A 288,358-nucleotide genomic window follows, 5' to 3' on the forward strand; every position below is an offset into this window, starting at 1 on the left:
GCTGACAGCTACGGTGCCAAGTTGAAGACTCCGCCGGCCTCGCCGCTCGACAATGAACGCATATTACACAATTCATTTTCATTCTACATGATTTTCATTAACCGCGAACAGCGAGGGGAGAGTATTACATAAACCTCTGATGTAATTTTCTGAGCATGACTCAAAGCACCGGGGAACCCCACGCAGCAGAAGACACATCTCAGAGCTGGGTTCTTTAAGAAAAAGACAACATTGCATACATTTATTAAGGATGGACGCCAATTCCAATACATGCAAATCACCACTGTCCTTTAAATGTAGTGTCGACATTATTGCAAACACTTGTCTCCCTGCTGTTTTGTGTATTATATTTTTATTATCTTAGGATAAAAAAAACATTAACAATTACATGGGATGCCTTGTTCTGCATAATTTAACGTATACACAGTGGGAACAGGAATGGCAATGCTTTAGACATCATCACAGCCTCTTCATAACCCCACCCACCCCCAACCCACTGCCCGCATGCAGTTTGCACTGCACAAAGGCCAAAAGTCACGTGAGACAGCCTGCAAAGAGCACAAGAAGCATTCACAGTAAAGGAGGAGAGGAAGGAGGAGAGGATGGAGGGGAGGGAGAGTAAAAGATGAGAGGAGAAGGAGGGAGGAGGAGGAGAAGAGAGGGAGTGAAACAAAGTGACTGCAGCACTGGCCTTGGTTTAGACAGGAGAAGGAGCAGCATAGTCCTACTATATCATTCTAACTTCTCCCACACTTCAACTCCCGTCTCCTGATTGTGGTACTCTTTCCATTGTCTTTGACACAAAAAAAAGTTTGTTTATATATGCATGTATATATGTATATACATATACGTATGTATATATATATAAACACTTTTTTTTTTATAGCTACAGCACCTTTTCCCACGGGGCAACAGTGTCAATACCTCGCACATGGTACATGGCCGTGCCAAAGAAAAAAAGAAAAATAAAAAAACAATATATTGGTCAGGATATTTATCTTTTTTTCCCTAAAATTGGCATTTGACATGATGATATTCTATTGCCGTCTGGGGGAGGGAAGGGACAAAGGTTCTTCTTTTGAGTTTATATTCAAGTTTTCTCCTTTTTTTCTGGTGTATAATTTCTTCTTTTCCTGTTTAAAAAGAGTTCACACTTTTGTGATTTGCGTGTGCTGCTCTTCATCAAAAGGTTCATTTTCCGGATCAGAGTCAGTGGTGTCAGAGTATCGATAATGGTCTGGCTCATTGTCGCTAACGTCCGGGGTGACGGATGTTGAAGTGCTTGTCTCAGGATTCGAAGGCTCCTCCACGGCTTTCGTAAAATACAACTTCACCTGAAAATGGGAATTAAAAAGACATCCGACTTCAGTCTGTGCAATCAGAATAATCAGAAACAAGTCTCATCATTGGCTCTTCCCATTATTATCTAAAAACCCTGCTGCTGTCACTACTCACCTTGAAGTTTGGCGAGAAGTAGCGGTTAGCTTTATCTTTGTTGGCCTTGTCCAAGTCGTTCTTAGTGAGCGTCAGGATGAGGTAGTCCCTGTCGCTGTCCCTGCAGCTGTCCCTGCTCTCAGCACGCTGCGTCTGCATCTGTAGCTGTGGTTGCGGCGGCCCCTGTCCCGGTCCCCCCTGCTGGATCTCGGCATTATTCACTGCCCCGTTTTCCATCTTGTCCACGCTCTCCTCTGGTCCAGGGATGAAGAACGTGTTCACCCAGAAGTGGAACATTTTGTCCTGGAGGACAGAGATGATGAGAGATAAGAAATATTTGTTTTTGATTCAATTTGAGACTGGGCTCTGATTTTTCTTGTTTTAGCCACTGTCATCTTCTGCAAACATCTGTCAAAATAGTGCATTGGGACTATTTTTAGCTGCCGATTAATACACATTTGTTTTTGTTAGTGAACATTGACGCCAGCAGGATGGCGACTGTGGGATCAATTAGTTGGAGACTGCGGCTCATTTATGTGTTTTTAATATTTCTCAACAAAACCGAAAGCTACAGTAAAAATACTTAAAAAAATTGGGAGAAAATGTTTTATCACGTGTCAGCTTGCTGGTCATGAAGACCAGCAGCAGAAATACATTTGTATCGATTAACAGAAACTCGTCAGCGAAAAGGACAAAGCCACAGATATACAACGTACCTTCTTCATCATCTTGTTTTGTTTATGGAAGAACTCCACTTTGATGTCTCCACAAACCGGCAGCGGCTGGGGGAACTCGAAGAACATGTGCTTGTCCTCACGCCGTGTGTGAGCGGGATGCGACGTGTGAATCTTCACTTTCAGCTGGTACACCACAAACTGGGGATCTGCGTTGAAAAAAACGAGTTGATGTTGCACAGGTAGAGGAAGGAAGGGGGGGGGGTGTCAAGGTTATGAGATTTGTGAGAAGAGACAGAAAACACAAGATGTGGAGAGAATGATGAGAGAAGGGAGTGGATCAAGAGAGCAAGACAGGATAAAAGTGTTATTACATGAGTTTGCAAAGCACACCCCACCACAGACAACCCACCGCCCCCCAGTTGAATACATGCAAAAAAAAAAAAATTATATTAATATCAAAGAAAGGGAATGTTACAAAATTCAGCACCCAGAGAGACCCAGAACCAGAGACAGGACCCTATTCTGAGACAGTTCGGGCTTGGACCAGCGCGACACACTGCGTAGAGATTTAAATCCTTCCTTCTTCCTGTCAGGGGTGGGGGTGATGCTGGAGATGACTTCATATGCCTGTGGGCTAGTCCCATCCTGCTCGGCAACATGTCTACCTCAGACTGCTCCTGCCTGCTGGATCTCTGGGGCCATATAAAAGCAAATGAGTGAAATGATAATAATGGATAAAAGGCTCATTTACCCCAGTGCCAATTCCCTTTCCTGAAGCCCTGAGGGGTCGGCTCGCTCCTGTTTTTAACGGTACTGTCCCCTTAGAGAGAGAGAAGGAGATTATCACAAAAGAGAGCCTGGCTGGCCTGTCAGGGGCTTGACAGCACAACAGGCACAAACACAAAGAGAGCTACACAAATATTTGCATCTACACAGCTTCTCTTAAAAAGAACATCATACAGTACATGGCTTTGAACGTGGAGGTGTGCACGTTTTGTGTTTGACAGCGGACATGAGGTGTCGTGAGATTCACAAAAGGGGAAGGAAGAAAGGGGGAACTTGAAATCGCAGAAAATCTCAAACAAAAAAAATTGGATTTCGACAAAAAGAAAAGTTGTAATGCTGGATTATTTTGTAACACAATTATCAAACTTGATGCTCCTCTTATATTGTTGCAGTGCCCTAAAACCTGAGGCTAGAAAAAAGGCTGGTGTGTGTGTGTGTGTGTGCATGTGTGAAGACGTCAAACTCAGAATAGGGCCTTTTTTTAAAAGGGGAGTAAGGAGGAAAGAGAAGGATCGATGCGGTGAGAGCTGCTCAGCACAGTCAGGTGTTAGGGTGAGAGAGAGCCAAGGAAATGAAGGAAGAGGAGGTGTTTTTTTCTTCTCTTTCTGACCGTCAGTTGAAAATGTACAAGTTCAGATACCAAAAAAAGCACAACACTGTGTGACTCAGACACATTTGAGCTGTTTGAATTCTTTGCCTCTGAAGACCAAAACAGAAGCCATTACACCACTAGACCTGTTTTCTGTGCAGAGTAAAGTACACAGCACTGACATGTTGAGAGAATTTGGACATGGTCGCTGAATAAGGAGTCATTAGACGTTTATACCCAATGTGTCACAGACGTGTCAGTGGTATTTCAGCGCTTGTGGAAAAACTTTAGTCAGTTCTGATGTTGATTGTTTTGGTTTCAGCACACTTTTCAAATAAAGCACAGCCTGACTGCTTCGTGTCTGTGTCACTCAGCCACTGTTTGCTTATGCACCATTTTACAATAATGTCATAACACTCCAGCTCCGCGCAAACATGCAGTGATATGTAAATACTCATGAGCGAAAGCAACTCGTTGACGCTGCGCTATTATATGTAAAATATAAATGTATTAATAAATCACTGACTTAAACTCTTTATTCCTGTCATGACTCTATAATTACTTCCTGGTTGTGCAAGTGTGAAGAGCTTTCAGTGAAAGACTCTGTTAAACTGTGATTAAACTGTCAAAACTGTGCACAGAAACAAAACTGAACAAATTCCTCTAAAACAATTTAAAGAATGCTGACTGAAATGCAGACTTGCTCAACTTTGCAGGAGTGCGGAGGTTGATTTGAGAGTAAAAATAAAAAATGTGACGGAGGTCAAAGGAAAACACCATCCTACGACCTGAAATATTATTATAACACAAAGATGAGGGATTTCATTTAGTAGAATTATTTGTAAGTAGCGACAACTTAATCTGCAAGAAGCTGCTTTTTTAGTCAACAGGTCCAAAATTAGTGTAGCAGATTCGGACGTATTTTTAAATCCTGTGAGAGGTCGACTCAGCTCTACCACAGGTGACCTGCTCTCTGCTAAATCTGCAGCGTGGGTGAGCCCTACAACGCACAACACACAGCTGAGGCTCTTGTTCCATATGAACAGCGGCGTGCGGGCCTACACACTAGTTTGGAGTGAAAGTTGAACATGACTGTGACTCACTGCAGGTGCCCCCGCTGAACATGGGGAGAGTCTCAAACACCATTTTGTGGAAGAGGAGCGCCACCGGCTTGTACTCTAGCTGGTTCTTCAGTAGGAAGCTGTAGTAGTAGACGTAGCGGCGCTGGCTCGGGATCGTGACTCCCTGCAACAACAAAGACAACACTTTAGAGAGCCGGAAATTACATCTCCTTTACTCTGAGTGTTCAAGTGGCTGCATCTTAACCTGAAAGAGACATTTCTATTTTTTTGATTCTTTAAAGCCAGCAACTTCCTGCTTTTCTGCTTCACAACACAAAAAACTGAATCTATTACGGGTCATTCAGGGATTTCGGCTCAAAGATATATTCACAGCTTTCTGGCACTAAACTGTCAGATGAACGGATAAAGATCTGCGGAGATGTTTGGTTCTCATCCTACCTTCTTGTCCCTTGTCCTGACTTCACCGTAAAAGTCGAGCGCTTCTTGGGCCTCCAGGAATTTGCCACGATGGAGGAGATAGGCGCAGATCATGACTCCTGTTCGGCCCTTCCCGGCCTTACAGTGGATGGCCGCCACGTGATTGTCATCCTCACTGAGCCACTGGTCCAGGTCTTCACAAAACGGCTTAATTAGCTCCAGCTGAGGAGGGTTGTGGTCTTCGAAGGGGTACTGTGCAACTGATGCGTGACGGGATGCAGGCCCACGCAAAGTTGTAACGGGAGAGGGAAGGAAAGATGTGGACAAGAACACAGCGGCAGAGAAGAGACGGGGAGAAGACACACAGAGTTGGGAAAATCTCACTAAATATTCACTGACTTTTATTTATCATTACAATTTTAAAAACATCTACAGAACATGTAAAGCAGCCTACCTCTGCAGTTAAATTTGGCAGCATCGTAGTGTCTTTCTGCACAACTGAAATGGGAAGAACAAAATCCAGTTAGCGGTCGAACAGAGGAAGTTAGCTCGTAAACAATGAACCGTTCAGTTACGATCAACATGTGCAACACTTACAGGTTGTAGATTTTGTAATGGTTTTTATGCTTTGAATCCAAAAACCTGAAGAATCATAAACAGAGAGAACAGTTTTAGTTAATACATAAATAATGTTGCAAATGAGGAGCAAGATAGAATGAGCACAACAAAACATCTCCTCTCTTTTCTCTTCTTTCTATAATCACACATTAGAAGCAGAAGCGGCTCAACTCACCGTACTACATCGTCTATATTGTTTCTGTACACGCCTTCGAGTCTCTCCGCTGGAAAGCCCATAGCAATGATGTTTGGGTAGATATCTGTTCAGGCAGGGGGGTTAAGGAAATGTACATAGTGCATGCTTTCACACAAAGGAAGGTGCCAGTACTGGTGGGCCCAGCAGCACATGTTGTGTTTAACGGTAAATTCCTAGAGCTAACACTTTAAAATGAAACGTACTTATTCTCAGCGAGTTGGAGCACAATTACAAGAATGCAGAAAAGAGCAGCAGAGCGGGAAAAAGTTTCAGCGAATGACAATAAGAGGGTGTTGTAGTCGTGGACAGGCAGGAGGTGTGCTGGTCTGTGTTGTGACAGATGGCCTTGACAGTGAGAAGCAGGCTGAGAGGATGGGAGTAACAGTGCTCCTGCTCGAGCCAGGCCCACATGTGTGTGCACGAGGAGACTCTCCGCTCCCTGACCTGCATGTATTTTTAGAGACCAAAGTTATATTGGGATGATCGCAAATGTTCGGCTTATCTCGCTTTCGAGCTCGGCCGGACCAATTTGAATATCTGGGAGATCGAATGCATGCGACATGAAGACGCGTGGGCAGGGCAACAAAAAAACAGTTGCATCAAACAAGAATCCTTTGTGTCATGTGTCGCAGGCTGCAGGTGCAACAGAAGGTAGTGGCTGTGCATCTGTAACAGTCATCGGCGGACGACACACACGTGAAACCAAACGCACAAAATTCCAGCACGAGTTTAACTCCTGGCTGCACCGACCAGCTCGCACTTCACCTCTTGTGCGTTTACAGCTGCCTTACATCATTGAGACCTGGCTCCACAATTCAGAGCAGAAAAGTGATGGAAAATGTCGCAGCCAATTACATGGTGACACACATTCAATCTTAAAAAGGCACACATCAGTGTCGCGTGGCAGAAAAAAGCAGAAAAGGAAGAAAAAAACGAATAATCGAGTTGGCATGCATGTCTTTGAGGCTCGGCTGCAACGCCTACCTGTAACTGACGTCTGCTTGTCGCCATAAGCTGCAGGATTTCACACTTTAACCGCCGACTAAAGGGCGACCTTTTCTTAACACTAGATGTGCGGCAGTCTAAAAAAATAGAAAAGCTGTCTCAAATTGGATGTGTCTGGTTCGTTGTGAGAAGACCTCATTTCTCCCCCAGAGTCAAATCTCTTTTTAACTGCTCAGAAAAATTTGCCCCACGGATCTGACGACTCTGGTGGGAAAGTGGGGCTAGCTGGGCGCAGGGTTGCACGTGCAAAAGCGCACAAGAACGAGCCTTTGTCATAGTGCACACACAAAGTCTGTCAGTGGACCTGCTGGGAGCGGGTGGCCGAGGTCAACTGTACGGACACATGTACACAGCCTACTGCGATTTCTAAACATTTTCGATCCACGTCGTGCAGCTGAGGCATGAATTCAACAAGCTCACCGGCAAGTCTATGATATTATTTGCATACAACCAAGCTAGCATCCCTGTACTCCACAGCACTGTAGCCTATCTGTTCTAACTGTGCAATAATCCCTTCCATTAATGCCTCAAAGACCCAATTAAGAGCCAAATAAAGGTTTTCTGTGCCATTTAATGGGTTACTCCAGCCCCTCGGACCTACTGGCAATGCGATCCCAGTCAGACTATTCTAAGTGTTTTTAAAAAGCTCCAGAGCTCCCAGGAGAACCTCAGCCCAGAGCATGGGGGGGCTTGGTCTCTGCAGCTGGGAGGAAACACACATGCGGGACCCCCGACGGAAGCTCCAAGTAGGAGGGAGGGGGTGGGGGGAAGAAAAAAAAAAAGAAAAGAAGAAATCTGCCGTTTCAGGCACGCCTTTTTCTTTAAAGCCAGCCCTGCCTCAGCTCTATGCACACGCCAAATCCACGACTGAGAACGAGAGAGACAGAGAGAGAGGAGGGGGAAAGGGAGAGTGGGAACCGACGAGCGCCGACTGAGGAGGGGGTGGGGAGGACAGGAAAGGAGGAGAGCAGAGGAAAGGGGGCAAGCAGGGAGGGAGGGAGAATTAGAGTGGGAGTAGTGAAGAAAAAGAGAAAAGGAGAGGTGGTGGGCTGAGAGGGAGAGAGAGAGAGCACTCAGACCGGCAACGCTGATACAAGATCACTGGCAACTCTATTTTAAGGGCAATTCCCAGAACTGTGATACTGTATTACATAAGAGCAGAGAGCCCATATTGTTTTTAGACTCCATGCCAAAAAAAAAAATGTTTAAATGATAAAAGCCATCGTTGGAAAGGTCCCACATCTGAACGAGACGCTTCAAGCTGAGAAGACGGGCGGCCCTTGTGAGTGGCGTGCCCCCCCCCCCCCCCCCCTTCACACCTGCACACCACAGAGTCCCGCCACTTAAAGATGTGACACGTGAAGCGTCGCCACATTACAACATGGGGCGAAAAAGCGTTTGATCAAATGTTGTGATGCTCGCGCTCCAGCATCTGCAGTCACACTCACATCACAGTTCTTCCTGAATCCCCTTCAAAAACGTCTCCATCTCTTGCAGTGGTATCGAATCAAAGTAATTCACTCAGCCGTACATTTTCTATTCTTTGAGAAAAGGGGGGGGGGTGATGCTGCCCAGCTGTGTTATCATCAATGCCACAACGCTGACAATAACCAGAGCTAATTCTGTCCATAAATACACAGACCTTTTTCATTTCTCTATGTGCCTTGTGGAACCAGATAGAGCTGCAACTTACAATCACTTTCTTTTTGCATGAATATCACATTTACTCCCTTGATTAGTTCTACGATCGTTTGGTGTAAAGTGTTAAACGTGCTGGAAAAATATCCATCACCATTTTCAGAGCCCGATTTCAAATGTCAGACAAACATGCCGAGACACCAAAGATGTTAATTTACTCTCAAAGTCCTAAACGACTATCATTCAGATATTTAAGAGCCACAACCAGTGAATGTTGGCTTTTAAAAAAACACACGATCAGCTGCTAGGTGTTGCAAATGTACTCAAATCGACTTCTTTGTTCAACTCCAACAACAGAAATGTTCCACTCGGGTCTTGAAAAGCCAGTTTTGACGTTCTCCTGCAAAGTCAAGTGCACCTCCACCTCAACCATGACCCACTCTCTGCACTGTCACTCATCAGGGTTTGTACTCACGTTGGTCATGGTCTACCTCAACCTCAGCTGCTAATCTAGTTCATCTGGAGCAGAACAAGTTCAAGTACCAACTTTTAGTAGCAGAGATACAGCCCCAGGTAACCAGGTCAACAACCACTGGTGGTTACAGATGAGAAATGAGTCCTTGAATAAATCCTCGAATATGGAAATGATTATAGCTTAAAAATGGGAGAGGGAAATATATTAAAATGAGATTTTTCCTATCCATCAATGAATATTCATCCATAGAAGACCCAGTGAGGGGGGGGGGGGGGGGGGGGGGGGTACAGAAACCAGGTCACACCATCAACACACCAGAGACCTGCCATACGAAACAGTGATATCATGCAGACTAACAGTGCGTAATAGGTAGAGAAGATCTACCTGCCTTCAAGCACCAACTGGTTCTGAATGGAACCAACTCACTTCACATGACCCAACCTGGTCCATCCCTGGACTAAGTGCTGTCCCTTCAACACACCTCTGCACAGTCGGACGTGCTTCTCCAGCTGGAACCAGCCGGTGACATTTATGCGCGCTGCTTTGACAGATCCACCATCGTTCAAACATGCTGGGTGACAGCAAAGCTGCGCTGTCTGACCAACTAGCCACCGAGCTAAGTAGCAGCTAACTCCCCTCACATCTCCGCCTCAGCCCCGACTCATCGGTGCCGCCGGTTCGGGGACCGGTCGGTGTCCGGGCCGCTAATAAAATGAGCAGCACAGGGAAGGATACATGTTAAGTCCAGGTCGAACCCATCCTCTTGATATCTCCTTTTGTTCCGGCTGACCATTTCTTTTATAATCGCAGCCATTGTAGCGGGTGACAGGAGTCTTTAAGGGGTGAATGATGAAAACTGCTTTTTTCTGGTGTCGGCCGTGGGCTCGTGTTTGTCGCAGTCTTGTCTGTGGATCTGTGCAGGTCCTCGCAGAAGAAGATGCTAGCCCGCAGAGCTAGCGGGGGCTGTGGGTCGGATTAGACAGGCTTCCTCTGGATCATAAAGACGGGCCTCGCTCTGCTCCTCCGTGCAGGCCCGACTTTCCCGATCCTGCGATTCGTCTTGCAAACGCCCCCGAATCAAATACATGCAGATGTCCACGGATCCAGCTCCGGATGTCGGACACGATCCAGCCCGATGACTCAGTCGCAGCAGCTGCCGCGTTCGACAGCGAGATCGAGGACTCACCGGGTCCCGAAACACGTATCCAGACGGTGCTAGCTCGCTAGCCAGGCAGCTAGCTAGCACAGCTAGCTAGCAACAATAGCTAATGCTGCCTCCTTCGATCCAAAAAGCCCCCTAACGATTCAACATTGTCATCGACTGATTGCCAAGAACACATCTGAACATAAAGTGACAGGCTCCACCTTGACTGTATGCGGGGTAAACAAAGCTCAGGAGTCGGCGGGGGTTGGTTTGACAGCTCGGTCCCGGGGAATCATCTTCTTTTCTCGCTCCTCTCGCTCCAGCTGAACTCTCAGGCTCCCATCATGGCCTCCACCGAGGGAAAAAAAGAAGGTAGAGCGGGCTGGGATTTTGGAAAAAAATATCCCTCCGCCCTCTGCGTGTAGTCCCGCGTCTGAATTGAAACCAGCAAACCCAGTATCAACTAGCAACGCGTCAACAATTCCCACCAGATACCGAACAAGCGCCGCTAACGCGTGTGGTCGGTTCGACCCGGAAGAGAGCGACAGTGGAGTTACTTCGTGCTGCTCGCGGAAGGATAAAAAGAGTCCGCCCGCGACGCACCCTTCAGTCAAAGTGATCACGTGTGGCTGTAATAAGGGAAGTTTCCAACATAATGTCACTTTTCGCGGTTTAAACTGTCAGATCAGCCCGTGACTAATACAAGTTATACTAATAATGATACAATGTCCCTGTTACATGTCAGCACACGATACTTCATACTGTGTGTAGAGGAAAATGTATATGGAATGTACAAACCATAACCAGAGTCAACCCTGAATTACACTGATTATTGTATAGCCATGTTTATTACGTCATTGATCCAGACTTATACTCAAATTAAATAGATGTCTATAGATTTGTAACATCTTATCAATAATAAGCGGAATTAATTTTTAATTTCTTTAAATGAAAATGATGAGGATGGAACCAAAAACCTTCAGGTTTTTACAGTTTTATTTTTAAAACTGCAAAAATTCCGTCACTTAATCAGTTAGTTGACCAACAGCAAATCAATTAGCGTGCACATATATAATTGTTCAAGGTTTTTTTTGTATGTGGCAAATATGTACTAATTCCATCTGCTTACTGGTTTTCTTATTCTTTGACACTTGGAGCAGTGGTTCACTTTGGATTCTGGGAAATTGTGTCGTGAGTGTTCTCCTATTGTCTGACAACCAGACTCAGTGAAGTTACAAAACACAAAATAAACTAAACACATGTCCGAACACATGACCGTGTTCAGTGTTCTTGTGACCTAGTATTGCTACAGCCGACCACAGAGTGAGAAGGATTCACATCCACGAGCTTCACTTCTGCAATGCCGAATTATTCAGAACAAAATTTCACGAGATGTGTATGAGCTGAAACTGAGGAGGCCTGAATCAACCGTGTCCATGCAACATGACAGCTGTGCAAACTATTTTATATATAAATTGCGATAGCTCATGAACATTATATTAAATAGGCCTTGCTCACCAGCCCTCGTACCAGTACGGCTGTGACTTGTGTGCCTATATAGGTTGTGGCCTGCATCATATTTTGAGGCGTCACAATAGGTTTCTATTAGAATATTTGGCCTGTAGGTCACAAAATATTTACACCTGTAGCCATCTTGGTCATTTCCCAGCGACATGATGTGCTGGATGTACAGTAGTTTCAGATTTTACTGAGTTTGCAGTTCAGCAGATTTAAATGGGGTTAGCTGGAACATCTCAGATTAAATGATCTCATCCTACGTAAGGCTAATTAGGAATCTGCTTCTTACAAGGGAGACTGGTTCTCCCCATTGGAAGCGCACTCACCTCATGGCAACGTAAGCCCTTAAAGCTTAATGACTGGCAAAATTAATCAGTCCGTCAAGTTCACTCAACCACCTCTTAAGTGTAATTTGAAAGCGCCTCGGGATTGGCTTAATCTCTTACAAAAGATCGAGCTGGTAAAGCCAGTACAGAGCCGCAGCCTGTGTTTCCCAATGTAAAACAAAGTCAAAGTTGATTTTACACAAATTCAGAGAACATCACTGTTGATTGCAGCTGGTGGAAGAACATTTGCCATTTAGCTTTAGCATCATGACTGTTTCCAGACAACTGGTAGAAAAATAGGACAACCTTGGAGTCTGAACTCATCATGTCAGGTGCAGTAATTGATCCTACCCATATTCAAGAAACACAAAGTGACTGTGCCCTTTTTACATTCGTGTACTTTGTCTGCAGAGTTTATTTTCCCAGTACCAGTTCTAGCCACCAGATGGCAGCATTGTACTTTTTCTTTGCAGACGCGCAGTGACATATTGCCCTGTCGACTTCAGCCTATAAATGATAACACCCACTCTTTACAGGCAGAAGTTAACGATGTGAGGTATGTTGCACAACCAGTAGCACACAAACAAATATCTGTACAGATCTCACAGACAACAAAAAACAGACCTGCTTCAGCATACAGTACAAAGTCGTTTTCTTTATTCCTGCATTTTTATAAACTTATTTAAATTTCCTTAATCAGATCTTAATTACATGAATGCACAAGCCCACTTCGTAACATCACACAAATCTCAAGAGGCGTTTCAAACAAGTCCTCACTTATAATGTTGACATTCGAGAGAAAGGCACTTTCACATTATAAAAACATCAATGTTGTGTTTCACGACAATAGGAAACCTTAACCTGATGAATTGATTAACATCCATACACGTGAAATATACAGGCACCGTAGGTAATGTTGAAATCGCATGTGACTTCCATTGAGCTAATAGCTTGAAAGACTGTGACATAACATGATGTAAACAAGTGAAATCTACATCAAGTTTATTCAGATTTAAATATTTAAAAAAATTGATTTCCATGTATTGGGATGTGCTTCTAAACTCCCCCCCCCCTCCCTCCTTCAAAAAAAAGTAGACTTTTAATTTGTCAAAATACATAGTTTTAAATTAAATGCTTATTTTAAACATACAATGGGATTATCAATCACATAGTTTTATAGACATTTTTAAATGTAGTGCTTTAACTGAACACCCCGCTCCCGTCAGAATTACTCATTATTCATAGAAATCTACATTTACCACTCTAAATATCAGGATACAAGAATAATCTAAAACACCCCTAAGACGAAGGATAAAATGCGTAACTATCTCCTTTAAAAAACTCACTGTATGGTTTTATTGTATTCTTCTACTGACTGGGGATCTGAATCTTGTGGGGATCACTTGTCCTTTTGAAGAGAGGTGTAGTAATCCACCAACACCTTCCAGGCCCGTGGGGCCATGAAACCTTCAGGAGGATTCACTCCGCTGCGAGCCAAGTTCCTCATCTTGGTTCCAGAGATGAACTCAAAGTCAGCGTGTCTAAGAGTCGAGGATGAAGAGAGGGAGTCAGAGAGTGACGGTATGAGAAGCAAGGTGGTAACTTCAGATATTACTATGTTTACACCTTTCACAGTATTGATGCGGCTGAAGAGGTAATATGAAATGAGGGATTTATACTACAGTCTGCTAGGACAGGATGTGGAGTTATAGATGGTTCGCAGTTTCATGGAATTCATGTGTTGGTTGAAAAGATTTGTGCCTACAAACGTGTGTAGGAGGATGTTATGCAATGCTGTATCAAGTGCTGACCCGTTCTAATTTACGAAAATGACTCAGTGGAGTAAAGTAGCAGCGCTTATGATCTACTGCACTTTGTCCTTTTTAATGATGTGCAGACAACTAAAACACATTCAAGCTTCCACATTGACATGTCACTCACCGCTCTTTGTCGTAAAAGTCCATAGCTTTCTTAGTCTTGTTGTAGGCGGCTACCCTGAAGGGGATGATCTCCACAGAGGTGAGGCCCGGGGCCATGGTAAGGACCTTGCTTCCATGGGTAGGTTCATATAGGTCCTGTTTAGTCTCTGGGTGAGGCATGCCTGCAGGGTCTCGGCCGACAATGTAAAAGTTTGCCCCTGCGATCATTCGGGATCGACAGTGCCACTGCACCTGTTGAGAAATTGGACGACATTCAGTTTAACATTCAGTCGCATACCTCTGAAACAGTGTGCGACTGCACCACAGCCTCTCACCTCTGTGGGTCCAGCATACATCATGGGTGAGGGGAAGATGGCTACAATGGTGTTCGCTGGGTCCAGAACTCCCTCCTCCAACACGGCAGCATGCTGCCTCATGCGCCACTCCAGAGGCACGTCATCATCTTTGGTCCAGCCGCCCAGCGGGTGCAGTAAGAGGACTGGGTTCTTGTATCCTCGCTCAAGCAGACGGCGCTTGGTGTCCTGCATCAGAAGGGCGTGGCCGTTGTGGACGGGGTTACGCAGCTGGAATGCAAATATGGCATCTGCGGGGAACAACATGCAGGTGCAGCAGTGTTACAGAATTAGAACATGACATGATTGTTGCATTTTAATACCTGTCACAGCATACCTGCTCATCATGCCATAAATAACTCCAATGTACTTTGTTTCAGAAATGTGGCGTCATTTTGTTTCAGAAATGATGCGTCATGTGGCGTCAAAACCTTTTGTCTCAACTCTGTTGAGACAAAAGGTTTTCAAGCCTAGAGTCTTTTAGGGTTCTGAGAGAAACAGGTTTCAGACTCAAGATGCCATTGCATTGTGAAACTTTCAAAGGAGTCCTCATTCAGATCGAAGGTGACCAAATGTAAGCCTGATTACAATAAAGCAGAGAGCTGATTGGATGAACATCCTGCATCTCTGTGAGGTGGGGTCTGACTTGTATAAAAGCAATGTGATTTCATTGTTAAAATGTGCTTGCTCGAATCTTTCAGTGGTACAAGCAAGTTGCCCTCAGCCGCAGCTGAGTAAGAACAGATAAACAACCAGAATTGATAATTATCATGCTGTGAAATGTATTAAATATTCCATTACAGAGCCTAGACCACTTAATCTTTTGTAATAAATATATTACACGATTGAACATGAGTTGTCTGACTGAAATATACTTGTGTCTGAGACACAGGTTCGGGAAGATGGAAAGTGTAGAGCGATAGATATTGGTGGTTCTGGACTTTTCCCATGGAGGTGAGTCTGTTCAGTGCTCATTCCAACAACATGCAATAGTGCAAAACAAAATCAACCAAAATACACACTGCACTGTGCGGATCCATAAATGACACCATCGTGATCAAAGCATTGACGTCAAAGGGTGAGCGAGACTTTATGGTTCAGTGCTCTTCAATCAGATACTGTTCTGTGTCTCCACTGACCATGAACCACAAACAGCGGCATGCAGCTTTAAATTTACCATTTTATATTTTCATCTGGTCCTTTTGTCAAGTTCTTCTGAAAGAGAAATGGTTAACTGCTCAAAATGTTGCTTTCATGTTGTGGTTTATTTACGTTTCCCCCTCGCTGTGATGTTTAAAGTATATGTGTCTCATCTTTAGCGACTTACGACAGATTCTATGCCTTTTAGTGTCTTTAATCATTATCGTTACGTAGTTTTGTGAGTAATACAGTTCCTAACCTGCTTTCATGTCTTTGAACCTCTGCTTGAGCTCCTGTGGAGTAAGTCGGTACTGGTCGAGTCCATCGTTCCACTTGATTCGCTCCATCACCTCCAGGTTGCCGCCCACCAGCCAATCACCTCCCTCCATAACCATCTGCACAAGATGATCAATAGGGACATTTTTACCGGTAATTACAATTAGTTTTGTTAGAGTTCATTATTGACAAAAGTAACCAATGATAGAGGTGATCGGATCCTGCCACGAGCTGCGTAATCACGTGGCAGACACTGATATTAAAACTGTGTGCATCATAGATCTGTGATGATTGTCTCATTACCTTAATGTACGGGTGCTGTGGACAAGTGGTGCCCCACTGTCTGGCACAGCGTTCCTCCTTGCGATGTATGTAGAACTCTGGGTTCCTGAGAATAGCCACTCGCTGTCCCTGGTACTCCAGAGCGACTGCCGCAAAGCCGTCCAGCTCCTGCTTGACCTCAGTGCTGACGGGCAGCACGATGGGAACGGACAAGTTGATGATCCCATCTGAGACAGAAGAGGATGCAGAGATCGCTACCAGTGACCTTATGCAAACATTATTTCTGATATGTTATTCACAAGAAGAAATTAATTACTATTAATGTCCCAAAAATATCTAGGATATATATAATTCGTGTGTGAGGATGAGGAGTCAGATTCCCCAAAGAAGGGTGCTTTTACTTCAGGGGTTACTTCTACAGATGCCAGGGGTTACCGGGTAAGATTGTCACAATTAATTTAAATAAAATAGAAAAGGCAAATACATTAGTTTGAAGAATATCTATAAAAAGAGTCAACTGTGAACCCTGAATATCGCATTAAATAAAATAACAGAAAGATTCAAGTAATGGATGAACTGTTCACAGATGTAATGGTAACGGAAATATATGTATACAACTGAAATATGAAATTGATTAAAAAGAGATTGACAGTTAACTGCTAAAATAATATATATATATATTTTTTAAATACTCACCGCAAATTGCCAGAAGACAATGTACTGTAATGGAAGCTTTTTAACTGTATTTATTGACAAAACACATTTCACATATTCACACAAGCCTAATATTTGCTTATGGGACATTAAGACAAAACCTTTTTTAATTGTTTTGAGAAATCTTTGTTTGAATGTATGCTTGTTCGTCTATATATAATCGTGTGGGATGAGACATCCAATAAACACACCAATCACTCATCCTTTCATCTATTCTGATGTCACTTCGGTTCTAGAAAACGAAAGGGACCAAAGGTCGACAACCCCTTGTAAACCAGGCTGGTATCAAGGTAACGTGCCGGCCGTTTATAGGAAGAGTGAATGTTTATTCGTCTCTTACCATCCAATAGGCTTCCAAAGTGTAAGACCTGGAGGAACTCTCTCTCTGTCATGAAGCCTTTCAGAGGACTGGCCCAGCCCTCGGCCAAAACCTGCACCCACTGCAGATCCAGCTGTGGACAAAAGATTAAAAACAGAAAGAGGGTGGTGAAATTACTTGAAAAACATTAAAAAGTATTGAGATGTTAAATGGGAATATCTAAACTTTGGGAGACAACAAAACTTATTTTGACGAAAATCTTCATTCACCTCCAGGGAAGAGTGAATTGTGTAGACACTCTGCTCTATGGATGGCAGGCTTTTATTAGTGCCCAGGGAAGTCAGAGCATTTCATTAGAGCACATGGTCCAAACGGGGGGGGGGGGGGGGGTTATGGTCTCATCATGAGCCATGTTCAGTATTGACCCACTTCTCCATTTGCAGTGTGATAAAAAAAGAAGCCTACATGCTGGAGTGGCGTGTTACCTTGGTGATGCTGATGGTGGGGAGCGTGTTTGCATCAGACACAGCAAGACTCAGCTTGTTCTCCGTAACAAAGAGTTCATTCACCTCCTCCATGAACTCGCTCGGTACAATGTTCTATGTTCAGGGAGAAAAGGGAATATATTAATCTGATCACACATTTCTTTATTCATCTTTTGGTCTCTGAAAGGTTCTCAGAGCCCCACATCACACGTTCAAATTGCTTATGTAGTGTATGTCATCAGGAAATTATTGGATTTCTGCATAAAAAAAACGGACTGAAATGATTGATTATGAAAATGGTAGCAGAAACTACTTTGGATATATTCAAATATAAGAATAAGTGAATCCCTAAATAGCCACACGCTAGCATAAGGAATTGTGATAATAAATACATTTTCATCCATGAGGTTATTCATCATATGATATAAATTATCTGGTCAATACAATTATCAGCAAATATCTATCATATGTTTAACTGTAGTTTATTTTGATAAAATTCCCTCAGACAGGCAGGGACAGATACTAAGATAATAAGCAATTAAGTTGCACGTTTGAGTTGTTCTGTAGCATATTTATCCTCAGGCCGTCAGTTCGAGGTGCTTGATGAGTGGGACTAAAAGTCAGAATGAATGTATTGCACAGTCCCCTTTTCTCTATTGCAAGCAAGAACTTCATGTGGATTTACACAATAAACAACATTCCCATCTATGAAGCTGTAGGGTACAAAAGGCTGAATTCATAGAATATCCCTTGAGTTGACACAGCAATGGTAATTTCCAATATAACCTTAAGCTTATGTGCTAAGTAAACACATGAGTCGTGGCAGCCCAAGGCTTCTTTGTGCAGTTCAAACGTGTTTGTACAGCCGGATTATAGCTGTACTGTTGTCAAGAAGAGTAATTCAAATAGATTGACATTTTGCCGTTTGGTTGTAACACAATTATAGAAAGTGATCCCAGTGATATATAATTAATAATTTCAATAAAACACTGTGTCTGTATCTGTGCAGCAGAATACATAAACATTTTTGTGTAAACAGCAACTTTATTTGAATAACATAGGTTTAGATGTGGAGTGTATGCTCTTCCTATTCTTTATTAGGAACACCTTGACACCTGCTCACTCACTCAATTTTCAAACAGCAAACCATGTGGCAGCAGCGTGATGCGTGACATGATGAAGAAACAGGTCAGCAGATCAGTTAATGTTCACATCAAATATCTTAATATGTCGAGAAAAAAAACGGGATCTCAGTGACACTTTATGATTGACAGCTGAGCCATACTCATTAATGGTCTATCTATATCATGTATGATGTCATCAGCGCAAGATGGCAGCTTTCCCATCAGGCATATTAAAGCTTTTATAAAGTGGGAGGAAGCAGAGACGCGTCATCCATCTTCGTCTACAGTCGTTGGGTAGGAGAGCAGACTGGCAGCTTGAATGTTGTTCTCAGAGGAACGTTTCCAACATTTTGTGGAATCTGAGCCACAAAGAGATGAGGACGTCTGCTCCTAGTAAAGTGCTCAGTGAGCAGCTGTGGTGGTTCCGTTCCCCGGCTGATTCATTCTTTCTTTCTGCTGCAATGATACACCATCACCACTGTGAGTCAGTGGAAGTGAGTAACTAAACATCACCTCACTGTTCCCATGAAGTTCTGAAGTTGAGTCTGGTTATTTCATAGAAACTTCTCACATTTGTTGTGCAAGTCGTATGATTATGGTCTTATGATCAAGACCTATGAATGACAACAGACAAAAAGGTCTTGTGCCCATTCAGAGTATATACGATCACTGTTTGCTTTTGGAAAGCCAGCCACCTCAGCTCACCCTTGACCACACGGAACTTGCCAGAGCCAGTGCCAAGCAGCATAAAGCCGCCTTAGATGGGGATGTATTACTCATAGTGCCAACGCCTAGAAACTATTTGCATTTTGATATTGACAGATTAATTAATGGGTCCTTTGCACTCATATGAAACCTTTGCCTTTTACAGAAGACAGAATAATTAATGATCTTGAGAGGTTACTTGTGTTGTGACCGTAAGTGCAGCGCAGCAAACCGTGTTATTTACAAATGTGGACACATTTTGCTGGTGCTTTTGACCGTCTTGTCTTGAGACACCCACCTCGTCCTTGAGCAGATCCAACACATGGCGGAGGCACTCGTTCACCGAGAGCTCACCGGTTTTCAATACGAGCTCTGGTGCCTCAGGCCGCTCATAATCTGAATCGATCCCTGTGAAACCTAACAACACATGTGAAACCATGGAGAGAACTATCAATGAAAAATCCATGCTCATATGATTCAAACACAGCATAAGCCAAATCATGAAGAGAACTACTGTAAATATTTGTTGAAAGGGCTTTGCATCTCATTATTTGCTCATGAAGTGCCAGCATGTTAAGAACTGGGAGAACAATCACACACACACCTTTAATTTCTCCAGCACGAGCCTTCTTGTAGAGTCCCTTCACATCCCTGCCCTCACACACCTCAAGGGAAGCGTGGATGAACACCTCGAAAAAGGGAAGCCCGGCGGCCACATGGATCTTCCGCGCCTCAGCACGATCCTGTGGATGAGAAAATAGATCACATATTTCAATTAAATACACTGTCAAGGGTTTCATTTGAGACTGCTGATTCTTTGGACATTTTGTATGCACCAGCCCATGACGGTAACTCTTGAGATTTTCTGACCTCGGCAAAAGGAGAGATGAAACTGGTGATGCACACAAGCCCGGCGTCAGCAAATAGTTTGGCCACCTCGGCCACGCGCCGGATGTTTTCCTCGCGGTCTTCAGCGGAGAAGCCCAGATTTTTGTTCAGGCCATGGCGAATGTTGTCTCCGTCCAGCGAGTAGCAGGGGATAGCGTGAGACAAGAGATACTCCTCCAGGGCAAAGCTGATGGTGGTCTTCCCGGCACCAGACAAACCTAATGGGGAAATGCAATAAAGACATATAAGTGAGACGGTTTAGCAGTGTGTTTTAAATATCACACATCAGATCAAATATTATTCAGTGTATGGTTCCTGAGTGGCAGAGAAATGTCCTCAGGACCAGTGGGTGGATCTCATTTAAGACTAAGAGATTTACCTGTGAGCCAGATGGTGCAGCCTCTGAAGCCTCCCCTGGTGCCTACAACCTGCCCCCTCTTGCTCCGACTGACATGGTGGGCCTGGTACGACACGTTGGTTGACCTGTTGAGGTCCTGAAACAGAAGAACAAGGCTCAGACACAGGCAAACCCGAAAGTCTCTAGGTAATTACAAATAATATGGATAACTTGACGGACAAAAACAGGCAAACAGTAACTGAGGTGCTGCAATAAATAATGTCACTGTGCTTATTTTGTCAAGCCTAGTATGTAGAGTGAAGCCAGAGGAGGATTATCTAAACCCACCACAGATTTGTGTTATGATACAGAGTCCCCTTTTCTCTATATAGCTGTATTTAAAGGGCCCAAGCTTGAGTTAGGAAATCAGATCAAAAACATATATCTGCAAGAGGGCACACTTATGACACCGAGATATGGTAAGACACAACAATGTTTTTTTCGAGATGAGCCAATGTTACATTAGATATGTTTGCCCAATAGCTGAGCTCCAACTAAAGACTGATGACAAGTGGCCACTGTGGTTGAGACACATCCGGTGTTGAGCATACAAACTTCTGCTTATAAAGACCTCCTGCAAGATTTCGCTCTCAGACAAGACTTTAAAGCTGCTTCATGTAAACTACCACATCTGACTTGGAGCTGAGTTAAGCACGGCAGGACTATGGTGACTGTGTGGAGTCGGGCTGTGGATGAATGGGGCTGTATTGACTTCCACAGGGGAGGGGTAGAGAAGGGCGGCATGGCAGGGATGGAGGGAGGGAGACGGCTGACGGCACAATGTGTCCAGTGTGCTGCCTGCAGCCCAGCGATGATGTGGCAGTGCTCCTCGTGCCCACAGGTTCGACCTCCGCACCCACTCTTCCTTTTTCCCCTCCATCAATCTAGTGGCTTCATTAAAAAAAATATTTTGCACATTCAATGTCATTTCTGTAAAACTCCATGACCGAGACACATCGCACATAAAAGGTGTGTTTCAGTAAGATTGCAGGGATTATAGATGAGTAATAATCCTTTGATTAGTTGGAACTGTCCTGCCTCTGATATTAATGAACCTTATAGACACAGCCAGTAAATATTAAACACATGGTAATCTGAAGGATGGACTTAAAACCTAATGACGCACAGGTCATTGTTTGTGCAAATACCATTCTACACAACGTCAGTTTGCAGTAGACAAACAGCTATTTTCTGACAAACACAGAAGACACATTCAACAAACCTACTATGGGAAAATTAAACTATCCCATATTTTAATTTCTACTGTCTTTTCCAGTCGTCTGACCAGTTTAAAAACACTGTTAGCTGAATTCCTGCATAAGAAATGTGCTATAAACCCATGTTACTAATGTGAAGGACCTTGTGAAACTTCCCTCTGGCTCCCAGCTCAGCCTACATCACCTCTTTTTCTCTTCGAACAGATGAAACCATGAGAATGAAGCGTCCTGAAACTTCTCAAGTGTTTTGGGTCCAAAGCAGCATCGAGACTTTGGGGAACCAAACCCTCCACACTGTAAATAGTGAGGATTCAATTACAGTAGATTGAATGGCTGGGACTAAAGATTATTCCCACTATCAATTAGTCTAGTATTGTCTGAAATAATCCTGTGACAAGTTTACTCACGCAATTGATTTCACCGTGGAGCATTGGACAGTGCACAAACGTATAAAGGGTGTTTTATAAGACTCAATTATAAGAAAGGGAGGGTTAAAAGTGTTGCACAGCTTGAATGGAGCTTCTGTTTTTAGAACACATGCAAATGACTATTAAAATACTTCTTAATATTCTGGTTTGTCTTCTACCATTTGAGCTGCAACATTCCTGTGCAGCATCATCTCATCTCACAGCCCCCCCCCCCCCTCACTAACACCATATGCTGTGAATGACAGACATAGCCAGGGAGGTAACAACCGGCCCATTCAGAGCGAGGACATGAGTGGAACCGTCCCACCTGGTGCTGTGGGACAGAGGCGAGGACAGAGTGGACATGGCGTGGCAGAAAACGGAGCTTTTCAAAATAAAATGTAAAAAAAAACCGGGTCAAACGCGTGTTGACGTGTTTACCGGCTTCGGGAGTAAGAACCCGGTCGAGCACAGATACTTATTCCCCGGACACTGATGTGACAGCCCGACGTTCAAACGCCATCCGTGCTGCTGCACTTGTGACACTTCGCCCTCCTCGTCTCGTCTCCAGATTCACTCACCGTGCGAGGCTTCTTCACTCCGGACATTTCGCGTTGTTGACTCCGCCGACGGATTCCTGAACACCGGGGGGCTTCACGCACTCACACGGGGCCTTGACGCGGAGGCTGGAGGGCGGAGCTGCTGGTGGTGGTGTCTGCCCGAACCGGGTCGAACCTCTAAAAAGTTTTTGTGAGCTAGTCGGAGTAGGACGGAGAGGCTTTAATAGCGACTTGCAAGACACGTAGCATTCCGCTGGCCCGGCCTCCCTCCTCCTCCTCCTCCTCCTCTCCTCCTCCGAAATCCAGGAATCTGCATATCGTGCCGGATACGAACCAATACTCTAACGACTCCTGGGGGGCCGACCACTCCATCGGGACTGGGTCGGGGGTTGAGCGGAACGTCCCCCTTTTCTAGCGCACGGTGAAAAATGAACACACGGGAACCCGGGAGCACTTCCTCCGGTCCGCGGGAGTTGTAGCTAACAACTCCCTCTAACTGTAACAAATTTAAAATACCTCCGGAGTTTAGGTTACCATCTATTAATGATGTCCAAACCATGTTCCAAACCGACCCCAGCTGATAAAACACTATCTCCACACAGATCATCTCCACAAAGGGTTACACTTACTGATATTTGACTAGTTTTGAATGGTTATCATGGCAGCTGTATGGTTGGTTGGTAAATCATTCACTTTATGTGGTAGATCTATAAACGTAGATAAATAATATCTAGATGTCAGATTTACCTTTAGCCTCAGCTCACCCTCAAGTTTGTGACACTAAGGCGCAACATATGTCCCTAACACCGCCTGACATCTGCTGTTAGTTGGTAACTTACAATGTGCAGAACACCATCAAACGTACAAGGGATATATAGCATACTGTTCTATCTTCTAAAATGTAGATATATTATCTATCTACATGTGGGTAAATAATATCTACATGTCGTTAAATAAAATCTACATATGAGTAAATAATAACTACATGTTGATTCTACATGTGGGTAAACAACATCTGCATCTAATTTCAGGCGTCAGACCCTGCAGCATAACGGTAGCTTCTTTCCTTCCAGCCTGCTACTCTCTTGCACACCTAAGGCCAAAGAAACAAGTATGAAATATTCAAAGTTCTGTCACCGGAGTTAGGTCTATGTGACAGCCTGTAGACCAAAAGGACACTAGGTAAGTACAAGGACCCAACCAGCCAAAAATGGTTTACCAAAAAAGTGTAATGAGTTGTAATCTTCTGTTGAGGTAATGCTTCGGGGGCTTCCTTAGGAACGAGAAAAATAGCACAGCGATGAATAAAGGTTCAGATAATTTATACCTAGAACATATAAAATAGGTTCACTGCAAAAATACAACTTTAATTTCTGCTATAAGTTGTGCAACTATGGAAGAAATACTTGCAAAACACGACCCGTACTGCAATTGTAATACTGCATCAGAAATTATAGTCCGGGGCTGGCATCATGGTCACCAATCTGCTTTTTCTAATGCATCAGACACGAGAGTGAAAAATGCTTCTTTGGCCAAAAGTGATATGTTCATTATTTGCATCCAGCCTAAGAGAGACACAATTTCCATTCCACTTGCAGATAAAACAAAATCAAGCCTATACAATTCTTTCTTTTACAGGTTCCCTTCTGTCAGCCTAAAGCTCAGCAGGATGTTTGAACAGCTGACATTCGGCCTCAAAGTCACAGCCTTGGAGAAGTTCTCTGTAGTGCCCTTTGACGTCTTGATAGAGCGGCATGGAGGCCTGCTGCTCCGCCAAACCAGGGAAGGTCACAGGCTTCTCGTTGAGCAGCGGCTGCAGTCTCAAGTCGCCTCCACCACAGTCGTACAGCACCAGCAGTAAGTTGGCTGCGTACGGCAACATGTGGCTGGTGCGGAAGGAGCGTTGGGTCTGAGTGGCGTAGTTGGTAGATGTCAGGGCTGCACTGTCCTTGAAGAAGCCCAGCAGGGTGATCAGTGGCAGGAGGGTCTCGGCGTGTCCGATCTGCACCGTCACTGCTTCAGTCACCTGCTGGCCAGACCTGACATAAAACACAGACAACTTGTTACTTGTTTTCCGAGATATGTTATTTCTACCTGAGTCTTAGGTCCAACGCAGAATGGTCTTTGCTTTGGAAATGTCAATAACTGTTTAGGAAAAATATCCTGTCGTTGAGTCAGGTCAACAATTACACAAGACTTGGATCCACCTGAAACATAACCCTAGGCTTTGTAGATATTGGGTCTATTTGCACCAGCATTAATCACGATCTTTGAAGATGTTTAAGTAAAAACACAAAACAATCTCTGGCTCCAGCGGCTTCTTGAAGAGAGGAGTCTTTCAATTTGGGGTTTTCTAATCGTCAAAAAGTAAACTTCTTTTGACAAAACAAGACATCCGACTGCTGATGAACGCATGAGCCTGAGCCCATCGAACCTGATGTGCATTATTCACATTCCTCTTAAGTCAAAGCTTAGGTACTGAAGGTGCCAGGCAAGATTTAAATTTGTTTTAATTACAACCGCAAAAACATTATTTACATCACAGATTAATCTTTATTTTCTCTGCTGTCTAAGAAGTGTCAGACGATATTGAAAACATTTTAAAGACATGCTTCCCAGAGTTGAAGGTGAGATCTCCAAAGCCAAATTTAGACTCCAGTAGCTCCAGTAATACCAGAAGAACAAGAGTTTGATTATTCATGTCAGATGCATTCGCAACGACCGGGACATTTCCAGAACACTGACGTGAGGAGTGGCGCCTGCTTAACAAATACCATCAATTCTGCTGTGGAAACGATGTGTTTTAATTAACAACACATCGACCCCCTGTTGTCTGATCAGTTTGTCATCTTGAATGTCCCCTACGTGTATGGCTCTTCTTTTTCATCCTGAGATATCTATATTCTTTCAGTTTCGTGTCCAACACAAGCCAGAAACGTCCCGCACACACCCTCTCACTCCCTGTTACCTTTCTGGAATTTTTTTATGCTGTATACTCACATGGGCTCCCTTGGGCATGCTCTGCACATTTTACTAGGGGGACCAGGAAAAGTGGAATTGTTTCACCACTTGAAGTGAAAAACACACCGTCGACTGGAAGCTGCACAATTCCTGCTCTTTCCAGAGGATCACACAGGGGAAAACATTGCGAGTGGTTTAAGGGAGTTCCCTAACTTGTGGCAGAGGACAAACAGTGTCTGACAACAGACAGCCATGCAAATGTTTTTAAAGCCAACACTCACAATAACTGGAACAGAGTGTTGTGTTTGACCATCATCTGTGCATTGCTATTGGTAAGAAATATAAACGTAATTTATTTTTAGGAGCAAAGTCTGTCACTTTCCTCGAAAAATCAAGTCAGAACAAATCCCAAACTCAGAATCCTCTCTACTATAACCAGCAGCCGGCACTGTGGGAGCTATCTTTGATAAGAATATCTTATCTTCAGCGAGGCAGGAAGGACACCAGGATGTATAAGACAGTGCAGTGTTGTAGCAGCAGCGAGCACTGCGGGATGCTCAAGTGGAAAATTCAGCATAGACAAGAAGGAAGAAGGATGGAAAATGCCCTTAATTTAGTTTGCACTTATAAATGCTTCTGCTTGCAAGCTGTAGTCACAGATAAAACCTTCAGTATTCTTTTTTCTATATGTCATAAATATCGTTATATCAGATTTCCTTGAAATACCGTGATATTATTTTCTAGGCTATATCGCCGGCCCCTACTCCCTCTGGACAAAAGTTCAGAAAATGTACTAACTTAAGTACAGATCTGAAAGCAGCATGAGTGTCTTGTCCGAGTGACAGTTATAAACAAAAATGTATCCTATTAACAACAACAGCACATCCTCATGGTGGAGAGAATGGAACCAGAGTAGGTTTGGTGTTTTTACAGAGCTGTTGGCGATTACTTCAATGGTGGTCAATTCATAATTTCAGCTGATGGATTGTAGGTTTGGATCAAACAAACACAACCATTTATTTTCATGAAGGAGAGAAGTGAAGTTTTACTCACAGGTTCTCGTTGGCAGCTTTGTCCAGTCGACTGAATACATCATGGAAGAGAATGCAGCTCGACTTACTGTTAATATCATAGCCGTAGCTTCTTTTCCAGAATTGCTTCAGATCATTTGTATACTCCATAACCTGTTGAAGCAGAGAGGATAATTTGGTGCTAGTCTGGGTGTGAAGGGGTTTTTATATAAGGAGTAAAATGTCAGTCTGTCCCTGTGTAAGGATTTCATGTCACCCGAGTGCTCGGTCAGGCAGTAACACGAGACACAAAACTCTCTTTGTGATGTATATCATGTCCAATTGTGTCCCCGGTGAATGGATACCGGAGCAAACCAGATAATGCGTTATCTAACACAAGTGTCTAAATCAGTTAGCAGGTAATACAGGATTCTTAAGTTAACTTAGTAGAACAGTTGATATAAATCTGTATTGGGAAAAAAGGGAAGTCAATTTATAGCCCCATTTTAAGCTCAGCTACTATAAATTCAGGTTTACTAAAATACAAAAAGTTAAATATATTCAATGTTTTGACTCTACTACGGTGTCCCTGATGGTATTGCTCCTCACATGCAATGTCAAATATACAAGGATTAAATCAGTGAGAGGGCCCGTACCTGTGCATCCACCTCGTCAAAGAGCCGACACCAGGGGGAGTTCACGGTCTTGATGGCAAACTCGTAAGCACACATATAAAAGGCAGCTTCAGCCATGTCTGCAGGAGAAAGGTTGCAATAAATGTTAATAATTAGTGAGAGAGGAAAGGCCAGGCACCATAAAAAACAGGCCCCAAAAAAACATAAGAGAAGGCACTGGGAGATGACCTTTTCCCTCCTGAAACCTAAAAATACAATAACTACTTTGTATTGAACTGAACACACAGTTAATTACTAACTTGGTAAGGGAGCTTTGAAAGTTTTATATTAGAAAACAGCTCCATCTGCTGTGCAGATACCCACGGTGAAATATGACCAATGAGATGCTCTGCATAGGAATGAATACATTTATTGCTAATGCGCTATCAGACAGGTCACTTGATTGAGGAACTGAAGTGTAAAGTCTTTGGGAGGTTCCTTAATTTCTTCCTATTAGCATTATCTTTTTTTAATTTAGTTTCTCATGACATTTTATGGTTAATCTGTTAAATATCAAGCCTCAATTATCTGACTTTGTCATTAGGGCTCAATAACAACCTTTTAAGGAGTCATCGCTACTTTATGAAAATATTTATCACCGGAAATATTTTTTGTCCTTTGTAACAGCATCTAAAATCCCTCTTGGTCTCACTCTCGGAAGGATACAACACCAGGGATGGGTTTCCATGAATCAGGATTTATCTTTTATTTTTGATATTTGTCAAACTACAAAAGTAATCTACAGAATCAGCTCGGCCCTACATTATTATGTCATTGTGTGCCCCTGTCTAATTCAATCACTTTTTTAATTATACTTCATTAATTTAATTGTTATTCTGATCACATAAACCTCTGTTTCTTCAAAATACCACAACATGCAGACAACCATATACCAGTATATGGCACTGGTGAGGAAACTCATCTTTCATATCACTGAGTTTGATTATAACCTGACCCAGTACAATACTTTACTGATGTGGTGTTTTGTTTAAATGAAGGATAAGGGTAACATCCTCGATTACTGACCGGCTGTGACGGTATCGTAAGGGACACCGAGTCGGTCTGCGATCTTCTGCCCGACCCTCTTCATCTCGGGTCCCTCCTTGAACTTGTCCATCTCTGCCAGAGCTGTGGGGTTGTTATCGACCTCGTCCAAAAACCTGGTGCACTTGTCAAAGAACCTCATCAGCGCATCGTTCACTGCATGGTCGAACTCCTGATCTGGGTGGAGACAAAAGAGGAGGCAGGTGATTCCAAACACATCTCAGTAGTAAACAGTCAGAGTCCTCCCCCCACTGATCTTACCTCTGATGTCCCACAACCCTTTCAGTCCTGCCTTGAAGGACAAGGTGCTGTTGACACATCTGTGCTTTGAGCTGGTGATGAACTGGATGGATCCACCTCGAAGCTTCTCCTCTGAAACCAGTGAGGGGAAGAGCTTTGACAGCCTCACGGCCAGGTGCTTGTGATCGCTCATCCCTTTCTGGACGAGCCTGCCGTCCATGTCCTCGGTGTACCACATCGTCCACTGGCTCTTGATCTCACGCAGCCAGCTCTCGTGGCCGGAGGCTCTGCTCTTCACGAGCTCGTACAGCTTCTGCATCTTCTTGACGTTTTTGGCCGTCGGGTACCTGGTGCCGTGTCGGATTATGGCCGTCAGATGAATCTCGCGACATTGTGGAAATGGAGGCTGGAGCACAGATCTGTTGACGGCGAGTATGTCCTCGATGAGGTGCGGGTTCACTTCCTCATACCTTCCCTTGGTGCTGAAATATTTAGCGATGGCGGGGATTCTTGGATCGTCCTCTGGAGTCACATCGTTACGGAAACAGCAGGAGAGGCTAGTTAAGGTGATGAGGTAAACAACAATGAGTTTCCATGGAGAGATCGGCATGATGCAGCCGGACTACCGGGGACGTCTGTGTGCGGAACCGTAACCGATCACGTGGATCTGTCCAACCAATCAGTGCAGAGGATTGTAGAAGCTGCAAATAACTTTCGCTGCGGTGACATAACAATCGGATGGACTCTGAACATTGACCAGGGCTGGATCATCAAAGTGGGGAACTGGCCAAAAGACTCGGGTTTGCCATGATCATCAAGATCGATACATTGAAGGCCTGACAAGAACTGTCAGAAACCTCCGGGAAGGGTTTTATTATTCCACCATAGGGACACAATGTGATATTATGAAACTGCCATTCATTGTGTTAATGGGCTAATTGATTAAAGGCTTATTGTATAATTTAGAACCTTTAAACTGGTTTGCTGTATAGAAATAACATATCTCGGAAAACAAGTAACAACCGGACTTTTAATCTTTAGAAAATGTTGATTACATAAGTGTCAAAGACTCTAACATTTAAAAGAGTAATAAATCCATCCGGTCAGCCTAAGGTTCAGGAAGCGGCTTGAACAGCTGACATTCGGCCTCAAAGTCACAGCCTTGGAGAAGTTCTCTGTAGTGCCCTTTGACGTCTTGATAGAGCGGCATGGAGGCCTGCTGCTCCGCCAAACCAGGGAAGGTCACGGGCTTCTCGTTGAGCAGCGGCTGCAGTCTCAAGTCGCCTCCACCACAGTCGTACAGCACCAGCAGTAAGTTGGCTGCGTACGGCAACATGTGGCTGGTGCGGAAGGAGCGTTGGGTCTGAGTGGCGTAGTTTGTTGATGTCAGGGCTTCACTGTCCTTGAAGAAGCCCAGCAGGGTGAGCAGAGGCAGGAGAGTGTCCGCATGACCGACCTGCACTGTCACTGTTTCAGTCACCTGCTGACCAGACCTGACACATACAGGGGGCCACAATTGATTGCTACTGCTTTAATGAGGAGGGAGTATTTGGGTATTTTTTATTTATAGTTATTCATCATCAAAGTTTACTGTTCTATTTCGTCTTTATGAGGGTTCGATAACATGACATTTTAGAAAATCACTGCCAATTGCCATTTATTGGTATCAGTATCGCTCCCAAAAATCCATTTTTGTTGGGCTTTCCATGTTATTCAGTCTGTATGTGTGTAAGGCCCTATTTTATAGTGTATAAAAGATGGAAGACATGTTTCCAATTCCTCCCACAATCCAGAAATGAAGCCAAAATATCCCTTATACAAGTACTGCCATCTTGTGGCCAACTTGCCAACTTGAACATGCATGTGATCAGAATTACATAAAATACCACATACAAGCTTTGAGAACATTTGATCTGACATGAACTTAAACATTTTAGTTTGGTCCATTCCACATCCACTAATGTGGAGGATGTAGGCTTTATAACCTATATAGCGCTCAGTCACCAAAGGGGCAATGGACACGCTCTGATTTCACTTTTGGGGATGTGTAATGTCGTCACATATTTTATACGTCTGTGGGACACAAACTAAGATGGTCGGGCCAAACAGATAAAACCAGTGATTCCACTGAAGGGTTTTCGTCAAGATTTTCAGTTTGTAAAACCTACATTCCATCTTTTAAATATCACTTACTCATTAGCGTTGGCTGCATGGTTCAGTCGGCGGAACACATCGTGGAAGAGAATGCAGCTCGACTTTCTGTTAATATCATAACCATGGCCTCTTTTCCAGAATTCCCTCAGGTCACTTGCATACTCCATAACCTATTAGTGCACAGTTCAAAGTTAGCCTGTATGTTGATGGGCTTTATACTTTTGATTTACGACAGGGGGCATTTCAGGCTGCCTGAGCTTTAGGTCAGCCAGTAACAGGTGATACAAAACATGAGAATAAGGCCTCCTTCCTTCCTTAGAAACAAACAGTGGGATATGGAGATGCTTTTAGGCTATTCGTAGCTTTGTTTTGTTTCTGTACTTTCATGTGCCCCGGGTTGACCTAAATCAGATCAGCTGAAGTCCTGAAGTCCCCATCTAAAGTGCTGCTTTGTCGTGACTCGATGACAAAACAACCTTATTCTAAATATAACCCTCACACTAACCCTGCGGATGATAGGGATGCTGGTTCTTTTCACCCCGTCTCTGTTTCTTCTTTTCCCGTAAAGTCCTCAGGACTTTTTTGTGGAAAATCTAAACGATATCTTTTAAATAGAAAAACATCCTGTTGTGACAAATATTCTCTAAATGTATGTTCCACTGAAGCTCATTTACCTTTGCGTCTTCCTCATCGAAGAGCTGACACCATGGGGAGTTCACCTCCTTGATGGCAAATTCATAAGCACACAAGTAAAATGCTGCTTCAGCCATATCTGCAGGAGAGAGGTTGTTACAACATGTTAAGTGGTGAAGTTACAGAGGAACTACTGCCATTTTAATAATCTGAGATACCAGAAAAGTAACAGTGCAGTTCCAACATTAAGCACCAAAACTATTTTACTTTATTGCTCAAAAAGTATTTGATCTCAGTCCTATAACTGGAGCAGTGAGGTAGACATTGGCTGCTTAATAATTGTGACTTTTAATTTAAATAACTAACGTAACAAGATTAAAGATAAACTGGTAAACGACAGAGACTTTACTACATCCAAATGTGAAGACAGTTCCACCTATTGTCAGAAATGATCACTGGGCTGTTCTTCACACATGTTTTTCACACCACAACTACCATTACTTAAAATTTTCTTAAATTGGTCTGAAATCCTATAGTCTTGAGCAGACATTTAAGAATATGGGTACAACTGAGCGTACGGATCCTTAAGAGCTTAACATGCACTTAACACTGTGCATGTTAAGCTCTTAAGAGGTATTTCTAACAGTGAGATAAGACCGTGTGTGATGAGGCTGTACGTGACGCCGAGTCGGCCTGCAATCTTCTCCTGGACCCGCCTCATCTCTGGTCCCCGCTTGAACTTGTTCACATCTGCCACTGCTGACGAGTTGTGATCAACTTCCTGCACGAATCGGGTGCACTTGTCAAAATACCTCATCAGAGAATCGTTCACTTCATGGTCAAACTCCTGATCTGGAAAAAAAAAAAAAAGATTGTGCTGACAAGGCGGTTAAGTCATAAATCCATACAGCGACATCACCATCAGGATTTTTGTCATGGTCATACCTTTGATATCCCACAGCTCTGTGAGTCCTGCCTTGAAGGACAAGGTGCTGTTGACACATCTGTGCTTTGAGCTGGTGATGAACTGGATGGATCCACCTCGAAGCTTCTCCTCTGAAACCACTGAGGGGAAGAGCTTTGACAGCCTCACAGCCAGATTCTTGAGGTCGCTTACTCCTTTCTGGACGAGCCTGCCGTCCATGTCCTCGGTGTACCACATCGTCCACTGGCTCTTGATCTCACGCAGCCAGCTCTCTTCGCCAGAGGCATTGTGCAGGACGATGTTGTAGAGCTGCTGAATCTCCTTGATGCTCTTGGTCGTCGGGTATCTTGTGCCGTGTCTTATTATGGCCAACAGGTAGATTTCACGACATTGTGCGGACGGAGGTTGTAACATGGATCTGTTGATTGCGAGTTTGTCCTCTCTGAGATACTTGTTCACTTCCTCATACCTCCCTTTTGTGTTGAAGTATTTGGCGATGGGCGGTATTTTTGGAACATCTGCAAGAGACACGTAGGTGAGCAAACAGCACAAGATGGTGAAGAAATAAAAGCCAGCGGATTTCCAAAGAAAAGCCAGCATGATGCACCAAAGACGAGGCTTCAAAAGCAGCTGCTTTCAAAGCTAAAACATCTGTGCGTCAGAGCGAGCAGAGTCCAGTTTGTTTAACCCAGTTTCCTCAGCTCACCCTAGAATGTAAACATGTTGACTGACAACCTCAAAAGACCCCCTAAAAAAGGTGATAAAGAGAATGGACAATGAAAGTGTTCTCGGAAGTCAGATATTTAATCTCATACCATCAACCAGCTGCTCCTTGTGTTCTGAATGTTGCAATTGTTTGCAAAGTTCCAGTTAAACAAAACACCCTTCGTAATATGTTTAAATATGTTACTGTGGCACCGTGAAGCTGTTTAATATGAAGACATGCAGTGTTGTTCAGAAGCCACATATTTAATCTACTCTTCATTACAACTTTCAGGTTTGACGACACTGACCTAGAGACACAAACACTCATCAACAAAGCCACAGAAGTTTCCACTAACTGCTTTCACATCCAAGTAGCGATGATAAAACATTCACTACAGAGGTGTTCATGCCAGTGAGAGAAGCAGAGAAGATGCTCAAGGATTTGGATGTTGTCGTGAAACACATATGTCCTTATTTATGTCTGTGCTTCTACCTTGTATGTTTCAGCGTCTACAAAATGCAGTGCTGTGTTGTTTGTGGTTAATATTTCTATTATTCATATTACTATTATCTATATAACACTCCACACTGAACTACTAACTCTAGGATACAGGATGGTCATTATATAACAATGCATTGTATCAACTTGCATTTAGTTGTTTTATTTTACTTCTGTTGATGTCAAGATGATGAGAAACATATGCAAACCCCCATGGCAGACGTTGATGTCATGTAAAACTAAATTCCGATTGCAGGCTGAGTTCTCTCAGTCTCTGAAAACCACTTATTCTCAAATAAATCCAATTACATACATTAATCTATGCATCAATCCAGCGCACTGATCTGTCTTTGTGTCTGCAAAGTTTCATCATCTTACTCTAGTGCTAGTGCTTCTCAGTTGCATTGACACATATTTTCTGTGCTGATTGCAAAGCGGGTTCAAAGCTGGATAACGTTCACATCTAACAGTTACGCTAAATGGTACATTTATGGTTGTGGATTTTATTTAAAAAATCGTGACCAGTATTTTTCTATGAATAATCACTGCTGTGAGGGTCTTAATGGTGTTACGTGCTTTACGCAGATAAGAGGCTTTTTCAGATTACAGCCTAAGAGAAGAATGAAATGGATCCATTGTTGATCCTTGACGGGGTCACGTATAAGCTCAGTGTGGAAAGTTACCTACAGAGACAGGGAATGCTCTGTCAGACCAAACGGAAGAAAATGTACTCAGGAGTTATTCAAGATAGGCCAAGACTAATGATCATATCTCATCAATGAGTATGAGCTGGTCAGGTGAAGAGGCAGCATGAATGAAGAGTAGAATTACTACAAGAATGTATTCAAATGTCAAGTGAGCCATACACACGGGACTTTAATTTAGGACAATTACCATAAATATCTGTATCCTTCACTGCTTTTCTCAAGACAACATAGTCATTTATCAGCAGAGGAATTGCAACCGCATGAGTTGATCATGTGTTATTACGTAGAAGCTGAAGTTGTTAAAATTGAATGTCTTTAAGCAAATTGTGAAACTTTATATTTAATCCATTTAGTGAAGGTTGTCCTCTACATTTATTGAGACTTATCTGATGCAATTCACATTGGTGCATGTGGTGGAAAATCTGCTACAATGCTAACGAGTGCTGACTTTCTAAATGAGGAGTTTATTGGTTCTTACTGCTTCACCCAGATGTGCAGCTGCGGAAGAATCCAGGGACGTAAGAGCCCTGAGTGATCAGACAAGAACCTCTGCATACACACAAGAGAGCCTGTGAAGGGATGGACACACAACTGAGGTGGATCGAGCAACACATCTTCCAGATAGTTGCAAATGTGAAATATATAATTAAAAAACATTCACTTTCTGAAATTAATGTAATTTTGGTCTATTATGATATGCAAAACACAACTGTATGAATAATGCAAAACTCAATACTGCTGTCGGAACATTTTCTTCTTTATAAATACTTTAAATACATAAACCTCCCCATGTTTTCTCATGAATTTGATAACTATTGTTATTTTGTGGATGTACTCTGCTACACACATCCAATGTTTTCCCCCCTCTTTTAAAATGGTTTATCTTTGGTATTTTTTTCCTCACTCCAGGGTTTAGGGCAGAGGATGTCGCAACTTGTAAAACCCTTTGAGGCAAATTTTGAGTATTGAATATGGGCTATCCAAATCCAATTTGATCGATCAATTTAGACCCATTTCATTACCCATAATTTATCTTGTTTCTCCAGCTGGAAAGACACTGTCTGTGAAGATTCTGATGTCGTACAGTTGGACATAGACAACTGGACTAGCTGCGGTTTTTTTTTCCTTTTAAGAGCCTTCCTGCAGAAAACCTTTCTTCCCTGTGTTAAATGAAGGTCTTATATAGGAAAGCCAGTACTCCTTTAAATTCTGGCTTTCTAAAATAAAAGAACAAATCAATCAATCAATGAATCCGTGATGTGTTCACAGCTCCACCGACAGATGGCTTCAGGTGGAGTGGAGCTGGACATTTGCCCTCTGCTGCTCCAACGCTGCATTTTTTGCGTGGCTGTCCCTGTTGCTGCTGCTTTCACGTGCGTCTCCGATTTCTGAGTTGGAGCTGTGACAACTCGTCTCGTCGCGTAATATTTCACTAGGGTGTTGCTTTATTAGTAAATGTAAAAGTCCGGGTTAGGATCGTGGTAGTGCAACACGTCCCGCAGCCACTCTGTTGAAAGGTCGCACGAGAACTGTGCGTGTAAGCGCTTCTTCGGGAGGATATGTTTGACGGCGCGTGAACGCAGCACGAGTGACGGAATGAGGAAAGCTCGCCGCCTCCCCGTCAAACCACTCACTCATGAAAGCACCGGACGGACCCACGCACCGCGACGGGCCACCGCGCCGAGACGACCGACACGACTAGAGGAGGGGTCCCTCGACACTTCCGCAACCAGGTAATGACACTGAACCCGCGTGTTTCTCTGCTCTTCGTGTCGAGCGAACCCCGGAGCCTCGGCCACGGAGCCTCCTCGGTCCCGTCTGTGTGTGTTCACGGAGCCGAGTGAAGGTAAACGGATCGTTCATGTGTTGCACAAACTCTCAGGTAAATGAGCTGCGCGGTGAACACAAGCAAAACCCGCGTTTCTCAGCCGCGTTGTTGTGTTTAAATGGCCGGTGTTGTCGTGTTGTGTTTACGCTCGGCTAAGAGACGCTGCTCGCCGGCCTTGTTTTCAAACACAACACCGGCTGACGAGCGGACATCTCCCGTCCCCGTTGAACCCGGTGCAGCCTGACGGGCGGAGCAGCTACACCCGAGTTGTTGGCGTCGAGGGGAACGTGTAGTTCACGTGAACGTGCTCGCACCATGTTCGATCCCACAGTCGGGGAGCTAACTGTCAGTTACCCCCCCCCTCTAAAACCCCGCGCTACACCAGTACCCCAGTGTTGTGGCTAGCGAGCTTAGCACCGAAGACGCCAGCTTGTCTTATCTATTTTTAGGTTATAAGCTCTTAAGCCTGCACTGTACAGCGGCTGTCAGGGCCTCAATGTGGAAGTAAGCGGTGTGTGTAGCCACCTTTAGCCAGCCGTGGTAGTCTTTATGTATCGCTGTGTCACAGGTGTGCCGCCGACTAATGTTGCACTGGAGGCGGGTCGCATCCCAAATATTTCCAGGCGGATTCCCCACTGTCAATATGAACCATGGAGTTTTGAACATTCGCCTGCTCTGTTTTTCCTTAGACGTTCTGTTTGTCTTTACCAGATTGAGCATTGATTTCCACTAAATCTTATAGACAAGTATTTTCTTTCTGGGGAGGAAATAGTTTATCGCTGATGTGTTTCAACAGTTTGGGGGGCGGCAAAACCCACCTGCCCTGTTAACAAGAAATGCTAACCCAGCATTCACTGATACCATTGTAAGAGACAGAGAGATGAGCCAACAAGCCAGGGGAATAAACAGGGAGATGTCTGTGTGCAGGGGATGGTGGGAAAGCAGCTTTACACACAGATATAAACAGTGTGAATGCTCTCTGTGTAAAAGGCTGCAAAATGTGAGGAAGTCAATGGGATACATTGTTGTCACTGCATCCACAGCCTCCCTCACAGAGAGACCAAACCTCATTGCCAAAGCAAAAGCATGTCAGACTATCATCAAGCGGGTGCATTTGACAAGCACAGGCACAGCAGTGGTTCTTGTCCTCTAATGGAAACAATTACTTTTCTGTAGACATAGCTATGATTCAGCCCTGGAAAACCGCCTCAGCTGACGACCCAACCTATTGACTAATCCGGGATCATCAACTTTCCAGACACTGGCAAAAAAAAAAACTTGTTTCTCGCCCCTGTTGTGTTTAGGCGAGATGCAAATATTTTTTTATATATCAAGTTTCACATTTCCCTCCGAAAGCAACGGTTTTTCTAACTATGGGCGGAGCCGCACACGCTGCTGCTTCCCTATCGAGGCTGGTTGTTGAACTCATCGGCTGTTCTTCACGTCACGACATTAGAGTACGCTGTAATTTTTATGAATGAAAGCAGCGTAGCTTTACTCGATATGACTCAGTCAGTAAGAGCTTCGGATCTAACACTCCATAGCTAACTGATAGCATCCGTTTAAGTGATGTCTGCACTTTTTCTGGATTCCAAGGTAGTGTCAGCTTCCTCAGATATGTCATCTTCATTACAAAGAAAAGACAGAAACAAGGAATGGGAAAGTTTTACAAGACGCCTCAGAGAAAGGATGTGTGAAAATACTAGTGATCTTATGGTAAATGTTGCTTTTCCAAACACATACCGACATATTTGTGGTTATCGTGTTTATAAAGGCGAGTAAAAGTCTCTGGGTGTTTTGATTAGGTAATAATGCAACTTAACCCCCTAAAATACCTGGGTAACAACTTCACTGCCTGAGCAGATCGGACTTGCGCAAAAGAAGCTAACACTTAACAAATGTTTCCCCACCATCAACTTAGAGAAGAGCAAACACAGTATTAAAGACTGTATTTGCTCCTTTCTTCTTACCCCTGTTTGTGTATAAAACAATGTTAAACTGTGCCAGACTATACAGACGGTACTTTATTAGGTCCATCTTTAGGATCGCATACAATCCAATAAAACAGAAGTGCCACTACTTTTGTCTTTACGACGTTAATTATGATGAAATTGGAGAAAAGGTCTAAAAACAATTATATGTTTATTATTGCATTTTAAAGATTAAGGTGATGATGTACATTGTACTGATCGGTGACTAATCTGTGTCCTTCACAGTTTTTTTGTGTGTATCTAATTAAGACTAAGTACATGTTTTTGTCTCCATCACCCATTCAGTACGTTATTCTCTATTCTATATTAAACCTCTCCTCCATAGATGTAATATAATATAATCGCCTTTACTTATCTCAAGGGATGTACCCCCTTGAGTTTGGTGTAACACATCACTGCTAATGCATACTTTCGTTTTCACTATCTGTCAGTGTTTGTGTCCGGACGAAGGTGAGAGACGATCAAACCATTGCTTCATTAAATTTGTTCATTATATTGATTCAGTTTTGCTAAAATACTCAGTTAATTTTTTCTTGTACAATACTCCATCAGATACCTAATGTAAAATACTGTGTGGGTCTTAATACATCCTAAAAGTGATATACATTTGGCTTTAAAAGGCTATTTTGACATTTCTAAAATGATTATACGTTAATAAATACTCACATCTGCTCCTCTCAAACGTATTTGAGGCTTAATCCTCAAACCACAGTTTGGGTATAATGCTATTACCTGATGGCTTTGGGCTGTTCGTTGTTCAGTAATATGGCAACATGTTAATGCCAGTAGACAGCCATTGATCATTTGATTTCCATCATATGTTTCCTCTAGAGAAACAATATGTAATGGCTTTAATCTTATTTTGGCCATAATAAGAAACACATGAAGTTTTACGGCCACGCATGTGATGCCCCAGATTCCTGTGGCCTACAACTGCTTTTTTTCCTAAATCTAGGCTAGTAGCACTTTGATTAAGCCTGTTTTGTGTATTTTAGAAAAGGAAATTGTAATAATAAATGAGGGACAGAAGTAGTCTTGTGTCATCTTGCTTGTTTGAATGCGTATAGGAGCCAGACTCAAAAAGTTTTTTCCCCCCTCAATATGACTTCAAATAATCTGTACGGAGATTTTGTATTGAAAAATTTGTTGCAGGTACATGACAAATGCGGTGGTGAATGCATGTGGACAAGGGCGTGGGGTGGGAGTGCTGGTAAGGAATTTTAAGTAGTTCAAGCTGCCCCTGTGAACACTAGCTTATTCTCCGTTTTGGGCTATTGTCTGACCTGCTTACACCTGAGCTGGGTTACCCCTTGTCCTGACTTGTTTAGAGTAACTCTGTCTTTCTCACGCATTCCACATATGTGTTAGTCAGGTTTCTCAGGGAGTTTGCTTCACATGCATTTATAATTTTAGTATTTTTAATTTAAAGTACACCTTCCGTGATATTTTGAAGCAGTAAACCAGACACCAAAGTAGCATAACCGCTCCCGCCCTAAATTCTTTTGCAGATTTTGGCCTACTTTAATTGTCAAGAGATTGGATCTTTGTCATCTATTTCTAAGGAAATAATATGTGGACATTTATGCTGTTGATCCATGAAATTCGTGCTTTGGTGCAGCTTATCAACCAACTTCCCTTCTATTTTTTTCTATGACAAGAGTTAGACGGATGTAGGATTGGTGGGCCTTGCTCTACTGGATTCCATTCAATTTGAAATTGTAATAAGAAACCGAGTTTAAGCTTTAGGTGCAATGGGTGAGATCTTCATATTAAAGTTGTGTAATACAACACAGTCTGAAGTGTATACCCACAGAGCTATATTCATGTCCAGGGCTGGAGTCATCAGGTGATATTACAGAATTTAAAACTGTAGATTGGTTTACATATCCTTTTGACTTTAAGGTTAAGAAAGATGAGTATTTTGTGTGTTGTGTGGAAAGTAATCAACAACACTATGCCATCACAAGTCTATTTCACTTGACTCTTGTTGCAGTATATCAATGATCATGCAAGAGAACTGTTGGTATGAAACATGATTTTCTAGTTTTATCCACGTTGTCAGCCCTAGTAAAAAACTGCGGCATGTTTTGTCACAATATGCAAAGTCATTGCAGGATTACGTTTTTTTCACTTGTCGGTTGTCACAGACCTTCTGCAGCTTATATATTATACATGTTGTATAGGTCTGATGAGTGTTGTTCCTATGAGGCTTGCACACTCATCAGTGACTCATAAAGCCACAGGTGGCTTTTCTCATTAGCAGACAGCACCTACCAGTTCAGTGGTTGTTGTGCCATTCAGCCCAGATCCACTGAGACTTCTTTGTTTTTTACGGTCTGTCTCACCTGTATACTTGGCCACACACTGTGGGAGATACGGTTGCTAAGGGTCTGTATGACGGAGCACACTCTGAACTCGGCTTGCTGTAAGATTTGATCGTATCTCTGTTTACACAAGAAGATAATGTATAGACGGATCAACTAGTGGTGACGTAGTGAGCACTCTTAGAAAACAAGCTGGTGTCTTTTATGATTAGGTTTCTTCTAAACCTTAAGCGCGAGTTTAAAATGGAATGCTGTCGTGTCAACATCACAGTTGGCATGTGCAATGACCAATCCACCAGGAATAACCACAGCTCACTGGTGGGGAGTCCAGGGTATTTGACATCTGGGGTCGTTATCAAGGCCATTGCTTTCACTGGGTTCATTAGTGCTCCTGGTCGTCTTAACAACAGTTGTTGGAGTCCTTGAAAGCCCCTGAGGCAAAGTGCAAGTAGTTGTTAAATCTCTTGTGAAGGGATAAAAGGACAGAACAAAAGCTTGGGGGTAAGTGGTGTCATAGGCCTGTAGTAGGTCCCCCACCAACTAAGTTAAATACCTGGGACTCCCCCACCAGTCAGTCAAAACTAATGAAGCCTCTTGGATGAGAGTTGAATGTTTTAGTACAGCCAAGTCCAGTTGCCCTCATTTCAAACCCTAATCTATAACCATGACGTCGACAGTCAATCATAAATTAAATAGTTCAATTAATTAACACTTAAGGCAAACACAGTGGAAGCATTTTTCGTTGTATCTCCTATTAATAATGGTAAGGTTCTTCACTCTCCCCTCAAGCATTAATTTAGAAAAAAATAGAGGTGCAGTTCTTCCAGGTAGTTGTACCTTTCTTGTTAACGGAATGATTAAAAAAATTGTTTTATATGGATATACATCTATGGTATCAAGAGAAGCTTGTAGTCTTTTTCCATGAAGTGTTTTATGGGTGTTTACCAACATGTTATATTGATCGATTGCTGTGAGCCATTGTTCCCCGTGGTGGTGAGTAAGCTGTTTCTCAAGGAAGCCCTAGCTCTGAATGGCATCCAAAGATTATTTCTTGACAAAGGAAATAAAAGCCCTGAAGCAAAAAAGAGTGGATGTGGTACAAAATGTAAAACGGAAGCTTGTGCACTCAAATGCACTGTAACACCATCTGCATCAGCTTAAGTATTGATTTGGTCTTGTGGAAGGCTGTGTTGATTCATGTGATCTACAGGTGCATTGACCTTGAATGTTTGGGAAAAGTATAATCATAGTCATCACAACCAAGTGAATAGTTTGAGTATTTATTGTGTACTCAACAATGGACAGAATTAGAAGTAAGCAGGAGGTAATGTGTCATATCAGTTTAAGTATGTGTAGTACATTTAAAAGGTAAACACCATAATATGATGACACCAAAGCGGTTTTCAGACATGAACTGCGGTTAAAGTTCAGAAATTTAGGTCCTGACACGCAGCAGGAGTTTGTCCATATCAGACGCGTACACAACAGGAAAATATTTGTTAGGGGTGTTCTCCATTTAATCTCTAAAAAGATGAACATTCCAAGCATTTTTTCATCCTGTGTGATCCACTGCTGAATCAATTAGCCTGTCCCTCCAGAATATATGAGCAAAGATAAGGTATTACTGTAGCTGCTAAGACCTTTACAATGTATTATCAAAGTTATGTATGAGTGATTGTCCATTTGATTTCGCGTTATGAATGATTTCTTGTTAGTAACTTAGTTTGTTAGAGCATCATGCTTGGTATAAGCATATTTCTTCATTCCACCTATAGGGTTAAACTCATATATAATCAGCAGCAAGAACATAAAGTTAATTTTTAACCACAAGATATTTATCTCAACCAGGTTGGCCACTGTAAATATTGGCCCTAGTATTTTCCACCTATAGGGTGTTTGTATATAGGGTGTAAATAGATACAGGTGAGAAAAAGTTGTAGCCCCCACGAAGGAAAAAAAAAAAACTGTAAATGGATGTGACTCCTTTCAAAAACTGAAGAAAGAAAAGGACAACACCCTAAAGTTTAAGTTGAGGACATGGAAAAAAGATCCATTGAAGGGGAATACCATCTTTGTTTGGCCTTTTTTGTGACCGACATTGTTTGCAGGTTATGCACTGATCTTTGTATTACACAAAGATAGTATCTGTTAAATCAAAAACCGGACTGCTCTTTTGACAGCAGCAGGTCAAGCAAAGTAGTTCAGATGTCCCTTTCCCTTGCAACATTTCTCAGGTCCTCCTGGGAAATCATAAAGCTATCCCAGGCCAGATGAGATATATAAATAACGTCTACAAATCTGCACTGAGGAGAGTTTGCTAGTTATACTGATTGTGGTTGTGTAAGGGTCTTACCGACCACACACTCCTGATCTACACTGACCACCTGTGGCTGGTTAAGGCCTGCATTTCAGCTGCAAGGTCCTCCTAAACTATAATGTTCCTGTCAGGGTGGTGTAACTGTCTCACCTAGACGTGACTGAATGTAAGCCTGTGATACAGGAACTTCATGTTGAAATCCAATGCCATAACAAGGCCACTGGGTGACGCAGCATGTGGGTCAAAATATACCCTGTTTGACTCGGCTCTCTGGGACATGTCCATGCAGTTTTTTCTTGCTTGGCCTGCAACATCGTTGAGCAGAGATTCAATCAGGTCTTCTACATCACATATCGGTTGGACTTCATGCATATAGCTTTTACGTCCATAACCTTTACTCTGGTGATACGATGTCTTACTTACCACCAGGCATGAAATGAATAGTGGGAAATGTTTGCGCAGATGTTGAGATAGAGTTGGGATAAAGGAAGAGGTGGAAACTGAGAGAAAGTGCTAACAGGTCAAAAATCTAAATGTTTCTCCCCTCTGAAATCATTTCTGTTGGAGAGGAGGGAATGTATGAACATGAGTGATAAGTTGTGTATCGCAAGATCCCCTTTTAAGAGTTGCTAAACCATCTCCCGAATGTACATCTGGCCTATTTGCACAAGAAAATGTGTAGTAACGCCATGTTTAGATGTAACTGTGGAAGTTGGGTTAAAATCAGTGGTCTATCTTCTTTTTGGAAGTTGTTATGCCCAAGATGAACTGCCATTCCCCTTTTTGGAAAGGCTGTTCAAAAACAATGTTACTGAGTCGTTTGGTTCTACTTCTGGCTGCTTGAAGATGGGCTACGGATGGTTTGTTTATGTTTGTGTCGGCTTGACATATTGTGGGCCCTGGGTGGGATCTCTTTCTCTGGTGAAGTCACATGTACAGCCCTGTGCTGAACTACCCATCCCCCCTCCCCTTCCTCTCTTCTGCCTTTAGCCTCACCAAACTTTCACGGCCCTGATTTAGGGGAGCGGAACAGTTGCAGTAATGTTTTAGTAGAGTGTGATATAGTCCCATGTTTAGTTTTAAGGCTTGTCAGGTTTTCCAGTGAGCACAATTAATTTAGCTGCTCCTTGTACACTCTTGTCATTTTAGTTTGTTGTAACAATACTTTGTAGTATTTAAATCTTTTTGGCTTGATTTTGGTGTATACAGCAGAGACAGATCGGAAAACTAGTGTGAGCAGTGACATCAAACACATAAAGATCAACTATGATCTATCCAATATTCAGCTCGTTCAGCACATTCCTGCTTCCATTATTCTTATTCCGATCCCACATACTTCATACCTCAACCTTTTCAGTTGCAGTTCTTGTTTACAAACAACTCCTGCATACCTCAAGTGATTTCAACCATCAAAAGATTCAACTTGACCAGAACATTCTACATAGTCTGTTTTTTCCTACACTTTTCCATTGATGTCTTTGGGAAGTTTACAGTATTATGTTAAATCAATTTTTTTCTTTGTGACATTATATTCTATGGATGGGCTCTGCTTTTAACTATTATACATTTTCAGCTTGAATCAGAAAAGTATTCACGACATTATAAGGCTGAAGCATTTCCCGACTTTATTTACTTTCTGTAGCTCTCTGCCCTTAAAGCTGATCGTCCTGAAGTCATGTTCATTCACACTTCCATCTGTTTTTCCTCTTGTAGAAATTTTTTATCAAGCCTTCTACTTGGTGATCAGGGGTTGTTTTTCAGCAGACATTTTTTACAACCTCTATCAGTTTGTTCCTGCAAGCTCAAGTTACAGCTGTTGAAATGTAACACTGTATACTCCAGGAATGTGTCTTCATGCTTGAAGGATGTCACCACCCTCTTTTCATTCCTCAATTAAATGGAAAGCTAATTCTCAAGGATTGTTAGCATGAAAATCGCACAGCTATGTTTGAAACCGATTGCCCCTTCATAGTCAAAATACGTGTTCCCTGATATCTGGGTAAATAAATGTAAGTTTCTGGATTAGTTTGTTTTCCCACTCCCAGCACAGTCGAGTGAGATTATTTCTTCACCGAGCACATTGTAAGCTGATTCAGACTGAAGGTCCTCAGTACACAGCTGACTCAACGACAGCTGATCTTTGATCTGTCTGAATTGCACACGGTTAACAGATTGATGCAAGTGCTCCTTGTCTCCGTTTCTCCTTATCTCTACTTAATCCTTCCCTCGCATTCGTCGCCATATGTAAAGGTACACATCTTGGTTGTCACGTAGCAATGTGGAGACTCATGCTGTGTCATTTGCATGCTAACCTTGTGCTTATTTGAACTCTTCCCTCCTCAGTGTTTGTACGTTACATCAGAATTAGCTCAGTTTGTTCTCCAGGCTTCAGCAGGAATCGGTCTGATTCCAGGTGTTGTAGATGACCCAGCTTGTAGACGGTTTTATTTGGCGCTGATTTGCTGGCTCTAATGTGTATAGCCTTCTGAGCGGAGCAGAGGTGAGATGAGGCATTGATGTACAGGTTGTTGTCCTGCCAACCAGTCAGCCTGCCAATGTATTTAGCTGCTATTGGCCTGAGCTGATCTGGCTCGGCTAGGGCCTGCCTGCTGGCTGTCTGCCCTCTTTACAGGGGTGGGGCTGAGTTGTTGCTCAGTGCTGACCTTCAGTCTGATTTATGAGTTCCTCGTAGGAGTCTGTTTCCCCACCATCCTCCTCCTTTCCTCTTGTGCTTGCAGTACATTAGATCTGGCTCGCAGCTGTACCTCACAACCCCCCAAACATAAGCAGGCCACCCTGTGTCCAGAACAGACATCGCGCTCTATAAACAAATGCATAATATGCAGCAGATGTGTGAGAGCTCCATGTTTTTTCTAAGCTATGGGCTGTGCCAGAAGCCTGGATGAGAAACAAACACCAGTGCCAAGTTAAAATACAAGACAGAGCACAAAAAAATCTGTCTTTTATCAATAAGTTAATGAACTGATAACCAAGCTATTTGAAAATTTAATGAATATATCTGACATTATAAAGCAACATGTTAACTTCTATTTCAGCTTGTTAAATGCAATCTCTTATCAGGTTTTCTCTGTCTTCTACGACTAACGAATATCTGTTGGTTGCACGAAACATATCTATAAATAAACCCACTCAGGATGTTACACTATATAGTTTTTCTGTTTGATAGAATTCTGGTCACCAATACCTCCTGCAAACTTAATCCGATTCCAACAACAAACTTTTAGCTCATAAATGCGTTTTCTAGTTCATTTAATGTTTTATGTCTGAAATGGAGCCTGAGTGGTTTGTTCTATGATATTCAGTAGTACAGAGGTGACTAAGCAGCCTGTGCCTCATGCTGCTCTCTTATTCAGTTCGAGTACACATACAGATTTCCTGGACTGGCCAGGCATCCGCTCTAGGACTACACCCACAAGAGTTTAGTCATTCTAGCAGTATGAATCATATTTTTATAACGGGTGGCGAATGTGGAAATGGTTAGTCAGCACTATATTTATTCACAGTCTTTTGTTTTCACTTTTAACAGGGGCTCAGTGTTTGGGGGTAAACCAAACAAAGTGAAGTGAAGGAGGCAAAACGAGGCCACTGTGGTTCATCAGCTGTCTATTGGATTCAACCCTGAGTGACCCTGCTGCTACTTATCCACATCATTTCACGAGGAGGTGGGCGTCCCTCTGGGTGTAAGAAACACCATGTGCCAAACCTGGAGAGGACTTCCCTCAGCATCGTGAGACTGCCAAACCTCTTGAGAACCTTCCTCTTTAGTCTGAGGACCTTCCTTATCCTCCACGTTGCCCACCGGCAAAGATGAAGAAGGTGGCGACGTGGTCAGAAGAGGATGTTTCTGACTGGCTGAGCAAAGAGGGGATGCCAGAGTACATAGACGCCCTCCGTCAGACGGATGGCCCTTCTCTGCTCAAGCTCACCGAGGCAGATTTCCAGAACCCACCCCTCTTGCTGGTTTCGTCCGACGGAGGGCAGCAAATGATGGAGCGACTGGAGACGCTGCGGATAGAGAACCATATGGAGGCTCACAAAAACGGTCATGCGAACGGGCATGTCATCGGACTTCCTAATGGGACCAGCAAACCCCAGAGGAATGGCACACTGGGGAGGAAGGACTTCATGGAGATGGTTAAAATCTCTATCCCCACAAAAGACGCTTCACGCACATCGTTCCCTGTCGAGTGGAGAAAGACGGGCTTTGCTTTTTCCTATGCGGTGCTGTGCTTTGTTACCACCACCATCGTCATTTCAGTGGTCCATGAGAGGGTACCGTCAAAAGAGCACACCCCACCGCTACCTGATAAGTTCTTTGACCTGTTTGACAGAGTGGAGTGGGCCTTCTCCATCTGTGAGATTAACGGCATGTTGCTGGTGGGAGTGTGGCTGATCCAGTGGATTCTACTAAAGCACAGGTACAGTCCTAGTTTGGTCAGTAAAAAAAAAAGAAGATACTATTTGAATCCATCTCAATTAAAACATCATGTTAATACTTTTCTTCTGTTTTTTCCACAGGTCAATTGTAGGCAGGCGGTTCTTTTTCATTGTGGGCACACTTTACATGTACCGGTGTATTACAATGTACATCACCACTCTGCCTGTTCCAGGGATGCACTTCAAATGCTCTCCAAAGGTAGAATAGATACTCACTATTATGTTCCTCTCCACTACAAAACAACTATTTTTTTATACTTGGCTGCTTTTGGAAAAAATGTGCTGAACTGGCAACTGCAGCAAATAAAGAGATCTCTTTTGTAAGCAAAAAGCATCTGAGGGCTCTCTACTGAATGCTTATTGTAAGATTAGTGCCTGCTCCTCCTAATGACTAAGAGGAACTTTAAACATTTGATTCACTGTAGTTCCTGTTAGATGTTGTATCAAATTCTTTACTAGCAAAGTAGTTTTGTGCATATCTACTTAACTTCCTTTGCTCAAAGCCACTGTGCAGATGTTCTCGTTCACTTTTCTCAAGTTTATTCAAGATTTATGTAACATGTTTAAAACCGGCGTTGTAAAATGATATGTTATGTCTATATAGATATTGATTTTGTATCTTACTATTGTTAATAAAGCGGGAACATTTCATAAAAAGTTGAAAACTATTTCAAAGCTTTAGAGCTGCCACAACAAAGGCAGGATCCAGATTTTTCAGTAGCCTCCACCAGGGAACAATTGCTCTTAGAGGCAGAGAGAAAAGCATTAAAGAACCAGGGCAGACTTTCATTACAAATACCACCTTGACATATTTTTTTGTTTTCTCTGCAGGAGTATTTGCACTTTGTACTATTTATTTCGTCAATACCCCCACTAATAATTTAGAGGATATGTTACTGGAATATAATACTATCCATTGTTGTGGACGGATTGCCCAACAGCATTACTTTGCTTGTTAGTGCCGAATGCTTCACTCTGAAAAGAGCCATTCTTCATTCAGTTAGTATTTTTACTTGTGATTCTTCAACATCTTTATTTTTAACTTAAAACTTGGAACTAGGAGTTTAACATGTAACTAAGTTTTGTTATGCTACAACTTATATCACTCTTCAAAAGTCTTCTGACCTCTGTCACCTGGGGTCTAACTGTCACCAGGCAACATTTGTAGACAAAGGAAATGTATGAATATGTTTTTCTTTCCTTTTATATTTATATATACGGTGCCGTTAACAGTATCACTTATCTATACATGATGTTATGTGTGGGTCTGTTTCTTTCAGCTTCTTGGGAACTGGGAGTTACAGATGAGGAGAGTAATGAAGCTGATCGCTGGTGGGGGCCTTTCCATCACTGGTTCTCACACCATGTGTGGAGATTATCTGTACAGTGGTCACACCGTCATGCTAACGCTAACATACCTCTTCATCAAGGAGTGTAAGTTGTACTTCATCTTTGCTGTGTTTGCAGTAAGAACACATAGCAAGGTTTTTATCCCCTTTTTGCCACACATGAAGCAGATTTTCTCAAGCTCTGTCTCTATTTTCTGTGATATGCATCAGATCATATGGTCAAACTTCTCTGCCACGAGTTAGTAAACAGAGTGGAAAGGGTAAATGTGTTTTTTAAGCCAGAGGTTCTTACTCGCGGCTAAATCTTTACATTGCAAAATTGCCATATCTATTAGTTAATTGGAATTGTCAATCAAATTGTATTTGTCTAGCCCATATTAAAAAATCACAAGTTGTCACATAAGGCTTTAAACAGTTACGACATCCTCTGCCTTTAACCATGAGCAAGAGTAAGGAAAAACTACTAAAAAACCTTTTAACAGGTTAAAAAGAAAGGTATAAACCTCAGAGAGAGTCACATGTGAGGGATCCCTCTCCCAGGACGGACGAAGTGCAGTAGTTGCCACGTGTAAAGGAGAACATCAGAAAGATAAGGGTGTTTGCAGCTTTGAAGCATATCCTCAATCTCAGTCATTTGTGGTTTAGTTTCACATAAAACCAAGTTTCTCAATCCCATATGACTCAGTGACAAAAAAAAGACACACTTTTTTTATTTTGTAGCACTTCTCTAAATTCGGTTGGAACATGTAGCCACACAGGAAATGAGTTTAGCACTATACACTGGCATGTCTACTAACATGTTTGACTCTGCGTGTTTAGTTATCAGCCTGTTGCGTAAATTTTTTCTGTCCCTCAGCCAGCATTTTCATTATCTCACGCCCTGGTTGTGCACACTCAGTTCAAGTACGAGGGTCAGGAGTTGTGGCATTTTAACTGCTTGGAGAAGTTGTACAGATTTCTCCAGAGAGTTTTAAGTAAACAATCTTCATCCATGGCATCACATGCTCCTGTCAAGTCTGTCATTGAGCCTGATTGATACAGCAGTGACATCTAGTGGTGAAAAGAAGAACGCATTGCTTAATACTTCAACTTTAAAAGCCCAAACTTCTGAGGCCAAATAGATAATTTTTTGCACCTGCTCGTAGACATTCACTGACCCTCACGAGCCACTTAGCTGCTAAAGAGAATCCTGTCTTCTATGGGGTTGATACTGTTGGTTTAACATTTTGTGTATTAACCCTTATGGTTTTTTATGCATTTAATTTGCAGATTCTCCCAAGCGGTTTTGGATTTACCACTGGATTTGCTGGACCTTTAGCGCCGTGGGGATTTTCTGCATCCTCCTGGCCCATGACCACTACACTGTGGATGTGGTGGTGGCATATTTTATCACAACACGCCTCTTCTGGTGGTACCACACTATGGCCAACCAGCAGGTAAGAGATGTTGTGTAGATTTAGAACTATTTCAAATGTTTTGCCCTCTAGTCCTGATTCTTTTCTCCTTTTAAAAACAAACTGTATTGTATTTTAGTTATTAATAGTGGGAGAACTGTGTAGGCGTCGTCACACGTAACCTGCGTTGTTGTGAGCATTTACACTCGTGCTACTGACCTGATTGATAACAGCATTTGGTCTTGACGATTTTGTTTCAGTCGCTGAAGGAGACGTCGCAGAGCAACCCCTTCTCGCGGGTGTGGTGGTACAGACTGTTCCAGTACTTTGAGGAAAACGTCAATGGGACAGTTCCTCGTAACTATCAGCTGCCATTTTCATGGCGAGGGTTTCAGTGGAGCCGCAGCGTCAAGTACAGCAGACTGGACAACCAGTGACAGCTGCACGTCACAGCAGGCGAGCGCTGTGACTTCCATAAGTGCTGTTTTCACCCAACGAAGACTGCACCGGTTAATGTAGCGCTGTCCTTTCACCTCTAGCAACAGACACATCCATGTTCAAATGGGTAAATGGGTAGCACTGTGACCCACCTAGTATTTTTTTTTTTTTCTGGTTGTCATCTCTTCTTTTCTGGTCGTATTTGTTAAGACAGCACTAATTTATATTTGTTTTATGTCTTTCCCACTCTGTGGGTAACAGTTTCTGCCTCTGGAGCAGATCTATGAAGCATTTCGATAAACTTGTAAATCTGTTTTTTTTCGGCCATAAGGACTCAAACCCCTTTTCTTCCTCTCAGCACAAAACCATAAATGTGTTCATGTTCTTACGAGACTCTTTGTGCAGATGGTGTCAGTTCAATTGCTTATTTGATAACCAAAATGGCATAATGCTGTTTCTTTTCTTTTTTTTTTTAAATAGCAAATTACTTTTTGTAAACTGTCCTTGCTAAACTGAATCAAAGGTGCAAAAAAAAGTTTTTTTCTACCTATGTCAAACTTTATTTTTCAAAAGCAAATGATGTCCGATAAAAGATTTTTAGATTTTTACCTTTTTCAAGATGGATAGCAGAGAGCATAAGAATCCGATGTGGTAAAACATTATTCCAGTGCCTTTATTAGCTTGATTGTAAAACAGTTCAAGTTCTATGTGTCTTGTATCTCTCTGCCGTTTGTGTGATCACGCTACAGAGCGAGTTGGTACTTAGTTAACGGTCTAATTCCCATGAATGTAAAAAAAAAACAAAAAAAACTACGCCAGCCTTACCAGAAGATTGGTCTTCCCAAAAAGAAGTGCAGTGAGTGAAATCTCCCAATATTTATTGATGCTTTATGATGTCAGTTTGTGCTTATTGGATAATGCTGTTCTAACAGGAAAAAATGACTGTTAACGATTTACCTTTAAATGTCCGTTACATTTCATTTGAACCAACACCAGCCATGTATGAAGCCTGATTGTTGAGTCTGCTAGTTTTGTTTTTCCTCCACAATATTATCTGCTAAGCATCACTGCCTAATTTAGAAAAATAATGTGAGAAATGTCTCAAAGGTGCAAGTTATTCTGGACCTGGACATGTCTTGCGCATCATCGCTGCTCTGGAGATAATGAGCCCCCATCTTGTTCTCCACATCAAACCCCAATTTAAATCGGAATTATCCTCATTACTGTCTTCTCTGGGAACCTTTTCACCGCTGAGACGTGGAGGAAAATGTTCAACGTGACTCCGGCGCTGAGCTTAGGGAATATCACAGTCGTGAAAACAGAAGCTTCAGACAAAAATTCCGAGCATGACTGCAATGAATCTGTCAGAGCTTTGTTTAGTTTGTGTTGCACTAAAAAGAGTTCCTACCTTTCAGATTGTAGACAGTGTGCACGAAGAGCAGATGTTCAATGTGTGCATTATTGTATGTGGGGAACAAAGTAAAGCACGGAGAAGGGGGTTTTCATTAGCCACGTGTGCAACATTGATTTCCATGAATGTGAAAAAGTGTATTTTTTCCCCCTAATCATTTACTGTACATGTTTCTTTGGCTTTTCTTTGTGTAACTATGAATGGACTGTAAAGAATAAGTATTATACAAGTTCATCTCTAGGGAAAACATTTAACTCATGTTAAAGAAGAATCGTGTTCATTCAGATTTAGATGAGACAAACTCCAAATCCATCACAACGATGATTTATTTCTTTAAACGCTATCAAAGGGAGGAGGTGAGAGTATCGTTGGTTTTTAATGTGAATCAAATTTGAGGCGCTCCCTCCTGTAGCATTGGTCAGATATTTCACTTGTACAGAGAAAGGTTTTTAAGAGCACAGCTCGCGTAGGGCCATATTATGGTTTCGGATAATATTTTAAGTCATGTTGAAAAATCATGTTCTTTGAGGACAAATTTTGGAGTTGTTTGTCTTCTAGATTGCCAATCATGTTGATATGGTTTTTTTTGTTTAGTTTTTTCATGTCCATGAAATGAAAGTTGTTTATTATGTATATTTCTTTGTAAACGTCTCACCCCTTTTTTGTGCATATAACAGATGTTTGTAAGATATGATGGAAGAATCCATGGGAGGCTTTTGAATAAACCATTTTACTATAATGTATTTGATTTACCCTCCGTCTCTTGGCTTATTGGTGTAGATCAGCCCACTGTGCCAGAGGATGACGTCATGACAGACCCACAAGCAGCCAGTAGATGGACACGTTGAGCTGAGTAAATAAAAGCATTGAGGGATGGTCTCTCCCTGGAAAGGCGTGTTTTTGCTTCCAGCATGTGTTGGTACACTCCACCTACTGCAAGTATGTCTGAATCAGTCATTTCCTGTCTCTCTTCAGCTCGTTCTCTGCCTCACATGTAAACATTTGCTCATGTTTCAAACTTAAAGTAAAGTCTCATCTCACCCACTTGAGTCAATGACAATCAGGTGAGGAACTGCTCACTATGAGATTTTTCAATAAATAAACCATATTACAAAGAAAAAAATTTTTTTTTGGGGTCAAATCATCATTGCCCCCTTGTAGGATCAACCAAATTAAAAGGGACATGAAAAAGAAATTGGTTTCTGTCATTTCACGTTTTGTTTTAATCATTTATTTGATGCTGCAAACGAGGCAAAAACATTATGATTGACAGCTGAGACTGACTCTCGAATGGTTCAGTGTCAAATTGATGCCACAACTTCAAGAAGATGGCCGTACCTTAATCCTTGATATTCAGCTTTATTTTTGTACACCGAGAGAAGTGGAAACCTGTTGTCCGTTGAATAAACATGCACAACTGCGACACATTTAAACTCCTTTTAGCCACTCATACAACACATCTAAAACATGTTTTATAGTGACAACTGGAATTGGCAATAATCTATATTTTTATTACGATATGTTAAACGACAATGTGAAAGAATCTGCAGCTCTGTACTTTTCTGAGAAGCAGACAGTCGTGGTTAGTGACGAGCAGGTGAACATGGGGGAGCAGACGGCAGCTAAAGAGAGACATTTCCCTCATGAGACCCAAGAAGCGGTGAATACTGGAGCTACAATCACCAGGTGGTCAGATTCATGACTCCATATGACTGTTAGTGTGTAACTGCTGGAGGTGTAAGTAAGCAACAGTTTGAAAATCAAACTCAGATTATCAGCTCCAATGTTGTGTTTACAACTTGTTTCCACTGCTTCTGAGTATATATATATATATTTCCCTGCTCTTAATTTTGAATAATATATTTTTTTAAACAAAAAAAGTTAAAGTGGAATAAAAAACATTAATTAAACTCAGCAAATCTGCATCTTCAGGACTTTGTGGGCTTATATTGATCAGAACTGATCGACAGAGGCAACATGAGCAAACAACCCTGTATCACATTTATATTCAAATCCTCATTGATGCACATAATCTTTTCTAATCAACTGAAACCCAGTGACCAGTGAGAAGAATACAGACAAGACTGAAATACAATAAATCTTGTGTCTAAGCTGGAACTGTCACTCCCAGGAAGAAGCTTGAAAAGTTAGCCTCTGAGTTTCATCCAATTTCAGGCAACGAATGGAATTATGAACATGTTCATCACTCATTTCATTAAAAGACTCTTTTGCTCCGGATTGTCTGCGATTCTTGCCAGGACAGACCTCCGCGGCTGATAAACTGTTGCTTAGTTGTCGGAGAGTTTTGTCTGAAGTCGCCTCCTAAAAGAGCAAGAGGTCCTCATGATTCCTTGGCCGAAAACATGTATTTATTTCGAGCTGGCTGCTTGACTTGCCGGGGAATTTGCTGGCACCATGGAGCTGACTGGTCGGCCCAGCCAAACTCCCACGCTACTACTGTACATAGTCAAATGAGGGAGGGAGGGAGTCTGTGCCCTGAATACGGACAGTTTCAGCTGAACTTTATTTAACAGGCCACAGTGATGCTCTGAAGATATTTCACAGTGAAATGTGTCTGAAAAACACCTAATTTATGCAGCTGTGAAGGAAAAAAACCTGTCTTGTCCTTATTACTGTCACCTTGGATGTGATTTTAGAGTGTGTGTTGTTGGGATGCTTTGTGTCTTCCCAAATATAGTTTCATATTATTCAAATTATATTCTGAAAATAATTTATAACACAAACAGTGTGACAGCATGTGAAAACACAGCCTCTTCCCGGCTCCTGTCCCCTCCGTTTTCCAATCTGGCCCCTCGCTGCCGTCCACCAACAATGTCTCTATCAAATATAACTGTCTGTGTCAATATGTGAAAGTACAAACCTTATCTTTAGTGTTGCACAACTACATCACAACACACTGTCTGCGGCGGTAAAGGAACCTATCCTCCCTCAAGGCGACCAGGCCAAGAGAAACAACACTTTGATTCATGGTTTCACAAGCAAATTCTAGTCTATTCTCAGAAGTGCGGTGGTCTTTTCACCGTAATACCATACTTAGTCTGAGCAGATAATGTTGTTGAAGAGAAAGTGGAGTTTTGCCTATTAATGGATGGCTTGGAAAGTGGGTGGTATGAGAAAGAAGGATTTGGGTAATAAAAGTGCCAAGGTGTACATAATTGTGCTGTCCTCATCTCCCTCTGTGTTAACACACATGCACTTAATGGACAGAAAGATACACGGCACACTCACATGAATGTGATAAGACGTATTGGGCTGATATTCAGGTTCATAATTGTATTAATTAAAATGGTTTATAAGAGCTAATGCTCCGTAGAAGCATAACTTCCCTCAGATTGTCCAGTGCTGCAGCTCCTCTTGTCTGCCCTCGGTCTTAAACTGTACTTTGCTCTCCCTTTATTCAGCTTTGTTTGTGGGCAAGCTACACTACGGCTGCTAGGTGCATTATACAAATGTGAGGCTTTATTACGTCACTGTGAAGAGGAATCATCCGCGGGGCTACAGACGCAGCGTTTCAGGATCTTCAGGAACCATTTCTTCCCTTAAATGTAGACTTTGCCGAACTTTTATAAACCTAATGTACCAAGGGAAAGAAAAACTGAAAAGCATAGCATGTCCCCTTTAAGTGCTATTGTTAGAAGTCATGTGGATTTAAATAAGGCTGGTTTGAAGATGAGTTCCTCTACACATCTGTGTTTTGAATATTTGTTATTGTTGCCTTGAGTGTTTTTGCATGTAAAATAATTATAAGTTATGGTCACTAGTGGGCAGCAGAGACAAGTTGTCAACTTAACACAGACATATGATATATTGTATATATGATGTATAAATATATATAAAATCACCTTTAATTTGATATGGCTTAAACAAACAGCTGCTTATTTGCGCAATCACAAAGTCCAGAGCAACATTATCATTGACTCCGAGTTGGATTCTTGTAAATACAATAATTCCTGTGTTCTAGCTTTTGGGTTGTGATCTCTACAAACTTCTGATGGAACTTTCTGGCTCCTCTGTGTTCACCAGCTCCATTGGTGGTTGTCTGGCGTGTTTGGTGCTCAGCAGGTAGTGCAGATTTTGTGTAATTTTCACAGTTAACAGCTGCCTGTGACACAATGAGAGAGGTGAGAGTGAATCAAAGCTGTAAAGTTGCGGCTGAACAGCTGAACGATGATATGTAACTGCCTCTAAAGCTGCAGATTCAGGTGGCAAATCTCATCACTGCCAGATACACCTTCCATATTGTCGCACTGCTTTCACATTTAAATTTGATATATGATCCCTGTCTGTTTTTTGGTTTTATTTGTTTTTCAGCAGGATTATGTAAAATGGATGAGACCTGGGCCAAGATCACCTGTTATATTCAGGGTTAGACCAAAGAGGAAAATCCATGAATTTGTTTTTAGTTTCTTTAACAAGATTGGGTATTTCACCACTTTCCCATAAAATTATTCATAGATCTTGATCAAAACACTATTAGTAGACTGATATTTCTGAGTGTGTGAGATTTAGTGCAGCTTGAATGAACTTAAGAGGCTGTTGGCCTCGGACAAGGTATGTGCTCTACTGAGTGCCCTTCTAGTCATTATTAATAATATTGATCATAGCCTATTTAAGTATAAATTATCTGTGGTTTGCTCTAATTTCCTGCAACACGGATTCGAAGGACCGCAAAAAAGGCTAAAACAGTAACATTCAAAAGCATCTTGATAAGCTTTTTGGATATAATGTACTGAAACTGCATTTGAGGTGCGACATAGTCAAAACAGAAACAGCACTACACATTCATTCAAGTTCCCCCTCAAGAGCCCAGATATCAACGCAGCACTTCAGGCCCAGAGGGAATGCTGCTGCTGCTGTTGCTGCCGACATTTGTAATGGTGATCGTTATTCTCATCACAGACACCATTATCAAGGCTGATGAGATGTGGTGGCTCCCTCTCCTCCCCTCCATCAAGGCTCCACACACTTCTGAAGAAGCCATGAAATGACCAGGGCCTTAAACAAGCAGCCGTGTCATCTCCTCCCTCCTCACCGCAGAGCTTATCCTCGCTTCAGAACTCGCTAGAGTCACCACGCTCTGTCGGTTGGGCCAACATCCCCTACAGCCTCTGACCATTTGAAGTTTCAGTCTATCTACCCCGGCCCTGGAGCACTGAAACAGTAACTGGCAATGATAACAGCCGATGTGACAAGGTGGTGATATTCAGTGGTGATGGTGGTGGTGGTCTGACCTCAGGCCGTGTCACGCTCCTAAGGTCTGAGGCTCCAGATCAGACTATGTTGTTAAGTTGGGAATCGCTCTGTGACTCGACCTACTTTCTGTAATCTTGGACTGGCTCCCTGGCTGAGCTGGAATCAGCTCAGGGAGCGACATACTGCATGATGTAACAAGTCAAAAGTCAAATCCCGCCAACAGAGGGGACACTGTCATGACTGATGTCTGTTTCTGTGCCATCTGTCGTCAGCGTTTAGAACTGGAGCCGGCGCAGCGGACCGAGCAGACACATACGTCCTCGGTCACCTTGCCGCTCCGCCTGGAAGGTCGAGCTCGATGCATCATCATTGAACAGACACTTTGATCTGTGGCTAGTGAGTGGTTTATTTTTGTTGAGGGATTTTTGGAAACCGGCCATGTTGCCGACATGTTTGGGTGAGCAGATGGAAGAATGAGTCAGATCCTGTTGTCAAAGGGCCATTTGTATAATCAATCAATCAATCAATCAAATTTTATTTGTATAGCCCATATTCACAAATTACAATTCATCTCATAGGGCTTTAACAGGGTGTGACATCCTCTGTCCTTAACCTTCAGCAAGAGTAAGGAAAAACTACAAAAAACCCTTTTAACAGGGTAAAAATATGTAGAAACCTCAGAGAGAGCCACATGTGAGGGATCCCTCTCCCAGGACGGACAGAAGTGCAATAGATGCCACGTGCAGGAGAACATCATCAATAATCAAAGTCTCTAGCAGCATTGATGAAGCACAGTCCATGCTCAGCAACCATCTAGACCACGATCCACCATCCAGACCAGACGCCACTTCAGTCCTCAGTCACCGTCCACCGCCGCCCACCAGGAGGACCCATCACAAGCCACCACTGCGGTCCTGGTCCACCGCCCGTGCCCAATGCCAACGCGACACAGGGTCCGCCACCAGCACCACGATCAGCCCACATGACTCAGAATCCGCCACACTGGATAAAGACCACACCTCTGCTGAACTATGTCATCAACAGCAATGTGAAAATACATTGTCCTCATATTTCAGTGACTCTACTCATCGGTTCAAATGCCAATCAACAAAAGTGATTTTTTTTTTTTTATTTGAACGCACTGCAATATTTTGTTTCCTGGAGGGTGGGGAGGGAATGGGTGGATCTTTGTATGTGATATTATTCGGTATGTTATTTGTAAACATGCAAAAACTACAAAAATATATATCATATCTTTGACGGGAAAAAAACAGACATAATTTGCTGCCTGACCTTGTCCCTATAGAACATTGCTCTCAATGCATTAAGGGAAACTGAATATGACCTGTTTTCCTGCATTGACTTACATTACTTGAAAAGTTTAGGTGTCTCAATTCAGCAACTTCATTTTTTCTTTTCTCCATCGGTTTATGCTGAGTCAGGATCCCGGCCTGATCGTGCTTTGAAAGGCCCATCAGCACAGAGTCGATCAATACAGAATGGTTTTGAAGCATCGCAGCCAACTGCAGCGTCGACTGAAAGCGAGCCTCCCTCGTCCTTCCCTCCTACTTCCTGCTCCTCTGATCATTCTCAGTGGGACGGTGAGTAGCGCTGAGGATGATTCTTGGCAATCATGGTTTTCTGATGCTTTGCAACAACTTTGACTAACTCTACTCCATGTGGATTTTTTTTTTACAGACGCCAAAAGACACAGACACAGGGCTTTGAAATGAGAGGACATCGTGTATAGCGTACAGCGCTTGGATGGCATTTGGACACGGAGAGCAGAACAAAGCATTCGGTCAGCAGCAGAGGGGAAACAGGGAAATGTCAGCGGGAAGAAAAGAAAGTCTTATGTAACACTGTATGTGACTAAATTAAAAATGACCACAGACAAAATAATGACCATACATAGACAGTGTTAAAGCAAGAAAGCTTCCACCCAGCATGACGTCCTTGAGCAATTCACTGGAGTACTTCCAGCTTCACAGGATGCTCCACTGCAGCTCAATGCATGTGGTTATTTTGAATGTCTTATAGACTAAATGTGTTATCTTGCCTTTTCAGGAGGAGGCGCTGTGTTGGGATCTATAGCTTCTCCATTCAGAGATTTTCAAAACTTAGAGCAGAGCTTGTAAAAGCTTCTTCACCCACTTCATCTTTATCGTGTTTTTTTGTTGAAAGGCTGATTTATGTGCCTGAACCTCTTGAGGCCACCAAGTTCGGTAATCAGGCTTTTTTTGGGACTGTGGGAACGTTACCTTTTGCTCTGCTATAAATCAGAAGAAAAGGAGTTTCATGAGCAGAAGAGACGTGTTTGACTTGGTTTCTGAGGCCACGATGGTAGAAACGCTGAAATTGTGTAGGGGATGATGAGCATGTCCGCTGAGGGATGCAGTTTGTCTTGATGAGCTAGTGCAAGGTCAAGGGGGATGCTATGATGGAGACCTGATTCACTGCAGCACACACAAATGATGAGTGATCATGCCTGGAACATGAGGACTCTGGAGTGTTTCCCAGGAGCCATGCATGACTTAAAGCCGAGTCGTCCACCAGTTCTTCTTTTCTTTTTCTTGCAGCGTTAAACAGTGACATGCACTGATCCAGAAAACACGGTCAGATCTTTTAGTGTGTATGCAAACTCAGAAGAGTCTAAATGCAGGGTCAAGCTACTGCACGCTGTTATGCAACATAGGCAAAGATTCATCCGGGCATCTTTTTGGAACGTCTCTCTGTTTCTGTAAAAATCTCACACATGCACTAACGCTCGGCCTTGATATCCGTGAAAGAGACGGCCACTCGCCTCATACATATTACATTAGTGAGCAGTTGTCTCTTGAGGCCTGTCCAGTTATTCTGGGTGAGCTCTTCTGGCGCCAAGTGATGTCGATTGGAAATGAAGAGGGCGTCGCTGGCTACTAGGCAACTGCAACACCGTGCAGATCAGCCACAACTGAAGAGGAGCCACGGACCAGATCTCCGGCTCACCTAATTTCAGTCCCATCTTTGTTGTGCAAATGTAGAAACTACATTTGCACGTAATCACCAGTGAGCCGGCTCCTTCTTGCTGAGGGATGGTTTCTTCCAGCTGACATCAAAGCTGATCGTTGCGTTTAGCTGCCAAAGACAATTAATGATGCTTGTTTTTTAAAAAATTTAATAGATGACTACAAAAAAAGACTCCAATTGTTAATGGCCACACGCTGACTCACACCAATCTGAGTGAGACGACAATGAGAACAAGACAAAGTGATGCGGGAGGAACAAACGATGTTCCAGTGTGGTTTCATCCAGTTGGTTGGAGGGGATGTCAGCATGTGGATGTGACTGACAGGCAGAGTGGGCTTTTTTTTTTCTCACGTTTTTCCCACCACAGGCTCAGATGTGACAGCTGAGACAAGACACGGTATCTCTCCTTCCCCCACTGTGAGCACGCACAGCCATGGGCGAGTGTCAGTCAAAAACATCAGCCTTTTGTTTTAAGCTTTTACTTCATCATCTATATCTTCAGCATCTCTCGATCTTTTGTTAATCAGCTTTTATCTCTTATCTGTTCTCTGTTTTGTCTGTTGCTTTTTATAACATGATTTTATTCCAAGTACTCCTCTTGTATTTTTTTCAGTTATTACTTGACAGTGTTCACTAACAAGTACTTTCAGACTCTATTTTTACAGCACCCCACAGTTAGGGTGACGGTAAATGGTTTAACAGTGAGAGGGGGATTGTTAACCCTGCGTGGTTTGTTGACATGCTGCAGGTGGTGGCCTGTTGAACGTCCAGCTGAGCCAGGAATGTGGAGGCCCTCTGGGCGCGATGCAGCCAGGATCTACTGTGCAGGCAGCAGAGGGTTCTCCTAAAGTGCTAACGCTTTAAGTATCAGTATATTAGAGGACTGATGAATCTGCAAGTCAGTGTTGGGAACATTAAAGCAGCAGGATAGACTTCAGAGCAGAAAAACTGTGCAGCTGGGTTATAAGGTCACAGTAAACATCATGCGAGGGCTTTAGTTCAGCGATTTGGAAGTCAGCTAAGCTTCACCATCTGAGGACCCTTTCTCGACCCTGGGGGTCTCTGACTGATTTATTGTCGTCCCTCCGACCGCCTGTGTCTATCTTTAGCTGCGCTGACTTTTATGAGCACGTTGAAATAAAGGCGTGCTGTGGCACTGCTGTCCGAGCTGGCTCCAGACGCCTGGGCCGGCCTCAGTCCTGACTTAACATGATGCCCCTCCATATGTTGTGCAAAGCTTGTGTAGTGTGCAGGGAACCCTGCAGAGATAGGCATGTGCCAGAGGAATTCAGGGGGGCAATGGTTGTTGTTTTAACACTTCTGCAGCTCAACTGCAAATGTGTTACCGTCTGCTACAGCTACTGAGAGTGTAGGTACATTTACGCAGTTGTTGTACGAAATATGAATTTGAGGTATTTGACACTGAGTTACAAGCTTTTCCTCTACTCCAATACAAATCGGGGGGACATAGCTTATTTTAAATACCAAACATGTGATGAGTTTATAAAATTTGATGGGTTATTAAATATAAAACTACATCGGTGTATAGCCCAATTAGAACAGAAACCATTAGATGACAGACAGAAAATGGCCTTTCTTTTAATAACTGATTCATTAAAAAAAGTTCATGTAAAAATTCCAGATTGATGGTTCCAACTTCACAACTTGAAGATTTGATTGACTTTAATTACAAAATTAAAATAAATGAATAATCTGGGGGTTTTACAAATCCTCAGGTGCTATACCAAAACAATAATCAAGAGAACAGGAAAATGTATCAATAATCGAAATTTTTATGCGTATTAATCGTTGTCTCAACACTTTACAAAAGACTGCACCTAAACCAAACAAAACAGTAAATAATAATATAATAATCTAAGGATATAATACACAGTATAATGAACCTCAGTTTTATGCACTGATTTATTTAAATTTTCATGTTTTAGCATATTTTTCTGTTATTATTTATGCACTGCTGTTGGTTTTTCCTAACCAACCAAAATCATCTTTGTATTCTCTTGTTCAGAGCCATTTTCTTCTTTGATGTTGTTTTACAGTTCTGCTGAGACATGATGCCTTTGTCTACATGGCTGTGGTGATATTTTGTATAATTTAATTTGCAAATATTTGATCATTTATTATAGTTATTGACTTGTTTTGGCAGACCAATATTAAAGGGGCTGTTGTTGGGATGAATGTATCTTAAAGATTCACTAAAACCTCCCAGAGGAAATTCACACAGCAAATCCGAAGATATTAAAAACTAATTTAACAAATAAAAAAAACTAACATTTCCCCTGTTGTCTGTTGTTATAGATATCTGTTTTTATATTTGTTATATGAGCTTTTTTTTTTATTGCAACCTCATTTTGTTTTTATGCGCTTTAAGAGTCTACTTCAAGCTTCTGAGATCTTTTGGGGATTGAACATTTTCAATTTAAGAAAAGTTTAAAATGTCAATTATTATTTGGGTGAGTGTGAAATTGAATGAGCTCAATCATCACCCTGACATTCAGCTCTTAGAGAACATGTGTCCTGCCTCAGCTTCGTGCTGCTATTTTCTCCTCTGTTTAAAAAAACCCTTAGTTACATAAAACTTTATCTAAAGCCACATAAAGCATCTCTCCCGTCTCATGATGACAGTTATTCACCAGGAGCTAAAAGGATGTCAAGCAAAAACAGTTTTTAGAAGAACATCAAACCCAAAATAAACAATGGGAAATGATTGTGAGGGGTTTCTCAGTTCTCCTGGGTACTGACAAATATATAAGTAAAAATAAAGTTTTACTTGCCACGATTAGAGATTTCCATTTACACTAAGAGCAAATGTAAAATATCTGCGTTAATTTTTTTATTTCACATCTCTTCAGGATAAGAGAAATATCTTAAGTCAAAGAAATACAAAATGCATACATAAACAATGGTTCAAATGAAGCATTATAGCTCTATTAACATCTTTTGTAACCAAACTCATTTTTTTATGATGCATTTCTGCTACAACACTAGTTGACATGTAATTTTAAGAAGTACACATTACTAGCAGCTAAGTATTTATAGAAGAATAAGAAACTTGAGCAGATAAAAAAAAAAAAAATCTAATAACACTCATAATATATATTCAATCATCACTAACAAGTCACTAACTAAGATTTTTCTTATCTTTCCGGAGCAAAGCTTCAAGAAAAAGTATTGTTTAGGAAACTTTTTTTGTTTTTGTTTCACAGCGAAGGGCAATAAATCTTTCACCAAGGCTCCTACCAGAGGAATAATCTCACTGGACTGTAAGTAAGAGCTCTCTCTCCTGACCTTGCAGAAGAAGACTATACTGCTGTGGCCTAAAGCTGAACATATAGGCACCATATGGTATGGTTTACGCTGGGGGGAGTAACGTGCTCGCTCAAACTAGCTTCCATTAAACGCATTCCTCGCAAACAGCCAGATAACGACACGCTAGTAGGTCCCAGCTTTATGTGACTCATCAGTCAGGTGTGTTTACGGCGTATCACGCAAGGAATAGAGGGAGACGCCTCTCTGGAGACAGACTCTGTATCACGTTCCGAGCTCCAGGAAAAAGTCAGAGTCACTCATCCTCACAGGCAGCCATTCCCCTCAAATGTGTCGCAGTTGACGACCTTTTCAAACACGTGCTCACGCTTAGCAAAGACGCACACAGGAAGAGCGGCAGAGGGAGTGTGATCCTGAGGCTGAGGGGGTGTGAGGCTGAGGGGCCTGAGGTGAGTTAAAGACGCCAACAGGGTCATTTCATTTCACACCAAACCATCAATTACATGCCACCTCTATATTAGTTTGTTGCTTAAGTGTGGCGGCTGCACGGCCAGCTGGGGATTATAAAGCATGTTTGTTGTCTCACAGCCTGAGAGATGAGAGGGATTCTCCACAGTTTACACAACATGTTTCGTTTCTTTCAATCCAGGCAGGGCTTTGTCCAGCACTCTTGATAGTAGTCTATAATATGAAAAGTGCAGGGAGGGTTTGTTTGGCACCAAATCTGAACCAGAATGAGATACAAGGCAAACAACTATATACAACATAGGTATAATGTCTATAAATGGGTAAATAAAGCCAGATCACCGAACCTCCTTTATTGAGGTTAACTCTCCACATCAACACATACTTCTAAACTATCGCAGTCCACATTGCAGTTGAGGTAAACACGTGTAGGAAACCAAAAAGTAAACACCTTTTTTCTGAATTAACATCACAGCTGTTTTCGTCGCTGCTCCTCAATGGTTCTAGTGTCACAGACCCCAGGACGTGCTTGACAAGAGACACCTCTTACACCAGAGAATAACTCAGGGAGCAGAAACTAATCCTGATCCGAGCAAGCCCAGACCAATGCAGCCTCCATTTCTCCAGAAAAAAGAAGGCGATACAGAAGTGATGTGGAGTGGTTTGGCGGAGTGACAGTGGGATAAGAGCTCATGTAGATATCTGTGGCTCTGTTTCGATCTCTTTTCCTGTTACCGTGTTTCCACTCAGTTTATCCTTGAAGCAAAGTCTTCATAAACCCTGTTCACTTATCTTGACCACAAAAGAACAACTACACAGCTACTTTTTTTCCCCCTTTTCAGCTTAACTTTTGATAACACCGCCTCATATATGTCAACAAAACAAAGGCGGCTCATTGCTGAAACAGATGACAGAGTTTGTGTGTGAGGTGAATATTTCATTTTCAGTATATTGTTATTTTCAGTTGACATTTTGTTGATATGAGATGCAACTCCGAGACAAAGCTCCGCTGTCACAAGGTTGAGAACCCGGTCGTCGATTCACATCCATTCATACTATCTAGACAGCTTAATCCTTGAGGGTCACAGAGAGCCAATCCAATTCTGATGCACGTCATACATAGAGGTGGTTGCACCCTGCTGACATACAGCGACTAACAACCACACCTACCGGCAATTTAGAGTGACCATGAACCTGCCCTTTGTCGGAGAAGACCCAAGGGGTGAACATGCAAACTCCACAGATGTAAAATGACCTCCTAACCACCTACTAGCGTTAACGCGTTAACACACACACACACACACACACACACACAGTATGAAAGAGAAAACTAAATCAAATAAAGAAGAATGCAACAAGCACAAAAACAAAAAAAGCAGCAGATAGAGAATAAAAGATACAGACTAACTCAAACTCAAAGATGGATTGCTCAACTCCCTGAGCCCGCCAGCTACAGAGCAAGAACAGAGACAGGACAAAACTGAGACAAAGAGAGAAAGCGGTTGTGAAGAGACAGAGAACAAATATAAAGACACATAACATGACAACAAAGAGAAAGCGCTGCACAACACAGACGCACAGGAGCGTCAAGGAGAACAAACAAAATGAAGTTTTGTTTTTTTTCAGAAGTTGTCAGCGGTAGATCTTGTGAAAGTCTGAGCCCAGGAGACGCGTTTCATAATCTATCCATGCTACCCCCTAAGCAGGTCATTGTGGGGATTTCATCGTTTTATTTGAGTTTGGCAGTAAATACCTGCGATTATAAATGAATCTTTCTCTGATAACACTTAAACTAAAAAGAGCTCCAAACCAAATCAACTTCAGCAGCTGCACAAGGTGTTTTGTTCCTTTGCAACACTTGTTTCTGAATGCTGCTTATGGTCCTGTCAAAGTGGGGATGACGCGTTCTTCTTCATGTTCTTGTTTCTGGCTGAACATGTGCCTGATCATTAGCAACGTTATGAACGTAGAACACCTGGACGATGACGTGAAAGCAGACTTCCAACCAGTGACCCCGACCTTCTGTTCACCTCACAGACTCCTCTCTGTATAACACCAGGGCCAACACCTCATCTCACTCTCCACTGTCATGATATCTTTGAATCAGATTACTGTGTTCTCTTTCAATCATACTTTATTATTAAAGCAGCGCTCGGAGCTGAAACTATTAGTCTATTAATACGTTAGACGATCTACAGAATATGTACTGATGATGATTTTGTCAATATATTGGTTGTTAGAGTGATAAATGAACAAAAAACACCAAATACACACTGGTTTTAAGCTTTTCAAATGTGAGAATATGGATTCTTTGGAGGATAAGGATTAAAAAAAATCTATTATAGACTTACATGGCCGAGAATAAACATTAAATCAACAGGAACATCTGACACATGAGATTAATGACCTGTAAACACAACACTGGCATGAAGTGTTATCGCCATTGCATTGATATGGTGAACCTTTCAGAGCCTGGTTGCCTGGTTAACCATTCAACAGATGCGGAGCAACATTATTGTATATTATATGTCAAGCTTTAAGTCCAATACTGCCTCTCTTTTTAGCTCTGTTTTTGGTCTCCACCTTCTCCTGAGGGAAATATTTTGCTCTGTAGCTAATAAATGTGCCTTGATGTTCACCAGGTTGTAGCTTACTTTGTCTGCAGGTAGTGTACAGTGAGTTTAGCAGAGCCATTTAGCTGGAAACTACCAGCTAAATGGTGTGGTTGGTAACAATGCTGATGAGAGTCTGTGATAATTCTCATGAAGGTTTGACACATGCAATCAACAGGGCCGTATTTATTTATCTATTTTATCACCATATTGCATGCATTGAGATCAGGTCCTACATTAGACATATTTTGATTACTTAAACTTACTGGATCTGCCAGTTTATCCGGAATCAAATCTTAGTGGGTCTTTCTTGGGTAATGTTCCAACCTTCCACAATATTTCATGGAAATCGGATCAGTAGCTTTTTAGTAATCCTTCAGACAGACAGACAGAAGGCAATGAAAACATAATCTCCTCGTGGAGGTAAGCAGTCATGTGATCTATTGAATCTTCGGCGACTTTGAAAACACATGTACAGCTTATTATAGAACGTTCACAAGTTCAGCTGCCTCTGACTCACAATCGTCACAGACTCATTTGTTAATGTATTTATTAATAATTAAAATCATTATTTGCAGCTCTAGCATTGTGACAGTGAAATACACCTTATTCTTACCTATCTGATTTTGACAGTACTAAAGCAGGAAGGCAGGAAGGAAGTATCATTATTGCGTTCGCTAAGTCAATTTCCTGAGCTCTGGTTATATCCATCTCCAGTGTGAGCCGCGTGATCAATCTGCAGCTCTGGATGTGAGATCATGTTACATTTTGAGACCACGCCGTTGAGATGTGAAGTCAGCGTATGATATTGCTGCTTAAGTGCTGGACTTGCTGCAGTTTCTTTACGGGACCGGAGGGGCACAGAAAGAGATTGCTCCAGGCTGAAGCATCTCTCCTGTCCTCGTCACATGATGTCTCCCTCTCAGTCTTTCGCCTCCTCCTAGCACTTGTCTCACTTCTCCTGGGACTGCAGGCCCTGGCAGGTGGCCAGCTGGTGGATCCTCGATGGGACAGCAGCAGAGACGACGAGCCCACAGTCGGATGTTGTATCAAAGACATTTTGGGCTCGGGGGGGGGGGGGGGGGGGGATTCTCTAGAGACGTAGCGACATACTGTTCTTACCATTGCACTTATTAATCTCCACCAAGGTTTCCTTTTGAGCTGCTGGCATGACCAAGTTTGTGTCTGCAGGGATCTCAGCTTTGTGAATGGTTACATAAATCCTTGTACGCGAGCTTGTGCGTGGGTGATTATGATGTGCAAGCATATGTCTGGGTATACCCAAGACACCTCTCTCTGGTTCTTGTATGAGTGTGTGTGAGTGTATTACAGGAAAACAGTGACTAATGTCTGCCCTCCCCTCTTCCGTAAGATGATCTGTCCCAGAGGCCAACGAGAGGGCATCACCTTTTCTCTGCACAGAGACGCTTTAAAACCGCTGCACAGACGGCACATGAACCTTTTATTACAGCGGTCAGACACAGCAATAATGAACTCAGTGACGCCCGTGATCGGACACTCTTGTGTGCCGACAGACCATCTATCGCTGGGCGCTGCGTCGTCAACTTGACGTCCATTACCTAACCCACAACATCTAAGGGAGATGAGCCATGTAGCGCTCAGACAACACAAGCACAAACTGGTAGTGCAGCATACCTCGCTCTGTGTAAACATGGACGTAGCCAAGTGTGGGGGGCAATGCAGAAACCAGTTTTGAGCCGGTGATGCTGATATAGTCATCGTGATAGTGTAACGAGTGTGTATGTAGGTGCAGGCACTGATAGCAAGTATTTATTCTGGTAATAACATGAGATCAAACACCCCTGATGGATCATATTCTGCTTATTTTGGTCTGAATGCATGAATGTTCTTTTCTTGAATAAGAATTCTGTAGTGCTTTTCCACTGCGACCACATTTTCTGTTGGCTATGGATAAGGTCATAGAAGGTGACACTTAATCTACTGCTGTGATAATGGGCACAGTGTCTGCTGCATACATAATTAATCAATCACTGTTTTCCACATTGATAACAGCACAACCGGGGTCCTCAACTTGTCTTTGAAAGCTGGTTGCATTCACTTTGCTGCTCACAATGACTGCACAACAAGCAACACTCTCACAGAGAGAGAGAGAGAGAGAGAGAGAGAGAGAGAGAGAGAGAGAGAGAGAGAGAGAGTAGCAGTACAAGAGGGCAGATCACATGTGCTTCATGATGAGAGCAGAACAGCAGAAGATAACTCTCTCAGAGAAATGATCAAGCCTGGCTAGTTAAGTGGGTTATAACAAGCCACACATGGGAGATGAAGGTTTATGAGCAGTTATTATTATGGAATAATACTCTACCCTGTAGATGGATTTGGAGAGCTGCAGATTAAAGACAGAGTTGAAGCGTCAAATAATGTGCAATAAAACTCTGCAAATAAAGAAGTACACACTTCACAGCGTTAATCTCTGGCCCAGTAAGAGGTGAATGGAACAAGGAGAAGGCGAGCAGCAGACATAAGGGTGGCATATGTTGAACTACACCAGCAAAGAGAAGATGTGTTCTCTCTATTTTTAACCCAGAATCTTAATGAAACACCCCCTTCTTGCCCATGAGCTCTCTTTTTTCTCAATGAATCCATTGAGCTGAAACAGATTTAGGCAGGAGGATAAAAAATGATGCATGGAAATGACTTGACTGGCTCTGGATATTAATATTACAGCGAGAAAAGTGATGGTCTTTTACTGAGCTCTGAGCGCAACGAGGATGAAAGTGATGGGCACTGTAATTACGGATTAGTCTAATCTGTGAGATAACACACTCTGAACCTGTTGTCTCATTATCTTGAATTCCTTTTTGATGCATACAACAGCCTTTTTTGTATCTCCTGCTCTAGGTATCCCTCCTCACTTCAAACTAGTTTCTGGGCAAAGTCTAGACTATTTTTGTTCGGATAGAATTATCAACTCCACTCTTGTGTTTTAAAAAGTGCAATCTTCCCACAATCATGGACATATACCAAATTAATCTCCATAGCAATACTGATAAGCACACATAAGTGCCATTTGCCTTATAGGGATATTACTTTCACTTCACTAATGTGTTCTTACTCCATATACAATATAACATGACCCTGCACAGACCTGTCCTATGAGGCAAAGGGTGTGGAATAATAGATTTTCCACCTCAATCTGCTCTGGGAGGTGATCTGGGGGTTTAACATTGCGCTTCTGTCATTCCAAGAGGGCGCAGGGTTGTACCGATTGACCGTAAACAAATATTTGACAGCAGCAGCCGCAGCAGGAGCAGGAGGAGCAGCAGGAGCAGCAGCAGTCCTCTCTGTGGTTTTTGCAGCCTGAGAGGCGGTGAACTACAGGAGTTACTCCCGGCTCTCCAGTGTCCAGTTGGACGGCCCTGCACGCGTCGCTCTGAGAGGAAGAGCCGCTGTAATTGGTTTTCTCAATGAAGGATCATCAGCGGCTCCCCGGAGGCTCAGTGAACTGTGGGGCGGCGCGTCTCCATCAATCGTCCGCCTCCCGTCTGTAAACACCCGCGTTGCTCTTCTCTTCAGAAATAAACAAGTGGCCGGTGAAGCAGGGGGATATACACGGAGCACCATCACCATCATTCCACGCGTTCCAGGCGAGAGAGAGAAGGGGGTGGGGGGTGGGGGGAGGATCCGTGTGCGTCCTCACAACCTGTGCGAGTACAACACGGGGAGTTGACCGTCTTCTCGCGGAGAATCGCGGCAAAGTTTAACGCGCATTTTCGAAATGAGTGACCTGGAGGACGACTTTGCCAAGATCCTGCTGCTGAAGGAGGAGCGGATACGGGACCTGGAGCGGAGGCTGGCGGACAGGGAGGACGAGATCCAGGAGCTGAAGAGGAAATTGCACAAATGTCAGTCTGTCCTGCCCAGCGCTCAACTTCTTGGGCCGAGGACCCGCAGGGCGCCGGGCATCTCCGCGGAGCCGCAGACGCACCAGGACCTGACGAGGCAGTCCTTTCGGAAATATGCCAAGACCGACTGGTAAGAGCGCGCTGCCGCTTTATGTTGTACTCAAATACAGGCTTGTATCACAATCCAAATGTGTGTCATACAAGGTGTGAATATTGAGAAGGACGCACAACTCTCGGTTTCACAGAGAATAAACGTGCTGGTGCGGACAGTACTTCCAAACACACTTCTTGAGGCACCTTTTGTGCCCTGTCTCTATCCCCTTCCATTTTCGTTTCCTGTCCTCTGCTTTTCCTTTAAATGAAAGATGGGGATGTTTGCCATGAATGGACGAGCACTTTCATTCTTGGGGGCCGATGACGCAGCTCAAAGGCGAGCTTCAGAAAAGAGCTCCTAATTGATCAGATCCATCATGGCAGTCCCCGGGGACACAGACAGGAGGAAGTGCGATGCATTATTGGCTTTTAGTAGCTGGACGCTGAGGACCCGAAGTGCATGTCTGAGGATATTTAATACTCCATTAGAAAACGCTTTGTTTGACCATATGCTTCCTTTATCACCTTTAAGTTGCTCGTTTTAGCTGCACAGTTTGGGTGCTTGAAGGATGAGCATCTCATCCTCTCACTTTTAGTCTCACTTTGTTTGATTTAGCTGTGAGCAAAGAAAAAGTTAGACTCTTTCTCTTCATCATTTCATTTCTCATCATCTGCGTTTTTTACAGTCACAATCCCGTCGGAACAAATCACTGTGTTTGCTCAATTAATATAACGGACAGCGAAGTTAATTATATTAAGGTGACTAGACGATTTCCAACCTTCTTTTCTATTAGCGCAGAGCGTACAGACAGACTGTTCCTTACTTATTTATTTAAGGATGCTCAGTGTACTTTCAAACAAACACTGATGCCCACAGAGGAAAAGAGGAAAGCAGAATATAACATAAATACTAAACAATGAGTTGTGGAGTCGTGCGACCCTTGGAACAGCTACAGCCTATAGAAGGCAGAAATAATCCGGTGACCTACTAATCATCATATATCAGCTACAGGACCTCTATATCCACAGAGTTCAGGCTGCATGTGCTCATGCACTCAGGGAAACTGAAGTAAAGATGTCTGTGTTTCTGTAAAGCATAGTTGCGATGACTTAACTGCTATGAGCTCTTCCGATGACTGGAGGAGGGCGTCCACCTGCGCCCGCCGTACAGGCTCTGGCCGCCACGGGGTCGGGGACGCTGTGACCCCTCATCATTAGAGTCAGGACGTGGCACCAGCCGGGTGGCCCGCCCCGCTCATCGGATTACCGCAGCATGGAGCAGCGGATCCAGTTTCTATTGATCTGCATAGGAAAAGGGCTGAGCTGGATGGTTAGAGAGGTGAAATTTAAAGCGCAGAGGAGCTTTGAAGGACAATGGGAGGGAGCCTTTTTAGATGATGGGAGGATGAGGGGATGGATGCAAAGCTGGACCGGGGAGAGACTGAGATCTCAATACGTAAATTCATGATGCCCTGCACCCTGACCTTGACCGAAATGGGCCTAAAAGAAAATAGGATGCATGCTTTTAAATGACCTCACATGATAAAGGCTACTCTTTTGTCGGTATATTGGTTGTTTGAGTAATAAATTAAACAAAAACACCAAATACACAGTGGGGTCTGCTTTTCAAATGTGAAAATATGAGAATACTCTGGAGGATAAAGATTTTCTTTTCTTATCTTTTAAAGTAGAACATCTATTATACACTTGATCTTGACTGAGATTTAACCCTTAACTCAACTGGAACATCTCAGAAGAAATTACATGTTCTCTTTTAGACTTGTTTGTTGTTTGAATTTAAAGACAACAAAACAATACAACACATGCTTTTTGGGGGGGAACCTTACAGCTTTCAGTTTAATAACTGAACCAGACAAATGTATCTTTGTTGACAGGTGTTCCCCACAGCTGCTTAATCTCATTTATAGTCTAGATGGAAAAGTTTGGCACTGTTTGCTCTGTTGCAATTGGCTGATTCCAAAGGTTGACCCCTTGGAGCACTATCACCTGAGTTGATCCTACAAACCACCACAAGGGGGCAGCTGTGATCTGTTATTAGGCACACCAGTGTCAGTCTGGCATTGTTCACATGGTGTTTGTTGCCAGGAATCACAGGATGTGCACCAGCACACTAAATAACAGAAGACACATATATGCTCGCAGCCAGACAGACCTTGTTCACGCTGCTTTTCGTTTTCACTGTCACCCTGTGACACCCCCCCCCCCCAAAAAAAAAGAACAGTAATTGCAGTTTCAGCCTCAGAAACATCTCATCCTATATCAGATTGTCCTTGGCAGTTTATCCTCCGCTGAATTTGTCCCGAGCACATGAGGCCAAATGCTGTTTCGCTGAGCTCCAGATGACTCATTGGGATAATGTGGACAGACACCAGCGGCACCCGGGAGCCCGCGCTCGTCACTAGATTAGATGAGGAATGTGGAGCTGCAAGTGGTGGCTCGTGAGCCTCAGTAGCTTTTAGCATTTCCACCTCTGCTGCTTCTGTTTGACAATATTCGAGATTATCATCTGTTCGCCTTTAGTTATTCCACTTTCAAATCAGTCAGTAAATGAGCTGTTGCAAGGCGGGGATTTGGATTTAGCGTTTTTCCATCTCAGCATGCTCCAATCAAAGCAGTGGAATCTACATTCAGATGATAAATCACGTTGTGTTATTCGCCCCATTGTTGATCGGCATTGAGGTTCATTAAGTTTCCATCGCCTCCAACTTCCATTAGGCTCCGATGGTCACCTATTTGTAACTCCGCAGCCTCGGGGCGAGCAGCTGAGGTATGATGACATGTTTCTGAGAGCCGCCGCTTTCTCACGCAGTCCATTATTCATGTGAGACGAGCTCTACGTGGAGTGGCAGGCTGCACTGTGCCACAGATTCCTGTAGGCGCCCTTCTCGCCATGCACTCTCTCCGGGTCGCAGCCTGACGCACTCGGAGCGGACGCTCCTCCACTGTCTCACCGCCGAGGGAGGGAGGGAGACACACACACAGAGAGAGAGAGAGAGAGAGAGAGAGAGACAGAGACAGAGACAGAGAGAGGAAACTTTGCATGATTGTGCACGAGGAGCTTTACAACCTCACCTTGGTAATCGAGGCAACCACCGAGCACACCTTCTCACAAATTCAACAACACCCGCGACGCACAGCGGCGAGGAATCCCCCTCAGGAGAGCCAGGGGCTGCATCCTCTCGAGCTGTTCATGCCGGATAAAGTTTACGAGCAGCGTGGCAGAGGAGAGGATAAAGACTCGACTGCTCACCTTTCCGGAAAAACTTGTTGGGAAAGTCGCTCGTCGCCGCCAGCGGAGATGGGCACCTTGCGCGACCTCCAGTACGCGCTACAGGAGAAGATCGAGGAGCTGCGCCAGAGGGACGCGCTCATCGACGAGCTGGAGCTGGAGCTCGACCAGAAGGATGAGCTGATCCAGAAGCTGCAGACCGAGCTGGACAAATACCGCTCCGTTATCAAACCGGCAACCCAGCAGGTCCACAAGCACAACGAGCTCAACGACCAGCAGCGGACGAAGAGGCAGGCGATTTCGGCCGAACCGACTGCCTTCGACATCCAGGATCTTAGCCATGTCACCCTACCCTTCTACCCCAAAAGCCCACAGTAGGTGTCCAGATATTGACCGTTTGATAATTCACACCTTATGTATTATTTTTGCATCAACTATTGGTTCTCCAGTTCATTCTGGAGTCCGTTCCGTTTGGCCACCTTTCTAGGTTCCTGTACGTAATGTTTTCGTGGCGCAGCAGGTGCGGCACCTGTAGCACATATGGATTGGGTGATGCTCTCTACTCCATACACACACACATACACACGCGCACACACACTGCATATAAGGAGATGCTTTCACGCGTGACAGTTATCAATAACACGATCAGCAGCTCAGTGATTAAAGGCAGATTATCAATAAACCACAGGCTGACAGAGAACTCATCTAATGAAGGGGGATTACATCTCTGTGTAATGTACCAGTGTGTATTTTATACAAGCTGTGATTATGTGACAGGCTCTCTGTTTGCCTTGTGACTTAACTACTCTCTCTCTCTCTAACTCTTCCTCCCTTTTCTTTTTCTATTCATACTCTCAAACAAACACTTCCTCCTGCTTCTCAAGATGAAGCAGTCACTGAAATAGCTTTAATAATCCAGCAGTCTGTTGGGTTTGAACTTAAAGGTTGTGTTTTTATGAATCAATGCATATACCCAGTGGTGGACAGCTCTTCATTGTGCCACGGCACTGTAGAGTGGACATATTCAATATAATCAGTTTCAAAAAGTAAATCCAGCTGGGAAATGAGAAAAGGCTCAGACAAGTCAGTTAATATACGCAATTACTGCAGCTTAATCCATGACCTTATCAAATCAAACAGTTTTCTCATGTTGGTGCTTAATGCACAGATGTTGAGCGGGGGGGAAGAGAAACACCCATCACACTTTGCAGATAGATCAGATGTGTCAGATACGAGTGTCATCATTGGGCTGAAACACAAACAAACAAGAGCTCCAAGGATTTCTTTAAAGAAGATTCATAAATAAAGGATGTTATTCTTCTGAGCAGGAACAGGACATTAGTCTTTGTTTTACCTGTCAGCTCTTCGCGTTGGGAGAAAAATAGTGAAAGTGGATTCTTGTTTGTATTTTGCTTTTCTTTGTGTCACTGTCATGAATGAATGAGAGATACCAGACGCTGGCTCTAGAAAGGCAGACGAGGAAAACACTGTTTCAGTATGATAACTACCCTAAATGTTAACGTTTTTACTTTAAATGTTTATTGCCACTACAAGGTTTTCCCGAAGAGGCTTTTTGTGAGACCAACTCATTCAGAAAAAGTGAAGGAATATCCTGCATTTGAAAAAAACAATTTCCTGACCTTTCAAACAAAGAATAGTTTCAATCATTTGTAAGCGATGGGAGAAAGATGGAGATTTGACAGTGGTTTTGAATGATTGGACGATTTCTGATCATAATGCTCTCAGGGAAAGTGAAAGGAAAATTTGTGAGGGAACTGAAAAACTACTTCTACTTATCCAGAGGTTGCTTGAACTTCTCTTCAAGCCTGTCAACTGCACCTGTTTGTGCTCTCCGTCTGACAGAGAATGACATTTGTTTTTTTAGGATTTCTATTTTAATGGGGTCATGTATGAGATTAAATTATGACTGACAAGCTGACAGAGTCAAAGGCAAATGACTTGAGTGTGTTTGGGCACCGACTTTGTACTTCAGCATTATTATCATCATTCGATTTGTTTGGACGCCTTTGCCTGAGAAAAGTTTGTGTTTTTCTCTCGACCTGCAGCAATTAACTTCAGAGTCAAAGTTATTTTGTTTCTCTGTGACTCTTCGAACTTTGTTATTGCTCAATTGAGAATAAAGAGGTTTTCTTTTTTATTAAACATGTTAGCTCCCTCATGGGGTGAAAAAAGCTCCACTGCACTTTTTATGTTCATTGGTTATTAAAGAGTAGCAATAATGTTTGATTCGGCTAAATGTTTATATTTTTCTTTCATTCTCACCCTTGTTATGTTCTTTACAAGGCCCATAGAGCCTTCCTAGCCCAAACTTCATCCATTCCTCCCCCCCCCCCCCCCGTCTGCCACCCCTTTCTTTTTTCCTTCTAAAAGAGCATATTTTCTCCTTTTAAGGAAGGCTGAACTTGCTCAGCCCCAACTTCACCAGTGGACGAAGGCAAATATATCATCCTCACAAAGGAGAGCAGATGTTTTTACAAGGGACAGCAGCATGGAAGACATTGCTCAACGCTGCTATCAGAGGCTGGAGTCAGGGGGGTCCCAGTGAGGGTTTAGAAGGACAGAAATCTCCTGGGTGTAAATAAAACAGCAATGGGGTCATTAAAGCGCATTTCACGAGAACTGGGGGTCAACTTTGGGAAAAGAATGGATTTCCAGTTTGTTACTATTTGTTGACTTATTTACAAGCAGAGCCTGCAGACTCAGAATAGAAATAAACCTGTTTTGATATAATTTCCAGAGCATAAGGATCGTCACAGTCTGAAAACAGCACCTCAAACCTTTATTAACGTTTTCAAAATGAATTCCAAAAGATGCTCTCCTGCTGCTGAAAAGCAGAGCAGGGTCTGAGAAGCACATAGCACATATGAAAATTAATCAAACGGTGGGATTTAAAAAAAAGGCCCAACGCCAGAATTTCCCCTTCTCAATACACAAGCCCCTATGCAAAGCCTGTTCAAAGCGGGAATGTTTTTCCTTTATTCCATCTCGCCGTTCTATATCAAAGCTGCGAACGAAGGATGCGCAAGGGACATTGCCAGCAGCGGAGGTAGTCAGATGTTCAAGCTCTCCTTTTAACACAGTTGGATCAGCGTCTGTGTAGAAGTCAGGGTTGGAACATTGAGACAGACGTCGATGCGGTTGTGTTACGCACCTCACCTCTGAATTCAGAACGCCGGTATGCTGTCGAAAATCATACACAGGGGAGGCATTACTCTAGCTTGTTTGTGTCAGTGCAGAAAACTAAAGCATAACAAGGGGTTTTCTTAACAGCAGAAGGATCTCTGTATAAAATGGGGGGGGGGGGGGGGGGGGGGCAGAAACTGTACTGCAATATCCTACGTTCAAATCAATTCAAATCCTGAGAGTCTGGATGCTTGTTAACTGAACGTCTCTTCTCATGTTTGCTCAGTAAAGTGTAAAACATTTTATTCCCTAAGTAAATTCTAGCACAAAGACAGGAAGGTCTGCTCCACACATGTCCTTTTAAAGCAGGTTTTCTGACCTCAGAGTCATATATCAACGTAAGAATCATCACTGAGAAACAAAGGATGGCAATTGTTTTCTTAAAGATTAAGATGCATTTATTTGTCCCAAACACGTGCACAGGCACACTCATGCAGGTAGGAAAATTTAACCTCTGCTTTTAAACCATCTGGTGAAGGACACACAGAGCAGTGAGCAGCCGTGTACAGCGCACAGGGAGCAGATGTTGGGGGAGTAAGGTGCCTTGCTCAGGGGCACTAGACAGGGTAGGAAGAATCCTCTTGGATTTTTGGACAGATCAATCCAGGTTCGTCTTTGTGTTGTTTCTCCGTGGAGTCGAACCAGACACTAAGGATGAGACCTTTTCTGCCCATAGTCCAAGTTTTTGCTACTAGTCAATCGCCTCTACTTGTTTGAACTTGTAAGTACCTGGGCCCTTGAGAACGCATCCTCCACCAAAGCTGATTGACCATAGATACATACAAAGGCAAGATATCAATTTTATCTCCCTTAATTGAATCTGCTCTAAATTCTGCCTTGTCTTATACTTCAACCCTTCCAACAAGTTTCAAGAAAATCAGTTTCATAGTTTGTGTAATCCTGCTTACTGACAAACTGCAATGAACACATGACACTTTGTTTGCGATAAAAAATCAGTGTATTCAAACAGACAGCTAAGAAAAGCTGGTTGTGAGTTATTCTTCACTTGTATTGACCTTTTTAATGCAAAATACACATTATGAAAATAAAGTTATTGATATCTTTTCACACCGTTTATGATCAAACCAAATGTGATCGTTCAGCAGAGGGTGGGAAAATGACACACTTGAAAAGCGAGATGCTGTCCAGCTAGACTTGAGATCTGTATTTATGTGCCAGGCGTCAATTGCTGCTTTTCAGCCGGGACTGGCAACTCTCTCCGTTTCAGCAGATTTGATATGAGGGAGCTACAAAGTTTTCTTGGACAGATTAAAGCGATAGTGTGTCAAGGTTTAATGGAGAGGCGTTAATGGGACCTTAAAGATCAACGTTAGCCCTCGACAAGAATTAAGACCATAAAACTTAACCTCACATACACATGAACGTAGAGAGGTGGTTTATTATTATTAATGTTCCAGAAACATGGCTATGTGCTAAGTGCTCAGCACATAAAAAACTGGGCCCTGCTGATATTGTGGTGGCCAGTGAAGTTTTGTAAGTGTATTTCTGTGGTTTGTCTAAGACTTTGCTGCAGGCTAGCAGCAGGACAGAGATGCCTTTGTGAAGTGAGAGCACCGCTTCATAAAATGCCTTCAAGGATGTTTGCCCTTTCAGCTAAAGCTCCTCAGGTGATCTGTGTCAACAGTGCACATAAAAATTAGAAAAGGACAACAAGCATAAAAATGCAACAGGCAGTTCACCAGTGGCTTTCAATCACACTGAAAGGGAGTAGTAGCGCTCTGTCTTATTAATGAATTAGGGAGAAAAAGATTCTTTGCTCAGTAGGATGGGACTTCTTGTTGGATTCAACCAGCTGACACTTAGCAGCCACGCAGCACTCAGCTGAGCAGCTCAGATTGTGGTGATGACAAGCTTCAATGAATGAGTGATCTTGATCTTGACCTTCACTGCAGACTTTTGTCCAATCACACCGTCGCCTCACAGAGGATCCGACTGACGCTCGGCTTTGACAGTTTCAAACTGCACGCCGTTAATCTGTCGTCAACACGTGCATGGACAGCTTTTATGAACAAATGTCTCTCCTCCATTGGTCGTGCATCATGTCGAATTTCCTCTCCCTGTTTTTAGATGATATTTCTACATAATGTCCACTGTCATTGTGTGGTCCAATTTTATCTATTCAGATTTTCCTTTTTCGCCCACCGGCACACAGAGCTGCACCTTCATTAGCTTTACAGTTAATTACATTCACTCCCCTCCTTACATAGTCATTGCAGGGGATACTTACCTATGAAATACTCAAATGACTCTGCAGTCTGAAGGCCAATGTGGCTTTCAGAGGTGCAACCCTGAACAGAAACAATCTGTTTTCATTAGGCCCGGATTTTACCTTTTATTGGCTTGTTCCAGCATTTGAAGGAAATACAAAAGTTTCACCTCGATGTATTTAGAACGACGATCATTCTTTTGAAAAGCTCAACTGTGCAGAATGAATGGAACTTTAATTGCCTTAGAAATAAGCAAAATCCCTCCTTGCTGAACTCTTCAACATCATTCAGAAGATTTGACTTAAGATTCTTGTCCTTGTGTCTCCCTTATTCTCCCTGGTTATATATACCACCAACATTGTGCACGACTTTGGGTTTCTACAGTTAGAATAATGGTCTCATTTTTTCACCTTGTCTCCAGGTCGAAGGATCTGATCAAGGAAGCTATCTTGGACAATGACTTCATGAAGAACCTGGAGCTGTCGCAGATCCAGGAGATCGTGGACTGCATGTACCCTGTGGAGTATGGAAAAGACAGCTGCATCATTAAGGAGGGCGATGTGGGATCCCTGGTCTACGTCATGGAAGGTAAAAGCCCAAATGCATTGTTGTAAAGTGTTTGTCCCCTGGAAGCCCAATCAATCCAAATAGAGACTGTGGTGAAAAAAAAAAAAAAGATTATCAAGCCTTTAAAAAAAATGTTACTGGATCAGCAGCCCTGTGTCTAGAGACCTTTAAAACCTTGTCATGACCATGATGAAAGAGAAATGAAAGGACATTATTGATGGAGGCCTGCAGGGCGATGAACTAAAGCTCAAAACTACAACACTTGCTTTATGATTCACTCATGTCCTGTTGCATCCCTTATGTTTCAGAGTGTGAAGTAATAACAGCAAAACATTCACTCTGCTCCTAAAGGGATTTGTGAAAGGGCCTTTTTGCCACATGATTTGTGAGATGTGATTCTGGAATAAATTGGGCCATTGTCCCTGGCAATAGATTTGACATGAGGGAAAATGGCCTCCGTAATATAAATGATCACAATATAGAGGGGAAGTTAGTAATTCAGAATCATTCAACACATCAGAAAGTAGAAATGTAGAAAATATAACATCACAATTGCACAATAATTTGTAATTGATATTCTAAAACTGAATCAACACAGGAGACATATCTAAATTCAGATACTGCTGTTTCATAGCATCTTTAAATATTAAGGTTTTTCTCCTGTGAATTACAGATAGATTTCTTACACTATATGCAGTTGAAGGCAATGAAAAAATAACAAAACCCAGGCCAAATCAAAACGCCATCAAAATTAGGTAGGTATCAATTAAGAAGATTATTTCTAAAATAATCCATACAAGTGATAAAACAAGGATAGATTCTGCTGCTGAGTTAAAAGTGTTGAACATTTTTCACACCACAGCTTGGCCCTCTGTCACATTCTGCCAGGTACTGAGACAGACAAGTGTGTTTACATTATCAGCAGACAAAGCAGCTCTCCTCCTCTGGATGATCTGTCCTGAGAAGGAGAACAGCCTCTCTCAAGACACTGCTGTTGACAGACACTTCGGTTCAATGGCCTGGCATGTGTGCCTTCTCTCTTTGACCGCTCCAGGTCTATTATGGGCTCTGTTTTGTGGCTGTCCAGACATTGTTCCTATGGACTCTTCCTCTTCATCTGTATGAGGGGACAAAACAACATCCTCCTCTGTGTGTCTGAGGATGGTTCTTGTGCAGGTGTCTCACATCACCAGGTTGGGTGCTGACAATCAGGTCCTTAACACCTGGGGTAAGAATTCTGTAGAGACCCTTCACCATGTGATGTTGGAGCTGTCCTACCGTTAAGCCGGTCTGTGGTAAAACAGTTTTCATCTTAATAATACAAATTGGATCATCATCTGAAGGCTCCGTAACTCAAGTGGCACAAGTCTGGCAGCACCACTGAAGAGGAGACATGCAGCTCTCCCTCAAACAGTTAAGTCACATATCAGCAATGGAAGCCGACGAGATGTTTTAAACATGGCAGTAAATTGTTAATTACACAGATAAACACAGTCACTACCTTCCTGTTTGAATGCTACTCAGGCATCACACACAAACACAAACACAGAGAAAGAGAGAGAAAGCAGCAAACCAGAGACATACAGGTTTTAACCTACATGCTAGGTTCAAATTCATACAGCCTTTAGCAAGTTTACCAATTTAACAAGCACCAGTGCGGTCAGCAATTCAATATTCCTGTTTTGCTAAATCGATGACGTGGTTAGTGGAAACTTTTTTTTCTGCCGGGTTCACTTCAACATCTCAAGGGTAGAATTCCACATTGCTTCAATTCCTTGGATGAGTGATTCTTGCTTATGTCCAAGGGCAGCTTGCTGTTCTCTTAATTCCTGGGCGTTTGATGGAGTGTCCTGACAACCTTGCGACATTTGGTCAGAACACTTACTAATCCATGGTCGTGAAGGCATAGTTGTTGTCAATCGACTACAACTATGTTACGCTGTGAGTGACAAGCCTTGATAACTTTTCGTCCATTTTCCATTCTTCTAAGACGGCAGAGAAGTGTTTTTTCAAGTAGTTGCCAATGCTCACAGAAGTTGATGTCTTCGTTTGCTCAGGTATGTTCCTCCACGGTGCCCTTCATACAAAGTGTGTCATCTTTACACGACAGTTCCCCTTGAGGATAGATTTTATGAGCTCTCCTAATGCTATCCAAATTGTTTCTCTCTGTGCATTGTCCTCTTTCTGCTAATTCGGTGGCTGTTTTTAGCTTTCCAATTTACGAAAGCATTAGTTACATTCTCTCTTTCAGGTTTTGTTATTCACTGATGAGTACCACAGCTGTGTAATGTAGCGTGCCGTAGACAGTTAATTTAGGGTGTTAAGCTTTGGACTGAACTTTAATTATGTATATTTTAATCACATTTTATTAATATTTGAATAATAAATTAAATGATTTGGACAGCTCTACAAATAAGGATTAAAAATGCTTAAAAATGACAAATGTTAACACAATAAAGAAAATTTAAATTTAAATTTTTCAGAAGTAATAAATATGTGATGGCTGTATATAGACTGTGGCATTTAAAGGTTAATAAGTTTACTTGGAAGAATGTTGATCCTATTGTTTTATGCTGGCCGCCGACTTCTATTATGAGATTGGAAGGACATTTCCTGAAAGCAACATTCAACCAATTATTGTAAAGAAAGCATAAACAGTATGTGTATATCGAGACAGCATTTTTACTAAACTATAAAAACATAATGCACTTGGCTTTCTTCAGAGGAAGGAAGGACTCCAGAGACAGACTGTTTGGATGCCAGCATAAATGTTATGGCTGCTTTCTGTCTTCATCTGCTCTTTAGTGAGTCACTGGATATGAATTCAAAACCTTTCGTTGCCAATCTAGAACTGCGACTTTAAAGGTTATTCCATGAGGGAGATGACTCCGTTGTATTGATCTGTACACCGGCATGGTTTTGTCAACTATGACTGAAACCAATATTGTTGTCTTAGAGAAATAGACAAGTGTACTTACATAAGGGATGATATAAACAGAAGTGAAGAGGCATTTCTAGATCAATAAGTGTGGTTGCACTGAACCTTTTCAAACAATGCTAGTTATGTCAATCCAGTAGTGGCAAAAATCGATCATCCTGGCATAAAATATTGCAACAAAATATGAAATTGATTTCCATAAAATATTGTGCAGAAAGACAGTCATGGTGCCCAGAGGATGAATAATATGGACTTTATAACAAAATACCTGCTTATTCCTGGTTGTCTCAGAATCAATAAATGTGAGCATACTTACATGGTAACCATTACCTGCTAAACATCAGTAGGAGTGAGTATGCCGATATTAAAACCTAACCGAGCATGGCTGTAGACTCGTACAGTCCCAATACATTGTTGTGTTGCTGTTATGCTACATAGTAAATATAATAGCAGTCAGATGGGCCATTACCCTGCAGATGTAAATAGACTTTATTGTAAATAACTCTGAACTTTCGCCTGTAAAATTGAATACCACAATCTGGAATTGGTACATTTAGGGAAGTTAATGATCTGGGTATTTTCTTAAATTTTCACCCAGGCTGCAGCCATAAAAGACGACATTTCATACAGAAAAACTATAGATACATTTAATGAATTACAAACAAGGTTCTTAAGGCACTTTATCCACATTACATACACATAAAATATACAAAGAAATAAACTTTCCATTTATCCCATAAATAAAAGAAAGAAAGAAAGTAACTTTCCATTTATCCCACAAATAAAAGACTATGGGTATACACAACATTTGAAAGTAAAAACAAAACTATTTAATCTGCTGAGAGGGACTCTGACCGATCTAACAAAGGGCAGTAGCTCAGCATGTAGAACACAGGATGCTCAGATTCTATCCGATTGTTTTGACTTTGTGAAGCCTGTTCATAAATAGACCGCAGAAACGTGTCCTTGCTTGGCCCTATAATCTTCCCTGCAGTGTGCATCAGTCGGACTGGTGCGGATTGAGAGATTACAGAACTCAGGGAGTAATGCCACACATGATAAGGCTCTCTAAAACTGCCCGATAAAAGAGTATAAATTGCCAATATATTTGTGTGAAAGGACCTGTGAGATGCTTTTGCTGTGGATGACGACAAGCCTGGGACAAAAAAGTCTCTCCTGGGTTTTGTCCTCATACCATTTCACAAACATTTGTATCTCTCAATAGAAGTCAGTAGGTCACGATCGTCACTAAAGCCTATTAAAGTGGTAGTAGCGTCTGAGGATTTGATGACGTGATTATCAGGGTTATATCTTTTCATTAATGTACAACGTAGAACGACCAGAGAACTGACACAACCCTGGGCGGCTCTTGTGCTTAAGGCTCCAGGTGTCGGAGCAGGTATCATTAAAATAGAGAGTCGGAACACTAAAGTCCCTTTTCCTCTGATCTAAAAACCCACCAACACCCACTTACGTCTGGCTTTTGTCTGCAGTAGACACAGTTTTGTGTCCTCTCAGATCATAAGTAATGGAAAAGTGACACCCAGGTAAACAACACGCTAAATTGGCAAGAGAGTGAGGTGAGCGAGCATCTCAGTTTGGTGCGTTTGTGACAACATTAAGCAGCGGGAGGGAAAATTAAAAGACAGGTCCTCTACTGGCAATGGGAAAGGAGTCAATCACGTTTATATTTTTGCAGGATTACTTGTTAATAAACAATAAATAACAAATGTTGGTGTAATGTGACTGGACAGTTCCCCATTTGGCTTGCTATTTTGGGAGCAGGGATATTAAAAGAGCTTTTCCTTATAGGAAAATTAAATTGTCGTCACCCATCGCCCTTATCTGTGGCCTGCAGCGAGAAGACAGATATGTAAATAGGCTCACATGTAACTGGCATAATGAAAATGAAATGCAAAACACAGCAACAGACAGTAACACAGTGACCTGAGGTGACAATTTGGAATTTGGTGGTGTACTGGGCGATGTAACAAATTGAGGGATTGTACCTTTTAATTCCTTGACAAGTTACAGAATGTCTAAGCTGCATTCTTGATTATGCACCACTAGGTCCCATCCAGGAGCTGGAGATGAAAAAAAAAAAAAAGGAAAAAGAAACCGGTGCCAGAACATGAACTCCTAGAGTTGACAGACTAAAAATCCTTGGTCTGTATTGAACACTGGTCACCCGTACTTTAGTTATACGATTTTAATCTCTCCTAGTGACAAAAGGCTGTGAGGAGATGATTGTACCAGAGGCGACTCGTCATGCTTAGGTCAAAACTGAGCGAGCGTCACACTGACATGATGAATAGGTTCCTCTCGATTGCAACAGAAAAAGATAAACGAAAAGATACAAATCTCTGAGAGAAATAATTGTTGAGGGGCTTTGTGAATTCCTCTCTGACAGTGATAGAGGGAAGAACAGCGGTGTAATTAGAAATGGGGCTTTGATTCAACCGTGGTCATATGGCAACTACCATGAAATGTTTAGTTAATTATTTCCAATTTTCAATCCTTGGGGTAGAATTAACATATCGATTTTCAATTGAAAGTCATCCAACCCTTCCATGCAGTTCTCACCCTCGTTTTGCATTAAATAAGGGATTTTACAACGCATTTGTCCTAGGGGTGATGGCTTTGAGCCAAGAGACGTGGAGGCTCATCGCAATCTGTCAATCTACGCTGACAGGTTGTCTGACTATCAGGTCGTTTGTATATAATTTTCCTAGCAAATGACACGTTCGCAGCACAGACAGTGGTGTAATTTCTCATTGAGACTCCGCAGGCTAATGATTAACATCATGCCGTGGGGCTGAGGCTGTTTGCCATGTATCATTTAGCCACACGTACAATACTAACAACAATAGGAATATTAATAATAATGATGGCAAATTGCATCATTGCTCTCACTTCAAAAGTTTTTTTGTTTAAAGATGAGAGCATTATACATAATTTATTCTTTCCCCCCATTGAGAGACATAACTGATATAACAAAGAATCAGAGCCAGTCTTCTTAAACAGCCTTGGAGTAGTTTTGCTTTTGTTGTCAATGCACCTGATAATTAGAGATCAGACGAAACACAAGCTGTAGACAGAATGGATCCTGGCACTGGCTGGCTCCTATGATGAGCCCACCTGCTTGGACATCCCTGCTGTTTGTTGCGTTTTGGTCACTGGGCTGTCACCGGGTCTCTTTAAAATACTAATTGCCACTGGGACAAAAGCTTTTGCATTTCCATGGAGATGAGATGAGGTTTTTTGATTGGCTGTTTCATTCATGAAAAAACCCGTACAGGTGGTTAATGATGATAATAGCAATCACATCTAATTACTATCAAGTATTTCACTGACAGGAAAACCACCTACAATTTCGTTCATAGTCATCATTCAACATAATCTAATCAAACTGTGTTTAATAATAAAAAAAAGATAGCTCTGGTTCTAAATGTCCTTGAGAAACATTTTGCATGAGGAGATGATATGAGGAGTAATCTTATAAAAGGTGCAACAGAACCAAATCTTTTGCTCTGAGAAAAGACATTCGATGATAAGTTCAGAAGATTTAAACAAACTGAATACTGGGCTTGTGAAGAGCACATAAATGGTTTGGTCTAACTTGCAATAAAACATGAGCATGGGACCTGTCAGCTGGGTGTTTTGACATTTCAAGACATTTCAAGACATTTCAAGACATTTTAGCTTTTTTGTCCCCTAATGCGTTACACAGGGTTTTGTAAGAATGTAAAAGGTTTGCAGAGTAAAAAAGCCCAAAGTCTGGGTCAAAGAAGCTGCTCTCTCCCATGGAACACACCCTGAAGCTCCTGAATAGATATTAAGTAGCAGGACCAAAACCAAGTAAAGTTAGCGCGGAGGCAGACACAACCTCAAAGGGCTGGAAGTGGTTGACCAATCGTAAAAGAGTGGGCCAGCTGGCCAATCAGAGAAGACTGGGCTGTATTGAGCAGTCTGGGCTGTATTGAGTGAAGGGCCTTAAAGAGACAGGAGCAGGATTTGTGTTTGGATACAAATCATCCAATGGTTTAATTGAATGTTTTGATGTTGTTAACGTTAAGATAAAATGTACAGTGCTTCTATGTCTGCACCTACTTAAATTTGGTTTAAAAAAAAAAATTTAACTGATCTGGTTACTTCTGGTGAACAAACGTTACAGTGGTAAGAGGATGTAAAGTCTCTCATGATCAAGCTTTCCTTTCCAAACTCTGCATTTTTTATATTCACTTAAGCTTAAGTTTCCTTGCCTCTTTCACCCTGAATGAAATGAAAACTACGTTCAATGAAATGAGAGAAAACCATAATCAGGAGGATGCAGGATTCTGAATATCATTTTTAAAAGAGTTCTAGCCGTCTGCCCTCACTGTATTTATATATTTTATTAGTTTAACTAGGTGTGCAGGGAAGACATAAAGAGGAGTGAGCAAAGTAAGCTGAGAGCGGTAATACCACAGTATAGCCGTTTTCCGACATGACCTTTGAAATAACTCCACAGTTTCACTTTTACACATTAACAACGCAGCGAGAGATTCTCTGCTCAGACATGTCACAACAGCAACAAATCCTCCAGAGATAAATACGGACCATTTGTGTGTTTGGCACCAATTTTTCTTTCGTATATAATTGTATTGTCTTCGTTGTTTTTTTTATTTTTGCATCTGTCGCTTGTTAGAAATGTCATTGAAACCCCCACTTGCTCGGGGTGAGTCCTCGGGAGGATTTCCTGCTGTGTGCTCACATCGACTCCTTCTGAGTTTCTCTTGACTATACACTAGGAGGCCAGGTGGAGAAAGGCTGCAGAAACGCCGGTGGTGCTCACTCGTACATTTGCGTTAACACATGCAGCCCTTGCTAAGAAACTCTGGAGGAGTTCAGTGCATGTCTGAAAGCAACTTATGAGTCAGCGCCAAATCCCAAGTGCTCCCAGAACATTGACAGTTTCTTTGACAGGTTACCATTGATGCACTATGGACCATTTTACTCAGGTGGAGGTGTTAAGGGGATTTGAGAATACACCCAGGATTTCACATTTTCTCAACACAAATTGGATAGAGTCTCAATTATTCTATTTGGCCGATTGTTAAGCCAAGCGAATAAAATATTCCGACAGATTTCTGCAAGAAGACCTAAAGTTTAAGTGAAGCTTAAATGGCATCTCTTAATGCCTGAATAAGACACAAACAAACAATCTCCTGCTTTGTGGCTTATGCCGAACCATTCCTGTCATGATCATTTTCCTCACTCATTTTTCTTTTCCCTGCTGCTTTTGGCGAGATATTCCCCTGAATAATAATGAATAACAATGTTTACCCACATTGTACCCTTACTCTTTCTCTCTGTAAGGGGAATACTTGATTGTGACTCCTAATGATGTGACACTCAACACTACACTTGGTAGACATGAGTGTGTGTCTAAGCATCGAGCAGTGATCCGTGTACACGTATATCTATTCACATATAAACAGCGCTGGGTAATGAGGAGCTGATGTCTGTCTTCGTTTAATTTCATGGCATATTTTACCCTGTGACAATCTCCATTAGCACTTCACCAACCCTCTGTCACCTCTTACTCCATCTTTCTGAGTGAGATACATTCAATTTTTTGTTTGATTTTCAGATCTTATTTTGGGAACATGGTGGGTTAAGGGCCATTTTGAGGGAAAAAAAGAGCAATGCTTTAGTATAACAAGAATAGAGTCAAACAATAGTCATAATTTGAAGGGAAGAAAATCATCAAGAAGAGCATGTACCCGTGGGGTTGCCAATCTCAATGTTACTTGTGAAACTACACACCACTGTGAATAGCGCACAAATGTAACCACTGATTGCCTCACAGCCGACCACTATAAAACATTTGCTCCTCTACAAAAGAGACCATTTCCTTTATGTCTGAGTAGTTCTTTCTTCAGCATAGACAGTTTCTCGCAGAAAGTCTTGCAGAAAGATTATTTTAATAATAGGGTACTAATGTGTCTGCCATAGTAAAACAGGTATAAATTCCTCAATTATCTTAAATGAACAACAGCCAGCAGCTACTTCATGTCAGGTTTAAATACCTCAACCTGAAAAGCAGATTAGCAGCCGATTGAGCGGCGAGCTGGCCACTTTCTTCTACGACATCTAAGAGACAAAATTAAATGAGTATGTATGTCTGAGCTTTTGACAGACGTTACAGTTTTGAGGACACATTCTCTCACAGTGTATGTACGGGAGTCTTCAGAGAGATGCTCTCTGTTCTCAATGGCCAATGAGGCAGAGTAAAGGTAGATGGGCTGCTCTGTCATCTTGAGCAGAGATTAGAGTGGTAATCAATAGGGGCACCTGAGTGTGACTCTCTGTCATAGGTGTGGAAGAACATGCTATGTAAAGCATTTTCGAGGCACCATCTTGCGTTACTACTGCTTCTGTTACTACTCCCACTGCCTTGTTAAGACTAACTGCTGCAGCCACTGCTGTTAATAATCTATACAGCTAATCTTCGTAATTATTGTGATGTATTTGCATGTTAAAAAGGTTATATGAAAATAGAGAATGCATTGGGTTACAGACATGCGAGTGCACAAGCACATTGCACTGCATTGTTGCCTGGCAACTTAACCAATGCAGACCTACTATTGTTGCTGCTGTTGCTGTCAAAGTAGCATCTCGGGAAAAGTCTCAGCAAAGTAAAATGTTCAGAGTCAGATTTTGACTGGCCCTGGAGAAAACAGTATGTGCCCAACATTCGATAGAGCAACTGCAGCTTATTATATCCTGACAGCAGTGTACAGCAGCCAATTGTAGCTTAATAATGAGACATAACCCACCGCTGAGGAGCACAGTCACCTTGTCTGCTGAAAAGGCATCTGGGAGAACTAAATTTCAAATACTTGGGATGAGAAATTGAATTCCGAACAACTCTGTGTGTTTGTGCACTCAACTATTTAAATGTAATGTGTCTGTAGGACTGTGACGACCAAAAGACTGTCTCCTATATAGCTGGCCCTCGACATAGCTATCGGCTTAATCATAACTCTAATGAGACTCTCCGGGGAGGGTTTATTAAAGCATCCTCGGTGGAAAAGGTGAAGGGTCTATGGCTGACATGACAACTCTTCCTAGTTATCTCACATACACAACAGGAGCAGGAATCTGTCAGGATCAGGTGGTAGCCTGATCCTGTCTGTCCACTTACATGTGCTCGCCACCGAACCCTTCCCCTCTATAATGAAATAGAAGGAAGTACGGAGATTGAGAAAGTTGTACATTAAACAATTAAATAAAATACTTGTAACGACTTTCTTCTGTGCTGAAATGTCACAAAGAGAATCTATAATAATTTATTATGAAAATCGATACAATGACTTTGTTTGTGTGACATTCAGGTGTTGGAAATTAAATGTCGCGAAAGAGACTATATAAAAAGGTTCTGACATCCTGGTATTTGCGATTTGATTTCTAATTTAAACCTGAATTAATGCAAAGCCTTAAAAATTTGAGCCAAGAAAGAAATAGCAGGAAATCGTCTTCTGAGCACTACTAGCAGTTGAGTTGAGCTATTGATTTTTAAGAAGGGGTAAACATTCGCCTGCATTCGCTAACATACAATAGCCGGATGATCTGAAACACCTCCATCCAGAGGAATACATCTTTAGCTAATGTGCCATTTATGTGCAAATGGTGTGTATGCGTGTGTTGCAGCCTAATAATCTCAGCTACGCTGAGCAGTGCGTGAAAAGACTCTCTCTCTGCTATGTGTCTTATCTCATTTGCCCTGGCTGCCTCCGAGTTGTGCCCTTTGTCATGTTCTCTCACTTCCAATTCCTGACTTTAACATACAAGTGTGCGCTGGTTCAAGTTATCTATTCAAAAAGCACAAATATGAGACTGGAGCTGTGCATATTTCCCCTTTATCACTCCTCACGTTACACCGACTTTGACCCCAATCTTGTCACCAAGATATTTCCTTGCTTGCCAATCACTTTTTTCACCCTACTGTCTTATTCCCCTTTGCTACTCTTCACTAATCTGTCCATCTCACCTCAATTCAATGCACTTTCCCTCTTTCCTGCCTTTTCCCACTTGGCAATTAGTAAGAAGACCTTTGTTTTGTTATACCACTGAACCGGAGACTAAAAATTGATCTTCATTTTCACTCCACAGAGGCCGTTGAATACACCTCTGAGCAAGAACTAATGAGTAATTTGTGAATGATCCCGGAGCCTTTATCCCCTTTGTTGCTTATCCCTCTTTTGAGAATTCCTCATCTGGAAAGCAGTGTGTGTGTGACACATACGAGTAGTGGTGAAGGAATAAAGAAAGGCAGAATTATAGAAAAAGCAGACATTCATCATGAGAACTATGCCAATTAAAATATATTTCCTTTCACACACACACACACACACACACACACACACACACACACACACACACACACACACACACACACACACACACACACACACACACACACACACACACACACACACACACACACACACACACACACACACACACACACACACACACACACACACACACACACACACACACACTATATTTAGAGAGAGCGCATATATATTTAGATAGAGAGCAGTATCTAAAAGGGTTTTTAGAGAAAGTTATTATTATTATTATTAATATTTCGTATTTATCATCATTGAGAAAAATGGCTTCACGTACAGGGACATTTGTCTGTTGACCCACCACCTTGGTCCAGGCTGAATCACCTCAATAACCTGAGGTGCCCCCTATGTTAGGTATTCCACCCTAGAACGCCCAGGCAGCTTTTGATTGGATTGTAATGACATTTTATACGGACATTTGTGTCCTCAGAATGAATTTTTGAAATTTAAGGGATCTCTTGACATTTTCATTTTGTGCTGTCATTGAGTCAGAAATGTAATTTTGTCCAACATATTCCCTGCAAAACTAATTAAATCCTTATCTGCCTGAGCTGTACATTGTTTTGAGCACAAATTATGAGTATGTGTACTCTCATGCATGTAAATACTTTGTGTGTTTGTGTAATTACTTGTCTGGGACACTGGCAAGAAAATGAATGAAAATGTTCCTGTAATTGTCAGGTCTCATGTCTGTGACGATTCCCTGGCTACTGAAACCAGTGTATGCTGTGGAAATGAGACAGACTTGTTCAAGTACATAAGACATAACATTAATCTGTATTCTGAAGCTGAAGCTGTCTAATCAAGTCTGTTATGCATAAAACAACAGCTACAGTATGTACACATGGCGTGGACTCTAACTGCTAATTACGACACAGTGATTTGGTCTGTTAATACGAAATTATAATTTTCACTGGCCCCTGCTCAGGCAGGATGAATCAGCCTGTCAACATAAGAGCCATAATCAGAGTTTGATGATGACGAGGAGACCAGCAGAGATGGAAAAATAAAGTTTTAATGAAAACAGAGATAGGCGAGTGGCTCGAGACAAGCGGATCCAACTGACGTGCTTCACCTCACATGTCCTTTTACAGCCACTGAATGAAAGTAGCCTTCACCGTGTGGCTGAAAGGTTCTAAAAGAAGACATCTGGTACGTTGGTATATTCTTGATGAATCCCTGTCTCCGAGGTAAAATGATGTAAAAGGGATGAAACCATTTGCCCTTCATATCCTGCTCACAACAGAGCACACTGTTTAGTGTCTTTAGGTCTCACAAACCACTTGCAAAAAACGGCGGTGTAATTTTCCACTGTGCCGGTGGCAGGAAGCCCTGCATAATGGTGTCTCAGTGTGAAGTGAAAAAAGATGTGAAGTGCTCTCTTCTCATTCGAGATTATGTTCAGCAGCTCTACCAATGGCATCAGGTGCTATTTCTCGTCTTCTAGCGTTTCCCTCCCCCGCTGTCCCCCTGCTTCTCTTCTCCTCTTTTCATGTCTACCTTCTAACATTTCTCTCCCCACACTTTCTTTATTTTTCTTTTATTGTTCTTGCCATAAAAATGCCATATGTTTAAGAAGCCTGCCATCAGCTAGTTTGCAATCTGATCTAACCAGCAGTGGTGCATATACAAAACTGTCAGGAAAATGAAAAGGAATGGTGGCAGCAGTGTTTTTAGACAAGAAGGTGAAGTGAGTGCAGCCACAACAGCTGAGGGATGTGTTATCGTCAGTCAACAGATTTTTGAATAATTCCCATGCAGTTGGAGAAAGTTGAGAGAAGAATTACCTCACATGGCCAAGACGACCAATGGGATTTGTCTTCTGTATCAGGGCTGATTACTTGCACGCTTGAATGTTGAAATATTTCGGTGCAATTTCAATCAGCATTAATTGATTTCAGCTACTCGGTATGAAGTGCAATCTCCCCCCTTCACCTTCAGCTGGTAGGACTCCTGAAGCTGCAGAAGGCTGCACAGCCTCCTCCACAAGTTTGTTGACGGAGAGATGACAACAGTCAACAAGCCTACTTTTTGGAACGATGCAGACATGCTGCACTGCGGGCTGGGTTAGAGGACTCACATTGTTTTCATGTTTGAAGAGGCAATACAGAGTTACTTGTGCAATAGCTGAAAGTACTTTCAGCAGATCTAGAGTTTGCTGCCGCCGCCTGTGTACACATTACCGTTCGCTGCAGCAAAAATAAGAGAAGGTGAATGGTCATTTGCTTCAGGCTACATTCTTACTATTTAGTTTTCTTTTGAAAATGGTGTTTTCAAACTGAAAGTCTCTGTCCACATGTGTTGTGGCTTTTTCTAGAAGGGGGGGTGGGGATGTGATAGGAGCCTGACAAATCGGCAAAGGGAACGTTGTACACTGAAGAAAAAAATGCACAGGCTGATAGTCGTGGTATTTCAGTTTCCTGTACTACGAGCAGTACACAACTATGTCAATTGATACTTTGTTACCTATGTTGTACTGCAGTGTAAGCTACAACTTGCTTTATGTACATTATGATGGGATTAAGTAAGGGTTGGGATCAGCTGTTTGGTAAAGGTTGTTCGTATGATTGGATGTAGCTGTTAGCTGTGGCGGCAGAGACGCACCCTGCTGCTGCACATTCGAAACGGACCTCGGACATTGCCAGGTGGCTGGTGCAGCGGTAACCACCCACTGTCTGAAGATGAATTAAAATTGTATTCCACAACAAACACAACACATCTATCAATCAAACTCCACTGCCTTCACACACTGTCGTCATCCTGGGCGTCCTCCTGCTGTGGGTATTCTTTCAACCAGCAGTTAATACAAATAGAGATTCCCCTCAACAGCGCCACAGTCCCAGTGTGAACTTGACACAAGTCTCTCTCATACTGAGCCACCGAGCCCGATTAAAAACACAACTGTGTGCGTCAGTCTCTGCCTCTCTGCCTCGCTTAGTGTTTGTTCTTTCTGCTGGCTTCAGATCACAATCCTTATTTGCTTAAACTCTGGGGTGTATTTTTTTTAAACGGAGACACGAATAATGTATGACATGTGCTTTAACGTGACCACGGAACATGACTGAACATGGTCACAGTTTTGTGATTCAGGGGGAGTTTTTAAAAATTTAGATTAATTTAATAAAGTCTACAATAATTAGCCTCAAGCATAAGAGTTTTGACTGGTTGCCCTCCAAATTTATTTCCACCGAGTGTGAAGTAGAGTCCTGCATTCATCTTGAAAATGATCATTTTTATTTTTCATTCTGCACACATTGTTGATTCGTGTCGCGTTTTTTATAACTGTGTTGCTATGAATATTTTTCTTCTTGGAGAAGTGTTTAGATTTTTTTTCAAGACTCACATTGGGTTCTTTTCAGAAACAAGGTGACCACACCGCTCAGAGCAGATGTATTATCAAAGGCTACCATTTCAAGCTTTTCTTCTGTCAAACTTCTGAATGAGCTGCAATTTGAGATATTGTATCTTTCAAACTCCATCTTCACAAAAAAATAATAATAAAGAGCAGATGTTTTTTTTCTTTCTTTTAAGCCTGGAATTTTCTCAACCCATTTCATTCCCTGTTGAATTGATCCCACGCTCGACCAAAAGAGCTTTCAGTGTGGGTCATGTTTTCCCTCATGGCTTTTCCTCCATTAAATCATCTAAATTGTCACACAGAACGTGACAGAACGTTTTTCCCGCAGTCATATCATTGCTGACCTGAATTCTGGCTGAACTATCAACTTGAGCTTATAACACCTTTTGCTGTAATGGCTCCATTCTTTGACCAGTGGGAGTAGGATGAAACATAGTTCTGCTTGATCTCGCATCAGTGCTCCTCTACTGCTCTAATGGATAAGAACAGCATTGGGTAATCTGACCCCATAGTGGTGGCGAAAGAACAAGCGCCGTCATGATGGGATAGTTGGTTGATCCTCTACGGGACTGAAACTCCCCCACATCCTGTTTCTTGTCTCCACTTTGTGCTGCTCAGAAAAAAAAATATCAATGGGAGAGAGGAGGAAGAATTAAACAGTATCCTCTGCCTCACCCCCTAGAAGCTTTATTTATTATTTTTAGACGCAGTCTATTGACCGCGGTGTGACTCCTCGCTAAAGTTAACAGATGTCCATGTGATAGAGCGTCTCTTGTCTCATGCTGTCTGTGAATGCACAGAAAGACTCGCTGCAAAATTGATTTATCCAAAATCTTTTTCTGGTTTTTCGTAGCCATCACTTTTCTTCTGAGAGAAAAGTTGATAATTTTGTCTGATATGCTTATGGATCAAACAGGGCACGTTAAATCACTCCTGTTAGAGGTTTAGTGAGAAGCACACTTGTGTTACATTTAATCTGTGAAGTCGACAGAACCAGCGTGAAATAAAGTCAGCCCAGAATCACATCTGATCTTGAGCCAGAGGGAAGTCTGCTCCGAGGTCTGTCCTGATGCCCTGCTATGTGGAGCGCACTACTGTGTGCATTCAAATGATCAGCCATTAAACACAGCTACACCCCCTTGGGTGGAAGAACACACGCTGTAATCCATTGACACTAATAGCAGTACACATTATAAATATGATATTTTGGGCATTTTTAATTTCTCTGCTCTTCCTCTTATCACATATTTTAATTTGCCCAGAGACAACTTGACATGCTACAGTTGTTAAATGTCTCAGTGAGATGTAAATGTGCTGCACTTGGATATCAGATGGACTGCACAATGAGAGAACGTGTCTTTGCCTGTGGTCTAGCTATATGAAAGAGGCTCGAACAGCACTCGCATATGAGAGGTGCATTTACAAGTGAAATTGGAGCTATTGTAATAAAGCAAATGAAAAAAAGGCCTTATTAGACACAAAAAACGGAAATGAGCTAGAGCATGTGTTGGTGTGTGTGTGGATCCATGGTTGGAAACCTCTGAAAAACTGTTTCTCAAGCAAAAAAAAGGAAGTTTGTGGAATTCCAATAATGTATTTATTAATTTTCTTGTAATTTCCCCACAGCCTTTAGTCAATGAGTTGTCCCAAGACAAGCACTATGTGCTGCTGTCCCAGGAAATTATTAACACGGTCCATAGTCAGCGAAGCTTTTTGCAACCTGTTGAGGGTTTGTCTTTGTCCCTGCATGAACCCATCTTCCAGACAATGCTGTTATTAAATCACAGGCTGCCCTTCATTGCACTTAATGAAGTTTTCTGTCCTGCATCCTTTTAAACAGGATAGAAATGATCCCTTTAGACATTGACATATATTTATTTATATCTATACATCACTGCATTGATGTTCTTCGTCTGCACTCCACTGCAGAGATTATTCAAGATTCAAGATTTTTTATTGTCAAATGCACAACAATAACATTAAGCAGTCTCTGGCAGTGAAATGCTTGAGTCTCAGGCTCTCTTCTAACAATGCTCAAGTAATTACAACCTATACAATAAAATAAGATAGAAATAGTGTAAAATAGAATAAAATGGAATATCAAAATTGAAAATAAGAAAATAATGTATATATATCTAAATATATATAAACAACTGAGGAAAATTAATACAACAAAAGTGCAAATATGCAGATATGTCACGGAGAGGAGTTTACAAGTCCTATGGCCTGGGGGATGAAACGGTCTCTGAGCCTGGTGGTGCGGGCCCGGATGCTGCGGGACCGTCGGCCAGATGGCAGCAGGCAGAAATGTTTATGGCTGGGGTGACAGGGGTCTTTAATAATTCCTTTATTCTGTCGATTGATCGAAGCCCCAACAACCAAAGATTTTTCTTTTGTTTACAATTTTCACTTTTGAAAAAAAAAAAAGATGCCTTAAGGAAATCATCTTCTAAACTATTCATCTGTTCCCTCTCTGACATCGAGCTTCATTAGATCATTATAAGGGCTCAGGAGGTTTGAGAGGTGATGAATCACATCATCATCTCACCCCTCACAGTTCACTGATTAGTCTGCCGCATATTTGTTGGCATCAATCGATTCTAAATGGCTGCTATCCAACTTCAAACTTGTTGTAAATTGAGCTAAATATTTACAGTCTTTTAAGACTTTGCGTGGTAGTCACTTAGACATTACAAAATATAGTCAGTTCATGAAACGTTTCACTGTTTGTTGCCATTCAATAGGATGCTCAGTGCATCCTGGGAATAAGACCTGATGTGAACATCTATTTCATGTTTATATAAACGACTTTTGTTAATTGAAAGAAGCAGAAATGAGGAGAAGTATGAGAAACTGCAAACAACAATGTTTTCAATTAAACTTATGAAGTTTCTGCCATAATCAAGATAAGCATTGCATGTATTTTTTACTTTAAATGGACATTTTAATATCTCAAAGGAATATCATCTGAGCAACATTGTTTTATCTTGAATTATTTGATCAGATAGTTAGCTTTATATAAAGCATCAAACCCATTACTTAATTTCAAAGAAGCATCTCAAAGAGAGATTAAACTGATTTATTGGGCTTAAGTTTTTCAATCAATCTAAGAAACTTGTTATGAATACTAAAGCTTATGATAATGAAAGATGCACAAGCACAGCATCTTCAAAAATCATAAGCTGTTGATTTTGTTTTCTCTTGAAGGGGATGAGAGCAGCATTACAGGACGGCTCTGACATGAAAAAAAAAAGACGAAACAGGAGTTGTGAAAAGAGCCGGGAAGTAGACGATTAAATGGTGGCACACATAAAGAGGATTGTTCTCTGTGTAAAGCTCCCTGCTAGGTGTTAATGGATAATGTGCTGTTTGCCAATGTTCAGGTGAAAATATATACGTGTGGAGAAAATAATTAGTCTTTTAATGTAGCAAGTTCTTTTAGTCAAAGGGGTTCCTGGCACTCTCTAACAAGATAACGTGTCCAACAGTTTCCTCTGAGGAAGACGCTTATCGTCCTGCCATATTTCATCACTTGTTTGGAGCCGACTCAAACTATTTTTGGGGGGTTTTACCCTCTGTGAATCAGAGTTATGCTACGACTGGAATGCCGAGTTTCCAGGAAAGCAGACCTCTTTGATGAGGCTTGTCTAAACACAGAGGCATCAGGGATACGGATGGGGGGGTTCAATGTATTTTTTGGCAAAATCTATTGTTATTGCATAATATTAAATGAATAAGGTATATATTATTCTTTAATTGTTGGTCTACATATAACAGAAATGTTATTTAATACTTTTTCAAGACAAAAATATATTAATGTTTGGGGAGAAATCTGGATCTGAGAGTCCATACATACATTCTTTAAAATGCCACGTGTTTCACATACAGTATGTCGATTTCACAGCCCTCACCTTAGGCATTCCATACTGCAACTGAGAGATATGGAGTGTTAAGCCTTAAGTAGAATTTCCTCATGTTGGTACTGCTTATATCCTTTGGTAGGAGGCAAGTGACCCTTGAAAAATCCACATTGCAAAATAATCTTCTTTTTTTTCTAGCCCAGTAAGTCTTGAGCGGTTTTGTTGGGTACCCCCAAAAATGAAGCAGAAGCCCTCAGAAACCTATCATCCACTCCATTTCATCACTGAAACTTTGCGTGCTGCTCATTTTCAATAAAGCAAAAAGTCTTGCACACTTGAGTTATCATGCGAGGAAAGAAATGGGCAATTTGAATAGCATTACGACTAATTGCTTAACTCTGTTTTTGTCCATGTTTCAGATGGAAAGGTGGAGGTGACGAAGGAGAGCATGAAGCTCTGCACCATGGGGCCAGGGAAGGTGTTTGGAGAGCTGGCTATTCTCTACAACTGCACCCGGACCGCCACTGTCAAGAGTGAGTCTCCACAGACACCTGGAAAAAAGATCCAAAGTGCTGTGTTGAATGTACACATGTTCCCCCAGGTGATAGATAATATCACCTGTTCAAACAATCACATTGAAATCTCTCCCCTTAATAGAGAGGATTAGGGGTCTGTCCGCCTCCAAGTTATCAGTCCTACATTTACACTCCAGAAAAAAGCATTATCACTCAGTCATTATGGAACAGGGTCCATCATCGATCCACGTTTTTACAACACTACATCTAATTGGCTTGGGAGACCCCCGTTGAGCTGAATGTCAAGGTTTACTGCCTCTGCTCTGTCACGTGTCAAAGCTCCAGAAATGAAGGATGCACAGTGGGTGAGTAGGTGGTCTATCTCAGACTGGCAATCTGAGTAGTCAGCCCTGCAGAGTTAGGAGACGAGACTGAGAAAGGATAGGACAGATGGCTGGCCACGCACACATTCAACGGTGTGTGTGTTATAGGAGTGTGTCAGAATGAAATATTTGTGTTTATTTGAGGCAGGTACTGGGAAAAAGCTTAAAAATGTGTTTTGGGGTGGAATATTAAACAGACAAATTGTGAGATAAGATAAGGTCTGGTGGCTGAGAGTGAACACGTAAATGCAGTCAAAATTAAAAACACATGAATGTAGGTCAGTTTATAAGTGAGTGCTACAGCTGGCACATACAGTAAGAACCTGTCATAATACAATATGATCCCTATTGACCTTTTTTCTCTGTGGTGAAAATCTATGTTTGACCCGGGACATGAACTAATGCATGAAGGGCAGCTGGGGAGCTGGACCTGCAGTTGAGGGTGAGGTGTTGTGAGTGGAGGAAATAGGGTTGACAGTGGTGGCATCAGTTTTGCACCCCCTTTGATGACCCCTTTCATGTCTCGTGATGCCCTACCACTGACCAGCCAACCTGAAGGAACTCCCAGCTCCTGTTGCTATAGCAGCAAGTACCCACAGGGAGATGAGCCAACTCTTTTCGCTCATTCCTTTTCCAATGGCGACAGAGTGTCTGTCTTTTTTCTTTTGTATATTGCCTGCCACTTGCCCACCGGCCTGTTACTTTCCGCCAGTCTTTATGTACGTCAGCGCTTTGCTTAGCTGGTGAGCTGGCTCTGCTCAATAAAAACTCTGCATGGAACAAATGATGTAATTGTCTGCATAGGCAGGAGCATGTTTACAGCCTCACAGGGTCACTGGCACTGTCTCCTGTCTCTGTTTTAATGTACGTCTCAACACAACAATGAGCCACGAAAAGTTATTGCCACATTGGTTCTAATGGGAATCATGCAACGATGTCGAGTGTGCAAAGGTTCAGCCTTCGATCGATCAATTTAATTAGTTCTGTGTGTAGAACCCTGTAGGAAGGAGTCTCATCAGTGTAATTTAAATTTACGTTGCATGGTGTCCTAAGTTATATGCATGAGTAATTACATCTGGGAAGAATACAGATGACGAACCAGCTAATGCGGAGTCAGTAGCTCATACAGTATCCCTCTCTGTCCTGTGACTGCAAAGCCAACTCACAACATAATGACATTAGTGCTAAGTGTGATAATGAAGAGATTATTAAAGTCTGTCACCTATTTAGAAATCTCACAGAAACAATTACAAGCCATTATGTAAAATGACTCATTAGGAGAAATTGTGTGCAGTTATGATTTGAACCAATCAAGAACAACTCAAGGCTTTCCAGTGTTTCTGTTGGTTTAAGAGCTGTGGTGCAATCTGTATGCTGGGACTTGGGCATGAAAATTTAAAAGAAGAATTTCAGTCAGCATGAACAAATACATTTCATTAGTTAATTAGTGAATTGTTGAAGTTCAGCATATTTAACATTAAACTGTAATGTGTTAATCACATCGGCTTTAAAATGGTGACAAACATTTCCAAAGTACAGTAGAGTTCTAGGTTTTTTATTGGGTATTTTCTGTCATTCAGACATCAATTGGTTTTTACCCATGTCAGAACATCATGACCTGTACAACCAATACAATAAGACCTATTGTCTACTGTAATAGAGAATCTCAAAAGGCACAACCTTATTGTCACATTGAAAGGAAACCCATCACTGCCGAAAAAAAAGAAAAATAACTAAAATTATCAGTATCAGATATATAGTTTGTTTCAAATATCACAAAAAAATATGTGGATGTATTGCAAGGATTAAACAAGATTGCAAGCTCTACGCAACAATACATGGCCTAGCTGAATTTGTATTTACTGTTGCATTTGGATGTTTGCAAAATCCTATAGGGACAGACAAGGATATGTTTTCCATCAATCCCCCTCCTTTTGATGCTTTAGGTGATGCATGTGGGAGCTCTTGCTTCCACTCTCCCAACAGTAAAGGATCCTTTTAAAGTAAGTTTGACCTAACTTGCGCTTTTCAAGTAGCACTTACTCCCAGGCTGTATAGTGCTCCCACAAGCTCTGCCAATCAATATGTTATATTTAGTTTCAGGATACGGACACTTAAGTGTAGAGGTATGGTCTCAGCTGGGGCTTGGCTCTGCCAATCTTGACAAATGAGATGGATTTTTACATTCAAGCCTAAGAGAAAAATGTTGCCTGAGACTGTGTTTACAAAAAATCCACTTGCCCTCTGATCCATATCACATAATTTTCACATGAAAACATTCCAGGAAGATGCCTGCTGAAGAGAAGAGAGTAAGGAAAGGGATGGAGTGAGAGACAAATGGGAAAAGTGATAAATACAGGACAACAGTGACAGAAATATGATGGAGTGACCTCAGGGGACAAGTGAGACAAAATTGGAATTTTTTGTCTGCAGACAGAAAAGGGAGACGGACAGTGGCCTTCTATCAAAATATTATTTTATCCCATTAAAACATCAGTTTCATGAGGACTTGGTGCTGAAAGCATCAGTGGATGCAGTTCAGCACAGCACAGTGCGGCATAAAGCAGTGCAGCAGTATTTTATACGTCAAATTGATTGACACGTGCTGAGCATCACTGCACCACATGACAACAGCTGGAAACCAGTCATTCAAAAACAGTACTGCTGTTGCACATAAGCTATGGAATCCAAGCATCTAGTTGATTAGCTCAACAATAGATATAAATAACAATTACTTTCATGATCAATTAAAGGTTTAGTGTTTAAGATGTATGAGTTAAACACTAGTGTCCTTCAAACTGGTTCCATGGTTTTATTGAAACTGACTCATCAACCTTACCTGCTATAAACATGTATGTTGTTCTAAGTGCTCTAATAGTCCACGTTACAAATAAAATATGCCTTTGATGAAAAAAAATCGCTATATATATTACCTTTTTTGTCTTTTCACTTTAATTCATGATCTCTCTGAAAGATTTTTTTCAAACTACTGTTTCCAGGGTCACGAATTATAGAACTTATACAAATATAGACCTCTCTTTTATGAGCTAATTAAATTAAACTTTCAAAAATAAGATTGTATCTGTAACATATGGGATACCAGCACCAGCACGACCACAATTTACAAAATCGTAATGTTCATGCATTGCGGCTCTAAACAAGTATCGGGAATCTTAAATTGTTTTGGACCAATCATCTTTTAGTGGGTGAGGTCACTGCCAGTCACTACTAACGTAATTAGTACAAGTGATTATCTGCTCCATCTTGATGATAGTGGTGGAAAAGGCTGTCTGCAACTCAGCTGTGCTCTCAGTTAGGATCATATCTTATGCAGATGAATGGGTTGGCATTTGCCCAGATAGTAATACTTCCTCAAATAATATTATTGTTATTAAGTTATTTTCAGATTTATCCGGCTGCACAGAACATTAAGAGGAACATCCAGGTGAGGATGGGGGCAGTGTGCGTTTGAAAGGAAATCCTATTTAGTCATACACATGAAGTATAGCACTGGGTAATGGCCAGCAGCAACCACACACATTTCTTTTAACTCAGTCTCTCTTAGACAACAATTTTTGGATAGTGCTCTAAGATTTGACAAGCATTTATTTTCATAATGATCAATCACAAAAATGGCCTATCTTCTTATTTCAACCTGGGACGTTCTCCTTTTCACACTCCCGTGCACATTTGAGAATTAGGTTTTGGCTGTTTTAAGGAGCGAGTATGTGCAGGTATTGAGAAAAACAAACATGGCTCAGAAAATGGCAGCATTAAATTGACTGGAAACTAAGTGATCAGGGATTAAAAAACAAAGAGCCTGAAAAGTGAGAGAGGAGTTAGTTTCCTATCTTTCTGATGATCAACGTTACTGCTGGGCAGAGCTAAATGCTTTATCATTTTCCAACAGAAGGTCATTCCATAAGAGCACAACTGGACTCAGATTACATGGCATTATGATTTACACTATAACCATGTGTATTCAACGTGTAAATAAACAATACAAATTGATGCCTCGCAATAACCAATGCAATCATGACACTATCTTAAAGCAGTTTGTTGATATTTTGCATGTGCCTGACCATACAGTGACCACTAGCTGCAATTTAACAGCATTGTAAGGAAATTATCTAATACCCCTTCAAATAAATAATAATATTTCAGCAAAAAACAAGACAAAACATTGCATTTCATTTAAATATTTACTGTTATTATCACACTTAATGCTATAACTGTTTATATTGGGGATAACACACTTTTAGTCAAATATTGATATGGAAAAAGAGTGTTAAAAATAAACAAGAACATTTCTCTGTGACCTATATTAAGGGTGATATGAACCAGTCAATGTCAAACAGTCCCCATTTAACATTTGTTAACACATAGGTCTCTTAATTGCCACCCGAGACATATTAAATTACGGTTCCATTGGTTTCTCATGTGACAAAATCAGCAAACCAAATTTCATTAAGATCGTGACGGTGGGTACCAAATGGCTGATGACACGGAATGACCCCATTGACAAAACATGAAAACTAACTACCAAATGAGCAGAATTAAATTATTATCTATAAAAGAATCAGGATTTAAGATGGAAACATCCAACATCTGGATGGATCTGCATCATGCTAAGTAGTTATGGTAATAGTAGTTGTAGTAGTAGTGGCAGTGCAAAATCCAACCTGATGAAAGGTACTGAGGAAAAATAATGAATAGTCTATGTATTCAAAAGCCATTCTAAGAACACGTCATGATATGTGGTGTCGATGAAGGGGTATTTTTATTGATCTATCTACATCAGACTAAAGACATCAGGAGCTATGGATGTTCTGTAGTCTAGTCAAAATGTTTACACTCTATACGGAGCATTCCACTATCCAGCTCAACAGGGAAATTTCCTTTCTCCGAATGATCCCCATTGTGAGACATTTCTCCAGCTGATACTGACTTTAGGTGCAAAGGAAAAGACAATACAATGTCTTAACTGTTGCGATGGAAGGTTTACATTTCCATTTACGCCACGACTGAATGTGTACTTTAAGAGTAGGGTTCTACCTCCATTAGGGTGCATGCTGGGTGCGCAAGATGCACCACCGACTCATGAATGAGGATCTTTAAAACACCTGACTGGGGGAGTTGAAGACATGTTTACTTCGCCTTGTAGCTATTGTTTTTTCAACGACATGGGAGAGAATTCAGTCCTACAAGGTTAACACACTGAATGCTCTGAAAAGCCCCCTCTAAACCCGTATGGACAGCACAGACATTCATGGCTTTGTACTTCTGACACACACACACACACACTGCAGCCTGCGTTCTGACAGGTGCTGTTTTAGAGAAACTGTCTTTCACTTCAGCATGCTCCATAGATGAAACATGACAGCTCACAGAGGGCTGATGTTGAGCAATGCTAGGGAATCAGTATTCATGCCTGCGCACACACACACACACACAAATTACTAAAAACAGCACTTCATGTCAAAATTAAGCCACAGGAGGAGCAGCAGCATTGTTCCGCAGACTTCGGAGAATGGCCCTTGTAACCAAGCGAGAGCTCAGCTGTATAAAAACGCTTCCTTCCGCCGGGAGTCAGCAAACATTTGTCTTTCTAATCAGACAGAGAGGAAAACGTGCATGCCATTTTGTGTAATTCTGTTAGTGTGAGTGTGTAGTGCGCTACATCTGCTTAGTCTCAGGAATGGCCCTGTCAACGGTGAGTAAATCTTGTTTTGGCAGAAAGAGATAAGTTACAGGTTCAACTCCTTGTAGGAGGAGGTACCATTTTAAACATTATGACTAGTGTGGAAGAGAACGTAGGCTTTTGGTTTTGTGTTTAAATAATAAAACATGATGCTTATCAGACCGTCAGTGTGCTCCTCTAACATAATTATCCCCCTGAATGTTATTCTTGTTTCTCTGACTTATCTACTTTATATGTGCCGCTCAAAGAAATCCAAACCACCCAAAAAACCTGCTTGCTTTTCAAATCTTTCCCGTGTGACTAAAAAGAAAATGAACTGTGAGATCTCCTCCAGCTCTTGATGGACCCAGCAGAGTGACTCCATGACATCAATACTTTATTCTCTGCCCATTCTCATGCTTGTGTACGACTCTTATCGTTTGTCTTCAGCTATATTTCTCCAAGCAAAGACATCATTTTATGTTTTTATGGATTCACTGTGATAAACATGAAGTTAATGCTGTCTGTAAGTCCACCATAACAAGAGTCATTACTTAAGCTGCTTTCAGACGAGCACTGAACTCTGCAGGTCCTCCGTATCGTCTCCGGAGGAGGTGCATGTCTGAATGCATAGGTCTGAGTGATACACTCAAGGGATCCCCGCTGGATTCACAGAAAGCTGAGTAAAACAAAACAAATATCTCCTTTTGAAAAAGTGGTGCCACACGTAGAAGACACAGATGAAGATGTCAAGTGAGTTTGTGGTGACAAGAATTGAAAACGCTGTTGTGTTGAAGTAAACATGATCACGCGACGTAGGCAGCACAGTAATTATGTCACTTCCTGTCTCTGTCTGCTGCACCCGGCTCCTGCTCTTCTTGCATTCCTCTGTGCAGAGAACCTCCCGCTGTGTTCTTGTATGAAAGGCGAACCTTGGGTAAAGTTAGTAGCCAATTCTCCGGATTTTACTCTGAGGTTATGTCTGAAAGGGGATTTGGTGCGTTTTTGAAAGCCGCTCTGAACTCGGCTGCAACTTCAATTTTTCCATGCTAATGTAGGAAATATGTATAAGTGATTGAGTAATTCGCAACCATTAACAGCAACACAAGCCACATGAGCCACATTTCGTAGGAAGCAAAGAGCTGAATACTGGTGATATAATGCAAGCTTAAGCATTAGTCTGCAGTAACCCCTCAACAGCAGTTAGCGCCTCCACTGTTCCTGTTCCCAAAGAACATTCATAAGCTGGATATAAGTGCTACTCCGCTCTCTTTAGTCTGCCAAACAGTTTTTTTTAAATGGTTTCAGGCATTAATGCAGCCACATATGGAGGTGCTCCATGTGGATGTACTCTGCTTTCTGGTGGACTGCCTCATTCAAAATATGTGTATCTTGCAGCTAAAAGATAAAACAGGAAGAGAACAGCGAGTCTCACTGCAACCATATTAGCACTGGTCTGGGCCCGATACAGTCACAGCAAGAAGGTTCTGGGTTCGAACTCCTGCTTGACCTGTGCCTGCATGGGCTTTATCCAGGAACTCCATCTACCCCCATCAGTACAAAAAGCATGAAGGTTACATTTAATTCCCCCGTAGGTGTGTACCCTGCCTCTCACCCATGTCAGCTGGGACTGCCCCCCCTCAAAGGATGAGCAGTATAGATAATGGATAGATGGCTCTCAAGTAGTCCTCCTATTTAGAGACTTCATGATTAAAGTCTAGTCACGGATATAAGCCTAAAGAATCAGAGTTCCTTCAAGTCTTGTATTGTTATCTATAATTGTGTTTTTTATCTTATTCAATTTTTTGTTACTTTATAGTATCATTTGTATTTTGCTTGTTTTTCCATTGAGTTTTCCAATAAATAATGTTGACAAGGTAGACAAAATTTAAGAGATTTATTTAAATACGCTAGACTAATATTGTCTGTATACTCCAATAGGACTTTGTACTGCAGCTGTAACTACATGTATAGAATAAAGTGAAAAGAAACGTGGTACAAACAGGCTGTCTTAATGTGGCTGCGGGATTTGTGTTTGAGAAGTGAGAGAAGACATCTGCTGAAGGAGGAAAACACTGAACCATTGAGTGAAAGCACAGATGATTTGTCAGACTGTCTATCGTATTATTATCTTGGAGATTTAAAACCAGCGCAGCTCTTACAAGGAAACAATAATTTTGATTCCTATCCAGGTTGGTGGTGTGGACATGAGCACCATCATTAGGCGGGGCTGTGCGGCGGAGAGGTGGAGATAAGAGCACTTAGAATCAGAGAAGGTAGTGAGTGCACCCTTTTAAAAAAGAAAACAAAGGCACCATTTAATGCGGTGCTGTTCTGTTGAGGATATTCAAGATTATCAGAGGAGCAACCAGGAGGAGTGAAATGAAAAGCTGATGAGGCAGAGACACAATCATGAAAGTGCAAAATGTGGGAATTGGTAAATGGACTGTTATGTTAATGAAGCTACGCCACATTTGAATGGTGACAAGCAATTAGACAGAGAAATTTTGACATCACAATTATCTAAAATTACACTAAAATCAGTGAAATATCAGAAATTTGCTCTTAAAGGTGAGAAGACAATAAAACATTGTTCTTGCCCATAGCTGACAAATGCAGTTCCTGTGGATTGTTGTAACTAAGCTCCAGCCAATGACGATTTCTGTCGCAGGAGAAAAGAGGGATTACTGTGAGATTTGTTATCAGGCCAACAGAGAGTCAAAATAACTAACAATTGTTGAGAAAAACCCCAAGCTCACAAATTGGCCTCTCAATTGCTGTGTCCATAATGATGTGTAGACATTTTGTTGATTAATGCAAAGGCAATGTCAACTTCCTTTCAACACCTTGTGCTGGTGTGTGTTGCAGAAGCCCTGGAGAACTCCCGTCTGGTATAAAAGGATTTATTTGGATACTTAGGAACATGCAGACACAGGGATGCAGAAAGAAGAAGATAGAATTGCTATGGTAGACAGAATTCCAGAGGGACCGAGTCGGGGGAAAATCTTCTCTGTTTCTACTGCTGCCATGGTAACACTGTTGCCAGTGTGCACCGAGACATGTGGCAGTGAAATGGTGATGGTTGGGGGGTAGCCTGTGACTGGGTTTCCCTGTGGCAGGATAGTCGCTCCCTTACTTGAAGTCAAGGTTGCTGTGTTGGTCACTGCTCATGAATGCTTAAGTGATGTCTGTGAATGTGAATTTGTTAATGGTTGTCCCTGTGTGTGTGTGTGTGTGTGTGTGTGTGTGTTAGTGCGTTTCTGTGGTTAAGAAAAAGCTGATTTGGGGTCAGTGGTTAAGATTAATGTAAATTGTGGTTATTGTAGGGGTTACGTTAAATCTCAAGGAAATAATGTCAGAAGTGACCTATAACAGTGTGTGTGTATGTGTGTGTGTGTACTGTGGGCCCCTGCTGCTATTGTTTTCCTGAGTCTCAGATGGAGCGCAGGTGTGAGTCCAGAGAGAGAGAGGCTCTTCTTGGGCTCTAGGCGACTTGAAAGGTTAACACACAACCTCAGACAGCAGCTATATACAGTCAGTCAATAAGAAAACAGCCCTGCAGGTGAAGCTTTTAATCTATTACTTTTTACTAGACTTTTCTCATTGATATTGTTATGCTAATAGCCTCTTGTAACAGCGACAGGGACAAGCTAATAGCATAGACACAGCTTTAGCTCAAGGGGAATTTTGGATAACTGGAGGCATCTCTGCACAGAAGGATTATTTTGGTAGCTTTAGCAGTTTTGCATTATTAAAAAGGTAAATTTGCATCGCTTGCCGTTTTTGAGGCAATTTTGGGACTCATTTGCTTTACAAAAGAGCAATTTGCTTGTAGCACATCATGAGTATCAGTTGGGGAACATCGAGGCTCAGGAAACAGTGAAGCAAATCAGGTTTTCCTGTAATCTTGAACCTCATTAACACACGCTCAGTTCATTCATTTTAGGCAGAATGAATAACAATCTGATCTTCAATTTTTTTTCCAGGGATAGATTGATATTATCTAGCTCAAAACTTCTGACAGCCTTTCTGTTGAGGTGCAGCTATGTCAGTAAGCAGACCATTACCTCTCCGCTTGAAGATATATTTACATTGAATTATACTTGCCATCAGAAGGAGCACTGACCTGTCTTAAGCCTGAAACATGCTTCTGCGTTTTCACGGGCCCGTAAGCGCAAGAGCCCTTCCGGGTCCCTTACGTGCTTATGTATCCCTCCTTACGTGCTGACGGGTGTCGACCCCCTTTTCTAAAATTTACGGCAAAGCTCCGCAAGCTCACTCAGCCCGCAAAGGCTGTGATTGGTCTGCTCTACATCCCTTCTGGAGCTGCATTTCCGGTTTCATGCCCCATAATACCGGCAGAAATCACGGAAGATTTAGAAGAACGAATATGGACTAAATAGAAGAGCACTTGGCAGAAGATATCCGATAGTATGATCACTTGTATAACCTGTCACTGACTGGCGGATTTGTCCGTCAGAAAAAGGCTACAAGGAGCCGCAGTGGCTATGTAAATAAACAATCGACGAAGAAGAAAGAAGGCGTCTCTAAGGTCGTCTTCGACAAAAAGCATTACTCCGCCTAGTGTTCTGGCGCGGAATTGCTTTGTAAGACGCGCAACGGTTGGGGAAGCATGAATGAAAACGAGTCTTGCGCCACAGCGGCGTGAAAAGACGCAGACGCAGTCGCAGAAGCATGTTTCAGGCTTTAAGCACTGAGCAGCTTTACCAGATCCCTGAATGGTCCAACCACTAAATTATACCAAACTTTAAATACCTCATCAAGAAGGCCAAACAGTCACTTTATGTAAACACATTTAAATCCACTCGCTGGATTTGTACTTGGATCTGCACCAAATTGCACATTAATATCAGTTCTCTGTTATACCTGACTATTTTCACAGAAATCAGTAAAATATAAAAAAAATCTGCTGTAAAAGGTAAGAAGATAACAACACAGTTTTTGCCCATAGTTCACAAATCTAATTGCTGTTGATCGTTATAACTAAGCTCAAGTCAAGGCCGATTTCTGTAGCTGGAGAGAAGAGGGATTACTGTGAGATTTGTGATCAGGCCAACAGACACTCATCTTTGTAATTCAGTGCCTTGAATCTCATCTTGCTCATAGTTGTATGTTGTGTCTGAATGACGTGAGAGCAATTTTCCATAGATCCAACTGATGCACATATGACTCACCCCCTTGGCCTTCTCGTTGCCTTATTGACATTAGGCACTTGTTGATCTATCCTTGGAAAAGCAATTCTATAGGTGAGTGCTCTCACAGTAGAAAATGTAGCCTTGAGAAAGTATTTTAATAAGTAAATTGTCCTCTTCCTACCACTTCCTTGTTCTCAATGCCAACCATAAAGCATGTTCTTGGTAACACACCCACACACACTTAATTTGTAGAATGGTTATATTATCTAACTAGCTATACTTGCAATATTGCTCACAATATTCCTGGTCCACTTGCGTCCTGAAATGTTGTCATGCCAAATGCTGCTGAGGCAGTTAGGAGGGCCTGATGTTTGGTAACACAGAAAGACCATTAAAACAGCTGACTGAGAACCAATGAAATTCCTATTTGCTGACATTCACCGTTCCAAAACCAAGCTTAATTAAATGCACCAATAGGAGTGGTTGATTGATAGATGTCCTTTATTGATTCCATTTGGTGACAAACAAAGTGATAGGGAAGAGAAAGAGATTGAAAATGGAGTTCCACCAATATGGATATTTTAGGTCTGCAGCTGATATACACACACACCCACACATAATTGAGTCTTGACATGTTCCCCTTTAACAATAAACTTTATTATAAATAACTACTTTTTTTTGTTAAAATACAAATACAACCAAATATGTAGAACTTGAATTAAGAGAACAATCATTTTTTCATTATGTAAAATGTAAACATAAATGCAAATCCGCTCTGTATTGTCTATTCTGTAAAATAAAACCAACCACTGCATATCTGTGAAAGGCTCATATCAGCCAACCAATACATCAGTCTGGCTTTAATCTCAGTGAGAGGTTTGAGTTATCTTTGTGTGGTTCTTTATTACTTATGAGCTGTTTCTCCATAGATTTCAGCAAGTTGAATGTAGATCTCAAAGAATAATTATCATTGGAAAAACAGTTGAATATGCAGTTGAAATGACGACAATGTGAATACATGGTGGCATGCAGTCACTCACTCACACACAGACATAGAAACATGTATTCATCACATTCTGCCACAGCAGAGAATCATCACTCTCAGTATTTTTGGGTGCAGAGATGCGTTTCTGTCTCGGTGGTTCGACAGAACACCTTTTGAAATACCGAAATCCCACAGCAAGTCATCGCCTCTTGGGTTCAAAGCGAAAATACAGAACGTTCTTATATTTGTTGTAAATTTAAAAACAAACATTAAATTGCACTTGTCATGTAGGATGTTTGTAAAATATTAATTGACAAAAAACAGCTGACAATGTGTGAGATATCTTTGACATTGTTCTCAGTTTAACTACCTGAAAAAACAGGTCTTTGATAGACTTCAGTGTGGAGTATGAGTCATCCACCTAACCGGTTATATAGAGAAATGTGTTACCTGATACAAACTCGTCCAAGGACTAAAAATAAGCCGCTTGCTGATGAACAGCATATATACTCCATTTCCTCTATTTGATGCTCTACAGCCGGGTGGACTGAAATTTATCAGGTTATTTCAAACTGATTTCCTCTGTGGCAAATTGTTTCTGGTTGATTCTCTATAATGAGGACAACAAACAATTAAAATTTATCTCGCGACCCGATGAGAAGCAATTTATGCTGAAAAGGGATTTTTTTTTTATTGGTGTTCAGAAGCAGCAGGCAGCAAAGCTGTTCCTTATAGACTCCTTTATAGAAGTAGTTACCCTCCACCATTGACATTATCAGCTCAGTTAGCAGCACTTACATCATGCAATCTGTATAGATCACATAAATTCCTATTATTTAAAAATGTTCTAAACAATAGGCTTGTTCAAAACTGATTGTGATTATCAAAAAAAGAATACATGTTATGAGAGTTTGCTCTGTTGTTATTTTTTTGCAACTCATTGTAATTTTTTTCTTATTCATCTGTAAGTGTTTGTCTACCAATCACTACTACTCAAAAATAGGTATTTTCCTTTTCCTCTCGACCTGCAAACCAACATTTATCATTAGACTCCACAGTTGATGAAAGCTTTCATGTTGAAGTGTTTTATTATAGGAGTTGGTGCAGCAGCAGAATACCTGCTCGCCTTTATGTGTCTACATTAGGACTATAAGAGACCTATAGATGAATTTGGTTCAGACATCCATCAACTCCCTCTAGAATAAACTGTAATAACTTTTTCTCAACCTCATTTCAAATTTCGATTTGGCATACCCATGAGCCTTGCCTGTACTTTTAGATTAGTGATACCTACAGCAAATGTTAGCTTAATAATGGACGAAACTAATTAAAGCAGTAAACATGTCACTAGTTAAATATCCCTAGCATGGCTGTAGAGCGTCAGTTTTATTTTCTTCTGTTTTGTTCTAACTTGTGGTTTTGACCCAAAAAGTGAACTTGTGGCAACACTGTTTATGAAATAGCATCAATCAATAGTAAATGTAACTATCATGACTGACTGGCCACAAGACGGCACATCTCCTCCAGAGGAGCTATTACCTGAATGATTGAAGAAGTATATGCCATCATAAACCTTGATGAGGTCCACTGATCAAAATGTCAAGGTCTATAATGTTTACCATTTTGAATGAACATAACCAACTCTGCGGTCACAGAGCACATTTTAGATCAGCCACTCTTTTCTCAGGATAATGGATCGCTCTAGCCTTCCAAATGTGTGCGTGTTTATCCTGAACTTTCAAACAGGATCAGTTGTATCTGATGAATAAAGGTTGGAAGTGAGGTTTGTTAATGTTACATGCACAGATTTATGGATTGAAACTGTCCTTTATTTAACAATGGAGTTGGATGTGTTTTGAATTAAACTATTTTTATATCACCACAACTAAAATACAATCACATGGTATTATAACAATTTAAATTAGATATTTTCCAATCTAGAAGATTGATCATAATGGGTTAGCATCATTTGTCAGAAGTGGCAGCTGGAGATGGCATTTGATTAAGCCAGCTAGCATTCTATGTTGGGATTCACTGAAATGTGAGTTGTTATTCGGAAGAGGAATTTTAGAATGTTATTACAGTTTTGAAGTTTAATATGTTTTTCTGTTATGTTCCTTTAAGCATCAGCGATAATAATGACTTAAATCATTCCTATAATTAAAAAGAGAACTCTTCTGATGTCTGTCTTTGTCCATGCTATCTGACACTTTCTGGCGTAAATGACCTGTCCAGCTTTCTCCGCTCTGAAGAGCTCATCCAGATGCAATCAGACCTGGCTGATGTTATTAATGACTAGGGAGGGAGGAGAATACGCTCTTCTACCCCACAGCCCTGACAACATCGCTCTTAATGTTTTCAAGACATGAAGAAAGCCTCGATGGAGTGGAGTTTACGTGACTATGTGATTTACAAGTGTTTTTGACACTGTCTGTCTGTGTGTCTGTGAATGGTTGATTTTCTAATTTTCTTCGACATCACCGTCAAGGAAAGAGGGGAGGGGGCTTTAGTTGGAATCGTATTGACAGAAATTAAGTTGCAGGAGTTGGAAAGTCCCAGAATTGACAGTTGGAATCCAATTTGACAGTACTCCTGTTGTCATAGCTCTACTGCATAACCCCAGGTTAAGCATCTACAAGTGTTACAATGATAATTCACAAGCAAACACATCCTGATAGCAAACATTGCACCGAAGACACATGAAGATTGATATTCAAATGTTTTCTGACTCATTTCCTTTGACTATGACCCACAACAACGATTTGATTACTGGCATGGTATTGTCAAGTGCGAGAGAGAGACTTTGCTGTGAATATATTCTATACATTATGTCAAAGTACATTTCATCCTCTGTCTTGATCTTATTATGGCAGGTTTTTTTCCTCCTCCAGAGAATGTACCTGCTGGCAATGCAGTAGGCAGATAATAAATGCAGATTTCCCTGCATCCATTATTCAGATGAATATGTAGAGAATAAGAAAGCTTATTTTAGAACTTATTTTCTTTCAGATACTATATACAGAGATGTCGTTTCTTGGCACACTTCAGTGCTTGGGATTCTAGTAAAATCTTCATTTAAGTACCATATTAATGTCGGCCAGTGGAGCTTTTGCAGAAAAGTTTGATGATGTGCAGTGGAAATGGTAGATGGTTTATACTTCAGCTGAATAATCACGGGCAGCACAGACTCTTAAGCTGCATTAAAACTTATGGCACTACACAAGAGAAATCAAGAGACGCACAAAGCGTTGATGCTTTCAGATCCCACGCTCTCCGATTGCAAACTGTCATGACCAGAGATTAAAGAAAAGAAATGTTGCTGATGTCATCCTGTATTTATATAATTTAATGAGCAAAAATTTGATTACAAGAACAAACACGCATGGATCATTTGCATAATGCTGCAGGCCAAAACTCAGTTACAGTGAATTATGACCAGGCCAAATGAATGACCTGCTCCTTCCACCACATACATGCTGGGTCCTGCATCTAGTTGGCGACACTCATATCTTTTTATATCTTAGCAGCGTGAATGCAGACCCCCTCTTTTACTGCCCAACATGCAACAGGATATTACAGTTTAGCACTATTCAGAGGTTATATTTATTTGGTTGTATTTTTTTTCCTCAATTGTAGTAATTCCGAATAAAGTTTGTCAGTCAATTGCAACATCAAGACTCAATTACATTTCTTTGTCATGAAGGTTTTATAAGGACATCATATATACATATTTGGGCCTATATAACAATATCTGAATTTTTTTAAACCCCAATATGGATATTAGGTAATTAATATTACCCAATCGTCGATATTGGTCGGGCTTTACTCTAATTACTACTGTTACTTTGAACATACAACCACTGAATATGCAGTATACATATTTCATGCATTTACAGCTCAGCACCAACGATCATCCCGCTGGAACAACACGCTGCCCGATTCCTCAAAACCTCTCACAGACAACATCCTTGCAACTCTTCATCACTGCCTCAGGTGTTGTGTTCATCCAGAAAGCTGTGAATCTCATGGTTCGCAAGCCGTGAGCATTAAGACATTAATCTGCCCCCTCACCACAAGATAACTAGCTCCCTGGGTCTCACTGCAATTTAGTCAAGCCCCCGAATAATACGTTTACCTACTGCAGTGTGCTGCAGGCTTCCTACATATCTTATTTCCCAGTGCCCCATACTCCCACTTTCTGTCAAAACACTCTATTGCACACCGCACAGTGGGCAATGACGTCTATCCTCCCACTCTTGTTGCTTCAGGGTCAAATTAGAAGCCTATTCTAATAATTTCTCCCAAGACCCATCTCCATATATGAGGTTTGTTGGTTGGAGGAGATGTGTAATATTGTGGAACTTGAGTATGTTTATATTTGAGCATCAGTGTTTTCCATCTTGACATTCGTGCCAGATGCTTATCAGTGTGTATGTGCAGACAGCAGCATGTGTGCGTGTGTTTATAATATCTAAGAGGATATTACTCCATGTGATAATACGTATGTACAACCTGTATATCTGTGTCAAGATGTCTGTGTGTAATATACAGTTTTATATTCTGCAGTGTGTTTTGGGTTTCCTGCTCCAAGAAAGTGTCTCTTAGTAAAAACAGTGTCAAACTGTGTAATGAGGGCATTTCCCTTGTGTTTGGGGCTATTTTAAAGTGCTGTCAGAAGGAAAGATTTGTAAGGTCTGTGGGAGTGTGTTCAATCACTCGTGTGTATATGAACATACCGTACATATTTAAGAGTATGTGAGTGCATGTAGGAGTCTACGTTTGTGCATGCAGTATAAATACTTAATAGCTCAACAGGCCTTACTAAAATCCTAATATATGCCCTTATCAGTATCCTTTCCTAAAAAAACTGTACAATATTTTCTTGAAGAAATAAGGTCAACCTTTGTACTCACAAGGATAAAAAACAGAAGTTTGTGTGCTGTGAGTATCAGCAACTGCAACTGATTTAAAAATACAGGTATGTGTAGATTAAGTAAGATAGTATACTGTACTACGGTAGTACACAAAAAACCTTTTAACAATAAATACCACAAAGGTATTAACAAAACTATAGGTGTTACATTTATAACTCTAATGAGGTAATGGGATGTGAGAAAATGAGGGGCAGTAGCAACAGACAATTAGACTCTGAGCTGATGATTTTTTGTCTATTACTACATTTCCCTGCGGCCAATGGGCTCACTAGCAATTTCCAGATTTGTTTTGGGGTCAGAAATAGATTGTATCCAGCTTCTCCTCACAGTCTACTGTACGGCTGCACAACTGAAGCACTTCAGTCAAAACAAGGGCCTCTCTTGTAGAATATAATGACACTGGCGATTGGAGGAAATGCCAGAGATATTTTTGAATTAATTATAAGTGATGCATTTGAAAATCTGAGTGCCATTGTATGATACACAGCTGAATGAATAATGTAGTTTTGTTGTACAATTTCTGCCTCAACAACCCAAATTCTTCTGTGAAATGGGCTTGAATTGTGGAATATAATAACATTCAGGTGTGGGTTAAAGGTCCATTGCCATGATGGAAACCCACATAGTCTCAATTGTTCAAACCGGCTATTCACAGCCTTCAGAGGTCTGTTCCGATCTAAAATGACTATAGACATCCTCAGAGGAAACACTGTTGAAGAAAAGGGACATTAAATGATGCATATCGGGACTTTCTACCACTCACTAAAGTCCATTATCAGTGTACAATGAGAACAAACAAGTTTTCTCATGGAAACACTGCAGAGAAAACTGTTCTCCAAGGAGAAATTTTTTCCCGTCTAATGTCTGTCTCGGTCCAGCTGGATGCTTTCTGGAATACTTCTGCAAAAACTCTGTATACCCACATTTTCACCTCCATCAACTCCATGTGCAGAGAGTATTATGGTGTGGAGTTGGCACCTCAGGGCCTGCACGGATTGCAATCACTGGAGAAACAATTCATTTCAAACTTGTTCCATGAAATTGTACAGAAAAATACCAGGGTAGATGTTTGTGATTCAAAATGTAACATCACTTTTGTCAAACTGCTATACACACTTACTCTTATCACAAAGAACAATCAGCAAACTCACATGCTTTAACCAAACAAAACATGTGGCTTAGTCAAGTCAGACTCATGACCTCCAGCCAATTAAAATGCTTTAGCATGACTGGAAACAAGTCATCCATGCATGGCATTCCAAAAATATCAATTATCTCCAGCTGCTGGGTAAAGAGTAATTGTCCAGAAGAAACCTCCTCTCTCCGAGGACTGATCAGCCAAAGAGAGAATACTAAATGTTCACAGATTTCTCTGGCCACACCCTCTGAGCACTGCAATGGATACATTTACTCACAAATACCACTTGACAATAACTGTTCTTTCAAGTTTGATATCAAACACTTTAAAGTGCATGTTCACTTTATGCATATTGTGCATGCACAAAGCATAACACTGTTATATATGTATATGTGCTGTTATATTGTTCGGTCTGCCTAATGTGTATTCCTTATGTGTGTTCCAGCTCTAACAAATGTGAAGCTGTGGGCCATCGACAGACAATGTTTTCAGACCATTATGATGAGGACGGGTCTCATCAAGCACACGGAGTATATGGAGTTTCTGAAAAGGTGAGGAGCCAGGTTTACTGTCCGAGACAATTGGGCTGAGTAGAGCTTTCATCTGAAATGCAATGAATGAATTAACAGAATAAATTCAGAAAAGTGTGTCTGAGCCGTTCTCAGAAGATTCCCGATCCATAATTATTGCCAATAAATTACATAACTCAACATTATGTTCTGGTGCGTCACTCAAGGTGTTACTCATCCTATGGGGAAAAATACCTTGCACATTTATCTTTCTTCTACATCCTGATCATTATAAGAGAGCCCTAAGGCGTCAACGCTTCTCTATAGAAAAGCAAATTATCATTTAAAAAGGCCTGCAGACGCTCTTTCACTTTAGTAAAGGATACAAGAAAAACACATAAAAAATAAAAGAGGGAGAGCGTTGTCCTGTATAAATCTCTCTCCCCCGCTATCTCCGTTAACTTAACTTTTTTTCTCCATCAAGCACCGTAGTCTTCATCAAGACAATTATATGTCTCAATCACATCAGCTCTATATTACATGCAACACTCTATTATCAAATTGTGTTGGAGGAGGTCAGAGCAAAGACCAGAATGGCATCAAAAAGAGGAGTCTCCTTTAGGGGTGTTGTCCATACTGTGACAATAAATGGCTTAGTAGCAACGGTTTTTGAAGCAAAGGAAATAATAATAATCATTACAATTTCAATAGGGCCTCCCACTGTCAGTGCTCGGGCCCTAACAAGCTTTTACTATCTATAGTAGACAGGAGGCCACCTCTAATGTATAAGTCACACACCCAGTCAGTTACTTTTATCGTTTGATCTAAATGAAAAACCTTTTTACAGCAGTATAACAACGTTATGCTACTCTTGCCTTTGCTACTGAGAGGGGCCAATTATTATTCCACAAGATATTGCAAGTGAGCAAAATATGACCGTAGGTTGTTTTAAGTATTTGAGCATAATCACAGAAGCTGTTGTTTTCGTAGTGAAAAATAAATGTTCTGCTCTGTGAACAGTTTAGCCACTTGGCATGTACAGATCAGTCTCAATAAAGCTAACGGAGCACTTGCTGTACCTATTATCCTTTCATTGGACTATTAGACATTTGGTACCAAAAATATAAATTAAGACCAGATAAAAGCATTGTTGATCTGGCTTCTCTGTCTAACTCTGAAGCTTTATTTTTAGAATGACTTTAGCAAAAATAATCTCCATCCTGAGTATATAAGTGACACTGAAAGGAAGCTCTTTCCTCTCAGCAGCTCTTCCATAACAGTCCAACAATAGGTAAATATTTAATAGATGTACGTGTTGCTTGGTTTCGGCCTCCCTCTATGTGTTTGGTTTTTAAAGGGGCGTCTTGGGGGGAAACAAAGCGATTTACAGCAGCGTTTTTTTAAATCACACTTTGTATATAACTTAATTAATGTCTTCTTTCCCAAACGTAGATCTGATAAAGTAGCTTAAGTTTAAGTGCAAAAACCCACATTCTTCCCTGTGAGATCTCGACCCACTCTGTAAGGTCTGTGGTATTATAAATATATATATATATATATAACAGCTTGAAGGAAGGCATGGGAGAGTGCTACACAAACCCCCTGAATAAAGTAGTAGTCATCACACATTTGTCATTTGTTCTTTGCAAGAACACCATAGAAACCGTTACATTTTATTCACAGTCACACAGCGCCATGGCTGGAATGATTAAAGTAAAGAGAAAAAAGGACAAATTTGTGAAACAGCACATTCCCCATGGCTCTGTACTAATATTAATTTGCTTTAATGCAATTTACTACAACAGAGGCTTTTGTTTTGTGCTTCACTGCTTGAGGGTTGAAACTCCATATGTTTCATGTAGACGAGGGTCATGTGTTCACTGCGAAGAGGGTTAGCTAGTGCCTAAGTCTCTGAGGAGGCAACAACACAAGGATAGGCACAGTGGCTCTGGCCTGGGTTGGGGACTGAGACAAGATGGTTCAGATTACTGTAATAAAGCATGGAAAATGAGGGGGGAGGGAGGTGGAGAAACAGAGGGAGATATAGATGATATGGGGAGATAAGCTCTTTGGTCACCAACACTGGTTCTTTTCTCTCCTCCTTGATAAACATAGAGCCAGTTTTATTTAGTAGGCTCGATAACAGACAGATACTGTTCATTGAGGCTGCCGGTAAGAAACGGAACAAACATTAGAGCCTCATACAGGTGCATTCAACCTCAGCATCTGATCCCAGCTGTGTAACTAGGCACATCACCCAGTTCATGCTACAATATGTATATGCATATACTCCCACAACACAGTATAGATTTTTTGTTTTATACATATTGTGCACAACTCCAAGATAGCTTCTGGTCAACAGTTTCAAAGCAAGCTGGCAGCATCACTGCTTTTTATCAGAAAGACAAAGAATACTAAATGAGTGATGTATTAAATATGTATGCACTGATGTGTTAATTTAACGAAGAGCACTTTCTTTTCTTTCTCCTGCAGCGTCCCCACATTCCACGATTTGCAGGAAGACATCCTGAGCAAGCTTGCTGATGTCCTTGAGGAGGTAAGTGCTTCGTTCCAAAGTGTGTGACATATGCAGCCTACTCCACACATCTCAATTTATTTCCACATTCCATACACGGAACAAAGTGTGCACAGTTGGGAGTTTCCAAGCAATTGTTGCATGTTATTATTTGCCCAGTGTGGTGATTTTTAACTCGATGGTTCACCTTCAAAAAGCAACTAAATTCATCAACCTCTTCAGGAATTCATTGTACAGCTTTCAGAAGCCATTTCAGTTTCCAAAGGGGCTCAAGCTGTCTAAGCAAGCTGTGGCGCATCATAATCCATTTTTGTATTTGTTGTACTGTGCCATTCAGGCTGATAAGTAACTGGTATCATTTTCACTTTTTGAGAGTGTCGGTATCGGTTATTATACCAAAATGTGGTCCTGGAAAAAAAAAATAGACTACTTTAATACAATCTCTACATTATAACTCTGTATCAGAAGTAATCCCTTGTGTGGGCTGGTGTAAACAGGGAACAGATTGTTAACTTATCTGTTAATTGCTTAGTTATAGAAAATCCTATAAATAAGACACAACAATGGTGAAAAAAATTCGCAGTTTTCTTTTCTTGGACCAACAAAGAGGCGGAACTGTTACTGACAATAAGTGTAAGCAACACTGGTAATCAAGTCCTGACTGAAAAGAACCAATCACACATCTGAGTTCCTGCCTGTCCATACCACAACAAAGCCCCAGAGCTTTCAAACAAAATTGGGACCAGCAGCAAGTTCATAGATGGGTGTGATCTGACCTCTGAGTAGTGTGTATTCATTTAGACCACTGAATAATAAGCAGCAGGATAATCAACAGGTTGATATGCAACAGGGCCTCATTGTTTTCCATCTTTTCATGCAGATACTGAAAAGCCTCTTTTCTAAAAAGAAGGTGTGTTTCCAATCAAAATTAAGATATTTTAAAATCTTATGATAATATGATAATATAGTTTAAGTGCAGATTTATTTGAAAGAGCTGAACTGCATTAGCTCATAACAATAATATAATTTCAAGAAAGGTTTATGCAGACACGGTGTCTGATATGAAGAATTACAAAACTCACTCTCAAGCCGCTGCTAATCGATCTTCATTCCCTGTGTAAACAGAGGCAAGCCAGTGACTGCCAGGAAACGGAAAAATACATTCAAAAGACATGAAACACTACAGCACGGCTGCGACAGCTGTGGATTGAGCAAGACATGTACAATCACTGGTATTTTCGTTTCACTCCAGATAGGCAAAATTATGTGGGGGAGGGGGGGGGGGTACACTGCATACTGTGTGCACCAAGAGATGTGTCTCAATATCTGATGTTTTTACCGATCGGCAGACCACTTCGTTTGATGTTGCCTCCAGCATAATTTAGCTATGCAAACATAGTCTCATTTACATTTTGATGTTGGCTCCCAACTTTGAAGCTTTCAATATGTCGAACTGCCGACTTATTAGTTATTCAGTATCACACACATATGTGTAAAAAAAAGTATTAGCAAACAGTCCAGAGGCTTTCACTTAAAAGGTTAAATAAGTCCATTAATTATGCAAACTTGTTGAAGTCCTTTTTTTAGACTTAATGCTTACATTGCTTTTGGGTGGGACTTTCTAGTTGAGTGCTCTGTAGAAAATATCAAATGAATACACAGTTTGAAATTAACATCATACACTTTATACTTACTTACTTGATATGAACATGAATATATTGCGTAACGGGGATGGAAGCAGAACGCTGATTGTATTTACTCTCAAGAACACAAACCTGCAATTATTCCCAAGCACTCAAACTACAGCAGCACTTCCTGCGTCAAGTCGTTTCACCTCAGGCAGCAAATGTTTCTCTCACAACCCGGGTGACATGAACACGAAGCCACAAAACCAAACGTTTAATTCCTTTTCACATTACCTAAACCTTCACTTTGTTCAAAATGTACTACAGGCTTACATTGTAGTTTATTAAAAACAATTATAGATTTCATTCTATCAAGAGTTTCCATTTCTGGACACATTGGTCAAATCATCACTTATCATTGATCTCTTCATAAAAGCCAAACACAGAATAAGCCTTACCTTCCAAACTCTTGGTGTTAATGTGGGGCTGCAGGCATCAGGCCCAGTCCTCTTCTTTGTGGAGGTCAAATCACCTGCAAAAGTCAGTTTAAGGTTTTTAATGATGATTTATTATGTTTATAATATTAAGCCTAATATTGGTAGCATCCAAACTCAATATTACCTCACTTGCGTAGTTCTTCACACACAGTTCATGTTCATAGAAATATAATGATGTTAGCTTGCTAATGAAACCCAATTAGCATTTTTAAAGGCGTTAGCATTTAGCCACCGTTATCGTTGCTAACGGTGGCTAAATGCTACCGAGGTAACAGTGTAGTTAGTAGGCTAAGTGGACGTTTTTAAGCTAGCAAAGGCTCACCTGCTAACGACAGCATCGGACGTGAGGCATCTAAACACGGACGACGAGTTGTAGTACTGCTACTGGGTACTAGTATTTGACAATATTTATTCTACTGAGATACAACAGTCCTAGTAAAGAAAAGTACATGTAAAGTAAATGTGAAGTAAAGTTAGCGCAGGTGTGTGTTTGTTGCGTTCAAGGCTAGTCGGATTTCTCGCTTCCTCAATGTTGCAGAGAAAAGACAGATTCACTCTGTGTTTAGTTTTTTATATAAATAAAACAATCCTTCATTTTGATCCCCTGTGACTTTGCGGGATAATTCAATGATTTTGTAAGTCAGTCAATATCTGTTTTTATTTTTTCTGTTTTAATAAACTTAATTTGCATCACATCCACATGTGCTGCAAAAGACAATGAAATAATCATATTAACAACCACAACGTACAAAAAAACAAGTTATTATCATAGTAAGATAAAAGAATCAGTCGCCCAGCCGTTCAGTGTGTATTACTGTAGATACATCATGAATACTAACTTTAAATGTATAGCCTTCATCTGGCTATAACCTATCTTAGCTGATTCTGTGTCAAATGTTACAACAGCAGTTATAATGATAAGATAAAATAATCAGTCACTTAGTCTGTGTTACAGTAACAACATCATGAATTCTTATGAATACTGTGTTTAATATTGGATAAAATAGCTTGTTGATCCGTCTTATAGATTAAAATACTTTAATACAAGGTGAAATCAAAGGCACTCATGCATTTTAATAATAAGAAGGTTACCATGATACAGCATATAAAAAAATCTGCCCATAATTGTCGGGTAAAAGCTCAGTACCTTGTTTAACTTGAATTAGAGAACCGCTGTTTGTCACTAACACACTGGTCGATATTGTACCGCTTCAAAATCTACTGCACATGTATTTATAGCTCAGGCAATAACAAGTAATAATTTGTAGTGTGGGGTATACCGTGGCCAAACTAAAAGTACCATCACAGTGTGGAAAGCTTTGACCATAATGAATCAAGAGAGGTGGCTCTGAAAAGCAGTCTGCATCAGCTGGGATACTGAAGGGCAAGGTAACCAAGAAAAGAGAATCTATGGCGTTACACATAACAACCATCATGGAGGGGGACAACTCCATCAAAGAGAGGAGAGGTTTGGGAGAAGGTGCATCGGCAACCCCAGCAAAGCGCATGTCAGAGGCTGAATTGGAAAGTGTAAAGTTGAGGAGATGTGATTAAAGGGAACAGGGAGGAATGGAACTAAATGAAAAGTAGTTTCACAGACTAAAGATTTCCAAAGAGAAGTAGTGCTCGTCCCTTATCCTGGGGCTTCTATCAAGGATGTAAATACAAGCCTTTATGATGACAGATAACACACAAATTACCCACTCTCTTATCAAAAGTCCTTCAACTCGCCGTGATCAAGTCCTCTTTAACCAGAGCCATTTAAAAAGCAAAAAAAATGGCTTTGCTAGTTATTAAATGAATGAGACATAATGATGTAGGTTTGGTTGAAGGACAATGTGTCAGTGAGCTGAGAGAAGAAACACAGATCATAATACTGTTAGCCCTGTTAAAAATACGTGTTTTGCATGGACAGGCTTGTGAATATACTCTGATTAATATGCTTGCGTTGTAGGTTGAGGAGATGTTGGGAAAGGGGCCAAAATGAGTAACATCTCTTAATCCCATACTGTCACCCCTATAAATAACCTCTTTATAAACAGAATTATAATAATTCTCCAACTTTTCCTCGTCAGTTCAGGTTTTTATTTGTACGTGTAGAGGATGTGTAGCTTTCTGATACCGGGTCACGTAATGATTAAACCCATCGGGCTGTCCTTTGTTTCGTCCTCTACCATAATAGATCTCTTTGGTCTGTGATTGATCTTTGATTAGTAAACTCTAGCTATTCTTTACTCTACTTAAAGACATTCTTAAGAAAAAGGTCTAAATTATATAACTGAATAATGTCACTCAGTAGGGCACATACCTCAGACAAGGCCCAACTGCCCCCTTAAATTCAGTCAAGCTGCATCAGTTCCTTAATCATGCCCATTTCTTTTTCACCAAGATCCATGAATTTTTTCTGGGGTAATTGGTAAATTCTATAGAAAAAAAGCTCTATCTCTCAAAATTGAATGGATTCTTTCTTGATCCAAGTCCCATCCTTTCGGGGAAATCTGTTCTGCAGTCTTTGCGTTAGCCTGCTAACAAACAAATGGACAGGGGCGAAAACTTAACCCAAAACCTAACATACGCTGATGATGCATCAGGAAATAGTGAGCCCTGTCCTCCATCTATATTTGTGGTCCGAGGACCTGCAGATTAAGAGGTTATGATACATATAAAACCAAAAAAACAATATGTGTTAGCCTGTGATCCTTATCAAGGTCCGTCAGTGATTGCTTTTTTTCTTTTTGTGCTGTAGAAACTTCAGCGAGAGGTTTTTCCAATAAGTTATGTCACACATCACATATTGCTTCACATACCTGAACTGAATCGGTCCTGTGAGCTCACACATTCCTTATCCATCAGTGTTCTGAGTGTGAACATGTTGTTTTTTTTTTTATATATATCTATGTGTGTTAGCCTTGTGTTTGACCAGTCCAGACTGTAGCCCATTCAGTGCATGCTGGGATATGTTCCAGCAACCACAACCCTGGAACAGGAATTCTGGTTTACAGAAAATGGTGTGATGGATGAATATCCTGTATTCATTTTTACTCTCAGAGAGGAGTTACAGCAACAGCATTTATTTATTCATTAATATTCCTGACTTGCTTATTCATATTGAAGGTCGCAGAGCATATCCAAGCAAGCAGTGGGTGGAAGGCTGAGAAATAACTTGGACTACATGCAAGTCTTTGGTACTAACCAGAAAAGAAAAATGTAATTCTGATTTATCTCAGCGCACCGAATGCGGATTTACTTCAACTCAAGTATATGCCGTTTCTGACTCCTTCTGACTCCCACATATTCCTAAATAACGGCTCTCTTCTCTCTTCTCCTCAGACACATTACGAAGACGGAGAGTACATCATCAGGCAGGGGGCTCGAGGAGACACCTTCTTTATCATCAGTAAGGGAAAGGTGAGAAACGCTTCCTCCGGCTTATCGTCAAAATAATCAGCTCTGACACTACAACGGGGTCGTCGTGCCACACATGGCAGACGACACCTTACTGTACCTTTTGAGGCAAATTGCTGGTATTTTTTTTGGGAGGAAGTTGTCTGTCACCAATCATCCGGGATAGGGGGAGAGGAAAGGAGCCGCCTCTTTCATCATCTAGTCTTGTGGCAGCGGCAACAGTGGGAGTACTGGGAAGGAGAGTGGAGTCACTTTCATTTCACCTTCCTCTCGTCCACTCTGACTTACACACTGAGCACAGATGACACACTGTCCTTGTCCAGCAGCAGCGCCATGGGAGGGCTTTCTTGTACTCACACTGTCAGCACGCTGCGATGGCCACCAGTCTTCCTGCTCGTCATGTTCTCCCCGCTAATCAATTTTCTGTTTCTACTTTCACACTTATTGATGTTTCCTTCCCACCCTCCGCTAGCTTTTGTTCTCATAATTGTGCATTTATCAAGCCGGCATAAAATCTCTCAAATCCACAAACATTAACATTCAAACATGGCTTGAGAGTGTCAAATCTCACTGCGTTTTCCAATAGTGCACGCCTCCAGGAGACAGATGTCATTGTAAAGGATGAGGATACATTATGTTTCCTGTTCTTCTCTCCTCTGACCTCAAACAGATGCAGCGCACTCAAACAAAAGTCAGCACAACTACAAGCACACACATTCCCACACGGGCACAGACATGAACACGTGCACGTACACCCCTGACCTTATCATTGCTTTCTGCTTGGTCATTTCCTCGTGTTACACTCTGTCTCGACATAGACTACAGACAGTTTGTCTAGAGGACATTCCACCAAAATCTGGGCATGTCACGGCACACACACACACACACACACACACAATCGTATCGTCACTCTATTTCCTCTCTTTGCTTTTCTCTACTCCCACATACTGGATCATGAATAATTATGCCATCACTCAGGTGTAGACAGCCTTACAGTGTACTGCTGCTGGATATGCGGCGGAGCTGACTAATGGATGAAAACAAGATCCTTCATCAGGCAAAACGGCCGTCTTCATTCACTTCCTCTAAACATCTCCTCAAGTGCCATCACTTGGATTTGTAAAGCACAGCACGGTGCTATCACTCACATGTCACCTGGTTAATGAAGTGGTCAGCTGTGCCTCCCATATCCCGGCAGTCAGCTGTTGGTAACAGACTACCCATGCATGAGGTATCTGTCCCACAAGCACCTCTCCCCCTTGTAATAGTTAACCTGTCATATTAAGTAATCATTTCCGTTTTATGTTTCTTTGGCATTTTATGGTATCATATGTAAATAGCACTCAGTGGAGTACATACCTCCGTCAAGGCCCCAAAATTCTCCTATGAAACCACCCTTTTAAACATCTGTCTATATCTGCACCAAATTGCAACCACTCATTAGTATCATGCCTGATTGTGTTATCAAGATCCCTGAATTCCTCTCTGAGAAATCAATAAAAATGAAAAAACTAAAATGCAAAAGCGCACAATGTTAAAGAAAGTGAACAATTCTTTGTTAGATCTGCCCCCTAATACTGCTTCTTTCCACAAAATGTCATGGTTTCCATCCAGATGTCTTTGTGTAACCTTACTAAGAAACCAACCAACAAAAGCGAGTGAAAAAACAAACCTCCTTGTCAGGGGTAATGAAATGTTATCAATCTCTAACAAAATGTATCACCTCTGTGCTCCCCGTAATTCTTCATACTGATATACATGACTTCTTTGTTCCATCCTCCTTCCTGTCACACTACTCTTGGTCTCTAATCATTTCCATTCTTCCGCTAGGTTAATGTGACGAGGGAAGACGTGCCCAATGGAGAGCCTGTCTACCTGCGCAGCCTCGGAAAAGGCGACTGGTTTGGGGAGAAAGCTCTGCAAGGGTAAACCTGTCCCCTAATAACTCTGCCTCTTCCAATTCAAATCTTCTGCTGTGTCTATATCCGTCACTATCAGCTGCTCTCCTTCTCATTTTCACTCACAGCCTTCTCTAATATGCTCCCTTTTGAACTTAACATGCATCAGCATTCTTTCTAATTTGCCATCCATCAGCCTCCAGCTCTTATCTGTCTCTTTTTTTCCACCTCTCACTCATCTTGAAAGGAGAGATAAGTTGCTAAATGTTTGGAAATACTGAAAACTGGGCACACATCACACTAGCTGCATGATTTACTGTGGCTGTTCCATACACAGATTAAAGATCTGACACATAACTCTCTGAGGAAAGCTTGATAATTATGATCTGAGTCAATAGAAACGGTTCAGCCGTCATATTTAATTATTTGTTATGAAATAGCACTCGGAGCTGATACTATATAAACATCACTAGTATCCAAACATGCAGGTATTTTCCCTAAATTTTGCAGAAAGAAATCAGAGCTAAACTATCACTTCAACAAGCTCTTCCTCCCCAAACTCTGTTTTTGCCCAAATCAAAGGAAAAAAGTTGTTTACGTTCAAGTGGAGATTATTCATAATCACAGTGTGTGTGCGTGATTGACAACCCGGCTGTGCTATATTTTGCAAACGGCTATGTCACTCAAAAAGAAACCATGGAGAAGAAAGGTCATTAATTCATTCATTTGTGTGTGGACTTTTGTGTTTCACACGTATACAGTAGAGTGCTCCCAGCTTCCAGATTTTATTCAGACAATATTATCTGTACGATTCTCTAACTCTTTTGTTTTTTCTTGCTAGTATAATGATATCAGGGCCACGTCACTGCTGCCCTTGACTGAAATAATGAATTTTCATGAATAAATTCAATCATTTGTATACGTTTGTGTGAAATATGGGAGGACGGTCGCTATTGCCGACAACAGAGGCTCATGGCTATAGAGATAAATGTGTGTTAGGCAAGCAGGCACAGTCCCCATCATCTACAAACAGCTGTACAACATAAGCCTGTGCCAGGACCATGTTTTCTGGCCGTGATGATGCACCGAGGCAGGTTTTAACCAACCAGGCTGTGTGTACTGTTGGGACCAAATGATTCAAAAACAACTAGAGACAGTCGGTGCCATCAATGCTTTCTCTTTAACAATTCTCCAGTTTCATAAAAATATGTCATATGGTGTCTTGCATCAGAGACCAGTGCCTTGGAGTGATATATTCCCCCTGTTGTCTGTCCTGTCTTGTCATGAGCATGTGCCTCAAAGGACAATGTATTATTAAAACAGAGGCAGGGTAGAAATAGAAATAGTCTGAAGTGTTTTGTATCAGCGAGGGGTCAGTGAGCAGTAGAGAGAACATATGCACTCATGCACTTTGAATACATGCATGTGCAAAACCAATGGTGTCAGCATGGAAATAAATGGAGATGTCGCCATCTTGTGGTCACCGAATACTCCCTGTGCTGAAGCTCTTTTGTCCTACGGCATATTGTAAGCACATCAAAACACAAAGAAGCAGTATCCTGTGAAAAATATATAACAGCTTGTGTGTTGTCAAAGGGCACAAATGGTAGGCCACCAGTTTTATTTTCAAAAGGAGCAGTGTTGACCCAAATGTGACGTTCAGTCGGTCGACAGCTGGAATGGCACAGATGGTTGGACCTACTCCATATGTTGAGGCTAATTAATATAGCATATAAAAGACGACACAGCATTAAAATGCATGCAGGACATGCGAGGCACGGGGGCTCCTGACACTAGGTTGTTCCAAATAGTAATGTTGTACTTTTACTCTAATGAGATGTAAAAAAAAACGGAGCTGTGTGATGAATGAGAGCACGGCAGAGGTTACTGTACTGTAATTTATAATGGATTCGGCAGCTGTGCTACTTTTGTGTTGGACTATTTGAATGTTCTAGAAATGCAAAAATGTTGAAGTATCTCTGCGTAAATATATATATAAGCCTTTATATATATACATTATAAATCACAGGAATACATACAGTATTCAAACAGAAGCTCTCTCACACCCAGGGATGACTAGTTTTATCTAATAAATATAAAATAAGTTCCAATATCTTAAGACAAAATAAAGGTGGTAGCAGGTTGCTAGTTACAACCAGGAGCAGATTGTTTGAAGACTTTTGAAGATAAGTAAAAAGATATGACTCAAAGTAATTTAAAGAAGCAATACAGTACATCCAAGAGAGATGGGCAGGCTATTCCAGTCTGAATGAGCTCTACATTTAAAGGCACATCTTTGCCCAATATCCTCACTGGGTCAGGTTTCACCTATTGTGCATTTAAAAAAAATCTCATCAAAGCGACTTTGACAGTATCTCATGCTTTGTTTAATCAAGAAAAGCATATCTTTTGTCCATCCCACTGAAACAAAGTGCTCCGCTCACAGCAGCATCTGCTTGGTTTTATTATAATCTATTGTCCGGTAACACCTTTTGTCTTGGAGTGTCTTGATCCAGAAAAGCCCGCTCAGCTTCACCTTTGATGGTCAACGTGGCTCATGGATTTAAAATCATTGAGATGCAGGCCATCTTCGGGCCGGGCTTTTGATCATAGTGCTCTCCTGCAGGGGCCGTCTTACTAATTAGAAGTAAACTGTGTGTGTCCTTGTTCATGAAACTCAATAGCCCCCTACTCAAAGGCTACTCTGTCCATCTGAAGGTGCTTTGATCTGAGAGAGCAACATATTTACAGATCACAGTCTGTCCTGCTGCCAGACATAATGTTTTATTAGAGCTTGTGCGGGTGCTGGTCTGTGATATCTGTGCATACGTTAAAGCAGCGGAAGAAAACAGATTATAGGTTTGAAATACTAGAGATAATCCGATACCGATACCAGCATCGGATATGCCTCAATGACAGTCGGGGCGTTTATTGTCACCCTGATAAAACTGCAAATTTCTTTCAAATCACTTCTTCTTCACTAAAACAGTAATGCCTCTGGAAACTGCTGCTTACAGGGAGGCAGAAAATTCATTTCCGGTAGCGTTCGCCAGAGCTAGCTTAAATGTCAACAATCGTTCAAAAGTAAAACTGCGACAAATACCATTTGCAAGGCTTCAGTTTTGAGGGGTGGCCTCACTGTTGTTCGCTGTGTCTTCTTAGATTGTGTTCTTTTTCATTTATGACTGTCAAACGAAATGACGAAAGCAGTTCTATCGCATTCATTTTCTGTGTGTATTTGTTTTTCAAAAGGTTTAATCTGAGCCAAGTCGTACAACAATGACAGCATCATCACTTACATACAGGGTTAGTAGCATAGAGCTGTTAAAACACGTTGGATAGGTCATTTGTTTGGCATGTGATCGGTATTTGATATCGGCCGACATTCATAGTCAGGCATCGTTTCGGGAAGGGGAAACTGGCAGTGGAACATCTCCAGTAAATACTGTGTCTCATCTCCGTGGATGGTCAATGTTCCAAGGAAAGATGGACTTCAAGTTTAAGGCTGTTGTTTGGATATGAGGTAACGATATATGTCATTGTCCCTTTGTCCCGGTGAAGTCTGTTGAGGCGTACATCCATCAATAGCACAGACAAAGTGAGCCGTAACCTCCACCCTTGAGTGTAGCGTGTGTGTGTTTGTGCGTGTGTGTGCGTGTGTGTGTGCGTGTGCGTGTTATAGTCGAGGGAGTTGAGAGATTGTTAAGAAAGTAGGATGTCACTGACAGAAGTGTGATTGGTGTCGGTGGCAGACCAACTTCATGGCAACAACAACCCTCATGATAAATTACTGCGAGGGCTGTGTTTGTGTGGGCGGGTTGCCACAGGTCCCTTTCCATACCTCTGTGTGACAGGGTTTACGACTGGAAAGTTAACACAGCAGCTACGGTTTCTCCTGTTTCAACAGTGACTTTTTATGATATTACAACAGGGCTGTAAGGGACACATTAAAAAGTTTTCTAGCCAAATGCCCACCACTTTCGTCCAAAATGAGACTATATTTTATCAATTATTGGATGGATTGCCTTAAAATTGAATACACACACTGCAGGTGATGTACTATAATGATTTTGTAGAAACTATACAAGTTTCAAGTCTGAGGGGATTATTTCAATGACTGTAAGTAAGAATTCCATGACATTTGGTACAAACATTCATGCACCCTGGGATGACTAATAAACACTCCTCGAATTTTTCTTCAGTCATCATCACTGGTTAATATATTTTTTTCCTGTACTTAAAAAAAGACATTTGCTGCGCGTTGTACTTCGTGATCATTAGCGAACATTCCTGCAGCACTAAACATGATAAATGGAATATGTCCAACCATTGATCGTCCATCTCACTTGTAATATTTGGGTCCCGGGCAAAGCTGGAGCCGATCCCAGCTGACGGTGGGCGCGAGGCAGGAAAGGTCACCAGCGTTTATCGCAGTACAGAGTCAAAGATCCATTCATGCTAACAATCTTATTTATATATATCCAAATTACAATGACCCCCATCTGCATGTCTCTAGACTGTGGCAGGAAACCAGAGAGAAACCCAACACATGCACTCCACACAGGAACAACCATTGTACAGTGGGGAGACGGCGCTAACCACCAGTGCTGCCAACGAAAAATATTACACCTGCAGTTATATTAATATTGTTTGTGTGAGTATTAACATTTAACTCAGCCTCAGCAGGCGTGTGTTTTACATGTTCCTGTCGGTTTCTTCTGTATATTTTGACATTCCTCTAAAAGCTTACCATAGGTTTTTATACTTACAGAGGGAGAAGAGCTTCTCCTCTCACAACCTGTTGAGGCAGATGGCCGCCCACCCTGAGTCTGCTTGTGCCAGTGGTTTCTTCATGCTAAAAGGGTTTGAGTTCCTTTAAATACATTCCTGCTAAATTCAATACATGAGTAGCACAGATTTACAGTTTGTGCTTTCATGCACTTGTGGTAAACTCAGACACCTGAGCCTTTAGAACAACCTTTCCACATTATCCTTTTAACACCCTCCATGTTCTTAAAGCGTCACCTGTGAGTTAAATATTGTTCAGGACCTAACACTTAAATCTTGAATGTTTAAGCTTGGAAAGAAGGCAGATGATTGCACCAATGAGCGAGTGCTTTTAAAGCAATCTTAGCTTTCATAAGAAGCCAGTGGCTGCATGGAAGAGAAATACATTTAATCATGTAGAAATTGAATGCGGTTGTACTCTGCAGTTGTGTAGAGATACACAATTTGTAGTTAATGGGGAAAAGCTGCACAAACACTGGCCCAGCCACTTACTTACGTATTTTAATACCAAAGCACAAATCAATGCGTACTTCACAGCCATCTCTTGTTCTCACCCTCGTCCTGACCCCCGATTTGGCTTCCCACATGGCTACTGCCCCATACAAGCCTATGCGTTATTTTCATAAACCCTTTCCTGGGACACCAGATCACTGTCTAATTACCAGGGTCATTTCGACCATCTACTGGAAATCAACACCACAGTCTTACTCCTGTGTAACTCCAAAGGACATTCCAGACACCGCATGCAGCTGCTGTTAGTGCCTGAGTGTGTGTGTGTGTGTGTGTGTGTGCGTACGTGGGCTGGTTTTCCAATCCATTTCTTGTTACGCCACAATTAACAAGTGCCGAGCCATCTTTGGCTCACTGGATTACTTGGGCTCAGCGGCGTGCAAGTGAATCCCACTGACAGATACTGTATAGCGATCGTGTTTCAAACAGAACACCGCTAGTTTCAGCTCAATTGCCCGCTAAGTTGTTTTCCTCAGCAAGGCGTAGCAGCAGGGGACAGGTGTAACGAGCTGCTCTTTAATAGGAAACCCTTGAGGTCTCTTAAGGATGATTCATGCTTACGTAATCACTATTTCATCATGGCCTGAAGTGTTGTGTTGTTTTGTTGTGTCACCATGGTTAGTAAGTGTCATAAACACTGTCGACTTCCTTTACGAGACAAATCAAGTCATGTAACATATTGCGGGTGTCACTGAAGGTGAAGCTCGTAATCACACATGAGAAAACTGATGTGTGTGTCTGTGTGTTATCCATGTGTTAAAACACAGTGTTGAAATTTGATCAAAAGTTATTTAAAGTTGTTTAAATCCTCGACCTTGAAACTATTGAATAATAACTACTCAACATTCAATCATTTACACTGAGACTGGACACATAATGACATGAATTGACTATAAGCCAGTGCAAGTTAGAGAGGAAGCTAAATATGAAGAATCGAGGGGCGATAGCTTTTGAGAAGTGACTCACAGCTGGCAGATTGTCACTGGTAAATTCACAGCTGGCACATTCTAAGTGATGTGGCTCAACAGCCCTCAACAGTGCAAGATGGCTCCCTACTCAGCTTCTGAATATATAGGAATAATCTTCAGTTTAACCGTTTATGTTATAAGCAGCTCTTATGCTTTGCTTTATGATTTACATCTATTAAAACCTCTAAACTAAGAAGAAACATATAAATGTCTCTCTTCTCCTGTCATCTCCTCTCATCTCATCTCATCTCTTCTCTTCTCTTCTCTTCTCTTCTCTTCTCTTCTCTTCTCTTCTCTTCTCTTCTCTTCTCTTCTCTTCTCTTCTCTTCTCCTTTCCTCTCATCTCTTCTCCTTTCCTTTCATTTCCTCTCTTCTCTTCTCTTCTCTTCTCTTCTCTTCTCTTCTCTTCTCTTCTCTTCTCTTCTCTTCTCTTCTCTTCTCTTCTCTTCTCATCTCCTCTCCTTCCCTCTCATTTCCTCTCATCTCCTCTCCTTTCTACCCTCCTCTCCTCTCTCAGTAATTTGCTCTGAATTAAATCACTCATGCAAACCTGGGGCTCAAGTCGAGTTACACAATGTAACAGACTTGTGTGACGAACCATTGAGAACTCATGAGTGCCACTCATATCAAGACTCTTTGTTCCCCAAATTAATTATAACACATTCAATAGTAATGGCTATGGTGTAGCACATCGTGTTCGTCCACACAGGGATGTTTGTTGTTCTTTCACCCATTAACCCAGTTATAAATAATACTGTAGCTTTGTATATGTAAATGGTTTTGAATGCTGCTGTGGGCCAACAGGAGAACAGGTGGAGCGGCGCTTGCCAGAGTATTGTGTTAAGTGCATTGATGCAAGTCATACAAGCTTTTCCTGAGGTAAATTAAACACTGTGTTACACTATCCAGAGGACTCCAACAGTGATCTGTTAAAATATCCTGTGCCCCTGACAAACGCTGCCCCCCCTTGCTTCTGCCCGCTTCTCCCCTGTCGTCCTCACCTTCCAAAATGTGTTGTCCCCACCACCAGCTGTGGCCTTTAGTCGCAGGGATCAGCAGAGATAATGTGTGTGCATCTGTGTGTGTGTGTGTGTGGGGGGGGCGGTCGCACGTGTGTATTTGGAAGAGTGAAGGCAGAGGGAGTCGACATAGCATGAGGAGGATTTGTCACCTCAGCTCATTGAAATAGGTTGCCACACACATGAGTTCAGATCAGACACAGCCTGTGATTGTTAGTTAGCACAGTTAGCGGTTAGCACTCCAGCTGAATCTAAATCCTCTCAGCCGGGAGAGCAAAGCCGAGTCTTCACTCTTGATTTGCTACCCAGCGAGATAGTGAATTCATTTGGAGAATGATCCTTTTTTTGTCCTCGCTTTTAAATAGAGGGAGTGTGAAATAATCTACTTATGGGGCATCCCCTGGAGAGTCTCCGTTCTTTTTGGTTATATTTTATTCCCTGTTAGAGAGAATAACTATTCACTTGAATTGGAGATTTATACTGAAGTACCACAGACGTGTCTTTTTGTTGGAGGGCAGCCCTGGGCAGTCTGCTGGTTCAGAGTTAGAGCTTACTGCCGTGGGACTCTGAGCACAAAACATTTTTCACAGTAAAGGATGAAGACTTGGGATACAGACTCTGAGGATTCCTGTGATTGGGGCGACTCCTCCTCCGAAGAGGCATCATCTTCAGGAGAAGATGATCTCGATGTCAAATATGATAAAGAGTAATGCCAATCATGCAGTGATGCTTGTTGCCTGTCAGCGAGATGTTTTCATTCTGTGCCAGTGCTATTTATTAAGTAAATTGAGCTTAACAAGACATGATTGATGTTTTTTTTTATTAGTCTTTGTTTTGCCTGTTGCCAGTTTAACAACTCTGATAAAGAAGTCACAATGAATGAGGATATGAGTTAATGATAATTGTGTGTGATCTTTTCTCAACAGGGAGGACATCAGGACTGCCAACGTCATTTCAGCAGAGGCAGTCACCTGTCTAGTCATCGATAGAGAGTGAGTATCAATAAAGTTCATCCTAACAAAAGGACAAAGCTCTATGAATAAAAAATAACCGTCTGCCATGAGCAGCCGTGCAAAACAAGACCACCAATACTGCTTTGCTCCAAATTGTCATACAAGAATGTATGACGAATGTTTCTTGGAACCAGACTAGACCTTTGTGGGTAAACACGGCAAACAGTTATTATACTAAGTTTGAATTAAATTCAAGTGAAAAGCAGTCTGGTATGACCAGCAGTTTGTTTGCTAACATAAATCAATTTAAGATATTGCTTTTATCTGAGTCAGTTTGTTGACCAAATACTAATTACTTGATTTATATAGCACCTTTCAGCCATTACAAAGTGCTTTCCAAAAAGGACAAATGAAAACAACATACCAAAGACAAGAAACAAATTAAGTCAATGTCATTTTAAATAAAAAACAGCAAATTAGATCTTTTGAAATCTAAAATCAAAGACAGCAGATAACCATGGAGGTAATTGCTTTTAGGGAGCAATGTGCTGATGTAAATGTTACCAGACACAAACAGATACATTTATCACACTTGCTTTGTTAAGTGACGTGAAGGAGACTTGTCCAAAATCAATTTGAGGAAAGATTCAGGCCAGATTTGGGCAGGAATGACTAATGCTAAAAATATTTTCCCATCGATGTTTGTGAGGAGATTATAAAAAGGGCCTAACCACATTTCTCAGCCTTGCGATGGCCTTTACGCTACCTCTGCACAAACATTTGCTGTTTACCGCTAGTGGCAAAAACATGACTTTTCAACTATTTCATTATAACATATCTTTTGTTTGTCCAAGGAAGTTTACATCAGGTCACACTCTCAAAGGATGAGATGCCTTTTAGTTCCTCTGCTTCTAGCATGAAGTCGTGATGTTAAAATATAGAAACAGACGGGCTGGGCATTGGTAGGAGGTATCAGCTTACCCAGGGCCTCCCTCTGGCCTCAGGGAACACAGCAAGCACAAATGGGCCATCCTCAGAATTAGCAGTGGGGATAGTGAGTGAGTCATCCAGCACAGGTGATTACCAGTGCCATCCATAGTGCCTGTCATGGCACCGAGCATCTAATGCTGTCACAGTCCACAAAACTAGTTCATTTTGTGCGTCTCCCACCCAGCAAGCCAGGTCGTGGTGCAGATGCCATCCCTTTTTTGTTGATTTAATGAATGCCAATGCTTATGTGTGATGCCGTAAAAAGGAAACAATACAGCTCAAGAAGTGGCATAAGTCTAATTGTGGAAGTTCTGCTGGAGGAGATAGACACAGCAGGGAGGAGACGGGGAATCAAAAACAAGCGGCTGGGAGTCTGAACATTTAAAAGAAAGCTCGGCTCGCAAACCGCCCGAACTCCCAGGCATTACGGTCTCAACAGGAGGAAACACCAGATGTATCTTGTGGCTGACAGCTTGATGCATGAAAACCCTCGGATTGTTGTTACTCCAGGAGCCTTTAGCATAGGCAGCCATACTTGAGAGAGAAATGAGCCAAACGCAGATGTGATTTTTTTCCGTGTCGCACATCTCCCCATGAAACTGTAACTTGTTATTCTGCAGAGAACATCCCAGCACGATCTTTCTTCAACTTCCGTAGCAACAGCAGTCACGTTAATGATAATTACCAGAGTAGTTTGATTTATTATTAGGCATTTTACTGACAAAGACCATTTCTTTACTTAGAAGAAAATATTACCAATGATTATTTTACAGTGACTCACACTGTGTCTTTTCTGTTCTATAATTAATTTATTAAAAATGTTAATGTGCCGACATTACATTTGTCTCCAAATGTCCCACAGTCCCAGTTTTACACCTCTGGGTAGCTCAGTCTTCTCGCCTGTTCTCAGTGATTTTCAGAGGCTTGTCTCTAAAAGCAGACTGATGAATATTTAATAGTAACTGGCAGTGGGTTTTATGACAGTCTGGCCATGTATTGCAGCAGCTTCGGTCTCCTGCAGTTTACAAACGGCTTTTATTACCTCTAACCATAAGCCCCTTGGTTCATTGAGTGTACTTTAGATCAGAGCTGGTTTGATTGCCGATTTGTGAACTTAATGGTTTTCAAACAGTTTTTGTTATTGTGTGCCTTTTCAACCTTTGCCGTCTTTGTTGCAGTTCATTCAAGCACCTGATCGGAGGTTTGGAGGACGTGTCCAGTAAAGGTCTCGAGGATGCTGACGCCAAAGCCAAGTAGGACAATTAGAATTGTTGTGCATGAATTAATGAATATACCATCTATACAAATGTGTCTCATTGCTTTGTGCTTGAAGCGTCATTTCTAGTTTTCTTTATTTGTGGTTTTGAGCAATTACTTTAACACTAATTCATTTTCACCTGAAAAAGCAGCCTTTCATCGTATTTGTGATGACCCGACAGCTGCAGAGTGTTTTAGCCCTTAATGCACTGCGCCTTTAGGTCCGTTACATAACAAGACAATACCCGGGTGGGAGGCCAGAAAGTAGAGTCTCTGACCTCGGCCTCTATTTCTGGAGGAATTAAACTTGTACTCTATTTATCGTCGCTATGGAAACAAGAGCAGAGCAGCGTAGGAAGCACAGGACACCTTGGCTTTGAGTCGGGCATCTCCAGGGTTCAGACGGCCACGAGGTGACACAAGCTGAGACCTCGCTCGCTCTGTGCCGTGTTACGAGTCTGACTGAGGAGACACAGGAACCCAGTAATGACAGATTAGAGGGGGCGAGAGAGTAGGAGCCGCTTAACACCGCAGACAAGGGAGAGAGAGGGATGTAGATGGATGGGAGGTGTGAAGAGAGCCATGGAGAGAACAAGACGGGTGACAGAGCAGACAAAACCTCTGTCCAGTGCTTTGGATGTCAAGCTGACTGCTCGGAGTGTCAGTCATCTTTACAAAGTCAGTGGCATTTAGTCAGCGAGGAGTAGAGCGTCAAACGAGTTACTGTGTTAGACGGAGGCTCAGTGGCTTGCCCCTGGCATTTAGCCTTGGCTAGGTGACCCCCCCCCCCCTCCCCCCCTACAGCTCAGCAGCACAGACGAGTGCTCCTCCAGCAGATGTGTGTGATGGAGAGACCTGCAGTGAGCATTCATGACCCCGTTCCTTCCCACGTTGGCCCATAGGGACGCTAGTTTAAGATTGATTTTATGCAGATGAACAGCATATAATGCTTTTGCATGACTATAATTTATAACCTTGTCATCAGGCCTGGTCTCTACGGAACTTTCCCTTAAAATAGAGCCACTCTCTCCCACTGCGCTCTAAAATCTGTCACATGAAAGCTGTTTTCATTATGATTAAAGTGGCTTCTCCCCTACGTGTGTGTATTTGTGTGTGTTTGCTGGCCCTCCCTACCCAGTAGAGCACATTTTCTTTGAGAGGGAAATCCTGAGTCAGGGTCCCATGGTGATGGAAACTATCTCTAATTGGTCACGGCGTATAAACAGCTGCACAGTAACTATACAGCTGCTCCCTGTGAGTTGGACAGGTCTGTTCTTCAAACACTACCTTTGTGCGATGAGCGATGAGCATACTTTGATCAGGCCGACACTTCCTTCTGCAGGAGGAGCTACACACTGCACAAAGTAGAGCAAATACATAAATCTCTATTGTAAGGATCAACTTCTATTTCCAACCACATTAAACAGCTTCTATCTGGTCTATTAGTTACCTGGTACCTGGTTTGAATTCATCATCTATCATCCTCATGTCCTGTCATCTCTACTGTTGACTCTTATAAACGTGTCAGATGCTTTGAAAATAATCTTTAAAATAACTCTCTTTTCTGGGGTAATTTAAACCATCCTCTCATCGGCCAAAAGCGGCTGTCTGGTTTCCGTTGTCTTTATTATCTCAGCCAAGAAGCTTATGTTTTCATTGCTGTTCGTCTGACCCTCAGCAGGATGCCGCAAAAACAGCCAAAGCAATTTTCTCGAAACTTGGTGGAGGCGTGGGATATGACCTAATAACTTTAGGAGTGGATTCCATTCTTTTCATTTTCATTAACTTTTCTTTAATATTGCACGTTTTTTCATCCTTTTCATGAATTTCTCAAGAAATAATGCAGATATGCTACAGAGAAATGAAATCATGTATATTTAAGGGACTGATATCTATGAGCTTGTGCAATTTGGTGCAGCTTGATTGAATTTAAGGGAACTGCTGGGCCTTGGTGGAAGTATGAGCTCTTCTGAAGGCCATTCTAGTTTGGTGATTACATTTTTTTCTCATTCAAACTGCCATAAAAAGCCAAGAAAATGTATGAAACTTTCAAATGCTTCATATTGAGAATAAATACGTTAAAAATTGAAGAAAATACCTTATGATTGAAGATTGATGAAAAATATTTGACCCTTTATGACTCAGTTCCCCGCCTCTTGAGGGGTGGGAGGTCAATAGGCAAGAATTACTGGTAAACAAACGTGACATTTAGAGAGCCTCGGCTTTAAGGTCAGAGATTGTTTCTTCTCCTGTCCCTCGAGTCAGGCGAGACCAAGAAGAACCGGAGCAAAGGAAATGAGGATAATAGCACTCACACAGACACACAAACACACACACTATCACATACACACGCATACACATTAAGACACGCGGGGATTGCATCATTTCATATGATCTCATCCGTTTACTGATACAGATTATCACCCACTGGGGTACTACTTGACCCACAAAGGGGCACTTTGGGTTGCAGTACTAGTAATGGATTTGCCACGTAACAGTTATAAGTTAACATGTTATTTCCAGCTCTTATAAGTGGCTTCAAGGAGCTGTTAGTATATAAAATTACCAAGGTTTGCGTTACAGCTCGGCTCTGTGGTAGGTTTCGTTCAAGGTCGTGGTTGAGACGTCTATTTCAGGTGGATGTATTGCTCCAATCCCACTGGGTATGCTCAGCAGTGTCATATTCCTGTTCCCAACATCTAGTGTTTCTTCCTCGGATACAGGCAAGTGCTGCTTTCTGGAAAAAAAAGGAATGGGAGTGTTTGAGTTGGAGCTGCTGTACAAATTGCCTCCAAGTATTGACGTTGAGAGCTGACTGTATGCGTATTTGGTGAAGACACAGTGTGATCGAAAGGGTTTAGCTTTTTAGCATGAAATCAGAACGGTTATTATTATAGTAATACAATATTTTCCTTTTGTGGTTGGGCTCTGAATGACATGGAATTGTTCTTCGAAAGCTTACCTTGAAATGCGTAATGGAGCACTGCTGCCATCTGCTGTCCAAATACCAGGATTACTCTTAAACCCCTTTTGAGACCTTCATAATGTAAAATGATCCACTGATCCCTTTGTATCATGACAGACCTCCTTCATTAACAGGACCCTAACACATGTCCACACCTCATAGATTTTGCCTGCGTGTGCTCTTACAAATCCCTGCACCTGCACGTGTCGGTCACCTTGACCTGAATGATAATCCTGTCCCACACCCGGTGGTTCACGTCCTCTCAGTTACTTCCCTCCGCCCTTTTCTCAAGCAGAGTACATTTTGTGAATTACAGTGAGCGTATTCTGGGCTGACGTCCAGATAATGGAGGAACAGGAAAGAAGAAAGGATCACTCGAGAATCTCACATGATAGTAGAAGTGACTATATTCACATACAAATAAACAGTGGCTGTCCTGGTAACCTCGTGTTTCTGAGAAACACTTCTCGCAGTAACCTGCCAACACGTGCCACCCATAATGCCCACTGGCATGCAGTTCAGGGAAAAGGTTTTACTGTTCCGGCTTAAATTGTAGCTGTTGTATCTGGTGGATTTTATGGAGTGAAAGTCACATTCCAGGTCTCAACTGAAGGAAAGGAAGTCGTCGAATTCAAATCTGGCTCAAAAGATGAGTCATTGTTTAATGTAGTTCGTGTAAACAGACTTAATCTCTGCTGCTCCGTGAGAGAAAAATGCTCTCTAATTTAAACAAAGATGTGTTCTTGATGAATCTCTGTTACTGGCTAACAGCTGTACTGGTTTTGTGAGAAGGAAGAACAGACCCGACATCGAAACAACAGTCTGCTGCTGAGTGACCCAGAAGGGCCCATGCAGGGACAGATCTGTCCTATACCCACTGATCCAGAGTCTGAGTCCATGAAACTCTGTCTGGATCAAACAATAACTAGTGAAGACATGAGGCATCTGGGGATAAGGGATGGACGTGGCTGCCAGTGTGTGGAGGTCAGCGGTGGCATGTCGGGGTGTTGGGTGCCCGAGCTGGGATGTGCCAGCTCAGTAATGAGCAGTTATTGTCGTCGTTGTTCTTTCCAGAGAAGAACTGGGACACTTAGTCCGTCAGTTAGTCAGTCAAAGCTGTTTGCTAGAGGATTAAACTCAAGCGCATCCTGTTCAAGTGTTCGTATCTTATTCCCTCCAAATCCCCAATAACATCCTTGATAGATTACTGTGAATTGATTTGCAAACAAAATGTGCTCAGTGGAGAGGTTGTAGTTGGAAGTGGATTATCTCCTCTTTCATGCTTCATCTCATCTCTAATCTGTTCCCGGCTCCTCAGGTATGAAGCAGAAAACGCCTTTTTCTTCAACCTCAACCTGCCTGACTTCAACATCATTGACACCTTGGGGGTCGGTGGCTTCGGACGTGTGGAGCTGGTAGGAGGCAGTGTTTATTGCCTGACACGCTGCTCAGGTTACTGTGCATGGTGACCTCGGTATTTGAATTTCTTCCTTTTCCTTGTCACTCGCAGGTTCAGCTCAAGAGCGACGAGAACAAAACCTTCGCCATGAAGATCCTGAAGAAGAGGCACATTGTCGATACGAGACAGCAGGAGCACATTCGCTCAGAGAAGCTCATCATGCAGGAGGCCCACTCTGACTTCATTGTTCGGTATGCCTCACTGAAATGCAACATAAATGATCTACAGTCTATACTACACACGTCACATAAGGATCACTGCTTTATTACCTCGGAGCCAGAAGGATGTGAGCTTCGTTACCGAGGTTTTCTCTGTGGAGTTTGTATTTTTTCTGTCACACTAATAAATATTCACTCCACATGTAAGCCAGGTATATTGGAGTGAATGTGAGTAGGAGTGCTTGTCTGCATGCCTGTGATTCTGGTGACCCACAGTATGCAAAGTGTGTTACCTTCTTGTATACTGCAGAAAGCTTGCATTAAGTCCCCTCATTGATTAGCTGCACTTCTTCCTATTCTTTCCTCTGACGGCTGTTTGAAGATAACGTCCTCTCTTGTGTTTTCAGACTCTATAGAACCTTCAAGGACAGCAAGTACCTCTACATGTTGATGGAAGCGTGTTTAGGAGGAGAGCTATGGACCATTCTTCGAGACAGGTGAGCGCCGTCACACCAGGAGAGATAGAATTGAACTGTGTCATATCTCTGTGTCCGAACTGTGTTGTTCTACAAGGTTCTGAGCTATGCAATCGGAGAAAATTTAGTCCAACTCATCCCAAAGTTCTTTCCCCTTTGCGTTTTTCATTTATCTAAATATATATCCCACATTTTCCTCAACATGAATTGCATTTTATCTAAACACGACATGTGGAGCAGCAGTATATTTAAGACATGAGTTTTCTTATTTTTCCAAAAACCATTTCAGACATGGATTGAAAACATTTATTGCTGTGCACAATATGAGTGATGATAAGTGATGTGATAAAAAATGGGAGTCCATTTAGCACATAGACCCCTAGAGAAGTCATCATGGTTGTAAGGAGTTGAGGCTGAATGTTGAGGATCTGAATGAGGTGATGAGTGGACTCAGCTGAACTCACTGGAAATGGGGACTGGAGGCGACTGGGGGAGGAGGAGGAGGAGGGCCGCAGCGAGTCACTGAAATGAAAGCTGACAGCGACGGAGAGGAGAACAGACCTAAAGAAGCAGCAATGACACATCTGCCTGGAGCAGTGCAAACGCAGTCTGCTGATGGGAAGAGGAAGGGAGTGAGAGAGAATTGTGAATGGATGAACATAGAGAAAGTCTTCCTGATTGAACTTACACCAAACGTACTTTGTTCTGATAAATGAGGAGACTGAACCATCTTCTGGTCGTTCTAAGAAACTACATCCCTGTTTATTCACAGCTCTATTGTCCTGCTGTGTTTCCAGGGGTTCATTTGAGGACTCCACCACTAGGTTTTACACGGCTTGTGTGTCGGAGGCCTTCGCTTACCTGCATTCCAAAGGAATCATCTACAGAGACCTCAAACCAGAGAACCTTATATTGGACCACAGGGGATATGCCAAACTGGTAAGAGATCCACTTGAGAACAGAGTCCCACAAGGACCCGCACCCGCAAAGCTCCGACCCCTTACCCGCAATCATCTCCAAGCCAAATACAGGCCCAGGCCAGACTTGTTAACAAATTTCATGCGACCCGATCCGTCGCCTTTGGTTAAACATTCTAGGCTTTCACAATAAAAAACATCCCTTGTGGCGGACAGGCTTCATGTAAGCTGATTTGGAAGTTTAAAGTTCTGCACAATCCTTTTTATTCCCTGATTTCTCAAGAAAAATAACTACTTAAGTTCTCCCCCGCTGCCCCCACAGTGTTTTACTCACTTATATTTACCCATTACACAACTTTTTGCATGTTACCCAACCCGGTAAAGGACCCAAAAGAAAATCTGAAACTCATTGTGTGTTTTCTCAGTTTATATCTGTAAATCTCATCCTTTGTTTTGGTGCTACATTGAAGGATGAGATTTGAAATGTTTGCAATAAATTACAATATAATTGAAGTATTATAAACACGCTGTATATATTAACTCCTATCCATCATGCCAAAGCATTAAGTGAAAAGGTGTAACATTGAAAAAAGTACACTATTTCCAGCTTCTCCTTTATTTTAACTTGTGGGCCAATAAAGGACCAAGTTGATTTGCAATGTTTGCATTCATTCACATTCTTTCTTTTCTTCAGGTGGACTTCGGTTTTGCCAAGAAGATTGGGTTTGGGAAGAAGACGTGGACGTTCTGCGGGACGCCAGAATATGTAGCACCAGAAATTATCCTGAACAAGGGCCACGACATCTCAGCTGACTACTGGTCCCTAGGAATCCTCATGTTTGAGCTCCTAACTGGAAGGTACACACAAGCCCGGGCACGTCTATGAAAACTCATTCATTAAGTCATCCTTGGCATTGGCATGAATTCAGCAAGTTGCCATGTACAGCGAAGGAAACATCAATAAATGAGAAACTGTATTTGGAAACTTTGGAGAATTTCTTGAAAACAAGTGACGAATTCTAACGTAACACGTCGGTACACAAGTAAACAGTTTAATGGCTTTAATTAAAGTCACGTTAGGAGAAAATGATCCATACAATATGCTTGCCTCTTTCATGTAGCCCTCCATTCTCTGGCCCTGATCCCATGAAAACATACAACATCATCCTGAGAGGCATTGACATGATCGAATTTCCAAAGAAAATTACCAAAAATGCTGCCAACCTAATCAAAAAGCTATGCAGGTGAGTGTTGGTGCCTCTGGCAGTTAAAGACAGAGTCATTATTTTAAAATGCTCTTATTTGCTGAATCATTGTGGTTTTCTTTTATTTTTAATCACAGGGATAATCCTTCTGAAAGACTGGGAAACTTGAAAAACGGTGTCAAAGACATCCAAAAGCACAAGTAAGCATTCTCATAAATTCATATTCTGAGTAATTTATTTTTTACAACTGTGCATGAAACATAATTATTAACTTAATATGAATTCTGTTTTGTTTTTTTACTTTTAGATGGTTTGAGGGCTTTAACTGGGAGGGCTTGAAGAAGGGGACATTGACTCCTCCTATTATCCCTAATGTAAGTGTGGACTGCTTTGTATAGAGAAGCTGTACGTGCAAATGCAAATGTCCGAGTCACTTTTTCCTGCCAGATTCCCAGTAACAACTGTGGTAAAAGTACGAGTGAGCCATTGTGAGAATACCTCAGGATTATGTGTAGAGGTAGGCTCGTTGATGACGTCAATTTTACAGACTCCATGTCTGAAAACTGCTGTATTTCCTCTTCTGTGTTGAATCCTTCAGAAAATTCAATTTTAAGAAAATAAAAAGACGAGAATAATTTAAAAAAAAATAATTTGAAAATATCAAACTACTATTTATCAGCACATATGACTGCTTATACAAAATGGCTTTTCTAGATTAGTTGGTGAAGCTGAAGCTCTTTCTCTTTTAAAGGACAAACACCGTATTGTGATCAGTTTTAGGTTTTTGAACAGATTGTAACAGAAACTGTGACGACAGTCACTCTTTGGACCCGAATAGTTAACTTGATTCTGCAGAATCTCTTATTCAAAATCAATTTATTGTTTTAAGTTTTTGTGTTTGTTTCATCTTATTGTGAATTAATTTTAATTGTCTTTCCAACAGGTCACATCAGCAGTCGACACAAGTAACTTTGACAGCTTCCCGGAGGACAACGAGGACCCGCCTCCTGACGACAACTCGGGCTGGGATGTTGATTTTTGAAGTCGTCCTCTCCTCTTTAAAACCAAAAGGAACTTGTCTTTTGTTGGCTCCGAGGCCATCCTGAGGACATGGCTGTGTAGTAAAAAAAAAAAAGAAACTGCATTCAAATGAAAGAGAGGATATGAAAAAGAAGGAGGACAGATGGATGGCAAACCTTCTGGGTCACCGATATGCCTTTATTTCACTGTGGCTCTGGATCAAGCATTTATAATGGGACTGCTGTAGCACTTCTCAAGTGTTGTCTTACGCTCGGCTCCGAAGGCAAACGGCGACGAAAGTGCAGGGATACACACGTACACACAACACGACAGAGGCTGATAATGGAGCCAGAGTTTCCTATGTAACGTGGAAAGGTGTTTAATGGGTGAATGAATGTTTGGTAGTCTGTCTAAGTTCTACGATGAATAAGAGAGAGAAAAGTGTAATGATGGACAGCTGAACAAGAGAGGAGGCTGATGATTGAATTTTCTTTCTCTGTGTTCTATTTGGCGAAATATGTGGTTGGACTTTGGGAGGTTATAACATGTTACTGTAGTCGTTCCCTGGTTTTTGACACGCGCCCGCTCGATACAGGTTCAAATCCTCTTCGGAGATCCACGGTTTGCAAGTAAACCCGGCATCAAGTGCCCAAGACTATTCTGAATGTCGCTGATTCTCTTCTACTCAAATCCACATAGGACACAGTATGTACGGTACATAGTATTTGAATTTACAAGTTACACAAATCAGATACTTAGTAGCTCTTATATAGAATACACCTACCCTGAGAAGCACAAACACTGTGCAGTGAGTGGAACCAGACGTGACTCTTCAAGTGCCCTGCTCCAATTCTAATGAATCACACACCGACACACTTGAAATGTCAATTAGTATTTCCATGAAACAATCTGTCATTATGCACTTAAGACCATTAACTGAGAAAATCACCAGTTAGAGCTTAGTTCAAGCGTCAGTAGATGAAGTCACACTTTTCTTTAATATGCTTTTAATCACATATATAAAGCTTCTCTACCAACGTACTTCTTAATTTCTTTTTTTTTTCTTTTTTTTATCACCCGAATGCCTCTTCCCATCCAACCAAACGGGACGTTCTCTGTTTGCTCCTGTATAGTTCTGATATAACTGTGAACATGGTTTCAATGTCTTTGGTGCTGTTAATGATTTAATTATAATAAGCAATTGGTGACGCGACAGTACTGGTTATTGTTTTTTTGTATAGTGATTTTCCTTTGTGCTTGGTTTCTTTGTAAACGTACTTGACTATCCTTCTTTAGAAAATTGGAGACTTGTGTCGATTTGTAAACTTGAGTGACGAATTTGTTTGGTATCACTTGACGCCATGTTGCATTGTGCTAAGTGGTGTTTTTCAAGGTTTTTTAAACAGGTTTAAACCATCCTTGTCTTTGAAGGCAACATTGACCACATTCGCATCATCTTACTGCGACCTTAGCTTAACTTAAAAACATGTCATAGAGATTATAACGCGTCTCCTGGAGGCAGGCGGCAAAACAAAATGAGATTATATTTTCTGAAACTCACAGATTCGATCACTATCCCGATCTCTCACCCAGCTCATCACCTCTCACGCCCCAATCAGATGTAATGTAAGTGCCTTAAACCAATGGCATATAAAAACGATCATCCCGAGACCTTTTCGATGCTGCATGAACACATATACACCTCAACAACCTTGTGTCCTCTTAGATGGCTGCTTCTCATCCTTTGTTATACCTAATAAATACATCAATCACCTTGGAAAGATTTTCTAGTCATTTGAAGGCGAGATAAATTGTGTATGAAATAAATGTCCTGCTTTCCCCAGACGAGTTCTCTCACAGGAACATTTATAAACAATAACAAAAATAATCGTCATACCCAACAGAGCTGCAATGACATGCTTTTCTCTACATATCTAGTCATGTGACATATATATGAAGTCCAACCCCAGCAGGTCTGATATGAAGTGAAGCGTAAATCCCAGCTCAGAGGGAGCATCCGTCATCTGATTCAGTCCACAACCCTCCACCAAATCTGACCATTTAGAGATGGCAGGAATGATTTGCGGTTTTGAATGTATCGGGAATGTGACGTTGATATTCTTGTTTACCCCTGTTGACAATCTTTGACTGTACGATAGCACTGATCATAATGCATCATCATCATCATCATCATCATCATCATCATCATCATCATCATCATCATCATCATCATCATCATCATCATCATCATCAAGATTCTCCATTTATGGTTTGGTTTGAAGAAAGTGGAACAGCACAACTCGTCTCATGTTTCATCCCAAGAAACTAAATGTTTGCATTTAAGATTGCATATATCAATGAAAACTATTAATGGCGAGCTACATATGAGAAGGAATCTTAATTCAGTAGGTACACCTAAAGTATTTTACTGTATTAAGGGCAGGTTATGTCATCACAAAGCCTTATGTGTGTCATCACTTTACAAACCGCTGATTCAGAGTCTTATATTGACCGCCTTCTTGCAATGTTACCTGATATTTGCCTTGTGTTATGTTGTTTATCCTGCTGTAAATTGATTTTGCAGAGTGCCACGTGTAAGATTTTTAAAATTATAGAGTAAAAACAATACTTTTGAGTGGTGTTCGTCTCTTAGTTATTCAATGCAAGTGAGATTGTTTTTGTCGTATGTGCCACAAGAGGGAGCTGCAGGTATGAAACAGACCTGGCTGCAGGCTGACGCGAACTGGCTGAGGTTGCCTGACGTCTAATGATCACTCCTCCCGAGTTTATGTCATCCACTTTGCGGTAAGTGCGGATGATTCAGCTTCTCTGGTGTTTTTCGCACAACAAATCTGTTTGGGGCAGAGGGAAATGGCTTCAGCCGTAACAACAGGGTGACACTTCTGCCAGATCAAAGGAGATCAGGGTGCATCAAAGGGGCTCACCTTACCACCACTGACATTTAGTAAAGTGCAGATAAAAGCGCTACTTCAAAAGATATGCAGCAATTCAAAAGTGCCCCAGTGTGTCTGTCAGGTGTCTACCACGCACTTCATTCACAAACACACACCCAAACACACACAAACACACACACGCACTCAAACACGGGCCACAGATGACCAGCAGATGACGTCGAAGTGCCAACATTTATTCTGAGGGAAACTGAAGGGACTCGTTTCCATCAGGTAGATCAGCACCTGAGAGCTTTATCACACATCCTGCAACTGTGGATAAATAAACGTGTAAAGCCTCTCTGAAGTCTACTTTGATGTTTTTTGTTGTTGTCTCTAATCCATTCCCAGAAAAAAACAAAGCATATATGCCACAAAATACTGTTTCATTTTTTTTTCATAATTTGAATGCTTAAAGAAGAGTCTCAAAGACCCGTCTTGAAACAAAACAACTGTTTAGTGGAAGAGATATGAAAAAGCTTAGCTGGCAAATTTGGGTGAAACACACGCTGTGGCCATTTCTTGCAGGGGAGGGGGTGCTGATCCCATAGGGTCAGGGCGCGGGACAGATCAGAGTCCCCTTTAATCTCAACGTGCCAGTCGAGCCTGAAAGGCCTCGCCACGGAAGTCCATTAATTCGGTAAACTTTTCACACCCCTTAATGGTCTGCATATCCTTCACATTGATGTCCGTAACTGGTGTAATCAAGCACACTGTGGAGGATAATTGCCCCCCTCCGCAATCACAGGGATCAAATGAAGTAGTTAATCGACGCAAGTGACTTCAATCACCGTCTTCACAGCCAAAGGGCAGTTAGGCTACTTGAATGTCAAAGAAACTTGGAATAACCAAACAGCCTTTATAGAGAGAGAGAGAGAGAGAGAGGGAGAGAGGGAGGGGTGGCGGCGTTTATGAAGACAGAGACGCACGAAACAGCACATTGTGAGGAACACTGAGGTTTAATATACTTATAAAGATATTTCCCATTTACAATGTTTTGTAACAGTTGTTCTTTTAGAATAATCAATTACATGAAAGACATTAAACAAACTAATCATAACAGTTGGCATTAATTGGAGAAAACTGAATATAACTTTGATTAAAATGAATGTTGACAGTTTCGTTTGGCCTCATTAGTTTCTTTCTGTGAAAACAATAGCATTTTAAACCTAGCCATAATAAATGAAGCGTATTATCAAAGTGATGACTGTCACAGTTGTTATTCCACAGATGTTATTGTTGAAATGAGGCAGTTAATACTCATATCTACATTTTCACAAAATGACAGATATTTGAGTCATTTATTTACTTTAGAAAAATCAAGAATGTGATTTTATTCTAAGCAGGTTGAGCAAATCTTCACTTGTTCTCATCAGTAAGCGTCACGATAGGTGCTGGGCTCTCAGACACAGCAACAAATTCCACGCTCCGCCTCTGTTGTGCACAGCGAGGGGCAGGAAGACAAACAGGTCCACATGTATAAAGAGATCATCCCAGTGCTGAGAGACAGGAGACCTCCAAGCATCGTGTTCGCAGCGCTTTGGAAAACTTTGGGATTCAGGACTCAGGTTCGCTCTGGACTTTGTCACTCGGTCTTTTTTCCTTTTAGGGATTTTTGTTTCTCGAGTGTTTGCAGCTTTTAAGAGGGGAACCATGTCTTCACCGTCTGGGCACCGCTTCTTGGCTGTGTATCTCACGCTGTTTGGATACCTTGGGGACGTTTACGCGGGGGCAGTCCTGATGAACTCCAACGCCATCAAGAACTTACCCGGAGCTTCGGCGGGCAAGAGCGTCAACACTGTCAGCCCGAGTCCGCGCACCTCACCCTCCGGAGGCATGGCACACAAGTTGCCCGTGGACACCTTGCAGGTAATGAACTTTCCCGTGCGTAAATGTCAACTAATCTGTGCGCCACGGCAAATGCTGCGTACTTTCACGTTCTAGACGCAGGCACAATATCTACACAATTAAATGACACGCTTATCTGATCTTATGTTATTGCAGCCGGGTGTTTGCACTGACGATGAAGACTGCGGAGGTGATGAATACTGCAATGACGCCCGAGGCGCCTGTCTGCCCTGCCGTAAGAGCCGGAAGCGTTGCGCCCGGGACTCCATGTGTTGTGCAGGAACCCGCTGCAGCAATGGTGAGCAGAGGCATCCCATCTGAAATAGAAACTAAGAACTAGATGTTGATATCAATATCTCAGGATAGTTTTCTTGTTGCAATACTACTTTGAATGTATTCAATTTCCATGTGATAATAATAGCATAAGTGGAGGGCTAAATATTCACTGTGTAGATATATATATATATAGACTAAATATTTTTTTTCTTTTGCTCTTTTAAGGTGTGTGCCAGGCAAATGATATAGATAGTACAGATGCATCCATCATCACTGAAGTGCACAAACAAAACAACACCATTGAGCATCCAGTCAAGAAGCCTCCCACCACCCACGTCCATCAGCCTCATTCTGTGAAAGGTGAGTGTCCTTCTAGGAATCCTCTGTTTTTATTACATTCAAGAAACAACACAAGAGGTTTTCAGTGAAGTCTGTTTCATGTGGCATGTTTTCTAAAGTGTTGTTTTCTCTCTTCTCTCCCTGACTCCAGGCCAGGAGGGGGACAATTGTCTGAGATCCGCAGACTGCTCCGAGGGTCTGTGCTGTGCCAGACACTTCTGGTCTCGCATCTGCAAGCCCGTGCTGACGGAGGGCCAGGTGTGCACGCGCCACCGCAGGAAAGGCACCCACGGCCTGGAGCTGTTCCAGCGCTGCGACTGTGGCGACGGCTTGTTGTGCCGACAGGAGAAAGGGGAGAGGGACCACAGTGTCAGCAGGACTGCAGCACGGAACCTACACATCTGTCAGAGACGCTGACACAAACATGTGGACACACACTCTTTCTCTCACACAGACGCACACACACTCCTAGAAAACCTTGGGTCAAACCCTCTTCAGCCTTGCATACATCAGAGATGCTGACATACACATTAACTCTATCTAACACACACAAACGCACACACACAGTGACATCCAACACCTAAGACATTCTTTCCTGCTAAAGTTGCTAACTCAAGTCCAGCACCCGGAAGGATAGACATGAATCCTGGAAAAGTGATACACCCAGAGGGACGCAACAGTGCAAGATGGACTGATCCTATTCCCCATCAACAGACGAGGAGTCGGAAGTTAGGAAGTGACATTTCAGAAGTCTTTGGAGTATCGATTCGTATCGTTGGTGATGGCAGAGCTGTTTTTTGTTTCTCTTTTTATGGAACTTCGAACCTCAGTTATTGCAGTAAATTACTGTATTGTAAATATTATCCTGAAGGTGGCACTTAATTGAGCTATTGGAATCTGTCAACACCAGTATTATAAAGACATGGTGCTGCATGCTGCATTGTAAATGTGTTATATATATTGTTTTATAAGAAAATGTTATATATAGAAAATTTGAATATATTTGTTTTTATTAAACATCATGTGATAACCATACTCCTCCTTTCCTCCCCTCATTTTTGGCAGCAGTGTTTTACTGCTCAACAAAAGAAATGTCTACTGGGAAAATTGTTTTAGCAAACTTGCAACTGTTGAGACCGCTTAGCCCAAATATTCAGTTTAGATTATTTGAACCATCACTCAGTGGTGTTTAAAAGCTCAAATCCTTGGTCGAGGCTGAGTTGAGGGTTTAAATATTTGGCTCCGATACACTTCTCAAAGTCATTACACTCATTTGTTGAAATATGTGAAGACACACAGTCACAGAAAACACACTGACAACAAACCTACTACTTTAATGGGTGATTAGTGGAGCCTCAACAGGCCACATCCTGCTAGGGAAGCAGAGGATGGTCCTTAGGGGCGATGTCATCCGACGAACATTCAAGCGGGACAGGATACTGCCATATCAAATGATAACTGTAAGGAGGTAATAACAAAGTGTGTGTGTCCTGGTGAGTGTTTGCTACCTAACCCTTTGGTGTTGCTGGATAGTTTCTAATTATAACTTCCCTGCCCTCATGTGCAGAAGAGCAGATAGCTAGCTATCTGAGCTAAAGCCTCTAATTACTTCATCTTACTCAAGCTACACTGGAGTTCATGAAATGAGGTGCACCACGGGACGTCTTGTGATGCAACTACCGGGATAAAAAAGAGGATCTCGGTTCTCGATGTTTCCAGTTGCACAGCACACCCCCATTTCCTGACTGATGTGCAAGGGATGCGCTCGATAATGTGTTGTCCATGAATCCACCCAAATACACATTGGTGTCTGTAATTAGACCTGTTTAGATTAGATGATGGCGAGGAAATGACTGTACTTTCTGCTCCATGCTCGTGTCAGATCAAAAGGAGAATATCTCTTGATATTTGGCCCTGCCAGGTAACCTCTTTATCTGTTTACATCCAGAAACATTAGTTTGAAGTGTGTCTGCGGAAGACAAGGTGAGGTTGACTCCAACTGTCATCAAGGATTAGTGATGAAAAGAAACATGGTACATTTCTTCAAGTGTATTTAGGATTAAGTCCGAGGTACTTGTACGTCACATGATAATTTTCATTTTACACTAAAAAGGTATTTATTTTGAAAGCTGCTGACAGTAACTTTGTAAAGATGTTTCAAAGCCACTTGTATCAGCACGTAAAACTACTGAACGTGATAAATAATTGTGAAAATCAGCTGTTTTCATGTAAATGCTTTAGAAAAAACAAAGCAACATCATAGTATATGAAGATGAAACACTGGCCAGGGCTGCAATTGTTAGTGATACATATAATATCTATATATATATTTACCGTAATTTTTCTAATTGTACTTAAACAAGTTGACTTCATTACCCTAACTCCGTGTATTGATATCTATGTGCATGAAAAAGTCAGTGCTGATTGAATTTAATAGGACTGTTGGGCTTTGGCAGAGGTTTGCGCTCCCCTGAGTGCTGCGCTAGATTTGAATGCAGGACCTTTTCCCGTGATAAAGTGTTTTTAAATGTGCTGTCAATACTTTCACTGAAGCAAATAATCTGAATAGTTGTTTCACCACTGTTCAGGAGAGCTGCATTGACAGGGAGGCAGACACACAGAGACACACTCTATTTAAACAATTTAGTGTCCATTCCTCAGAGTAATTAAGAGTAATGGGAGCATTGTCAGCATTACAATGCAGCATGGAGGCCGAGCCAAGTCATGTTTGTGGGGGTCCTGGAATCTGTGTGTGTGAGTTTGTGTGTGTGTCTCTGCGCCTGTCATCATTACCCCAACCACAGGCTCACAGGCCACAGGCATGTGCCCTAACTCAAGGAAAGCCAGGGTGTGTGTGTTTGTGTGTGTGTATGTGTCGCACACGCAGCTACGGTGCATTCAGTCGACTCCAGAGAAACGACAGCAAAAACCAAAAACAACACGATGGCGATAACAGACACACATACTCTTGTCCCCACATGCCACCTAACAGCCATTACACATTTCAGCATGTCCACACATGTCCACACACACTCATACACCCTTCCATGGATACATTTTGGGGTGTGAGAGGTTTTGGAGTAACACCACACTCGCCCACGCAATGGCATCCTGACCAACAACATTTGGTTTGGGCCATACCACAAGAATAAAACAGCATTTACCCAGACGCACGTTGTACACTTTCAAAAATTGGGAGCTGCAGCAAAAGCTTGTCTCAGCGTTGTGCACGTCACGACTCGTGAGACTGCAGAATAACACTGTTTATATTCAATGCATTTTATGAGAATTTGAAATGCATATCGCAAGCATAACCAAGACTCAACTTTTAATTAATCATGTGAAGGGTATTATGATGACACACTAAGGAGTAAGTCTGACCACATATTTGACCTACTTCTGGAATGAGCCTTCAGATCAAAACCAAGCCCTTGTATAATCAAAATTTCACTGGGAGGTGCTAACTTCAGGGCGCTGGCACTGATCACTAGCCTAACAATGCTCACCATTCATCTTTGTTGGGATGTCAATCGGCCTGATTGAGTAATAACTGGAAGGCTCCCTGTCGTTGGGAAATAATAATTATACCAAGGAGAACTCATTGAGCACAAAGCGCTGAGTGTGTGAACACAGGTGGAGAACAGGTTTGCCCCAAAGATTTAACTTCCCGCTGATGTAAACACAACAGGGGGAACAAGGGTTTTCTTAGACAGAGAGGCGATGACGTATTGTACTTTGATTTAGTTTCAAGTTACGTTCAAGCCTAATCACCAGTGACAATTGTTCTTACTCACCTGCTGCGTGTGTGTATACTGTGTTTGCCTTCTCTTTGCCTCTCTGTCTCTGCAGTTTGCACAGATTGGAACATAATTTAAGGGCAAATGTTTGTTTTACAAAGATTTGAAAATCAACATCACAAATGTTTCTGAGCTTGAGTCAGGATGTCTTTATAAAGGCTGGATACAAGTGGAAACATTAAGTGGGGCTCACACACACACACTCACACAGATAGGTATTTTCTGAGAAAGAACACTTAATGATGTATTTGCTCAACACTTCTCTGAAGTGTCTCCAGCTATATCGTGTATGATTGGTGAGCACCCGGTTTTTCCAGGGTCTTTATAGATGAACAATGGCACCAATAGTGACGCTTATTCATGGGATGCTGCACCCACTTATAGCAAGTGTTCAACAATGTCTAAATACAGTCAACACATTTTATTTTGTAAAGAGAAACCCAAGGTTCTTAATGGTGCATTTATGAGTTAGCTAAATAGATAAAAAAACACCATAATATATTTTTGTTATATACAGTGCAACAACCATTTGGCTCAGGACAATGCCAGGAAACAAGGGGGAATTTCTTGCCTTACCCTGTCCAAGGTTAAAAAACCAACCCACTACCACCACCACCTCCAAAGCTCACTTATGAACAAATCATATGTTGTTTGTTTTATCTGTAAATTTAGAAAATGACTGGCTGTGGCTTTATGGAGGAGTTATGGAATGGACTCTTTTGTCTGGCTCTTGACCTTCAGTTCTCTGTTGGCAACTTCATGGTGAGGACATCATAATAGATTAAACAAACAAGATATACTGTACCTTGTAAATTAATGAGCATTACAGAAGGTTTGTTTACTGAAAGAGTGAGACTAACTTTCTGATTCCAATTTAATTACTAGGCAACCCAACTTCCGACTGTAGCCACATCTGCCTTGCATAGAGAAGCAGGATTTGGAGGATAAACATCTTTGCTTTTGTCCGGGCTTCCACTTTTCTTTGAAAATGTCTGCATCATTCCTGTTAAACATTTCCATTTAATGTGTGTGCGGGTCTTTCCATGTGGCGACCATGAGGCCCATCTCGTCTCTAACTTATACCCCAGAGAAAGTGCTGTGTCACTGGGTTCGCTCACCAGGGGAGGCCCATGGATTACTGGTTTGATCCATCCCGGTGTTCCCTCCATCTGCAGCTGACACCTCCTCTGTGGTTTCAGGTCCCTCTCTGATGATGTCATGCCTTGTTCGTGTCCCTGTTTACCACATGAAAGAGGCTCAGCTGCTCTGGCGTCAGCTGTGAAGGCCCACAGTTGGTGAGCGCGTTGGGCTGAAACAGAAACAAGTGGTGGAATCATGTTGAGTAAGCCGCCTGTTACGGTACCACTGAGTGACAGAGATACCTGCCCACAATAGCCATTGTTTTGCCATGCTCTGCTGCGTCCTGGACTTGTGTACGTGTTTATTTACCCTCTTCTCCTGTTTTTATTTTTCCGAGAGGCTGTTGGTGGCAAGACTTAAGGACCATGTAAGCACTTCACTTCATCCTCCACCACCTGCGTCCTTCAGGTGGATTCCCACACTCTCTTCCAGATCCACCATGTGGAACATATTCCACGGCTTACACAACTGTGGCAAATTCAGTGCAAACAAACAAGCTGCCCATAGTTTTTTTATAGAAATTATAACGCAATATGTGATGTCTGCCCACGCTGCCAGAGCAGGGAGTCAACAGATGCATCATGGGTGGGGGTACAGAGTTACAGCTGGGAATAAAAATGTCTACTCTTCATTATGGTTGGTCCAGAGGCTTGCTGCTGGCGGCCTGCATGGGTCTGGGGCTAGGACAAGGGCCAGGGCCAGAGCTGGCTTGGCTCCTGGCTGCTATGTAAAGTCTGCCTCAGCCGCAACCACATTGCGCAAAGCTGCTTCACACATATAATTTACTCACGAAGTTTTCGAAGAAGTCAAAATATAAATGGCAGAGTGAGAGAGTCGTTTGGAAAACTAACACGGAATGCGTTGCTATTCAGTTAGAAAATGAAGTTATATCCACTTATATAACGTCGAGAGACGGCAGGCTCATGAAGTCACAGTCAATTAGCACAGCTGATTGAATAGAGGCGACCGAAGAAACTTTATACTGAAAAATAACTTTCAGCACAGAGAAGAGACAGTTTGACCAATGATTGACAAACTCCGATGTGAGTGTGTGTTGTCAGCAGGGGTTTGTGCCTCAAGCGGTACGCTCACAACAGACAGGGCTGCCTTTTTGGAGGGGCAGGAAATGTTTCCCAGCCCTTGTGTCTTTTCATAAAACATACTCAATAGGAGATGAGTCTATCTGTCTGAGACATGGACAAATATTTCTTTGCCTAAGCAGCAACATCAAAGCCCAGAATGATGTGTAATGGCCCACATTTACACGACAGGGAGGCATCCCATCAGACAATGGCACAGTAATGGCTCCAGCGGTTAAACCATTGTCCCATTAACAGTCATCAGGTCTTAATCAGAGCTTTTTTTCCTGCCACTTGCCACCTTCTTTCAAGCCCCCCCTATCCCTCCCTCCCTCGGCCCGTCTCTTCTCCTTCATCACCAAACTCTTTAATGTCAGTGCTTGTTTTCCCTCCTTTCAAAAACACCGTATTTAACCCCACCAAAGAAAATGGCCAATGCACAATCTCATTTGTGTAGGGACTTTACAAAGGTGGAGTCTTTGGTAGGAGAATGAAAGGGAGGAGGCCGGACCTTTGATCTCCCCGTGGGGCAAATGGATTGGATTGTCTTGCCCCCGCCGGAGGGGCTAAGCTGGGGACAGTGTGAGTCGCAGGGGGTCATATCAAAGATAGTTATCTTTAGAGGGTCCTCTCAGTGGCACATTAGTACACTATCTAAATGTTGATTTGTTCACACCAACATCATAGGCGCTCTAAATGAGCTGACAGATGGAAAACACCCAGTGAATGTAAATGTGAGTGAACTGGTCAAGTTCACTTCTCCCTGCAGACGTGTGCACAGCTCTTCTCCTCCTCACGGCTAACGTTTACCATTCGGCCTGTAAACACCAAGAGGACAAGTTAAAAAGGCTCAATGTTAATTCCAGCCAGCGAGATGTCTACAAAGTACGGCCCCACGCAAATCTGCTCTATTCCCTTATATATTGCCTGGTTCTTCCACTGTCTAGACCAGACATTAATGGCACAGCACGCTGTGCATGTTGTGGGTGAGGAAATGATTGGGAACATCCTATAGCCGCAGCAAGTGGCCGTGTGGAGGTTACAGACTGCGTTTGTGTGTTCTTTCTTTGTGGGTGTGAAACCTAATATTACTGTCACTCTCCAGCCCCCACTGTCAGCCCGAGACAAAGAATTAAGCTTATCATGTGTGACATCTTTTCCCCATAATTTGATGAACTGTGAACATCCAAAGGATACATACACATCCCTGCTGGTACAAACCTCTAACTACACATATATCTGTTGGAGGTCCACTGGCCTCATGTTTGACAAAAGAATAGGTGGGCAATGTGGGATTGAAGGAAAATAAAAGGTTCCTGGAAAAATTCAATACAGAAGCTTCTTCACAGCTAAGATTTGATCACAATGACTTCAGCTCTCGACCTTCAGTTTTGATGACTTTCTTCAAACATTATATTTCCATATTTATTATCTCAGAGGCTGCCACACTTGTTAGAGTAGATTCTCAGCAATAAGCCAGAACAGAGGGAACATTGGTCTCCTTGCATGGTGTCACAGTTTGACATTCTCCGTGTGCATGGCCCAAAATAAGCATCTCTATTTTTAGGGACTTTAAGACCAGTATAGCACCCGTCATTCCATATCACTAGAAACAGCTCCAAAGATTAACAAATTCTCCTGGCTCTCAAATATAATTCTATATAGTACCATGAAATCAAAGCCAAGCATAAAACCTCCTTCCATCCTTGGTGTTATTTTTGAAACCTCGACTGAAACTTTGAGTGACACGTTGATTGAAAAGGCCCACTACTTTGGTTATCTTGCGCATCCAATGTCCGACGCAGCACATTCCCGAGGGGCTTGCAATGTGCTCAGAAGCCTCAGTCTAACCCCCTGTCACTGAAATGTACATTTCAGCCCTTCTCTATACTGGTCATTAGCCATGCTAGCTGTCTTTTCGGCTCCATTCCTCCATCTTTGGCTGCTGGTAAATATTTGCTAGATGGAGATTACGTTCCAAATTGGTACTCCAGTGTCTCCTTTGTGTAATAGTTGCTGTGAAGGCATCTATTGTCTCATTTAAACTAACCACAAAGTGTATTTTGGTGATGTCGGCAAAGGCTGGCTTCTCTACAACCCCAATTAGCATTCCTTCCAGATAAAACAATGATCACTTGAATACGACTGAGCTAAGCTTGCAGGAAGTGATCTAAAGAGCTGATAGGAACCCCTGATTACCAAGTCCTCCATGCATAATGTTTTAATTCAACATCACCCCCCATCAACTCATTTTGTCCCATCACTAATCTTGTCTTAAGTTGTCTTCAAACTACCGCTTTACCCCGTGGCTACAGGCCCTTATCATTTATTGATTATGTCTCTGAGATTAAAGGACCTGCTTTGATTTCCACAAGAATGTTCCCCGCTCTCTGTGTCCATGTGGAAGCGTTTGTCGGACAGATGGGTGATTTCCCCCTCCAGAAAAGGTCCCACTGGTCAGAGGGGGATTCACAGGGACTCGGTAAGTGATGGTGCTGTTGATATCCAATTGCTGCTCGCTTTGAAGTTCAACGACCAGGTGATCCCTGCTCGAAATTTGCATCAATGCGAGGGAGCGAGGGCCATGGAAAATGTGCAGGACCAAAAAAGTTGCGTCAACAGTACAGTGACGCTGGGAATCTCAACATTAATTACGCGAGTCAGATTTACAGCAAGTCATCGTAATTCCTCCAGACGATTCAGCGCTGTCAAATAGCTGCATAATGCTCACCCCAAAGCCCCTCAAGCCTCCCAGACTTAATTCCATGTGCCGAGAAGCTGCCTGAATGTTGGTTACACACAAATGACGGACATTTTGTCTTGGGGTAATTACTAATATGCCACTGTTGTTGCCCATGCTGCCTGTATCTGGGTTTTGGTTTAAATGTTGGGTTTACTCTCCCTGGGCTATGTGGTTTGCAGCAGCTTAATCACAAAGCCACAAGCATCTCAACCATTTTGATAGGAGCCAAATTGGGACGGCTTCATATGTTGCACAGTCTTTTCGCCCGTCCTACATACATGGCAGCCGCGTTCTGCAGAGTCAGCGGGGCAGCGAAATTGAAATAGTACATGTTGACAAATTGAAAATGTGCAAATAAAAATGAAAATAAACTTGAGGCAGTTATGGACTGTAACATTTTATGGATTGTAAATCTAATGAGAAAGAGCTGAGGTTGAGTTGTAAGGGAATGGAAAGAAAATTCAGCTCAGTGATTTTTAATCCTGTCAGAGTGAAAATCTATTAAAAACGGGAGGGGCTCAACAATGTGAAATTGATATTGGTGCCATTTTAACAAAGTTATGGAATAGGGCCTGTGTTTTCTCGCACGGACAAATTGAGTCAGTGACAACAGCTGGAGCATCTGGAGACATTTGGAAAGTAAGATGAGTAAGAAGCCAAACTGTGGCTTGAAGATTAAAGAGAATGAACCGTAGAAAGATCTTTAATAGACAAGAAAACAAACCACGAAAAGCTTCTTTGAGATAACAGAGATCAGTCTGCGAACAAGCACCAGCTGCATTACACTTATCAGCCCGAGATAGAGTCCTCAGCATCCGAGTGAGCGGATCTCATGATGTTTCCGAGCACACAGGTGTTTACTGTCCTCTCCAAACAACCTTGTTTACAAAAACAAGAGGGTTGAAAAAGGACTGCAAAGAAACTTACAGGCAGCGAGGTAATTAACGCCTTAGTACCACGCCGAGTGCCTCAGCTCACTACTAATGGTTTTGGGGCTGAGAACCAAGCCTGCTTTTTATTGAGCGTTCTGCTTGCGAGGCGTTCAAGTGTTGCCACAAGGGAGATTTTGAAACACTGGCCGGCTGCAGACACAGAGGTTTTTTGTTGTTGTTGTTGCGCCGTGCATGTAATTTCCAATCAAACCTGCTACTGTTGACTCCCACGGTGCAATCACATAAACATACTTTTTTTGGGGACTTTGCACTTTGGATGTTGTGCAGGAGCCGTGAGACTTTCAGCAGGATGCCAAAGTTTGGGCCCTCGAGCTGCTGCAGCTTTTTCCACTGAGGAAAAAAAAAGCTGATTCATTTATATAAAGACTATAATTAGTGGGTAATTTATGATAAGGCTTTGTTTTCGTTTTAATCTAATACATTTTAGGATGCAGGTTGTCGGGATGTTGTTGGGAATTCAGTGCAATTTGTCTAGTTTTCCTTGTGTTTCGGGTTTCTTCAGCTGTGGCGGTGCGCACAGACGCAGCCGCTCAGTCCTCTCCAAAAGAACCTCCAAGCTCAAAAACTGTTTTTAATCACTGAGCCATCATTGAGCTTTCTTCAACTCAACATTTGAATGTGCAAAACTTTTTTGCCTCTGCTACTGTACAATACTTTATCACCATGCACTATTTGACAAGCATTATAAATATATAATGTTGTCATTGTTATGTATTTTTTATATTAGCAAATTCCGTGTACAATGTTCTTTCTATTCTGTCATTACACCACGAACGTTTCTCAGTTCAGCTCCTCGTTTCCCCGCTCAGGCGTTGTGTGTTACTGTTCCTCTCATCTCTGCCTCTCCTTTTCATCCCCCTCTCCTCCCCTCTGATCTGTCACACACACGCACTGCGAGGAAGCTAACCTCTGCTCCTCCGAGATCTGTGAGTACATTGTGAGGAATGTGTGTCCTTCCTGACATTACAACGCTCTTTATCAACTAACAAGAGGAGTAGGAGGGGAGAGGAAGAGAGGAGGATGTTGAGACGTTAGGAGCGTTTTGGGAGAAAGGGGGCGTGGGGGGGGAGAGAGAGAGAGAGAGAGAGAGATTGAGGGGGAAAAAGAGAGAGAGCTCTTTGTGGCCGCTTATCTGACAGGATATGAAGCAACTCAACGACTGTGGCATTTGGCAAAATAGCTTCCTTCAATGGGCATTCACTACAAGAGGCATCATGAGGCTGCATATGTCTGACAGAGAGAGAGAGAGAGAGAGAGAGAGAGAGAGAGGGAGGGAAATTCAGGAAGAGAAAAGACAGCCCGAGGGTGTTTTCGAGGTTCCGTATTCGGTTAATTGCCCAACGATAAGATGCAGCAATTCGCCGGTAGTTGTGATGATTATCAATGGCAGCAATTTAGCAGATGTTGGTGCACTGGAGCTTTTAAGCACCTCAGCCTTTCCAGTGCCGACTAAAGGACAATTCTGCCAAATTTATGAATTCTGGAGCTGGGCGCGTGGAACCAAATTGAACTCTCTTTCAGTTTGTCACGCACACACGCACGGATGCACGAGCGCACGAGCGCACAGCCTCTGAGTATTATTTTTGTTAATGGGATCTAAGGGGACATCGTTTTCCTGATGTGGTGTAATTGAAGCTGCTGTATTAAAGGGTTGTGTTCCTCTCCTGCTGCTGAGACACAAAGTAATGCAAACCCCATCCCAGTTATTAACCCAGGAAGTCCCCACGGTGCACTGCACTCTAATGAGAGAGGCCGGCGTGTATTATATTTTTCTTTTTTTTCATTTAGATGTTGCCCTCTTGACCCCCGGGAAACTTACCCAACACTCAGCGGTGCACCTCCGCTCCTGTGAGAAACTTTACCGCGTCCACATGCTCGCAAACGATCCCTGTTTTCTTTCCAATCACATGGATAAAAACAGGATAACAAAACTCCACTGCAAATCCTCTACTTATTTTTCACACATTTCTCTTTTTCAGCTTGATCCTGCTTCATTTCCACGGTTAAAACAGGAAATATCTGAAAGGGAAAGGAGCTAGAAGAGAGACTTTAATGCGGGTTTCAACCTCCCTGAGCCGCCTGTCACCTGATCAGGAGCCTTACCTTTTGAACTTCATGAGAAAGATACACAACAGATTTGCTGTGTTTGGGATTCGCTGTGTCGTCTGAAAGAAACTTGTTTAAACCTCCTCATTATGTGGTTAAAACATGATTTGTAACAGGGCCGTCCCCATTCTGACATTTACTCACACTTTAATATCAAGATGTTTACACATTTCTTTGCCTGTTTTCTCCGCTGCAGGAACTCACTTGTTCTAACTAATTATAATCTGTAGTTTGTCTTTTTAATCGGCTCTGAGCACACATTTTCCATCCATAAAGAATCAAATTCGTTCGCCAACATTTGCAGATAATCATCGGCCCCCTTCCACACCCCGCTCTCAAAACAATAGGCCTTCTTCTCGCAAAACAACAGCTCCTTGTCTTTAAACAAATTAACAATAATGCGTCGTAATGGGGTTGAAATTACAACCCCGTGTTGCCTGAGGACGGTTTCTGACAGGGGACACTTCTTGTTTTTCTCAGTCTCACCAGACATCTGGAGCTTTCCGACTTTTTCTGATTGGCCGTCTGGCTCTCTCGCCGTTTTTTTCACCTGACTGGCTGCTTCTCGCCGTGCACCTCCGGCTGAATGTCACCAGTGTTGTGTATCCAAAAGGAGAGATTAACTCACGCCACCGCACGCAAAACACTTCTGATTTTCTCACACGGCGCAAAAAGCCGATTGCGCTTGTGTTTGTGTCCCGTTGCTTTGATGTAGCCGAGCCCTGACGGACGCGTAATATCGTTCACAGTCAAAAAATCCGGGGTGGTCTTTTCCTGTTGTTACCAGCTCACCCAGCTTTTGTGTTCCACTGACTCCAAAAATACCACGTTTTTCTCAGGCTGTTGAACATGCACTGAATGCTGTAATTGCAAGCAGATTCAAAGAGATGGATATTTGAATCATGCTGCGTAGAATATGGCTCCATCTGGATTTGATAAGGCCATATATGAATGCCATCTGATGCTGATTTTACACTTTACACTTCAAACAATTACAGAAATTCCAGGGCACCTACTATACTTTGAGTGAGAGGCACTAATCATGGAGTAGACATATGATTAGAAAATATGCAGTTTCATGTTGCGAATGCTTCAACTCGCGGAGGAAAAAAAAAGGAAAACATAACATGTTTGCGAAGAATAGAAAAATCTGCTAATGAGATGAGCTACTTTATAAGTGAGAACTGCTTCATTTGCTTTATCACAGGGACGGTGAGTCATTCTCAGAGGGAGGGGGGAGGGGGGGGGGTGGATTGTGCATTTCCTGTATTTCTTACCAAAACAGCTTTTACCCAATGTTTGGCGGCAACAAAAAATATTTGCCGAAAGATGTACTGAGATCTTTCGCTCAATAACATTTGCACACCGATTTCTCTGATCACAGTGTCAAAACAGGTTTCAGAGGAAGCATGAATCTATAATTATATGGACGGTATAATTAAGAATCAAGCACCTATACAATTCATGGTATAATTATGAACCTCTGCAGCCATAAGCCACTAATGGGAACTGGGAGTGAGGAGTTATTCAACAAGCAGACAGCTAATTACTGTGTAGGCCTCGTTAATTGGTTATGCCCCCTGTTTAGCACAGGAGCGTGATCAGGTTGGCAGATTTATGGAGCAGTGGCACACGTACACAACACGGATGTTTCCGAGAAGCATCTTCTTCTTCTTTCTTTTTTATTTTTTCTCTCTTTCTCCGTCTTGCTGAAACTGTGTTTTCCTGAATGCACGACAGAAGTGTGACTGTGAGAGAGAGGGATCCACCACGGAGCTCAGAGGATTTGGCTCGCGTCACCGTGACGACACAGACAGTCGGGACGTTTAGGTTTTTTATTTTTTTAACGGCAAATGGGAATGACAGAATCTGCCACTGTGTGCGAGACTTTTCACACATGATAAGATGAAAAAAAGCAGCCGTGCAGAAACAGCCAAACGATTAGCCTTGTGGTAGTAAAATAAGGAGAGTGAGAGGGGGGGTCTGCAAGGCACCGAGATCACCAAAGCGGGTTGGTTTTGTATGGAAACAACTGTGGCTGCATGTTTGGTTCTCATGGAAGCCACATGACAGGGAGGTCATGAGAGAGACAGCAGGCCCGGCGCTGTGTGCGATCTCACCACACTCAGCTCCCCACCGCACTTTTGATGTTTCCCCTCTCGACTTTTATCATTGCTCCTCGGGAGACCCCTACTCTCGCTGCCAGGGAAGCAGACAAGCACACACACAAGCACACACACGCACACACACACACACACACACCTTGGCCACTGCCAGCCATTTTCAACAAGCAGAGAAATCATTTATCTGACATTCTTTCTGTACCATAAGCCACCGAATGAAACCTTCGAGATCTTGCGCTTCCATTGATCTGTGCTCTCTGATCAAATGTACACTTCCTGGGCCGGGTCCTGGTCAGCATGGAAGAAAGGAAATGGGGGGGGGGGGAGGTGAAGTATAGAGGAGAGGGGTGCTTATGTGAGGCTGAAATGTGAGCCGGAGCCTGTGTCGCATTAGTCTTAACGGGCTGTGTGGCAGACGCACTGGCACCACAGAGCACAGAAGACGGGTGGAGGAGGACCGAGAGGAAGACGACGGAGGCAAATCACTGGACACCCTGATGCAGGGGGAGTATGTGGAGCTCAGGCAACACGGAGGAATGTCCTCAGCCCCACTGGAAAGTTTTCAGGCCCCCTCCCCAAAAAAAGAGACAACACAGAGAGATGGTTGAATAATACTTATCCTTCGATCTAAGTCACCTTTGTAACCACAGTACACACATCATCACACATCCCTTGTCAGCCTGTCATCCCACCGGGTCACGGTCGTGCTGGCGCTCCCTCTCTCTGTGTGTCATGTTGTCTCTGTCCTGCTCTGTAATTTCCTTTTTTTTCTCTCTCCTCTTTCCCGGAAAGAATGTGTCTCCTGTCGCTCCACCAGTCAGTGTCGGGGGGCTAAACAGCCCATTTCACTGTCTGACTCAGTTACGGAGTCCCTGAGGTACCTGAAGGATTCCAAGAATTCCGGCTCCTGCACCCACAACCGTGACGCCACCTGAGGGAATGCCACAGAGCTCATACCAGACACTTCCTGCACACACGCAGGATTCTTCCTCAAGCAGTGACACGAATGCCAGATTCACCACCAGATGATGTAAGATCAGGGTGCAAAACAAAGGAACGGCAAATGAGGCATGTGTCTGAGTGGAATATCGAGCAAAACACTGTTGCCGTGCTGTGAATGGACAGAAGACTGATGATGACAGAGAGGTTGAAGGAGCAAGAGGGGCACAGAGAGCAACAGTGGAAAGCAGAGACAGAGCCAGAGCCTGAAGTGTGGAGGGGGTAATGACTAGGTCTGCTCAGGACAGAGGAGGCGACAGAGGGGGAAGCGTCTCCGATCGTCTCCTCGTGGCTCCTCTTTGGCGTCTGTGATCCTCGGACCCTTCACGCAATCTCCCTTATTACAAGGCTTCCCCTCTCCACACGGGCACCACTACAAAATGGAGCAATTACATTTAATTAGGCTGCAGAGGGTAGCGAGCCTGCCCCATCCCAAAACCTCAGAGAAGAGCAGACTTCAGGTAACACAACGGTCGGGAAGAACTTCAAAGAGATGCAAAATTACAGCGCCATTAGTGGAGCCACCACAGAACTGCTGTGAAGCCAGGGAATCATTTGACCCAGAGAGGTGGATTCAAAGGAGTTAAAACTGAAAAGAAGACACAGTGGAGACAAAAACATCCCAGCAGCCAAAGATTAAGGGGCAGACTGAGCACTTCTCTAAACATTGTTTGTGTTGTATGGGAGACTTGAGAAATTAAGGCGTCTTTACAATGCCTATTAGTTATCCCATACCCCTGCAGCCTCGCGGCGAGGACGCTCTTTCCGGGCCATGTCCAACAGATTGTGGTTTTTACCATTAAATAAGACATTTGGGTTTCAAAACAAATACACCAGGATTAAGTGTCCCAATGAACCACTCATGCTGCCCTAGAAAGACGATATGCCAGGCGATCCCACTTTATCTGCCTGCTTGTCGTAGCACAGGATTCTGGCTCGCAGAGGGCACGATGGCCCTAACATTTTTATTGATGCTGACTCACTGGGCGTCCCACCAGACTGGAAAATTCAGAGACTAACGCAGTTAGATCAGCTTCTGCGACAGAGGGACGCTTGTCTCGAGAGGCACAACATCCACACAGGTGAGCAAACAAACAAATATGACTAAATCTACATTTTTCACATTTTGTTTTTCTTTTTTTTGTGATGTAATTAAGGATTTGAGTCAAGTGGTTCAGTCAGGGCTTATTGCAATGACACATAAATAGAGGGGCAATCAGTACAGCACCTCAACCAAGTACACTTATGGAAAAACATTCAGTTTATTTATTTATTTGCACACACTCATAGAAATAAGTCCCCTTCATGTGTTTTTTTCCATCAACACCCACGAATAATCCCTGAAACATTGATCGACTTTTCCATTTATGTGAGACTCTGTTTCTCAGGAAAGTTTTCAATATACCTTCCAGGGTGTATCCCACCTCTCGTCTGATGTCAGCTGGGATCGGCTCCAGTTCCCCCTGCGACACTGTTGATTTGCTCTGTATGTGACACGTGACATCTACTGCACTTCTATCCATCCTCGGAGATGAATCCCTCTCTTTTCCTGATGTTTTCGCAACAATAACTGGATCCGTCGCTTGTCAGAATTCTCGGCTAAATATAATTTTTTAAGGTTCTTTCTTCGCCCATGTCCCGTCCTTCCACCAAATTCTGTGGAAATCTGCTCAGTAGATTTTGTGTGATCCTGCTGGTAATCTAACCAACCAAAACATCACTGCCCTGTGCACAGGTGATTAAAGGAAACCCGTGTATAGATGGGGTGAAGGAGCATAAATAATGTAAGTGCCTCCACAGGGATCAAAAAGACTTAATTAGATATGTAATCCTGAAAACAACAGAATTTTTTTCTTACTTTCTCATCTTGTCACATCTCTTCCATCATCAGGAAATCAAGAATAACACCTCATAAGAACCAATCACATCTCTCACTACCCTTTCATTGCATCTCAATGACCTCCATGGCCCTGATATGGAGTTTTTGAGGATATATGAAGAATAGAGTCCATATGCTTCTGGGATCTGTGCTGGAGCATCTCGTGGAGGCCCAGTGCTCAGGACACTTAACGCCGGTGTCAACCATCTTAATACTAACGCAGGGGCACTTAAGAGTAAATTTCTCTTTCAATTTTTGTGGCCGCTCCTCTTCTCAAATCCTCCACCACCGAAAACCTTCTTTACCGGGTGTTAATGTGTCTTTTGTAGTTAACTGCGACTCCATAAAGACAGGGCCGGGTCTTTTTTTTTCTTCTTCTCTCTCCCCCCCACCACAAATTAGTCTCATGCTGTGTCATGGTTTACTGTCTACGTTATAGTTATCACAACCAGATCTGTGTTCGCCATAGACTACGACTGCTGGAAAATTTAGGAGACAGCCAGTCGTACTGTTGAAATAATGACGACACATGAGAGCGGCCGGTGACGACAACGCTCAGCTGCATCCACACACCGGAGCTAATATTGTTGTTTTTATTCATGCGGTCTACTCCAATCAGTGATGAGATCCAGTGCAAGAGCAACAGAAGTAAATGGACAATTCAGCTTCAACTGAAAGAAGAAACATGACTAATGGAAAAACAGTGAGGTATGCAACAAGCACAGTGGAACATTCAGTCTTGAGCCGCTTTTAGACTTCCAGTGAAATTACCTGGAGGGGCTGCATGTGAGAACGCAAACAATCGAAGACAGGATACAAATATCTCAGGATTAAAAAGAGGTGTCACACGAGTAGAAGACACGGACAAAGATGTAAACATCGAAAGATGAGAATCAAGAGTTTTGGTGTTAAGGGCCGACACCACTGTTGATCTGCTGTACATAAAAAAACATGATATCCCCAGTGGAATTGATACTTTATTCTCTTGCCTCTTGCATGAAACGCATCTGACCCGGACAATCTCTTGCTGCATTCTTCATCCTTGAAAGGTCTGGAAACAGCTCCAATTAGACGGCAGACGTGGAAGAGCCCCTGCACAACAAACTAATAAACATGACAAGACCGACAAAATATTCTGAAAAGGAAAAACACTGGCTGCCCTAAAAGTGCAGCAGGTTCTCATCACGACAGGTAAACAGAGCTATTCAGATTAGGATGTGACCCATAACTCAACCCATATCCCACACGAAAACACATAAGGTCAATTCTCCAGCAGGACTCTACATCTAAAGCATCGGAGGTGTCTTGCGTCCGGGGCTAGGCGTTCTGTGGCCGGACAACAACATGATAAGACCAGAAGTATCATCAGCCGCTATCTGAACGAGGCCTGCCTCCACTTTAGACAGCATGGGTCTATTTAAAGGAGGACATGAACTTTATGTGCTGTTTCTGACGATATTTAGCAGCCGGTAGATACGCTGACTGATATAAATCTCCAGATAAGAGAAAGAGACATAAATAGATGAGAGCCTGGCGAAGTGGGACAAAGACGTGAGCAAGTATCTTGTCTCTGAACGGTTCAATATGAGGATATGAGGCATGTGGTGCCCAGCTGTGCCTATCCCGAATGAAGTCAAGTTCCTCCTGATAAAATACTGTACACAGCTGCAATAAAGAGGCTCCCGGAGTTCTTCTGTGAGGTCACACCCATATATTATATTGTATAAAATGACAAGAGGAAACATATATCGTAGATCATCAAGTTCAATGTAGGTAAAGCTAAAGTTTTGGCTCAAATTTGGAAATATTGATATTCACTTCTGTGAGGGTGCTGAGTCAAACATCCAAACAACGTGTGGCATGTTCCCCGTTCGTGAATGTAAGCAGACATCTAACCGCCTGCACAGTTGAGAGAGCGAGCGCTCACCCATCTATGCAAGCATGTCATTGGTCACATGTGCTTGGCATTAACAAAGACACAAACAAGGTAGGGGTGTACCACAACCCTATGATTAGGCTGATTTATGAAGATGTCAGAGCGCTCCCCACAAAAATATGATCCACTTTCCCTCAAAATCTTAAACGGACGAGGATTGAATCTGCCGGCATACCTTGGTGACATCCAATTTTCAAATTATGGAGGCCAGCATTTGAAAGAGACTCACATTCAGAGAGATTTGAAATTATAAACAATGCCCCAATAAGGCCACAGAGCTTGGAAAACTTTGGTAAACCTCTTCACTTCTTAAGGGCCTAAACAATGACATCCTGCTTTGACAGAGGGGCCCGACTGCAGCTCTCCATCACATCACCAATCGATGAAATCTAGACAGACACAGAATAAACTGCGGGCAGTGTTTCCACAAGGCCCTACTGTATCATAAATCACCACGGAGACCACCGTGTTACCAAACCACACCAGGCTTAGATTTAGACTACTTTTAATGGGAATCACTTATGCTCAAACCCCTGTAAATGATTAAGAGCTGAGGTCATGAGTGACATTTTACATGTCGACAGGCTCCATTACGCTGAAATGCTTTCTCTGGAGTTTCAGATGCTGCCTCTCCGCATCGCTCTCCCTGATATTTTGTGAAATTACATTTTTCGCTAATAGATCCAGAGTGTGTCTCGGAGCTGTCCAACACGTTAGGCACTTTAATTCCCAGAAAACCACATTTATACCACGCTGAGAGATGTGCAATTTGGCTTTGTGTCACTGTACATCATTGCAGGATCATATCCAATCCTTCCTTTTAGCACCTCCACTATTCCTGCCCGCAGACATTGAGCGGTACAAACTCTTGCCCTGATTGGCCGAATTTAGTAGCCAGGGAACCCTGGACCGTGCAGGTTGCATAACTCTCCCTCTCAAGAGGTCTCTCTCCCTCTATTTCTTCTTCTTCCTTGTCCTCCTTTCAGTAAACACCTCTACTTTGACAGGAGTGGCAATTTTCATCTCACTGATTGAAGAGTAAAGCTGCTGCTGGTCCGCCACACAGACTCCTGCCCTGCCTTGCTCCCTCTCTCACTTTGTACTATCAGTCATTTAAAAGAACCTCCCCCATAATCTTAATCCTTCATGTCTCACGGCCCCTTGAGATGTAAGTCTGAGCCCTCAGCGTCTCCTCTGGCCCGTTTTCATTCGCTCTTGGGTTACTAAGCGGCACAATTTCAACTTATAAACTCCTCCAGTCGCAAAGCTGTTTTTCCATAACTATGACTTTGTGCACAAATCCCTGCATGCGAGCTAATAAGAGTATTTAGGCTGGTGGACAACAAACAAAACATCCACGACTCAACCTTTAATGGGCCGTCTGCTCGCAAAAACACAAAGAACCACTTCATTTCTCCTCTCTTAATCTGCCAGTAGCCTGTCCCTTTAATAGCGCTGCTTAATTGTAATGACTGTGTCTGTCTTGGGATGAATGAGGCTCTCGGTCGGGAGGGAGGCGACAGGCCCAGACCACAGCAGCGAGGCCGGGCAGTGGCGACGACTTACAGCTCATCAGTATAGGAGACGCAGGGCACCTCATCAAAGGCTAAATCAACTAAACTGTCCCCCCGCAGATTAGAGCCGCGAGTGGCCGAAGCCTCCAAGCGATGACTCGGGATAATCTTAACCTCACCACAGCCTTAACTAATATGAAGAGAAAACACAAAACCAACCACCCCAGTGTCTAGACGGAGCCTTAATCTACTCTGATGACTTATTCTAAGAAGTTGCAGATGAGAATACTGACATCACTGGTTCTAGTTTAGGGAGGAGATTACACACAGAGGCACATAAAGCTGCTCAAATGTACACAAATGCTTTAAAAAAAACAACAACTGTGTGATGAACATATCCAAGAAATAAACAGAAAAATAATATGAAATTGTTGCACACAGATGTGTCTGGAACTGGACCCTGAAGCTCTGCGATACTGATTCGTTTCTGAGGTAATCTTGAAATTGAAAATGAATAAGAGAAAAGTGGTTAATGTCTCTGTTCCATTGTTTTCATTTGATCCAGTTAGTTTTGGTTTCACGTTGTTATTTAGGATGTGCACTAAATCTTTTGTATGACTCACACATGTTCTGTCATCATCACTCACATGGGCTCTGTCCACTTAAACTTGATTCATTACATGTCATGTCATGTCATGTGGCTGACACTTTTGTCCAAAGCGACTTACAATTAGTACACTCAACATTCACAAATGGCCATCTAGGGGTTCAGTATCTTGCCAAGGACATTTCGGCATGCAGATGGGAGAGAGTGGGGTTAGAACCGGCAACCTTCTTGTTGAAGAACCACCACTCTAACCACTAGGCCACACCGCCCCCATTTGTAGACGAGCATGGGACTGACCTCGGCATATCGACAATTGGTCAAGTTTGTATTCACTAACGTTTTTTGGATAAATCCGTTTAATTAGACAAAATTAATAAACCAGTTAATTTCATTCATTCTGTTGCTTCTGGTATTATCATCATGGTATTACTTCCAATAAAATGAGCATCCTCATCATTCAAACAGTATATCCCTATACTATATAACACTAGAAGAAATCATTTGAGCCAATTTCACTTACTTTGCTTTTTCTATTGTTTACTGTTGTCTCAACTTCCTGCAATTGGTCCGAAAGTCCAAAGTATCAAAACAATTTCAGATCCATGGTTCAGTTTGAAATGGACCAAGACCAGCCCTCCCAGTCTGTTGGTCTGAGGCACCTTTCATCTATTGGTTCGGACAAAACTGACCAATTCTATCTAACCTCTAGCATACCTCTAGTTTTATTTACACTTTTGTAGCTCGAAGAAAAAAAAAACACTTGTTGAAGTTCAAAGTTCTTAACTAATTGTTCTTGATTCTTGCCGGTGAATATTAAATAAAAAGATTTTGCTGAAAAAGGTCAAATGAACAAATTATTAGCCAATCTGTGTTAATGACTTTTTCCTCACCGAGACGCAATGTGTTTGAGTGAAAGCTGTTAAAAAGTGCAGATGTAAATGAATTAACATCAAACTCAGCCTGGTCAGAATGATGAGATTACTACAGTATTACTTCTCTAACTACAGTTATAACCTTTCGGCCTGCGAGCCAAAGGGCATGTATATTAAATCCAGTGGTTGGAAGAGGGAGAGAATAAACACTGTGTTTGTTTAGATGGACAGGAGAGCAGCTTCAAAATAATAATTAGTTCAGAGGATAACTCCAGACTGCGGCGTTCATTACAGCATGTGATGATAACACTACGTGTGATGAGAGGAGGAAAACAACATGTCTCCTTTGCATTTCCCCCACTGCTTCAGTTGATGTTCCTGCATGATGAAAGCATCCCATAATCCCGCTGGAATGACAGTGGACAAAACATGGATAAGAGCAGGGAGGAAATTGCAGTACAAACAGCCTGATGAGTGCCAGAGACACGGCCCAATGAGTCTGGTCTGATCTGTGTTTGCACAGGACCGAAGCATGCAGATTGAAGCTCAAAGCCTTTTTGTGCGTGTGTGTGTGCTTGTGTGTGTGTGTGTGTGTGTGTGTGTGTGTGTGTCTGTCTGTGTGTGTGTGTGTGTGTGCGCATTGAGCAACAAGTTGAGGTTGGGCTAGCAACAGCGAACGAGACCAACAGGTGATTCAGGAGAAGACTCTTCTGCAGAGCTGGATTCCCATGGGATTTGTGGGCAACATTTTTCCCCTCTGCCTGTTTCCTCTCCCAGATCCCAGAGGTGTGACAAGAATTACTTTAAATAAGATCCATTGTGGATTATTGACAGGCAGAATTTAACTCACAATAAACATCTGTATTTTTCACAGGAGTTGAGCAAGGCACAAGGATTTGGATTTTAATCTTTTCTTCCTCTCAGAAAGCGTCTAATTGCGTCGGCTGGCAAGCCCACACAAAATGGTATGCAGTTATGAATGGTGTGTTTACGCAGGTCGTTTTTATGTGAAGTGTATATTTGCTTTCATATTGCATATAATTTTGCCCAATAACACTCACATCTGCTATTACCTTACCACAGACTTACTTCAGGCAAAAACAGGGAGGATTAAACCTTTATGATCTAGTCTGGATGGCATTGAAATGTAAAACAACAAAAATGTCTACAGTGTTTTTCTGTTGTAGAAGTTAAATTGTATTTTAGGAATAAAGCGCACATGTCCAACACGTCATATCAAAGTGCTCCTTTCTGAATTCTACATATAACCAGGCAGCCAGCGGCCATGCAGACATCACAGGCAGAGATATTAAAAAGACATTCACAACAAATCAGCGTTAGAGCAGTGCTAATAGGTGAATGGTATCTATTCCCATGTTCGCATTGTCCCTCCACGCACAGCCATGGCTAAATCAGTGCAGGCGCCACAGCTGCAGAAGCAGGTAGTAATAAGGCCCTGGATGGTGGCCCATAGATGTGTTAGCTGATGTGTTACTCAGAGGGCCCCTATGAAAAGACCCCAGGCGCCTATCCCAGTGCCTGTCTCCACAGCGCTAAGCGACCATTAGGCTGGATTTAAAGGGCAAGACATTTAGGCTGCTGTCATCTTGTGTCAGTCCACCACAGGGACCGCGCCGTGGTTAAACAGCCTCGTAAATAAACACCACACACATACGGGCAGGGAGCTGGGCTGTGGTGCTGCTGCTGCTGGTGGCGAGGGAATCGACCGCAGGTTTGGGCCGAGGCTCCTTTCAACGCCCCTCTCCCCCCATCCCCGCCAGCAGCTCCATGATTGCCAGACCTAACCTTCAACCTCATAAGTCATCGACTAGACTGACGGCTCCCCACACCGTCCCCGTCTTGCTCGCGCTCCTCCATCTTTCTTTCTCTTCCTCCCCCTGTCTCACACTGTCCCCCTGGCTCGGCTCAGACGCAGCACCACCACCACCTCGGCGGTGGCGACAGCAGTGATGGAAAAACTGAGGGCTTCTCTCTGAGCAGCCCTGGGGTCCCTCAACCCCTCCCCTCCTCTGCTCCTCGCCCTCTGTCTCTCCCCTGTCTGTCTTCTTCTGCAGTGGGGACCACACAGATGTTCCAAACCACATCCAAGCAGTCTGGCTGTGATGAGCACATTTGCACACAGAGTGTAAGCTAACAATCTGCCAACAGCTAAAACGTGTCTGACTATGGCCTAGCACTAATCTTTGTCTAAGACAACGGCCACTGGAACTAAAACTGGAGCTGCTTACGTAACGCTGGTAGACTTACTGGGAGACACACACACACACATACACACACATACACACATAATGGCAAATTATCACATGGAACATGGGATGAGCTGTTGCTTTGGAAACAGAGTGAACAACCTAATAGCTCTGGGCTGCCTGTTGAAGACTCTCAACCGTCATCACTAATGTTTTGATCATTAAAACAAATAAGAGCAAGTCAATCACTCAAGAAATGGAGATAGCGAGCGAGAAAAGCCGCGGATCAAGAATGCATTACTGTCAGGAACAGCTTAAATGGTGCGATTCAGTCCGACTGTAGGGAATAAAGAGGAATATAATCAGAGTTACCGAATGCCACGTCCTCTTTGAGTAATCAGCCATCTTTACCAGCCTCACAGACATCAATGCAAGTATGTCTCAGCCCCTGTCATTTAAAACAGCTACTGTTTTAATGCACAAAAACTAGTCAAACCCCTCAATTACACTTCATGTGAATGCTGTGTGTGTTGTGTGAGTGCGTCTGTGTGTGTGTGGTGTGCATACTCACAGACGAGTGGTGTGTCTGTGTGTGTGTAGTGTGCATACTCATCTGCAGTCAGTGGTTTGGTATGGTTTGGCGGGTGTGGGAAAGTGTGGTTAGAGCTATACTCACACAAATAGCGGTTTTTAGTGTGAGCAGACAGTGAAATTCTCATTTTAAGACAACAACATAGTGTGCACCTCAAGGCCAAACCGCACGATGTTTAAATCATTTTGGCTTAATTGCTTTTTAACAAGGCTCCCCTACTGCATTGACATTATACATTAACACGGTGGGTGCTGAAAGCTGAAAGTCTGGCGAGTCTGGCCTTGCTCGGCCGCGTCTGAAATGTTTTTGGCGAAGCGCTCCGCTTTGCACCGTTTATGAAATCAACAACAATGAAGGCAAAAGGGGCATTAAATTCCACTTTTACGCCTCCAAACCAATCAGAAAATCACATTTAAAATAATTAGTGGCGTCGTGTTGTGGAATAATGTCTTCACCGTGTCTAATAGGCCGAGTGCTCAATGCTGCTGTGTACAGCTTGGACATATAAGCTAGTGATAGAGCTGTGCATGATACATGGTACAAACACAGGACTACCAGTCATAAACCCCTTCATTAGGAGAGCCAGACAGTGTGGAGCATGTATTTTACTGCACACCCAACATTTCGGATAGAATATAACCTTTGGGCGGGATGTTGTAGGACGCTGAACTACCCTGTGCATGTCTGTGTGTGTGTGTGTGTGTGTGTGTGTGTGTGTGTGTGACCTGTCTGTCAGTAAAACCTTACTTTAGGTTTTGAGTACATTTCCAAAATAACAATGTGCAGCATAGAAATTATAAAGCACTCAAAATGTACAATATATAGTTATGGAAACCTAAAATCATGTGAGATGACTTCTAAAATGGAATTAAGTCCGATGGCCCGCGCTTTGCACACACAAACACACTGCTCGGCGAAGGTATACAGGTTCTAGACATGTCAAAACATCCTAATATCCTCGCAGGTCCCCAGATAGCTCAGTCTGCGGTCATCGGGTGCCTATTTTGGAGAGGCACCGTCTTAAATAGCTGCAGGAAATGAGGAGATGATGATGGGCTCTGCCTGAGCACCACTCTCTTAAAATAGGACTGATCTGTTGTCCTCTGCATGCCAGTAAGAGAGAGAAAGAAAAATAATCACATTGAGAGACATGTAAACCAATGAGTCAGGCAGGGGCGAGTGATGGATGCAAACAGTATTCATCATGACCTTAAATTATAAAGACAAAAAGCATGACAATGAATTAATATTTGGTAAATATTTACTGGGCTGACATCTGTTCTTTACGTGAGTAAAGAACAGATTAACAACAGCAGCAAGAAAAAGAAAGTTGAAAAGACTAATGAGATGTGATTCAGTCAATTCGAACAAGTATTTTCATCGACCGTGTTGAGAATCATCAGCCGTTACAGAATGTCCTCATAAACCCACACATACCATTTTTGGCCGAGCTGCAGGATCTCACAGGTATAAAGAGAATAAAATAGGAATACGTTACATCTCGTTATCAGTGTGTCAGGGTCACCTCTTTGTGAGAAGTTCTCCCCCCCGCTGCACATATCAAGTCACAGCCGTGAGCTCCAAGCGCCATCTTGTGGCCGCGTGTGCACAACAGCTGAGTTTCCTGAGAAACATGACGAATTAGGCAAATGCATATTTTCAGAGCATCATTCAGAGACAAGGCAATTTGAGTGTGGGAATCCCTTTTTTGAATCCCTCAAAAAAGATTACATTAGAAACATTAAAATAACATTAAATAAATTCTTTAAGATATTCAAGGAAAAACATCAGACTATGTTTGGGTGGTTTAACTTTTTCGGGTGGATGCTGATGCAGAATTTAACGGTAAATAGCCACTTACTATATGTAAACAACTACATTGGTTAATGTTCTTTCCTCACACGCATCATTGAGTTACAGGAAGCACAAGCTAAAGTCACTATGATCAACGTGTCTTGATGCAAATAGCAACACATTTCTATCTTATCACAGTTTATTACCAACGACCTGCTGCCTGCTTTTTTAATGCGCTGGAAATCAAATAAATTCCATTACATTTAATAATATAACATCACATGTCAAGAGAAAATATCAGAACAAACATGAAAATATTCCTCGCTGCCAATCTTAGCAAAAGGATGCAAGGCCTGCATGGGAATAAACCACGAAGAGTGAGTTAATGCCTTTCTGCTGCAGAAACTTCCCTCACAATGTTCTTGCTGGTCATTTATCATGTCTCCAGGTGCCTCTCTGTGGGATTAACAGTTTCTGGATGCTTCCACGGGGTCATGCAGGGATTCCAGCAAGTTATTCTCAGCTGGCTTTTTCCCGCTATATCTCCAATCAGACTTTCGACTCCACTGCACTCCCAAGGAAATCTAATTAGTAGGCAGTGATGTGCTGAAATGTGAAGGAGCTGGGTTAAGCGTAATCTTAACAGGTGGCGGAGCTGCGGGGCAAAACTGAAAAAAAGAAGAAGGTGAGAGCCAAATTGATCACCGGTGAAATTAGTGGCTCCTTGGTGCCCCGAAGAGAATTCACAGAATGTTTATGAATTGGACTAAAGTGTGGATAATCAAGTTACGGCCGATGGGGAAGCTTTGATGAATTTAGCATCGATCAGGAAAGGGCAAAGCTCCTTCAGTGGCATCACTTGTCTGCAGGAGTAATGAACTATCAAGTGCTGCAACAACATCATAACTCGATAAGCGCCTCAGCTGTGTGAGCGCTGAAGAAAAGGGCACGAGAACAATACAGCATGTTAGTTCATCTGGCAACGACAAAGCACGAGGGGCCGACACGTTCCCGAGTTTCTGCTCCTCAAGTTGTGTTCAGCTGAATCTAATCAACTTTTGATATAGAGGGCGGACCACCAGGGTTCATTTCCTCAGTGGGCCAGAGTGTTAATAATATCCCCAAAAAAAACATTTGCTATATTCATCACCAAAAACACTGGCACAACGGTATATTAAAAGTTGTTTGTTTCAGTTCAATTCATCTTTAAAAATTCTGTCTAAATAACAAATCTGCAGTTCATCTCTTAACAAGAAAATATATCTGTATCCTATTAAAACCTGCAAGTCACTGTTGGAGAAAGGTTGAGTCCTATACTTAAGAATTCTAAAAAATTGATGAAGTGATTGACATTGTCTGGAGCTCTAGTGTCTCTAAGTGTCTCCGAACAACAAACCTTGGCTGTCGGCCTCAGTAAAAGATGTTCACTTGTGACCAATGTTCCTTTTTACCTTCATGTTCTGTCTGTTTCAGTAAAAGAGGAAGAGGGACATGGTTAAAAAAAAATGTCTTATCGGCTATGTTTAATTATTCCAAGGGGCAAACATCAGGAGCTCCCCGGAAAATCCAGAACATCTGCCTTAAGTAGCTTATTCATCTCTATTAATATAATGTTTTCATACAGATTCCAGCTGAATGTTTAAATCATTAAATTGCACAGCCTTAAGCTTGTTTTTGTACATTGGAGAATGAAAAGGCTTCTGAGATCTAATTTGAGTCAATTTAATCACAGTATTTTAACTCATACACCTTGTTTATCATCAAAGAAAATAATGAATGCTTCATCTTGTCCCCTCACAGTGTTGTGTTTCATGAAATCACCCTCACATCAGATGGGGAATATGTTTGGCACAACCCATAATGCACAGCACCCTCTAATGTGGCTCCACTGTAATAACTGACCTGCGAACAGACCCCAGTCTCCTGCAGCACTGACCCGTTCCCATCCGTCCCTGTGCCGGCTGCAGGGCACATGAAGCAAAAAGCCATAGTCCACCGAATAACAAAAATAATCACATGCCTGAGTTGTAATTTCACCAGTAGCTATTGTTTGTGCTCACAAAAAACACTGCCTCTGTATTTTGTGGCTCAAGGCGTTATAAAATATATGGTAACATTACTCTTTTTTTCTTGACTCCTTGATTTGAGCTGTACTCGTACCCTCAACAGATTTCGCAGGAGTAAATAAATGAGTCACCTGTAGTTTTTAGATTGAAGTCTAGCAAAATAGATCATTTTATTTTGGAGGAAACAAAGACTCCTGCCCTCCAGGTCTGAGCATGCAATAAGCGGTGGTGATGGATAGGTATTATGAGGAGTTTCCTCCTGCCTCCGTTGGGGATTTGTGGTAATCTCCTTTAGAATGAGTCATGGCTAGATTACCATATTGGCTGCTGTAGGCCAGGATATCCTATATAGGCTATGCTAATGGCTGAAACTCAGGTGGCTCGCCGGTGAACCTGGAATGAGAACAGTGCTTACCTATTCCCAAGCAAGTGGAAACGGTATTATGTTGCATTAGCCACATCTTCCTGTGCACACAGAAAATCAAATCTGCATGCTCATGTAATGGCTTCATCCCATCAGAGATCGCACACACACACTTACGACACGCAGTATTCACATGTGATAAAAGTGTGCCTGCTGTGTTTACCTTTTTCACACACACTCCGACAACCGTCCCGTCTGTGCATGATAATACAAAGATTATGGATTTTATATGATGCTTTATGCTTCTTTATTCTGCGATGAGTTGGCTGCATTCAAACACTTCCTTCTAAGTTTTGTTTCCTGCCATGAACCTCCCTATAGTAAAAAACAGTAAATTCGCAGCTAGAGAGTAAATGTGTTGACGGCGTTAACTTGGGACAAAGGCAAATTGGAAAAGATCTAACAAACCAAAACAATACAAGCGAAGTCATACGCTAGAAGACCAGATGTCAACTTGGAAAGACGAGGAGATTGAAGGGCCTTTGGCGATGAGGGACGAGGTGGGTGTCGATGTGCTGTGAACAAAAACCTGATCTCCATGGCAGAAATTTATGCTTAGTGTTCTGCCTCCTGCCTCCTGCAGGTGCTACCCAGGCATCGCCCCTCGCCTGAATGTGCGTGACATTCTGCATTCTTTAAATGTGAAAAGCAAACTCTGAATAACATCCACACAGTGAGCTCTGGAAATGGCTCATGACTACTTTCACCTTCCTGCCAACTGGAGGTTGAAGCTTCTGACATCAAATACAACACGGTGGCATCAGGAATGTCTTCCTACAATCCCGGCAGGGGTCATTACTCCACACTGTTAATACTCATCACATTACTGACACGTGTTTATTTCAGGGGAAAAAAGTGGAATCCAATTCCTGTTGAGCTCATCTTCCTAATTGACATTCATTATGAATATTTGATTGAAGGTTGATTTAATATTGATGCCCTTCTGTGAAGTTGCTCCCACTTCTTCTTTCCGTCAAATTGAATGATAACCTAATTGAATGTGGCTCCGTCTACTGCAGTGAAACTCCATCCGCCTCGGAGAGCCGCAGAATTCCTTCCACTTTTTAAAAAGCCGTGTGAGAATGCACAAGGTCGTCGCACTGAGCAACCGAAGGGTGTTGAAAGGCCAATTAATGAGCAAGCTATCACCGGCTATGGTGTGAAGAGAGCGAAAGAGAGAGAGAGAGAGAGAGTGTGAGGTTGACCCGGCACCTTTGTTTGGTGCACACCCAGCAAGACTAACTTCGCCGACTCCCCAAGTGTATGAATAATCACCCTCCATAAACCCTCAGAGATTTATGAATCCCAGTGAAGCACGGCAGCATTTCCGTGTGATGATTTACATCACACAGGTGTATCAAAGAATTACTGTCGCAGAAAATTACTTCACATAAACATAAACTGTGACAGACTCGGTTCTGGAGGATGTATAAATACATTTAAATGAACCCTGAGGTGAGAATCACTGTGACCAGGACAAAAAACTGTCTCTGGGGTTTGTGCATTGCAACTACTGCAGATGTACCAACTGTAATGAACTAATGATTCATTGTTGGAAAACTAGAAAGGCACATGAACAACTTCACCAAATCTATCACGCGTGTCACAAGAACACAAATTATTAAACGAATTAGAGGCTGTGTTAAGGAGTCATTGACTGTATATGCGGATGGGATATTCCCAGTCATTTTAGGTAGTTCTTATAACACTGATGTGTTATATAACACAGCGATTTGATTCTATAAAACATAGTGAAGCGCCACAATTGACATGTGAGACTGACTAATGATTGGTAGAGTATGTGGATTAGTGGGACGTCTTTACCACGGCTCCCCCCCCCACCCCTGTTAACTACTTTAGTCATTCTAACATTAACATTTTAACATCCTCACGTTCCTGACAAGCTGTTCAGCAGCTACGTTTATCTTGTTCTTGATAATAGATTTTAGAATTTGGTATCTTTAGCTAATTATTACTTTATGCTATAGAGCGATACATAATTTAAAATAGCAATTTAGAAGCAACTAATATTGACCATTTTTCTGCTTTAATATTATATCTCTACCAAATAGGGCATTATTTACTAAAAGGAATGGACTGATACGCATTTAGGAAAAAAAGGGCTTGGTTTGAATATAAATGTGTGTCATGTAATTGTGTCTTATAAAGGTCAAACAATGATAATAAAGCCAGTTAATTTTGACCAATAAATAAATCATCCTGCCACAATTGAAATTGAAATTGAATGCAAATCAAGTGAGGTAATTTACCAAATGATGTCTGTGGAACAGGATTGTTAAAGGAAGCAATCAGCCTCAATGGCCTTCATCCGACTTAAATATATATTTTTTTGCCATTTTTCTTCTGAGGCGGGAGCTCTCGTCAAATGTTTTCACAACGAGGTTGAAATCTTATCTCGATCTGCAGCTCAATGCACATGTGTTCTGTCTAGAGATTAAAAGACTGGATACATAATTAAACTCCCCCTGCTTATTGTCATTAAATCTTTATTTTCTTGATTTAATTTCATATATTATAGACTTTGAGGTTGGCGCATATTTGTTTTTGCCGTGTCGCTTCTTATTTATTGAAGAGGACGTTGGTGGCGATAACGCCTTAGATATGCTGAGATATTTCCTGTAGGCGTGCATCATCTCATCATCTTTAGACAGTATTGTTCTATAAATAATTAATGCAAATGCCAAGTAAATCCCATTTGAGGAGTCATTGGATTGCAGGTTCTCTCAAGCTTTTCTTTTTATTACGACAGGGATATGTCCATTCTTAATGCTGTAATTTAATCTACTTAGTGAAATGATCAGAGTGAAGAGCAAGACAGAAATGCTCAGAAGAAACAATTCCATTATTTCTGGGTCAGCTTTAATCCAATTCATCAGGAGAGTCTTCCAAAAAGAGATTTGTGAGGTATGTCCTTGAGGGCATGGCTGCATTTCATATCTCATATTTCAAATCGCTTCATAAGAAACACATACTCCATAACTGCATTTGAGAGTGTTTGTACTTTGCTTTTCTGTAGTTTTTCTGTAGAGTCTAGATACGATGAACACTGGATATATTTGTCTTGTCTGTGCAGAACTAAAAATGATCCAGATGGCAATTAAAACTGATATTTTTGCAGGTGCAGCCATTTATATAATTTTTCCTCTACTTCTATCAGCACAGAGCTGAGATTTGTTCTGATCCTTTAGGACACCGGGCTTGTTTTGGTGGCAACAAGGTTCCCTCCTGACCTATTTTCTGAGCCGCGTTTCAAGCTCCTTCACTTTGGCATTCAGTTCCTGCTCCTTTGTGAACTTCAGCCTACAAAGAGGGGTGTGAACTTGATTGGCATTTCCTCGGTTTGATTGACTGTAGGACACTTTTTGTAAATGTCATTCTGGATGTGTCAATCTCCGATAAAACCAAGAAACAAATAAGGAGATTGTGCCAGAGATTATTTTCAGTCCCTTCTGTCTTTTTGGTTACGATCAGTGTCACCTTAAAAATGAAAAAAGCACGTTTTCTTTCTGCCTTTTTTTTGGGGGGGGGGGGGGGCTAGTGTTAGTGTGTTGACAGGTGAGAAAGTGCGCACAGGAGGACTGTCAGCGTCTCAGACTTCACAGCGTACGTCCCACTGCTACAGTGGCCATCCATATCCCCGTGTGTTTGCTTCCACATGCACTACCTCCTGTGTGGAGCCATTTCACCCCAGCCAATGTAGAAGGAGAGGCTGTGCACATTTGCATATACTGTGCAAAGACCTATGTTAAGAACTAAGATGCAGAAGCATATAGTCAAGTGCCCAAAGTTTCCTCAGGGCTGTTTATATTTATGTCTGTATATGACGAGGTAAATACAGTTAGTATAAATTACCCACAAAATGTCACGTTTATTCCCGTTAATTCCCGTGGAAAGTTTCCAACTTGGAATATTCCCGGAATTTTGCAATCCTACCGCTGGGTTCAGCTTTTATCAACTTTCATCCCCATTATGTAATTCAAGGACTGCATCTTTAAAACCCCGGACATTTTAATACTTCTTTATGAAAGGCACACAATGATGCACTTCAGTACTTTCAAAAAATGAGTATCACCCATGTTGCTAAAGAAGCCTGATGTTGAGGACACTGCGAAGTAGCATAAATAGTCAAGGCCTGCAAATTATGCTGCACAGTAACATTAAAATAGTTTAGAGCTTTATTGTTGAATGTAACACACATTTTTTTGGTAGTCCGTTTTCCCCTTGTACGGGGGTCCTGATGTGTCGATGTAAAGCAGTTGAAAATACCACATTACAAATGTCCATATAAAAACGCTGTGAGCACACTGTCACATGTCACTGTTGAAATACAGCGATGACAGTCACGTGGGTATTATGTTTTTAATTTAATAGGTTAGATTCTCCATCTCTGTTAGATACAAAATAGACAAAAATAATTTCATATATTCTCCCAGAAATCTTCAAAAACATTGTCAAGTGATCACAACATAAAATATTCAATGACAATCATAATCTTTTGCAGGTAAAATGCTATTAGCAAAATAAGTTTCTGTTTACTTTTATCACAGACTATATAATCACAAACTCTTCTCCTCTTTCAGGATTGCTAGTTGATAGAACCTTGAACATCGCGGTGAAACGAACTTCAATCTATTTGTGATTCGTTTGAAAAAAATGCAAAAACAAAGCAAAATATGAAAACAGTCAACAGCAGAGGCCCATTTTTCTGAATGACAAAAAAATGACAGTCAAGCACAGTTCAGATAAAATGTCATATTTCTTTGAGGCACTCCTTTCCTTGCAGCTCTAGGTTTCAATCCGTTATAGCCCTGTCGGTGATAAACGCTTGACAAAAAAGCTTCAACACAGTGTGGATGAATAAAATTTGACTGTAAGTCCAATCACCAGTCGTGAATGGTGATTAGAGCTTATCCAGTTTGAGGCACACAATCGTCTTTAATGATCATCTTCTAAACAAAAACAAAAAAAAAACCTCAGTATGATAAAGATAAAAGGAAAATGAGAAGAAGGACATGTATTCTCTACATGGCCAGTCAGAGTTTTGTCATTGGTATGTGCAGGCTGTTCCAGGGTCCCATCCATAACTCGTCCTCGTCCGATAATGTGTGGTCACTGTGGCACTCAAGTGTCTCCCTGCTGCTCTTGTGGTTATCAACACACGTCTCTTGCTCGTCACTGACACACAGGCCAATGTTGTTTCTGTCAATCAAGGCCTTGGCTATACTGGTTTTGGACCCAAAGGTTTTGAGCTCGTTGTTGCTGGGTCCCAGGGAGCCACAGGAGGACCGGGTGTTGAGGTTGACGTCCACATCCGACGGGCTACACAAACCTGTTCCGTTTTCTGTGTTGTTTCCCGAACCCTCGATGCTTATAACAGGCGGAGGTTCTTCGTGGGTCACGCCTAGCTTGTCTAGTTTTTTGAATTGCTTACCCAGCCGGCACGGCGAGCCCCCCTTCAGGTTGTTTGGGTGCGGCAGCCTGCGGGTTCGGACGATGGTGCCGTTTTGTGCGAGGTAGACGTTCCCGTTGATGTTGGGAGGTCGGTTCCACTGGGTGTCTGTGGTGCTCTCCTCTCCCGTGGAGCTGGTCTCATTCTCCCGATCTACCACCAACTTAATCCGTTTCTTTCTCGCAGTCTGGGAAGGAAACAAGGGGTCAGAGTAAATATATAGTCAGTATCAGAGGCTGAAGAACATCCCAGGCCTCAACACAATCACTGCAGATAGCTGGGTTGTACAAAAGGGTACTGAGATCAGAGAGTTGATTATCCTAAGAAAGAGAAAAAAGAAAAATCAGAAGAAAAGTTCCTGTATATTTAAGGACTGCAGGACTTTAACTCCCACATAACTACTGGATCATCAACTGCTGTTATAACATTAATACAACTATGAATTTTGACATGGACTCATAAACAGGACCTGGTAAAATAACTTATCAACAAAGTTTAATGGGGGGAACTTTTTTTAGATTTCCGAAGAGGACAAATTTCACAATCGGAGGAAACGGACGGTGCTGCAACATGCAAAATCTCACAGTAGAGTCAGATGCAAAGGCGTGAAAACACACTTAGAGATCCCAAAAGAGAAGAGTAGGTCAAAGATGTAAGAAAAGAGCAAAATCCTCATATTTCAAAGCAGGGAAGTTTTTCCTTGCTGAGGGGAAATGAGGGATAAGTGGATGTTTGAAACACTCAGTAGAGGCAGGCAATATTTCTTCACTCCCATGCAAGGGTAATTGAATTTATTCTCTCTTACTTCACAGCAGACAATATATCTCTCTAGAAGGAAGTTGAGTTTCCTTCAGACTCTGAATCAGCATCTGACGTCGCCCCCGTTTCTCCGGAGGCCTTCGACGCACCGCTGGGTTCTGATCCAGAGCCGCTGGCTGAGGACCTGTCAGAGGAGATGGCGTCCTCATCCACCTCTGTGATGGGGGATAGTCCTCCGTATGTCTCCTCAGACGTCTCGCCCATGCTTCTGATCTCTGAGCGATATGGGGGAGCAGTGTAAGGGGCAGAGGGTCCCGGGTCTCCAGATGTCACACTGGACTTGGTGGACAATGTGTCGTCGCTGAGCTCGCTGGCCGAATCTTTGCTCTCCTCAGCAGACTGAGATTCTTCCTCATCCTCTTCTTCACTCTCCTCTGTTATCGTGTCCTCAGATACGCGGCTCCGAACGGACTTTCGGGAACGCCGGCTGCCACTGGTGGACTTGGAGGCAACAGAACTCTCCTTGCTACCCAGGGAACTTTGATCCTCCATCTGACTGCCAGGAAAAGACCCTCCAGCAGACTCGGATTCAGATGTTTTCCTCTGGCTGGACCCACGAGATGAGGAGCCTTCACTGCCTGACTCTGCCTCGCTGGCTGTCCCTGTCCCTGTCCCTGATTCGGCATCACTGAGCTCTTCGCTGGACTTCTCTGATGTAACTACACTTCCTGATGACCTGGTTCTCTGTGACAACTTAAAGCTGGAACCAGATAAAGACGCAGCACGGCTACTACTGCCGCTGCCACTGCCGCTACCACTGCCGCTACCACTGCCGCTACCACTACCGCTACCACTACCGCTGCCACTCCCACTCCTCCTGCTACCACTCCTACTTGCACTCTCACTACCACTCGTGGCTGATGACCTGCTCTTCTTGCTGGCTCCAGTAGCTGATGATCTCATGGAAGAGCGGGCAGAAGACCCACTTCCTGCAGCACTCTCTGAAGCCTCTTCCTCCTCAGACTCTTCCTCAGAGTCCCTCCCTGTTTCTGAACCCTTTTCTGAGCTGGTTTCCTTCTCTGTTGCCGTCCCTGTTCCCGATTCAGTTTCTTTCTCAGATTCAGACTCTTTCTCGGAGTCAGACTCTTTCTCTGTTTCAGATTTTTTCTCTGTGGCCGATGACTTCTCAGAATCGGACTCTTTCTCTGAATCCGATTCTTTATCGGTCGCCGATTCTTTCTCACTAACAGATTCCTTCTCACTTTCTTCTCCTTCAGATTTGGACTTGCTCTCCTCATCAGAATCCCCTGGATCTTCGTCTGGCTCTTCCTCTGAGTCCACTGTGCTTTCGTTGGCATCGTCTCGGTCTAAATCTACTTTCAGATAATCTCTGTCAACACTGCTTTTCTCTGAGGATTCATCATCAGAGCCTTTCTCCTTACCGCTTCCACTTGCACCTGCTTCCTGCTCACTCTCTGTGACACTGATAGACACCTTGGACCTCCTCTCATCCTCACTGGTGGCTTGCGAGGCCTCCTCGTCTCTCTCGCTGCCTGTGGCAGAGCCACGACTCACACTACTCTGCGACTTCCTCCTGGCCCGCAGCCTGTTGCCTAAGTTGATTTTCTTCATAACTTTGCCAAGACGGCTGCGGGAATCAGACTTGCTGTCGATTGGTCCCGTATGCGCCGGCCCGTCAGTCAGACTCTCCTGGCTGTCAATGCGGCGCGCTGACATCAGTTTGGCATAATCTTTGTCCTTCTTCCAGGCACCAAACATCTTGAACATTCTGGCTTTTTTCCATGCGGATGGGCCAGAGGGAGCCGCATCAGATGGCTTCTCTCTCTTGCTGGCTGCCAGGAGTTTGCTGAGTTTCATAACAGACTTCAGTTTCTTGGCAGCCTTAGAAGGCTCACCCTCCGCTGCTGGCTCAGCTTGTTCGATTTCATCCCCTGGCGGCACATCTCTAAATGCAACCTTCTTGGATGGACCTCTACCCCGCACGCCGCCACGGCCCCTGCCTCTGCCTCGGTCCTACGACAGTCACATTTCATTTTGCAATGGTTTGTGATGATAAAGCCAGAATGTGACACAGGGTTGATGCAGCTGTTTCAATAATAGACTGAACACACAACTCATGAAGGTAATAGTTTTACATTATCACATGAAGGAATGGTAATACCTCCGGGCCACTGTAGTAATACCCATCATCCTCCATTATCACCTCTCCATATTCATCATACATGGGCGGTATCAGCCTCCTCCGACTGCCGAACTGAGGAAGGTCGTACCTGAGGAACAGAAACAACGTAATGATAAAACTGCAGCATTTACAATTACAGTACACCAGCATAACCATTGATTAATGAGGTAGCTTTAAAAAGTACTGATCCATATGTTGTGAGATAAAAAGCCACAAGCATCTGTATTAGTTAAACATATTTTTGTATGTATTTTTACAAGCAACTGTAATCATTTAACACAGTGCAGCTAATGAGTCACTGGAGAAATGTAATTAACAATCTGCTAAAGGGATGAGAACGATATTAGATCAATACGAGCAAACTAAAGGAAAATATAACTGTAAACTTATATAGTTTTTAAATTACCTTCTGCAGAACAGTGTGTACAGTACAGCATGACGTTTTCAGCTGTCACGCAATTTATGTTAGTAAATTATCTAAACTCCGTCTCCTAAACCTTCATCCGTCAAATCTGCTAGACTCCATTCATTACTGCGTTTTTTTTTCCTTTTCTGTAGATTTGGCTTCATCTTTGATAAAATACTCAGTGAATGCTGCTGTGATTTGCTGCACTGCCTGGAAATCATTCTGCAAGTTTGAAAGGGTGCAGAGGGAAAAAAACATGCCGAGGCTAAAAGAAGTTTTACAGAATGTTCTCAGCAGTAGGTACATATAGTGCAAGTGACCTGCCACAGAGATGGAGCTTTTAATGAACAACATTTTCCCGCAGCTGTTCGGGCTTTGAGTTGCATGTTTCTCCTCTTTACACCATAGGGGAGAAGGGACAGGCAAGCCAAAAAACGCCCTCTTTCCATTAAACCCCGGGAAAACACTTTTAAGAACTTAGGTACTGGACTCAAGGTGAGCATAATTGATGAGCATATTTGATAGGAGGGGAGCGGGAAAACGCTTGAATGGTATGCAACGCTGCAGAAGTGTGAGGCAGCCAAAGTTACGCTCATCGTTTTATTCTGAACTTCTTTCAAAAAAACTCGCCAGCCCCAGAGGAGCTCAGCACTCGGAGCTGGGAAGCAAGGTCACCACAAATAAATCCAAATTATGTAATTTCTTTCACTTGAAAATGATTGAGGATCAGTCCCACAGATTAGATTGAGACAGCAGGGAGATGGGACGGTCAGTGGGCTGCATGCTCACCCTTGGTCGTAATTATAGTAGTCCTGTGTGTAGTAGTCCTGGCCCGGGTCGATACCTGACTCCATGGAGAGCTCCTGCATGTCGGGAAGCAGAAAAGAGAAATTACTCAGCACACCTCGGAGAGAGAGACAGAGAGAGAGAGAGAGAGAGAGAGAGAGAGAGAGAGAGAGAGAGAGAGAGAGAGAGAGAAAGAGAGAGAGAGAGAGAGAGAGAGAGAGACAGAGACATCAGAAGAAGAAGAAGAAGAGCCGCAGCAGCAGCACAGAGGGTGAGTATACAGCAGATTGACTACAATCCCTGTGAATTAAGAAAAGCAGGAGTGTTTCTACCTCAGGTCTCAGCAGAGATGGCCTCAGCAGTTGCTGTTGCTGCCAAAGTTTAGTAGGGAAGAAGGTGATGGAAGGGAAGGGACGGCCAGGAGGGACACAAACACAAGGAAGAGTTCACTCTACACGTTTCAGATTTAGAAGCCAGAAAAAGAAAATGCAAGGCGTCTCTCCTACATTAAATCTAAGCTACACACCACGGAGGAGCAAGGGGAGAAGTATTGATGGAAGCAAGGGAAAACAGAGGGAAGGAGTCAAACATCCTGCCTCTGCTGGGTGTTGACAGGTCATTGAGTATTTGAAGGTGAGAAAAAGGAGTTAATGTCAAAACTGTCAAGCCTCGACTTTGTTTGGCCTTCAATTATGTTTTTTTTGCCCAACAGGGGACAAAAACTCATCCAAATGCTTATCTGCTATTTGACAGAACCACTGGGAGAAAAAAACTTTTCTGAACCAAACCTAAGCTGTAATGTCAGAGTAAGAAGTCCTATCGGCGGGATCTCATATTAATCTCATTCAGTGTTTTCCATCAAGTGTGTGATAGATAAGAGTAATAGGATATCAGCTGCCTCGAGAGTGACAGAACGTCGGGGCACAACATTATAATAAAAACACATCACAGGAAGGAATGCTTACCTGTCTGCCGTAGCCTCGCCTCCTGCGCCGCACAAAGGAGAAAAGAAGACAAATAATGAATATGGAGCGACAGCAACATTTCAAGTGCTTTTAGATAAAGAAAATGTTTCGACTGCGGGACGAAGACTGCGTCTACTTTCTGCTGACCGCCAAGGAAAATGCAGCTTTACTTACTGTGCATTTCCTTGTTAAAATACAGAGTTGCAGTTATTCCTCAGTATTAAAGAGGGGGCCTGAGGCCGAAATGTTATCAAGCAGATGCGGGCTGTCCCCCCCCTCCTGTTATCTCATCCAAACAGGGAGGAAAAAAAGTCACAATAAAAGCAAATATCAAAGAGGGCTGGGAAGACTGGGGTTTGAAAAAAAAGGGAAAGAACTAACTGTTTATACAGACGTATCTAGACAATCTCCGAGCAGATATGAAAAAGACATTGTGAGTCATGGTGGAATTACGAACTCAAAGAAAGCTAATAAAATTGTGTCTGGTTATCGCTGCGTAATACGCCATTTTCTCTCCCCAGAATGCAATGTTTTTTCTTTCAAAATCGAATTAAGTAAATCTTAAGAATTTCCCTATCAGACAGAGAGACAAGAATGCCACTCAATACCAAACAATCCTACATGTCTGTCTAGTTCTTCTGACAGGAAACTAAACTGTTTATCTGCACAAGATAATGCCACATAGATCTTAATGCCACAAATGAGATACCGTACTAATTCAATAAAGCTATTTTATTCTAATTCTTGGATCCATCCTTTTAACTAGATTCACAATTCTTTGTAAAGGGTTCTGCCTGGGCATTATCTCACCCCCCCACCAAGGCCAAACAGTCCTGCATGTGTGACTAGTTCTTATGACGAAAAACAAAAGGAATTAGTCTGTTAATCTGCACCAAATTATACAAAATTGATTGATCTCAACACCACATGCATACATGTTTTTCTACCATTAAAGAGAAGCTAATAAAATGTCTGAAAATGTGACTTTCAAATTCTTGGTTCGATCTCTTTAGATGGATTCACCCAAAACAAAACAAAAAAGGTTCTTCTCTGGTCTTTGTCCCTCAGCCAAGTTTGGTGCAGATAAATCTAGCATTGTTTTGTCCAGCTGCCAAAAAAAGCACAGGTGGGTAAGCAACCTCTTTGGCGGAGGTAAAGAACCATCTACCGTGGACAACAGCAGTGCATCCAAGACGCATTCGGCAGAAGTCAATGAGATACGGTGAGTAAATGGAGCAGCCCGTCTAAAACCTCCAGGTTCACAAGCGTACAACTGTAACCTGTCTGGGCCCATAAATAATGACGACTCCCACACTCGGATATATGGCCAAGCAATGATGTGAGCTTCCTCTGGAGAGCTGTAATCTGTTATTATGGGCAGTGACCAGGGGACAGGGCAGAGCCATATGGCCACACCTCCCAGGCAGAGCGGACGATGGGAGTGGGGAATCTGATGGATGACCTGTTGGCTCGGCTGCCGGCTACTGCGGTGTCGCACAACATCAAGAAAAATGGCCCAGTGGACGGCAGCCGCAGGAAGTTCTCGCATGAGGAGAACTCTGGGGAATAGATGGGCGATATTACCTTATCGGGTTCATGAGGTAACGATGGAGAAAAAGGCGTTAAACCAGAATTACAACGAGGCTTGAATGCTGAAGAAGCCAGTGTATTATATATATGTCACAGCAGGGTGCATCTTGGCTCTGTAAATAGCTGGCTTCACAGTTTGCCTTTGCATAAAATAAACAACATTTCAACTGGGTCATACTATTCTGCTGCTGCCACCAACACATTCAGCAACAACACAAATAGGACACATTATGGTTAAGCAATCAGTTTCAATTCAGGTTGATTCAACATTTTGAAGAATGATGATAATCACTGAGCGTTAGAGGAGGATAGAACTGTTTTGTCTGTCAGGTGAATATGAAGCTATGAAAAGCCGCCTCTTAGTTTAACACACAGACTGGAAGCAGGTAAACAGGGGCTTGATTTGGTTTGTTCGTGGGAAACAACAAATACGTACCAGCACCCTCACCAACACAGTATATCTTCATCCATCCATCCATCCAGAGGAGAGCATGCAAACTCCACAAAGAAAGACACCAGCCAATCCAGGACCTGAACTGTGAACCTTGCTATAACACTACGCTGCTAATAACTGGGACATTGAGCCGCCCTCTTTATCCAATCAAAACCACAGCGTAAAAAATGGGCATGATCAATAGTAAAAAATATAAAATTTACATTGTTGCACTGATTAAATAACTAAATAATAATAATTAAATTTCAGAGTCACTGGTTGAAAACTTTTATTTTGGACTGCTTATGTTTCTCTCTGCTCAGCAAACAAACCAGCTGTGGCGCCATATTAACCATACAGATGTGGCAGTGCTATTTCTCATCAAACTCTCTGAATTAAAGTAAAATAGTAGATTTCCTCAAATGTTTCTTTAATACAATATGTGGTGTGAGAGCAGGCGGATGTTTCACGCAACACAGGATCTCTCTGATCAGCATCTGCTGCTACATGGACATTAATGATTTACCTGTTTACCATATGGTGTTTGGTTTGTATTTGCCTGAGCATATTATGCAGTAAGTTAAGTCAGCGTCATCTTTGCATGCATTCATACTTTAAGTTTTAGCCATACCTCATTTTTGAGTCCTGATTGTTTTCTTTGGAAGTCTTTTTAATTATATATTATCAAAATTTGGACGATACAGTTCTGTTCAAATAGTTTTTTTTTCTTATATTGCTGAACTAAAATAACTTAAAAGACTAAATCCAATAGTACAAACTGAATGAAAAGAATCTAATCGACTTTACCACTCTTTGGGCTGAAAGAAACAGCATGTCAGGGGCTCGCCTCTTTAGAGAAGAGATTATTCCATGCAGTGAACATGGAATACAGAATCAGTCGGCCTTCTATCCGCCCATCGGGGGGGATGTGTGTGATGAATCAAACATTACCCTGCTCTGGAAAGGAGGCACGCTAAGACCATTTGCCTTAGGGTGAAGAGGGTGAAACAAACACATGATGAGTATGTGGGAGAAAGACAGAGAGGAGAGGAAGACACAAGCAAAAAAAAAAAAAACACAAACGGGACAGAGGCAGCATGGCAATGAGGGTAAGTAAAGGTAATAGAACCTCTCGAGATCCACGAGGAAAGATTGACAAGAAGAGGCCACGGATTGAAAATCGTTAGAAGCAACTTCGCGGGGGGAAAAAGAAGCGAGAGAGAGAGACGCAGACAAACGGATCAGGCAGAAGGTCAGAGGGATGGAAAAGGAACGGAGAGGGTAACAGTAGTTGACAGTCCCACAGGCGGCGGCCCTGGTTAACGATTGATTGGTTCTCTAATTAGCCTTTTCCAGTGTGCAGCCGAACATCACAGTGACTACTTCATCATGCTGGGAGGATCCCTGCAGACGTGTGAATAGACAGGTCCCCGGGAGCTCGGCTCTCCTCATTCAACCCAAGACTGTCTGGGAACCGAAGTCGATGTATTTTTATTGCTGATGCTTTGTCCGACACAAGATGTTTTCACCTAGAAGTGCCGAGCCCCACTGTGTGTTTCCAATCAATTCTATTGCATTATTAAAATAAGAGGTTTTCCTGCAGCCTATCTCAGCGTAAAATCCAATACTTTTTTATTCCATGCTTTTCTAGATATTTGCTTTAAATGATTTAAATCTCGATCATCTAATTGCAACCTAAGATATCAGTGTTATGTGCGCTCAAGTCACTGCAGCAGCTTTATTAACATTTATCATCAACAATCGTGTGATCATCCTTCTGGAAAACAGTGAATCTTATTTCACAGAATTTGCATACCTTTGGGGAATTCTTAACAGTTAGGGTAATTTCACTCCATTGCAATTTTTTTTTTAAATAAACACCCAATATTATCATTTTTTTCTTTTGCCTAATTTGGATTTTTCACGAAGCAACAGTATCTTTAATTTTAATGCTATTATCTTAGTGAGGGTGGAAGAGAACAAATTTCGAAAAATATATGTAGCCAGGAAATGGCTTGACGAAACAGACCCCAGGGTTGTGGGATTTAAAATAAATTGGTGATAATACTGTAATTTAATTTCCGACATTTTGGTCATGAAATGTTTATGCTATGTGATAGAGCTGAAACAACGTACTTATCACATGATGAACGGACTAATCTGTGAACTTTAAGGAATACTTTACACCCTCATAGATCTCATAGCTGTGCAGAGCAATAAAACATGCAAATAAACAGAGCCAAAGTGGTTCTGTATATTCAAAGGCTTGAATTTGTATGTTCTAATTCAAGCCTGGAAGCATATTGTACAGTGAGAGGGGCAGAACTGAGCACATTTACAGGCAGGTGGCACTAACATTTAATTTCCACACCAAGTGCTAAGTAAAAAAAACTGCATTCTGTGTCTGAGAAACCCAGACAGTCTTGCATAAAACACTACCAACTGTGCAAATAAATAAACAAGTAATTAAGTATTTAGAAATAAACAGAAAAACATGGAGGCATGGAGAACGTATAAATAAAAATAATGAGAGAGTGGAATCAGAGAAGAGAGTCAGAGAATTGTGGACTGAGAGGAAAGGTTTTCACTGAGATCAGAAGGACTGTTCGAGTTCAGCTGGCTGCTCCGCTGAGCCTCCGCGGCCACGCTCGGTTGACTCGTTCCATCTTCAGTGCAGTTCACGCTCGGCGCCGGGTTGATTTGGTCAGCAGAGCTGGAGCTGGTTGTCTTTGGCGTGCTCTGCTCGTGGCGCGGATCAGAGCTCTGCAGTTCGCCCGCACCCTCTGATTCCCCAGTCACCAAGGGTTTCTTGGGAAACTTGGGCACCTTGCAGTTTTTGTCCACTTGGCTGTACATGTTGGCAACAGACCTCTCTAGCTCGGCCAGATTCTGGATGTTTTTCAGGATCCCCTTGAGCTCCCTCTTCGTCCCGACGTCCGCTTGCGCCGGGTCCAGAGGACGAAGGTGTTTACGCTCCGAGACGGGACGAAGCGTGGACACGGGCGGCAAAGAGGAGGGAACAAACTGCACGACTGGGCGTGAGTGATCGCCAGAAGGTGAGGGAGGAGGAGGGAGAAGTGGCGGTGGTGGGGGAGCACGTGGTTTATGGTGAGGAGGAGGAGGAGGTGGAGGGGGTGGAGGGGATGGAGGGGATGGAGGGGATGGAGGGGAATACTGAGGTTCAGGAAGGAAGGAGACTGAAGGTGGAGATGGAGGTGGACTAGAGGGAGGAGATGTTGGCGGGGACGGCGGCTGTGGCCGTCGTGGAGGAAGCGGCGGAGGGACATCTGGCGGGTCGGGTATGAGCTCCACCATGATCTGACACGGCTGCACCGTCATGTAGCTGGAGCTGCTGGAGCTGGACTCCTTGAGGACGGGTGGAGTCGGCCTTTGGCTTGCCAGGGGCCCCTGCTCTTCTCCCTGAGAAATAATAATGCTGGGGGGCACATCTCGACCTACTGATGTGGGGCTGTAGGGGTAATCCATGATAGAGAACAGAGCATCTGAGGTCAGCTCCAGGGTCTCATCGCTGTCTCTGTCCCTGACAAGAACAGAAGAGAAGGAGCCCAGGGACTCTCTGCTTCGCCTGAGGGGTTGTTCCAGGAGGGTCTGTTGCTCAAACTGCCTGGCCTGCTCATGCGCTGACATCTTGGTCTCTGTGCTGCCACTAATGTCAAGTGTGTCTGAACTCTCTGTCCTCCGCCCGCCGTTCATGGCTGCTCGGAGTATCTGCAGCTCCCAGGTAGTCGGGTCCATAAGCGCTTGTCTCCTTGGCGCTTCATAACTGTGCAGCCCTCCATGAACGCGAGCAGGCATTGTCCAGTTACACCCCAGCGCCGCTGAGTGGGAAGGAGAAAAGGAGAACCGCCTTTCCGCACGGGGACTGCCCATGGGACTGTTGTCATAGACCGGGTTGTGGGTGGTTAGTGGGTTGCGGTCAGAGTAGAAGGTCACGTTGCTCTCGGACTTGGGTAAGTTGACATGCAATTCTCCGTTGCTGCAGGCTGCAAGGGAGCGACAGGCAAAGGTGCTAAAAATCCTCTGGTGGTCGGCCTCCTTAATGACAGACCTTTTAGCCCTGTCACAGTGAGAGGTGGAGGTGGAGGTGGAAAGGAAAAGAAAAGACTTGAAACAGATGAAGATTGATGGTTTAAGGGAGAGCGAAGCAAAGGAAGAAGGGAAGTTGCAAAACCAACATTTGTTCCTGCTTCTTAACTGATTATGACTCTTCGTGCTGTGACTTATTCTGATCTTCAGACATAAAACGACTTAAATAGCTCATCATTTGCTTTTAGATTGTTTTAAAGAATAATAACATGTGATTAAATTATTATGCCCAGAAATGTGAACTAAAGACACAGAATAATACAAACAACTGGACGCATGAGTGCATTCAGTCACAACACTAAGAGAAGTGAAGGTTAGGACAACAGGACAAATGAGGAGACAATTGTCTAATTGCGAGGTGGGGAGGTGACAGCTGCAGTGATGGCTACTCAAAGCTCCTTTCAGACATGCACTGAACTCTGGGTAATCTCTTAAAACCATCCAGAGGGGCTGTTTGTGAGAAAGCAAATATCAATTACCGGGAGCGAATGCAACAATTACAAAACAAAAAGAATAAAAATGTCTCAGGGATAAAAACGAGGTACCGTACACGTAGAGGACGCAGATCTCAAGTTGGAAAAAAGACGAGTTACGAGAGCTTTGGCCAGAAGGAGCTGCTGTAGACAAAAAACGCGAATTCAGCAGCGGAATGTATGCCACACCTCCCGGCTCCTTCTTTCTTTAATCAGGGCAGCCACCCTCGCCTGAACGCTCAGAAAAATTTCCTGTAGTTGTCAACGTGTCTGAAAAAGACAATCTCCTGCTGATCTCTTCGTATGTTAAAGACAAAGTGCGGAAAATGTTCCAATTGTTCATGTCTGAAAACGGCTAAAGTGCGTTACCTCTACAGACAGGGAACTTTACCTTTCGTAACTACAGGGAGGTTTTACCACTGAGGTTAGAAAAAAACACTTTCCAGGGTCATTTAACAAAACACGCATTACAAATTCAAATCTATATTAAACGGACGGGTCAAAGACAAATCTTACTAAAACATACTGCAACCATATCTATCTACAGGAAGTGCATATGCTCAGCAAAAGCTATAAGCAAGAGGGTGGAAACAAAGGAGCGCCATATTTACAAATGCTATTGGTCCTATTCATAGACCTCCTATCTGTTGGGATTACTTACTGCAGTCTGAATCCAGGGAGACAGGGGGGTGGAGGTGATGCAGAAGAACCAAACACAGACAGATGGTAAGTGACTACAGCAGAAATGTCAGAGGTGTTAATGTAAAATGGAGACCGGGAGGAGGTGCGAGCGCAGAGGTACATCATGTTTCTGAGGGGAAATATACGCTGTTGATTTATTTGCACGCCCGCACATCCCGTCCCAGCACACAAAAGTGTTTATTACACACAAGTTTCACACTGCTCCAAAGTGTTTTAATGGGATTGTTTATAGGAGAAACTCCACTTATTCTGAGCACAGGCTGGAAAATAACCCCTAAATAAACGATGCTTGGCTCACAAACAATCCCCTCGAGAGTCTTTTCTGCCACTACAGAGTCAAAAGCCTGCGTTTGTTGTCGAGAGTTGGTCAACATCTGTGCCCCGTCTCCAGCTCTTTTACAGCTCGCCATTAAATTTCAATTTTCTTCTCTCTTCTAACAGCAGTTGTGATGTTAGCAGCAGTATTTCTTTAACGAATTTAACCGAGGCAGCGGGGCAGCAGTTCCAATTCAACCTCATTTAATCCTCCGGCAATAACATTTCATTGCGTGTTCAGAGTGGTATTTAACAGGAAAGGTGAAAAACGATCACTCTGATATTCACTGTAGGTAATAGGTCTAAACCAAATACAATTATTGCGCCCAAGCGAGATTGTGTATTTGTTTCTAAACTAGAGTGATGGTATTTTAATAACTCAGACACACCTTGAGAGAGGGTCATGTAAAAAGGATGCAAATACAGTCAATACAGTCAAATCACAAATACGTACAGGGGAGTCCCAGTCTAATCACCAGCTGTGCTGCAGCGCACTGTGGTCAACAGAGAGTAGGTCATGGTTTGAAAGCCAATGAGCACAGAGATCCATTGATGCAGCGACTGTCGCGTCTAAAGCAGCAGGTAGACTGACAGGAATTCAAATTCATAGAAAGAGGAACCTGCTGAGCACAATACAGCAGCGGCCTATGATGGGAGGAGGTGGGGTGGCATACAGATAATAAAGGGCCAGGGTTTACTCACATGCTGCTGTCGCCCAGCTCTTCATAGAGGTTGGTGCTGGGAGCAGCCGCAGGAGGTGCTTTCCCTCCCGGCGGTAAGGCCATCTGAATCCGGGCGGTTTTGGCACATTCTGCCTGTCGCCTGCGCAAAGTGTTGAGAACATGTAAAGTCACAGATATACATGTTTCTAAGTATTAACACCACGTCGAAGGAAAAGCATCTTAGATATTGAGGCTAAAGTCATAATATTATCAGATTGTCATCAGAGTAAAGTAATACTAATAATAATAATAATATAATGAGACAGACACTACAACAAAAGCTTGGATCAACACACTGTTTCTCAAATAATCTTTTCAAAACCCTGATGCTTATGATATTATGCTGCTGATGAATAAAATAATTACATTTATTTTTTTTCAAACTTATACTAAACCATAACATCACAACATTCTCCACATTCTTCATTTTAATGCAATCATCAGATTGATTGGAAAAAATTATGACTATTCTTAGAATATTATGACTTTTTCCTAATTAAATAAAGACTTCATTCTCAGTAAATTACTACTTTATTCGTATTATGACTTAATCTGCACTTTATTATTATTATTATTATTGTCCCCTACACTTGACCCTATTATCCTTCATCCTTTACATTTCATACAGTCTGGAGTTAACTCAAGACACATCACTTATTCATGCAATGTGAATTAATGCACGTGCTTTCACAAGGCACAAATAAAAGAGCCACAAGCAGTAACTGGTAGTAAAACTGAAGATGCAGTTATGTTCAGTCATGTGTGAGGAGATGTTGAGGAACAGTTGCTGCAGTGGGATGAGGTGTGTGTTTGAGGATATGAGATTCTGATCAGACCTAACATGACCGGGATAACTGAGAATCATCACACACTTATACGACATGAAGTGAAACATGAAGAGGAATCAGTACTTACTCTTTGAACCTGGTTTTGATGTAGCAGAGAGGAGACAGGAAGAGAGAAAGACAAAAAAAAACAAGTTAGATTATATAATATTAGGATTTTACACTAGAAGTTATTCAATATTTGCTGGACTTTTTAAAATTCTTTGTATTTCTATCCGCTTTAACACTAAACTGCAGAAACTGGAGAGAAACTTCAGACGTTCCCACCAATTTCTATGCAAAGTAGAAAGCACTCAAGCCTCCAGCAGTGACTGTGGGGCTAAATGCACTTTTCTTCAGTGAATCCTCCACACTTCATATCACCATTGCTTATTCCCAGCAGAAATTCAATTATTCCACATGAATAAACAGATTCACATTTAAAAAAAAAAAAAAACTCATCCCTGAATTAAGGCAACGGTGAATTACGTTGACAAGCAGACATGAGACAATGATTTCCTAAATCATTTAATTTGATCAAAGCAATGTCACCACCAACAAAGCGCCATCTGCTACGACAGTTTGTGTGTTAGGCTAATGTCACCATCAACAGCTTTCTGCTGTGTTTGGTCTGCGCATTTGCATAAGGACAACCACTCCGCCCATCTGCCGTGAATAAATATTTACCAAACATCACCGTTTACGGAACGCTCTCAGCATACAGACCATTAGCGGGGATAAGAACCAGGCTCCTGCCAACCACGAGCTCAAGAGCCTCGCTAACGCAAACAATGCTTCGGACAAAGAGCGTCATATTTCATTTTTGCACAGTGTGTGTGATGTGGGAATGAGTGAGATAAAGCTAGAGACAGAGAGGGAGACAGAGAGAGAGAGGGCGCTGTTTACTGCGTCTGTGAGCGCGATTGAGTAGTGGGAAGACGCACTGTGACAGCCACAACTGGCTGTAGATATTTGTCACAAATAAGTGTTAATTAATCTGCTTTAATAAATCATGAACGGGGAGATAAGCCCAGCAGAGTGCACAGTCAGCACGTCTGTGGAGCATGAGGTGGAGCATGAGAGAGAGAGAGAGAGAGAGAGAGAGAGAGAGAGAGAGAGAGAGAGAGAGAGAGAGAGGGATACAGAGGGATACAGAGGGAGAGAGAGAGAGGGCGTGCACCCACACAAAAAAAGAAACAAGCATGATGCGCTCTCGCTCTATCTTAAATATGTGAAATAGACTTTTGAACAAAGCCCTTTGTGTTTTTTCACTGCTCTGTTCCAACCGGCTCAAGGGGACGAGGCCGTAAATGATCGTCAACATTCAATGATGGAGATCAGGTTTTTGTCAGGAGAAAAAGTTGCACAACACAATATCTGTCACGGTGATGGTCTACCTAATCAAAATGCATTTCCCTCTTAACACCCTGACAACCAGTTAAAGAGGATTAATTGATCGCAGAGGCCTCTGACTATCTCGGAGAGGAGAGAGGATACTCACTGTTTGTAGGTGACCATGACGATGAGGATGGCGGGGATGCAGCAGAGGATGATGATGATGGCCAGAGCTAGGAGCGCCCCCTCCGTGTAGCCCACGGCCTGAGCCGCCTTCTTCACACTGGCCACGATGTCCGGAGAGCGGATCTCCAGGATGCGGCCGCCCTCGCCGAGGTGCGGCTGGAACTCCTTGTTGATGTCCAGCACGTTGCCGTCGAGAAATCTGTGATTTATTAGAAATAATGAGCGCGGGGGAGTAATTGGTTTTCAAGCAGAACAGAGCCCAGAGAGAGTTTGTTATTTATCTTAATCTAGTGAACTTCTGAATATCATGTTTGTTTGAAAGCCTCTATAATCAATATTGCTTTATAGCAACGTTATATAAAATGACAACTTGAAAACTTTGCAGTGAGTTTCTGCTCATAGTTTATTCATCTAGTCTTCAACTTCACTAGTCCGTACTTTTGGTACACCGCTCTCTCGCTTGTTTTCAGACACAAACACTTTGCCTTTCACATATCAAGAAGGCAGCAGCGGGATCAGACGTGTTCACATTAACAGGAAATGATCCGGAACATTCAGGTGAGGGTTGGGTAGGACATGCAGGAGGGAGGGCCTAATGTATAGGTTTTAAATTAAGCTGCAGAAATCACATATTTTTGCTCCTTTTTGGGTTTTGCATGTCGTGTGTTAGAAATATCATCAGCACACCCACTCACTGGCCGTGAAGCTATATTCACTCTGACATTTTCCATATTTATTTTTTCAGGTAAAGTTCTTGAAATGTCTCGGGCCTGTCTGAAAGTAGCTGTCGAGTCATTTTTTATAACAGCAGGCAGCTGCTGTTAGTGACAAAGCTCTAAAAAGTCACTGTGCACAACCTGCCTAACACCGACGGGTCAGCTTCACAGTTAGCGACAAGCTGCTGAACACATTTGCTTAAAAACCCTCATTTGCTGAAAAATAATTATTTCAATGTCATTGACATCTGGTAATTTAACCATCACATTTCGAGAGCTGGAACCAGAGAATGGGGATCGGGCAAACAGGAATTTATTTTTTACCTGTAACTCAAAATGATTCTGGCCACGAAAAATAAATTAAAAACGTTGCGTGACCTTTCTGACCACATGTGTAGATTCACATGTGTTTTCAATACAGACAGAATTTGCAGCACAAACGTGTATATGTGCAGTCGAATCACTGATGTTCCAATAACCGGTTGCTTCAAAGTGGCTTTGAAACATCCTGACTCACAAAGGAACGAGTGAACTGCCACATCCAATTACTGTCATTTTGTTCTTCTATAGGTGAATCGGTAAATGGCCATGAAGGAGAGTCCGGCACTCAAGGTGATATGAGGACACTGCACAACACAACAATCCACTCGTTGTTTCTCTTCCTCCCTCTGTGATCTGACGACAAAGTCACACATATATAACATGCAATTACCCCCCCCCCCCCAACATGATCAGACATGCACAGTATGCATAAAAGGCCTTTCTCCTCTCATCTAAAAGGCTCCCCGTATCTAAAGGAGCAGATTGTTATTAACGATGGAGACTCTTTAACTGTAAAATTAGCTCTGCTCTCTGAAAAGCTGCCACTTGTGATCAGGGCGATGGCCGCTATTTTTGGTTTAAAAAAAAAAAAAAACAGAAGCTTCTTTTAACACGCCCTGCTCATGGCTGCAGCCTCAAGCGCCCACTAAAAACAAAAAGGCTGTGGCGCGCGTCTGATGGTCAAGGACACAGATATAATGGATTCAAAACATTCACAAAGCACCCTCTAAATGTCATTTGAGTGTGGGATTTCCAAATGAAGGGAAACAGAGGCCACAGATTTGGAGAAACAAAGACAGAAAGTGGACAACAGTTGCATATTGACTGGACACTCTCATGCTCTAGTGGAACTGGCTTTTGAAGCTCGGCGTCTGATTGATTTGACCGAAGGACTAAGAAACACGAGAACAAAGAAGTTCTCTCTGCCCCTTTTCTGTCTTCAACCAGTGTTTCAACACACTTTCACAGAGAGATCCTTGACACACGGGTATTACATCTCCATCGCTACATGTCCCCAAAACAAAAATAAATAAAATCTACAGCGGACATAATAACCAAGCTCCTGGAACAACCTTCAAGGCACCGGCATGACGAATGGATGGTCTGACTGAAATACACACATACCCTCACTCTCAATTTGTCCATTCCTAGCCTCACCTCGCCCTTCTCTCCCTTAAATCTGCCCCTCTACTCTGACATATGACAGATTTGTTGCACCTGCAGGATAATCAAAGTCGTATAAAGAACCTAAAGGCGTTGAGAAAGTGGAGACGCTGTGGGAGAGGAGAGATATATGCTGACTCACTGTGTGGACAGTGGGGAAGGAGAGAGAGACATGCAGGGCATCAATTTCAACCAAATGGTGGACTGGACTTTTTGCAATAAAACTTCACCCACTCACTTGAAGAGCTCCTGGCGTGAGATGGCCCTGTTGGTGAGCGGGTCGATGGCGTACACCATCAGGTCCGTCTTACTGTAGTCCTCCAGCTCAAAGCCGTCGCCGTGACGACGGGGCCCAATCGCTTCTACAATCACTTTGGCCCCTGGAATCTGGTCCTGGATGTAGCGCTCCATAATACTGAAACAAACACAAAACAAGTTAAAACTAAAAGAAGTCATTTCTTGATCAGTACTGGTTATTCTCTGGGGCACACAGGGGGAGCTGAAGCCAATCATGGCGTCCACACTAATCCTGGAGTTTTTGGGCACCAAAAAATGAGAGGTTTGGAAACCTGGATGACCTCGTTTTAGTTTAAAAGCTCCCGGGCTGCGTTATCTGGACGGGCGGATAAGGAGACATTACATTACATCACATGTCATATGGCGGACGATTTTATCCAAAGCGACTTACAGTTAGTGTATTCAACATCTATGAGGGGCCATTTAGTTGTTCAGTATCTTGCCCAAGGACACTTCAGCATGCAGATGGGGAAGACTGAGGATTGAATCAGAGACCTTCTGGTAGGAAGACGAACACTCTACCACCTCTTTTGGAAATGGATGATACACTCCCCCCTAATGCGCATCTTGATTATTGGTTCTGACTCGATTTCCAGCAGTGAATGCAAAACGCTGTAAACACTGACTGTCAGTAAGAGTTCCATCCTGGCGTTTGCCTGAATAAAATAAATAGCTCATTCTACTTTTCCCTATTGTTCTTCCTTGTTCATAGTATTTTCATTAATTAAGCAACCAACTGCACAATAGAAAACCCTCTCCCTATTTAAACCTGCACATGGCCAGTGTAGGCGTATGGTCATATGACATGGGATTATAACTGATGTGGAGCAATAATGCCTAAGAGGACAGATATCGTCTTTGAGTCTCCAACTAAACAAACCCTGATCTGCTTGTCTTTGGACTGTGGGAGGAAGCAGCATACATGCAGAGAGACCTACGCAAACACGGGATGAACAGGCAAAACTCCACAAAGAGAGACCGCAGCTGAATACTGAGGAGCTTCTTCCTCTGCACCACGTGCCGCCTTAAATAAAGAAATATTGGCGCAAATACTGAAGATGGTAGATCATGTCTAGACTTAAATTAACCAAAAACCAGGTTCATGTAAGTTCAAAGCATTTGTGGCAGCTCTGTGCCGACAGCCAATATGAGAGCCACCAACCTTAAGCACTACACTCTGGTTATGTTTGTGCCATTGGGCAGCAGCTTGTGTCTCCAAACTGGGCTCTTGGCAAAGTGAGACTATGCTAATCCTTTTTCAGGCTGGGAGAAATCCACACCTCAAATTACAGCCAATAAAGGAAAGCCTTGGCCGTCTACCTTTGCCAAAGAGGATAAACAGTTTGAGCACTCAGGTAAAATGGATCATCACCAGCACTGTGAAAAATTGCAGACCCCTCAAATGACATCACTGCAAAGAGCTTAACATGACTAATGTGTGTGCTGTTTCAGCCCAGACAGTGGTGTCCCTTGTGTGGGAGGGACACAGAAAGCTCCTGAAAATCAACTATTTACACCAATTTCCCATTCATATGAACTAATGAGGCTAAACACTGTGCCCCGGGAGCTGCCAAGAGATGTTTCATGAATCTGATCATCTCAATCTCATCATTAATTAATTAGAAACCGACTCCCGAGGATAGTCTCATTGGCCAATCCATGATCGTATCTTCTTGTTGATGTCTATGTGACGTTGATTTTTATTAGACCGTGTTTATTTTAAGTAGCTGAAACAAGATATCGTGGTGGGAAAGGCACTGCACAAAAAAGAGTCGATTCATTTTCCAGTGTCTTCTTATCAAATACCTTCATGTGTAATTCAAAAAACTTAAAAATAATGCCTTAAGAACGCAGAGCTTGGAAGTGGGGCTAAGTCATATACTCATCTCCGACATTTCAAACCGCTGGCAAAGACGGATTGTCCTGAGACACCGGGGGCGGAAGCAACCGTGTCTGAAGATTGTAGTGGTCCACATTCATTTGAACCAGTGGCAATGGCTGCCATTGTCTTGGCCACCAGTAAAAACTCCTCTAACTTTATACTGCCTTTCTCTCACGAAACTGTGTGTGAGAAACAGCCGGGGCTGCTTGAGGATGGGGGACGTCACTGAAGGCTTGACGATGTGGTGGTTTAGTTTCAGAGTAGCAATGGAGCTGTTTACCTCTTTCAATTAGGTGTTCCCACTCTGCTGAGACTTTTAAGACTACACTGAAGAGCCACCTGTTCTCTAAGGCATTTGACTGCCCTTGACTAAGTCTTGTTAACTTCTTTATTCAATGATTTGTTTTTCAGCCTGTTTAGCATATTTGTACGCCGAGAGGTTTGCTCTGTGAACTCATCTTAAGCGTATAAGGTTTTTTTTTACTATTATTTGATATCGTTTTTTTAAATCTCCTCTTATTCTATGTATATATCATGACATGAAGACATCACAAACGGTTCACTACGTCAGCGTTGCCCTGCAAGGTCCAAGAAGGTGTGAAACACTAGGTGGTGTAATGAGCCATGTTAATTTAAAAATGGTAATGTTTTGTATTTCATCAAAGCCCAAAAAAACACATATTTAAGTTTGCAGTATCTCTTTAACAAAAAAATTGGTACTGATAATTTGGTCTGACATTAATTATTCAGTCATGTTAAATGTTTTCTTACCTAATGAGCTCCTCTTTTTTCTCTTCCACTAAATGGGGAGGGACAGTGGACACAACAACTTGCATGTCCAGCGCGTTGACCACAGAAACCTGAGAGAGCGCAGGATGGAAGGAAGGAAAGGAACAAAGCACCAGGGGGTAAATAAGACAGCAGATGGTAGATATAAAGACTGATTTAGCCATTTTTCATGCCCTACAGTGATTTTGGTTCTACATATTTAAATGCCTCTTTCCTCGAAGCAAATGAGACCCTCTAACCGCTTGCCGGTATTGGTGCCCTGGGCAAACTTGACAAGGCCTAATTCTGACCCCGCAGTTAAGTGCACGGGCAACAGCCTCTGTGCTCTGCAGCCAAATCTCCCATGCACCTCCTGTGAAATTAGCTTTCCCCTTGAAAATTAATGAGCACCGCGGTTAAGCACTCGCTGCTCTCTCATATCCAGGTAATGTCCCAGACCCTCCTTCTGTCTTGTTAGTGGGCTTGTTAGCCGGCCACATTTAAATGAAACAAACGGAAAAATAATAATCCTGCTCACATCCAGGAGAGATGAGCAATGAAACGGGGACAAAGCCGAGTCTGGGAAATGATTGGTAAAAAGAAATTCAAGCATAACAACAAAATAAACTTATTAGTACATTCTATAGACTTTCCTAGACTCTCTCATACTTAATTTGCAGCTTGTGGTTGTGTTTTATGGCTGTCATCTTTTGAATTATTGTTTTAATTTTATATTTCTCCTTTATTTCAACAGAAAAGCCCCATTGAAATACAACATCCTGTCTGCCAGGGAGTTATGGCACCAGGTTTTAAATATGAATTCAAACACACAAAAAAACACACTTAAACACAGCAAACTGATTAAAATACAAAAAAGACAAATAAAAACATACAGGAATCAATGTCAAAATGAATGATGCAAAATCTAAAGCACATATCAAAGCAAATATGACATAATTATTGTTAAATAACTGACAATCCTATCTCAAAAAAATGTCCTTTATAAAAGGCTAACAGGTTACTCCTCTTTTACTGTGGAGGTCTTGCACATCATACCATCAATATGCCACTGGTGTGCAGGTGGCACTAGGGACATATTTAAGCAGATGACATACAGTCAATGCACGTTTACTACACATATATATTTTATTGATCTGTACAAACAAACGTGACACTCACCACCACATCGGCACTGCTGCTGAGACCTATCCCGTAGTCGTCTGTGGCAATAACCTCAAACTTGAAATAGGACCTGCGCATATTTCGAAACATCATGGCCGACTTGACCATGCCCGTGTAGGTCTCGATGACGAAGCTGTCCTGGCCCTCCGGCGTGGGCGGGATAATCAGGCGGTACGCCATGGCGCTGTAATTCCCGGTGTCCTTGTCAGTGGCCTGTTACACACACATGATGCACACAGATACACAATTAGACTGAGAAATGGCACTGTCAAGTACTGCAAGCAGTTAGAACATTTAGAGGGGTAATCAGGAGATGATATATCCTCCTTGCACACCAACATAACTGGGCTGGATACACAGGTTCTGCAATGGACGACTCCAGGTTACAGAGGGGTGATGTTTCTGCTTATGGTTGTGAATAAGTCCTGATTCAGGTGTAGGTGGTTTGTTTGGAGGTCATAAAGGTCAGAGAGGAGGATAAATAGTTGCTTGGCAAAAGTTGGGAACAGTCTGAAAGTATAAAGGACAGTTTATGTATTCATCCATTAACGTTTGTGTAGTTTCCTGATGGACATCCTGATCGCTACATCCTCCCTTTGTATTTTATAGCGGGAGAATGAAAGGGGACATTGTTTATTCAGACCACTGTAGAAGTAAAAAAGTCCCTGAAGATTTAACCTGAGCCGGCATCCACCATCCGCTGTTTGAGCTCTTGACCGTGATTGTGCCTGTTTGGCTCTGAGCAAAGTGCACCAGTGGCAACTCCCCAATCATTGATATCACAGGACACATTTAGCCTCTGACTGCTGATGGGTCACCCTGCTGTGACATCAGCGAATAGTGCAGAGAGCGCAATGTACTTGAAAGAGTAAACAGAAAACCCAGCAGATAGGGTTATCTTCCTTGTGTGATTCAGTGTTGATTTTTCCCCTTTCGATGCATCAATCCTTATGTTACTAAATTATTCTGCAGACACGTGACAAATCTAAACAATTCAATTTATTCAATCTTCTCATTGACACAGACCATCACAGCTGTCTGGTTTTAGGTTCTGAGAGTTTTTCATGGGGCAGATTTTCCTTTCACCCTTCCTTGCTTTGTTTGTATGGTGCTACGCTAAGCTTTATTAGCACCCTTGGAGGTCTACCATTATAATGTTATATCTCTATTTAACCACATAGCCAAACCATTATACTAACTTAAACTGCCTGGAGTGGTGAACACTGACAGTTTGGCACATTTTCACCAAAGCAAAGTAAAACAAGACGTGCAAGATTGACGCTTTTAATTTCCCTCTTACTACTGGCCGAGATATTTGCCCCCCCCCATGCAGGTGTTCTCTTAAAGGAGCTGACAGGAGGGAAGAGAGCTACAGCTGGAGGCTCATCAATTGTGTGAAATAGCGGGAAAGGATTTGTTTCATGCTGCTTCAGCTTTACCCATGGTAACACACTGTAGGGCGGAAAGAAAAGGCAAGACTTCCTGACATTAAAGTTGAATTGCTCAGTTTCTCTAAACCTGCAGAAACTGCTCTACTCTCAATTTGGGGGTAGTGGAATTGAGTTGTGAACAAACTGACACATCATCTTTTAGTGGTTATGGAAAACTCACTTATTTGCACCACCAGCAGTTATAACACAACATTATTTTTCATTTGGAGTCATTGTTCTGGCCACATTGATACTACAATGGTCCACATTCAATCTCTTTTTGCTCAGTTTTGGGTCTCTACCAACTCCCATGGGAAATATCTGGATCTTTTTAGCCGATAAATGCTCAATAACGTTTACAAGCTTGATGCTAACTGATACTCTCTAACAGTTTGTGCTGAACTTGAAACCATAACTGAATCGCTGAGGGTCAGACAGTTCAACAATGTGCTAAGCTAAGAGGAGCTGCAGGTTAAGATGAACATTTTCTGTTCGTATGAGCGATGCCTTTCATAGAAAGGACTTTGATACTGTAAAAACATGAATTATAGCTGGATGGTGGTACGGAGGTGGAGTGGTGAGCACCGTCTCCTCACAGGGAGATGACCGTGGGGTTGAACCTGGCGGTTGGTAGGTTCTCTCGTGCCTGAGTGAAAAGTCTGCGGGTACTCCAGCATCGGCCCACAGTACAAAGACATGCAGGTTAGGTTGATGTGTGTTAATGTGTTGTGTGAATGGCTCCTTGTCTCTGTATGTGATAGACTGGATGACGACATGTCAAGGGATGTTCACTGGGATTGGCTCCAGGCAAGCTGATGAATGTTTTTAGATAGAAAACCTATTAAATTCTAGAATTGACTTTTAGATTTTTGGGGGTGGTTTTTAGAGAACAAAATGACAGGGGTAAAAAAAAAAAAAAAAAAGAAGAAAAATGTCTTTAACCCTGAGAAACGACGTATAAGTTTACGAGGATCATAACTTCCATGAAGCTTGTTAGATCACTGTATGTCACAGCAGGGAAAACCCACTCCCCCCCCCCCTCCCATCGACCTCTAAGGCTCAAGCGGTGACTGGCCACTGCGCTCACACACCGGCATCAATTTTCAGAGTGCTCATCTCTGACGACTGACACTGATAAATAGGAGCAATATCTTCTTTTTTCCCCTACAGCTACTGGCAGAGGAGGGGGAGGTGGGGGGGCATGTTACCAATGAAAGGGCAGCATAAATCAACACAGTCAGAGTGAGATATCCTCAATGGGTAAAGACAGTGTATGTAACAGCATCATACAGCTATAACAGCGATGGACAGAGGGGAGAGAACTCACTGAGGGAAGTGTGTTCACAGCCTGCTGCAAGACAGCAAATGAAAATGAAATGATCCTGATGACTGAATAACCTGCAAATCACTTACATCATCATCTAACCCTCTGCTCTTGGTGTCAGGGTGTAAAGCTACGACCATGGAGAATATTCTAACTTTTTATTTTATCCAATAGGACATTTAGGTGAAAATGTTTCCAAATTCATGCATTATTTGCCAAAAATCTAATCTGTAATGTCCTTGATTTTCAACTTTCAAAATCAGCTCATCCTCGAGTCCAACTGAGCATTTTTGCCAAATTCTAAGAAAACCCTTAAAGTCTTTTAGTGACAATGAGACAGAAGGATGGTCGATACGAAAACATAACGTCTCTGCTCAGCTTATCACCATCATAACATCTCTGAAAGAAAGCTTATCACCATCTCCTTGATGTTTAGAAAGCTTTTCACCATCTTTAAAATAAGAGGGCAGGTGGTGAAGGAAGAAGTGAAGAGTGGCCATCATCTCGCTGCACATGAATCTTATTACTTACTCTTATAAAACAGGGTCGAGTAAGTGTCGCGCGTTGCAAAGTGTTATCGTGTAATCATCCTTTCCTTCCACAGACCAGAGTTTTACCTTGACATTGAAAGATTTTTCAATTAACTTTTTAACACCATTGAAATTAGACGTTGGGAGTAAATAACCCAATTAAATTAAATTTATACTGCGCCAAATTACAACATTCATTCTTTCAAGGCACTTGAATGGTCTGGAGCTTATAATGAAGGAGCCCAACGAGCAGGCACTTGGCAACAGTGGAGAGAAAGAAACAAAAATCTCCAACAGAACCAGACCCAGCGGCCATCTGCCTTAACTGGGTGGGTTTAAAGGAGAGAAATAGGGAAGTAAGGAGTAAAAGGGCAAGTGGAGAGAGGGAAGAAGAAGGAAGAGAAAGTAGGAGAGACTTGGAAGTGAGAGAGAGAGACCTGGAACAGTTGTGTAACAGATATATTTAAACACTGTAGTAAACGGGTATCATGCGCCACATCAAAAGTGTCAGAATTCACCAAATGTTGACGATATTTCTAACGATTATCTCAGGAGAAGGGGACTCGCAGATTCATTACTAATTCAGTCTATCGCTTCCCAGTAACTGACTCCAAAGCTTCTATTGCCACTGGGAAATAAAAAAATAGCACTTGACCCATCATTTGACACTTTGGTGTTGATTCCGTGTTGAGGGAAAGACAGAAAAAAGTCAACATTGGATGGTTGGTTGGGTGAAGAAATTGACACTGTTACTGTGCAACATTTGAGCCGATATCCATCGAGAAATGTTCTTAAGAGGAATTGGGTGTAGAACATGATTAATAAGCTATTATTTTTTATCTAGGGCCATCATTCATGATTCCAGTAGATTACAGCCATTAAAAACTAAAGGAGACCAGGTTTTCTGTTGCTGCCCCGATGAAGCTCTGGAGCCATCTCGCATTCTGCATCAGGTCTTGCCCTTATTTTTGATAATTGTATCTGATTTAAAAATCGAATCATTTTAATCTTCATAAAAATTCTGCTTTCATCTGTCATTTGATTCTGTTAATAATAATTTTTATTCATGCTTATGTTGCTCTTCTTTGCTTTGATTCTAAAGCACTTTGGTTAATATCCAGTGGTTATATATGTGCTATATAAATAAATCTGACTTGAGCTTAGCATAAAAATATGATTAATTGATGTGTGTAGAGGTGATGGTGCTGTATCTTCTTTGTCTGTATCTCTTTAACTACTGTACACGTATCTCTCTTTTATGCTTAAACTCAGGTTTAAAATTGTCAAACCCAATAAAGCATGATTCACGTTGCTGTACAAAGCCCTTGAGGAGAAGTTGTCTTCGTCCTAAAAGAGCTTTTATAAGTTCTAACATAAAGATTAAGGCTTAGCTCCTCTCCTGCAATAAAAACCAAGAGCTTTATTTCAAACCATCAATAAAGTGAACATAATCCCCAGCTTTCCCAAGGTGTTCTTATCTTTTTCTTTCAGACGGCAACACATTTCTGGCCTATTTTGGTAATGACGGGAGAAATATGATCAGCCTCCTCATTTTCATCATCTGATGATTTTGGTTTATTTTCAGATGTGCCTGAAGGTCAGAAAAACTTTTTCTGCATCTTCCTCCACAACCTTTGTACTTGCCCAAAGGATATTACACCAACTTCTTCTTTTGTTAAACATGCTCCAGAGACTGAAGGGCCTGTGTCCAGCGCCTGTTATACTGTAAATAGCCATAAACGATTCATCTATTTGGGATTCCACTTGGGCAGTTTTCCTCTTTCTAAGGATAAGCAGCTGAAAATCAGGTTGGAGCTATTTGGTAACTGTCCTACAAGGCTGATTATATCTATTAGGGATTAGAAAGCAATCAATTCCTCCCAGCGAAACTGCACAATGGGAGTCCTGCTTATTGGCATTGACACAGTAATATCACATCAAAGATAGAGCTTAGTCTTGGTTAGTCTACACCCAGTTGTGCTCCGGGGAATTAATGTGAAAAACACCCCTCGATCGACTGTCATATTATTGGCTTTTCCAGCGATAAGATAATATGCTGTGATCTCTGGCCGAGTCGGCGTTAACACAGTGGAAAAGTCAAACTGGATGGGAAACAAACACAGTCTGGATTGGGTTATAAATCATGGAACTTGCAAGCGATGAAGTGTAACTATGCAAATTGCGAACCAAAAAATTGAATTTTTGCCAGAAAACATGAAGAAATAATATTTAAATCTCTAAACCTCTGTAGATTTGGCCTCGCTAGATAGGCAATGTTCGCAGTTCCCCTTGTTCCCCCTTGAGTAGTCTCTTTTGGTTTTCTTTCAGGCTGCACACAGAACCAACAAGTCTCAGTAAAGGCAGTCTGCTTGTTCAGCTCGCTCCTTTGAGCATATGGTAATTATAATACATCTGAACTTTCGCGGGAGGCTGGCACAAGGAAACCGGTGTTCAGAGGCGTCAGTAACAAAATGTACCTGAAAAAAATATGAGAGTGACAAGAATAGGACTTTAAAGAGGAAGTATGAGATGATCCCCCCCCAGCTGCAGAGGAAATTACATCATTACCTGGCTATATTTAAATTCTGTATCCATCACATCCAATGGAGAATAACTAGAAATATAAAAACAACTAAACATAAAAATTGTTAAAAGCAGTGTTCAAAGTGGAGCTTACAGGTGGCGATTCAGCACGGCCCTGTTCACAAACTCTAACACCCACCTACCTACGCATAGACAGAAACACAGGGTGGTGCTGAGAAGCGAACGAGCGAAGCCTCCTTAGCAGAGCGGGCTGATAATCAGACAGGATGTCCGGCCATGCTTCTGTGAACATACTGGAATTACACCGACCAGATCTCTCTGATCCCACCTGCTCGGGAACGAGGCCGACAGTGGGCAGAGCGAAATTGAGGAGGAGATGCAGCCAGCGATAGGGGGAGGAGATGAAATCGTGCCGCAGAGAGCACATCGGATGGATTCTCCCACCGTGGCTGCAGGGTGAGCGTTGAAGAGGTGGAGGCAGAACCAGGCCCCTTTAGTTTCAGCCCGTTTCCATGCATGCTGATACAAAAAGCTGTTAACTGATGTTTTCTTACCACTATCTTGAGCACGGAGCTGAAGATCTTGGTGTCCTCCGTCACGCCGCCTATGTAGAGCTTCCTGCTGAAAAGGGGAGGGTGGTCGTTCTCGTCAAGCACCTCAATAAACACCTTGGCTGTGTTCGCTGCAAAAAGCACATATTGCACAGGATGTGAGTGCACGCCTCTACTGTCACAATACAGATCTACAGCACGTAGCCATCATAGTGGTAAAACCTGCATAAATAACATACAGCACTCAACTCCACTCTCTCTACTTAAATCTACCTATCCAAGCATCTGATAAGGGGATAATGCATAAGGGCTGCACCCTGTCAAAATAAGAATTGGGACACACAGGCCCGGAAGGATGAGAACATCACGGTCACTGACTGTTAAATAAACACATCTCTGAAGTCGTCCGCCCTGGGGCTGATCAAATGCTGCACAATTAAGCCTCAAAATTGTCTTGTCAATATAAATTTTTCATGGTCATCAACTCGTCCACAACTTCAAAAGCGAGCCAGAAATGATTTCCAAGACGCTAGTCATCACCGAAAACATCTCCGTCTGTCAACGAGATGATGGCCATCACCGATTTTAAATGAACTTCCCTCTCATCCGCAGGCGGGCGTTCTGAACTATTCTGAAAGTTTGACATATTTCAAAAAAGTGGGGAGTAAGATTCACCGAACTTTTTCAAGAACTCACTGCAAATACAAATGTTTCTTGCTTGGCTTGATAATGACCGAGGGTAGCTGAGGAAGCTGAAGAAAATCCCTCTTCGTTTTCAGCGATTTATAATTACACGTTGGGGAGAGAAACATCCCTCAACGCTTAACTCAACACGCCAGTGTGAAAAGGCGTGAGGAGGCACTTCGGTGAACTTTGCGTTAATCTATCAGGAGGTTAATTTTGTTTAGATCACAACAAATATTGTGACTCAAGACAAACTGAAGTGTCTGAAGTGCTAATGACTTCCCCTGATAAGTAGAAAACAACCGAACCAATTTGTATTCTGTTTACCAACCAATTAGTGATACGAGTGAAATATTGCTCCATCAAATAATAAAAGTGACAATAAATACTTGGCTTCTGAGTCGCTACTTGCGAGTGAGGACTACCTTGCATCATTCGGGTTATTTTTGAGAAGTTTCTTTTCTCCACAACTCGCTGCACGACAGTAGCATCAATAAGCAGCTGTGAGAGTTTAACAGGCGAGCGTGACCATGATTGGGGAAAACATTTTGAAGGGCAGACAATACTCAAGTTGGAAACGCCATGAGAACGGAAGAAGGACAGGAGAAGTGTCATTTTAATAACAAAATTAGCTGGTTAATTGGTCTTTTTACGAGACTTTTGCTTTTGGAATTATAATATGTAACTTTGACCGTTTGGGTATCTCATTCAAAACAATAAAAAAAGAAAAGAAGATAGACTTTAATGACGAGGGGCTGTCTTCATCACGATCGCTGATGAAAATATAACAGACGCAATGCGAAAGTTGATTTCAAGTTATGCAGCAAACGGAGTTGAATAATCATGATTGATTACGAGTGACTATTACAAAGAGCTGAAGGAACAATCTGTCAACTGGCTGGCTTTTTTCCCCCTTAGTCTGACATTGTTTTCCCCAACGAGAGAAGCAGATGACGCAATCAGAAGACATTGAGGATTAAACCTTGAATAGTGGATTTTTCTGAGTTTGAACTCAGGTATGTACACAAGTCAACAAGATATGTAAATTAGGTTTAGGGATTTTTCGACACATCATGTCTGTAAAAAGGAAACCACACTTAAAACAAACATCACCCTAATTTGTCTCTTTTACACGTGGGCAAATTATCGCAGTGAAACATTATTCCAGCAATGCAGTTTAGGTAAAACAAAAAAGAAAGAAGCCCGGTCAAGGACCATTTTTCTTCTAGCGCCGCACACAAATGTAAAGTCGAGTGGCTTTGGAGCTAAGGATGCACCGGGGGAATGGGACAAACAAAAACACAGCACATCAAATTACAAGGCACAAATGCTGTAGTGTGGGAGGGAAGACCCCAGGGGCCGGGGGGAGAGGTCTACACAGCCCCCCCCCCCCACTGTAGAAAGTGGCTTTATTCCAGCCTCCAAGTTTCAGGACAAAAACATAGATACAGTCTCTCTCTCGCTCTCTCTCTCCCTCCCTCACTCCCTCTCTTAAAGATGCATGATAGAAACTGGTCCATTAAGAGGAGGGATTGCCGCTATAGCAGATTAAGCTCGAGTGTGCCTAAGAGTGCATTATCGTTTCCAAAATATGTTTAATTAAATCTGCTCTCATATACTCCTGCATATACACATGGATATCCGGCTGTGCGTAGACTATGTGCATCACATATGCACTGCATGAGTCCTAATGGGGCAAAGATAATCTATCTGACAAATCAGTCCTGTAATGCTCTGATAATTTAAACTCAATACAGACTCATTAATGAGAGGAGAGATGTTCCCTGTCATGGAGCCTGAGCTGCATTACAATAACACAAGTGAGACGAGTGAGAAAAGAAACAGCGTCACTGCCAAAAGAGGCTGTCAGCCTGACGATGCCAGTTAAGCGCTCTTCCTTATGTGTGTGTGTGTGTGTGTGAGAGAGAGAGCCCTCGACTTTGCATTCATCAGATAAGTGAGGTGTGCATTTTGTGTACTTGTAATTGTCAGTACGCGAGAGAGACAGACGGCGCGAGATGGAAAGAGGTGGGAAGGATAGATCATTGATTATTCATTGGAGGCTCAAATGGATCGAAAGTGAGGTATGAAACCCATTTGTTTTTGGTACTTCATCCATCATTATGGCAAAACTTTCGTCAGTAAACAGGAAACAAAGGAGCCTAATGATATTCCAGCTGAAGCATGGAGAGACTGCAGACTGAAGGTGTAAGTAGGCTTGAGACGGAATGCATCAGTCGGTCAAACAGCGTCTCAAAAAACCTTAATTTCAGGCGGCGGATGCATCTGACACTTTCTTTAACTGTCTGGAACGGATAATGATCCTTGCTTTATGCAGCAATGACCAGGTAGGGCGGAGAGCAGGCTTCACCTTATCTCCCAGGCTCCGTTCAAGTACCTCTATCCCTTTTTGTGTGTTTACAACTGAGCGCAACACCATGAATGCCTGCGAGGGGATAGCATCTGAAAGAATCCGGACTACAAAGACGAGGGAGAGATGCTCAACTGTGGGAGAGGGGATCAGGGAGTGGGGAGGAGGCTGTGATGTCAGGCTTTCAGCCTCCCTCTTCCAGGGAGTCCGTAGACCGGCATGTTGTACGATATTGTTTGTTTCATACACAGCGAGGCTTTAAGACTGGGAAAACACATGAGGTTTATCAACTGAGAGTTTGTTGTGATTAATGTTTTGTCGCCCGCCCCCGTGTTGGGGGGGTGGTCGGCCTAAATTGTAACAAATGGGCTATTACGGCTTGTTAGACCCTTGCGACGAATTTGGACACAATAATTTTAAGGATTTATGATATTGTTTAACTGAGTTTTTCAGTAATTACTGTGACTGAGAGGTAAGAGTCAGAACTCTACACTGCACATGTATCTTGTTATTCAATATTTTAGAAGCTGTTTTGAGACAAGAACTCCTGACCAGTGGCTCTGGACATTCTCAGGATTTACGCCAAATGTAAGCAGGAGATTTTCTGAGGCGTTCACAACAGCTTGAAAATCTCTGGAGCTTTCAGGCGAGGGTTGGCGACTGAGTAGAGCAGCAGGAGGCAGAACAGAGCGTATAAATTCTGCTGTGAAAATCTCAGGTTTTTGTTTACAGCACATCGACACTAGAGTCGGCCCTTATCACCAACCGCTCTCATCGTCCTTCCAGTTTGACGTCTTTGTCTTCCACGTGTGAGGCCCCTCTTTTTCATCCTGAGATATTTGTATCCTTATTTGATTTTTCAGTTGCCCACATGCTCGCTGCACGTCAGCTCACCAGATATTTGTTCTCACTTACAGCCCCTGAAGAGAATGTCCAGAGTTCAGTACAGTGTCTGAAAGCAGCTAAACTAATAGCACTCCACCAGTTTAAGTTTCACATACAGGGAGTGCACCGCAGGGTGCAAATAACCTATTAGCAGTCACTTTAAATGGCATATCGGTCAGACAAGCTGCTTTTTCCAATATGCTTTCAACAAGCGGCTGCTGAGCTGGACACAAAAAGCAACCAAATACAGTATAACCTCAGTCAATTCAAAATCAGCTTGATGTTGAATGGAGTGTGAAACTCAACAATCAATCACAGGATGCAGCAAACCTGCCACCTGCCAGTTTACAAATGGTTGAGTGCAGCGAGGAGCGGTATCGGTGCATGAAGCACATGAGCACACAGCTCAGCAGAACACACAATGACATGTTGTTTCCCTTTTTTTGGTCCAGATTGGCAGCTGCCAAAAACTAATATGTGAACTATAATAAACCAAGATCATGGAGATCCTTCGTTATTGTTCTTTGTTTCTTACTTTAGAAAAGAACATGTTTAACTTTTCTCTTTTTATTATATTTTATAGGTATGTGCACATGAATAAAGCATGACATGAAACATCGTTTTCATCTCCGATCCCTCACGACTCAACCTAAACATCGCAGCCGTGTATTTCTTACTTTTGGAAGGAACGCGCAGGTTTGACATGACGACCAACATCGAGTCTGCCTGGACCCTGAGGACATAGCTGGTCACGTTTTCATAATCCAGGGGCTTAGCTGTGGAGATGACGCCTGTCCTGTTGTTCACCTGGAAATGACCTGGAACCAACAGAAAAACACAGCACATAACAAAGAGGAAAAACAAAATGACTGTTGAAAAAAAAAAACACATCCCGAGGGGAGTTGTGTTGAAATGCCACTCCACACTGTCTGTAGTGAGTGGCAGCGCTGGAGAAAGAGAGCAGCCATTGGACCATAAAGAAATCACACACAAAAAAACATTAGAAATTCTAATGGAGGAGACTGAAATTATGTTTTTTTCAAAATGATTGTCAGTTCAGTTACGGCTCTGATAAAAGGAAATAACACAGAAATACTTTTGGTCCCTTTAAATGACAAGGACAGAGCCTAGCTCCTCTGTGTCCGTGTGAAAAGGTCAAGCTTCACAACGCCTTTTCTTTCCCAGAGAAGATCACTGTTTGGGCCTGGAGGCAGATTCATGAAACTCTTCTGAGGTCCTCCTGCACTTTCCATGAGCATCTAAGGAAATATGACCCGACAAAGATCACTGCGGGGGAAATCGAGGTCCGCATGGGAGCCGGGCTACAGCTTCCCCTCTTTCGCTCTCTCGATACAGCGATACATCTGCTAATGGCTCAAAGAACGGAGCGTTGATATCTGCATTAATGAATAAGAACCCATGTTTGTTTTTTGCAGTTCTCTCAACTGCAAAGAATATCCGCAGTTGTCGGAGAAAGGGTTTGTAGAAGCTGACATTATCTTTTCTCTATTTTGGGAAATGAAAACTGGAAGAAGAGGACTTTGTTCTTCAAACAAAAATTTGAGTAAGTGTGTTTGGCTGGGAGTGTTTATAGGAAACCAATCGTATGGAAAACAACATTCCCTTGGAGTTCCTGAATTTCTGAAATGCCGGATTAATTGATATGGTCTGTAGCACATACCCTGTTCATTTCCTGCCACGATGGAGTAGAAGATGGCTTGATTGACAGCAGCAGCCAGGATGGTCCCCACCGGTTTGCCAAAAGGAGCCAGCTCACTAACTGGAGGGAACCTGGAGAGGCACAACACAAATCACAAAACAAAGGGTGTGAGGACAGAAGGGATCAATTGGAAAAACCTGAGCATAGTGGCAGACCATTCTCACAGTAAGGGTATAGAAAGGGGTAGAGATGATTATAAAGGTTTTCATAAAGACTACACAAATTTCAAGAGAAAAAAGGCATTAAAACGAGTGTATTGTGTTCTTAGAGTCGATATTTATCATGGAGACTGTGTCAATGTTTGGTTTGTTATACAGAAATATCGATTGCAATTAACATTTTATAACATCTTTGAAAGATCCATCTGCCAGAGGCGAAGGTTTTGACCAGCAGTAAGGTTAAGTGCTGTCAATTCAGAATAAATTTAAGTTTTTTAGGAAAACTATCCTCTTTCCTGCTTGTGTTTAGCGGGTCTTACTGACTTTGTACTTTTTAAATCTGCTTTGAATAAGAAATCTGTTTAAAAAGGATAAAAATTTATATATTCTAAAACTGTCATACCAAAACCGTTTATTGTTCCACTGATTTGAATTATTTTTGTCATTTCTTTCAGTAGTTCTACCCATTCACTTAAACTTCAGGAGTCTTCAGATGCAGCTACAGCAGATACATGTACCTTTTATTCCCTGGTTAATGAATAAGTGATTTTCCTTTCAAGGAGCACAACAAATTCAGGAGGAAAAACTTTAAATCATGAATAAATAATCCGTAAAACAGTTTGGATTGATCCTACTAACTTAGTGGTGAGGATAGAACACTCACACGACTGAATATGGCTCAGGGACATCAGCAGAATAATTGAAGGCTTGACGTTAAGGAAGCAAAGCTCTTGTTTTTATGCTTGAGTCATTGCTGCTATCAAACTATGATCATGAGCTTTGGGTAGTGGCCGCAAAAGAGATGAGGATTCAAGCAGCCAAGATTAAGTTTCTCTGCAGTGTCGCTGGACTCGGATTCCGAGTGATAAAGCAAAGCGCCTTGCCAATTCAAGAGAAGCTCTGCATCGAGCTGTGGCTCCTTTGTGTTAAATAGCACCAGCTGAGGTTGTTTTGCTTTGAGACAAGATGCTTTCTGATGGGAGGAGACCCCCGGGCAGACGACTAGATTTAGGTTAAATTGGATCAATCAGCTGAGGTTTATGGTGCTTCACTGGGGGGAGCTGTAGGAATTTGCTGGGGTATAAACACGTTTGGCTGTTCTGCTAGTCCTAAAGAAAAAGTGGTATAGACCAAGTTGAGGCTGATTCCTGAATGCCTGCCAACGATGGCAAACATTTTATGGATGTTTCAATGGACCACAGACGCGTCTGGGATTACTCCTGGTGCTGCTGATTGTCTGTTGTTTGCAATGAGGTTATGTTGTGTAATAAATGTAGAATCTATACAGTGTATACAGTGTATGGTAGGCTATATACAGCAGGCATGCAGGGAATGCAACGCTCTTTCAGGGCTTTTCATTTATTCATAAATGTATCATCTTCTTTGATTTTATATTACAAAATAAAATGACCTGACAGTAAAAACCAGCACAAACATTTGTGTGAAGAGCTTTGAGTTTGTTTGGCCTCGTAAGTGTGACTGTGTAAGAGTTAATGACTTTAATTGACTAACAGACGTACAAGTGTCTGCAGTTATTATTGTCACCACAAATTACAGCCGCCATAAATAGCAGGGAACCCCGTCTTGGCAGTTTGTCTGTGAGGACTGATTTCAGCTGATAATGTCATCTCGTTCAGACACCCTCTTGTGATGCTTCCACTGCTTTCTCATCTCAGGCGTCTGCGCATGGGGCTATATTCCTCTGAAGTTGTCATTTTAAAGTTTGACTATAACTCACAGCGGTGGTAAGAAACCTGTGACAACGCTGTGGGAGTAATACTCACAGCATAATCTGTGACAGTCAGATTCTATTAAACAGTCAATGTCAGTGTTAAAGGGTATTTTGGGGAGTAGACACTATCTCGGCAGTCCAAGTTCTACACACAGACCAGCCGCGATTAGACGCCTCCAGTTCATGTTTATATCGTGATTCAGTGCTTTCATCTCTACTCTCCGCTGGGCCCAAAGTTCCAACACATTTTACTACATGCATAATAAAATCATCACAAGAATGAAAAGGCCATCAGACTAACTTTCCCTTGAGGGTTGATTGCTATTTTATGGACTAACTCCCCTTTATAGGATTGCAGTGGTGGGGGCTCAACTGATATCCCAGGCTGAGGATGAAGAGGGGAAGAGGAAGAGAATCCACATAGAGACAGAGAATGGTATTTTCTGAAAGGACACACAGGTGCTGAGACAATAAATGACACCGTCTTCGCTGCTCACCGGAGTAAAACCACGCAGTCAGTAACTTTTCAGACTCTTGACAGGTCTAACAGTCACCACAGAATTTGTGTTTACCCCTCTGAAAGTTTAAGAAGCAATAGGTGCAAACAGCACAATCTTGAAGGACACAGGGAAAAGGACTCGTCTATCCATCCTGGAGGCCACAGTTTCTGTCTCGAGAGAAAAACAATTCCCAAGGACATCTCGAGTTCAGGATGTTTCTGGGAAATAGAAGCTATTCTCCCGGACGGAGGATGATATAGTGAACCATTCTGAGAGATAATGTTGTTGAGTGAATGCTGCAGTGAAATGACACAACCGCATGTGTTCTCAAAGCCTTTCTCCACCAATACAGTGCTGTTATGGACACATGAATGACGTGCTATTTGAATTATACGTAATGACTTCTGTTCATTTCCCCTCAAGGTGTTTTGTTGGGCTGTCACTGAAGCATCGCTATGTGGGTGGCATGCGCTACACCGATAACAGTCTCTGTGTAAATATGGCCCTCACGTAAGTAGATCATCTGTGTGGCTTCCGGAATAGGAAAACTAAAACACGGGGGGCAAGCCCTTGAACAATGAGACCACAGCGAGGTGCAGCAGAGCCCAACATGTGACTCTAAATCTGTCACCATTCACTGAAACCTAGGGTGACTAAGTGGTTGTCCACAAACGTATGCCGCAAAATTCATTTTCCAAGCCATCGATCGTCTGTTCTGGAGATTAATAGCACAGAAGAGGGGATGTCATTGGCCAGTTGAGACCATTTTCAACACAGATTAAAAAACCTCTTGCTACTGAGCAGCTGTCGAAGATACTAATTCAAGTTTCCACACAACAACCATTCATGACGCAGGTTATCAGCCCCATAGTCAGCTTGCTTAGTATATAAAATTCAATAAATGGTGTGTGAGTATTGAGGTAGCAAAACGTAAACGTCTTTTTCACATTTTGCTCTGTGACAGCCTCATGCTAAAAGTATTTAAATTCATTGGGTCCCTCATCAATCTAAGCTCAAATACTCATGGTGACAAAGTGAAAACAGAAAATTAGAAAATTTGAAAAGAAGTGAATACATAATGTCGTGAATGACCTTTCCCTCATATAATGTTACGTTATCTTATTAAGAACTAGTGGCATAATAATTGGACTATGGGCAGAAAGTTACATGAATCGGACTGGAAGGCCGCTGGTTCGATTCCTTACTTTGACAATACAACATACCTGCCAGGACAACACCCGGATCTGTTCCAGAGTCCTAAGAGCACTCTCTCTACCCCCACTGTCTAAGTGCCCCTGAGCAAGGCACCTTACTCCCCCAACATCTGCTCCCCGGGCGCTGTGCATGGCTGCCCACTGCTCTCTGTGTCCTGTGATGTTCACCAGATGGGACAAAAACCAGAAGAGAAATTTCCCTACTGCAAGTGTTTGGGATCAATAAATGTATCTTATCTTATCCTATCTTATGTTTTTTTTCCAAAGTTTTCCAAATACAATCCACTACTTTTGGTATTCAGCTTTATTGGCTGCAGCTTTGGTGAAACCCCTGGTCCACAGCAGGGCTGGATAACTTTCGCTGATCCATTCATAGTAAGGCCGTGCAGGAGCTAGCACCGGGCTGCGCCGTGTGATTGCCAGGAAGAGGCAGAGCTGACATGTTATCACTTCCCTACAAAGTGGCTCTGCCTGAGGGTTATAAGCTGCACAGAAACGCCATGGGGGATGTGCCAGGTGTATGAAGTGTGCAGATAACTATAAAGGTGTATCCACATGTAGACAGAGAGGATGACAAAAAGGTTAGATACAGTAGATAGAGCAAGAGTGAAGGACCAACAGTCCAGAAGTATGTACTGGGCCAATTGACTGTGATTGTGGAAAGATAATGTAAACAACTAATAATATCTGCTTCTGCTGAGGAGGTTCCTCACAACTCTGTTTGTTTAGAAGCAATATTATGCATAAAAAATTATATTTATGCATAACCAGATTATACAAACTTTTGAGGAAGGATGAAGTATAGGCCAGGGAGGAAATTTAGCTGCGGATCAGGGAATTTCATTTTTGACCTTTCCCTCCGACTTCCTGAGGAATAATGGATGGTTCGAGATGAAATCAGGCACATTTAGGGGCCTGAGATATATGAGTGTGTGAAATTTTGCATCTTGATTGAATTTTAGGGGACTGTTGGGCCTTGGCAGAGCTCTACCCTCTACTGAGCGTCATTCCAGTTTAGTTTTCAGTTTAAATGTGCAGGCAGGAACCCTAGGAAATGTCTTTACCAAAGAAAGTAAATAAGTTGCGAGTCAATTATGCACAAGGCAATAGCATGTACCACAGAGCAGGGCCGGCGCCACCTTGAATTCCTTTCATATTCAGATGAGGAGAAATCCCGGCCAGACAGAGAGCGACAGAGAGATAAAGAGAAGCGGGAGATGCTGACATGTCTATAGGCAGCGGCAGTGAGTTCTGGTGTCAACATGAGAGAGGGTGAGTGACACGCCACAGAGGAGTGTGGGCGGCACACAGGTGTCAGCGAGCTCTCTGCCCCAGGGCCGATGGTGGTGTGATGCTTACGAGACGAGGCAGAGGTGTATAAACCTTGTCGTGCGCCACGGAGGCAGCGGTGACTATCGTGCTACCCCGCTTTCCCTCTTCTATTCATGCATTGCATCAGCGAGCGAACAAACGCCGATGGACATCCCGGGAGAATCAAGGAGGGGCCGCGCTCAGCCAGGGTCTCTGGTGTATGGGGTAGACGCAGAGCTGCATAAAGATCCTGAACCACAACACAGGCAGCCACAAGTCAATTCGGACAGGATGTTGTGAAAATCATCATAAACAGTGGGTAAATTCCCAATTTTTTTTTCAAAAAATTGGGAATCAGCACTTTATTGCAGATGAAAGTGTTGCTATGCAAATTTTGCTCAGCACTTGTGAATCAGCCTTATTCGATGACTGCTGATGAGGTAGATATGTGCCTGAGAGTTTGTTGGTGTGCTTTTATGTTACCCCTGGTGCTAAACTTGTTTCTTCCTTCCTGGAAGCAAATTGAGAGAGGGACAAAGAAAGGCTCCTCTAAGTGGAACTACAGTAAATTACACAAACGGCAGGACATCTCGGCAGCTCCTCGAACAGCAGCAGACAAAGAGGAAAAACACTGCTGCGAATCCAGAGCTCATGTATTCCATTAAGACCGCGGTTCTAAGTGGTTTTGACAACCGAGGCAAAGTCTGCTCAGTCATACAGAATAATTTGACACAGGGAAAAACATTTAATTTACACCTCAATCTTATCACAGATTCTCAAATGTCTTTATATAAAATTGCAAATGAATGGGTGAATACCAGATGTATACAAAGCCTGTATTGTCCTACTTCAAACCAAAGAAACCACATCAACCAAATCTTCAAACTATTTCATCTGTTTAAAAAAACTCTTTATAGACTCAGTTGCATGAGTCCATAAAAGATGTAGGTGTGCTAAATGTCATTCTGTGCCTGATGTATTTGAATGAAATTGGAGTTCAGGCTCGGATACAGAGAGAACACAAAGCTGATTTAATTTTATACTATTTTAAAGTTTGAGTTGAAGTGTGGTTCAGACTAAAAGGGAGAACTTTAAAGATTATAGGTTATGTTTGGCAAGACCCAGGAAAAAAGTATATGGGAGACGTAGATAAAGAGAACAATAACTATTACAAGCTCCAGAAACCACTCAAGGTATTCAAAAGCCTTTGGAACAACTTTTCTTCTGCAAGAGTCAAGTCTCTATCTTGAATTTACAATAGGCTAAAGCCACTGAGGATGAAAAACCAGCATTAGTTGCTCCTTCATAATGTCAGAAAACAGTTTATACATCCATACTCCAGACAAAACCCATGTAGTGAATACTGAAAGAAAACCGTTTTTTTATAAAATTAATAATTTAACTTGAGCAAAACAGATTCTAATCAGTTACTCCTTGTGTCCACGTGGATGTTTTTACCAGATGTGATGAATTTCCCATAAGGTCTTACATATCTCAATCACAATACTGGGATGGATATGAGTTCACAGTGATCTTGACTTTTGACCACCAAAATCTAATGAAGTGAATATGTTGAATTAGAGGAAATTCCCCTGCTGGTTTCACTGACACTGACACTGCAATCATAATGCTGTTGGGCACTGGAGCACGGCAAATCACCAGACAACTGTGAACACCCAACATATAGGCACTCATGATGCCACAGTGCCACACAGGTTAATGCATTAATGTTGCCTGTCAGAAAGAACAGATTCAATTACACTCACACATCATGTAGGATGCAGGAGCAGAGTGGAGCAGTGGGCCGCTCCCACTAACACACAAAACTGCTCCTGAAATTCAAATATTCCATCTACAGCACATACAGTGTGATAGAAACAACGATTGGTGTCTCGCACAAAAAAAGCATTTTTATTTGAGACTTCACACAAGCCCAAAACTACTTTCAGACAAAAAAAGATGAAATGAAATCTGTCAAAACGAAAGGTTTGGATTATCCAACAAAACAGAGGTATTGTTTCTGGAACGAGGTGCCGCTGTCGAGTTCTACAATTCTCATGTTTCGGATGAACAAAAAAAGGTAATGTGGTGATATCCCAGCTCAAACCTCGGAACACAAAAAAAAAAAATAGATTTTACTGCATAACCTGATCCACATGTGGAAGTTTGCCTTCAAGAATCTCTGCTAGAAAGTCATTGCACTTTGATGTGAAATGTTCTCATTGAAGCCAGAACACGATATTTCACAGAACCCACCATGTTGTTTCATAGCCTAAACCTAACCAGGCAATTTGGTTGACAACACTGAACCAAACTGTGAGTGAAGACCGAGGTCAGGAAGACTTTCTGCTAAAAGGCTTTCTGTCAGGTTTAAATTCTCCCAGCCGCATGACCGGATAGGGTCAAGGATAAGTGAAAATGTTTTTTTGCGCCTGAGGTGGTTTCACCATTTAACCACCAACATTCAGGAAGATACCACGGCAGACTGAATATTATACACATAATCATTTACGAACAGATATTCATATATTTTTCTTTCCTTGGATGAAGTTCTTGATAGTGGGACAACAGATCTCTGTTATTAAAAACTGCTGAGCCGCCTTCTTCTCCTCAACAATCTTCAGTCTATCTGTGATCTTAGCAGAAGAATTATTGTTTCACATGACTAATTCATATTTTACTCCAGGAAAGTCCAGTTTAGTCAAGTGTACAATGTTTTATACCTGTTTTAGGCAAAAACAAGAACGGTACTCAAATATGATTAGTTGAGTCAAGTAGAGAACACTCATGTTATATAAATAAGCATGGGTTAAATAATGTACAGTGACAGAAGGCTAAACTTCCACTCCTAAATAAAAGCACCTCATAAATGTTGTATCTTCTTTCATCAGACAGTTGTTTTCCTCAGCATTTAAATCAGATCATGCACATCTGGATTATATGACCTTTTTAATTTGTTGACAAATAATTAATAGTTTAAATTTCTTCTGTAACATATCATTTTATTCAGCAAAGTGTTCTTCACGATAACTGAAGAGCCGAGACAAAGCAACGGCTCTGTTATTAAAGTAGATGTAGGCAATTACAAACTGTTCTGCATCAAATGCTCATCTTAAAGGGAAATTTGCCATTTTTTATGCATTATGTGTAAATTTGTGTTTCTCAGAGCTTCTCAGAATTACACAGCTTAAGCAAAACATGTTACCCCCTGCAGCTTTCAAACACATTGCAGTAAATAAAAAACTATTAGTACATGTTATATTTATTCCAGCTGAGGCCTCCTTGAATTCCCAAATTTGTGTAAACCAAATTTAACACTGGGAGATATTAGCACATGGTGTTAATGAGATGCTGACTCACACTTGCTAAGAGGATTTAGTGGAGCTAACAAAAATCTCAGAAATCCAACACCTTGGATATAAAGTTAATCTCCAGCAAGTATTCTCATGCAACTGTCATGTTCTGTAAAACAAACAATGTTTACATCCCCTCGTCTGGTCTGATCATGCTCCTTCCTGAGCTATTCCTCTGATCACTTATCTTTCCACACCAGACCCAGATTTCCTTTGTATTCACACTCAGCCATTATACTGAGTTCAATAAGAAAGAAAATGGGCTTCAATCGAAAAAAAAAAAATCTTCTGGAGGGCAAGATGGAAAACATAAGCAGAGCTGGGGGACCAACATTCACTGTGCAGCCAGCCTCTGTGCGCCAGCTTAACCATGTCGGCCCACTGGACGTCACTTCACATTTTATCCACCCGGTCATTTAGCACACACGAGGAGACCTGGCCGGCCGATGTTTTGGGCACCGGTGATGTGCGTGTTGTCCAAACTGTGCCAGCCACTGAGGCACGCAATGCGATATCAAGCAGAGCCATGTGGGTACTGATGCCATCCTGCATGTTTTACTGTCAAACTACTGCTGCTGCCCAAAATGGTCTATTCTACCACACCAACACCTGGAGACCTCACACACAGGACAGAAAAACAAACGTTAGCACTGCTCTAACTAGCAGAATGCAAGACAAAATATCAGCTGCAGAATACTATGTGTGTTGGACCAGAGTCCAGGAATCTCAGACACTGCAGTCACAGGTGTTGACTTATGTTCACGTCTGATTGGACGGATGATAGAGATGGGAAAGATTCCAGTTTAAACAACCTGTAAGTGCTCATGTCATCAATGGTTGGATTATCCCAGAGACGGTTTTGTGAGGCTGAGAATATCGTGCACTCACATATCTATTAAACTTGAATTACACTGAACGCTGGACTTAGTAGGCAACTTTACACAAAAACAACCAGACGATTAACCACACAACTTGGCAGAAGGACACGGTATGGTTCGGGGAGCAGCTGGTAAAACGTTTGTATTTTTGACAATACTAAAATACACTATTTTCACTGAATAATCATGAAAAACAGGCAAAGTTAGAGAACTGACATAAGAGTGGGGGTGCAATTTAAGGGGTGCAATTAAAGTAGACTGTCTGGAGGAGGTATACGCTCTGCCGAGAGCCATTCTTGTCAAATTTGAATTCCGTTTTTTAAGTCCTCCAAAGCACAGCAACAGTGCATTAGCTGTTGCAGTATTTACAGTAAATCTGTATCCCATCCCTTTAAACTGTTATGCTCTCCTGGTGCCCCTGTGCTCGTTGTCTGGGGAGACAGGTATAAATGTCGTCTAAGTATGATTGTAGCTTGTAGCTCAATTTCAGATTTTTACTGTTGTGTACATGAGGCTGAATTATTTTTCAACTTTTCATGTTATGATTATGGATATTTAGGTAAATAAAACCCTTAAACTGCACTCACATTTCCTGTGTGGTGTTCACCCATTGTTCAGCTAAAACTAGGATAACAACTGACCTGCCGCAAGAAACAAGCAGAAGAGAGCGCAGTGATGGGCACCTCCATTTGAAACGAGGCTTACAAAACATTTTGCACAATAATTACCTGCTTCACCCTCATTCTCAGAAACTCAGGACCCATCATGTTAGAAAAGGCTTCGCAAACATTTCAGAAATCTAAATAAAACAACCTCAATTATACAGCAATGTTCCCTCAGTGCCAGCAGGGGTTTACTCCAGCTTCTTCCCACAGTTTAAAGACATGTCATTTCGGTTAATTGGCCATCCTAAATTGTCCGTAGGTGTGAATGTGAGCGTGGATCGGTAGTTTGCATATGTATGTCGGCCCCGTGATATACTGCCAACCTGTCCCAAGTGTACTCCGCCTCTCACCCGATGTCAGCAGGGATGTTCTCCAGCCGCCACGCGACCCCCAAAGGATAAGTGTTAAAGATAATGGATGGATTATTCAGCACCATGCATCGGTTTAGAGCATTTGCATCCACCCGGTGCTTATACACATGTTTATGGTTTCTGATACTGGTCTGGAAAGCCGGTTCTACTCCTGCCTGGCTTTCAGCGTCGACCTTTAGCTGATATTTGGGACGAGTGCGATGAGTGTGACTTGGCATCTGTTAGACAAGTGATGCCTGCCTACTTAGCGCGCGTGTGTGAAAGGTCAGTGTGCTCCTGGTGCTTAGAGGTTCAGGGCTCAAGGCATTAGATTCAAACCTGTGGCTGAAAATCAATCATGCCCTTCAGAGGTATGAAAGACCTCCACGCCACATGGCTGTTTAGAGAAGGATGGAGGAAAGAATAGCAGGATAGAAACATTAGAAAAAAAGGGAGAGTTGAGATTGCTTTTCTCATTTTTTTTTCAAAGTGTAGATTGGCAGTGAAGGCACGGCGGCAGTGCGTGGGAGAGCACAATGTAAAAAGCTAACCTATTAAATGCCTCATAATAAGCAGCGATGACTAGGTAGCGGGGACCTCTCGTCTCTTGTGTAAACATCTGGGAAAAACAAGGGTCAAAAGAAGGCTGCCAATAAAAAGCGCTATACGCTATGAAAGCATGTCATCTGCCTAATTATGTCAGAAACACAGCCTCGTCTGAATAGAAAATGCAGATGGATGGATTTGTTTTCTCTCAAAGTGATAAATGCTGTTTTTTCCCAGATGTCAGGAACAGTTGATGGAGGGAACAGAGCTGAGCCGCTCTCGCTTCCTTTAATTCCTCTAAAAACAAGAAGCGGCGGCTTCGTGGAATAAATTTCTTTCTTCAGTTTAATAATCAGTGGCCATTGGTTGTGCATGGAGTCCACAGTGGCTGGTATTTGATATAGAACATCCGTCTACTTCAGGCCTGGTGTGAGTCAGACCGCGGAAAACATTAAATCAGTGGTCACACCGGTCAGATAACTATAGGAAATTTACACAGGATGTCTCGATGGTCTGTAAATGCCAATAAATTGCAGAAAAGCGTTATGCAAAATTACACAGTCTGAGCTGTTACCACTGACATTCACATTAATGGTCAGAATCAAAATATCAAATGAAGGGGAAAAAAAGACATGTCTGGAGGCTGAGGAAAGCTGTATCTCAATTCCATAAAAAAAAAAAAAAGGCATCTGCATGTTTTCTGAATGAACTGTACATCTATACATCAAGCAAAAGACATAATGTGTAAACATCAATTAAAGCACACTGTCACTAATTGTGCAATCACAGGGGGGGGGGCGGCAAGCTCAGAGTGACAATATGTTGATTGTAGTCATTGTTTATAATGTATCGCTCCATAATGAGCTGTGGGGCTTTTCTCTGGATGCCTAACTATGTTTCCATGAGACAGGTACGCCACATCACCTGCTTTCTAATTCGTCGCTGTAGAAGAAATAAACAATGGCGTGACATTTCACTGCCAAATGATATTCTCTTCAATCTCACTTTTTTTTTTTTTAAAGTGTGGCAATATGCTTCAGAGGGAACACGCATTATAAATGTCCATCAGAAGTCTATCGCAGAATCACACAAGCCCACATAGACACAGACTTGGCCCCTCGCTGGAGAGGAAATGAAGGACTTTAGTCACTGTAAAGGGAGGAGATAAGCAAAGGGAAGACAAGTGAGAGAGAAACTGACAGAGAGCGACATAAGCAGAGGGGGGTGGGGGGGAACTCAGGGGGGATGCAGGGCTTCGGTGGGTTGAGAGGAGGAGGAGTACGAGGAGGAGAGGAAAATGACATACTCAGAAGCGCTGAGGCAAAAGTCTCATGTGATTTAGAGTAGATTTAGAAAAGGAAGTGCTGTGGGGGAGATAAGCGGCGCAGAGAAACTGCTCCGACCGCAGGTTTCCAGTGTCGGGCCAGAGAAGTAGCCTCAGTGCGAGAGGGGGGGATTCACATCGCAGGACCATGTTAGATAGCGGCTTACCCCTCCTCCTCCGCGGCCACACACCCAGGGGGAAATAATTCCCTTCCCAGTGCCCAGTGCTAAAGACTTTGCCGAAGGCTTGTGTCCGTGAGTTCCATGTAAACGAGCCATTCACAGCGGTTGAACAGTAGACCCAATTATTTTTCCAGCAAAAATCTTTCCAAAGTGTTATATCTTTTTAAGCTGTTTTAAGCAATAGTTTTCTGCAGGGCTCCATGATTAATCACATTTATGTTTCTCATCAGTGCATTTTTATCTATGTATGACTACAATCCTATTGTACTATACAATACATGGATATCAGACAGATCTGTCTACGGCATAAAATCTTTTTTTTCCTACATTGCATCAACAGATGATATCACCTGATGAACAGTGCACGCACAGGAACAGAGGAACGAGAGGGCAAAAAACAGGAATCCCACCTTCAGCGTGTGTGGGAGAGACAGATGGATATAAACATGAGGGAAAAGCTTGGGAGAAAAAAATAAATAATAATCTGAGTCAAGAAATCTGACATAGGTACTTTGCAAAAGTTTTGCCATATAGTTGCAGCAGCGTGATGTAGCTGTACCAAGATGAAGCTCTGAAAAACAGGAGAAAGCCGTTCCTGTGAAGGTAAGGACACCAGAGGATTACCGAGTCAATCACTTGTCACCTGGCCAGAGATAAAACTTCAACTTGATCTACAGGGAACAGATCAGAGTTGTTGATGCAACTGTGTGGTTATAGGCTGTAAACCCCCTAACCCTTGTGGCTGAGGGAGTAGAGCGCGCGGCAGTTTGATCCCAGTCGTCCCCATCTACATGCCGAAGTGTCTATTTCTCTATAAATAGTGGTATACTTATATACATAATAAATTATAATATTAATGCTACACATCAGCTTTATTGTGTTTCTGTCTAGATCCAGACAAAATGTCTGTTATTCAATGTTATTTCTCTAAGAATAATGTCACTTTATACACTGAAGGTGCAGACCTCCTGGCGAATACATAATCCTTCACCAGAGAATTCACTAACTATATGTCTGATTTTCAAACTACATTAGATCAAGAAAACATGCGAGAAGACACAGGGCCAGTCTGGCTGATCCTCCTGCTCTTCTGCGTCTTCAGATGAAGCATCAGGCTGGCGGAGTGGTGCGACGGTTCAGTGGATACCACTTTTGTAGAGAATAGAGAGCAGCTCGGGCCTCATTGTTCTGCCCACAACCATCTGGGCCTGAGACGGAAATAACTGAGCCAACCTGAACCTGCCAGGCATTTTGTTTGTTTCTGAATGAACCCAACCTGAGCCCGATACAGTAAACAAAAAGCTGCACCGAGTTTATTTTGCCATGTCCCTCACACGCGTGGTTAGAGTTTGCTGATTTCCCCGATTACAGACATGTGCAGTTTAAAAAAACCCATGGGCTCCTCCCCATTACATACACCTTCACCCCGTCCTGAACTCTGATTGGCTGGAGTTGTTGCAAGCAAGTTGCAAAAGCCGACTGGTAGAGTGAACTTATTTGTAAATTCAACTTTAACTGTTCTTTAGTTCTGCTCTGGCACACAATCTGCTAAGAAAAATATATTTTAGTTTGGCAAATAAGTAGGTAGACAGAGGCAGTCAGTCCCAATCATAGAATCTGTTGTTGTGGTCTAGAACCAATATGTTGAGCAAAGTTTACTTTTAATCACCTCTGCCAACGAGGCTCTGAATTCACCAATGTACCTTGATAAAAATAGCTGAAAAGATTTCTTTCAAACTAGGTGGAGGGCTGTAGAACAGGAAGGACCCCATTGTGGTGCAGGTCTGAATAAAATGAGCAGACACAGGAATTAATGTTGATTAATAGCAACTGCCAGAGACTGCACCTTGATAATCTGTGGGTCTTAATGTAAAGAATAAAAAACATCTGTTATATTTATGGTTTTCAAATATATGAGTTTGTTTGGTGCAGCTCTGGAGAGAGAAATACTGAATGCTATAGATTTGTATAGATTCAGCAGTTTGAGTCATCTGCTTTGGTAATAGAACAAACAATATTAATGATGCAGGTTTAAAAGTAATTGAAATCTGATTCGGTTATCGCAACAATTGTGAAATAAGTGACTAACCACAGCACTTCCACAGAGACAAAAACAAGGTGTTTTGCTCAGACCATGTGAAACCTAAGTGGCAGCATGCTGCTACAGTCGACAACGGCACGAGTCATTTATTTTAGCCAACAATGACTGGGAGCCCCTCATTTCCCTCTGACAGATGGAGGGGACCAACCATAAAGCAGGAGCATCATTAAGTCAGCCAAAGCCCTGCAGAGTTGTTTTAATTGTGTGAGCTGGAGCTGTGGGAACCGCTCTAACTGCCTTCACAGAGACAGACGAGATCTTCTGTGGACGTTTAGAGAATGATTTGTGCACTGGAGGTTCCTCTGGGAGACGGCGATGGGGAGAGATAGAGCGGCGTGCAGCGAAGAGACAGTTTGGTCGCGGGGCGAGCAGATTGGACGCTCCGTGCTGGAGAGAACCTCGTCCAGCTGGAGAGGCTGGAGCACCTGGCTAATGCTTCCATGGCTCATAATTTACAACCAGCCCGCCGCTGTGTATGGTTAGCATTATCAGTGTGACTCTCCACAGAGGCCTGCGCCGATGGGTTCTACCTTCCGTGTGCGTGTCAGACAGAGCACTCATCCAAAGCATTAATCAATGGCCTTTTAACGGCGATGCTGCCGTGCCTGTGTATCAATCACCGAGTTAAGCTGAGCAATGAGAGAACGTGAACACACACACAATGCTCTGGATAAACGACCGACAGTAAAGGACGCATACAATGAACACTCACTTATCCGGATGAATGAATACACAAAAAGCAGTTTTCAGACGCGAAATCTGCAAAATATCTGGAAAATTGAGTCTGACTTTTTCTGCAGTTTGCCTACAGGGCGTGCAGGTGGAAGAATGTGATGTTTAACTTCTGCTGTGTGATAAGGCCCTCATCGTCAAAAGCTCTGGAATGTCAATGTTGTTTTCTCTCTTTTCCATTATTTTTATTCTTTTTTTTCTGTATTTTCACAATGTCCGGAGTTCAGTGTATGTCTGAAAGCAGCCGCACAGATTCAACCGAGCAAACGTCTACCGAACGCAGTGAGATGAGCAGAGAGGGATATCTTAGCACAAAGAACAAAAACACCTCCACTCATATGTTGACAGGTTGAGATGCACCTACATCCCTCGTCTTATCCATAAGGGTACATCAGTGAGATACATTTCTTGCTATGATTGAGTAAATAAAAGGGGTTTAAGCTCTTAAATTGTGCTATAACTGCCTCCTTGCAGTTAACATCTTTAGGGTTTTTCTTTATATTACAACTTAATTATTTCAATATTCTGACTTTTTACTGTGATTTTCTTTCCCTTCTCCCGAAATTATGATTTTGTTCTCATCATATAATAACTTTATTCTTGAGACTTGATTGTCATTTCCCCTTAAAGTGGCCTTAGTACTTATGGTGCCTTGTGACATTAACTTTAAAGCTTTGAGAGTCTGGTGAAAACCCCATTGGACAGGTACCGACTGCAGCAAAACACAACAAGAGTTTTAATGCTTGTACTCACTAATCATGGAGGATCTTCAGCTGGAGCATAAATAATCTATGTTCACTTTTTAATTATAGATGACTTCTTGGCCTCCTCCTGAATCACAGCATCATCAGTGCAGACAAACTCCACCCAGCACTGACCCAGTACAGCCGTATTTCCCATGTGTAGCAGTCAGTCATCTCAGAGCCGTGTGGATTATCCACCCTCATCCTGCATCTCCCTCTCTCTCGCTCCGGGTTTAACGGTCTCAACACTTAATCTGGTCAAAAGAGACTCTTAATAGACTCGGAGGGAAGCCTGGCTTGGCCCTCGGAGAGAAACAACTATGGTTTACAGCAGTGATGATCTGCAACATCTACCCTGAAGCTCTAATACATATTTATACTCAGCACTCATTAATCAGTCATGCACAGAAAAGAGAGCATGACAAAGATGGAGAAACAGAAATGCAACTGGGGCCACTTCACTGTGTGTTGAGTGTTATTACCCCCTAAAAATAAGAAATATATGAACAGCCACTTGCAGCAGCTCAAGACGGTAATATTAAAATAAATATAATATTGAAAAAGTTGAAATGAAGATGCAGCCACAGCTTTAAACGGGCGTCAAGGTGTTTTTAAGATACCTTATCGACTCCCTCCAGCCTCTTCCACTGTCACTGTGTCTGGCACTACAGCCCAAATTGCTCTTGGGTGTACAAATTTAAAGGCAGAGGCAGCTGCATCCACACGGTGTCAAGGAGACTTACTTGTATTCTTCCTGGGTGAAGATCGGGATGCGAGACGGCTGGAGGACGGTGATTTCCACCAACGTGCCGTTAGTCTTCACCGGCTCCCCATCATCGAAGGCAATCACAAACAACTGAGAGGGCGAAACACAACACACATAGATAATATTCAAATGAAGCCACTAAACTATTCCATCCCCCTCCAATAAAACTTACTACACAAATAATTGTTTTTATGAGGTTGCCAGGCATTGTTTTGGAGACATGTTCAGCATCCTAATAAAGACAGCCTGGCAAAATGGGATCTGGCGAGGAGCCCGTGCAGCTCCCAGAGAGCGAGTATGAATGTATTGATTTACATTCAGAGACTGTGCAGAGCGGGGCCTGCGGGAAACATTGGGGGGGAGGGGGGGAGAGAGCAATGGGCAGAAAGAGAATAACCACAGACAAATGTTGAAAGAAACAGAGAGGAAGAGGAGGAGGAGGAATAAAAAGGGGAGCTGCAGGTAGACAGACAACATGGGAGCGTTAGTGACAAAATCCTCATTAGGACCAAATATCCTGCAGCACCTGCTCCAACGTTCACAGCCACAGATGCGGCTACGCAAGGTCACCTTAAGTTGGTAATGTGACTTCGTACAAGCGCCTGTGGAGGGCATTTGTTTAATCTATAATGAAACTCAATAGCACTGGTGGTCTCAAACACAAAACGCAGCAATGACATGATCCCTGAGACACTGACACAAGTGTGGAAACACGTTATTATTACATTTTAGAGACAATATGTACATATTTCTGACCTGTTGCAACTTATTAAAACACCAGAGCCAGACATCTACTGACAGATGTAATATCAATACAAGTGGAGGTAGAAATAACATGACGATTTGATTTATAATTAAAAATTTATGATAATGATTAACCTCATCATTTGTCGTCCTTATATATGTATTATCAGCCACATCAAATCTATGCAGCAGTTTGCCTCTTTGTAAAAATCTAAAGATCCTTGTTTTGACCCGACCAAGTTGAGTTCAGGTATGAATGCACCAAATGTCCTTATTACTACTTATTACTACTATATTATTTTCACTGTGTTAACAGAAAGAAGCTTTTACACTCAGTATAAATTGATTGATTTGTATGTGGCTGCCCCCAGAATATCAACACTGACCACCACATGGTGATTGATTCTTTTCGAAATGGAGCAGCTGTGAGGAAAAATCTTTCTTCACAGCTGCTCCATTTTTTACATTGTGTTCATTGAGGGTCAGGACTGGCTCCTTCTCCACTAACTGTAACTGTCTCCAACAGAACAACCAGGCGGCTGATAAGTTGGAAGAGCCACTTGGGAAATCTGCTGTCGCCCTGAATCGCTGCCACTCACCTTGAAGGTGACGCTGGGCTGCTCATTGAGGTTGACCTTAGTGATGACTCTCCCAGATACCTCCTCCACATCAAAGATACTGCCGCTGTACGGCGACCTGTCCAGGTCCACTCTGTACCGGACAAAGCTCGCCGGAGTGCCCTGGAGGAAGGAGAGAAAGAGAACATCAACTACCTAACTGGAACAATAGCAATCCACTCATTCACCAACCAGTCACTTTTCAGATGAGGCTGTGAAGGTGGAGAGAGGCCTTGCTGCAGTAATTATGTTCTGTAAAATGTATTCAAGCCGTAAAGAAATATCAGTCGATTCTGTTCGTTAATGTGACAGAGCCGCAGAAAAGGTTGCTCCTCTCAATATAACCTGAAACTCCTCTCCGTTTGAAAAACCCTCATTAGTCTGTCCGTATCTTTACAATATAATATAAACCCATAGTTATTCACTGACTCAGATCTCTTCCCTTAAATTTGGAATAAAAAAAACTTCTCCATTTAACTCAGCCCTCTGGTCTCCAGAGCAACACAGTTACATTCATTAGCGGGAGCCTGGGCTTTAAAATGACCCTTTGATTAAGATTAATCATGGTTCCTGATTGCTAATCATCACCATAGCTTATTTTGTTCTGGTTTCTTCCCTTTGGACCTAAAATCCAGTCTGATTTTTAATACGCTTTTTTAAGCTCCGCTACCTTGCCTAAACTGATTTGGCTCCCCGGGGACTGAGGTAAAACCTGGGGCTAGAGCAGAGAGGTAAATCCTGTAGTAGCGACAGATCCCTCGGGAGGCTTACTCACACAAATTTGTCTCTAAGAGGTTACAAAACTATCTGAGTGAATTCACGAATCATCTCTAAAAGCTCTTCAAATTGTTTACAAACATGTAATGGAAAAGACGTCTGGACCAGACCTCTGATAACAAAACACAGAGGAGAATCTAATGTAGTGGATTGAATCGCAAAACCTCTAGACGATATGGTTATGTGTTTTCCTAATGGCTTAACAAACAAGTCAGAGAGGTCGGCCTCTAGTTCTTTCTCTCTCTCCATTTAATAATACTAATAACCACTAATCATGCAGTAGCTTTCAGAACAATATCAGGCTGGTTGTGGCTCAGGAGATAAACCAGGTTGTCCACTCTGCCTGCTGCACACTAGAGGATTATCGGCCTGACTCCGATTCAGCCATTCAGGAGATTGCCAGGGCCCATTGCAGATTCAAGGCTGTTCTGAAAAAGTTTTCTGGACAAATGTTCCTATAATGTGAAGAGTTTCACACACAAAATCTCACTGCCCTCAACTGACCTTGATCTTCCTTGATTTATATGAAAGTATGAAAGGAACAGCGATTAGGCGATGGAGCAGAAACCCGCAATAATAGAGTGAGCTGATCAAGGGCGTCACCACCCTAAAGATGTGCACTTGTGTTTAGAACCAACATGTCTCTGCCTACAGCGCAAGTACGACAGTGGAGAAGGACAACTTGTGGAATTGTGACAAAGCATGATTTTCCTTTTTTCACATGTGCTGTGGTTTGTCCAAAATATTACACAAACAAGCGCAAACAGCTGACGAGGCCGGCAGTCCACCTCCCTGTTGAAAGTCACGTTTGATCACACAAGTTTTTGAAATGGCTTCTCAGAAATGGTTTGTTTAAAATGCCAGCTGTGCGAGGGTTCTAATAATAATAGTAAGGATGGTATTTAAAAAACTCTAGTGTGCAGCAGGCTTAACCAGAAGTTTGCACGTCAATAAGTCCTTGAGGAATTGCAGTGTTAAGCGCTTTGAGTGGTCTTTAAGACTAGAAAACTTTTATATCAAAGAAGGCCATTTGTATTTTTACATACTTTTTATAGGCACCTTCACTCAAAGTCACCCACACACCGCAGAGTTAAAAACACAACAACCAAAAACATTGTTTAAAAAAGGGATTTTACATTTTTCACATTTTCCTCCCGTATTTTCTGATTTTGGTAAAATCTGTGGTTGTAGTATGTTGGTACTTTGACTGATTGATTGGTAATTAGGTCATTTTTGAAACATTTTATCTCTGACATTCATTACTTAAGTTTAAACATGAGTCAGGTAAAGAATGTTCTGTAGCTACAGCCGCATTTGACTTTCTGTCTCTGTCGACAACATTTAGAGCTGTACAACACCTTTTGTTGTTTGGCATTCCTCACACACAATTAATGTTTTATGTCCACTGTTGGAGGGAACTCACTGTGTCATTAACATTGCAGATGAGCAACAAAAACAGCATGTTGGCATCTGCATAATTCTCACTAATTGCAACCCAAATTCAGATTTTAGGAAACATAATTTTTAAATGTATTTTGCCCATCGCGGGAGGAATAAAAGTTTATCTTATTTTAGAATACAGATCTGTACAGTATAAAGTAGCCAACTCATGAATTAAAGAACAAACCCAGAAACACTGTGAACCTCTGACTGATGCTGCAGAGACACGGCAGAACAACAAGGCCTGAGCCCAGAGAATAAGACAGAAAAGCAAACACAATAATACAATTTGATTTCCCGAGAAGATAAGATGAGTGAATATATGGGAATCTAAAGGGGCAAAAGGACAACTCGTCAACTTTACTGGAACATTTGTTTCCATGATCTCATTTCGCGGGACTGATCTGATATTTTTTTATTTAAACCAGTTTTTTTTATCCAGTAATCACTTGTGATAAGATCGACCCAACAAAATTTAATTTCATGACTGAACAAAGCCCTAGAATCACGTTTCTACCTTAGCTAGAAGTGGATAGATATCAAATGGAAAGGTCCATTATGAAGGATGTCTGCTCCCAAAAAGAGAACACCTCCTCCATGTTAGTGGATGGCACATGGACCATAATAAGAAGTCATAATCAAGTACATAAGAACTACATTTTCCTCAGAGATGCTTCCTGTCGTTTCTATCACACTGATGTTTCTTCCAATTCCCAATTTTTACGGTAAGTTTGGTTTTGATTACTTATTTGGAGATATAAAAAACTAATGACCACTGTGCAGAGCAGAAGATGGCAACATTAATTTCTGGTCAGTGAGAAGAAGTGAGGAGGGTCATCCATCTATATATAAAGTCTCATTATAACCTCCAGACACTGCAGCCAGAGGGAGTCTCTCCCTCTGCTTCCTTTGTGTGTGCCGGTTTCTACGAACATGTGTTTTAGAGAGAGAGAGAGAGAGAGAGAGAGATAGAGAGAGTGTGCGTATGTGTGTGTGCGTTTAACAACTAAACTCTGTTCCACCAAAGGAAGGTTTCTATGACAGACATTCTGTCAATGAAATGCTTTGAGCTCCCAAATCCCAGTCAATAACAGACTGGGTTAGTGGGCTGCAGTTATAAAACCTAATCCCTGCGTCCGTCAAAGCACAGAGTCGCTTCCACGTCTCGCTCGCTGCCACCGTGGACGTGAAGTTGAATTCCTTTCGCTTCTGGTAACATAAAGATGAATTCCTTGCCATTACTTGTGCTACAACGCTGCTGGATATTTCCATTTGCTCACTCGCACTCCCTGAGCTCACCCGGCTCTAATAGAGTCCTAACAGCAGGTGGGTCACTAATACAATTCATCGAGTCCAGCCATACATGAATTTCCTGAAAATCCTGCTGGAAGTGTTTATGGCGGCCCCACAGGGAGGCCACTGGGGTCACTTGTTTTGCAGTTAAATTCGTAAAATAACAAAAGAAAAAGGTGAGAAGAGGAAAGGCAGATTTGGTGACGTTTCTTTAAAAAGGGGAAACAACTTGCAGAACAAAAAAGAAAAAAAGATAGGACGTGAGAATGAAAAGTGCTGACTTGCCAAGAGCAATAAAATGTTAAGGTGCGTGGCGCTGCCAATAAAAGAGGTTCAGCCGAGGTGAATGACAGAAGCATCCATTCAGAGGGAAGGTACTTTCTGAATATTAATGGATATAAATAGTAAAATTATTGACAGACTAAAATCCCCCAGTAAATGTTCATTGCGCCTGTGCTGCCTCCTCTTCGTCACACAATTTCCAGTCTCAACAGGTTTTCACGGCTTCTCCTCTGCATTGTGTAATTTTGATCCATGGATCACAGACTCCAAAAGAAAAAAGGCTCCAATCCCAGGAGGACCTGCTCGGATATTGTGAGTTAAAGGAGTCTGAGGGAACATGCCGCTGTCTGAGGCAACTGGTAGATGACTCATACAAGTGTGGATGCTAAACAAGACTCCTTCACAATTAGAGCCACTGGTGCAGAATGGAAATTCACACGGCAGCGTAGCTCTAATGAGAGCCGCCGTGTCTCGGAAACATCTTTATAATGCATGGTGTGAAACGCTGCAGCTAAATTGGCTGATGTTCTGCGAGATGACACGGAGTGAGAAGGTGGAAAGAAAAAAAAAAAAATATCGCCCAGTGCCTCTTTTATTAATGACACAGATGGAATCAACGAGCTTCATGTGTTAACCGCAGATGTTTCATACCCTGCATGTCACGTGTGTGTTTTTCATTATACTCACAGGGGGGTCTTGGTCTTCAGCTAAAACAGTTGTGATGACGGTTCCTTTCTCTGCGTTGGGGGCCACCAAGCCCTTATACAGGTCTTGAATAAAGATGGGGGAGAAGTCGTTCATATCCTAAAAACAGAAGAAAAAAATAAAGATGGAATAAATGTAGGTTTACAGGTACATGGCTGGATTTCACCTCCATTTTGCAGCTATGTAAAACATTACACTGTCATATGCTTAGTTGCTCCTGTAACGAGTAATAAAGAAATGGTGACAATTACCAGGCGTCATTGAAAGGCTCGTATTAATTCATGAGTGTTACTGTAATTTCGCTGACGCTGTCTGCCTGCTCAAACACTGACACCGCGGCACTGGAGATTTTGCAGCTGCAGCTTTGTTTGATTTCTGTTAACACTGTGTTAAGTTACTGTGGACTCAGACACATTTTTCCCTCTGCGATAAATCACCACGCTGCTGGCTTTGACCTTTCTCCAAGAGCCGTGCATCTGAGCCACTGTGACCACATTTCAACATATACACGTCCTGTATTCACACCATTACAGTTAAAAATAAACTATGGGAGTTTCATCTAACTAAATTAGTCAGTGAAAATGTGAACATGGAAAGTATCTGTATTAGCTGATCAGAACTGATTGTTCCGATGTGAATATAATGTATTTTTTTCTATGCCTTGAGTAAATAGATCAGATACATATTTTACGTGTGTGTTATTTCAGCTGGAGACTCTAAATAGCCTGTGGGTGTGAACGCGAGTGTCTCCGTGTATCTCTTATTGTGATTATGCATCGGCAATATCTATGCACGTGTCCAGTTTCAGAACCTTTTCCTAGATCTCCCAAGAAATACGGTCACAATCTGTCGAAGGTGCCCACCCTGCCTCTTGCCTACGGGCAGCTGTGATTTGCTCCAGCCCCCCACAACCCTCAAAAGATATGTGGTATACATAAGGGATGGATGGATGGATATTAGATTTGTCTAGGCTGGATTCATTGTTACCGAAGAGCTTGTATATTCCTGACTACACCTGATGAAGAGAGGGGGTTACTGTGGTTGAAGAAATGATGGATGATAGATAGTTTAATTAAAAATATATCAAATTTGTTTAACCTCACTAATACAAGAAACCTCTAAAGTAAAAATCAAGCGGGGGTGAGAGGGCTGACGCGGTAACATCCACATCTGAGCTATATGCAAAATAACTTATCTCACTACCACAAAAACAAGACTGAAGAAACATTGCCTTCTTATCTCTTCTTATCTTCGTGATCCCCCCCATGGGATGAAATCGTTTTTCTTGGATTCAGAGATTTACATCTCCCCTGAACACATGTGAGAGCCTCACATTGCCACTGCTTTCAATCGCCTTCTCCCCGCAGTCGCTAATGCACAGCAGAGATCTGCCATATGGTGGGCATGCACACAAAACTGTGTGATCTAGTGAACTGTGCAACTTTTGCTTTAATGTGCGAGGAAGAAAAGTCAGTAAGTCATTCCCACACCTCGGGGGGAGTAGCTCAGCTCTATAAGGAGAACTGCAGCAGCCCCGATCTCCCCTTCTCTCGACTTTTCTCTCTTTTGACTGAGCCACAGGCAACAACAGTGTGCGTCCTATAACCGCAGAGGTGGTGGGCAGCTTCCTTTTGATCTGTACGCAGGTTAAATGTTTCCCGGCAGAAAATCGACAATGCGCCTCTCGCTATGATCAACAAAGCGGGATCCTTGTTCTTCACGCTTGAAACTTACTAGCATGTTTGTTTGCGCATATATTTCTTCTTCTACTTCTGAGGGAAAAGTTTGGGAGACTCAGATGCGCAGGACACTCAGTCCATCGCTGCGAGGCATCCGATGAAAGACACAACAACAACAGTGCGAGGGGAAATCAAACACAAGCGACTTCAAATAGCGGCCTGGACGTGTTAAGTGAGACAGGAAGTGGAATCAGGGAAATCGGCTCCATCCCTTGTCGCTGATAAGCTTGTGTGAATCCATAAGGCTCATTCTAATTCATGTCTGCCGACTCACACAGCGCACACACTGGTTTGATATCAGCGGTTGAGCGACGCTGTGTCCTATCAAACGCTGTTTCTGAGTGACACCGGGAACACAGCAACAAAGCTCATCCTTATCAGCGGACAAACTCACACAACAAGTTGGCAGAGCATGTGGTGAGCCTGCTTGGATAAGCTTCCTCCCATTCAGGCTGACACAAAGAGCTTGGCTCCGCAGAATTTGAGACGATTGCGAGGGACGGACTGGATTCATGCACAGAGACGCTCATGCACAAATTCTCGGGCACAGAATTACCCGCATGCACCCACCAATACACACACAAACACTCATGCACAAACAGTATCACAACACAAGGCATTTAATCCTTCTGTTGGCATCCAACTGTTAATCTCTCGAAAGGTTGGAAAGGGAGCTCAAGCTCCTGAAAACGCTGACATAATTGCTTTCACAAAGCTAATGAGTCATTCAGATCTGTAATAGCATGGTGTGCACGGCAACAGCACCTATCCATCAGTGCTCTTTGTCCCGGTGATGCTGTGAGAACAAACAGGTTGGGAGGCTGCAACATGTTTCACAAAGGAAATTCAATGGGATTTTGCACTGAATGGAATAACAACTGGATTTCATATCACAATAGCAGCGCAGGTACTCTACTGTACAATAATCCCCCTTTTGGACTGAGGCTTAGGCGAGCTATTACTACTGTAAAACTCTGCTAATGACTCGTCACATATTCGCCGGCAGTGCCGCAGATCCTGAGGGAGAATGAGGACAGGTGGGAAGAGGGGAGACGACTGAGAGGCTGCGGAGGACTGACTGTCTACAGGCTCTTACCGTGATGCGGACCGTGACGGTGGCCTGCCCTGGGGGCATGACCCCTCCTTGGTCGACAGCCTCCACCTGAAAAGTGTAAGAAGCCCCCATGCCCATAGCTGCCAGGTTCTCAAAATCCAGCGTCTGCAGCACAGCTAACTCCCCTGTGATGGGGTTCAGAGAGAACAGCTGCCGGGCCGATTCAGTCTTGATCCGATACGTGACATTGGAGACGAGGTCTGAGTCCACTGCCTGTGAGGAGGAGGAAGAGGAAGAGGAGAGGCATGAGCAGGGAAAATAATTAGTTCACATTAAAGGCAAAAATACACAGAATGATGGAAGAAATGAGAGGAAGCAGCACATATATTTTCAAAATTGGTACATTATACATAGACATATAGGATGGAGGGTAAAGACCACGGATGAACATGAAATGAATATTTATATTTCTATTAAAACTTTGCATTTTAATGCTGCAGGGACTACTTGCATCAATCATTTATAGATTCTGATTAAATTAAACCACTAAGGGGAACTCGAGTTTTGTCTTATTACAGAAAATCACAACTCTCAAAGTGGATGGAATTTGCAAAGGCTTCTGAAATAAAGAGATTGTTAGATGTGGTAGTAAGATGCAGGAATGCATACACACACACAAGACACACACATCATTAATCATTGATAAGCAAAACAGGACTACAGCCATAGTGGTGCATTGAGGCTGTACTTTAACACAGCTGTGCTCTGAACTAAGTGCAAACATCAGCGTATGGGCATAAACCAGAAAGGTTCACCCGAAGATGGCCCAGCATGAAACTTTATTACTTCTTTTTTTCAACGTTCAGTGAAAGAAAAATGTCAACCTCACGGTGCTAGAGGAGAAAGTCACTTAGGGTGGTAGAATAAAATGTCTGGGAACCACGATTGTCTTCACAGAGGTTGGTGGAGCGCACATTAGGTTGTTTGAAGTTAAAAAATTCGGACCAGCTGGTGGTGCTAAAGGAAGAGTCAGAAGATCACAGGGAGTCAAAGCAGCACCCGGAGGAATTTGAGAATATGTCAAAAATTTCTCGGCAATCCGTCAGATATAGTTTTCAAGACGTTTCACTCGGAAAGTCAAAAGGTTGAGGGAATTTTAGAGGGTCATCAAAAGCAGTAGGTTTCCGTCTCTGGAGAGCAATGACCGAAGAAGAGGAGCCACCGGGCGAGCGAATGCACTCCGGCACATTCAGTTTCCACCCGTCTCAACCTCCACCTTTTCTCTGTCTCACTAGCTCACTGTTTGCTGCCTCAGATGTGTTGAAAGCCACCCACATCCGTTTAGAGTCGAGGTGTCGTCGTCTCGGAGATTAATGGTGTCAGAGTGCCACTGTCACTCACACCCCTCACCCTCAGCCCTGCCTCCCTCTGCCTCCCTTCCTATTTTATCCCTCAGTGAGAAATGTCACTCACAATACGCCGGCAATTACTCGCCCCTCTGCTCTGTGTCTTCTCTGCATGAAGAGGGTTCCCATATACTTTTCCTCATTGCAAACACATGCGCTGACTTTTGACAGCACCGAATCCACATAAAGATTCCGCCACACTGATGTTTTCCGACACTTGTGCGTGATATTAATGTTTGTCAGAGGATATGGAAATGATCCGTGACTATAGACTGGTTATGACTTCAGAAATCCAGCTTTAAGTCTTGTTCTGCCGGAGTCTAAAAATGCCAGAGAGCTGTCATGACAAGAGAGAAAATGTTTAAGGTTGTGTATGTTTTTCTCTGTGCAAAGGTTTTCCATTTGGAAGCAGCTGACATTTCAAACACTTGGAGTTAAAAATAGCTTAAAGCCTTTTGATGTAACAGTTGTTTCAGGCACCTCTGGTACATAATATACAGGGCAGAGGCGGATCTAGGATTTTTTTTTAATAAGGTCACATTAAGGGGGCCACGATTAACAGCGCGGGGGCAATCATGTACAATTCCTGATTTAGTAAAGTGCACATTTAAGTAATTCCTTGTTTACAGTGAGCTCAATAGCTTTGACCAAAGCCACAAATCAATTAATATATTTTCAATTAAGTTTTAATTGAATTAAATTGTATCCACCCCGGATACATTGAGACATATGACATGCAGGGGTGTAGAGAAAGAGACAAAAACACATGCAGGTGAATACTCACGCTCAGCTTCAGAATTACAGTTCCCACCGGGCTGTTTTCAGGGACGTTCACCACATAAGTTTGCTGAGAAAACATCGGGCTGTTGTCATCGATATCTGTGACCAGGATTGTTAGCGTCCAGGAGGTCCGACGTGGATCCACCGCCCCGTCTGATGCCTCCACCACCAGGAGGTACTGGCTCCTGAGCTCCCGATCCAGAGGCACCCGTGTGTAGATGCTGCCGTTGTCCCCGATCGTGAACAAGTCGGGATGATTTACAATCCGGTAGCGCACCTGGCCATTAGCCCCTGCATCTGGATCCGTGGCCTGCGGAGATGGAACATGATTAGAGGGCTCCGTTATGAGACGATACAGCAAATGATTATCCTTCTGTAGCTGGTGAGGAAATACAAGAAAACACATTTTCTGCCTGAAAAATTAATGCGTGCACAGCTTGACCATGTAAATCAACCCCCTCTTGAATTCTGACTTCAGCTGAAGCAATATGAGGTTTGGCAGCTGCGGCAGTAATTTCCCCCAAATCGCCATTTCTTCCTCCCACAGCATGTTAGAGAACCACAGACGCTAATTCAATGCACCAGCATATTTGTTGTTTCAATAGAGGTCTGTGCCAACACAAACTACACAGAGGGACAAAGTGAAATATAGCCTGAATAATCAGATGGAAGCCTAATAGCCTGCTAATGTTGCAGAGGCCATTATCTTGCAGTGGACTGAGAGACTGTGTGTGCCGAAAACAAATGCGAGCGTGTTAGTGGAATGGCAAATTTAAACATTAAATAAAAATTCATCAACAAAACCCCTTTGTCTCCTGACCCTGTTGAGGTAAAGTGACAACCTGTGGGAAAAATCTATTCACATGCATTAATAGTAGAAGAGAGAGATAAATATTCACAGATACAGCGCATGTGAATAAAAACAGGGGGATTTCGCTTTAGGCAAACAGCAGATGTTGTGTGTTTGATGTGATCCATTACATGATCCATTAGAGCGTGGCTTTATCTTAGTGCCTTACATATTTACGGAAGATTCAAGTACAAAGCCATGTGAATTACAGCGCCGCAACCACGCCAACTTTCACACATTTCTCTTCGGAGTCTCATTCTTCTCTCCTTCATACTGAGATGAGAGCGTTTGTCTCAGACTGATGAGTAATCATTCTCAGGTTGAAAAGGCCAGAGCCCTTTTTTTATTCATGCAAACGCTGCGTTTCATCCAAAGGAAATCTTTGTAAAAGCTCAATCACAATTTAATCGTATGCAAGACATTCACGATCAAATACAAAAAGAACAAAAGAACAAAAGAAAAGAAGAGCTTAACGGGTTCTAATATGCTCATTTCACTATATTTCAGTGAGCCCTTGTCTCACAGGGATTCCTTTTACATATGTTTATCTCATATTTTGAAATGTTTACCTTGTTTACCATGAAAAACCAATATCATTGCATAATATATATGACAGATAATGAGGAAAGCTAAATTGGCCTCTTCAAACAGATTCACAGGGTGCTACTGAGCAATAATTTGAGGAGGGGACAAATACAGATTTTAATTCCTGTGTGGAGATGACAGGTCATTATTATGCCTAAGTATGTATTCATACCCAGCTGATAACAGTGTGGTGGTGGTAATACTTGTAACTAAGAGAGAGAGAGGAAGGAGAAAATAAAAGGTCAAGTCCCATTGCATCTGTTTGGGAATAGTTTCTTAACCTAAGTGCACTTAAGGACACAGCAGCACAAAGTCTGAAAACAGGTCTCATACAATCGGAGTGGGGAGGATGCACATAAACATATGGCTGTTGGAAGCTGTCCAAAGTTTTCTGTGAGTCCCTGACAAAGCCTACGCTAAAAGTTGGACCTCAGCAGTTTAAGCTTTTGCAAAAAGCACATCATGTCAATATGTGCATATGGATCATTACTTCCCTGCAGTGGTTACATAACTAAAATCCTCACTCTCGCTTCTCGCCTTGTAAGAGGTTTAAAGCAATTAATTCACAGACAATAAAATCAAAGAGCAAATTTACATATTTCTATAGTGGCCATAGGACAAAGTAGTGAATGCATTATTGAAGGTCTGCACAGGGCAGATCACAGACCTGTTAGAGATGTTGGTACACATGACATCGATAGGTGGGCGCGTTGTAAAGCCTGGTCTTAGTGCTGATTATTTAACCTTTGGGCTCTCGGACAAAGGTCGTCAACATTTTTAGCAGTAGATGATGTGGCTCATTCTTCGCAGTTATGGGAATGTTTTGACACATTTCTTTCAGTGTGGACCCACACGTTTGGTTATGTGATGCTGAGAGGTGGTGGGCAGGATCAGTACATCAGTGGTGGGAGCAGCTGAGCATCCTGTGGGGGGGCTGCAGCACAAAAAGCAGCTTGAGCAGGTAGGTGCACTCTTAAGAAACAGGCCCACACAGCTGCCTAATATACAGAAACACATATTATCTAATATAGACATTATATAAATCTGTCTCCTCTGCTGCTGGCCTGGATCAAGTGTTTTCTTTTATTTTTTTTTGGGGGGGGGGGGGGGGGGGGGTAGCAAAATAACATACTCCTGCTGCTATTTTAGTAAATACTGAAAACAAACATTTTGTCTGACTTGCCCCCTTATACTTCAGGATGTGTCCCTACAACCAGAGCACATTATTATCAAACATAAAATTAAATCACTAACGTGTTCCTCTCCGGACTAAACACCAGTGGTGACAACTCTGTTTACAAATGTCACAGGACAAGACCATCAAACTTACTTTTCAAGGAGCTTGGCAAGAAAACAACACTTAAATTTGTCCTCCGGTCATCTGCATGTTCAGATTATTAGCAGACAGAATGGGCAGGATCGTAGAGGATCACTGAACAAGTGACTGTGTTTCCACAACCAGCACTGCTGTCAATTCAGATAACCTGGCAAACCGTCTCCAGTCTATGCGACTGTGTGTAATATAAGAACAGGTGGGAACCAGTTCCAGTTGTGATAATCCAACATGCTTCAGGGTGAGCATTACTCTACTTAATGGCATAATGCATTTGCACTGTAGCCATCTTCTTCTCTGGCAGGTGCCTGCAGCTTTGTACTGGGCTGCATTATTTTCCCACTTCAGGTAAATTCAAGATACAGTTACAAAAAAAAAAGAAGATTTTACAGCTACAACTTTTCAAAGTGGAATTATTGAGTAGATACAATTCAAACAACAATTCAAATTCCTTCCTTTATCTGTCATTTGAATTTTACCTAGTGTGTCATGTGACTACTGTTTAGACAGGGACAATAGCTTCTCAATAAAACCAACTTGCAGCAGAGTCGCTTCTTATCACAAAGCTACTGGAAAGTCTCCAGCTGGCAGTGTGAACGCATTTGTCAGTGTGACAGAACTGAAACACAGAGAGATGCATTAGTTCTGAATGTTAACTGATGATCTAGCTCCACAACTTTTTCTCTCTCTTTCATTTTTCACATTTTCTCTCTGGGAAATGAGCAGCGGGAACCTCCAATTCATGTAATATATTTTAGATGATAAAGTGATGTTTTTGGGGTGATATGCTCATGAAAGATTTTCCACTCTGTGTTTAGTCTTTATCACCCAACAAATCAAAGTACATTCCTTCTTTGTTTTTTATGGAGCTAAACTCCTTCACTGGCACTAAGCCTTGACAAAGTCGGTCCATAAGAGCATAGTCATTTGTTGGGAGAGCAAAGGAAATCTGGGTTTTTCATCTGTACAGATACAATTAAAATGATACTGATCTTCAGAATTAGGTTAAAGGACATAAAGTCTGACAATGGAAGTGAGTCAATAGTCAAATTTCCTGATGTGACAAAAACATGATAATTACATGTCCACTTATTGCTATTGCTCTTTGATCTAATCCCCCATTATTCTCCCAAATTTAGGTCTAAATTACACAAAGAGATGTTACGTCAAAGTGATGCAGTAAAAAAAAGGGGGAAAAAAGGAGTCTGCATCCCTCTTTGATCAGCTACTACGAGCTAAGCTGTAGCCTCTCGATGTGCATGTGCATGGAGAGCAGGATTGTGTTCAGCTAAGTACTTTAATGTACTTTTCTTTCGAGTCAGAAAGGCACGGCCTCAGCTCGAGTTGGTGAGGCGCCAGCTGAGAAAACCCTCCGAGGTAGGACAGAGAGCGGGAGAGAGACGGCGGTGTTGGCTAAGCCCCAAGCGAGCCACCGGCCTCCAGTCTCTCACATGGGAGTGAGACTGGAGGCAGCTCCACCTCATGCAAACACCAGGTTTCCTTTGTATGTCCACCTTGTCTGATTTCACACTTCATAAACTTGCAGCGTTGACTGGTAATCCATTTTATTACCCCTGATAGATGTCTGATGTTGAAGGAATCTGTCCTGAAAGCTTTATAAAGCCAGAACAAACAAATGTGACTGATTTCAAAGTGCCTGTTTACCCTTGACATTTTCTGTTTGCATAAGCAATCACCAGGTCCTGACAAAGAATTAAAATGGCTCCGGAATAGATTTAAAATAATTTACTTTCTGAAGTCATCACAAACACTTTACAGCCACCTAAAATGAAGCTGAAGAAGACGTTAATATTAAACAGTAAAATCAATATAACATTTATATTATATATAACATAATAATCTCTCCCAGACAATCTGACGATTAATATCTCCAGATATTGTGAACTTGCATTAAAGTGCAGTAGCTGAGAATATTTCCAAACTCAGACAAAATTATTTCCATTATTTGAAATTAGATTATGTTATAGTGCCACAGACCTGCTGCAAATCCCACCAAACGTCTCCTAGTTCGCTGTTTTGAAACTCAACTCTATCGAGTTTCAAAATCTTTTGAAACAGTGCAGTGGAGGAAAATGTTGGGATATAAAATCAGGGCCTGGAACTGCAGGAGAAATGGAGGCAATAAGGGACCAAAAATTCTTCTGACAGTTTATGTCAGAAGAATTATAAAAAGACATTGAACTTACCGTGACTACTCCTATGAACAAGTTGGCCTGTTCTTCTAGCACAGTGAAATTAGTGGGGGTGTTGAGGTTGAACTTGGGGTCATTATCGTTGACATCAGTGACGACTATGTTCACAGTTGTAGTGGACGTCTGAAGAAAGAACACAATAAATAAAAGTCTTTACACAAAGTTTCCAAACGCAGAGTTTATAAATACGGCTCAAAAACGATAATAAACATGGATAGTATAATTTGACTTTAATGTGGAACCAGCTTTTAACACATCTGGGAAATGTTTCTCTCTCATTCTACACTAATCATATTTAAAAGCATGAAGATCAAACAATGTCAACCGTTACAAACTCACTAATAAAGAATGAATTTACGACGCACTTCTGACCCTTTCAGAGCTTAGATACCTAGATTTACTGCCTCGTGGTTGAATTGCTGTTCATATTCATATCTGTCCAAATGCATATAAAATATGTAATGAAGACTATTTCACATGAGGCGGCCCACTTCTACTATAATATGCACACTGCATAATAATACACACATAATAAGCACTGTAAACTTATAAATATTACATTACACTACATTTAGTCATCTGGCAGGGTTTTAACGAAGTAACTCATAACTGAGGGACAACACTAAAGCTTCAGGACAATAGGAAACCTTGAAGTTAATCTGTCCAACAAATTGAACAAAAGAAGAGTTATTCAGATATGTTGAATCTTCTTGAAGTGAGACAGGGAACCCACTGCTCTTATACCAGTTGCTTGCCCCACAACAGGGGAACCACAAAAGAAAACATTAGGACTGTGATTGCCTTGTGTGCATGGATGGCAACGCAAGACGACGCTCCATGGAGGAATGCAGCGGTCAAGAAGGAGCATTAACCCGTATGATTGAGTTCCAGGAGATGGGCGCAGACCAAGAAGTCGCTCTGAAGGCGAACATTAGTGACTTGAATTTGATTTGGGCAGCCATGGAGAGCAGGGGGAGGTCAATGAGCAGCAGAGTGATGTGGCCTTTTAGACTAATACGACTGTGCAGAAGGGAGGCCGCCCTGAAGGCCATTGCAGTGTTTAACCAATAATTCTTAGTTTAAGGGAAATGTAAAACAACCGAAATCAATCATTTAATCTACAGTTGATTGAATTAAGGATAAAGGATAAGCTAAATAGATTTAAATCATATTTATAAACATCCAAAACTTCGTTTATTAGACATGTTTACCCTGCTCGTCGATTTCTCACTAAAATGTAATACTGCTTTTGTAAGTTGGGCAATGGCTTATCAGTTGAATGTAATGCTGTCCTTTAGAGCACTGTAAACTTCTTCTCCAGCACCAATTTGAAGTTGACATTTTGTTTTAGTAGTTTTCTAAGTAAAGTGTTCGGTTGGATTCCCATGAACAATTCTCAAGCAGATAATCCAAGGCACTCTGACAGAGACCCCTGACACATCCCCTCTGGTGCCATCATGAGGTGGAAGTTGTGGCCTATAGCAGTGGTTCTCAACCTTTTTTCAGTGACATACCCCCTTCGAAGAAAAAATTCTGCTGAGTACCCCCTAACCAGCGCAAAGAAAGATGTAATGTGATTTATTAAGTCTTGTTACTAGACACATTCAAATTTAAAACTCCATCAATGTGCATAACATTGCTCATTTGTAGTGGTCTCTCTTGAACTATTTCGAAATAAAAAGATATAAAATAACTAAAGACTTTTTATTATTATCTCAATATAAATAAAGATTTGTGCACCTCAAAATAATTATCAACTTAAAGTGACCTCTTTTGGGATCATTAACTTAGTTTTAAATAAAAGATTAGCTCAAAACATTTTTTTTTATATTCATCATCTTAAAATATCTTCTTTAAGGATCTAAAAGAATACTGACAGGTAGCTTGTTTCCATTTGCTTTGGGGAGGCTTTTCGCATCGTGTCTTGAGATGACCTGAATTCAGAAAGTTTCCTCTTAAAAAACTCAGGTGGCTTAGCAACATGACTTTCATGTTTTGTCTGGAGATACCGCTGAAGATGTGGTGGCTTAATGCCACTGTTGGCTAATCTCTCCCCACAGAAAAAACATAAAGTGTAAATAACCCAATCTATGTTATTGTTAATATTATTGTGTCTTTCTGTTATTTTATTGTGACATATTTGCTCGCTTTAAGGTCATACAATTTCATTTCCGCTTTGTATTACATGCTTTTATTTTGAAAGGGTACCGGTAGAGACGCGGACTTCTTGTTATGAATCAATAACTTCACAACGGAAAACTTGTCCATTTTAGCGCCCCTCCGAAGAGGCACAAGCTTGTTTAGGGAAGGCTCTCTACTCTGGTTTCGCCTTCTTTGGTACTTGTCCCTCCGTGTTTCAGCAGCATTGCTGCTGCACTTCAACTCGACTCCATTGTTGAAGTTTTCAAGGCAGGTGATGACAGGTGATGACAGGTGGCGTGTGCCAGGTTGGGTCAAACCATCGGTATAAAATTTAGTTCATGAACTTACGCTTATATTTTATTGAATATTTGTTAAATAACAATTTTTCAAGGATTTTTGAATGGATGCTAATTTTAAATATATAAAAAAAAAATCTCAAGTACCCCCTGGAGTACCTTCAAGTACCCCCAGGGGTACGCGTACCCCCATTTGAGAATCACTGGCCTATAGGATAACAACAAACTTAGGGTTCAGTGTCTAGTCAAGGGACAGTTGGGAAAGCCACAGGATTTGTGGCTTGACCTGGTCTTCTTCCGATCTGATCAGCAAACAGTTTTGTTAAAATCCAATAACTCTGGTGATTTCCTGACTTTTCATCCAACATGTAAGTTGTCCAAATGCCTCTTGGTCTCACAGAGTCACTAGTGTGGCTATAAACTCTTGATCTTGTTAACAGGTCTTGTTACTGACATCACAGTGGTGCCCCAGGCTCTACAGAAGTGAAAGTTTAACTAGCAAAAGTGTAAACACCTACAAGCAATTATACGCTGCACACTGCTGCTTTGTTTGCAAAGGCCAACTAACTCCACTTCTCAAAGAAACTTCTAAAAACCTCCAACTTTGACAGAAATACATAGTGTATGTTCTAGTAGTATCTATTAAGAATTCAGAGGGTATTGAGCTGTTTCCTTGCAGGGGCAAATTCAATGAGGTTTGTTATTAACAGCAAACTGCACAGGATTGGGTGGCCCAGTATCTGGGGCATGAAAGTATGAAATCAGATCGATCAAATCTTACCAGCTCTGATTTCACACTTACTCTTAGAGCAAAAGTTCAAAACGCCAATAATTTCGAAATTTCGTGACTTATACCACCTGCATTAATTTTCAAGGTGTGGAGAAGGTCATAGCCGCACAAAACATTTTCTCCATTTTCATGGTCAATTGAATCGTGCCTGTGTTTTGTTTAATGTCCGGCGTTTTCTGCGGGTCTCGTTTTATCTCACTGGATAAAAGCAAATCTCCAGTGTCACCTGAGGTGTCTATTCATTTGCATGGCCACTGTTGCTAACCTTCAAACAATGACACAGTACAACACGGCCACAGCCACTACTATAAATCAACATAAAAAAATGGCTGCATATGCACAATCTGTAATCTCTCAGGAGCTCTGGGGAACAGCTGTATGCAGACAATTGTAGAAAATGATCTCCTCTGGGGAAGGATGGGAAGGTTTGGGAGGAAGTCGGCCCTCGTCTTCTGTCCTCAGCGCCCGAGAGAACCAGAGGTGGACGATAGTGCATTCGCCTTTCTAGTGACACTCCTGACCAGAAACCATGTTGCAAGGGACTGATATGATCAGACCGTTTAAAGTCCTGTACTCGCTTCTCTGAAGGGGCAACAGGAGCAGCGTCATCTGTGGGTGAGTCTGCTCGGCAACTACCATCCCAGCTCGTGCTGCTGAGAATAACAATTGTCGAATCGGTCGCACACATGAGCACAATTAGTTTCTTGCGTCAGAACTGGTTAAAAAAGTTTCCATTCAGATTTGACTATAGCGGCACTGTGGGGAGCATTTGGTTTGCCTAGCTCCTTTTGGGCAGGCTCCCATGGTTACCGATATTCCTGGCTAATTACACATTTGAATTCCCCGGTGACCAATTTCCTCTCTCCGTTGCTTTCTCCTTTCTGTTGCTCCTTCCTGTGATTATTCTGATCCTTCCCATCACCTCCATTGTCCCTCCCAGTACCGCGTCTCGCTGAAAACAACCCTTTACCCCCGCTCCCTCATTCCCCTTCCTTCCTGTTGTGACAACACTTTTTTCTAGCTGTGACTTTTAACCCAAGCGGGTCAGACAGCATTTTACTGTGGGGACGAAGCATTGCGCAAATGAACGCACACACAAACACACACACAACACAGGTAAAGTGTGGTGGTGTTTGTACAAACTGGCAGCTGGTGGCCCCCTCATTCTGTGAAGTGAAGCCCCGTCTTATAGCGTTTGTTTATTTGCTCTTTGCTCTCTGACCCCGTCACTGACCAGCCCCCCCTTCCCCCGCTCCAACTTTCACGGCGGGGTCCCCCTTTGAACTGCTTCACTTCTGTGGCACAGACACACAGAGACAGCGGCACGCGCTTCTAGGATCGCCCCACTTGACCAACGGATGAGAGGGAGCTGCAAGTCTGATGGGTTTATACACGCGCAGGTGAGAAGGGGGCGTTCAACGTCCAGTCCTGTGACGGCTCATCGACCTCTACCTGGAACGGAGACAGCTGCAGAAACGGAGCCGACTGAAGTGAAGTCTAATTAAATTAAGACATTTATATGATTGTCAGCGCTCAGTGGTAGATGAGGCAGCCAGCCTCCACTGTCGGTTATAGTGTCGGCTGTTTTTCAATGCTAAGTTACAAAGACATCTCTGAGAATACACACACTAGAGAGTCTTCTGCTCAAGCCCTCGTCAGGACCTGGTGTGGGCAGCAGCTTGCTCAGGAAGATCTTAACTAATTTAACACTTTTATATCATTGTTTGCACAACTCAGCCTGAGAAGACAGCTGTTTGTTGTTGCTGTTTAAATAACACTGATGCTAATGACATACAGGCAACTGGCATACTTTTTGAATCTGATCTAAGCAACTTGACAAAAGGGTAATCATTTGTCCATTTCCTTTGCTAATTACAAAGCAGACCCTTTTCATTGAAGAGCGTGAATGCCACTCTGCTCGCACGGTTGTGTCCACAGGAGTCCTTTTAGTTCAAGGGCCTTCATCATTCAGAGAAAAATTCCATCTTTAGAAATCAACAAGTTGTCAAAGCCATTTCCACATTTCGAAAGACCCACTCGGCCTCAGTGAACCAAATGTCTGAGATATGGAAGAGCTTAATGTGTCGGGAAAGAAATAGTTGAACCAAGAGGGTTGTGCCTCACCCCGCCAGGGTTGCCGTCAGAGGCTGTAACGACCAGACGGTACTTATCAGTGGTCTCTCTGTCCAGGGGCTTGTCCAGCAGCAGAAGACCAATCCTGTGGAAAGAGAGGGGTTCGTCAGAGGAGACACAATACACAGCTTCGTTCAGCATTATTCAAGTATCTCTGGCTCGTGAAAAATCCACACTTTATCTGATTCTCTCTCTCTCTCTCTCTCTCTCTCTCTCTCTCTCTCTCTCTCTCTCTCTCTCTCTCTCTCTCTCTCTCTCTCTCTCTCTCTCTCTCTCTCTCTCTCTCTCTCTCTCTCTCTCTCTCTCTCTCTCTCTCTCTCTCTCTCTCTCTCTCTCTCTCTCTCTCTCTCTCTCTCTCTCTCTCTCTCTCTCTCTCTCTCTCTCTCTCTCTCTCTCTCTCTCTCTCTCTCTCTCTCTCTCTCTCTCCACGTGGACTACAGAGAGATTTGTGTTTTATTTCCAACAACTGCAGCAGACACAGTGCCTCCCTGGCTGGTTCACAGAGGATAATTTGGCACTCTGGTATCCCAAACACAAAGCGTGCATGCATTACCAAGCAGATCACTGAATTATCTGTGTTTGCACCCGCAGCATGCACAAGACACGCGAGTACAAGCACAGCCACACACAAACACACACACATGCACACAAAAACAACTGCGAAAAGGGGAGGAAGGAGAAATGCATTTGAGCGCACTGCCAGATTAATTCCCTGCTGTCCCCCTGCTCCTTCACATTTCTGATTTCAAGCTACTGTGTGAGCCTAACAAAGTGAGCACAATCTGACCACCAGTTTCTTCCTGCTTCTCCAGCACGCTACCGTTAAACAGCGGCGTCTCGTGCTAAACTCAAAATAAGCAAACCTCGGTTAACACTTGCCCCGAGTTACGGTGAACGCATTGCTTTGAATGCAGCGCACCTGCTGATTGGTGGTTCGAGAGGGCAAATGCAAACACCATGAAGATGCAGCACGCCACCCGTCACCGCCTGCTGCGCTCATGTTTATTTATGCACATGCAGAAAGATATCCCCCTCTGTGCTCGATGAAGCTAAAGGTAGAAGAGGCTGTGATGCGAGTATGATAATAAAGATGTACATTGATAATTGTTGTAATTACAGTGTTAATGGTGATGATCTTAGTGCTGATTGAGAAGATTGGAATGATTATTTCCACTTTGCTGGCCTGAATAGTTCGTTCCCTGCTACATGCTGAGGCACACTCAGCACCAACACACACACCAACCACCCCTGGAGAGCTGATATCGCCTAACATAAAGGAGACGATGGCAGACAGACTTGATGCTGTGTCACAGTACTATCCAGTAAATAGGAGATTGCACTCAGTTACACAAGAAATTACTTAAAGAGGAATTTAGATTTGAAGATTTTAGACTTAAAATACCTTAAACAGAGTTACTCTCCCTTCCAATCAACTGCTTCCATTGAGGTAAATCAAACTTAAATTTGCTGGCATGTATTCGTTTGTTACCAATTTTTTCTCGATTTATTTAGGGCCAACAGATCAGTTGGTTACTTGGGAAAAAGCTAAAACGATACTTTCTCTCGTTTCATTTTTTACTTTGAAGCAAAACCATCGGCCACATACTGTGACACCTAGCCATGAGTTGGAGTACCCTCTAGTTTAGGTTTCTGTAGCTGAAAGGCTGCATTAAAAAAGCTTTAAAGATGATTTGATTTGAAGCTGAACTGGTGTTAGTATTATTTTTGATGATATATATCTGTATATGAAAAGATTAATCATTTTCCAACTGATATTTCTTTCTTATCAAATAACAGATACGACAATACCAATATATCTGAGAGAAGCTACTTCAAGCCTTGCCAGCAGTTATCTTATGGCCCATTAGAAGGAGCATTTTTTGTTATAACAATTCATTAACTACTGGATCTATTTAGCTTAAAAACTTAATTTAATCCTAAATATAAGAGTATAATAATAATAATAATAATAATAATAATAATAATAATATTAATATTAATAACTCATCATCAGTCCCACCTGAGCTGAAATACTTGGTACTTGTTTTTTATGTCCTTAACTGTGATGCTGCTCCTGCTGGTTAGTCAGTCATCAGTGCGTCCTCTCTGTACAGCACCTGACAGACTCACAGTCACTGATTCAATGGAGCGTCCCGCCATAATGTTGAGTGAATCCTAGGCATGTCTCCCTCCCTCAGGGGACCCTGCCCTTTTACATGGAGTTATATACTAGAGAGTGCATTATTCATAATAGCTGGATTGAACAAGCCCCATTTGGAGCCTCAATGTGAACATGCAGCAATGCAAAAAGTAAAAAAGAAGTCTCCTCGCTTGATCACAAAGGAGTTGGGTTGAAAAATGAGAGTGTGATGTGGGGCTCTGATTAGTGCACCCTCATCAATGCAAGCAGCTAATCACTCTTTGATTCATAATGTGCTTTATCAGCACCTGCTTGAAGTGATTAAATTGCCAAGTTGCTGAGGGGTTGTAATGTGATTGTAATATTTCCGCCACACATACAATGACGTGAATGAGACTGTGTACCTGTTTCCGCCACGATTTCTGTCCAATGTGGTTAGAGAGATTACTGTGGCAACGCCAACAATAGCAGTCCCTCAAGTTATACTAATCGTGTGTCAGCATATTCCTGCTCACCATAACAGTGGCTCTATGAAACCATAAAGTAAATATACCTCCATTAAACAAACAATTTTAACAGCGAGAAGAGGAACAGGAGTAAACAAAAGGCAGGGATAGAGTCCTGCAATGCGGCCTGTCGCTGTGCAGCCGGGGGGGGGGGGGGGGGTGACAAGCAGACAAAAGAAGCTTTATTCAATTAGTCTGAAACATGTCTGGCGGGGTCCTGCATTTCCAGCCTCTTGTCTGCTCTCTCCATATTTGCTTGCTTATTTAAGAGAAGGTAATAGAGAAAAGAAAAAGACTAAAACCAGACCACTTTAATATTTTATGCCTCTTCTTTGTTCCAGAGGAGCAGCTGAGCGAAGGTGGGTTTTTGAAATGCTGATGTTGATTATGAGGTAAGGCAACATATTTTTGTGTCTCTTGCTCTCTAGAAATAATTGGTATTTTTATACCCTGGCTTCTCTCAGAAAGCAAAACAAAAAAGAGGCTGAGACGGGAACAGAGCTGGAGAGAAGAGGGGAGAGAACCAAACTACAGCCATAGAATACAATTTTATTCTGTGTGATTATTTTCCACAGAGTTCTTCGTCTGACTTTCACGTCAACTCTGCTTGCCAGCCTCTGGTAGCTCTGACCTAATTGCCCTGGCGTGGAAAAAATTCATGTCTCTCACTGTTTTTCTTTGGCACAGTAAACTGCAGCAGAACATTTATGGCATTTTGATTATAAACTTTTTATAAAAAATTGTCCCCCTATTGCTAAAGATTTGTCCGAACCAGGGTCCCTTGACGAAACTGAAAAGTATGAAGGTCCGAAATAGACAAGGTAGGTTTAAAATCCACCTACGATATGTTTACTAATGCAGAGACGATTTATTAATGTATATAAAAACAGAGATTGGTTTGTTCCTTATATTTGCTCTTACCTGCCACCTTGTCTTTGGCTGTGATCTAGAGGATTTTTGGAGTGTGTGTCCATGTAGTAGAAGTAGAGGGGTGTTATATTTCCAATGAAGGTTTGGTTCATTCGGATTCTTGATGGCACCAACAGCCAGCACCAGTGTTCATAAACCACGTCACACAGTATATTGGCTTATAAATCATCCAAACACAATAATTGGCAGAGTCAGCACCACCAGCACTCACTATCATCACCGCTGCACAAACTCTATCATCAGAGGGGAAGCTAATGATGGCAGTCAGACCCTGGCTGCTTATCTGAAGAGACGCTTCTGCGGTCATCATCTTAAAGCAAACACTAGGTGTCAACAACACTTAATGACTGTGAGTCCATGCAGAGCTTTTGCACAGCACAGATCATAAATGGCTTTCAAACATTTTTGATATCCGAGTTGTTTGATTTTAAAAACGATGTCGTCAAAGGAACTTGATGCTGTTGACGAAAAATGAACCGTTTTTTTCATTCAACCCTTCATCAATACACAGTCAGGTGGAAAAGTCTAGTTTCCCGTTAAGGGAATGGGAAAGCGATCTCAGACTTTTGGACCCCACTGTATCTCTATTTGCCAACATCTCATCTTCAATAAGCGTGTGTGGAAATACCTTGAACGGTATCTGAACTTACGTTTCAGAGAGGTTGAAGACCTTCTGGGAATCCCCGCTCACAATGCGGTATGTGATGGGGTCATTTTCTCTGTCTGTGGCCTGGGGGAAAGGGAGAAAAAAAAAACAGGAAGCTTGAAGGTCAAATATTGCCTTTAAACCCTGAAGGCTTCAAGATATGATAGTTACACAGAGAGGGTGCTGGACTGTTAGCAGGGTATATGCTAAAGAATGAAATGATGGATAAAGGTGGTTAAATGGACTGAAGCTCCTGTCCTGCCCAATCAGTCAGTCAGAATGATTCTTCCGGGGAATCTGAATTTGCATAATGCATCTAAACTAGGCTTGGTGAAGTGAGAGTCGTTGCCGACTTTTCTAGAACGCGATGGAAGTGGTTGACAGATCACAATAGAGGGGGCCGGCTTGCAAATCGGAGTAAACTTTATCAGTGGGGGGGGGGGGTGTTTAAAGAGACAGGACGTAAAACCAAGTGTTTCAGAAAGAGGCTGAAAAGAGGAGCTGCTGCAGCAATGGAAAGTCTGAGGTAAATGATCTGTTTTCGCAACGTTAAAACATGAAAACCTATTTAATTACTGACTCAAATCAAAATTATGAACCTGAACATGAGCATACTATGTCTAGTTTCCTCAAGCTAGAAACTGTAGCATCAAAGGAAATATTCCACAACTTGTTGCTTACATATATGAGTGTTTGTGTGTGTGTGTGTTTGTCTGTGTGTGCGCGTGTTGGTGACTCACCTGCAAGTTGAGCAGAATAGCTCCGATCCGCATGGCCTCGCTCACTTCGATGCTGTAGGTGAAGAGGGGGAAGCGCGGGGGGCTCTGGTTGTTGGGTGGCAGGACCTCGATGTACACCGTCGTGATGGAGCTCCTGGCAGAAAGAAAGGAACTCATCAGCCCACTGACAGCACCAGTCTGTCCTTGACAACCTGTGGAGCCATAGTGGGGAACCTTGCCCACAGCATAGAGAGGAATGTTTATGATGTATGCTTCCATACCAAGGCTTTGTGTGTGGAGTTATAGCAGAAAAATTAAAGTCATGAAAAAAACAGGTCACATTGTGAAGTGTTAGTCCACAGCCAGGCCTCTCATTTATCTGATCATCTTATTCACAGTAAAACACATAGAAAAGGAACGGACTTATTTATTCATACATCATGTGACAGTCTTTTGTTGAACTGCTACAAAAGAGCTAGATCTGTCATGGTGACATGTGCAGTAAAACAATCATTCTGAGTCTTTCATTGTGTAATTATGCCAATTTGTTGCTGGCTGTAGCTTGTTATAAGATCGGGTCATTAAAGTGTCCGGCCAGTGTTTGATTTGCCGTTTCCACATCCAGCTCTGATGTCCCATACTCTGACCTGAGATCTGAGATAAACAATGAATCATTTGCCTTTTAATCACAAGATAAAGAGGCGAAAATTAATGACACATCTCATGAGAGGATTTTTAATGGGTGGATGGAACAAGACCATCTGTTTTTCTGACTTTCAACAGCTTGTCACAAATTGCATTCCTCCATTATCTAGCACAAAGAGGGCTTTCTGTGTCATTTCAAAGCGAACTTGTGAATTATTACGAGCAAATACTGAATTAAACAAGGCTCATAAAACAATTCAAGCTGGGTGCTCCGGCACCGCGCACACCCCGAGGAGACACACAGAATGAAACTGTGTGTGAGTAATCTCTGAAACGTCTGAGAGACAAATCGGCTCTTCAGCACGTCACATTATTCACATGAATATAATAAACCCTTCATACCACAAATGCAAAAATCTCCAAAGGGAATCACACATGAGAAAAGAGTTAGCGTAGGTGGCTACCCTACCTTCTCTGGATCTCTGGCGCGTTGTCAGAGGCTTTGACAGTCAGTGCGTATGATCGACCCACTGTTAAAGTGACACCGGGAGCCACAGTGATACGTCCAGTGCGATTACTAATGATAAAATGTCCCTGAGCTCCAGCCAGTATCTCATAGGTCACCAGGCCATTCAGTCCCTCATCAGCATCTGCCGCTGTTAACTGGGAGAACAGAGTGAGAGAAAGAACCAGAGACCCATTAGACTCATAATATAAATATATTGATCTGTAATTTCCAGTCTTACATGGGGACGTCGGCATAAATGACTGAACGTGTCAAGCAGTAGATATTTTTATGCCAACCTTGTTGTTCCCTATTATTATCTATTACATATGACATTTGTTTCATATGTGGGAACAGTTGTTTTACTGCTGAAAGTACAGAGTGCATAATCCACTGCAACCTAAGTAACTTTACTTGTTGGTTGTAATTTCTCCACCCTGGTGATTGCAGTTTTGATGACCTTATAGTTTGGATTTAATGCAAATCAAATATGTGCTACTTTTCATTCGGGATGGATTTCAAAGTTGGGGAAAGACAGCTGACAGAAAATGTTGTTTGGGGGAAGTAAGACTGAGAAAAAAGCATAATAATAATGCTAATAATCAAACTACCTCATCTTATACAAAAGATAATGTTTTTTGCTTGGTTGTAAAAAGCGGACTACGCAGCCTCCAATTCTTTCCAGCCAGTGATTCAAGACATCCCACTGCTTGTAATTATGAGCCCTAATGGTGTAGTTGGCTTCATATCTGTAAGGCCTTGAATCTTTAATCTGAGCCACCCGGACCTCCCTGTTCATGCTCCTGACGTTGAAGCAAAAGCTGTAGTATAAAAATAAGCAGCTGCAGCATCCTCATAGACCACGGCTCTCATAAACGGCTTATAAAAATCGGTTAAGCGGTCATTCAGTACATTCCCTGACCCTTGGCCTCATTTCATGGTGGGTGAAATGGCTGTGTTTTTTTTTAAGACAGATTAAACTTGACCTTTTTAGTGTATGACATTCTTTTGGAGAGGCTGTGCTGAGAGGACGGATCAAATGAACGGTGAAAAGATCATGTTCAGACTATCAAGTGAGAGACAATGAAATGACGGACCGCCCCAACACTAATGGATATACTGGGATGGGGCTATTGATTTACATGTTAGAGACATGGTGCGCATGTTAAGATGTGCCTGTGCATGTCCTCGCACATGCCCTGCATTTCACCACCGCTCCGGCTCACATTATGTGCACACGTGTTCGTATAAGAGAAAATAAAACAGGAAATCATGACCTTTAAAGCAGATACACTTATGAAATCAGAATGAATAATGTCCCCAATCCATGAAAAAAACATATAAAATATTTTTACTCAACAACCCAATCCTTTTTTATGCAGGGGAAAGATTGATAAATGTTCATCATTAATGCTGCACAATGAGGTCTCCGCGGCCATAATAGTGGCTGATCTACTGGGTTAAAAGGTTTCTTAAGCCTGTGCACGGAGATAAAAACCCTCTCAGTGATTTGTCTGTCAGGAGCCGAGACCAAGGGAAGTGTTCCCGGGGTTTGCCTGTCAACACAATGCTCTGGATTGTTATGGTTATTTGCTTTGAACATGAAAGCCCGTGCAAGAGACTCCCTGTGATCGGGTCGAAGACGAAGGCGTAACGCCGGGAGATCAGAAAGAGAAGGAGGAAGGCGATAGAGCCATCATTGGATTGATTTACCTGTAGCACCGTCTCCCCCTGCTGCATGTCTGTGAAGACTTCGACGCTGTAGGAGACCTTGGGGAACGTGGGCGTGTTGTCATTGGCATCAAGGACCAGGATGTTGACAGTTACTTGGATACTCTGCTGGACGCCATCTGATGCCACCATCTGTAAAAAGAGGAATGCATATTGTAGTCAGAGAATGTGCCGAATGTCAACATGTTTCTTCCACCACCTCAATGAAGTCACTCTCATTCAGCCCCTAGTATGTTGTTCATCTCTCATCCCCTTAAGGTTTGAAAAGCCCTTAAATAGATGAGAGGGTGGAGGGAGAGAGAGAAGAGAGAGAGAGAGAGAGAGAGAGAGAGAGAGAGAGAGAGAGAGAGAGAGAGAGAGAGAGAGAGAAGCTCTGATCTCCAGCACTTGGAAGAGGGAGGAAGAAAATGGACTGAGCACAACAACAAATGAAGTGGAGACGAGAGGAGATCTCAACAACTCCTGTGGCACAACTCATTGTTACTGTGGTGGGAAAATGGCTTTCCCCCCACGAAATCTGCTCTCGGAGCTGAAATGGAAATGGCTGTTTATACTACATCAGGAGGAGGATGTGTCGAGTAGCAGATAAACACTCACAGAGACGCGTGATCACATTTAGGACAGCACCCACCGAGGCTTCTCTCCCATCAAACAGTGTTTCTATTCTGCAGCCGTCCTCGGGAGGAGAGAAGCCAGGCGATTTTTGGTAGCCAAGGAAGTTTGCTTTAATTGAGTCATCACTGCTCTACCAACCCCAAGAACTGGAACATTTCATTGCACACATATTTGTGCAGCTATCCTTCTGACCTTATCTCTAACCATGACAAATTCATGCACATATTTCACATCTCACCCCAACTGAAACCCGGACCTCAGAAATGATGTCTCATTAGGACCAGGCTTTGGTCCCCATGAGGGCGTCTGGTCCTGACATGGTCCGTGTTTATGGTTGGCAGCACGCACACAGGCACATGGACACACACACACACACACCACCCCAGCATTGCATCCCTCTCTCACACACTAACAGCAGGAACCAAAACAACATTAACACAATAATATGTGAAGGCTGATATTTATCTAAATTGGATCAGACTCTCTCTTTGGGTCCAAGTCCCCCCCCCACCCCCCACACACACTCTGCCTCTCTCTCTCGGTCGGGATTTGCTGACTAATTGTAAAAATAATTTGTTGCTAGCGTAGACAATAGACAATACTTCCACTAATCAACAATCATTGAAATAACATAATTTTAGCAAAAGAGCAGCCCTCTAATCTTCTATGTGGTTATCTAGGAAACATTATGTTAACAAGGGTTTGCTAACATAGATTGTTTGTTTTTTTTGAAAGTTAAAGAAAGTGAAAAAATGGATCTGCGTCCTGATCTGGATATGCAATGAAATGCAAAGGGTTCTTTCCTGACACATATAACCCTCTTCCATCAAATATGTGGTAATGTGAACGGTAGTTTATGCATTATCAAACAAACCAAAGTAGAAACATACCAGCATGTCTACAAAGGCTTCTGCAAACTTGACTAACTGTGTGTGTGGAGAATGTGTTGGTGTTCAGTGTTTCCCCCAGTAAATGTCTCAGTCAAGGTGGTAAGCAGGCGGCGGTGCTGTTGGCGCGGCGCGTAGCGGCGCGGCGAAAATTTTTGGGGGTATTTTGCTCAAAGATGCCAGTACGCATGAATGAAATAAACAACTGTTTATTTCAATATAAATAAACAACAGTAGGTACAAATGTTGTGGAAAACATGCAGGCACTACAAAATAGGTTTTAAGCCGGTTTTTAAGAAAAATCAAGCTGCCTCGGAAGATGACAGTTTGTGATGTCGGATTCCGTTCAAATTAACCGCCTATTCATTGTGGACGGCAAGAAAAAAAAAGTTTTCGCGCATGCGCACCTGATTCTGTATGATTTAACATGTACGCAAATAAGCATCATTCTTTGTGCTACGTAAATGGTATGCCACATAAGCCTTTACGTTACATATCATTCATGGACCAATTAAAATCGAGATATTACTAGACATTTACGCAGCTTAAGGCCAATGTATGCTACTCCGAGTCCGTTGCGGACTGACGGACGGACGGAGCGGACGGACCCTTTTTGATTTATAGTTCTACGAGCCTTTTTGTTGTGAAAACAATTCACCGCCAGAACAGTAGATGGCGCAACTGAAGTCGAGCTTAGAGAAGCCTACCTCATGAGGTATATAGAAGAAGTCCACGCTGGTTTATTTACGTCCTCCCGGCTCCTCACACACAGTGAACGATGGCAGCTAACAGAAAAAGGATGTTGATGACGCGACAGTTTTTGCTGAATAAAGTGACACCCAGCGGGTCATAATGCTTATGTTATCGTGTCTTAACGCAGCGGTTCCCCGGTCTTGTTTCCAAACTGCGTTGCTAATTCAACAGCTGCAACAGCTTGAAGCTACACGGAGGCAGCTAGCTTCCCCCCAGCTTCCACACACAGTCAGCAGGGACACCCGATACTAACTACTACCGTTAGTTAGTATCGATCTAAAGTGTTTGCTTCTAACCTGACGGTGTTTGAGAGAGTGTCATGAGCCGTGGGATTAAAGTCAGCGGGTTTTTGCGCTGTTCCCACCGCAGTTAGCATGGTGGTTAGCCCGCTAGCCTCGTTATGAAAGTTCGTTATAACAGTATGTGACCGTACACACGTGCCGTAAGTGCTCTAACCAGCCACCGTCAGCCGGACAACGCCGCTGGCTTAACACACTTGTCACATTAATTATAGAGTCGTAGTTGTGATTTTGGTTTATTGTGATGTAGGGAATGGAACAGGAAGTTTCCATTCCGAAATGCTGGCGTTAGCGGACCAATCACAGCCAAGGGCTATCCGTGGGCTCTCCGCCATTTCGACGTGTAGTTAGAAAAAGGAGAGCTGCACGAAAAGCTCTCCGAGGAGCCACGTTGGAGAAGGCGGTCCTGTCTGTCCGTTATGCTGTAGTCCTACATAATGATGAATGCTGTCTTTTATTTTTAAGTTGAATAGAAGTAGTACCGGTAGTTTGAATCGGCGAAGGTTTGACTTGTTGCCTTACGTTTATTCTGCCCTCGGTGTGAGGGACGGGTCCGTTAAGTCGATGGATGCGATGTTTAATCATTTAGACCAAACTACAGTAGGCTACGGGCAAACCTGAAGTCACCGTCGTGACATTTCATATACGTCCCGTCTGTGTGTGTGAGTGAGTGAGTGAGTGAGTGAGAGAGAAAGAAAGAAAGAAAGAAAGAAAGGGAGGAACTTATTTGAAATCGGCCGTGCGTGCCTGTTTGTTGTTTATTGTTTTTGATTTAACAATATATAGGTTTAGAGAAATCTGGCTTTCAGAACTCAGTGCCTACCCACTCACTGACCTCACCGCACGTCACTGGCGGTAGATTGACAGGTGACTATGATAGACTATGCAACAATATAATCAACCACCAGATGTCGCCGTCTCAATTACACTCAAAAAACTTTATTGGCACGACTAATGTTGTAAACAGTATTACCTGAGTATTATCAATGCCATTTTTTTTTTTTTTTTCAACTTTTTTTTTTTTTTCAATACATTGGTAGTCAAGGCGGGGCCCTAGTCTTGTTAAGGCGGCCGCCTTAACAAGATAGTGCTGGGGGAAACCCTGGTGTTTATCAATACATGAGACTCATGAAGTGTATTTAAATCATGTAATGCACAAAAGGTCTCTGGCTAACAAGTATCACAACGGCCATTAAAACATCCACCAGGTCACAAGCATTATTGATGTGGGGACAATCTCTCTTTTCTATTTGACAGTAAATGCAGCATCCTCTTTAAAGAGCAGAGGGAGGCGAGGAAATCAGAACATTGTCCAACAGTTAGCACTGTAAAGTGGAGGCCCACACTGTCAGCTTTCACTATAAAGTGTATTTAGAGTGGATTGTGGGGTTTTAAGCTTTCTTAGCACTTATAAAGAAGACATAAGTCCATGCAGCGTTTGAGCTCCTCAGAACCCAATCCACACAGAAAGCTACTCTAAACTTTGCATTCACAGCATGAAAAGGGTCAATTCTGCACACACGCAGGGAACTCATCAAATCTTCATAGATTGCTGATAGCGATGTCCAAAGCTCCTCTACCAGCCCGACCAAACCCCGGCAATTATATATCACAGGCTACGGCAAACAGAATCGTCCCAGCGATCTCCAGGGAGCCATCCCCACAGAGCTCACTGTTGATTTGCGGATGCTCTGTTATCCCAAGGATCGATGGAAGGAGCCGCTGCATTTCCCAAGATGCTGCCTTGCCTCTGACCAAGTTATGAGGACACAAGTTATTTTGTTGAGCCAGCCTGTTGATATCAGTGTAGCAGAAGACAAGCCGTCTACAGTCAAAGAAAAGATTAATAAAACATCAACTTAAAGATTTTGAGTTACCCCTCCAGACTCCTGGTGGACCTTGCAGGCAGCTTTAGGACTGGCTCGGGTGATGAGGTCGTCCCTATTGTTTACTTCTGTGTAGCTATTGACTAAGCAGACGGCTGGGGGTACTCCTGTGATGCACTGAGCACTTCTGTCTCTTTCTCATGTATTTATATCACACTACTGCATGCACTTTGTGTTTTCTCTCTCCCGCTGTGTGTGCCACTCTTTACTCCCTTCCCTCTCTCTCTGTGTCCTCATTCTGCAGGTACCTGTGGCGCCAGAGCTGCCGGATCCAGATCTGCCACCAGCATCCAACAGCTACTCCTACGACTATTATTATTAGCAGTAGTCCTGCAGTGATAATATCTGCATTTTTATCATAACTACTATTTGTATTAATTGTGGTCCTCCTCAAACTCCAAAAGGTTTAATTTGTTTGATCATTGATTGTTTTTAGGATCGCCTTAATGGTTATTAACAACTTGTTGTTGCTGAAAAAAAACACCAAAAAACAAAAACCTACCAACCAACCAACCAACCAACCAACCAACCGTTCCACCAACCAACAAACCAACCAGCCAAACAAACCTCTTTGACAGATGTAATAATAAAGGAACATGATGCAAATTCAAAAAACAGAGACAAATAGAGTACAAAACAGTGTTAATTTCGTTGACGAAGACGATGACGAATTATATTCGTTAACGACCTTTTTTCCATGACGAAGACGAGACGAAGACGTAACGAAAACGAATCTTTGAAAATAAAAACTATGACGAAATCGATTTAAATTTTCGTTGACGAGACGAGACGAAAATGTTGGTGGTTGACTAAGTCACAATAATTTTTTAAACATCATCGTATCAGGCCGTCATTAAGTATCAGGAGCAGGCGAGTGAGTGTGTCTGTGTGTGTCTGTGTGTGTCTGTGTGTGTGTGCGCCCCAGATAGCGCTCCGGTCCGTAGCTCCGCCCCCCGCCTCGCGCACTCCCTCAGAGAGACACAGTGAAAGCAGAGCGCGTTCTCATGGAGCAGCCTCTCAGTGACCGACTGCTTCTTAACTATGGAAACAGTGAAAACATAGAGTTTCTCTGGTCTCAGCTGCTCAGAGATCAGCCCCTCAGCTTTTTGATCAGAGCAGAAGCTGCAGTTGGTTTCTACCGAGCTTCAGTTTCTATGTTTGACTCCAGTCTGACCTGCTCTCCCTTTTTGTTTTCACATTTAAAATTAAATATATATTGTTAAGCTATTAGGCTGCAGCTATATGTTTTTATAGAAAAGGAGTTTAATGTGGCTATTAAATGTGACATTGTGAATTTGTTTTCGTCGACTAAAACTAGACTAAAATGGAATTTGTTTTCGTCGACTAAAACTAGACTAAAACTAAGAAGGATTAAAATGACTAAAAGGTGACTAAAACTAATATGCATTTTCGTCAAAAGACTAAGACTAAGACTAAATCAAAATAGCTGCCAAAATTAACACTGGTACAAAGGAAATGTTAACATGCTAGTTTACAGGGGGCACTAATAGCTGCTAATAATACGTTATTGTCAGACATATAAACTCTTATAATATCTGATGGAACCAATCAGACCAATCTGATGAGACATAAATCTTGCACAAACATAAAAACCTGGTTCACCTCTGGATGTACATTTGCGAATCCAAGCCAACACACTGATCTCTGACCACTGATAAAGGTCATATTGTTCTATAAGTGTCAGGTCAGCTTTGTATCAACAACTGCCTCTTGGTGTGGAGCTTAACCTCTGAGTTCTAATAATATACCCCAAGTGGGAGCTCTAGGTCACAGGGTGTCACGGCTGTCACGGCGAATGGCTACAGTGGGTCCGAGGCCTACCGTGAAGGTGTAGACCATCTGCGTCTCCCGATCCACAGGTTTGAGGAGCCTCAGGTAACGGATTAGCCCGGTTGGGGTCAGGCCAAAGATCGCAGTGTAGTCGTTCAGGGTAATCTTCAGCATGGGGTCTTTTGTCTTCCAACAGAAACGCACACAAAAAAATGAAATGGGTTACCATGACGACAGGAGTGTTTCATCATTCCCTTCCAAGGCCACAGCTGTGGGGCTGAGAAAACCGATCAAACAGTGCATTTTGACTCAAAGGGTTGAGGAAGTCTAATGTCTCGCTTCTTCCTTCTGAAAACAGTGGAGAGGGAGCTGGAGACGGACGTAGAAACCAATGTGTGCAACAGGGTTATATCACTAAAGACAGAAATGAAGGAAATGTTCTCTGCCAAAACAACACTGACCAGTTTTTGCCTTTGTACCTGTTTAGTGAGCATGTTAACGTCTTGTAAAAAAAACAAAAAACAAGTAGGCATTTGATGGCCTGGGTTCTGGGTATCCTGACGTTAAACAAGTTTGAGAGAATCTTTTAAAAAGAGCCATCGGCCAAGGATGTGTTATCAGTGCTGCGGTCAGACTCTGTTAGCAAATAAACCCAGAGTCCAGTGTAGTCCATCGCTACGAGCCGGCTTCGATTCACGTCCATCAACAAGTCCTCTTAGGAGGGTCTCAGTAAACATCATGACTGGGTGCCTTATTGATTTTTTTATCTCTGTTCCCACTCCTCTTTGATTTGTTAATCTTCTCCGAAGACTGAGTAAAGGGAAATTTAGAAAGATGAACTCAAAGAAGTGGTCATTTGTTTTGGCAGAGTGTGTGAATGTGTGAGTGTGAGTGTGTGTGTGTGTGTGTGTGTGTGTGTGTGTGTGTGTGTGTTTTCCCCCGTTTCAGCCACAACTCCCTCAGTGCAGATGTGCAGGTTTGGAGTTTCTATACACAGTGGTGGTGGGCGAACACGCACAGAAATAATCACACAGTTTGTCAATTTGTGTCAAATAAATATGTAATACAACCTCTCCCACCATAATCTATTCATAAAACAACAATAAAGCTTTTCAGAGTAAAGTGTGTGGTCAAAGAGAATAATTGCATATTTTTTTGTCTCATGCGACTGAAGAAAACCACAGCAAAAAATATTAATCTGCAAATAGAGACGCAGCACGGCAAAACAATCACAAATACACACAAACAAACACACATATACACACAAACAAATACACACATACACACTTCCATCAGGGTACAAAAGTCAGTACATCAGTTAAATTAGTTTATGTAAACACCAGTCATTACCGGAGACCTGCTCAGTATTCAATTCACTGTTTATGAAATTTTGAAGTGAGAGAAAACACAGCACGTATCCGATTGTGACCACAAAGGCAAAGGTTACAAGTAATTTTGCTTTCTCCAAAATATAGTTTCAAAGTTGATAATTCTATGTTGCAGATCTCTCCAGCTGTGATGAGTGCTCTCAGTTTGGTTTGGACTTTTCACAACGCAATGCAAACGTTAACAGGAGGGATGGCAAGAGTCATGATGCAGCGAGGGAGTCAAAGCTTTTTGAAATGGATCAGTATATGAACCTATCCACTTCTGACAATTTGCTGATGCTAATTTATTGCGCTCCAGGGAGGGCAGCTGTCCAAACCATTTCTAAAAGTACAAAACAATGCAACCAGCGTCTTATTTGAATATTAATTGAAACATTAGTTTCTGAGGTACACTGCACAAACAAAAGACAACAAATGCATTTTAATCCAAGGTTTTTGGTTGGAAGTGGAAATGAAGAGAATTCATCTAAATCCTGTTCAAACCCTCCTGCAGCAACTCTGCACTCTGACTCTTCTCTCTCCAAAAACATTGAACAAATAGTCTAAGAAACCAGTTAACGATGCAGTGTTAATGCAGAGCTATTAAGCCGTCAAATTCTGAAATTATATCTTTTACTGATATAGACTTGGACCTAGTTGAAGCTATTAAGTGTGCACAGTGCAGCTGTATTATGCAGGGAAATATAAATATTGAATTAAACATGGTATCAGCAGATATATATAATAAAAAAACGGAGAAAAAAAAAACTCAAATGTGAAATTAAGATCTTGACATCCCTAAAGTACAGTGTGTGTGTGTTTGTGTGCGTGCGTGCGTGCGTGTGTGTGTGTGTGTGTGTCACAGCAACCGAAAACAACCCCTTTACCTACAGGTGTTTCACCAGGAGCCAGCTACAAGGGGGGGAAAAATACAGCGGGAAAAGACTCATTAATGTGTTACTTTCTGTGAATACAGAACAAACACGCAGTTAAATGTGCGTCTTTAAATCAATATATACTCAATGGACTATAAGCTTTTGTGTTTGTATGCACACATGCATGGGCGGACAGGTGTAAAGTAGGCAACAGTGAGTACAGGGTGATAAAGTCTTTCTCTCTCTCTACCTCCTCAATGTCATTATCCAGAGCGATGAGTCCCAGCGGGGCGGTGAGGTTGGCACTGGCGGAGATAGTCGTACCCACAGGGGAGGACTCACTCACGTAGCCCTGATAGGTGGCGAACTGGAAGTATGGCGCCTGGTTGTTCTCGTCCAGGATTTCAATAATGAGGTCAGCGTAGGCTGGGAGGGGATGACCGTTGTCCTGTTCAGCCTGGGAAAAAAAGGGCACAGGAGAAAAAGTCAGAGTCAGTCTCTCTCTATATTTACTGCAAAGGACTAAAGGCCAGTAAATGTACTAAGCAGAAGTAATAAGTAGTAGAATGATGTAGTAAACTCAGAGTTATGGTGGAAAAAGGAGGCTTTGACTAAGGAGGTAGAGAGAGTTGAACCCCTGACCATAAGTTTGTTGGTTTGATCCCTAATTTCTCCGTTCTCTTTGCTGAATATACTGAAGCCCAAATTATCCTAATAAACTGTGTTGGCATTGAGTGATCGATATGAGACAGAGAAAGTTCTGCACACAGATGTATCACATGAATGTGTATGAATGGATGAATTGGTGGTCGGACTAGAAACGTTCTCTATAAAATACAGACCACTTCCAACTCCTGGACTGGAAGTGGCCTGGACCACTTCCAATGAAATTACAGAGAAATGGTGTCATATCTCTGAATGTTATTTGAATGACCAAAAACTGCTATGGACTGAATTGAATCAGTTGTCCACTGGGGGTAGGTAGTGTGGGTCTTCCACTAACCTGAAGGTTAATGGCTGTTCGAATAAATTCAGGATTAGGCTTCAGTAATAATCTTGAAACTTAAAGCAAATACCTTAATTTCTAGGGTGTGGGCCGTAATTAGTGTCTCTCTCTACTCTGTGGAACAGTTGGTGATCGAAGGAGCTTCAATTGAGATATAACAAGTTGAGTCAAAGCCAAAAGTCACCGCTTAACTAGTATTGGCTTTCAGTTTTCCACTGCTTATTGTGCAAACTCATCTGATGTCACTGTGCTGCTGTACAGTGTCTCTATTTTACACTTAAAGCTCAGGAATAAGCCACGGCACTTTTAAAAATGATTGAATCCTATCTTCAGCATGAAAATATCCTTCCCCGAAAAACAGACATGCGGCAACAAGCCATGGAACACAACTTATTTAAGTGTCAACCCGACATCTGCTAAAGACAACCAAGGAGGAGGATAAATAGGAAGTCAAAGTGGCTGAATCGAGTAAGCTTCATCTATAAAATAGCACGAGAACCATAGTAAACAGTAAATGTTACAACACAGATTGCACATGAATCCTCAGAGCTCTCCCAATAGGCAAGAAATATTGACTCCAAAAATCTCCTATTTGTGTGACACATAGTTTAAACACCAACTCAACTGTATTGCACAGTCACACGAATTGAAATATTCCAGGGGGTGGGTGACAGGGTTGCTTGGGTTGCTTGGGAAACACGGTGCACAACCTCGAATATCTATGTCGTCTCTGTGGTTCAATATTGGCACAAACCTAAAGAGGCTGCACTTGAACCCAAGTTGAGTCTTTCTATCACTGCACAGCGAGACCAAGCCAGACAGCTGCAGCCTGGTCAGACGGTCACTGCCATATTCCCCCTCCTAAGCACATATGTCACCACTGCCTCCCACACAGGGAGGCTTCAGAGACATCGCGGCTTTGAAAATACAGATGGAGAGGGGAAGTGAGGCCACATCAGTTTTGACCATGACCTGGAACAAATTCCGCACATTAGCTCGACTTCTCTGGGCTTGTGTTGCAGAATGAAGAATAGAAGAATATGGTTCTACTGTTACATATTTAAGTGCAGGAGACAAGAAACGTGTTCATTGTCTTGTTTGCACAACACGACCGCAGAGCCCTGCTACACACTGTGGCAGCATCCAGCTGCGGTTCCCTGCAGCTGATGTTCACACCCGCTTCTCTTTATTGCCAATGCCCTCACAATGTGACACTATCTGTCCCAAACATCATCCACCTTTTTCCTGTTATCTGTGCGATAGTAAAGAACAACAACACTGCACTGACCCACAGATGCAATCTGTTCAGTCTAACACCAGGGTGGAAAAGTGTTGTCATTGACAGACAAAGTGAAAGTGTGAGTGTGCGTGTGTCTGTGCGTGTGCATGTGCGTATGTGTATGTGCGTGTGGGTGGATGTTCTTGCTTTTTCTTGACATTCACACAAACATTTGTGTGTGCGAGAAAAGAGCAGGTGTAGGATTACAAGGTTCCCCGGAGATTTAGCTCTTTAGCTGTGCCCCTATTTCTGGGAGGCAGCACTAAATGACCTGTGCTCACACAAGCCTGCAGGAAGATTCACTGCAACCAAAAGTCAATGTTTATCGCTCAGTCTTGATTCTCCTGCGGTGGCTCCATCATCCTTAAAGTGTCACACTGCATCTCTATGCTTTCCTTTTTTCTCTCCGGTTAACCAGATCATTTCTCTCCATCTCCACCTGCCTTGGCCACTCGTCTTCATTTCATGTCATCTTGCTGGAAACCATCAGGATCGGTGATGACTCTTGAAAGGTAACAAATGTGTTTTCTTAAACATAAATATGTTGGAAATGCCGCAGCTCTTTCCCCCATTAGCTTCATATCTCCTAAAGCATTAGCTATGTAGACCGCATGCTGTGCAGCATCAGAGAGCTCCAGATACTAAAGTCTAATTCTCACTTTCCTCCTCCTCTGAGTCCTGGAGCAAATAGTTCTCCTCCTCTTTATAACTGAGGTAGATAAGGCTCCCTACCGTCCTCCATTCACATCGCTATATCTATCTTGCTTTTCTTTCTTGCCCCCCCGTCCAACTATGAACTGTCCTCTAGCTTTTCACATCCTCTCCGAGACATGCAAAATGGAGATCAGCTCTTCCCTCTCGTCTCTCTGCTCCCCGACCATCCTGGTACAGAGCAGGTTACACAGTGCTCAGAGGTGTCCACAATTTAGAGACGGATGGATGGAAAGTTTGTCTGCACTGCTGCTCTCCACCAGTAGCATCGCGGAGGCAAAACCTGGCGCTAAATCAGGATTCATGAGAGAACAGCAGCCCATCCTGCTGCTAAGTCCATAAATCACAATATCTTATATCAATATCTCCAGAGCAGCACCAGATAAGGTTAATGGTCTCCAGGGCCGAGGTTATCTGGGCGGAGCGCACACTTACGTTTTTCCAGATATGAGTTGAACTTGAGTGTATTAAAAATTTAAAGAGGGAGATTTTTTACTAGACGGCTCAGTTTGCAAATGTGGAGGCAGAAGAACGATCAATATTCTACATTGGCATGAACTCTGATAATCAGTGTCTATCTCTGAGATCTCTATCTGAGATTTGTTTTGTTTCACCAGCCTTGGAGGATTCTGCTCATCTGTGCGTTTAACACTAACAGATTAATGCCATTTTGGTTTGTTGTAATTCTTTACAGTCGTCTGGTTTAGGTTCAATAATGTCACACAGTAAATCTATGACATAAAAGTAGAATGACGCTCAGTAGAGCCCATATCTCCGCAGAGGCCACAGCAATCCCAAATTTCACCCACCTAAAGGTACGCTCACTCAGTTCCCTAATCGTGCCTGATTTTTAATCGTGATCAATAAATTATTCCCTAAGATCTCTCGCAATGTTTAAGAAAGTGTTACAAATTCCAGGAGCCGCACCAAAACTTGAAGGCAACCTTCCACCAAGTTTCCTGGTACTGATTCTGTTTAATAAGCCAAATTGAGTTTCACTGTTTACCTTGATGATGAGTGTGAAACGTTGATAGATGTCCCTGCTGATTGGCTTAAGAACGCGCAGCTCTGCAGTGGTTCTGTTCAGGGAGAAGTAGTCTGGATATGTGTTGGGATGACCTGCAATAAGGAGTTACAACAGTCACACATGTGGATCCGGTGCATTTTAGGGATACAATCAGACCCCAAAAAGTCCAATCACTGCATACAAACTGAATCAAGGAGCATTGAATGTGTAAAAGCAGTGGAGAGATACGTGGTGAACCTACCAACCAGGATGAAGTAATGAATGCCAGGTCTGTCTGACGGAGGCTGGATGTTTCGGTCCATGTCCACAGCTTGGATCGACGGGGTCACATTCAGGGGGTTGAGTTTGCTCTGCAACAGGTGGAGGGGGATTCCATCAACAAGCAGATACAACTGTTTTTTACTTGTAGACTGTAGCAGAGATTTACCCAGATTGTCCACTAAATTAACTATTTCTGATTTATCCTTTTCAAAAAAGGACATGAACTGTCCCGGGAAAATACTATGTTTGCTTTTTACTCTGCTCCTCCAAAAAAAAATACAATTCTCTAGAGAAGCTCAAGGGGCTTTAGAGGAGCCTCTGTGATTGGGAGTTCTCAGAATCTCCTGTTATGTTGTCCATATGTCAAAGGCAATTTCCGGTAAAAGTCTGAATGGCTATTACCTAGAGTAATTGTGCTATATTTTCATAAAAAGGCTGAAAATTGGGACTTGAGGGACTTGTAAAACAATAAATACATAGTTTGAGATGTAGACCAGGGCCTTCGCAGTTATAATCCACCGCTCACCGGCCAATTATAAGGGTATTAATATGCCAGCGCTGGATCGATTTCTCATCAACATGCTTCTAAACACGGCTAATGGAGCTGCACACCAGGGATTATGTGTTTGTGTTGCTCTAGGCTACTTCTCCTGGTCATGCATACTCCGACATCATCAGCACTAATTACCCGGCTCTGCCTCTACACTTTTGCATTGACATATGGCTAATATGTCTAGCACATCACATTTAAGAACACCTCTCCGCGTGCAGAATGCCTCCATATGGCTAATACAGCATGTGTGAGTAGGAAGCATGTGGTAAATTCCTTGGTGAAGACAGACACATGGCTAACAGCTCTCTGGCAGGAAGAATCCCTCCCTGAGGGGGTATATTTATATCCCTATGCTCTGGAGTAATCCTTACAGCCCTCCCCAACCAGCCCTCTCGCTTTTACAATGTCTGGAGGTGCGCTAAATCAAATCCCCCTGGCTCTGCACAATGATGATTAGCTATAATACCCTCCTCCAGCAGTCATTATCCAGGGGACTCCAGAGCCCACATTTTATCCCCACAGGGTGAAAAATAAATACAGATCAACTTAATAATGCCTGTCTTGCCATTGTGATTAATTACAATACACTCATCAATTATGAGAAGGCAAATCTCCCCGTGGACAGATATGTTAGAAGAATGGTTGCAGAGAAGAATGGAAACAAATTACAGGCCAGAAAAAGTTGATTGGAAATTAAAAAGCTAATGTAGACCACTTCTATATAAAAAAAGATTGAAACAAATGTTTAAAAGGATAATGATAGACGGTAAATGTAACGACAGGCTGACTCCGATTTCAGCACTGGAGCTGGTTTAAAAATACAACGTAATATAATAAAGAGACGTTCTGGAGTAATATAGATACACTGAAGGTAATATCACTGTAACATGAAGGAAAAAGAAAAGGGAGAAAGCCCAATATTTTCTCACTCCGATGAACCAGCTTTGATTTGTGAAGCTGGAGCTCCCCGGCCCTGCATACTTATGAATCTGCAAACCTTTTATCATAAATTATGAATCACACCGGCAAACTGTGAGCAGAGAATCTGGACAATCAGCCGCTACTCCCCCTCAGACAAACGCCTACACAGTTTCTGCAGAGTCGATGTACAGTTTAGGTTTTTCTAATTCAATCCATCAACTTCCATTGTGTTTCTGCAGCTCGCTTCTTATTCCATCTCTTTGTGTGCAATAACGTTCAATTCAGTTCAGCTTCCATGTGCGAAACACCCCAGTACACTTGATGCAATCTTTTCCCAATACTGCTCTGGAAGCACTATTCAGCCGTGTGTTCCCCATAATTTTATCACGCTTGAGTTGGCGGAAGTAATCAGACTATAAGTTGGTTTGGCAGCTTAAAATAAATAAATAAAAAAGTTAATTTTTATTGCATTTGTAGAGCAATTTCACTCATTAGAATAACTGATTTGTTTACATGACAATACAATGAGTCTTTTACGTTAACCGCCTCAGATGAAAACGCGTAAATCTCTGCATTGGATATGCAGAGATTCAGAGCCGTTACCGCTCAGAGGACACACTGCTGACACCAATCCATCCCAGTCACTAAATCCAATCAAATTCAATCCAGCCCAATCCAATTCAACCCAGTTTAATCCAATAGTCTCGTATGGCCGAGACAGCTGTCGGGGACTGCGGCTATAGGGCAGAAAGCACCGAAAAACAAGCAACCGAGCTGTGCTTGTGTTGAGATCGCTGTTCCCAAAGGGAAGAACATCAACATTGTATCGTGAATGAGAAGTCATGAGGGTTCACTCTGGATCAGCTGCTAAATGAACATTGAGGAGAGATCGTTTACTTGACTCTAGGCAAGTCAAAATCAATAATTCAGCTCAGTTCACTTCAATGTATCTTAATCCCAATCCTTTAATGCACAGAGATACACAGGGTATCGGCTATACTTTTCTGAGGAAAGACAAACTATGAATAAATCAATGTAATCTGCGTCTTTTTCTCTCTTTCTCTCCGTTTGGTCGATATCCCAGGTCAACTCAGCCTCCAGCTCTAATTTCAGTCAAACAGACCAGACAATGCAACTGCAACAGACAAGCTGCGACGAAACAGCAAAGTGTACTCTGCATCCAGGTGTGGAGGCAACAACAAGGTGTGGGCAGACAATTAGGGGATTAAACGCTGTGACATTGTTTAGTTTTCTAACAGACATGTAGCATGAATTAATCACAAATCTGAAAAGTACATAAAAGAAAAACATGCGCATACTAATATGCATCACAAGACAAATTCCGTTAGAATGACCTTGTGCCGCACTTGCACGTCTACCTACCGGTTCAGTGAATTCTGGGATAGCTACGTGGTAGGTGATGGGGTTGCAGTCGTGGGTATTGTTCACCAGGACGCAGGGGAGGAACATTGGGCCCAGGTCGTCTCCGTCCAGGACGTCCACGGTCAGCGTGGTGGTCGCCGTCTGCCTGTTTGGGGGGTAAGGGGCGCGGTCCTGGAAGACAAACATATGCTTTCAATTTCAACCGTCAATCATTCAGGCACTATATCACCTTTTCTCTGAGGGCTGCGGGGAGGCTGGAGCCAATCACAGCTGACATTGAGCGAGAGGTGGGTTGGACGTGTTGCCACCGGTCGGACATATAACAACTACTTACACTCACAATCACACCTACAGGCAAGTCCTAGACGCCAGTTAACCTGCGGAGAGAGGTCTCGGCCAGCCGGCAAGTTCAAACCCAGAGCCTTTAATGAGGCAACTGCTGAACCATGGCGCCAATATGTCCGACACCCGAATGATTTTTTTCCCTGCATTACACACCACTCAAGCTAGAATCAATAACATGTAAAAGCTGCTCTTCATCATATTTTACATCTTTGGTTTATATCTGAACATATATCTAACTCAGTCAGGAAATAGGATTTATTTCTGTTTGTCATTTGATTGGCTGCAGTGGAGCTTACTGGAGGACTTTAATTAGTAGAACGTTATTTTGCATTTAATTTTTTTCTCAAGTTAAAACATGTTTTTAATCAGTACCTTTATAGGAGGTCAGCTGAGGTGTCGAAAATATTGGTATCACAAGAGGTCATAATCACGGAAAACACAAATGTATTTAAGTATTGGCAATAAGCAAAACCTTGATTATATCATGAAGACAAAAACATCAACACACAAAACGTGGAAAAAATGTAAAATAAAAAGTCCAAAACAAAAAGTTGTAATAACCACAAAAATAATATCTGTAAAACTATGTCCTTGGCTGAGAGCTAAATGAGTAACACTTGTTCATGTATTGGAATTGAAAAGATGCAATTAGGCAAACATATCCAACAACAAACTACTTACAACCAGATAGAAAAGGTCTAGTCCTCAACGTCCACCCCATCTTTCCTTCTTTTACAGAAGCAATTAGAATCATACACTCCTTTACAGCATATTCCCTTAAAAACATCTTGTTGTCGAACTATTGCTTCACCGGTTTGGTAGCCGGAGAAGTGAGCGGCACAGCACTTCAAAGATTTGTGTTGTCAGTGTAATTGAACTCTTCACACAAGCAGCGCAGCCATCCTAGTTAATATCAAGTCTAGCTTCTTTCTCCCCTACTCAGATGTCCTCTTCCAAGAGAAAATGAAATCTCCCTGGAGGACCCCTCACCAGGCTAAAGAGCCGAGTCTCCTGCTCCCTCGAGCAGAAAAAGGAGAGAATGGGAGATGAGTTGACTGCTCAATGATTATCTGTGCTGCAGTGATTTAACTCTCCTGTTTTACATCGTACGGTTTAACATTTGACCACTGCTTGTTCAGGTAAGAGGATCATGGGACACATTTACAAAATAATAACTGTTTGGTTAATCAAGCTTTCACGCAGCTTCAGTTCATTTTGATTAAACCAGTAAGTTGTACTGAAACCTCAGAGGATTCAATCGCCTCAGTCTAGATATCCCTGACCCTGACAATGAATTAGTATCAGTTAAATTAAAAGTTAAACAACGTGCTTGTGAGATGAGTGATCTGCAATTTTTTTTCGGTAACGTGCCAAAAAGAAAAAGGAAATCTCTCATGATTGACAAAACTGAGAATTTAAAGATAATGCACTTGTAAAAGAGGATGTAAATCTGACCATGCCTGGAAGTAGACATTATGTTGCGTGAGAAGTTAAACTCATTAAAGCAACTAATGACTTTGTGAGAAACAAAAAAAAATGACGCCATAAATTAACTGAAAATCCAAAATGCAGAGAAAATAGTGTTACTCTGCGCAACGCTTGATTTTCACAGTTTAACTGTAACCTCTATTACAAATAACTACAATGACAACCAGACGTATAGAACTTGAATTCAGAAAATAAAGATGAACTAAATGAAAATTGTTTCTGCATTGTTTATTTCTGTAAAATAAAAGAGTAAATAAACACTGATACCATTATGCCTCTGAAAGGCTCATTTTGGCTAATTCTTATTGGCTAAATGATCAGGCTCGGCTGCATACCACCAGTTTGACTGTTATCAGGCCATTAAAAGGGGATTATCAACTTTCATATGGGCTCCTATGGGCCGACTTAACCCACTCAGGAGGCTGTTATCACCTACTCATTTAATTGATTGAGTTTGTTGAAAGAATGTGTGTGAAAGCAAATACTTTAAAACAAAGCAAAAGGAAAAGGTTCACTTACATTAGCTTGGACTAAAACCAGGTAGCGGGTTCTCGCCTCATAGTTTAGCCTCTCAGCCAGAGTAATGTGTCCTGACAGGGTGTTAGCGACACTCACTGTGCCGTTAGAGGCCTGAAAGAGAGACGGGGTCCATGTGATAAGACAGAAAGGAAGGTGCATGTGAGCAAAAAGCCATGATTGTTGAAGAAATTTACAATGGTGCAGAGGGTGTTTATCATGGCGTGACTGGTCCATATACCGGGTCATTGGGGTTGTAAAGGATGCTGTACTCTATGTGTCCGTTGGGGCCGTCGTCGATGTCGGTGGCGCCGTTGTTTCCTGCAAAGCCAGTGAAAATGGTCGTTCCGACTGGTGTGAGCTGCAGGGAAATATGAGGAAAAAGGTCAACGGCTCAAATAGTCCTCAGCGACTACAACATCTACTTACAGCAGAGAGAGCCCATGCACATACCCCGCACCATTAGCATACAACAAAAAGAAAGAAACATAAAAATCAAGCTGGGAAAACGTTGCAGTCAGCAGCAGACCGAAGGCGTTCTGCACGCTGCTGACAAAATAACAAAAAAAGCAAGAATGAGAACTGCTGCTGCTCCCCAGAGCCATCGGCAAAGTCCACAGGACCAGTCAGTGGGCAGTCGCGCTTGTTCACAGGAGAAGTTGACAGCGATGGAGAATGACTCACTTTACTGTTGGGGCAGCTGCATAAGGCTACGATAACAAGCTGTGACAGGGGTTTCTGAACACGCAGGTTGCACAAGCTGTGAACGGCACAGACGAAAGACGCGGTTGCCTCGAACTCAGCGGGGGAACAACCTTCTAATCTGAAAACACGGGACTCTAAAGTCAGCGTTTGTGATGCGTGGTCTTGAATCGTTTCTTGTGATGCGGGTTTGTGTCGGAGGGAAGAGGTTGTCTCGTCTGGTGCTCTACGGTTGCAGCCTATATACATGAATGCAGAGCAGGCTGCAAGAAAACCTCTCCTCTGACCTACTGGCTGACATGAATACATACTGTCTGTGTCAAATGGACACACCTGGAGGAGAGAGAGTAAATATTTTGACTGTATATCTTGCAGGAAATTGGTATTTGGGCTACTAAAAAAGAACAAACAAAACTTTAACAACCAGATAGAATATAATTAACTCATAATAAATGGCTGCAGGCAGTCAGATAGTAAATTAAAGGACGAGTTAATGACTAAATTGGAATACTGAGGACTTTCATCAGACAATTTATGCAAAAAACACAATGAGCCCCATTTGAATGATATAAGTGCATCATCTGCATTCATTTAGGGCGTGTCCAAATCAAAAAATAAAGGTCGCAAAGGACTGATCTGTGCTTTTATTATTCATGAATGTGTTTTCCGTGTAGCACTCAATAAACCCATCAGAGCGCCATCTCTCATTCCATTTAAAAGCCAGATGCACCTGCACCTTTGTGGACTCTAATTATAAGGGAGGATTTGCTCTCTGAAAAGTGAAAGCGAGCGAATACACCATCAGTTCGTGCACGCATGCTGTGCACCCGCCCAAGAAGGCGCATGCTCCCATCTTGATATTCACCTTTGAAAAGAATGCATCGACTCCGCAGGGTTTTTGTCGGGCAATCACATGCTGTCTGAAGATAGCAACCAACCCACAATGCAGCATGCCACACCTCAATTTGGTGTTGGTGCTCAGATGGGGGCATTTGGAAATTGTAACACTTGCGTTTGGGGACACTGACTCGAATGATTTTAATCCATATACCAAATACACAGCCTGCACCAATTTCCACCTGGATTGAACCATTTTTCCATCAAATTGATCTTAATTATAAATCCTGCAGAACCAACCACCTCACCTCATTTACTGCCACATAATAGCGCGGCTGCTGAAAGCGAGGACGGTTGTCGTTCTTGTCCCGCACGACTATCCGCACCTCGTGCAAAATGATGGTACCGACCAGCTCATTGGTGCACTGGATCTGAACCACAATGGTGGTGATGGAGTTGGGAGGCTGAGAGGGAGACAAACAGAAAGACATATACAAATATATATTAAATACTAACTGTAGTAGCTGTATATTCATTTGGAATTTCCTTTTCCCCCCCAAATAACTAGTCCTACAGGTGACTGGGGTCATAATAAGATAAAGTGAGATCCCCCTGACACTTTAAACCTTAGTAAATGAGCAACACATACAAATGATGCTCCAGGTAAAAGAAAAAGGGGAGACATCTACCAGTGGTGCCATCTGAACCAATTTACTTAAATTAACTTGTTTCTTGGTGAATAGTATCCTCACCTAAAAAAGGGGAAGTGAACACATCCTGTTCAATTTGTCTTACTAATTAGATGTCTGCATATTCTGCTGCAGTTGAATTCTACTTCAGGCTGCTGTGTGCCATGTTCTGTTCTGTGTTTACTGGACTGCAGTAGTTTGTCTCGTTGCCACCACTACCTGTCAGCCACCGTCTGAATTTAGAAGCAGGGATGTACTTGCCCTACAGTCCATTGCTGCCTGACTACTACCCCCCCACCCCCTCATGTTCCTCCGCTGTTGTCATTTCTCCCTTTAATTGGCCATATTTCTGAGATATTCCCATTAGCAGCTTCATGTCCCTGGCTTTAGTCTGCCTGATGTAACCGCATGCTTCAAAAACAGCTTCTTTCCCACACCACTCAGAACACTTAACACCTGCTGCCAGCTCCCCCCCCGCATCTCACACCTGATACTGGACCATTTAGCTTGATCTGTATGCACCGCAGGTTGACTGGAGACCTTGGGGACCTGAGCTTGACATATTACATACAGACAGTAACAAATGTGTCTGTAGGTATTTATTCATTGGCTATATTTAGCATTAGGGGTAAGATATCATGCTGTGTTGACATGAATTGCCAGAAACGCTGTTGCTTGTATCTCGTCTTTGTAGCTAAACAGCGAAACACATCACATATTCAAATTCATTAGCCCTGAGGGCTTTGGTTAAAAGCATCTGCCAAATGAGTAAATGCATATTTAGGCGTTAATGTAAATTCATTTTCACAATCTTCAATGAAAGAGGCAAAAGTGAGTCAAAAATTACAACTGAAAAAAAATATTCTGTAAGCAACATTATTCTGAATATGCTATTATTGAGAAGAGCAATTTGGAAAGAAGTGTTCTGCAGCTCAATAAAAACACTGTCCCCTGTGAAGCAGATAATTATAAAATAATTATTTAAATCTTCATAGCATTGCTTAAGTGAACCTCTCACCACAAGATAAATGAAACATTTAAATAAGTTTTATGCCATTGACGTCATTTGAATGGCCTCAGAAATTACAATATTGATGACTAATCTGTATTTTTAGAGTGGCCTGATAGAACATGACCATGAGGCAGGTGAGAGACTTTCTCACTTGCAGAGCGCCATCAGTGTCGTGTACTCACATCTCTGTCCAGCACGCGTCCGGTGCTGTTGAGGTAGAGCCTCTGTAGCGCTGGGTCAAGAATCACCCAGTAGTTGTAGTTTTCCAGTAGCACGAGCGAGATGGTTCTGCCTGGGTCTTGGGGTCGACCGTTTATCTGCATGTTTTCCACCAGAACTGTACCTGTGAGGGCAGAACAGTCTCCATTTAATGAACAGAACTGTTGTACAAAGACTTTAACCATCACGGTATTGTTCTTATGGTTCAGTATTAATGGTTGCCTATTAGAGCATGCTGGGAGACGGAAATATTTTGTAATGATTTTTTCAAAAGACTAATGTTCCTAAAGAATGAAAATGTTTTTTCATTTCCAAAAAGAAAACAACCAAGAAAAGGCACTGCGTGATTTTGACACAACTCGTTCCAAAAATTTACGAAAACTGAATATAATAAAACCTATGGAGCATTGTAGCTCTTTGACGGTTTGTTTTTAATACATTTGTGTCTATATTAAACTGCAGCTTAAAGATTTCAACAAATTTAACTCTTCACCAAGAATGAGCACTCAACAGCAGCAGGTGAAGACTTGAAGACGATACCACAGGGTATGTCAGTAAAATTCTAAAATGTTATAATAATCATCGTTGAGGGCAGCAACACATGGTTCATATTCCACAGCTTTTAATCAGTGGCTGATTAAACTTTGCCACGGCGGCGGACCTGTGAGACAACGCTCCCAGAGCCGGTTAATCTGAGGATTGCTGGACTCCTAAGTGGCCAAATTAGCGGATTTATGGAATAACTGGTGGTTCACTCCAAAAAAGGAGGAAAATCCAGGAGGAGAGATGAGACCAGTGGTGCACATCGGAATCTTGCACAACTGCAGTTTCCAAAGCTTCAATGGAAATGATCAGAGAGCTGCATGCATACTGCAAAGTTAACTGATGTGTTAAACAATACAAGAGTGAGAGATTTAACTGCAGCAATAAACAACCTCAAATGATGCGTGAAATTGGAAAAATGCTGATGCCGCAGTCTTGAAATACTAAGAATAAGACGATGTCCACGTTACAGGGCTTACTGCTAGGTCCAGATATTTATGAAGCTGTTGACCTTATCTTTTAAAATGTGGCCAGTATCAGACTCCAATGTGAACTGGTCTTGGCCCTGATGTGAGCCGCATGCGCAGAAGAACGAGACGTCACACACAGCACACTGAAAAGACGTCACTAATTAACATGGAATCAGGCGATTGGAGGCTGATGATCAGTAGGAGAGCTGTAATTATGGAGCAATGGCTGCGACTTCTCTACAGAGGTGTGTGTGTGTGTGTGTGTGTGTGTGTGTGTGTTTGGATGCAGGGTCAGAGCCATGAGCGGTGGGAAGGTGACATGAATGGCTTCAATGAAACAGATTTCATCCAGAAAAATTTCTAATTTTAAAAGGGCTCTCCATGAAAGCTGCCCTCCCAATCGCCTGCGCAT

The 288,358-nt window shown here is 42.3% G+C and overlaps 8 protein-coding genes across 11 annotated transcripts; 3 read left to right on the forward strand and 5 right to left on the reverse strand.

The window, feature by feature from the left end:
• Nucleotides 1–210: 210 nt before the first annotated feature.
• On the reverse strand, nt 211–10,447 carry ptena (phosphatase and tensin homolog A). 2 transcript variants are annotated; one of them, XM_062401097.1, is made up of 10 exons: nt 9,653–10,447; nt 5,779–5,863; nt 5,583–5,627; nt 5,440–5,483; nt 5,007–5,245; nt 4,590–4,731; nt 2,863–2,931; nt 2,151–2,317; nt 1,456–1,737; nt 211–1,334 (listed from the first exon to the last, which is right to left on the reverse strand). In XM_062401097.1, the coding sequence occupies exons 1-10, from the start codon at nt 9,729–9,731 to the stop codon at nt 1,149–1,151; spliced, it is 1,338 nt and encodes a 445-aa protein (XP_062257081.1). In that variant the 5' UTR covers nt 9,732–10,447; the 3' UTR covers nt 211–1,148. The 2 variants fall into 2 exon arrangements, with proteins under 2 accessions (XP_062257081.1, XP_062257082.1); XM_062401098.1 differs by lacking the exon at nt 2,863–2,931.
• A 2,093-nt stretch (nt 10,448–12,540) lies between these two features.
• On the reverse strand, nt 12,541–22,967 carry LOC133966295 (bifunctional 3'-phosphoadenosine 5'-phosphosulfate synthase 2-like). Its single transcript, XM_062401161.1, has 12 exons — nt 22,713–22,967; nt 20,490–20,604; nt 20,093–20,328; nt 19,827–19,965; nt 19,521–19,639; nt 17,394–17,507; nt 16,930–17,041; nt 15,897–16,102; nt 15,577–15,712; nt 14,160–14,428; nt 13,847–14,076; nt 12,541–13,446 (listed from the first exon to the last, which is right to left on the reverse strand). Exons 1-12 carry the CDS (start codon nt 22,737–22,739, stop codon nt 13,305–13,307), a joined length of 1,845 nt encoding a protein of 614 aa, XP_062257145.1. The 5' UTR covers nt 22,740–22,967; the 3' UTR covers nt 12,541–13,304.
• A 1,029-nt stretch (nt 22,968–23,996) lies between these two features.
• LOC133966297 (multiple inositol polyphosphate phosphatase 1-like) lies at nt 23,997–29,502 on the reverse strand. Its single transcript, XM_062401164.1, has 5 exons — nt 28,642–29,502; nt 28,363–28,557; nt 27,319–27,416; nt 26,706–26,836; nt 23,997–24,730 (listed from the first exon to the last, which is right to left on the reverse strand). Exons 1-5 carry the CDS (start codon nt 29,228–29,230, stop codon nt 24,346–24,348), a joined length of 1,398 nt encoding a protein of 465 aa, XP_062257148.1. The 5' UTR covers nt 29,231–29,502; the 3' UTR covers nt 23,997–24,345.
• Nucleotides 29,503–29,636: 134 nt separating this feature from the next.
• On the reverse strand, nt 29,637–33,000 carry LOC133966296 (multiple inositol polyphosphate phosphatase 1-like). 2 transcript variants are annotated; one of them, XM_062401162.1, is made up of 5 exons: nt 32,353–33,000; nt 32,065–32,259; nt 31,449–31,546; nt 30,814–30,944; nt 29,637–30,143 (listed from the first exon to the last, which is right to left on the reverse strand). In XM_062401162.1, exons 1-5 carry the CDS (start codon nt 32,930–32,932, stop codon nt 29,729–29,731), a joined length of 1,419 nt encoding a protein of 472 aa, XP_062257146.1. In that variant the 5' UTR covers nt 32,933–33,000; the 3' UTR covers nt 29,637–29,728. The 2 variants fall into 2 exon arrangements, with proteins under 2 accessions (XP_062257146.1, XP_062257147.1); XM_062401163.1 differs by having other exon boundaries at nt 29,637–30,113; nt 32,353–32,999.
• A 2,696-nt stretch (nt 33,001–35,696) lies between these two features.
• On the forward strand, nt 35,697–52,496 carry sgms1a (sphingomyelin synthase 1a). The gene is made up of 6 exons (XM_062401074.1): nt 35,697–35,976; nt 46,251–47,142; nt 47,243–47,360; nt 48,442–48,595; nt 49,780–49,946; nt 50,165–52,496. The coding sequence occupies exons 2-6, from the start codon at nt 46,532–46,534 to the stop codon at nt 50,339–50,341; spliced, it is 1,227 nt and encodes a 408-aa protein (XP_062257058.1). The 5' UTR covers nt 35,697–35,976; nt 46,251–46,531; the 3' UTR covers nt 50,342–52,496.
• Nucleotides 52,497–70,072: 17,576 nt separating this feature from the next.
• Nucleotides 70,073–148,700, forward strand: LOC133966657 (cGMP-dependent protein kinase 1). 2 transcript variants are annotated; one of them, XM_062401666.1, is made up of 18 exons: nt 70,073–70,352; nt 79,419–79,585; nt 98,539–98,652; nt 117,356–117,461; nt 119,913–119,976; nt 125,408–125,485; nt 127,313–127,407; nt 135,592–135,657; nt 137,787–137,861; nt 142,149–142,245; nt 142,341–142,480; nt 142,855–142,944; nt 143,721–143,862; nt 144,535–144,698; nt 144,962–145,084; nt 145,183–145,245; nt 145,353–145,419; nt 145,989–148,700. In XM_062401666.1, exons 1-18 carry the CDS (start codon nt 70,096–70,098, stop codon nt 146,085–146,087), a joined length of 2,007 nt encoding a protein of 668 aa, XP_062257650.1. In that variant the 5' UTR covers nt 70,073–70,095; the 3' UTR covers nt 146,088–148,700. The 2 variants fall into 2 exon arrangements, with proteins under 2 accessions (XP_062257650.1, XP_062257649.1); XM_062401665.1 differs by lacking the exon at nt 70,073–70,352 and adding an exon at nt 73,365–73,939.
• A 1,846-nt stretch (nt 148,701–150,546) lies between these two features.
• Nucleotides 150,547–152,426, forward strand: LOC133966440 (dickkopf-related protein 1-like). The gene is made up of 4 exons (XM_062401369.1): nt 150,547–150,885; nt 151,021–151,162; nt 151,366–151,500; nt 151,631–152,426. Exons 1-4 carry the CDS (start codon nt 150,670–150,672, stop codon nt 151,894–151,896), a joined length of 759 nt encoding a protein of 252 aa, XP_062257353.1. The 5' UTR covers nt 150,547–150,669; the 3' UTR covers nt 151,897–152,426.
• Nucleotides 152,427–186,601: 34,175 nt separating this feature from the next.
• On the reverse strand, nt 186,602–287,037 carry LOC133966562 (protocadherin-15-like). Its single transcript, XM_062401540.1, has 33 exons — nt 286,897–287,037; nt 285,322–285,477; nt 283,716–283,835; nt 283,478–283,588; nt 281,126–281,296; nt 278,249–278,357; nt 277,987–278,099; nt 274,235–274,441; nt 271,794–271,928; nt 265,494–265,643; nt 263,745–263,938; nt 262,652–262,784; nt 261,916–261,995; nt 257,681–257,774; nt 252,323–252,451; nt 247,352–247,657; nt 245,204–245,434; nt 242,351–242,467; nt 237,854–237,994; nt 236,488–236,600; nt 219,917–220,026; nt 218,913–219,053; nt 214,299–214,426; nt 207,914–208,129; nt 206,738–206,826; nt 204,026–204,202; nt 201,567–201,785; nt 200,157–200,165; nt 199,222–199,341; nt 190,900–190,921; nt 189,938–190,011; nt 188,722–188,830; nt 186,602–188,573 (listed from the first exon to the last, which is right to left on the reverse strand). The coding sequence occupies exons 1-33, from the start codon at nt 287,035–287,037 to the stop codon at nt 186,609–186,611; spliced, it is 6,330 nt and encodes a 2,109-aa protein (XP_062257524.1). The 3' UTR covers nt 186,602–186,608.
• Between the last annotated feature and the right edge of the window lie 1,321 nt (nt 287,038–288,358).

Source organism: Platichthys flesus, chromosome 12, assembly GCF_949316205.1.
Source record: "Platichthys flesus chromosome 12, fPlaFle2.1, whole genome shotgun sequence".
NCBI classification, from domain to species: Eukaryota; Metazoa; Chordata; class Actinopteri; order Pleuronectiformes; family Pleuronectidae; genus Platichthys; species Platichthys flesus.

Excerpts from the sequence above, each read along its gene's own strand:
- ptena (XM_062401097.1), bottom strand. The coding sequence starts at position 9,731 with ATGGCTGCGATTATAAAAGAAATGGTCAGCCGGAACAAAAGGAGATAT. Across the intron at positions 5,628-5,778 it reads AATATAGACGATGTAGTACG|GTTTTTGGATTCAAAGCATA; the intron begins GTGAGTTGAGCC and ends ATGATTCTTCAG. Across the intron at positions 5,484-5,582 it reads CATTACAAAATCTACAACCT|TTGTGCAGAAAGACACTACG; the intron begins GTAAGTGTTGCA and ends TTCCCATTTCAG.
- LOC133966295 (XM_062401161.1), bottom strand. The coding sequence starts at position 22,739 with ATGTCCGGAGTGAAGAAGCCTCGCACG. Across the intron at positions 15,713-15,896 it reads CACAGCACCCGTACATTAAG|ATGGTTATGGAGGGAGGTGA; the intron begins GTAATGAGACAA and ends CATCTTGTGCAG. Across the intron at positions 13,447-13,846 it reads GACTTTTACGACAAAGAGCG|ACACGCTGACTTTGAGTTCA; the intron begins GTGAGTGACATG and ends CTCGACTCTTAG.
- LOC133966297 (XM_062401164.1), bottom strand. The coding sequence starts at position 29,230 with ATGCCGATCTCTCCATGGAAACTCATTGTTGTTTACCTCATCACCTTA. Across the intron at positions 27,417-28,362 it reads TTACGATACCGTCACAGCCG|ACATGGCTGAAGCTGCCTTT; the intron begins GTCAGTAATCGA and ends TTTCTCCTGCAG. Across the intron at positions 24,731-26,705 it reads AAAGCTGCCAACGAGAACCT|GTCTGGCCAGCAGGTGACTG; the intron begins GTGAGTAAAACT and ends GTTTTATGTCAG.
- LOC133966296 (XM_062401162.1), bottom strand. The coding sequence starts at position 32,932 with ATGCTGGCTTTTCTTTGGAAATCCGCTGGCTTTTATTTCTTCACCATC. Across the intron at positions 31,547-32,064 it reads GTACAGCCTCATCACACACG|ATATGGCTGAAGCAGCATTT; the intron begins GTCTTATCTCAC and ends TCTCTCCTGCAG. Across the intron at positions 30,945-31,448 it reads TCGATGAGGAAGACGCAAAG|GTTATGGAGTATGCAAGTGA; the intron begins GTAAATGAGCTT and ends GTGCACTAATAG.
- sgms1a (XM_062401074.1), top strand. The coding sequence starts at position 46,532 with ATGAAGAAGGTGGCGACGTGGTCAGAAGAGGATGTTTCTGACTGGCTG. Across the intron at positions 47,361-48,441 it reads ACTTCAAATGCTCTCCAAAG|CTTCTTGGGAACTGGGAGTT; the intron begins GTAGAATAGATA and ends TGTTTCTTTCAG. Across the intron at positions 49,947-50,164 it reads ACACTATGGCCAACCAGCAG|TCGCTGAAGGAGACGTCGCA; the intron begins GTAAGAGATGTT and ends ATTTTGTTTCAG.
- LOC133966657 (XM_062401665.1), top strand. The coding sequence starts at position 73,377 with ATGATTGTGCACGAGGAGCTTTACAACCTCACCTTGGTAATCGAGGCA. Across the intron at positions 73,940-79,418 it reads TTCTACCCCAAAAGCCCACA|GTCGAAGGATCTGATCAAGG; the intron begins GTAGGTGTCCAG and ends CCTTGTCTCCAG. Across the intron at positions 117,462-119,912 it reads TATATGGAGTTTCTGAAAAG|CGTCCCCACATTCCACGATT; the intron begins GTGAGGAGCCAG and ends TTTCTCCTGCAG.
- LOC133966440 (XM_062401369.1), top strand. The coding sequence starts at position 150,670 with ATGTCTTCACCGTCTGGGCACCGCTTCTTGGCTGTGTATCTCACGCTG. Across the intron at positions 150,886-151,020 it reads TGCCCGTGGACACCTTGCAG|CCGGGTGTTTGCACTGACGA; the intron begins GTAATGAACTTT and ends ATGTTATTGCAG. Across the intron at positions 151,501-151,630 it reads TCAGCCTCATTCTGTGAAAG|GCCAGGAGGGGGACAATTGT; the intron begins GTGAGTGTCCTT and ends CCCTGACTCCAG.
- LOC133966562 (XM_062401540.1), bottom strand. The coding sequence starts at position 287,037 with ATGCAGATAAACGGTCGACCCCAAGACCCAGGCAGAACCATCTCGCTC. Across the intron at positions 247,658-252,322 it reads TGTTCATAGGAGTAGTCACG|GCCACGGATCCAGATGCAGG; the intron begins GTAAGTTCAATG and ends CCATCTCCGCAG. Across the intron at positions 206,827-207,913 it reads GCAGCAGTGCCGATGTGGTG|GTTTCTGTGGTCAACGCGCT; the intron begins GTGAGTGTCACG and ends GCGCTCTCTCAG.